At 43.7% G+C, this 288,358-nt stretch overlaps 1 protein-coding gene across 7 annotated transcripts; it reads left to right on the top strand.

Annotated features, from left to right (window-relative positions):
* Positions 1-74,256: 74,256 nt before the first annotated feature.
* Positions 74,257-205,915, top strand: LOC148035237 (N-terminal nucleophile aminohydrolases (Ntn hydrolases) superfamily protein). 7 transcript variants are annotated; one of them, XR_015691170.1, is made up of 13 exons: positions 74,257-74,575; positions 79,903-79,953; positions 80,076-80,196; positions 91,251-91,335; positions 117,124-117,205; positions 145,250-145,336; positions 202,677-202,844; positions 203,077-203,237; positions 204,733-204,853; positions 205,015-205,119; positions 205,311-205,355; positions 205,433-205,549; positions 205,723-205,915. XR_015691170.1 is itself a non-coding variant. In XM_087680201.1 (12 exons), exons 1-12 carry the CDS (start codon positions 74,363-74,365, stop codon positions 205,466-205,468), a joined length of 1,272 nt encoding a protein of 423 aa, XP_087536327.1. In that variant the 5' UTR covers positions 74,257-74,362; the 3' UTR covers positions 205,469-205,915. The 7 variants fall into 7 exon arrangements, 5 of the variants coding, with proteins under 5 accessions (XP_087536327.1, XP_087536326.1, XP_087536325.1 ...); XR_015691169.1 differs by having other exon boundaries at positions 205,311-205,549; XM_087680201.1 differs by having other exon boundaries at positions 205,314-205,355; positions 205,433-205,915.
* The last annotated feature ends 82,443 nt before the right edge of the window (positions 205,916-288,358 follow it).

Genomic DNA, 288,358 nt, shown 5'->3' with positions numbered 1-288,358 from the left:
CAAGTCTGAGAGCTTGTTAACCATGGTCTTTTATGTGTTGCCAAACCTGAAAGATGCAGGTAGCACAAAATCGCTATTAGGACAAACCTTTAAGAAGCACGCTCACTGTAATGTCAACTACCAATCACAATATATTCACGTGGCCATCGGTAATGTACAAATCATCACAGCCTTTAGCAAGGGTGGGTTGCGTGACCTTATCACAATTTGCAAAGCCACCAATAGAGAAACCCACCATCAAGCCTCAGAAGGGGGGTCGTGATTCGTCACACCCCACCGAACCTTAGCACCACCAAAAAGCCAACCACGAAGCTAAAACCCTTGAACACCAATCAAATGGGTATTGAAACATCCAAGACCGCCACCTAGGAGCACCCAACCACGAACTTGCAAGGCTAGGAACCTTCCCTCAAAACCTAGGATGCCCAAAAGAAACTACAGGCCTCGATGAATGGTCAAGCCGTGATGGGTTCCCATGACCTTATTGTTCAATAGGAAGGTTATTACGAGGGTAATACCTGGATTTGGGTACCTAAAGCCCTGATGGCCAAGTACACTAACCAAATGTCACCCTCAAGCTTAACCACATGAAGCATCAAGACAAATCAAACATCGATGCCACAAAACCCCTCGCTACAAGGCCCATTGCCCTTCCAAAACCTAAACCCATTGCAACTCAACAAGTCTATCAACCCAAACTGCAATAAGACACTACTCCTAAATGGCCTCAACCTCGCCTTTCTCTAGTACCCCAACTGCCATCCCAACATCTAATAGCGTGCCACCCACCGCATGAGCCCCCGTCCCTAGTGCACCAATGCATGAACTGCAACTAGAGCTGCACCCAACAGCTGTAGGACTATCCGGCCCAACCAAACCTCACCCACCTGCCGGCCTTAGATCCTCTTACTAGTGGAGATCCATTCTAACCCTAGCCACCAACTTAGCTGAGAATATAGGTGATGACTTGCTTGCCTGTCTCAAACATTTGGATGCCATGTTTACCATGCTTGCTAAGAGCTACAATCGGCTGGGGACTTAGGTCTTTTAGACAAGCCTTTAGCAACAGAAGTGTACACACTACCCTGCTCATGAGAGGAATCTAAATTTGTATTTTTCAAAATTGCCCAAGCAACCGAGAAACTCATTGCCACCAAGCTCTCCATAGAACAAGCACACAAACAACGCCTAATCACATCTTACATCAAGAGCAAAGTCCTTGCCACCGGACCAATAAATTGCATAGTGCAAGTAGCTCACTACCAACGACTCTCTTTTTATGAAAATGGTATGCTCTTTGACTTCAGTAGGAACAAAAAGGCTGTCAAATCATGACCAATGCTGAGCAACGGCACGCCATTAGAACCTTTGAGTATAATCCCACTTATGTAGCTCCTACCTCCTTTAGGGTGCTGGCCATCACTTGTAATCAATCATTGGAAGATCATGTCATGAGCCACCCTTACCTAGATTGAGTCCTTATTTACTAAAGAGGAGCTACACATTGCTAGCAAGATCAAGTTTGGTGATCTTATCACTAATGTCCTAACCTATATTACACATATAGGGACCAGACCTCACGATATGGACTACCATGCTCACTTAGAATGTAACCCACAATTCTATACCTAGCTTATGCAAGGTCATGTTGTGCTCAAAGGCACTTAAACGCCCTTAGCCCTTTGCTCTCCAATCCTAGCAAGGATTCAGATCATTTTCGAGGGAGGGAGGGAGGGGGTAAGGTGGAAAGGAAACAAGCATAAAAAGAAAACTGGAAAAGAAGAAAACAAACATGCCTTAAGCATCAATCAATGTTGAAAAATGACAAGACTTAGAATGTGGGAAAAATCATCATGGATACTTTTGATTCATGTGGATTGCTTGAAGCGAAAATTTTACTCTATACTTAAGCATTTCACATTCTCAAGAAGATTTCATGTATGTTTTACCTACCTCTTCATGGAAGCTAACTCAAGAAAACTAATGGTGGGCCATGATATATGACAAGAACCTAAAATGGCATGGCAAGATAGAGGTGGCAAGCTCTCCCCGTTCACAAAGGAAGAGCAAGAAAAGTATGGCTTGATGGTAGAACAACGGGTTACAGCCAGTTCATGTTCAAGCACACCCTAAACCTAGAAGACGTCATCATGGAAGAGCCACCCATAAAAGAAATCGTGGACTAGTGCAACCTATAGAAGTACGTAAAGAATGTTGGGCATAGCAAGTGCACAGAATTTTTGAGGTGTTTCAATACCCAAAGAAACTTTGGCATAGTGACAACAAGAAAAGGGGGGAAAACCCACTAACTAGAGGTGGAATTGAGCCCTGTAATGGTCGAGAAGGCCCTAGGTTTGGCTAGCAACACAGAGAGACACCCAAAGAGGAACGTGTATAGCATGCTAGGGATGAGCAAGGCTGTTGTGTGCATAGTGGATGGGATAAGCTTAGCGGACATCCCAAATCTTGAAATCAAACTGCAAGCAAAGATGGTTCATACCCTCTTCTCTAGTCAAGAAAAAAGGGAAAAATCCCACCAAGTAGAGGTGGATTTGAGCCCTACAATGATGGAGAAGGTCCTGGGTTTGGCTAGCAGGACAGAGAAATGCCCAAAGAGGGACATGTATAGCATGTTGGGGATAAGCAAGGATGTCGTGCACACAGTGGATGGGATAAGCTTGGTAGACATCCCAAATCCTGAAATCAATCTGCAGGCAAAGATGGTTCATACCCTCTTCTCCAGTCAAAGGTACAATGCCTTTATGAATAGAATCAAGGTACCATTGCTAGAAAGCATTGTAGCTAGATCCCCAGATGAGGTGGATTGGAATGCCTTCATGCAAAAGACCATTGAAAGCTCAGAAAAACCCTTGACCACAGGCACAGCAGCAGTAGGAGTGGAGAGTCCTCGGCCTCCACAGCAAGGTCAACCCGAAAAAATTCCTCCTCCAAGGCATCCACCATCAAGTTTGGTGGAGTACTGACGGCCATCATCCAGAAGGCCCTGAAGGACACAAAAGGAGGTAAAGATGAAGTAGGGGAAACCCCTAACTGATCATTGCACCTTGAGCAAGAGCACTCCAATGAGAGGACTATAAGTGATAGGAAAGAGCAAGAGACACAGTCCTGGCCCAAGGCACCAAAGAAGAGAACCCCATCAAAGCCATTGAAGGAAATAAAAGAAATAATGAATAAGGAGGAATGGATCGAGCTAAAGAGGGCCCAAAGAGAGTCCAAGAGGGCTAAAGATGAGAGAAAAAGAAAAGCAGAGCAAGAGGCAGAAGAGTTGAGGAGAAAGGAAGATGAAGACACCGCCGAGACCATACACAGGTCAGTGGAGGAGACCTTGGGTATGGAAGAGATAACCACCATGAGCCCCCGAAAGGAAGAAGAGCCAAGTAGCAGTGCCAAGGCCTCTGAAATTGAAGCAATCCCAATAGTATCATGCAAGGGAAAGGCCCCAATGCACCCCCTCCCATCAATCTTCATGTCTCATTCCAGGACCACCTTGATTGCCCAAGACATTGTAACTGCCATGGACACTAGTAAGTTAATGTCCATGATGCACATTTTGGTAATGAAGATGCAAGAGATAGCTCCAAATACAAGAGCAAGGGTCCCTACTGTGTAGGAGCTAAAAAAGGCTGTAGCCAATGTTGAATCGAGGCAGGATCCCAAGAGGCCAAAACTAGAGGCCTCCATAACTACAGCATCCCCCACGATGCCCACGGCCATTGAAAGAGATGCCTCAACAACACTCAAGTTGGAAGCAACCAACCACGTAGCAAAGCATCAGCGAAAAATCCGAGAGCTAAAAGAGTAACTCGAAGCAAAGAAAGGAGAAGAAATAATGTGGGAAGCAAGGTTGGCCAAGGAGAAACAAGACCTTGTAAGCATGTAGTAACTTAATTAGGAGCTAGCAAAGTTGAGTGAAGAGCTGCAAGGGAATATAAAAACCATCCTGGAGGCTACAGAGGAGTTAGAGGCCGTGTAGAGGGGGCTCATGCTCAACTGCCAAGACCCACGGACCGCTTATTGTTTCAAGTGTTTCAAGCGAGCTCTAATGGCTATCTCTCACCTAGCCGATGCGTCGTCGATTCTACAAGTGTAGTGAGCTTACCTTGATGCTGAAAGGAGTTGCCTCCTCTCTCGCACACGCCAGTAGCTCCACGATCCTAGATGCTAGCTCAAGCATCCTCAAGTCTCTTCCATCTCCAAGCTCCATCCACCATAGCCGCGTGTGTGAGAAAAGAGAAGAGAAGAGAAGAGAAGAAGAGGAGAGGAGATAGTGAAGAGCTTCACCCTCTTGATCCCTCACTCCCACACACTCATTCCCTCACACTCACTCCCTCACACTCTCACACTCCCTCTCTCAAGAGCACACCCAAGCAAGGAGAAGAGAAGAAGAAGAGAACTCTTGTTAGCCACACACCAAAAGAATGAGCTTTCATTCACTTTTTAAACTTTATATGCAAGCCCTAAAATCCCATGGGTACCCATCCCTTTTTTACATGACCGACCATTGTGGAAAGGTCCTTTCTCTATTTCCCTCTTCTAGCCCTATGTCTCTAGCCTATACCCATCTAATATTTTACAATTAGTATAGGAGGGAGCCTAGCACTCTTTTAGAAGAGCTTTTAGAGCTTTTTGAGGTGCCTTTCATTTAAAATTGCTCTTTTTGCCCCAGCTTAGCTTTAGAGTTCGCCTACATGTCTTTGCTCTTTTTCCATCTTTTTTCCACTTTTTCCTTCATTTCTCCGCCATCTCGACTTGGGGTTAACATTACCCCCCTCTGAGGACGAGTACCAGTCCCATGGCACTTCTGGCTGCTGTTGGGGAATGCTAGGCAATTGGCAAATTGTTCAGGTGAGGGTAGGGCCACATGTAGACTCGAGTGCTTGTGGAAGCTTGGTAATGATGTTTGTCGGGGAAGCCAATTGGATGCCAAGTGGATGATGAGGGCCTCCGAAGTTGGTGGTTTGTCACATTTTGTAATGCTTGAAAGGAGAAGGTGCGGTGCGCTACCTAAGGGGAGTGTCTACATTATTGTGTGGTGCATCGTGCTCATGCTAGTGGAATGGGGAGGTGGATCTAACCACAGGCAAGCTTGGGTGACGTCCCACACTTGAGGAACCCATTCGTGCAAAGGGAGGTGCGGTGCAAGTAGCTTAGGGTGACAGGTCTAACCATAGGCGAGTGTTACCTCCCTAGGTATGTCCTTCCCTTGATGGGCCCTAAGCGTGAAGTGGGGGATCAAAAGGGCTAGGGGATTAGGAGCAAAGCCAGCCAATTGAAGCCACTAGGCACGCCTAACTTGAAAACCCCTAGGTGTAGTGATCGTGTTTTATGTGGTGCTAAGTGCTTCTTCAAGTGAGTCGTTTTTTCCATGTCCTTGTGTGATGTTCTTCTTGCTTTTCCTTTCATGCTTTTCTTTTTCTTCTTTTACTTATTTTTCTTTTTTATAAAATAAGTATTACACTAGTAGGATGACAGCCAGTGCCTAATTCTCATTGTCTGAATTAGGTGGAGAAGGGGGTCGGATGGATTTGCTCAAAAATTACCAGCTCTACATGTATCCTTTAAGATTCATGCGAACATGGAGTGAAGTGGTGGAGAGGAAGGGATGATTACATCTGGTAAACTGGCTATCGTTCATGTCTTCCTCTAGGAGAGCTAGGCAAAAAGAAGGGAGGAGGCTAGCCCTCATCATCAAGTGTGCCATGGCACAGCTGTCGATGGCATTAGGATCAAAGAAGAGGGGAGGCATGCCACGTTCTTGCAGAGTCGGGTCCTACTTAAGTAATAATTTAAGAAGCCTAAGATAATTACATGTAGTTATGAAAGTTGGATCAGGGCAAGAGGAGAAGTTGGCGAAGAAGCGAGTCATGGAGTCATCCAAGCTTTCCGAGTTGAAGATGAGGGCGTGTTCAAAAGAGACGACATTAGAGTTGTAGATAATGGAAAAATTATATCGCCCGTGGAGGGTGGCATCAAAATCCACTCCTACCCTACGAGGGTATGTCATAAACGTGGGGTTGTTCCTCTCGTTGGGCAGGGTGTTGCAAAAAGCCATCCAAGCGAGCATGCTGATGTCCCACACCCGCCTCCTCCATAGGGGGCAGGCAGGTATAATCTTGCATGGAATGTGGCACTTCAAACACTTTATTTTGCCAGAATTTGGCTTCTTCAATTCCCCAAAGAGTGGGGTTCTTCTCTCTTTCTTCCAGCCACTTCTGTCCTAGTCGGCTACTAATCCCAATCACCTCCTCCATCACCTTGAGTGGTAAGACCCTCCGTAGGTTGTTGGGCACAAGAAAGCTGAAAGTGAATGGCTCTTCTTCTCTTTCTTGTCACTCCCAAACTACCAATTCTGCGTGGAATCCTACAGGAATGTCATCAAGGCATGGTGGGAGGGGCATGGACGGCTGCACGATTGGCTTGGCCCTTAGCTGCTTTCTGGTTTCTTCTACTAATTTTTTCCTTCTTTCCCTAAGCATGGCTTGTCTTTTGACAGATGTGTCGACCGATTGTTGCTCTTGGGAATGCGGCGAGGGAGGCTGTGAGATCACCTCTTTTCTAAACCTTCCCATATCAAATTGAAGTTCAGCTTCATCCCCCTACCAGTCTCCTTGTTGTGTTTCCTCTTTAAACCCTATCACAACAATTTCTTGGGGGGTTAGGCCGGCCAATAACAGGTACTTTCGTTGATCATCCAGGATCAGCTTAACCTCCGCAGGTTGGTGTGGCATCTGCAGCCCTGCGTGCAGAGCTCTGCATGCGATACTGAGTTTCTTCTAAAGGGCGGCTTCTGCTTTTCTCTCTGCAAGGATCTTCTCTTTCTCTACCAGAGCCAGGCGTCGCACCAGTGTCTTTACCCTTCTTTCATTTTGCCCTGTCCATTCCTCGGCTCTCTTCTTCATCTCTTCTATGCTCTCACCCTGCCTCTAGACCAGGGACACAAGTTTCTGCTCTTGGTCCTTTAGCTCTTTGCTCATGGTTTCCTGCTCTTTATTTCCTTGGTCCAGCTTGTCGGTCATGGTTTCGATCTCTTTCTACTGCTGCTCTAACTCCTGCTTTCTTTCCTCGTCCCTGGCAGTAAGCTCAGCCATAAGCTTTTTGATCTGATTGATTTTTGCAGTCAACTCTTCATGTTGCACGATCAGGAGCTTGTATTCTCTTTGTATCTTCATGAGTTCCTGTGTTTCATCCTCCAGCTACTGCCTCCAGCCCTCTTCCATGTCATCCTTAGCCTTCAGCTCCTATTTGAGTTCAAAGATCTCCCTTTGTTGCATGGCTATTACTCGGGTCTTTTCGAGCTGAAATGCAGCCACTGACTCTTTTTCTACCGCCAACTCAGCCATAGATATCTTCATTTCCTCCTTAGCCTTCTCCAATTGAGAGAGCAGCTCGGTGATGTACTCGTCATAATTAGCTGATGGCATCATTGTTGTGTGGATGGGAGTGGTCGAGGCCTCCACTTTCTAGCGCTTCAGATCCTGCCTTGACTTGAAGTCCGTGGCCAGCCTTTTCTGCCATGTGGCTGTGGTCTTGATGCTCTTCCCTTGGGCCAGTTCTTTGTTAAAAAAGTATTGCATCCACGCCATGAATTTTGAGACATCTACACTGGTGGGGATGCTTGGGGTTAGGATTGTTGCTTCGGTGGGAGGCACTACGAGAGTCACAATAGGATGGATGGGAGCCTTGCCTTTGCCCTCAGTGACGGCCGGCGGTACGATTTCTGGCACCTACATGCTGGAACTAGGCCCCTCCTCTCTGGGCGAGCTCATAGCCCCTAAGTCATTTTCCCTGCTTTTCTGTTCGATTGACCGGCGTGTAGCTTTGGCCAAGTCTTCCTCCTCCTTCCTTCTTAGCTCCTCTTTTTCAGCAGCTCTTCTCTCTCTCTCTTTCTCTATTTTCCTAGACTCTTCTTCCAATCTATCTGCTTTCTGTTTTTTCTTCTTCTCCCTCTCTTTGACCTCCTTGAGAGATTCTCTCTTTGCCCTTTCTAAATCCTCTTTCTCTTTTTTTCAGCCTTTGTCCTACTTCTTCTTTTGTGTCGTCTTTTTAACAGGTTTCTTTGTTGTCTTCTTGCTCATCTATTCCTTCTGTTCTTCCCCTTCTTCTTCACTCTCAATTCTGTTATCACTGGATACCTCTTTGTCCTACTGAGGGGTCGATCTCTCGGGTGTTTCTCCTTCTCCTTCCTCTACATCCTGAGCTTGTTTTACCACCTCTTGAATGAGGGCAGTCAAAATGCTTCCATAGCCAATGAATGAGGCTTTGGATGAGGCTTTCTTTCTTTCTATGGTCTTGGACGCTAGTGGGGAATCCCCACCCGCTAGTTTACTGCCTAAAGCTAGAGCTTTTGCCGCCTAGTCAATGGTCTTACGTACATAGCCATTCCAGTCAACTTTGTCCAAGGTGCAAGCTGCCACATTCTCCAACACATGCACACTGATTCGATGCATCAAGGAGTTGTAGCGCTAGGTAGAAAAGAGCGCATGCACTAGCTTTGCTTGTAGATGGGCTTCCACATCAGGAATGTCCTGGATGCTGATGCCGTCATTGGTCAACACTTCTTCCCTCTTCATCTTAAGCATGGCATAAACATCTCTCTTATGCTTTTTCTCTACCTTCGGCTCCAACCCCAACGCCTTCTCCACCAAGGCTGGGTTTAAGTGTACCTACACCTGCTTGGCCTTTTCTCCCCTTCCTACCATCACGGTGCCACACTCCTGGTCTGGGTTGTAGGTCCTAAGGAACTCCACACACTTCATGTGGTCAGGCTCTTGTGCAAACTTCTCAAGGTACTTTGTGAGGTTGCACTGCTTGACAACTCTCTTGGTTGTTTCCTCCTTGGTCACCACACCCTCTATGTTATGGATGATTCGAAATTTGAGTTGATTGTAGGCGAGGTTTTCTAGGGTGATGCAATATTGTATCCTTTCCTCCTCCGTGAATGGGAGTCAGCGGGCACGGTCTTGCTGTGACATCTTTCGTTCCTGTCATGAACCCAAGTTTTCATTAGTGCTTTCAAAATAATAATTTGCTGGAAAAGAAAGACTCTATTTGTTTATTCAATGAAAGCATTAAAATCCAATGTAGATTCTTCCCTTCAGATCTAAATTTTTTTCCTTTATTTCAAAGTTCTCGTGCCATTTTCCCTACCTCACTCATTTTTTACATGTTTATGCATTTGCTTGATTTTCCTTGGTTTTGGTTATATTCACCTTACCCCCCTCCCCTTCCAGCTTGAGAAGAATCCTTCCTAGGATTGAAAGTTAGAAGGTCAAGGGCATTCTACAATGTGATCTAGGATTTACCTGCGTCAAAGCCAAGTATAGAAATTGGGATTGTACTCTAACTTAGCTTCATGGTCTAGATCAAAGGGTTGAATGCCTACGTGTGTGATGTATGTGAGAGCATCTGTTACAAAGTCACCAAAGAATTGAAACGGCTAGCAATATGTAACTCTTCCTCAATCAATAGGCGATCAAGGTAGGGGTGTCCTTTGATGTGCTCTTCCATGGGTCGGCCACGAAGAGTGGTTAACACTCTATATGAGGTTGGTGCGACGTAAGTGGGGTCGTACTCCATTGTTTTGATTGCACGCCGCTACTCAGCATTGGTCATTATTTGGCATCCTTCAACTTCCCATTGCAATCAAAGAGTGTACCAGTGCCTTAAGAACGAGGATTCAGTATCAGCAAGTTTTGATAATTCTGTGATTTCTTGGTCAGTAATGGAAAAAGTGGTTCATTTATCATAGGACGTGATGAGGCATTGTTTGATGGCCTGCTCTTTGGATATCTTGCTGGTGAGCAATACAGTAGCGGAGTTAGAGGCTTTTGCGAATGCAAATTCAAACGTCTCCCAAGAACAAGGCATCATTCGAACTTCATTTGCAAAGGGTTCTTGCAGTAGGCCTAAATCCAAGCGATCATAGCTCAGTGCTAACGACATGAAAGTGGCATCGAGTTATCTAATGCAATCAACTACATCCTCCTCTGTGTCCTCGGTCAGATCGCGGCCAATGTTAAGAATGATTTTTGCTCATAAGGGGATCGAAGGCCTGTTGGCGGTTGCGGTTTGATAGAACTAGAGCCTTTGACAACAAATAGTTGCGGTTGTGGGTGTTCTTGAGATTGCGATTGGACCTCTTGAATTAGGGCTGGGGTAGTAGCAGTGATGTCTGACGGACTATTGCCTTCGATATGGATCAGGGAAGTCTAAGCGGCTCTATCGGGTGTTGATTCATGTGACAATGTTTATCATTTGGGCCAATAGGCTTGTTCGATTTTCTTGGGCATATGTGCAGATGAGCTTGATGGATATGGGTCTTGAAAGCGCTGCGACTTCTGGCTTTGAGGTTTTATGGGGCTTGGTGTGATCAAACTCGAGGGGGGTGTGCGAGTAGTGCCTCCGACCTTGCGGGCCTTAGGGATCCATATCCAGGCATTTCCCTCATAGTAGCCTTGCACATGCAAGAGGGCTTTAGGGACCCATCTTGGCTTGATCATGCATCGATTTCTATAACTGTGCCTTGGCCTCCTAGGTTTAGAGTTTCTGGTATTATGAGGATGTGAGCGTCAACTCCTAGGTGGCAGTTGCGGTTGCTTGGGCCTCCATTGAAGCCTAGGCTGTTGGACCTTAGCCTTTGCTGCTGTGAGTGGCAATTCTAGAGATTTGGTGGGTGGTGGTCAAGCACTACCCCCCTCCTTAGACTTGGCTGCTAACATTTCTACCAGTGGTCTTGCGGACTTTGACGAGGTCATGTAACCCTTGCTGAAGGCTATAACAGTGCGAACGTTGCCTATGGCGAGGTGGATACGCTGCGATTCATAATCAACATTGCAATGAGTTTGCTTCTTAAAGGTTTGCCCTAGCAGCGATTCCGTGCCTGCGTCTTCAGCATTTTACAACACATAGAAGATCATTGGTACAATCTTAGACTCGATAGAAACAGTGGCCCTGCACTTGCTAAGAAGTGCATATGAGCGGCCCCCATATGGGCTTAATTTGGCATTGGTGGGTTGTAGTGGTGGTTTGCCTAGTTGGGTCCAATGATCATGAGTTAAGACATTGAAGTCTGCTCCCTCGTCGATTAAGGCATTGAAAGCGCATATTCACTTGGCAGGGACTGTGATGTGTAGGTATGTAGGTTCTATGGCTTCCTCATCCTCATCATCCATTTCAGTGATCGTGGCTACTCATACTTTGACAAGGGGTTCTAACATTGGTTGCTCATATAGAGGATGCGTGGGAGGGTAGTACTTCTTGACATGACTGCCATTGAAGAAGCCTATGCCCTCGCGTCTAGAGTCTCGAGCTCAACATTGCCAGTTTGACTGATTGCACGAACTTTGAAAGGTCCAAGAACTCTAAACTTCATTTTCTGCTTATGCCCCTTAACTGAGTGTACAGGAGTACTAAGTCTCCCTATTCAAAATCGCGCTGCTTGACACCTGCTTGTCAAACCAGCTCTTGTGTCATGCCTTGTCACATATGAGTGCGTAAGTGCCTAGAAGACGAGTTTTCGAGAGGCATTTGAGCTCAACCAGGCATTGCGTCCATGCCTCCTTTCCTTCCCATCGTTCCTGAAGTGCTATTCTTAGGCTAGGAATGAAGAACTCTACAAGGAGAATTGCTTCAGTTCCATAGGTCAACCTAAAGGGAGTCTGGCCAACAACCATTTTATAAGCTATACGGTAAGCCCACAAGGCTGCCATCAGCTTGTTATCCCAGTCGCTACGTGAAGCACAGACTACTTTGGTCAGGGCATTTATAAGAATCTTATTCGTGGATTTCACCTGGCCGTTTGCTTGAGGGTAGTATGGAGAGGATTTTCAATGGATAATTAGAAAGGTGGATAGAAGATGCGCTATCACTTCATTGATGAAGTGTGTGCCCCGGTCATTGACTAGTTTGATGGGGTAGCTGAATCGTGAAATCACCTGCTCCCACAAGAGCTTGGCAGTCGTTCTAGCATCGTTCTTTCGTGTCACTCTCGCTTCCACCCATTTTGTTAGGTAGTCTATGGCCATAATGATGTATTTGGCCTATGAATACTGTGTAGCTGGGCTAATGGGTCCTATGAAGTCAATTTTCCATTTTTCCAAGGGTTGTCATGCAATGATTGGGATCAACTCCATTTGATCCTTGCAAATTGGGACCTTTGTCCGCTGACACTCATCATAATGCTTAATGAATCGCGCTGCATCACGAAATAGCGTTGGCCACCATAGTTGAGACTGCAGCACCTTGCGAGCTATCGTGTCTCTGCTAAAGTGCCAACCAACGATTCCATTATGCGCCTCTAAGAGCACATCGTGCATCTCAGGATCGCACAGCATCTATGCAGCAGTCCATCTTGCCCTAGTCGATATAACTGGCCTACTATCAACTAGTAGGGTTGGATCTTGAGGATGAATCGCTTAAGTCTTGCCTTTTCTATCAATCGCTCAAGCAGTCTGTGCTCAAGTACTTGGACTATGTCATCTGCCCCATATGGCGTTAGATCAACCTTAAATAAATCTCTCTCACTGGAAAGGTAAAGAGATGGGCATCTGGCAATTCATCGACAATGCCTTCTCCAACGGCCTCTCTCGTAGGGATGCATGACATATGGCCAACCATGTAGTGCTATTTTCCTTTCCGTACAACCATGGAGAAGTTGAACTCCAAAAGCAGAAGGAGCCACCGAGCTATGCGTCCTGTAGCGCAAGGTTTATTCACTAAATATAGCAAGGCTTGATGGTCCACAAAGAAGGTAAAGGGTATAGCCAATAGATAATGTCAGAATTTCTTCACAGCAAACACCATGGCCAAGCCCTCACTCTCTGTCATTGAGTAATTCATTTATGTATCAGTGAGTTGTCTACTAGCAAAGCTCACTGGGTAGTCCAGGTTGTGTTCGCCAGGTTGGCACAACACTGCCCCCACAACAAATTTTGAGGCATCGATATGCACGTGGAAGGTAATGGTCCAATCTGGGGCTCGTAGAATCGGTGTTGTGGTTAGAGCCTTCTTCAACTCTTCATATGCTCGTTGGCATGCTTCAGTCCATTCAAAGACAATCAGCAGCTTGTATAAAGGTCTGGCAATCAACGTGTAATTCAACACAAACCACCGATAGTATCCCGTATGGCCTAAGAAGCATTGAACTCCCTTATAGTTGATTGGGAAAGGAAGATCAACAATAACCCCGACTTTCGAGAAGTCAATGGCAATGTCATTCTTCGACACCACGTGCCCTAGGATGCATCCATGTTTCACCTAGAACTGGCACTTTAAGGGGTTCAGGGAGAGATGATATAGGCGACACCGCTCAAAGACTGCTTGGAGTTCATCTAAGTGTTCTCTCTAGGTCGAGTGAACACATGTCATCTACGAAGACTTCCAACTCTTTGTGAAGCATGTCTTTAAATATGGTGCACATGAGGCATTGGAAGGTGGCGGGGGCATTAGTCAACCCAAAGGGCATAACTATGTAAGCAAAGATGCCCCACTCATCAGTGGTGAAGAAAGTCTTATGTCTGTCGGCAGGATGCACTTGCACCTAATTGTATCCTGAGAAGCCATCCAGAAAATTGTAGGCTTTCTTGCCAGCCACTCTTTCAACCATGTGCTCGGTGTACGACAATGGATAGTTGTCCCTCTTAGTAGCAGCGTTCACCTTCTTGTAATTGACGCACACTCTGATTTTTCCGTTCTTCTTCATGACAATGACTATGAGCGATACCCAGTCCATGTGCTCAATTTTGTAAATGAATCCTGCTCTCATCAGCTTATCAATCTCTTCCTTGACCGCGTGAGCATGTTTTGGATTCATAGGGTACGGTCGTTGCTTGATTGGCGTAGCATCTGGCGTCATGGGTATGTTATGAGTCACTACACTCGGATCTACCCCCTTAAGTTCTTCTAAGGACCAAGCGAATACGTCTATGAACTCTCGCAAGAGAGCGACAAGACTCATTTCCTCTTCCTCAGTTAAGTCATCGGCAATGAAGACTGGTTGGGGTGTCTTCCCTTCCTGGGCTAGGTTCACCTCCCTGACCTTGGCTATCAGTTCACTCGTTTGCCCTTGACATTTGGCACCCAACAGGATCATTACCCTATCCCCTTTCTTGAATTTCGTAAATCTTTTAGGGAGGTCCTGCAGTTTTCTATGTTCTTCCATTCACATGTCCCTGGGTTGTTTTATCCTTTCCTCTTTCAACCGTTTGTGCCTCAAGTGGATGGGTGGGTCCTCCTTGGTGCGTCTAGTCTTGGCCGGTCTAGGTATCTCTAGGTCGCAATCTGAACTTACCTCTGACTCAGAGTCAAACTCCCCATCTTCACTAGAAGAGGTGGTCTCCCCTGGTGGTCACAACTCAGATGGTGACTCTGTCCTAAGCACTGGTGTCGTACTAGATTGGGCTAGGCCTGCTTGATCGAAATCTATTGCTCCTACGTGTTCCAACTAGGTGCGATCATAATCGATGCGCATGACCCCTTGCTCTATCCTAAAGGCACTCTTTTTCTATGGCTTGGAGTCTGTTCTTATTTGTTCTATTTCCCGTCCCTCAGTGTCGTATTCTACGGTATCCATCTCACCCTCGCTTTCGTCACTGAAAGATCGGCAGTCTTTGTATTCGTCGTCGGAATCCTCTTCGTCAGACTCCTTATCGTCTCCTAGGTCTTGGTATATCTCTTGTCTTTGATCAAGGATTAGGGCCCAGTTGTACATTTGGTTCAAGTCATGCACCCTGGTCCATTGCCACTTGGATTTATCTAAGAGATCCTGGAGTGGTTTGAAGTTGCTGGATTGCCAGCTAGCTTGCCCGTTAAATATTCCAAAATCTCCTAGGGTTCCCTCTTGTTATTTGGCACTTGAAAGGTGACAGATTTAGGTCTCCTTTGAAGGGTTCCTACCATCATGCAAACTGGTATGTAGGGTGCGTCTTTAGACTTACCGATTATCTTGATGGCTTGCTTGTATGCCTCATGATCCAAGAATGGCAGGTCGATTGTAGCAAGGACATGCATCCAATCTCGCTCATCCTGTGGGCATGGAATATACTTAGTCAAAGGGTCCATAGGACTTCTTGACTTGAGCATTCCCTTTAAGCATTGCGGAGATGGCATCCAAGTCGACTGGTGAGGTCTTCTAGGTGTCCATCTCTACCCTCAGGGCGTTCGTTCTATTGCCAAGGAAGATTAAGCCGTTACCCCAATCTTCGATGACTCTAGCACTGCGCATCCAAGGTCGTCCTAATAGGATATCGTAGTCCACACCCTTCATGACTATAAAGTCAATAGAGAACTGGACACCTGTGATTTTCACTAGCCAACTTTTTAGCACCCTGAATGGTTTCACTCTCATACCATTTGCTAGTGTGACATTGAACTTAGCAGTCTCAACAAGTGGGTTTCCCCAAGTGTGAAACACTGCATGGCTAACCACACTAACCCCAACTCCCATGTCTATGATCCCTTTCTCGTTGTGTCACCTACGGCTAGGACCGGTAAGACTGCATGCATCTCGGTGCCCTCCCAAAAGGCATTAACGTGCAAGGACTTTGGCATAGAGTGCACCGTTAGAGTCGGTATTTGTGTCTTTGTATCATGGTCATGCACATCAGCACCTTGCTCTCATGATCCTTCAACCCATTGTTTCATGTCTTGCCATAGGGTGGGATGCTGCTTAAGCAGGTCTCCCAGACTTAGTGTCATAGGGGTGGTCACCAGCATGGTAAGGAGGTCATTGGTTGCTCGTCTCTCTCCTAATCCAGATTGTCCTGGCCAATCTCCGTGACTGATTTGCGGGCCTGCAACATCAAGACTTGCCCTAAGTGGTACTACTTGTGGTGCGGCCTTATCCCCCGACTTTGGTCGAGGGAGTGAGACTGGCATGCTTGTGCTGGAGAGATCATTGATCTCATCCTCTAGGACGGGCTCAATGTCCTTTAGGTGCTCTTGGGCTTCTTTCACCCATTCCTTCACTTTTTCTATGGCCTCTAGTTGGCGCTTCGGATGCGAGTATTCCCCTACCTTAGCACTTCTCTTTTCGGCCGTCTTAGGGGCTGAAGTTTCTACCTCTGCATCAGTGACCTTCTTTCCAGTAGGCAGACTAGTAGCACTCTCAGTTTTTAGTGCAACCTTAGCTTCAGGCCTCTTCTTTCTCCACCTATGGCTCTTTTTCCCTATCGATGCTGCATCGAGGTTGCTAGGCCCTGGCCGGCCCGCTCCATCTAGGCACGAGTCCTGACCCACAATGGGATAGGTGTGGCCTCCCCATCGAGGTTCTCGACACCAAACAGCCCCAATGGGACAGATGGCACATTGGCTGAACTCGAAGATGGTTTTCGCTTTGGGCAGTTGAGGAAGAGATGAGTGATCCCGCACTCAATGCACCTTAGGTCAGCTTTGTCTCTGTTCTACTACTCCCTTTCAGGGTAGCGTGATGAGACATGCCCTGGGTGACCACAAGTCCAACAGATGATTGGATCCTTCGTTTGCCCTCCTAGGCCTTTACCTCGTCCTCTTCCTAATGCCATCACCGATACTGGTCAATAGTCCATAAGGACTGCATTGCCCTCGTTGTCGTGCAAGATGTAAGGGTATACATATGTCTCTTCCTCATTGGGCTCTTCCACATAGTGGACTGGAGCGTCACTCGATGGATGGGTCACATAGGGACCAGACCGTCTAGGTATGCCTATAGGGTTTATGTCCATCCTAGGAACAGCCGGCTTAATGTCGTTAGGTGCAGTAAGGGCCAATGGGGCTCCCCTTTCAAAGAATGGTTGTGGCTTGTTCGCTAGGTAGGGCTGGCCGTATGGTTACGAGTACAGAAGTCTTCTTCGTAATCTACAATCCGTGACGTCGTGACCGAACCTACCGCAGTTAGCACAAGGTCTTGACCTAAGGTCTTGACACTCAGCTAGCAAGTGGTTTCCGCCACAATACACGCATTGAACGTGTGGGCGCGTTGGTCATCTCAACATGTCTTGCAGCTTGGCTATCTCCATCTTTACATTAGCCAAGTCTTGGTTTGTCTCGATGGCTTTACCCTTATCTTGGGTGGTTGGGCCTGATCGTTCACTAGAGGTTGAAGCTCTCTATGAGCTCCGTGAGTTGGTTTCTTCTAAGTTTAAGCTCGTGGAGCTTCTCTCTTTCAACTAGTCGTCAACTCTGATGGCTTCCTCAAAAACCCTAGCTAGCGCGTCTCACTGCAAGCTTGAGTTGCCTGCCAAAGCCTTATACAGTTCCTCATTTCGAATTCCACTGATGAATACAGTTGACACTGCTCTTTCAGTTGGTTGTTCGCCCGTAGGGATTCTCTTGAAGAGACTCCTCACGTGGATCATGTGATCGCGAATGTCCTCCTTCTCCTTCTGCTTGACATTCATCAGTCGCACTAGCAGATTGTCAGAGTATCCAGGCTCGGCAAATCTCTTGATGAAGAGATTCTTGAGGTTGTTGAAGTTGGTTCGCTCTGCAGCATCTAAACTCGTATACCAAGTCCTACCCTTGTCACCTAAGCAGAGCCCGAATGCTTGAGAGCACTGAGTCAGGTTAGTGAGGCCGTTGGCTTCGCAGACTTGCTCGAATTACTCTACGAAATTGTATGGATCGTCATGGGGCTGGAACTTGTCGAGCTGCTTTGCAAAAATTAGGATTTTGGACTGGCTCTTGGAGCCTTGGTTTGCTCCTAATTCTGCTAGCAATGATGTCGCTAGTATTGTGGCACTTTGCTCTGCTTCTATGTTGTCTAGCAGTCGCTTCATAAGAAGCTCGCTCAGCGTTAAGTCTCCTTCCAGGAGTCTCTCATGATCAGTTCGGTTTCTACCGGCTAGGTTCAGTACCTGTTGTACCTCGTGCAATTCTATGCTTTTCCTTTGGCTCCTAGCCTGCTAGTCTCTGTTGTACTCTACTATGCTTTGAAGTGCCTCATGGGCTAGCTTCCTCTCCTCTTCTAAGTCTACGATGATGGCATATATTGTCCTACCGCAGTGCTCATATCGGGCATGCACATTGTAGCTACTAGCCAGCTGTGCTGAATCGCCTCTAGGAAGACTCCTAAGTCGAGTTCTTCGTTCGGCCTGCGGTCTAGGTTTTCTTCTGCCATCGTCGTGTTCTCGTACTCCACCAAGCTATTGATCAGGTTGAGTAAGTTTGTCAAATCTACCTCTTTGGTGCCACTTGCTTGGTCCTCCTCCGTGTGTCGATAGTCTGTCTATGTCTTTGGGTCTTCTCCTACTGGTGGGTTCCTTGAGTTGTTTATCTAAGTGAGTTCCTTGACTTACTAAATACAATCCTCAATTTATCTCCTCTCAGTGTGTGTGTTCCTTCCTGTGCACTTGTGCTCAATCAGGCTTTCAGTTTTCCTTAAGTGTACTTCAAGTGCGGAAATTCAAGGTGAGTGCGGCAAACAATATCTAAGTGTCTTATGCACTCTCGCTTTGTTTTGGGCCTGATAGGCTTGTCGATCAATTCTCTGGCTATCTTGACAGGGTTTTGGGTTTTCCTACTACATTGCCTTGCTCGTTCTTGGTCCGGTCAGGGTTTATGGCTCAGCGGGTTGTCTCTAGGACTCTAGGTCTCGCGACAACCTACGCAAGCTGCTAAGCAACTGCGCCTTACGAGTTTGCCTATTCCTTGCACCATAATCGAGTTCTGAGCTTCAGGAGGACTCGCAACAGGTTGTGTGGCTGAGCTCTAGCTGGGTCTGGTCAAATTTTTGGAAAATTTGGAAAAGTCCACACTGGGCCCAACTTGTCCGAATTACAGGGGCCGAGTGGGTGACTCAGAGGGCCGAGGCGCACGGGCCGAGGGCTAAATGGACAACTCAGACAAGGTGAACTCGGGGGCCGAGGTGCTGACTCGGACGGGCCGAAAAGGTCCACTCGAACGAGGTCACTCGCATGGGTCAAGGGAGTCTACTCAGACGGGACGAGGCACACGGGCCGAGGGCCAAATCAGGTTTGTCTGAGGACCGAGCTTTTCACGAGCTGAGGACCAAATTGGGTCTCTCGGATGAGCCGAGGGCCGAGCGGGATGGTTGGCCGAGGGTTGAGTTTGTAAGTGGGGCCGAGTGATGTCACTAGGATGGGCCGAGTAGGGTTTTGAGCCGAGTCAACCGAAAGACAAAAGGCCGAGGGTCGATTCTGGGACTCGGCCCAAAAACCGACCACTCGGACGGGTCAAGTTGCACACGACGAGGCAATGCCGAGGCGATTTTGATCGAAACTGATGATTTAACTAATCATTTCACACACAACCTTCCAGATCACAACTAGGATGCAAGGGGAAGTGATTGATATACCTGAAGCGATCGGTAGGCTCTTCGGCAACAAGATCAAATCGATTCTCCGCAGGCTCTCTCTCTCTCTCTCTCTCTCTCTCTCTCTCTCTCTCTCTCTCTCTCTTGCAAGGGTTGCAAATGAGCTCTCCCTTGGCCTCTTGGCTCTTAAACCCCTTTCCGAGTAAGGTTTGCTGCTCCCAATCACTCACTTGCCAATATTAAGCATCCCAAGCAATCTTTTTGCCATTTTTTGCATGATTTGTGCCCTGTTTTGCCATGTTTTGCAATAGTAAACCCTACCCTTTTCCGATTCAATTTCCTAATCCTAGCCTATGCTAAATGCAACAATAATCGAAAACAAAAAATTGAAATGATTTCTCCATGTTTTCAAATCATCAAACAAACAAAATAACCCAAAATACTTACTTGCTTCAAAGATCAAAAAACCCAACTTCCTACCTATCTCAAGCTCCGGTTTGAGGATGAATCCCTTACTTCGATGCTCGATATGAGGCATGCAAGTGCTCAAGCTTGAATCTGTTGGTCCCGCCAATGGAACCAAAATGTAGAGGGGGCTCACGCTCAACCACCAAGACCCACGAACCGCTTATTGTTTCAAGCGTTTCAAGCGAGCTCTAATGGCTATCTCTCACCTAGCCGACGCATCGTCAATCTTACGAGTGTAGTGAGCTTACCTTGATGTCGAAATGAGTTGCCTCCTCTCTTGCACACGCTGGTAGCTCCACGATCCTAGATGCTAGCTCGAGCATCCTCAAGCCTCCTCCATCTCCAAGCTCCATCCACCATAGCCGCCTACGCGAGAAAAGAGAAGAGAAGAGAAGAGAAGAAGAGGAGAGGAGATGGTGAAGAGCTTCACCCTCTTGATCCCTCACTCCCACACACTCACTCCCTCACACTCTCACACTCCCTCTCTCAAGAGCACACCCAAGCAAGGAGAAGAGAAGAAGAGAAGAAAAAGAGAACTCTTGTTAGCCACACACCAACAGAATGAGCTTCTATTCACTTTTGAATCTTTATATACAAGCCCTAAAATCCCATGGGCACCTATCCCTTTTTTACATGACCGGTTGTTGTGGCAAGGTTCTTTCTCTATTTCCCTCTTCTAGCCCTATGCCTCTAGCCTACACCCGTCTAATATTTTACAATTGGCACAGGAGGGAGCTTGGTGCTCTTTTACAAGAGTTTTTAGAGCTTTTTGACACGGCTTTCATTTAAAATTGCACTTTTTGCCCCAGCTTAGCTTTAGAGGCCACATGTATGTCTTCGTTCTTTTATCATCCTTTTTTTACTTTTTCCTTCATTTCTCTGCCATCTCAACTTGGGGTTAACATGCCGCAACAAAAGAGAGGTCACGAAGATATCAACAAGAAATCAAAGACTTGAAAAAGAGGACTGCCCTAGAGTTGGAGGAACAAGGTTGACTGGAAAGGAAAATCAAATACTTGGAGAAAGAGAATAAAGAAGCCATCAAAGAAGCATCCCAAGGGCTGCAAGAGGAGCTGAAGAACCTAGAACGGGAGGTATAGGAGATAAAAACCATGGCCAAATCTAAAATACAATGGCAGAAAGGAAACCAAGAAGCTCACATGCAAAAGAACGAAGATCTGTCCAAAAGGCTATTGGAAACTTCCATGCAACTATCCATGGTGCAACAAGCCCAGAAGATAGCCGAGAGGAGCAGCTAAACCACCAGAACAAGAAAAAAACACACATGCTAGAAGTATGGAATGAAAAATAGTAGGTGGTAATGATATTGTCTCAAACATAGAGAAGGGCAATGAGGAGTTGAAAGAGAGAGCCAAACAGTGGGAAGATTATAACTTTGAACGGGTGTGAAAACTTGTCAAGTGCTTGGCCATAGCAGAATGCGAGAGGGTCTTGGTACATGCCAGAGTAGCCAAAGCCGTAGAAGCAAGTTTAAAGGCGCAATAGCAAGTCTTCTTAGGCACAGTGCTCCATGTAATGCAAGTGGACAGCAAGGATTCTGTGGAGAGGATGAGAAAGAAGTTAGAATTGACCACCAAAGCCCTAAAGTACAGCATGCAAGAGGGTGCTCTCCCAATCAGCACCGGCCTAATGAGAAAAGAACAATGCCAGTATTTGAGGCAAGCCGGCCTCTCCACTAATGAGCTAAAGAAGCTAGGTTTTGAAGAGCAGAAGCAACCACATCCACCCCTAGCTCCGACCCCACAAGATCAATTGCCAGAGGAAGGGCCGGAGCTAGGAGAAGAGCAACATGCCGAAGAGCTTAGCCCACCACTACCAGATGTACCCCAGGAAGATCTAGAAGGCAGCCAAGTACCTAAGTGCATCATTGCAGTTAAGAGAAGAAGATGGGAATTGGTGGAGCAAGTGTAGTAGAGAGCTAAAGTGCAACCCCAACAGCTTCCTAGAGAGCCCGTGCCACAACATGAGGATTGCTATCATGTTCAACTGGCCCTAGGAACTGAGAATTTGAGAGCAAGGAGAACTCCAAATCCAACCCTTTGAGCTATCATTCCTCTACTCACAAGCCCTAGACCGAGTCCTACCAATGGAAGTAGTGGACAACATAATTGAATAGCCAACAACTTGGCGAATCAATGGGTCAAAGAGCAGAGCATAGTTATCACTCAATGGAGGCGGGAGGTCCCAAACTATTGGCCAGGACAAGGTGTACCAAATTCCCAAGATGGTGTCCAAGGCTATAAGTAGAGCCCAAGTGGTGAAGAAGGATCTCGGATACAAACCTTGATGCATGGATGGCATTCTGCAGCACACTCCTTGAAGAAAGGAAGGATCATATCTACATGTCCTACCCTCGTAGGCACTGAGTGGATTACAATAGGGAGGAGCATGATAGGTATGAATTTCCCAAAATCTACAATGCCAATGTAGAGAATCCCAAGGAGTTCCTAACCTTCAAGGTAGGAGACATATGTCCTTCAATCATGCACTTCCTCAAGGATTTCTCATCCTATCCAGACCTTGCTTTCATCACAACTTGTAATTACCTTAGGACCATTATGTTTCTACTAAAGCAAAAGCCAGCCACCATCGAGGAGGCCCACCTACCTCCACTCTTTTTTTATCTCAACCTAGGAATAGATAGTTGTGCCATGGCCCACCGACTGATGATGAGGGCTACCTTGTTACCCTCTTTTTGTATGAGGGTACTCGAAGATATGAAAAATAGCTGGTTTACAAGGCGTGGACACCCCTTTTTGTCAACCACACCTCTAAACATCAAGTTTAACCTCAAGAGCTACATGCAAAGCAAGTGCCTTCTTTAGCAAATCCCTTAGGCCACCCCATGATGCATCATCAGAAGAGGACCTAGGTACAGCCTACGAGTACCCATGTATCTACGATGTCAATTGTGTTTATCTATTTAAAAAAAGAAAAATAAAATGAAAGAAAAAGAAAGAAAAAGAAGAAAAAAAAAGGAAAAGACTAAGTCCCTAAAATCATTCGAGTGCCACAATCACTACACCTAGGATTTTTTTTACCTATCCCCATCCCCCACTTTACGCTTGGCGAACCTCAAGGGTAGGACTTTCAGACATGTTCCCCTAAGCGAAACACCATTGTCAGAGTGTTTGGATCAAAAGTCTACCACAAGGGTAAGAGAGAGTCGGGTGAAGGGAGATTCAGGAAGAGGAGTAGACGAAAGAGGAGGGGTTTAAAGAAATAGAAGATGTAGAAGAATACTCGTAGGGGTGAAGCCTGTCAATTTGCTCATACCACCATTCTGATGATTCTGTTGACTCCAAAAGGGGGGTAAAATATCAGAATACCTATTCAAAATTCTCCCAAATCACTCCTTCTCCCAGTTATCAGAGTGTTGTTTATTGCTTGTAAAATGCGATCGCGTGTCGCATGATTTCGCCAATTCTTCTTTTTGCATGAAATCCCCCAAAAATTGTTGAAAGCCACTTACTTTTTTTAACATGTTATCTTATTCTAAAAGTTCTCTATAGCTTTTGGATATTTACAAGAAATAATATACAAAATATCAAAAATAGGCTAAAGTTGTCCAAAAATCTAGTATTTTTGAACCATCCACACACTATGGAAATTGACACTAATGACTAATATGGCATTGACTCTCTAGATCAACAAGAAAGCCAAATGATGATGCACTCTTGAGTTTTTCACACTGTGTCCACGTAGTGGCACGACATCCAACCCCTCTTAACCTGCACATCCTTCAGCATGTGCCAAAGTCTTATGCATCTACAGTGTCAAAAGAAGTATCCTTTGCCATGTCAATGTCTTCATCTTCTACCTCTTCTTCTTCCATATTCTCATGTTCATGCTCAGTATCCAACTCCTTCAAATCATATGCTAAAGATTCCCTACGTTTAAAGAGCTTGATACATTTTCCAGCCCCATTTGAATCCTTAGAGTTGTCCCATCCATCTCTTTAATGCATAGGTAGCATTGTCAAAAACAAACCTTACGACATATGGACCAAAACCACCACTTTGCTATCTTTCGACTGGCACTATGCTGATTTTCCAAGCTACTATTATAAACCAGCACCCGATCCCCTTCTTGTATAACTTGTGGTCGAAGTCTGTGTCACTTGTCAAACCTCTTCTTGTTCTTGATCCATGTAGTCTTTAGCTTTTTCATGGCTGTCTCAATGTCTTCATGCCTTCTTTCTAACTGTCTAATGCGTAGGACCAGCAACTCTTCTCTATTCAAACCCTCTTCCCATGGTAGAACACTCCAAGTAGCAATAGTCTCCTCAATAGGCATGATTGGCTATTGTCCATACATTGACAATGAGCTCAGTCGTGTACTTCAAAAATTACAATAAGGTCTTATAGAGGAAAACATAAACTTTTGGCAGGCAGTATTCAACTCCATGGATACTAAATTGGCTCCTTCTATAGTGTATAATTCGTAGACTGGTGGTCAAACAGAAAGAGTTAATAAGTGGTTGGAGACTTACCTTCGCTATTTCCGTCATGATGTACAACATGCATGGGATTCATGGTTACATTTGGCTAAGTTTTCCTATAATAACTCCACTCATGCTAGCATCAGAGTTTCACCCTTTGAGACTATGCATGGCTACAAGGTAGCATTATCCACATTTATTTTCATAAGAATATTAACCCTCATGGAAAGGAAAATTTGGACAGAATACATGCATTTCTTCAACAATGTAGGAAGAATCTTGGAAAAGCTCAAGATTAGATGAAGGTGTATGCAATGAGAAGAGGCAACCCTTAGAGTTCCATGAGAGAGAGTTAGTTCTCTTGAAAGTATCCAAGTCTCGATATTCTACTCTTAAGGATAGCTCTAGTAACAAACTTGCTTAAAGGTTCCATGGGCCTTACATAATCTTGAAGTATCCATGTCTCAATATTTTACTATTAAGGATGGCTTAGCAACAAACTTATGGGCCCTATGGGATCTTAAATCGTATTTGTTAACCCCAAATCAAGATGGCCCTAGGACGAGATGGCAAAAAGAGGAAGAAAAAAAGCAGATAAACATGGAAAAAGAGCAAAGACATGCAGGCAACCCCCAAAACCAAGCCAGGGCAAAAAAACACAATTTTAAATGAAGGGCGCCTCAAAAAACTCGGAAAACTCTTGTAAAAGAGCGTCAGGCCCCCTCTTGTGCCAATTGTAAAATACTAGACAGGTGTAGGATAGAGGCATAAGGCTAGAAGAGGAAAATGGAAAAAAGGACCTTGCCACAATGGCCGGTCATGTAAAAAAGGGATGGGTGCCCATGGGATTTTAGGGTTTGTATATATAAAGTTCAAAAAGTGAATGAGAGCTCATTCTTTGGTGTGTGGCAACAAGAGTCTTCTTCTTCTTCTCTCCTTCTCATCTTCTTGCTTGTGTGTGCTCTTGAGAGAGAGAGTGTGAGAGTGTGAGGGAGTGAGTGTGTGAGAGTGAGGGATCAAGAGGGTGAAGCTCTTCACCATCTCCTCTTCTCTTCTTCCCTTCTCTTCTCTCTTCTTGCGCGTGCGGCTATGGAGGATGGAGCTTGGAGGTGGAGGAGGCTTGAGGATGCTTGAGCTTGCATCTAGGATCGTGGAGCTACCAGAGTGTGTGAGACAGGAGGCAACTCATATCGGAACCAAGGTAAGCACACTACACTCATAGGATCGACGGCGCGTCGGCTAGGTGAGAGATAGCCATTAGAGCTCGCTTAAAACGCTTGAAACAATAAGCGGTCCGTGGGTCTTGGCGGTTGAGCAAAAGCTCCCACATTTTGATTCCGTGACGGGACCAACGGATTCAAGCTTGAGCACTTGCGTGCCTCATATTGAGCATCGAAGTAAGGGATTCATCCCCGAAACGGAGCTTGAGATAGGTAGGAAGTTTGGGTGTTTTTTATCTTCAAAACAAGTAAGTATTTTGGGTTATTTTGTTTGTTTGATGATTAGGAAACATGGAGAAATCATTTCAGTGTCTTGCTTTCGATTCTTGTTGCATTTAGAGTAGGTTAGGATTAGGAAATCGCACCGAAGTAGGGTAGGGTTTATTGTTGCAAAATAGGGCAAAAATCGTGCAAAAAATGGCAAAAAGCTCGCTTGTGATGCCTAAGATCAGCAAGTGAGTGATTGGGGGCATCAACACCATACCCGGGAAGGGGCATAAGAGCCAAGAGGCAAGGTAGAGCTCATTTGTGACCATTTCAGTGAGAGAGAGAGAGAGAGCTATTGCCCGATTCGATCCGATCACACCAACGACGAGCCCACCACTCTATCCAGGTATATGAATCCCTTCCCTTACCCCCTTAGGTAGGATCTGGAGGTTTGTGCCTGATACGATTGAGTAAATCACAAGGAACGATCGAAATCAAACTCGCGCTGTCGACGTGCACCGCGCTCGGCCGTCCGAATGGTTACTTCTGGGCCGAGTCCCAGAATCGGTCCTCGGCCCTATTTCGCTCGGCCCACTCGGCCCAAACCCTAATCGGCCCACTCGGCCCAAACCTACTCGGCTCGTCCGAGTCTACCATTCGGACCGTGGACCAATTCGGCCCTCTGCCACATGTTAAACTCGACCCTTGGCCCACTTCCCTCGGCCCAATTGCCTCGGCCCGTCCGAGCCAATCTGTCCGAGTGACTTTGTCCGAGTCCGCTCCTCGGTCCATCCGAGCCCACCCTATCCAAGTCCCAAATTCGGCCCTCGGCCCATGCGCCTCGACCCGTCCGAGTGACCTACTCGAACCCTACAATTCGGACCAGTTGGGCCGAGTGCAGATTTTTATCAAATTTTCAAAAATTTAACCTGACCCAACTAGAACTCAGCAACACAAACTGTTGAAATCCCTTAGGATGCTCAGAACTTGATTCTGGCACACGGAATAGGCAAAATCATAGGGCGCATTCGCTTAGCAGCTAGAAGTAGGCAGTTGCGAGACCTAGAGGCTTAGACACAAACCGCTGAGTTGTAAAGCCTGATTGGACAAAAAACAAACGAGGCAACATATTAGAGAAACCCTAAATCCTGCCAAGATGGCCAGAAAATTGACCAACAAGCCTATCAGGCCCGAAACAATGCGAGAGTGTGTAAGATGCCTAGAAATTGGCTACTGCACTCACCTTGAATTTCCGCACTGGAAGTACACTTAAGGAAATTGAAAGCCTGATTGAGCACAAGTGCACAGGAAAAGACACACACATTGAGTGGCCATAAATTGAGGATTGTATTCAATAACCGAAGGAACTCACCTAGATAAACCACTCAGGGAACCCACCAGTATGAGAGGACCCAAGACATAGACAAACCATCAATGCGCAAAGTAGGACCAAGCAAGAGGCGCCGATGAAGTGGATTTGACAAGTCTACTAGACCTGATCGATAGCTTGGTGGAGCACGAGAACTCGACAATGGCAGAAGAAAGTTCAGACCATAGATCTAATGAGGAATTCGACTTAGGAGTCTTTCAAATGCTATTCAGCAGCAGATGGTCAGCAGTTACGACGCTCATGCCCAGTATGAGCACCGCGGCAGGACAGCAGACACTATCATCTCGCAGATCTAGAAAAGGAGAGAAAGCTAGCCCGCAAAGCATTGTAAAGCATGGCTGAATATAATAGGGATCAACAGGCTAGGAGCCAAAGGCAAAGCATGGAGTTGCAAGAGGTGCAGCGGGTGTTGAACCTGGCTGGCAGAAATCAAATGGACCATGAGAGAGCACTAGAAGGAGACTTAACACTGAGTGAGCTTCTCATGAAGCGACTGCTCGATAACACGACTGTAGAGCAAAGTGCCACGGCTCTAGCAACATCGCTGCTCGCAGGATTAGGTGCAAACCAGGGATCAAAGAGCCAGTCTAACCCTATTGTTGCCAAGCAACTCGATAAGTACCAACCCCATGACAATCCATACAGCTTTGTTGAGCAATTCGAGCAATTCTGCAAAGCCAACAGCCTCAATGGCCTAACTCAATGCTCTCAAGCGTTCGGGCTTTGCTTGAGCGACAAGGGTAGGATGTGGTATACGAGCTTAGATACCGCCAAGCGAGCCAACTTCAATGGCCTCAAGGATCTCTTCATAAAGAGATTTGCCGAGCCCGGATACTCCGATAATCTACTAGTACGCTTGATGAACGTCCAACAAAAAGAGAAGGAGGACATTCGCGATTACGTGACCCACGTGAGGAGTCTTTTCAAGAGAATCCCTACTGGAGAGTGGCTGACTGAAAGAGCAGTATCAACTGTATTCATCAACGGGATTCGGAATGAGGAACTATATAAGGCTTTGGCAGGCAACTCGAGCTTGCAGCGAGATGCACTAGCTAGCGTCTTTGAGGAAGCCATCCGAGTTGGCGATCAGCTGAAGGAACGAAGCTCTAGGAGCTCAAACTCTGAGCAAACCAACTCACGAAATTCAAAGAGAGCGTCAGCCTCTAGTGAGCGATCAGCCCCATCATCCCAAGATAAGGGAAAAACCACCGAGACTTGCCTGACGTTAAGATGGAATTAGCCAAGTTGTAAGACATGTTGAGACGACCAACACGTCCACACGTCCAATGCGTGTACTGTGGCAGAAACCACTTGCCAGCCGAGTGTCAAGACCCTAGGTCAAGACCTTGCGCTAACTGCGATAGGTTCGATCATGACACCGTGCATTGCAGATTTCCAAGAAGACTTCCGTACTCACAACATACGGCCAACCTTACCTAGCAACAAGCCACATCCATTTTTCGAAAGGGGAGCCCCATTGGCCCTCCCTGTACCTAACGACATTAAGTCGGCTGTTCCTAGGATGGAAATAAATCCTACAGGCATTCCTAGACCGCCTGGTCCTTATGTAACCCATCCACCGAGTGACACTCCTATCCACTACACGTGGAAGAACCAACTGAAGAAGAGACCTACATATACCCTTACATCTCGCATGACGATGTGGGCAACGTAGTCCTCATGGATTATCGACCAATTCTGATGATGGCATTGGGAAGAGGGCGAGGTAGAGGCCTAGGAGGGCAGATGCAGGATCCAATCATTTGCTGGACTTGTGGTCACCCAGGACATGTCTCGTCACGTTGCCTTGAAGGGGAGCAGCAAAACAGAGACAAGGCTGACCAAAGATGTGCAGAGTGTGGAATCATTCATCTCTTCGTTGATTGCCCAAAGCAGAAGCCATCTTCGAGTTTAGCAAACGTGCCATCTGTCCCATTGGGGTTGTTTGGTGTCCAGAACCTCGATGGGGAGGCCACGCCTATCCCATTGCGGGTCATGACCCGTGCCCAAACGAAGCAAGCCAGCATCTCTCCGCCAGGACCTAGCAATCTCGATGCAGCCTCGATAGGAAAGAAGAGCCGTAGATGGAGGAGGAAGAGGTCGGAAGCTAAAATCGCACTAAAAATGGAGAGTGCTACAACTCTGCCTGTTGAAAAGAAGGTCTCTGACGCAGAGCCAGAGACGTCAGCCCCTAAGACGGCCGAAAAGGGAAGTGCTAAGGTAGGGGAATACCCGCATCCGAGGCAACAGTTAGAGACCATAGAAAAAGTAAAGGAATGGGTGAAGGAGGCTCAAGAGCATCTAAAAGATGCTGAGCCCATCCTAGAGGACGAAATCGATGACCTCTCCAGCATAAGTACGCCACCCTCACCTCCACAACCAAAGTCGGGAGAAGCAACTACACCACAAGCAGTGCCGCTAAGGCCAAGCCTCGGTGCTACAAGGCCACAGTTCAGTCATGGCCACTGGTCAAGACGATCCAGGTTAGGAGAGAGACGAACACCCAACGATCTCCTGACCACGTTGGTGACTACTCCTATAACACTTAGCCTAGGAGATCTGCTTAGGCAGCATCCCCCCCTATGGCAAGATCTTAAGCATTGGGTTGAAGGGTCACGAGAGTAGGTCACGGCAGACCCTCATGACCATGATGCAGAGATGCAAATACCGAGTTTGATGCTGCACTCTATGCCTAAATCCTTACACATCAATGCCTTCTGGGAAGGTTTCGAGATGTACGCAGTCTTGCCGATTTTAGCCCTAGGCGATACAACGAGAAAGGGAATCGTGGACACGGGAGCTGGGGTTAGTGTGCTTAGCCACGCAGTGCTTCAGACTTGGGAAAACCCACCTGTTGAGACTGCTAGGTTTAATGTCACACTAGCAAATGGTATGAGAGTCAAGCCATTCGAGGTGCTTAAGAATTGGCCAGTGAAGATCGCATGTGTCCAGTTCTCCGTTGACTTTATAGCCATGAAGGGAATGCACAATGCTAGAGTCATCGAAGATTGGGGTAATGGCTTGATCTTTCTTGGCAATAGGACTGACGCCGTGAGAGTAGAGATGGACACCTGGAAGACCTCACCAATCGACTTAGATGCCATCTCCATTATGCTCAAGGGTAACGCCCAGGTCAAGAAACCCTATGGGCCCTTGACCAAGTATATCCCATGCCCAGAGGATGAGCAGGATTGGATGCACGTCCTCACTACAATCAACCTGCCGTTCTCGGATCATGAGGTGTATGAGCAAGCCATCAAAACAATCGGCAAGGCTAATGACACACCCTCCATACTAGTCTGCATGATGGCAGGAAGCCTTCGTGGGAAACTGAAGCCCGTCAACTTCCAAGTCCCAACCAACAAAAGGGAACTCCAGGAGATAGTGGAATACCTAACGGACAAGCTAGCTAGCAATCCAGTTGCAAATTTCAAACCAGTCCAGGATCTCTTAGATGAATCCAAGTGGCAATGGACCAGAGTGCATGATTTAAACCTCATGTATAACTGGGCCCTAGTTCTTCCTGACCAACCACAAGAGATATACCAAGCCCTAGGAGACGACGAGCAGTCTGACGAAGAGGATTCTAATGATAAATACGAAGACCGCCAATCCTTCAGTGATGAAAGTAAGGGTGAGGTAGATACCGTGGAATACGACACTAAAGGACAAGAAATAGAGCAAATACGAGCAGACTCCAAGTTGCAGAAAAAGAGTATCTTCAGGATGGAGCAAGGAGTCATGCGCATGGAATGTGATCACGCCTGGTTGGAACACGTAGAAGCCATAGACCTTGAGCAAGCAGGCCTAGCCCAGCCAGGAACGACATCAGTGCTTAGGACTAAATCACCATCTGAACTGCGCCCACCAGGTGAGACCACCTCTTCTAGCGAAGACAGAGGGTTCGACTCTGAATCGGAGGTTAGTTCGGATAGTGATCCAGAAATCCCTAGCCCGCCCACAACCAGACGCACCAAAGGGGACCTACCCGTCCACCTGAGGCGTAGACAATATGGTAGGAAAATGCAAAACAACCCAGGGATACATGAACGGAAGAACAGAAAAAGCCGCAGGACCTCCCTAAATGATTTACGAAATTAAAAAAAGGGGATAGGGTGGTAGTCCTATTAGGTGCCAAACGTCAAGCGCAGACGAGCGAACCAATCGAGGGACCAGCCAAGGTCAAGGAGGTGGACTAGCCTAGGAAGGGGAAACGCCCCAACCAGTCTTCATTGCCGATGACTTGACTGATGAAGAAGAAATGAGTCTTGTCGCCCTCTTGCGAGAGTACATAGACGTGTTCACCTAGTCCTTAGAAGAGCTTAAGGGGGTAGATCTGAGTGTCGTGACTCACAACATACCCATGATGCTAGACGCAACGTCGGTCAAGTAGCAACCGTACCCTATGAATCCAAAACACGCTCATGCTGTCAAAGAAGAGATTGATAAGTTGATGAGAGCGGGATTCATCTACGAAATTGAGCACACATACTGGGTATCGCCCATAGTCATCGTGATGAAGAAGAATGGAAAAATCCGAGTATGCATCAATTACAAGAAGGTGAATGCTGCTACCAAGAGGGACAACTATCCGTTGCTGTACACCGAGCACATGCTTGAGAGAGTGGCAGGCAAGGAAGCCTACAGTTTTTTGGATGGCTTCTCAGGGTACAACCAGGTGCAAGTGCATCCTGCGGACAGGCATAAGGCTGCCTTCGCCATCGAGTGGGGCATCTTTGCTTACATAGTCATGCCCTTTGGGTTGACTAATGCCCCTACCACTTTCCAATGCCTCATGTGCACCATCTTTAAGGACATGCTTCGCAAGGAGTTAGAAGTCTTTGTCGACGACCTCTGTGTCCACTCGACCTGGATCGAACATCTAGACAAACTTCGAGTAGTCTTCGAGCGGTGTCGCTTATATCGTCTATCCTTGAACCCCTTAAAGTGCCAGTTTTGGGTGAAGCATGGATGCATCCTAGGGCATGTGGTGTCGAAGAACGGCATTGCCACTGACTTCTCGAAGGTCAGGGTCATTGTTGACCTTCCATCCCCAAAAAACTACAAGGGAGTTCAATGCTTCCTAGACCATACTGGGTACTATCAGCAGTTTGTACTAAATTATGCGTTGATCACCAGACCCTTGTACAAGCTGCTTATTGTCTTCGAATGGACTAAAGCATACCAATGGGCATATGAAGAGTTGAAGAAGACTCTAACCGCAGCACCAATCCTACGAGCCCCAGATTGGACCATTACTTTCCACGTGCATATCGATGCTTCTAAGTTTGCCATGGGGGCGGTGTTGTGCCAACCTAGCGAACACAATTTAGACTATCCAGTGAGCTCTGCTAGCAGACAACTCACTGAGACGGAAATGAACTACTCAATGACGGAAAGAGAGGGATTAGACATGGTATTCGCTATGAAGAAATTCCGGCATGATCTTTTGGCCACGCCCTTTACCTTCTTCGTGGACCATCAAGCCTTGCTCTATCTAGTAAACAAACCTTGTGCTATAGGACGCATAGCTCGATGGCTCCTTCTGCTTCTAGAGTTCGACTTCTCCATGGTGGTATGGAAGGGAAAACAGCATTACATGGCTGATCACATGTCACGCATTCCCACTAGAGAAGCCACTGGACAAGGTGTTGTTGATGAATTACCCGACGCCCATCTGTTTAACCTTTCTAGAGAGAGAGATCTATTTAAGGCTAATCTAATGCCATATTGGGCAGATGACATAGTCCAAGTGCTTGAGCACAAACTGCTTGACCGACCGATAGAAAAAGCCCGACTTAGGTGATTAATCCTTAAGATCCAGCCCTATCAGCTGATTGCAGACCAACTCTATAGGCTAGGGCAAGACAGATTGTTGCACAGATGCGTATGCGAATATGAGATGCACGATGTGCTCTCAGAAGCGCACGGCGGCATTGCAGGAGGGCACTTTAGCAGAGACACGACAGCACGAAAAGTGTTGTAGTCTCAACTGTGGTGGCCCACGCTTTTCCGCGATGCAGCACGATTTGTCAAGCACTCTGACGAGTGCCAGCGATAAGGATCAAATGGAATTAACCCCAGTTATTTCTCGACAACCCTTTGAAAAATGGAGAATTGATTTCATTGGACCCATCAGTCATGTGGCACAGTATTCGCAGGCCAAGTACATCATTGTGGCCACGGATTACCTCACGAAATGGGCAGAAGCGAGAGCAACATGAAAAAATGACGCTAGAACAATTGCTAAGTTCTTATGGAAGCAAGTGATTTCACGATTCGGTTGCCCCATCAAACCGGTCAGTGACCAAGGCACATACTTCATCAATGAGGTGATCGCACATCTTATGTCCACCTTCCTCATCATCCATCGCAAATCCTTGCCATATTACCCTCAGGCAAACGGCCAGGCCGAATCAACTAATAAGATTCTTGTCAATGTCCTAACCAAGGTTGTCTCTGCTTCACGCAGCGACTAGGACAACAAGCTGATGGCAACTCTGTGGGCTTACCAAACAGCTTATAAAACGGCTGTCGATCAAACCCCCTTTAGGCTGACATATGGAACAAAAGCGATTCTACCATTAGAATTGTTCATTCCTAGCTTGAGAATAGCACTTCAAGAATGATGGAAAGGGAAGGAGGCATGGACACAACGCCTAGTTAAACTCGAACGAATAGGGTGACTTAGTGCTCCTCTACTCACTTAAGGGGCATAAGCAAAAAATGAAATTTAGAGGTCTTAGACCCTTCAAAGTTCGTGCGATCAACCGAACAGGCAATGTCGAATTGAGATCCTAGACTGTGAAGGGATAGGCTTCTTCAATGGCAATCGTGTTACTACCCTCCTACGCACCCTTTGCATGAGCCACCGATGTTAGAACCGCCTATCAAAGTACGAGTAGCCACAATCACTGAAATCGACGATGAGGATGAGGAAGCTGTAGAACCTGCATACCTCCATATTAGGGTCACGGCAAAATAAACATGCGCTTTCAACGCCTTGATCGACGAGGAAGCAGACTTCAATATCTTAACCCACGATCATTGGACTCAACTTGGCAGACCACAACTTCAGCCCACTAATGCGGAATTAAGCCCATATGGGGCCCATTCCTACGCACTACTCGGCAAGTGCAAAGCAACCATTTCTATCGAGTCTGAGACTGTTCCAATGATTTTTTACGTGTTGCCAAATGCTAAAAATGCAGGCACAGAGTCACTGCTGGGGCGAACTTTCAAAAAACAGACCCACTGCAATGTTGATTACGAGTCGCAGTGCATCCACCTCGCAATAGGCAACGTTCGCATTGTTACAGCTTTCAGCAAGGGCTGTGTGACCTCATCCCGGACCACAAAGCCACCGATAGAAACATATGTAGTCAAGTCTAAGGAGGGGGTAGTGCACGGCCGCCACTCCCCGAATTTCATAAACCGCAACCCATAGCAGCCAAAGCTAAGGCCCAACAGCCTCGCCTTCAGTGGATGCCTAAACAACCGCAACAACCGCCTAGGAGTCGACGCTCCTACCCTCATAAGACCAGAAACTCTAAACCTAGGAGGCCCAGATGCAGTTACAGCAATAGACATGTGATCAGTCAAAGATGGGTCCCCAAAGCCCTCTTGCACGCACAAGGCTACCATGAGGGCAATGCTTGGATATGGATACCTAAGGCCCACACGGCCAAAGGCACAACTCGTATGCCAGCCTCAAGCTTGATCATCCCAAAAACCGTAAAACCTCAAAACCACAAGCCGCAAAGCCTCCCTGACCCGCAACCATCAAGTTCATCCACGCGTGAACCCAAAAGAGCCGCCCAAGCCTATCGACCCAAGCGACAGCCAACGTCACAAGAGTCATCACCTGCCAAAGTCGATCCAACTTCCCAAATCCATCCTGAAAGTAGCAGGCCATCACTCGAGGCTGCTGCTAACCCAGCCATAGTCCTAGCGACCCAATCGCAAGCTCAAGAACACTCACAACCGTAACTTTTCATCGCCAAAGGCTCAAGTCCTACCAAACCCCAACCACCCGCAGGCCTTAGACCCTCTTACGAGAGGAAATCCTTTTTCACACTAGCAGCTGATTTAGCTTAAGAAACAGGGGACGATGTGGTAGATTGCATTAAGTGACTAGACGCCACTTTTGTGTCGCTAACTCTGAGCTACGATCACCTGGACTTAGGCCTATTGGACGAATCCTTTGCAATTGAAGTTCAAACCATGCCCTACTCCTGGAAAACCTTTGAATTAGCATTCGCAAATACTTCCTGCTCCGCTACTGAATTGCTCAACAGCGAAATATCCAAGGAGCAAGCCATCAAGCAATGCCTCATCCTGTCATACGATCAGCGAACCACTTCGGCGATCACTGAACAAGAAATCACAGTGTTATCAAAGCTCGCTGATACCGACTCCCCATTCTTGAAGCATTGGTACACTCTTAGGCTACAATGGGAAGTCAAAGGGTGCCGCACAATGACCAACGCTGAGCAACACCGCGCTATCAAAACAGCGGAATACGACCTCACATATATCGTACCAACCTCATATCGAGTGTTAACCACTCTTCGGGGCCATCCCATAGAAGAACACATCAAATGACACCCCTACCTCGACCGCTTGTTGACCGAGGAAGAGTTACACATTGCTAGCCGAGTCAACTCTGGTGACTTTCTAAGAGATGTTCTCACATACATCACACAAGTGGGGATTAAACCCTCTGATCTGGACCGCGATGCTTACTTAGAGTACAACCCCCAATTCTATGATTGGCTCCTTCACAAGTAAATCCTATGCCGCCATGCCAAACGCCCTCGCCTTTCTAACTCTACATCCTAGGAAGGATTCTTCTTAAGTTGGAAGGGGAGGGGGAATTAGTGAAATACATAAACATATATCATGAAAAACAGGCAAAAAGTTAAAGGCTGAAAAGAAAAATCTACAGTGGTTCTTAATGAATTCATTCAAAAAGCATAGAGTTTCTTTTTTTTTCAACAATCAGCAATTTACTATGTGGAAAGCACTAATGAAAATTTCAGCTTATTACAGAAACGAAAAATGTCGCAGCAAGACCGAGCCCACCGACTCCCATTCACGAAAGAGGAGAGAATGCGATACAGCATCACCTTGGAGAGCCGCGCCTACAATCAATTGAAATTCCAAACTATTCACAATGTAGAAGGATTAGTGGCCAAGAAAGAGGCAGCCAGGAGAGTCATAGACATTTGCAACTTCAAGAAGTACCTGGAAAGATTCGCACAAGAACCCGACCACACGAGCTGTGTGGAATTTCTCAGGTCCTACGACCCCGACAGCGAATGCGGCACCGTCACAGTGGGAAGAGGATAGAATGCCAAGCAAGTATTGGTTCGTCTAACCCCGGCCTTGGTGGAGAAGGCACTAGGCCTGGAACCAAAGGTGGAAAAGAAGCAGAAGAGGGATGTATACGCCATGCTGGGGATGAGAAAGGAGTACGTGCTAACAAACGACGGCATCAGTATCTAAGACATTCCCAATGCAGAGACCAGGTTACATGCGAAACTCATACATGCTCTCTTTTCCAGCCACTGCTACAATGTGTTGATGCACCGGATCAGCGTATCGATACTGGAGAATATGGCAGCCCATACCCTACACGAAGTCGACTGGAATGGCTACAAGCGCAAGACCATCGACCAGGCAGCTCAAGCGCTAGCCTTAGGAAGCATGCCTACAGGAGAAGAATCCCCAGCGTCGAAGGCCACAGAAAGAAAGAGGGCCTCCTCCAAACCCTCGTTCATCGCCTACGGGAGTATCTTAACGGCACTTATCCAGGAGGCCGTGAAGGAGGCGTAGGAGGCAGAAGAGGCGGAGGGGAAAACACCCGATAGGTCACCTCCTCATCAACACCAAGAGAGGTCTAGTAATAGGACTGAGACCGAGGAAGAAGGGGAAGAACAGAAAAGCAAAAAGCAGGTCAAGGAGACCGAGAAGAAGGCAGCACAAAAGAAAAAGAAAAAGGATGACGAGGGCCACAGGAAAGAAAAAGAGGACTTAGAGGAGGCCAAGAGAGAGTCCCCTAGGGAGGCCAAGGAGAGGGAGAAGAAGAAAAGGAAAATGAAGAATTACAAAAAGCTAAGAAGGCATTAAAACAAGAGGCAGAGGAGAGAAAAATAAAGGAAAAGGAAGAAAAAGAGAAAAAGAAGGAAGAGCAAAGAAAGCAGAAGAGGAAAGGCGAAGAAAGGCTGATGAAGAAGAGGAAGAACTAAGAAGGAAGGAGGAAGAGGACCTGGCTGAAGCTACACGCTGGTCCATCGAACAACAAAGCAGAGCAAATGAACTGGGGAGTTTGAGCCCACATAGAGAAGAAAGGCTTCGGTCAAGCACACAGGTGCCGGAGATTGTGCCACCCGCTGTCACTGAGGGCAAGGGCAAGGCCCCAATCCACCCAATTCCTACTCTATTGGTGCCTCCCACCGAGCCAACCACCATCACCCCCAGCATCCCCACCAGCACAGATGTATCAAATCTTGTGGCATGGATGCAGTACTTCATTAACAAGGAGATAGCCCAGGGGAAGAGCACCGAAACTACGGCTACAAGGCAAAAGTGGCCGGCCATAGACGTAGAGTCTAGGCAAGATCCTAAACAACAAAAGGTGGAGGCCTCAACAACACCCATCCAAACAACGATGATGTCGCTAGCTAATTATGACGAATACGTCGCTGAGCTACTCTCTCAGTTGGAGAAAGCTAAGGAGGAACGAAAGATAGCTGTGGCTGAGTTGGCAGCTGAGAAGGAATCAATAGCCACCTTCCAACTTAACAAAACAAGGATGATAGCCATGCAGCAAAGGGAGATCGCGGATCTCAGGCAGGAAATAAAGGCTAAGGATGACAGAGAAGAGCACTGGAGGCAGTAGCTCGAGAATGAAACACAGGAGTTGGTAAAGATGCAAAGAGAACATAAGCTCCTGATAATGCAATATCAGGAGCTCATTGCAAAAACTGCTAAAGTTGAAGAGCTCATGGCTAAGCTCAACGCCAGGGATGAGAAAAGAACGCAGGACATGGAGGAGCAGCAAGAAGAGATTGAGCGCCTAACCGATCAGTTGAACTCTGAAAGAGAAGAACAGGAGAGGCTGATCAGGGAATTGGAGGACCAAGAGCAAAGGCTCATGATACTGACCCTGAAGCAAGAGGAGAGCATGGAGGAAATGAACAATAGAGCAGAGGAGTGGGAGGTGCATAATGAAAAGAGGGTGAAGACACTGGCATGGCGCCTTGCTTTGGTAGAAAAGGAAAAGATCAGTGTAGAGAGCAAGACAGAAGCCGCCCAAGTGGCCTTCGGTGACCAACAAAAAGCCTTCCTCAACACCATCATGGACACTACCCGCCCAGAGGAGGGAGAGTCATTGGAGATGGCACAAAGGAAGCTTAGCATTGCACGCAGAGCCTTATATGCAGGACTACAAATGCCACCCCAACCTGCGGAGGTTAGGCTGAGCCTGGACGAGCAACAGAAATACCTATTGCTGGCCGGCCTAACCCCCCAGGAAGTGGATGCCCTAGGATTTGAAGAAAGAGCACCACAGGAAAACCGGCAAGGGGAGGAAGCCGAACTCAAATTCGACATGGGCCGATTCAGAGAAGATGTGATCCCACAACCCCCCTCGCCACACATTCAAGAACAGCAACCACTTGACCCGCCCCTAGACAGACAAGCCACACTCAAGGAACGACGGAAAAAGTTAGTGGAAGAAGCCAAAAGGTAGCTGCAGGCCAAGCCAGTCGTGCGGCCATTTGCATCCCTCCCACCATGCCCCGATGACCTCCCAACACAATTCCATGCGAAGCTAGTGGTCTGGGAATGGCAGGAAATCGAAAATGACCCTTTCTCTTTCAGCTTCCTTATGCCTAACAGCCTAAGAAGGGTCCTGCCAATCAAAGTAATGGAGGAGGTGATCGCGGCTGGCAGCCACTGGGCCAAAAATGGCTGCACGACAAGGCAAAGACCCCCACTCTATGGAGCACAAAGGAAGCAGAATTTTGGCAAGACAAAGTGTTTGAAGTGCCACACACCGTAAGGGGCTACAACTGCCAACCCCTCTAGAGAAAGCGAAACTACGATGTTAACATGCTCGCCTGGATGGCATTTTGCAACACCCTACCCTACGAGAGGAACGACCCCACATTCATGGCGTATCCTCGTAGGGTAGGCGTGGATTTTGTCGCCACCCTCCATGGGAGGCATGACTTCCCCATCATCTACAATTCCAATGCCACCTCCTTCGAGGATGCCCTACTTTTTGATTTAGGAAGCCTAACCGACTCCATGACGCGCTTCCTCGCGGAATTCTCCTCCTGTCCTGATCCTGCTTTCATAACTACGTGTAATTACCTTAGGCTTCTTAAGCTCCTACTCAAGCAAGATCCGACACCACAAGAAAATGGCTTGCCTCCCCTCTTTTTTTATCCCAATGCTATTGATAGCTGCGCTATGGCACGCTTAATGATGAGAGCTAGCCTACTACCTTCCTTTTGCCTAACTCTCCTAGAGGACATGAGTGACAGCCAATTCACTAGGTGTAATCACCCCTTCCTTTCCAGCACCTCTCTCCATGTCCGCATGAACCTGAAAGGGTACATGCAAAGCCACCAATTTTTGTGCAAATCCATCTGCCCTCCTTCCCCCCCTCGTTCATATGAAGAGGATTAGGCCTAGCTGTCATTCATTCCACAAAAAAAAAAAAACTGACTGGTCAACATCACCCACTTGAAGAAGCACTTATCACCACAAAAAGCACGATCATTGCACCTAGGGGTCCTTAAGTTAGGTGTGTCCGGTGGCTTTGGTCGGCCGGCTCCACTCCCAACCCCCTAGCACTTTTTGCTCCCCCACTTCATGCTCAGGGCACATCAAGGGCAGGACACACCTAGGGAGGTAACACTCACCTATGGTTAGACCTGTCACCCTAAGCCACTGGCACCGCATCCCCTTGGCACAAATGGGGTCCTCAAGTGTGGGACATCACCCAGGCTCGCCTGCGGTTAGACCCACCTCCCCATTCCACTAGCACGAGCATAACGCACCAACACGCTGAGGAAAGCACTCCCCTTAGAGCACCGCACCTTCTCCTTCAGGCACCCCAAAAGTGCCAAACCACCAACTTCGAAGGCCCTCGTCCACCCATGACGTCTAGTTAGCTGCTCCGACAAACATCATCCTTAAGCTTCCACAAGCACCTGAGTTTACATGTGGCCCTCACCCTTATACCAACCCAACACCGAAGTGCCATGGGACTAGCACCCGTTTAGGAGGGGGTAATGTTAACCCCAAATCGAGATCGCCCCAAGACGAGATGGCGAAAAGAGGAAGAAAAAAAGTAGATAAACATGGAAAAAGAGCAAAGATATCCAGGTGACCCCCAAAACCAAGCCAGGGCAAAAAAGTGCAATTTTAAATGAAGGGCGCCTCAAAAAACTCGGAAAACTCTTGTAAAAGAGCGCCAAGCTCCCTCTTGTGCCAATTGTAAAATACTAGACGGGTGTAGGCTAGAGGCATAAGGCTAGAAGAGGGAAATGGAAAAAAGGACCTTGCCACAATGGCCGGTCATGTAAAAAAGGGATGAGTGCCCATGGGATTTTAGGGTTTGTATATATAAAGTTCAAAAAGTGAATGAGAGCTCATTCTTTGGTGTGTGGCAACAAGAGTCTTATTCTTCTTCTCTCCTTCTCATCTTCTTGCTTGTGTGTGCTCTTGAGAGAGGGAGTGTGAGAGTGTGAGGGAGTGAGTGTGTGAGAGTGAGGGATCAAGAGGGTGAAGCTCTTCACCATCTCCTCTTCTCTTCTTTCCTTCTCTTCTCTCTTCTTGCGCGCGCGGCTATGGAGGATGGAGCTTGGAGGTGGAGAAGGCTTGAGGATGCTTGAGCTTGCATCTAGGATCGTGGAGCTACCAGAGTGTGTGAGAGAGGAGGCAACTCATATCAACACCAAGGAAAGCTCACTACACTCATAGGATCGACGGCGCGTTGGCTAGGTGAGAGATAGCCATTAGAGCTCGCTTGGAACGCTTGAAACAATAAGTGGTCCATGGGTCTTGGCGATTGAGCGAAAGCTCCCACAGTATTGTGGAGACTTGGCATATCAATTGGAACTTCCCACTTCCACTGAGATTCATAATGTATTTCATGTTAGTCATCTCAAAACCTTTTATGGTAGCTAAGTGGAAATAGTTGATGAGCTGCCTCCTATGGATGAAGAATGACTTATTCAATACATTCTTCAGGAGGTCATAGGTCAACATGAAAAGAAGCTTCACTCTCACTCCATCATTGAGTATTTGATCAACTGGAAGGGTTTACTACTTGAGGAAGCTACTTGAAGGCCAATTTCCATTTTGGATGAGTTTTCATGTCTACAGGATGCATTGGTGGGCTGAGACATAGTCCCATGTGAGCTAGTTACACACTAAACAAGGTTTGGATAGCAGTTTATTTTAGAATAAATTTTACTCTATCTAATTTTCGAAATTAGCCACCTATATAAAGTCAAACTAATCTTCAATAGTTACATTTTGATATGTGGCATGCCCTATTTGGATACTTCTATCAAAAGTTATGGTTATTTTCTTCAACGTGCCATGTTTTTATAGCTAGCTGTCTATTCTTTACAAAGGCTATTTCTTGAAGATTTGAAGGCTCCAATTCATTTAGAATACATCCATATTATGTATATGGCAAAGGCTTTTCTTTATGTCTTCATTTCAACAAATAACTCTTCACTATTTGATTCCTATTACGTCTTTTGTATAGCTAAAATTAGAGTAGTAATCTATTTTATCCATCCTTCTTTGCCATTGTAAATTTGTTTTTGTGGGCAAAAACCTTTGAGCAGGGATGGATTATAAGAAGCTAAGAATACATGTATTAGTGAGAGAGAGTTATTAATAATACATTGTCACACTGACATAGATATAAAAGGTGTGAGACATGTAATTTTTTGCATTTTGGATCATAATACAATTATTCTCTTATCTCACCTAATTGCACTCGGCTTTCATAGCTTCTCTCTCTTCTTTTCTATCATTCTAATATTTCTCTCTCCTTATCGCTCTTTCTCTCTCTTCTTTTGTCTCTCCTTTACTCCTCTTCCTCTCACCTCTCAATGCTCTCCTTGACAAGTGGTATCAGAGCATTGGTCTTTGATCCATTCAGTAAATTCTTTCTTAGATTTCCTTCTCAATTTTCTTACTTCCTGGTTACTCAAGGATAGGGTGATAGTTTGGAAAAATGGACAACTGCAGTAACCAAGTAGACCAAGGACATCTAGTTAGAGCTAATTGGAGTACTTGAATGTAAAGTTGGAGGCATCTTGGATAAAATGGCAAATCGTGTATCTATAACAAGCTATTTTGGAGGTAAAATGGTTAAAGACAGGGTGAATAGAGTTAGTCTTGGTTAGAAGTCTAGTTATTTTTTAAGATAGGCTTTCTTTTTCCTCTCTCTTTCAAGATTTTAGCTGAAGCTTTCATGTGGCTGCTAAGAAATCTAATACATTGCTCTCCAGTGATCTCTTCTCGTTCTCTAACCATGGGGCAAGGATCCTATATCTCCTAAGTAGCAAATAGAGCATCAAACAAGTGGCATTTAGCTAGAGATTGGTCCCAAGACTAGGCCCACAATTTGTGCCGCAAAATGCACTGCCTTGCCTGATCTTCAGCTCTCAACTCTTTGATTCAAACTTTTCCCAAGCTTTTAACAATCAATGGGAACTTCTTGCGAGTGATCTTCGAGCTTTCTCTTCTTTCTTTTGCTCGAGACCTTTGAAAACCCTAAAACATAGCAAGGTAGCCATAGTCACAAACCTAGAAGCTTCAATTTCTTCAATATTTAGCTTTTTCCAACCTTTGAGGCTTCTCTACCATCATTTTAGAGTAGAATTGGCTTCAAAATTGAAGACATTTCAAAGATTTTAGCATATTGAGACTCTTGAAGCTCATATTGGAATTATATTTTGGATATTTTCTTCAAGAAGCTTAAATATTCAACATTTAAGTGTTCAAGCAGGCTTGAGGCATTGATTCTTTATGAATTTAATCTTCTTTAGGCATGTATGGATTGATTTTATGGATTATTGGAGCTTCATGATGGATTGTGGTCAAATATTGGATTGAAGCTCACATCAATCGTCTTCTTCAAACTTGATCAAGGTATTTCATTTGCTTAATCTTCAAAATCTCTCAATATCCACTTGCTTTTAAGCTTTTTCACTTATTGATGGGAGATTATTGATCAATTAATTCTGAGAATTAATCAATCAATTAGAGCTTTTTCACTTGATATTGATCTAGCAAAGAGGTATGATCATAAGTATAGGATGGACATTCCTATGCATGCTTCTTTTGGACAATAAAGGACTATTGCTAAACATGGCAACTTTGGTGGCAATTATGGAGCTTCCAATACTTCATTTAGCAGTCCCAAAGTCCCTCATACCCTATTTTTAATGCCTCAAGATAGCCAAGTGCTTCAAAGTCAGCAATTAGCCATAAAGAATAAGCCTAGACAAGGTGAAAATAGACCATGAAATAATTCGACAAATAATGGTAAGTTTATACCTATGGGTCTTTTCAAGGAAAGAAAAGAAAAGGATCTATGCTTCAAATGTGGTTAAAAGTATACAACTAATCATGCATCAAAGTGCACTTTCAAGAATGCCAAGGCTAAGAATTATATCATGATAGTACTTGAGGATGAGAATGATGAGGTTATTGATGAACCAATAGTGAGTGCACAAGCTAAATTTAAAGAGCATGGTGAAGATCGTGATCCTGATCAATCTTATGAGGTTGTGGATGGAATATACCCATTGATTCTAGTGGGAAAGATTTACCTCTTGCTACCAATACCCTTTGTTCTATTTCTTTGGACGGTTGGACAAGTTCAAAGAGCCCTAATACACTTTGTATGAAGGTTGCCATTCATGGAAAGGACGTGTTTATCATGATAGATAGTGGCAGTATACACAATCTTGTGAATAAGTCAGTTGTGGATAGATTGCACTATCTTTCCACTAATTTACAACAACCCATAAGAGTATAAGTAGCTAATGGTGAGGAGGAATCAACACTCGAATGCACCCATAGGTTCCCATACAGTTAGCTAAATATTATGAAGTACAAGTGAAACTAATTGCTTTGGAAATGGGAACCATAGATATTGTTCTTGGTTGTGATTGGCTGATGATTTTAGGGAAGATTACTATGGATTTCTCATAGTTGTACATGGAGTTTGCCATTGAAAGGGCAACCTATCCATTTGTAGGAAATCCCAAGTAAATCTAATTTTCACCTTATCACCATTAAACAACTCAAGAAGGAGTACAAGAAGCGCTCATAGATTTTTGTATTGCACTTGAATAAAGAGGTAGAAGACCAGTCCAAGAATTCAGCAAAGCATCTTGCTTTGAAAGCTCTACTTGAGGAGTACAAGGACTTGTTTGATGTACCTACTTCATTACCTTCTAAGAGAGCAGTGGATCCCCTATTGATTTAGAGCATCATTCAAAGCCAATCAATAAGCCACCCTACAGATTGTCAAAATGCGAGCATGAGAAAGTAGCTAAGAAAATTAAGGAGCTTTTACATATGGGATTTATTGAGCCTAGTTCTTCACCTTATGCATCTCCAATCTTGTTAGTAAAGAAGAAAGATGGATCCTTCAGGATGTATATTGTCTACAGGGATCTAAACATGATCATAGTGAAGAACATGTATCCAATATCTAGAGTTGACGATTTGCTTGATGAGCATTTTTTTCCAAGATGAATGTATCACTCAAAGAGGATACATACAAAACATCTCCTTTATCTTTACCTTGCTTTTCTCTTCCTTTTTTGCCATCATCTTCATTTTCCTTTTGGTCCTTTTTTTGTTCTTACACTTGTAGCCGTTCTTTTTTATGACTCCCTTCTTGTTAGAATATAAGCATTCTAATTTTTGTTACATCATTTTTGCTATGTTACTTACTCCTTAACTTGCTCTCTCACTAGAATTTCCCTGACATTTGACCTTCTTCTCACCATAAGTGCATTGGAGGTGTTTGACTTTGCATCGTTCTTTCTATTCACCTCCTTAGTGAGTGAACCACTCTCAACATCAATACCTATAAGACTACTTATAGCTACAAAGTTATTAATGGCTATGCTGAAAGTATCCTAACTCTCAGGCAAGGTAACTAACAAGAACATGGCCTTCACCAAACCATGAAAGACAATATTTTGAGATATCATTTGGTTAAAAATGATATTAAACTCATTGAGGTGATTAGACATCAAAGCCCCCTCCTCCGCACAAAGATCAATAAGGTTTTCAACCAATAAACCCACAAGGCTGTCTTTTTTTTCCCATACATATCACCAAGTTTTTTGCATACATTTATGTACCATTGTACTCTCAATTTTGAGCTATAGAATACCTCAATGTGATATCAGATGTAAAAGTTATGGCTTATTGAAGTACTATGAAGCTATCATAATCATCCATGACTTTCACAAGATGCTCTATATTTACTTAAAATGGATAGAATGGCTTCCAAAGTGAATGCTTGAAATGTAATTTTTCTTTCTTGTCTACTACACATATATTTGGGAGAAGGAAAATAGAAGAGAATGATGATTTCTCTTCTCTTGGAAAGCTTCAATATTGTTCAATCTCTTCATGCATTCAAAATCTCTTTTCGAGCATCCAAAGCTAAATTGTTTTTATCAATTCTTGCCACACTAATTGTTGCCCAAATGCAACCAAATCGGGCTATGGAAGTTTGCGAATCAAGCCTCAATGGCTCCTCAAGTTGAAGCATATGTTTTTCTTAGATTTAGAGCTCAATGATGAGAATAGTACTTCTATCAGATGCAAATATTAAGAACTACTGTCAAAGAAGAAGCTTGAATCCTTGATCTTTGTGGGAAAGCTTCATAGACTCAAAATTTTCTCTACACTGGCTCCTGCACCAAGGAACTTTTTGCCAATGAATGCATGCCGTTTTGTGCTCTATAATAGAGCATTGGCCAAATCACTAACACATGCATCATACAAGTTGATAGATCCTTTGAATCCCTCCCCTGCCAACCAACTTGCATGCATTGGCTCTACTAGGTTTGTGGTTGGTATATGAGCAATGTCCTCCATCACCTGGACAAATAGCAGCATGAGAGGGTATGAAGTGTGAGAAAACAAGTGCACCACACATCACATCCTACTATTACGAATTGGTCTTACCTGTCACCTCCAATGTGGATATCTGATATGCCACCAACTAAGCCAACAATCCATTGCTGGAATATTGCAATCCATAAATTTCCATGAGGCCCACCAAGCCTGAATGAATCAATCAATTGTTGAATCATCTTATGTGACTACACACCTCCACATGCGACACAAATGCTTATGCTCGTCTTGGAAACTCCTATACACATACTGTGATGTGTGTATTTGGAGACTTCATTCCCAATGAAATAAGCAAGTTTTCTCCCTTCCTTGCATTATGTTGTTTGAACTACCATTGAACAATGTGCAGATGGCCCTCCAATTTGGCAACTGCCTCATTTGCCATGAATCCTCAAAAATTAGCGCTTGGTTGGCCACACTTTTCCATCACTTCATTCATCTTTGTCCAAAAAAGTACATGTGCATATATATCCTCTTCCTTCATCTCACATATTACCAGTGTCATTAACTCTTGTATGCTACAGAAACACAAGACATGAATGGAAGAGTAAGGAGAGCTATGTTCATTAAGTTTGTGTTGTGATGGTAGAATTATGTAAGAGAAACTACCTTGGGTCATACACGTGTGCTGCCATGGTGATCCAATCATTAATGCGATGCACACGGTCGAAGTATATCCAACTCTTGTGTAGGTCCCTAGTGCCATTCCTTCGCATACGATTCACTAAGTCAACCTTTGAGGCTGGCCCAATCGTTGACATTTTGAATATAAAGCACGTGCTACATTGCCAACGGCTTGCCCATGAAATCTGTATGCACAATGTTGCTTTAACTTTAGAAGATGAGATTCTATCCCTTGATTGCTCTCGATGCGTGCTGCATGAACCATGTGTTTGAACCTACATGCATGAAATATTAGTTTTCATATACATGGTTTTTTAATTATATTTTGGGATGCATTGTGAACGGAATAATATGTTACCTGCTCCTCTGAATGAGTGGTTGGAGTTCCTCGAGCATCAGTATTAGACATGGGAACACCTTGCTCATAAACTAGGGCACTCCTCGCCAATCTTCTACCTGTAGTCATTTGCAAGTATCGAGGTCCAACAGTACTAAAGTCTCTTACCATTTCCCCTATGGTCTTTTGCACCTCTTTAACATTAGCTCTACATGTGCCTCTTTGCACCTTATGGTTATGTGTGCCTTGATGGATGAATAGTCTCGACATTGTGCTCACTGCCATTACACAATACAATACACACTCACACTTGGAGAGTGGGATGAGGGGGTTCTTACAATAGAAACATCCAAGGCTTCCGAGACCATCAACAATCGGTATGTTGGTATTAAGTTTTCTTACATGGCATATAATGGGACTTAATTAGTATGATTTACTCATAATAGAGTACCAAAACCAGGTCATGCCACTCAACAATCATTTTAATAATAGTGGAACAAATGAAGAGTCTTGCATATGTCCATGCCCGTTTGGTGAGCTGAAAATCGACCGGCCATCAAAATTTCTATTTGGACACTCTAGTTCTCCAATGCATTTGCTTCGGTGAATAGTACTAGGGAATGCCATCGATGCTAATGCAAGCTTTGTCCAATAATGGGCATCATACTTTGCTCCATACCCTCCATTGGATGCATACTACCGGTGGAAGCTTGGACACAACATTGCTATCATACAAAACTGGGATCTCCTCCACTCTCTCTATAACACTCAAAGCAAATGATGTAGCACTCAATGTCAGTCCCCCCCCGAAGACATTATGCACTCAACCACACTTACAGCATAAGAGGATGGCCATATCCCCTCCTCTTTCACATCAAGCGTGATTGGAATGGTTTTGTTTTTTGCAATATCCAAGAAGTGGTGAGGCTTCCACAGTGATTGTTGTTTTCTCAACGCTACAAGGGCTTTGGGTGAGGTCTATAGTAGGGGAAGGTTGCAACATAGGCCCATTTCCTTGTTCGACAAGATAGTCTTGCAAGACCAAGGTGTCCAGAACATAGAACTAGCTAGCCTCATGGTCATTATTGCAATGGATCGGCATGCTTTGTATTCGGCCATTCTCATGGCTAATAGGAAGAACACGGTAGCCATTGCCATTGCAAATGTCCTCATTCTTTAACATTAGGAATTGACTGCTTGTCTAGGGCATGATAGGTTTGGCAGAGAGGGATGATACATATATGTGGACCTTGGTATTTGGTGTACCACTTGACATTGGATCCATTTCCAAAGCTATCTACGCATGTACAAATACACATGTCAGATGTGGTAACATTGAAAGACTTAGTGTGGGTGTGTATGTCATATATATGAGAGAGAGAGAGAGAGAGAGAGAGAGGATATATAAAACATGTGTGGATGTGGGTGCCAGATATAAGAGGGAGAGAGAGACACAGAGAGAGAGAGAGAGAGAGAGGATGTATACATTTGTGTGGGAGGGAGAGATGGAAAGAGGGAGATAGAGAGAGAGTGTGAGTATGTGTGTGTGCGTGTGTGTATGCGGATGCAGGTGCCAAATATGAGAGAGAGAGAGAGAGGGGGCGAGGGGAGAGCAAAAAGAGGGAGCCAAAGAGAGAGAGGGAGGGTGACGAAGAGAGAGAGAGAGAGAGGAGGGGGCCAAGAGAGAGGAAGAGAGTAAGGGAGAGAGGTGTACGTACCTGCGAGATTAAGTAAATATTCATCACCTTGGGGGAGGGGGGACATTGTGTCATGGGAGGGAGTGGCCTTAATATGGTGGCACCGGCGACCCCTTCTTTCTTTGGCGACAAAATGATCCCAACCCACATGCACTCTCTCTCTTCAACCAACTTGGCCCACATGCACACTCTCATGTGCAGCACCGGTGATCGATGGTAAAACGATCCCAATCCACACGCATTCGCACTCTCTCTTCATCCCCTCCAACAAAAATCCATATAACTAACATATTAATATACTATCGTATTAATTATTATACTGATTAATTAATATCACTATAATAACATACTAATTTATATAAAATGATTAAAATTAATATATTAATTAATATACTAAGATATCAATTCACACTAATTGATTAATATACTAACATGTTAATCAATATACTTACTCATTAATATATTAATATATAATAATTATTATTACTTATTAGTAATATGTATATTAATTATGAATCATTAATATAAATTAAGTGTTATTAATAAAATAATTAATTAATTAATTAATATAACTAATTTATTAATTAAATAAAATATTATTCATTAAAAATAATTTATCTAATGGAATTAATTAATTATAATAAACTAATTGATATTAACGTTGACTAATAGACAAGCTAACTAGTATCAATTAACTAATTAATTAAGCATATAATTGATGTTATTTAGTTGATAAACTAATGAACTAATTAAAAAGCTAATTAATATAATCTAAATATTGGTTGATTTATACATCTAGTAATTGATTTTGATATTAATTTAAAAACAAAAAATAATTTAATATTATTTAATAAACTAATTGATATTGATTATCCAAATATTAATTAATTTATGTGAGTACTAATGTAAACTAATTATTATTAAAAACCTTGATAATAACCTAGTTGATGTATTAATTAATTACTAGTTTTAATATTGATAGCTTAATAAAGTAATATATTAATAGTAATCAATAAAATACTTACTACTACTAATTACTAATTAGTGTTTTTAATAAATGACTTATAACTAGTTTATAAGATTAACTACTAATTAACTAATTACTAAGTAATAAACTAGTTACTCATCGATATTAAGGATTTTCCTTAACTAACTAATTTTAATATTAGTTAATAAGTTAAGTAACAAGTTATTTTAACCAATAGTTTTAATTAAAAATTTAATTTATAATTTTACTAACTAATTAATTAACATAAGTAAATAAAATAAATCAATATAAAGTAAGAGCTATTAAGGAATTAATTTATTTTAATAAATAATATTAATCACTAAGTAATTACTACTACTAATTACTAATTAATATGCTTAATAATTAACTTATAAACTAGTTAATATAATTAACTATTTTTAGCTCATATATTAATTGTTTTTAATATTAGTTAATAAGTTAAGTAATAACTTATTTTAAATAATAATTTTAAGTAATAAGATAATTTATAATTTTACTAATAAGTTAAATAATAATTGTATTAATAAGTTATTTTTATTATTTTACTAATAATTAAATTAATTATCTTATCAATAGGTTATTTTAACTAATTAATTAATTAATAACTAAACTAATTAATCAATTATTTAATAACTTAATTAAAAAGTAAAAATGCACTCACACATTGATAGAGAGAGAGAGTGAGTGACACACACACAGAATCTCGACAGCAGCGGGTAGCAACGACGTGGGGACGGGGGAAGGAGCAACATGCAACGCAGGCCCAAGTAGAGAGAGAGAGAGAGAGAGAGAGAGAGAGTGTGTGTGTGTGTGTGTGTGTGTGTGAGTGAGTGAGTGAGTGAGTGTGTGTGTGTGTGTGTGTGTGTGTGTGTGTGTGTGTGTGTGTGTGTGTGTGTGTTTTCTCATGTGGGGTGGCAAGGAGAGGCAAGGTGACGTGTCAAATTTTTTTGCCCTCGTAACTCACTAACAATTAAATAATTTAAATTAATATTATTTTATAATAATTGAAGTATATTTATTAATATTAACATAATCAATTATTAATACTAATCTAACAAGTGAATAATAGTAATTAAAAATAATATTTATACTTTTAAAAAATAAAAAATTAATTAATTAGTAGTTATAAGAAAATAATTATTTAGTTCTTAATTAGTAATAATTATTAATTAACATCAATATTTATCATTACTAAAAATTAATTAAGAGATAATAATAATTAATTTTAATAACTAACTAATATTAATAACTAAATAATACTAATTTAGTAATTAAATAATAGTAATTAGTACTAATTAATTAAATAATAGCTAGAATTAGTTAATTATTTAACTAGTAATTAGTAAAATTTATTTAGTTATTAATTAATAATGATATTTTATTTACTAAAAATTAAGTATGACATAATAATACTTAATATTTAATAATTAATTAATATTAGTTTTTTATTTAAATAATATTACTAATAATAATAAATTAATTATTAAATAAGAGTAATTAAAATAAACTAAATTTAAAAAATCTAATTAATAGTAATAATACTAATTGTATGTTTTCATCATTTTTGTACTAGGACACTTGTGCAAGTGAGCAATTTTCCCACGAGGGACACTATCCAAGTAGCACCTACTACATGAGCATTCTTCAGCATGTAGTATTGCGTCTTCACCTCAATCTTCTCTTATTCCCCTTTTTGGACCTGAGAGGGGGTGTTGAGAGACCCTTCACCCTTCACCCAGAGTTTGTATTTCTGTGTTTTGTGATTAGGGTTTGCATCCCCAAAAAGGGGCACCATCCTGGACTAACTGTGCCTATTTATAGGCCACTCTCTCATTCATTCCTCACAGCTAATTCATTCATTCCGTCACCTCTTCTCTCCAGCCTCTCCACTATCCTCACATCCCAAAATAAATAATAGTAATAATTAAAATCAAATAATTTACTAAATATTAATACTGCTTAATTTAAGTCAATTAATATCAATGTAAAGAGGGTTGTGAGCAACCTCTTTTCGTGCAAAAAATAAAGCCATGAGTGGACTTGTGACTTTTTTCTATGCTGGAGAAAGGACTGCCGCAGTGACCCCTTCTCTCAGGTAAAAACTAAAGTCACAAGTGGACATATGGCTTTATTTTTCACCCGACACTACAAGGGAATGGGGCAATAGCGGCGCCTATAGCGACGCCGATATCTGGCGTCGCCTATAGCGACGCCAGATATCGGCGTCGCTATAGGCGCCGCTATTGGCGTCGCAATTGGCGTCGCTATATGCGACGCCAATAGCGACGCCGCAGGGAAAAAAAGCGCGGCCGAAACCAGAGCGCCGTTTTTATTTTCTTTTCTTTGCCTTTTGAGAGCGAGAGCGAGGGAGAGAGCGAGGGAGAGAGCCAAGGCTTTGTGAGAGAAGAGGAGGAAGAGACTTACTGCTACCGCCGCCGCCGCCACCGCCACCGCCGTTGTTCGCGAAGGAGAGGAGGAGCCCTTGTTGCAAAGAGAAGCCGCCCACGCTCGCCATATCTCATTGGTGAGTCTCCCTCTCTCTTTCTTTTACTTGTTGAAGGTTTAAATCGTTCTCTTTTGTTTGTTTAGGAGAGGAAATGAAAGAGAAGGAGAGGGAGAGGGAGAGAGAGGGAGAGAAAGAGAGGGAAAGGGAGAGGGAGAGGGAGAGTGCATTCTCTCTCTCTCTCTCCCTTTTGCTTGTTTAATGTTTAAATTACTTTCTTTTTTGCTTGTTTAGGAGAGGAAACGAGAGAGTAAGAGAGAAAGAGAGGGAGAGGGAGAGGGAGAGGGAAAGAAAGAGAAAGAGAAAGAAAGAGAAAGAGAAATAGAGGGAGAGGGAGAGGGAGGGGGAGGAAATAGGAGAGGGAGAGAAAGAGAAAGAGAGGCAGAAGGAGGGAGAGTGCATTCTCTCTCTCCCTCCCTCTCCCTTTTGCTTGTTTAATGTTTGAATCACTTTTTTTTTTGCGTGTTTAGGAGAGAAAATGAGAGAGAAAGAGAGTGAGAGGGAGAGGAAGGGGAAGGAAATGAGAGATGGATAGAAAGAGAAAGAGAGGGAGAGTGCATTGTATCTCTCCCTCTCCCTTTTGCTTGGAGGATGTTTAAATCACTTTATTTTTTGCTTGTTTAGGAAATGAGAGAGAAAGAGAGATAGAGAGGGAGAGGGAGAAAAAGAGAAAGAGAGGGAGAGGGAGAGGGAGAGGGAGAGGGAGGGGAAGGAAATGAGAGAGGGAGAGAAAGAGGGAGGGGGAGGGGGAGGGAGGGAGGGAGAGGGAGAGGGAGAAAGAGGGAGGGAGAGGGAGGGGGAGGGGGAGGGAGAAAATGAGAGAGGGAGAGAAAGAGAAGGAGAGGGTGAGGGTGAGGGTGAGAGAAAGAGAGGAAGAGAGGGAGAGGGAGAGAAAGAGAGGGAGAGGGAGGGGAAGGAAATTTAAGATAATATACTTATTGATAATGGTATGCAATGTGCTTTGCATACGGCCACGTACTTCATCAAAATGAACCCAAAATTATTGTTATAGAAGAAGAAACCCTTAAATTGAGTATAGGATAATTTCTCTCAGGTCTTATGACTATGAGTAGAATTGATTGAAATAAATTTTATTACTATAGTTATAAAATTTCATAGATGGCGCGTATTAATTTTAAAATGGATTACTTATACTCAAAGCCGAGATATAACAAAAAATTATCTACCGGGACAAACAAATTGTTGAGCATGATACAAGGCCGAGATATAACATCGGAAAATCTCTCGACTACTATATACAATGCAAGGTTTATGGTCAACTTGCAACTTGACGTACATCTCCATAAAGCTATCCATTTAAGCCTCGTTTGCAGTAATGTAGATAAGATGGCAAACGAAGAAGGTCCTATTGTTCAAGACCGCAAGTCGTATCTTAATCAGCGTGTCCCATGTCCTTGCTCTCAATGCAAGTTGGCAATTAGACGAAAACGCCGATTGTCTATAGAACACGTACGACGATTTGGCGAGTTTCAATCTGAGATCATTGATCAGGCGATTGCAGATTTTCAGCAAACGGTAATTTGAAGTTAGCATTTTTCATGCATTGTACTCTCAAGCTAATTGAAAACCATACACAATAAGATTGGGTCTTGTTGGCAAATTTTGTATCCAGGGGGGTGATGTCTCGACCCAAGGGAGAGTGCACCCTTTGCGGCCAATTAGAAGAGTTCGTGGACGTGCGATGGATGGATTGTAGGAGCCAATCGACCACTCGCAAGGCCCATCTATACCGTCAATGCCAGAGGAGATAGACAACCTTCCCGACTTGCCTACAATCTTGGAGCCTGAGATGGAGGCAATGATCGATGCATTGATTCCCATGGATGTTGAGACATCTGACCCGCTTAGAGAGGAAGCATCCATACCATTATATGATGGGTGCCGAGTATCTCGGTTGAAGGCATTGCTTGCACTCTTAAGTGTGCAAGCAAAATACGGTTGGAGCGATACGAGTATGACTGAGTTATTCAGGTACCTTGCACACAGACTATGTCAGGTTTTTTTTTTTAAACAGTATTATTGCAAACATGGATGGATTTTTCAAGGTGTTTTATGATTTTTTCAGGTTATTGAAATATCATATATTGCCACCTGCAAACACCATGCCTGAGTCTCGTGATGATGCACGACATGTTTTACGGAAGCTTGGCATGGACTACAATAACATCCATGCATGTATCAACGACTGCATATTGTTTCAAGATGAATATGAGACTATGGAGACATGTCCAAAGTGTGGTGCTCACAGGTATCGACAGGACTTGCAAGGGCAGACCATCCCTCAAAAAGTCCTCAGACACTTTCTGCTCATCCCCCACATAAACCACATGTTTCGCACATCTGCCATGGCAAGCTTGACAACGTGGCATGTGCAGAATAGGTCCACGGATGGAGTGCAACGAATATCAGCAGATTCGCATGCATGGAGCCACATTGACTCTACCTTCCCAGGCTTTGCGCGAGAGCCAAGGAATCTTCGGCTCTCGGTCTCGCCATGGATGGTGTGAACCCATTCGGTCTGCGCTCGACTTCTTACAGTGTGTGGCCTATAGTGCTTGTCAACTACAACATTCCTCCATGGCTTTCTACGAAGAAAGGACATCTCATCCTTAGCTTGCTCGTCCCGGGCCGCTACAAAGTAAAAAATATGGACGTGTATCTTTGTCCATTAGTCGATGAGCTTAAGATTTTGTGGGAGGAGGGGGTTACGGTGCAAGATATGAGCAGGCGCGATGGTCGGCGGTCAGCCAACATTTGAGCCATTCTCATGTGGACGATGCATGACTTTCCGGGATTGGGAGAGTGCTCAGGTGAGCAGACCTTTGTTCTCACCGATAATATCTATATTTTATTTCATTCAATCAAGTATTCACTAGGTCTGGATCACCTTGCAGGTCTCGTTACCTCAGGTTATCCTGCATGTCCATTGTGTGGGCCACAATTAGACTCCCGAAGGTCACGAACCATGAAGAAGATGGTATATCAAGGACACACCGCTTTCTTGCCGGAGGATCATGAACTCGGGGAAGGTTTTCTTGGACGACCTCCAGCACGTATGAACGCTGCAAGCTGGTACGAGCTGAAAATGGTAAACCCGGAATCACATCCAAATGGAATGCAACGGTTCTCAGTTTTCTACGAGTTGCCATATTGGACCCACTTACAGGTCAACCACTTGTTGGATCCCATGCATATTTTCAAAAATTTGGGCAGCTTGCTATGGGACCACATCACAGGAAAGAGAGACACTATAGGGTCACGAATGGATTTAAAGGAGGTAGGTAAGATGGAGGCGCTTTGGCCGCAGTCGAGTGCTGAAGGGGGAGTGCAGCTTCCTCACGCTCCCTGGGTTTTGTCTACCAAAGAAGACCGCATTGTGAAGCAAGTGATCAAGTCTATCCGCACTCCGACGGGTATGATGCGTTCTCTCAGGTCCGCATTTTCTAAAGATGACCAAATGTCTGGGCTAAAATCCCATGATTGGCATAAGATATGTCAGGTTTGTGAACAGAATGGATTTTAATTAGCGTGGACATTTTGAAATTTGAAAAGTGACCATTATTCTTAATGCTTTCTCATTTGTGGCAGTTTGTCCTACCGATCGCGATCGCGGGATGCCTAACTCCAGAAATTCGCGGGGCCATTTACAAGCTGTCGACTTTAGTGCAATGGATCTCACAGAAAGAGATTAAGACGTCCTCTATTGAATCCGCAAGGCGGGGAGCAGTTGAGACGGTCTGTCTCTTTGAGAAATACCTGCCCACTAGCATGCTCACGATACAAGTTCACCTTCTTGTGCATCTTGTGGATGAAGTGGAGATTGCTGGACCTGTCCATACGCGATGGATGTTCTTCCTGGAGCGCTTCATGAAAACCCTGAAAGGCTTTGTGCGACAACGAGCTCGTCCGGAAGGTAGCATGGCGGAAGGTTGGTTGGTGCCAGAGGCATTAGTGCATATCTCACAATGGCTACCAACGGTGGAACCAGACAATGAAATGCTATGGACGCTGAAGGACGATGACAAGCTGACTGGAGATGTGGTGGTTGGAAATGGGGTAGAAAAAAGAATGGATGCCTCAATGGAAGAGAAGGTGAATCGCTTTTGTATGTTGCACCATGCCTCCATGGAGACGTGGCTCGCCAAGTACCAGATTGCAAGGCAAGATCGAGAGGAAGCGCGAGCTGAATTCCGACGCAGTACGCGTCACCGACCGATTCGATATCCCGAAGGCATGGAGGAGATGCCGCAGTTTATGTCAACACGATGGTTGCATTGAGCCTTGACCGCAGCATCCAGCGAAGGGACAGAGGTCTCAATGGAGGAGTGGGAGTTCTCGAGGGGATGTAGTCCAAAGGTAATGAGGGGTTTAGAATGTGTCGTATCTAAATTTGCTTGCTACATCTAATTTGAGTGTTTCAATGTGCAGTACAAAATATATAGTGCGGTGTGGTCGCGCGGACGGCATTTTCGGGTGGAGCGTATTGACAAAATGTGCTCCACAATGGACTGTGGTGTCATGGCAAGGTTTGAGCAAGAGAGCCGGCGACGAGCAACGGATCCGAACACAGTTGTGGATGAGATGGAGTATTTTGGGAACTTGCAAAGTATTATTACAGTGGATTACCATAGCTTCTCCATGATAATATTCAATATGCAGTGGTTCAAAGTGGTACTTGGAGGAGCTGGCGCAACAGTTCGACGAGGTCCATCTGGATTTCTCGAAATAGATTCCGAAAAAAAATGGATGGATTTGCACGACACCTTTGTGTTGCCGGCCCATTGTGAACAGGTACAACTAGTCATTTGCTTGCTAATTGTAATACGACATGGTTTATGTCACAATGGTTTGAAGCCGCTTTGTAAGTGTTTGTGAACAGGTAATTTTCTATTCAAATCCCCGACAACCTCGATGGTGGTATGTTATACCTTCAACTCCTCGAGGTGCGAGAGTATACGATTAAAGCGATGTTCCAGGCATAGATGAAGAAAATATGCAATTGGTGGCACTCCTTTTGGTGGCACCCCTTTGAGTGGCACTCCGGGAGAGGATACCCCCGTCGCTACACTGGATGTACAGGGGTCTCCTGGATATGCCCAGGAGCGTGGACAGAGATGGGAGAGGGCCCATACAAGGCACACTCCTAGGGATTATGGATACCTAGTGGATGGCAGGTTAGGAGCCATCATCATGAATGATGAGGGGAGGAGGGTGATGGCTCGCATGAGGGAGTTGTGCCAACAAGTTTTTCGGCACAACGTCCTGGATCATTGGAGGAACATACCGGAGGGGAGCAAGGAGTACATAGTAGCATCCTTGCACGAGGAGTTCCCGGTGCCAGCCGCAGTGGATAGATTCTCTACGGGCTGGATGATGGATTGCATGCGTGCATACATGTCACATAGACGATCCGACGCACGCAAGGCAATCAAGAGTGGGGCTCCAAAGCCCGAGTGGTTAGATGCAGACGACTGGCGTCGACTGAGGGAGGAGGCTACAAATTCGCCAGGACGTTGGAGTCAGCGGCAGGAGGCGGCGAGGGCACGAATCGAGGCCGGATCGGTACATCATCTTGGGAGTGGCGGCCACAGGACATATTTGGAGGACTTTGTAAGTTTCTCTTTTGTTTTGCTTATTTGTTTTTTTGAGATATTCTTTGTACTGACAATCATGTTTCTAACAGTTAGCATTTTGTTTTCTTTGCAGCACTCCATTACAAATCGCGATCCGCAAGGCCTTGAGACTCGATATGCAGAGAGGCACGGTCTCAGATCATTGATTAACCGATTGTATAGACGCGGCGGCCCAATAAGTCACTCATCTTTCTTGTTCGTAGTTACCATGAGACATTTGAATGCATTATTGTATGGTGGATTGATATGTTGTTTCTTTTTCTGCAGAATCCGTTTGATGCTCCTTTGCAGCGGGAAGAGCTTTCGGGGGACGACGATTTGTAGCTCGCCCTTGGATCCTTAGAGCTCACATACCTTTAGTTTTTAGTCGCCCGATCTATATAGACATTTTCTATGTATTAGTGATATTGTTTTATGATTGTACTCATCGCATTTTATGCGATATCATGTATTTATTTCATCTATCAGTTTTATGATTTCAGTATACATTCTTTTTGTTTGCAAACACTTTGTATGCAGCAGTGCAAAAACTATTTTGTATGGCTCTCATACAGCACACAGTGCTATATGTGGCAGGGCAGCTTGCTGCCCTGCCACAAAAAAAAAAATTCTCTGTTACCGTCGCTATTTGCGTCGCAAATTTACTGCACGCGTCGCTATTGTCGTCGCTATCAGCGTCGCAAATACTCTGTAACTGTCGCTAGCGACGATTCTATGGCGTCGTCAATAACGACGCTTTTTGCGACGACGGGGGCAAATTTTATTGTTTGTATTTTCGTCGCTTTAAACGTCGCTATAAGGTCTATATCTTGTAGTGCGATAAGGAGCTGGTGGCAACCGATTCTTAGCGAGAGTAAATTGCACATATCGCATGCTCTCTTTATCTCTCTCACTCTAAGAAGGGGTCGCCGACATTGATGAGAGAGATAAAGAGTGATGACAGAGAGAGAGAGAGAGAGATAACATGCGATATGTGTAGTTTACTCTCGCCACCAAGAATGGTCACTAGGAGCCCCTTATCGGGCCTAGGACTTGTGACTTTAATTTTCACCCAATAAGAAGCTACCGATGACCCCTTCCTAGCGAGAAAAAAGTACACATATCGCATGCTCTCTCTCTCTCTCTCTCTCTCTCTCTCTCTCTCTCTCTCTCTCTCTCTCTCTCTCCCCCCTCATTTTCTCTCTCCTTTGCATATATAAGGACCCTCCCCCCTTATTCACATTGCGAATCGCTTCTACAACTCTCGATATGTGGCTCTCTCTCTATCTCTTCCTCACTCTCTCCCCTTTCTCTCTCCTTTGTCTATAAAAGAAACCCCTCCCTAGTTGCAATTCAAGTTCGTGATTTATGTTTGCTACCCTCAATATGGTTCTCTCTCTCTCTCTCTCTCTCTCTCTCTCTCTCTCTCTCTCTCTCTCTCTCTCTCTCTCTCTCTATATATATATATATATATATATATATATATATATATATATATATATATATATACCCGACTATAGTGTTTACGTATATCACAATTGGTACTTGAGAGTAATAAATTAAGAAAGCAATGTATTTGCCAAAAGTAAATATAAACCCCTCCATCATAGCTAGATTCGATTTCAAAAGACGAGACCACGTCACCCTTTTCGAGAGTGATGAAAGCATATGAGAAGGTTTAGTATGTCAGACATTTTCCTCGTTGACATTACTCCCTGGACGAGTGGGAATTCTTGTCACTGTCATGCATCGGAGAGGTGTGAATGCACGTGGCATAAGCAATGCTCAGATTGACTTCGAGGAAAATGCAATTGTGCAATGGCCAATGGAATAGACGGCAAGTAGCCCCTCTCTTGATTTTGTTATTGCGCCTTTATCTCCCCCTTTCACCTTATTTTGGATCGTTGTTTGCAAGAAAGAGAGCGACGATAGAACGAGTCTCCCGAGGACTCTGACTTGCCTCCATGACACCTAGAGCAAGACAAGTTGTTGTCTCCAACAACATTCAATAGGAAGGGGGGGTCACCCTCCAAGAGCAATGGGAGAGAAACACAAACGCAATCCTTAACATTGATAGAGCTATAGGCAGCCATTGAACTTACATGTGGGAAGGGAGTGACACTAAGAGAAGGTGGACACACTTCGACAACGTAGACGGGGAAGGGCAAGAGAAAGCTCGTAGTATCAAAGAGTGATATTGATGAGAAGAGCAATGACCATCAAAGCATCGAGTCATTTAGTGCACAACAAGGGTGTGGCCCGCATGCAAAGCAAGAAGAAGCAATGCAAAGAATTGAAAAGGAGCACATGATAGAGGCTCACACAGTCACTTGTGATAAACATATAGTGCAAGCTTACATCAAAGACCAATTGGAAATGTTGACAATGAGTGCTTATAAGAGATGGTGACATGATACTGATTATGGTTTTTATTTCTTTACGTTGATGTGGATATTACTTTGTTGTTTCATATAGATGTGGATATCCACCCCTTTGCCACCCATCCCATTATGTCGTTTGGTTTCCATGCCCACAATAAGACAAGTCACATTAAGGTACAAGTAACTCTCATAGACCCTTTTTAGCAACAAGTGCATTAGAGGGATGGACATATTCATAGTATCATTGGGGACTCCAAGGCAGCAGTGCAAGGAGGTTGATGATATAATTAGAAACGAGTGGGACTCCCATTGGCTAAAGAAGCACGAGGACTTTGAGCCAAAATCAGCAACACCGATACTTTTGTCAAATTGCATGTTTTATGTTTGGGATGGTAACCATCGGCTCCCAGCATGGATGAATGAGATACACACATGTGAGTGGCCCTAGACCTAGGACCTTGACATTTTCCAATGTGTTTGTTGCTAATGTCATTGTTAACATAATTGATTGTATGCAACAGCCTTTCCAAATAACATGAGACAACATGTGCATGTTGATTGTCACCTTGTGAAAGAGGGGGAGATTTTTTCAGCTATATCTTGTACAAACAAGTATGCAGTGGACCATTTTCTCATATGCTTGGAATGCCTTTTTCGCTAAATGTCACGTGGATACATAAATATGCATGAGACCCTAATGTAGAATGTATACACGCTAGCACAAAAGGGGGTTGTCCATACCTTGTATCCAAACCTTGTTTGCGAATTAAGGATGTTATGACAAGTTGACCACTCAACTATTTTTGGCAAGCTAACTGATGATGCAAAGAGGATATTGAAGACCGTGGAGAGTTCTGACAGAAAAATTCGAACATTGATGGGCATGCATGAACTTAGATTATTCTTGTTCGTTTATATTATTTGCATCGTAAGTTCGATGAATAAGTATTAAATGGCATAACTTTGATTTAAGCATATGGAAATGCACCATTTCAAAGTTGGGTGAGACAAGAGACCTTTTGGGCCATGTTGCAAGACGGTAGAAGGATGTTGCTCTTGAGTTGGGAGGACTATTATAACATTCGAAGGAAACACAATTTGTTTTTCCAATACATACAGGAGATAAATAGACAACATAAAGAGTAAATGTTTCATACCATCTTCCATGATTTCAAGCCGAATGAAGATATAGAGTCACAGAAGTCATCAAAGTTGGCAATATGGAGGCTTTTGTACAGGTAACTCACAATATCCTTCTCTTATAGCATGTTTGCGATACTATCTTGCTAATCCATTCTAGAAATGTAATTGTGACCTTGCCTATCATGTTCATGTATGGTAGATGGAGAGGGGGACTATAAAAACTCTACCGGGATAATGTGAGGACTAGGTGGACTTGTAGGGTGATTAGTGCATGTATGAGGATTATCAAATAGAGCAAGAGTGGGATGAGGGGGTATATCGAAGGTGCCCTATCTTCCTTAACAACCTAGAAGGTGAATACCCCTCCAATGAGAAATATTTGTACCATAAATATTTAAGGAAAAAATAAACTCAAGATTCCAGAGGCATGGCAAGTAAAATAAGTTGCATACTTAGGAGTATATTGCACTTTGTTGTCTCCTAATAAAGAGACTATGATTAGTTACAGGAAACTGATACTAGTAGTGCAATCATTAAAAAAAGAAAACAGAAGAGCAAGCACACACCTAATATCATCGAAGAAAGGCCAAGTGGAGATCAGACCTCTCATTGCCAATTAATTCAGTTTCTCCACACCCAAAAGGTTTGATGTTTTAAAGTACTATACCCTAGACATCTCTTGTATTCCAGTAGTGAAAATATTTTACTGAGCATGAATTGTAACCACCAAACCATGCAAGTCCCTTGATTGATAGCATTGTAGAGTAGATCACAATCCCAATGATGCAACAAACAACACACCCAAGCAATAGAGGTAAAACAACTGAATGTTGCACTTTGGCCATTTATTACATGTTCATGCATATTATTCCAAAGGATCTGTATTGTTATGTCCCTTGACATGTTTCTAATGGACCTGATTTGTAGTGAAAGGCACCACCAAGGAGATCCATGTCATTGGTATGGATAGAAGGATAGAGCAAGTTCTTCCAGATCTTGCGATGGAGAGGCATACCTTACACACTACTATAGAGAGACACATGACATTGAGGGAAAGAGATGAGGCAATAACCGAGGACACGACATCACATCCCACTAACACACATACTACAAAGCACTGAGATGGTAAGCTTGCTTATGCAGAAAACTCACGATGTGAAAGTATGTAAACCTTGTTCATCACCAAAGTAACCATAAGAATGTTTTATATTGTGCAAAGGGTGAAAGAATTGAAGGTCCTAGATGAAAGAACTGAAGATCTTGGATTTGCAGAGATAGCACATGTGGCTCGTGCACAGAGAGGCAAAGAAACGATGCTCATGAATTTCACATACTGTGTTCAGATGACGTGAGAACTTAAAAACATTCTATCATTATATGATATTAATAGTGATGCGCCACCCTGTGTAGGGAAGGAAAGAATGCATGAACACACACTAGCCATGCAAGGGACATGGTAGCTATCGGTAAACAAGTATGACTCATGGTTTTTTTGTTCTCCCCACAATATAATGTCAATAGGAATGGTCTATCTTTTTGTAGGGGGGATACAATTCAAGATTATGAACTTACAATGGTAGAGGATGTGCCAACCACAGATATAAGTGAACCAATGTGCCTCAAGAATATTATCTATAATAACATTTTGAAAGAGGAATATGTTACTAATTGTGAGGGCATCGTGCATAGGGCCATATTGAAAGTCAAGTGGAAGGCCCCTTGCAAGACATTGTCTCCCACAAAGCTACAATGGTGCAAGATGTGCCTACCTTCCACACAAGTCAACAAACATGTCTCAAGAATATTATTTATAATAACATTCAGTAAGAATGTTACTAGTTGTAGGGTCAATATGTAGAGGTCCATATTGAAAGCTGCATGGAAGACCCCTTGCAAGCCGTTGGCTCCCATGCCACTACGATGGTGAGGGTGGAGTGGCATACTATTCTTTGTAACCCATTTGAGATAGGAAATGCATTACTAAGTGATCAATCAAGTGAGGCATTCTCTCGGTTGGCAGAGGCATTGGAAGAGGTCAACAAACACAAGATGGTAGAGGTTGACGAAGAAACCACAAACAAAACATGCGATATCATGTCAATTTGTCTCTCTCTGAAGATAATGTTGTGCATGGATTGGGGGATGGAATTCCGTGTATGGATTGGGGGATGGAATTTCGTCATGGAACTCCCATACTGAGGCAAAGTTAGTTGATGCCATGCATCTTGTTGATCATGTGCTCAAGGACACAGTCACAGACTTTGTTAGGGATTACCCATTCCCCCTCCACCAAAGGAACTCGATTGATATTTGATTTGCATGATGAATATGTACTTTCAAAATTATTTAATTGTGTTGATTTATAAATACAATGAAATGCAGATGAGAGAGAAGAGGAGAAAGAGAGAGGAATGTGCAAGTGAAGGAGATTGTGTACATGTCTTTGCTCAATTGCAGTACTATAAGATGTGTAAAAAAAGCACGTGCACAATATCTAGGGAAGGGTCAAGTGTAGATACATGTGTCCATGTGAATGTATATGTGCATAGGGGATTGTGTAACAATGAGGTAATATTGTTGTCCTAATATTAACTATTTGAATAATTTGAAAAACAACAAATGTCGCATGCTATTGCAACAAGTGTAACAAACTGTTTAATATCGTATCCTCTTGTAGTAAGTCCACGCAATAATGCTCAATCGAATGTAGCAAAAACATGTGCAATATAGTTTCACTTATGTGTACACAATGGAAGTAATGATATATTGGGATATAATAGCAAATCATGCACATAAAAGAGAGAGGTATGTGAATATATATTTGCATGTGGGAGTAACAATGTGATATTCGTTTCGTCCTGATCTTACCTACTAAAAGTGTCTAAGACAATGGATCTCATGCAAACCCTTGACCCTTGCAAAACTAAGAGGGTTATGAAAAATAGATGCATGAACCTTGCAAATTTAAGAGGGGGAGAAAGAGAGAAGTTACTAATTGAGAGAGAGAGAGAGAGAGAGAGAGAGAGAGAGAGAGAGAGAGAGAGAGAGAGAGAGAGAGAGAGAGAGAGAGAGAGAGAGAGAGAGAGAGAGAGAGAGTGTGTGTGTGTGTGTGTGTGTGTGTGTGTGTGTGTGTCTTTGTGAGTGACACAAGGGGAGAGAGAGAGAGAGATTGCTACATGTGACTGGGAGAGATAGAGAGAGGGAGAGGGAGAGAGAGATAGAGATGGGAAGGGAAATGGAGAGAGAGAGAGAGAGAGAGAGAGAGATTGCTACATGTGACTGGGAGAGAGAGAGAGAGATGGGGAGGAAGGGAAATGGAGAGAGAGAGAGAGAGAGAGAGAGAGAGAGATGTACTTGAGGTACTTACATGGGGGGGGGGGGGGGGGGGGAACATGGGTGGAGACGGTAGGGAAGTGGTGGAGATGGTAGTGACAGCGATGGTGGTGGAGGTGGCAATAGAGGTGGTGGTAGAGGTGGTGGTAGTGGAGGGATAGTAGTGGTGCTTGATATGTGCCTAGGAGAAGAGGAGGAATAAGTGGACTATGTGGAATAAGAAATGGAGGTTTCCCAAAAAAGCTCACTTCTCGCATGTACTCATAAACAAGGGATAGCTATATCTCTATCTATTGGTGGTCATTGATGCTACTACAACCTATATACTGGTGCTAGATCATTAGATTATGCTTCCAATAATTTTTTTTTCGAAGACCTCTCCTAAAAAATTGATCATTATTTGGCAATAAGGTTCTCAACTTGAGAGATACCTTATCACATGTTGATATATACATTTGTATGGATGTCCATGGACATCCATACTTTTTCTCTATGGAAATAGCCATTTTAGGCGATCAAAACTCAGTTTATATGCCAAAATTTTCAATTTTAGGCGATCGTTATGATTTCAGGGGCTAAAAAATGACCCTTCTTTTTGCTCAATTTGTTCGGGGATCCATATTTTTAGCCTAAAAAGCAAAAAATTTCCTAAAAGAAAAACATCGATGATGTCTTGAGGCTTGACTTTGAGCTTGCATTGGCTCTATTGGTAGTCATTTTCACTATTGTACATAGTTTTGGACAACAAGCTTCAGTAGGGAAAAGCTTTATGCCTATCATGTATTGATGTCTTTCGAATATGCTACTTGCTTACAATGATGCTTAGCACTGAGCTACATGCTTGAATGTGATTTTGGTTTGCTTTGGCATTCAAATTTGAGTTGGGTTACATGTATCTTAAGCATCGAGCTACATGCGCTAGTTGCTTCAGTGGATTAGCTACTTATGGGCTTGAGGATTGGCTATGTAATACTCCTAGATATATGGTCTTGATGCATATTATTTTCTAGATGCTTATGTACTTCATATATTTCTGTGAGTTGAATCCAATTGCCTTCTTCCCAACTTGGCTTGATTTCTCCCAATAAATCTTGCATTGCTTCATGATGTGTTGCATATGGCTCTCCTAATTAAATATTGGATCTTCAACAACTTCAATTGTGGATGAGCATTCTTAATGGCTTTAATAAATTTTACATGGTTGAGGAACCTAGAGGTCCTACTTAAATATATTAGCTTGCAAGTAAATAATTGGAATATGGTTCGATGATAGAAAGTTAGTGAAAACCCTATACTTGATGTAAGGAGAAACCCATAGTACATCAATAGAGAGATAAAACCTATTGAATGGGCACCTCTCCATGTCTCATTAGAGTGTTTATTATGCCAAATGATGTTTTTGCATGTGTTATCAACGTTCATGGCGGAGACATCCACCAATCTCAAAGTGTCCATTAAAGAGTTCGAAGCCTCTTTCTCACATTCAACCATGTTGCCTGATCCATGTGACAAGTCACTCACATTTCATGCCATATTCTAGCTACCAAAAAAGATTGCAGCCTCACTTAATGCTTGTGATTTCATCTAGATGCACTTGTTATCTCACATTGGTGCGCAGATCGGACGCTGTATGCTCACGTAGTGAATGCCGGAAGGTCCCCAAGAACAAAAGAACTCTACTTTTTGCACAAAACTCAAGGTAGAAAGCATGCACGACATGAACAAGAGACCAATTGGGTGCAATCTTCCCCCATGCCTTGTGTGAGCACTCCACAAAGCATGTATTTTTATGTATTAATCATCTTCAAGCTCAAATAATAGCCCAAATTACAAAATAGCACGCTTTTGGCTTTTGAGTTTGCTTTAGCACAAAATAGAAATAAAGCTAATGGGCAGACGCCCAAAGAGTCAGGCATACCCAATATAATGTCCAAATACAAATATCATAATCGTGCGCCCATGCGCATACAAAATAATAATAAATATCCAACGCCTTAATAAATAGGCGCGACAAAATATAGGCACCATGCCTAAGGTACGCGCCCATCAAAATATAAGTGACGCTATCCTCCAATGCTTTCCTCCACCACTGCTACTATCTCTACACATCAACTGAAGCATTCACGATCATTAGTAAAATAATACAATTAAACCGACAAAAGTGAATACCTAGCAGTCTTCAGCTACATAAATAAATCAACTGGTTAGAAATCAATCCTAACCTTAATTTATTATGAGTGTGCACTCTAAACTCATAAAGGTTTATTAATTTAATATGTATTTTGTGGAATCACCCGCTATGGAATCACCCATGTACACACTAAATTAATGAAACGCCCGAAAAGGATAGGTGCCCCCATCAACTTCTCGCACAAAGAATCCACTTTGTGTACGAGCCCTGGTCAACAAAGTTTACGAAATCCACCGTAAAACTTCACGGAATCCACCGTAAAATATGCCTCCTGGTATCATACCCCCCGGGGTGGGATAGCAATTGTCCTCAATTGCTATTAGCTTAATGTGGAGTTAACAGAGTGGGAAAAGCATTTAAGTCTCTAGCGTGTATCCATTGGGCCTCTTCAACAGGATGGTTTTTAAACTTGACCAAATATCTAGAATATCTACGTCCAATTCTAGTGGTCATAAAATCAGTATCTATGATAGCTTCAGGTTCAAGTATTTCAGTCTAACAAAGGTGGGTTTTCATAAACAAGGTGTACAGGTAATTGACCTCTAAAGGATTGTAATAAACTAATGTAAAATGTGTTGTGAATTTTCCAGTGAGGTGGTAATTCTAACTTGAATGCATTGTCATTGATTTTGTGAGTAATCTTAAATGGTCCATAGAATCTAGGTGCTAATTTCACAACTAGGTGTTTATCTACACTTTGTAATCTACGTTTTTCTATTCTCAACCAAACATAATCATCAACTTTGAAATTCATGGCCTGTCTTTTCTTATTGGCTTGTTTTGTATACGATTGCTGGGCTTTGGCAATCATGTCTTTAACCTCATCAAAAATAGTAGTGTGCATATTAGCAATATCATCAGCACTATGAATTCTATTTGATAAAGATGCAATAGGTGTAGACAATCTATAACCATAAATCACTTCAAACGGTGCTTTCTTTGTAGATGTGTGTGGTGTATTGTTATATGCAAACTGCAGTAAATGCAAATATGTGTCCCATGTCTGTGGTTTAGAAATAGTGTAAGCACGTAAAAGATCTAAAATGGTAATGTTAGTGGCTTCTGTTTGTCCATTAGTTTTAGGATGAAATGCAGATGAAAAATCAATATTTGTTCCTAGGTTAGGAAACAAAGTAATCCAAAAGTTGTTACAAAATCTAGAATCACGGTCAGAAATAATAACTTTTGGTAATCCATGATTAGTGAAAACAGTTTTCAAAAACAATTGTGTTGCCTGAGATGCTGTTAAAGTTTTCTTACATGGAATGAAATATGCTTGTTTACTAAACCTGTCTACTACAGTCCAAATCATATCATGGTTAGCTTTAGTATTAGGTAAACCAGTAATAAAGTCCATAGAAATCTGTTCCCATGGTCTTGATGGAATAGATAAAGGCATAAGTAATCCATACTGTTTACCATGATGTCTCTTAACTCTTTGACAAATCAAACATTCAGAAACAAAGTTAGATACATCAATGTCCATATGTGGCCAATAAAAATCTTCAGTCAATGTACGCAAAGTAGATATAATACCTCTATGACCTTGATATGGAGGACAATGAATCTCATTCAAAACAAAGGATCTAAATGGAACTGTAACACATAATCTCTTTTCATAAAACATGAATCCATCATTGTAAGACAATGAATCAATAGGAATCCAGTTATTTCCAACTAATTTATTCCAATCAGCATGAAAAGCAATGTCCTGATGATAAGTATCTTTCATAGGAGTTAGAGAATCAAACGATATGACATAGATATTATGAATGGTTGGTCTTCTACTTAATGCATCGGCCACTACATTTTCTTTACCTGGTTGATATTGGATAATGGGATGAAAACTCTGAATAAAAGCTGTCCATTTGATATGTCGGTCAGATATTTGAGGTTGACTAAGTAAATGTCTAATACTTTGTTGATCAGTCTTAATCATAAACTCAGAACCCATTAAGTAATGTTTCCATTGTCTTAAAGCTTGTACAAAAACTAATAATTCTTTATCATATGTGGAATATTTAAGTTCGGAGGGTTTCAGTTTACAACTAGAATAGGCTATGGGATGATTATCTTGCATAAGTACGGCTCCTATTCCAGATCCGCTAGCATCAATAACTACTAAAAAGAATGGTCTATTAAAATTCGGTAGTTGTAATACAGGAGCATGGGTTAATGCATGTTTCAATAAATCAAAAGATTGTTGTTGATTATCAGACCAATGATAAACAATACCTTTCTTTAAAAGTTTAGTCAATGGCAAAGCAAGTAATGAAAATTTTCGCACAAATTTCCTGTAAAAACTAGCAAGACCTAGAAAAGAACGTAACTCATGCACATTTTTAGGTATAGGCCAGTTCAATATTGCTTCTATATTTTTAGGGTCAACCTTAATACCATCTGATGATACAATATGACCTAAATATTCAATTTCTGTTTGAAAGAACTCACTCTTTTCCGGATTAGCATACAATTGATTATCTTTCAACAACTTGAGAACCAAAGACAGATGTTCATAATGTTCTTTCTCATTTTTACTGAATACCAAGATATCATCAAAGAATACAATAACACAATGCTGATATTTCAAAAATATGCGATTCATCATTCTACTAAATGTAGCAGGTGCGTTAGTCAATCCAAAAGGCATCACTAAAAATTCATAATGACCAAATTGTGTTCTAAATGCAGTCTTGAATATGTCAGATTTATCTAATCTCACCTGATGATAACCAGATTTAAGATCTATTTTACTAAATATGGCAGAACCTTGTAGTTTATCCATAAGATCATCAATCCTAGGAATTGGATATCTATTCTTTACAGTAATCTTATTTAGGGCACGATAATGAATGCACATACGATAAGTATTATTATTCTTCTTTACCAACAAAACAGGTACACCAAATGGAGAACTACTAGGTCTAATCAATCCTCTATTTAATAATTCCTCAACTTGATTTTGAATTTCTTTTTGCTCTATTTGGTTATGCCTATATGGTGCTTTACAAGGTGGTTGTGTACCAGGAATTAAATCTATTTTGTGGTCTTCAGGACGTGAAGGAGGTAATCCAGGTGGTAGATCTTCAATAAAACAATCTTTAAATTGTGCAAGGAATTCTTTATGCCTAGGGTGCATATGTTTTTCTTTAGCTTGCAGTTCATTCACCCAAATTAGATAAGATTTACTACTTTTGCGTAATGCACGTTTAGCTTGAGTATGAGTAAGCAGTGGAAAAGCATTAGATGCATGCATACCATTCAATGTAATATGTTTTCCTTGAAAATGAATATTAATTGAACGCGTGGAATAATCTATATCAGGATTATGCTGATGACGCCAAGGCATACCTAAAATAATATCATTGGACTATAATGGTACAACTAGAAAATTCCTTCTTTCAGTGTATTCACCAATTTGAATTTCTAGATCATGCACCTCTTGTGTTCCGTTATACCTTGTGCCGAAGAATGCTGCTTTAATGCGATAATGCGTAAGAACAGTTTGTAATTTCAATTCTTTCACTAACTTTATAGAAATAAAATCATGTGTACTACCATCATCATGCAAAATGATCTTTTCTTTTCCATGCACTAAACATTTCATTGTCAATAAAGAATGTGGAGTTGGCATACCTGGTAAAGTATCCGAAGGAGTAGTAATGTCGTCTTCATCTTCCGTAAAGTCAGGCATTTCTTAATGTTCTTCATCTTCCATTGCTCCAAGATAGTTGATATGGACATGTGGCTTCTTTGATTGGCAATTGGCTGCTAGATGTCCAGGTTGATGGCATTTGTAACACACAATAGGTTTGGCTTTAGATACATTGTTTGCAATGGCAGGAAGTCTAGGAATATTAGGATTTGGCTGTGAAGATGGCTTAGGGTTTTGATTGGTATTTGATGGCAAAGTAGGTGGTTTTGTCCAAGACTTATGGAAAGATGATGAAGGAAAACGACCTTGATTGAATCTTCTAAAATTTGAATTGAATTGCTTAGAACCATAGTTACCATTTGCTTGAAATTGTTGTGGACGCTTGTCTCTTCCTTGAAGCTTGTCTTCAGTGTCATGAGCTAAAGAAATTGCATCTTCAAGAGTTGCATGCTTGAACATATTGACTTCAGCGTAATAATGCCCAAGTAATCCAGATATATACTTGCGCTTGTGAGTCGCTTCAGGTACGTCTTCAAGCATGCATAATTGGAGCAAGGCATTCCAAAAGCGTTCGGTGTACTGAGAAATAGGTTCACGATCTCTTTGCTGAAGAAGGTCCCATTGCTTTATGGCTTTTTCATGGAATTGTGGAGGAAGGAAATTTTGCATAAACTTCGTCTTGAAATTCTCCCAGGTAGTGGGACAATCTATACTCTTACGAACCACGGTCCACCAAAGAGATGCTCTATCCACTAAATGATTAGTGACACACTTGATTTTATCTTTTTCAGCATATGTTTCCTCATGAAAGTAATCATCAAACTGACCGATGAATGCAAGAACAGTTTTTCCATCTCGAGTGCCATTGAAAGTACGGAATTTGAAATTTCTTTTACTTATCTTTGTTTCTTTGCGGATAGATTGAGCTTCGAGAGTCGCATAGATGGTACGTCGAATAAGATCTTCAGATTGTGGTTCCTCTTTATCGGTAGTCGATCTTTGTAAATTGGCCAATTGAACTTGCAATGCTTGCCGAGCTCATCATTCTTCGTCCAACTGCATCATAATTAAATTCAACTTTTGTTCCACCGTAGGTTCAGGAAGATCACCTTCAGCCATTAAATCATCCATATTTTGTTCCGTCATCCTGCAAAACTTCAAAAGACCTCACACTCTCAAAATCCAATTAGCGGGATGAAAGTAGCTCAAGATCGGGTGTACAAAGCTTATATATTTTTGTTTGGCTTTCACGGTCTTCGTCTTTGGCAATGCGGGATTTGAAATCTTTGAAAACTATGCGTTTTGACCTTCTGCGTGTACTGAAACTGGTTCAGCAAGTCTGTGTATGCGAACAAAGCCTTCCAAGGAACAACTTTGCAGTTCGGTGCTTCTGTGCAGGAACAATCCTTATAGGAGTTTTGAGCACAAGTCAGTTCTGACTTCTGGTTACTTGCCGGACTTGCAGAGTTGCAGACTTACGAAACTTGCAGAGTTTTGAAACTTTGTGTGATTTAGGACTTGTGTAACTAAGCTTAGAGCTTAGTGATTAGTAAGTCGTCAAATTTTAGGGGGGGGGGGGGCGTTTTTGCTCCGCGAAAATCACGGCGGATGTATATTGACGCTGCCCGATGACGATTTTATGGCATTAAGCTTCTTAAAGCTTAACACTAAGCTTTATAACCTTTAAACTTAAGCTTTGAAGCTTTATGAAAGATATGGAAGTTACTCTTTTCTTTGTACAAGGCGACTTGAAGAGAGGGATGTAGGAGTGGTCCTCCGCCATTACAGGCCGGTCCTTCGCGATCAGAGACTGTAAACGGAGGTTCTTGATTGCCAGGAATCCACCCGTATCGACTGTTCGCGATGAGACTGACCGTAGAGCTCGATTGTTCCAGGAGCTCCGCCTTCGCACAAGATGGGTAGCGATTGGAAGCTCTCGATCTCAGCTTCGCTCTGATACCACTGTTGTGCAGATTGGACGCTGTATGCTCGCGTAGTGAATGCCGGAAGGTCCCCAAGAACAAAAGAACTCTACTTTTTGCACGAAACTCAAGGTAGAAAAGCATGCACAACATGAACAAGAGACCAATCGGGTGCAATCTCCCCCCATGCCTTGTGTGAGCGCTCCACAAAGCATGTATTTTTATGTATTAATCATCTTCAAGCTCAAATAATAGCCCAAATTACAAAATAGCACGCTTTTGGCTTTTGAGTTTGCTTTAGCACAAAATAGAAATAAAGCTAATGGGCGGATGCCCAAAGAGTCAGGCATACCCAATACAATGTTTAAATACAAATATCATAATCGTGCGCCCATGCACATACAAAATAATAAATAAATATCCAACGCCTTAATAAATAGGCGGACAAAATATAGGTGCCATGCCTAAGGTATGCGCCCATCAAAATATAAGTGACAACTCGAATACACGCTATCCTCCAATGCTTTCCTTCGCCACTGCTGCTATCTCTACACATCAACTGAAGCATTCACAATCGTTAGTAAAATAATATAATTAAACCGACAAAAGTGAATACCTAGCAGTCTTCAGCTACATAAATAAATCAACTGGTTAGAAATCAATCCTAACCTTAATTTATTACGAGTGCGCACTCTAAACTCATAAACGTTTATTAATTTAATATGTATTTTGCGGAATCACCCGCTATGGAATCACCCATGTACACACTAAATTAATGAAACGCTCGAAAAAGATAGGTGTCCCCATCAACTTCTCGCACAAAGAATCCACTTTGTGTACGAGCCCCGGTCAACAAAGTTTACGGAATCCACCATAAAACCTCACGGAATCCACCGTGAAATATGCCTCTTGGCATCACATATGCACGACATGTTTGGAGCATAAATGGTGAAGTAATCCAAGTTTCATCACTAACCATAATCCATATGCAAATGATGGTATCTTCTTCATCCTTGATGATTAGTGACAATCTCAGACTTGCTTATGTAACATCAAAGTGCCACCCTCAAATGAATTGGAAAGGTGATAGCAATCAAGTAAGCCAATACCAAACTTGTAATTAGGTTGCAATTGGTTTTCTTGTATGTAGGTGATGTCGAGTTTACTTTGCCTTATCAAGACTCGGAGCTCTACTCTCCTCTCTCTAGAGCACAAGCTTCTAGCATTCCAAGTGAGAAGAAAAACCCCTCTTGTAACTTTTTCCATAAGTATTGGTAAAATCTTGCATGCACCTAGCCATTTTCTTAATAGACATTTTGTTACTCTAATTTATGGCATAAGTAGTAAGTATCAAGGAAGCCAAAATAGCGTACCTCACAAACAGAGTCAAGGCCTCTCATCACGAAGTTCCAACACCTCAGGTGACTCAACCCTTCTCTCCCAAAAGATGCGCGCTCTCGTATCTCCTTTTGAGGAAGAGGAACCTTTTCTAAGATAATTACAAGCACTATGTATTAGAGTGCTTGTAAATTGCATGATCTTTTTTGATAATATATTATCATTCACCCATTCACATGCCAATTCGGAGTGCTCTTACTACGGAACTCAACCATCACAATAGCATGCCGTTGGTGGCACCTATAATAAAGATGCTCATTGAACTTTTGCGTTAGCCTACCACCTTTCTAACCTTCCTATTGGACACCTGACAATGGAAGCTGGCCTGCGAGAGGAAGCAGGAAGACCCGACGAGGAAGAAGAAGAAGAAGAAGAAGAACAAGAAGCACGTGATGCTGCTCAAGAGCACCTCCCCTTCTTCGTAGCAGTTCACGTGGGAGCCGGCTACCATTCCCCCAAGAATGCTCCAGCCTACAAGAAAGCTATGCATCACGCCTGCCTGGCTGCTGCCTCTGTCCTTTCCCAGGTCACTGCAGAATTTGCTTTCAGTTGATGTAGCACATGAACCTTTCTTCTCTGAGGTTTTTCTTTTCTCCCTAAGATTAAAACAGACACACATTCCAGGCCTCAGAATGACTAATGGCTTTAACACTTTAGTTCAGCACGTAAGTAGCACACATTATGCTCAGTCATACCATTTTGTTGAGGCGTTTACAATGTGGTGGATTGATGTACGATTGCCCTTGATGACACAATTGCTCAAATCCATGAGGAATGTCCCACCTCCTCACCATTGATGAATAGTAGGCCCAAGGAAGCCCTATGAGGTAGCTTTTGGACGAGCACTAGAACCCATGGATCGGACTCTTGTAGTTTGAGCTATAAACTGATTTGTTTGTCTATGTATGTTAGAAACTGCCTAACAGCTATGGCTACATGAAGCTATGGATTTGCCTAATAGCTGAGAACAGAGAGTATGTATCAAGTCTTTATGCCATAATCACAATGCAAAAGAGAGCTAGCTAAGATCAATAGAGATGAGAGCCATGAGAGAGGGAGAAGAGATAATGACCAAAAAGCACCTCTAATTGAATTAAACTTGATCCTTTTAAATAGGCATTGAGATACACCCAAATAAGCCATTCTAGTCCACCATATTCAACTCCACCTCTCCTACATATGAGGCTCTAAGCATAGGTAGTCCACCTCTTGGTGACTTGATTTGATTACATCATTGACTAGCTCATTGAGTTAGTGCATGCTAAGGTTGAAACAAATGTATTAGATTGAACTATACTTGCATTTCCAACATGCAAGCATAGGTTAGCTCCCTTTTGCATTTTGGTCATTCCACTGGCACAACCCTATTCCATTAAGGAATGTAAAGAACATAGAAGTAGTGTTTGATACATTTGTCCCTTCTTTTGAAATGTGTGGTTAACAAAGAAGTCGTGTTTCATACCATTGCCCCTTTTTTTGAAATCTGTTTACTTGTGTCAATCTTGCTGGGGCCAACCATTGCCCCTTTTTTTGAAATCTGTTTACTTGTCTCAATCTTGCTGGGGCCAACCACTTGTAAATTTGGATTTGGGCTTTAATGGGGTGAAAAAAGAAGCCCAACACTTGTGGGAATAGGTGCCAATAAACAAGAAGAGATAGAGAGAATGTATAAGTAAAGGTCACAAATCTCTGTACGAACCAAATCAAGAGTATGTGAAGCATGAAACTTGCCCTATGAAGATATGCTAGGGCTTGCTTTGAGAAACACAAAATGTATGAACATGACTAAAACACAATAACTCAGACAAAAACACAAAAATGCAAAACAAAGAAGAAGATAACTTTGAAGAAATTGAATGAATGCTGTAAAAGAATGAATGTTTGTATGGAATGCTCAAAGGTAGAGTTGTCCAACAGCTGATGGCTCTTGTGGCCCTATGGGAGTGGGCCGAGGGAGGTGTCAGAGATGAAGTCTAGTGGAGATTGATCCTGAGTGCTCCACCAATTGGAGCTGCAGGAATGGGGAGGCAGCAAAAATGCAGTCTATATATGTTTTGGAGCAGATTGCGGGTTGAGGGAGGCGTCGGAGCATGAAGTCCATTGGAGATGGATCCTAAGTGCTGTAACCACCAATTGGAGTTGGAGGAATGGGCAGGCAGCAAAAATGCAGCCTATACGAGTTCAGAACAGATTGTCACCTCTAGGAATTGTACGGGCAGGGCAATTGATCAGGCTAGAGATGCAGATGTTTGCCAGGGCTGAATGGGTAGTGTGGCACTTGGGAACAACCGGTTAGGAGTTGGGGTAGTTGAGGAAGCTGTCCAACATGTAGGAGTGTGATCAATAGACTGTCAACTAGAGGCTATGGTTTTCCTCGGAGTCCAAAGAGCTACCCCAAAGCTTCGAAGACATTGGATGAAGGGTGTTTGTCACAACTGTCTAGTGGCTTACTAGGACCTACAAAGGCGATGTAAAACCACTTTGAGCTTTATCCCTCTTTTGTTTGTTATTTTGGTTTTTCCTTTTTTCTGTTTGAATTCGTGTCCATGGGGGAAAAAGAGGGGTGGTTGGTGCACAAATCACAAGATAGACAATATTTACTCATCCATGTACAAGGGTGTCGATAACCAGGCATATATCGCTGGTGGAGACAACTTAGGATCTGATGAGAGTAGTGCTCCAGAGTGCTTTGCACAATGAGATGCATAATAAAATGTCACATGATGAGAATGTGTATGTTGCAGGTGCCATGTAGATAGTATCCCTCATGAGGGAGAGGTCATGGACGTTTTGTTACATCTACCTAAGGACAAAAGTCTAGGATGGGATGGCTTGACTAATAAGTCTTTTGAAGTTTATGCTGCCACTGTTGGCAAACCTTTGGCAACCATGTGCCAATAGATCCGAGAGATTGGCATTATGCTTGCCTCATGGAAGGTGGGGGTTATTAAACTGATTCCGAAAGTGCAATTACCCTTGATGTTGAAATATTGGCGCTCAATTTCTTTGATGGGATCCATCTACAAAATTTTCACTAAAGTCATGGCTGATCATCTCCACAAGCACCTCCCTACCCTAACGCACCCTAATTAGTGTGGATTTATCACGGGCTAAAATATCTTGCACAATGTATTGAATGTTCAGTTGGCCATTGACTATGCAAGGTGCTCCAAGTAGGAAGTTGTGCTGATTTAATTGGATCTAAAAAATGCTTTTGATTATTTGGATTGGTATTTTTTGGTAGAGCTCATGGATGTTATGGCTTTTGGTCAGTCTATGTCCCATTTGATATACATAGTCAGCACGGATGCTGATGCTGGACGCGTGCGTAGTGAGTATCGGAAGGTCCCCAAGAACAAGAACTCTACAAACCTTCATAATTTCAAGTACAAAACCAAAGCCATGCCTTGTGTGACGGCTTTACAAGGCATGTGTTTATAGATTTATTTATCTTCAAGCTAAAACATAGCTCACTTTACAAATAGCATACTTTTGCTTTTGTGTTTTCGTTTGCCCAAATATAAAGTAAGGCGTTTGGGTGTCCACAATTGGACTGTGCCCAAATACAAATATCAAATAATGAAATATTTAATTGAGCGCCTATGCGCATACAAGATAATAAATGCTTTGTCAAGTGATTTAATAAATAAGTGCGCCTAAATAACTATTGGTGTTATGCCTTTAGTGATAGGACGCGCACCCATAAAAAAATAGTAATTTTTCTAGGCATTTGGATTCATGCTATCGCCCGATGCTACCCAATGCCACCGTTTCTTTTAGTTATCTGATCTTGTGTAAAGCGAGTTTATGCATGATGGCCTAGAGCCATCTTGCATCTTGTAATCATGTAATCTTGTACTTTTCTCGTAATTAATACAAAAGAGAGAGAGGAAATTTGTACTATTTTAGTCATTTGTCATAATATAATCACTCTTTACGAAAAAGAGAGAGAGAGAGACAGTGGGAGGTGTGTTTACGTCACACCTCACTCAAAGAATTTCACATTGATTGAGGGAATCTCTCGTAGACTGTCTCAAATGACTGATCATGCATGTGCAGGCATTAGTCCTGAAATGACTGATCATTCATGTGTAGGCAATAACTTCAGCAAAAGTATAGCCAGGTTGGACCTGTAAAATGGGCTGGTCTGCTGTACAAAAATAAGAAAATAAAAATAAATCATAAAATGCTGCATGCCAACATGTTGGTTGACTGTGCCAAAACCCTACGCAAACAGGAACTGATCCTCTAACAATGAAGTGTGTAAACATTGTGCTGTCTAGGATGATGGATTTGTGGTGGCATATGTGAGAACCATAGTGGTGTGACCTAATTGGTGAAATGTGGAAAACTGTACACCCAAGATCTGGCACAAACTGCCCATGATATGGATGTGGACATTGACTCTTGAGGCTGGACTCATACTAATGATGAATCTCAACAGGTTTGATGCTCAACTGAGACGGGGCAGCCCATGGGTAGGTGAGAAGGTTCCTGTCAATAAGGTTACAAGGAGTTGAAGTAAAAGTGCTGGGGTAATGGTATCGATTCTCGAAGGCTGAAGTACAAGAGACAGGAGCAGCTGTCTACTAGTAGATAGTAAACGAGGATGAGATGTTCTGGTGCAACTGCTGTACCTGCAGGGTTGGAAAGGCTGTACCATGATAATCCAAAAAACCCTTCGTGCTGGTAAAGGTAATTACAAGCTAGGAAAGGAAGCTCAAAAAGGCCATTAGTGGTGAGAAAGGTGAAAATGCTTGGAGCCCAGGAAACTAACGGTAATGATAGCATTGGTAGCATAAGAGAGGGATCTTTTGAGGCATCAAATCCGTTGAACCCAGGTCCCATGCAGTCCAACAAAATTCACCCTGAATTGAAGGTAGAGTAAGTAGAAGATCCCAGGCTGGTGCCTGATTATCAGTGAATAGACTATGGTGGCATCCATGTCCAGGTGGCTCTACAACTGTCACTCCAACTAGATTGTGAACCAACCATAATGTTGTGCACTAGGCAGGGAGGAAAATAAGTGCTCTGCACTTGATCCAGAATATTTGGTGTTTGACCTACGAGGGAGTTAGATGAACTTATCTGTTCGTTGTGAGAATAGAGCTTGGCTCTTTTTCCTTCTGTCCAACTTTTTATCTTCCTCCTTTTTGTCTTATGACCCATATGTCCTTCCTTCGTCTTATACAGTTGCCCATTTTTTCTTCCTCCCCTTCCTGCCGTTCTTTTGCTCCTGATATTCTTCTACCTCAAATGACACTATGACACTCTTACCGATCTTCAGAAGAATCAATAGCATCCTTGGCAAGTAGCACAGTTTTTAAACCATGGAGAGCAGGGATAAAGACAAGCAGAGGAATCAGAGGGAAATAGAAGAAGGGCGGATTATGCAGGGCAAGAGGCAGAGCGGGCATGGTCCCTGAGTGAGGGCAGGCAGGTCATGGGTACAAGAAAGAGCGTGTTAGATCGTGGGCCAAAGAGAGAGGCAGCTAAGACAGGTTGCTTGAGCAGGTATGAGCTCTTTTCAAAGGTTTAGGTCACTTCTCTTAAAGACCACTTGAAGAAAACATGATCTGTGTGTCCTTACCACAATGCTACATGCTGCATGCCTGTGACCCTCGCTATTCAAGAATGGTTAGCTTATCAGTGAGCATTCTGATGCTCCCATAAAGGATCCAAGGTTTGTGAACTGAAGCATTTTTCCATATCTATCTAAGTGAAGGCCTTCTTTTCTACAGCTATCCTTTGTAGAACATGTTATGTTGAAGCAGACGGTTGTTCTTTTCTAAGTGTATCTTTGCAGCACAATCTGTGTTCAGAAATACGGTCTGATTTAACATTCACCTGCAGGCTTCTGGGACAAGCTTCAATGCTGTTAAAGCAGCTGTCAAGGCCTTGGAGGTATTCTGGACTGTCTGGAAGCATTTTGCATAATCAAAATTTCAGTATTCTGTAGGTTGTCCTTATAATAGATTTATCTGATAAACTTGACTACTTTCACTACAATGTTGTGCTTAAAACAGAATGCTTCTATTACTAATGCTGGACGTGGATCCAATCTAACAGAAGATGGGATGGTGGAATGTGATGCTAGCATTATGGATGCCAAGTCTGGTGCTTATGGGGCTGTTGGAGCTGCACCTGGTAAGATCAAAAGTTCCTTCCTTGGAGAGTTGATTGATAGTCAAAAGTTTCAGTCTAAGAGTCACTTTAGTTTTAATACTTGTGAGCATCCACACAAGTTTTAAGTAGGAACTCTGTGAATGATAACTAGTCTTCCTGGGTATGGACCTTTTTCAAATTTGGTCAGGTATGTGTCATTGTTAGACTTAGTCCAGTACAGTGTACTTCTAGGCAGTCTTAAATATGCATCCTACCCCTCTGAAAGCCTGTTGGAATTATCAAGGTGTCTTTCAAAACTTTTATTCATTTTCAAAGATGTCCATATGTAGCTTAGCTTTGGATTTTAGACATCACCTCTGATACCCGAAATTGTGTTTTGCTCCCTCTACTGCTGTCGCAACATCATCTACACCTTGTGGACTATTGCTGTTGTGTTCCAGGATCTATCTTGACTACGACACCCTTAGACCTGTTATCAACATCTCTGACACCACTCTTAGCTCACCTCATCCCCGCTCTTCGAGACATGAAGTTTTCAGGCCCTTGTTGTATTGTGTTCATTCATATTAATTTATTTTTCACCTGAGCATTCTATAGGCAGTGTTGCACTGTTGTCATACATTTTGCGTCTCTTTGTGTGCCCTAGCATTTCTTTACAAAAGATAGCCCTAAGCTGGCTCCCAACCATCTCCACTATTATAATTTATCCTCCACTGCTTGATCATCAAATCTCTCAATTTCCCTCTTCTCTCACTGCTTTTTCTCAGGGCAGTAGACTTGTAAATTCACTGCAACAGCTTTTTGGTGAAGCTCTTCTTCCACTTTGGGATCATGAAGGAAGCCATGTCAAAGTATTGCTGACAACCATGTGGAAATGCTGATTTCCCTCTTTTGTAAAAAATCAAGTGCTTTGTTGCATTATAAATATATGTATGTGTACATGTTTTGCATGATGTTGTGAGAGTGAGAAATACTTCTCCTTACTCTTAGGCTAATTATAATGGAGTCTATTTCTAAGGGACTTGGGTTGAGTAGACATAGAGTCCTTAGGGGGGGTGGGGTTGGGGGCGGTGGAGGTTGGCTATGGCTTTAGCTTCAACACTAACTTTTTTGGATCTCTTTGATGCATCTATGGCTGTAACTTATTTTTGAATAATTGTCATATTAGCCTCAGATGTATATTCTTTCCATTTTCTTGAAATCTCTAGCCATGAAAGTAAATGAGCATTCAAATTGTTAAGCATACTATGATATATGGGATGCTTATAGTTGAAAAACCCACACTTGTCCAACCGGACGGTCAACCCTTCCTTGAAGTCCTAGAGTTGTATTAGAGCCATGCACCCGATTAGGCACTTGTCATTGGGAATTTAATCATATCAGGGTTAAATTTAGACACAAAAAGGTTAAATGCCTCTGCTAGAATAGATAGATAGAATCACCAAGATGACACGATCGTAAAAAGTTTGTACAATGTATATACATAGGTTGAAAGTTAAGAATGCACATATCTTTGCATAGAAAACTTTTTAGGAATCTAGCACTACTTTTTTAATGTACTTGGAAATATATTTCACATGGTACCCATATTGGGAAGGTCCCAAGATGTTATTGAATCTCTAAAATTTAGGAGGTTTCTATTTATTTTGGGAGCCTCGGATTATCCTAAAAATTCAATCCTAAAAGATAGGGATGACATTCTACAAATGCCAAGTCTATGTCTTGACAATGTTCAATGAATTTGGCTGTTTCTATTTCTTTTTTTTTTCCAAGAAAAGAGAATTCTATTAATAACACCTCGGAGAAAGTCCCCTAAGGTAAATACAAAGTACAAGAAACTCAGTGAAGAGTAACTAAGTACATCAAAGATACAATGGTTGTGTAAACAACCAGTCTGGTGGGCTAAAGTGCCAGACCATTTGAGGGACAATATGAAAGAAGGTGTCTGAATCCCAAATCTGCAGGAAAGCCTCTCTTTTCTTTCTCATCCTCTCAGAGCTGCCCTGCAACCTCTCCCATCTCCCACAGAGAGTGTGGACTATCTCTAACCAAATCCTCGATAAAGACTCCCTAGTGGGTATATCTTGAAGATCAATGACCTGGCTACATCTCGCAGTCCATATGTCCCAAGCTATAATGCTGGAAATCAGCTCCCATCTATGACAATGTCCCTGAGTCCACTGTGTCTATGAGTAGTCTGGGGTAGGGATCCTGCTCAAATGCTGTCCAATGATGAGAAAAGAAATGCTCCCCTGAGTGTCCTCATAGCCGCATGTTGGACCTCTGTTTGTGACCCAAGCTATAGCTCCCCATGTCGCCACCATGGACTCCGTTGTACCATGGAATACTATCCTAAGAGCTCTCCTCCAAATCTCTTGGGCTCTCGGATGGTCCCGTAGGCAATGTCTCTGTGTCTCCTCTGGCTCACCACATCGCGCGCATGCCACTGGGTCCCTGCCATATCCAAGCCAAGTGCCAACTGCTAAACTCCTATGGGCTAAAAGCCATAGAAAGAGAGATATCTTCTTGGGCCTGAAGTTGTCATGTAGTTGCCTCCAAAAGTCATATAGGAACTCATCTGAGACTCCCTCTCTATGCCAATGAGGGGTGGCTGCAGGCTACACTCTAATCTTGCTCATTTGTATCCTCCGTCCCAATCTAGTAGTGTAGCCAAAGAAGGGGATGTTGGATGGCCTATCAAGGAAGGGATCCCTCCACACCCACTCTCTTGGATCCCATTGAAGTCTCTCTAGAGGTCTCCTCTGGTATGCCCAATATCTCCATCCATCTATAAGACAAGTGGTTGGGTTTGGGTCTATGTGCCATTTTCTTTCAAAGTCTGCCACTCTGATTCTCTACTTGGAGCAGCCACTGAGTGCTGTAAGGTCAAGGTCCTCTCGTTGGAGGTGGCCATCCTCGCTATTTCTATTTCTTGACAGTCCTTAGCCCTAAAAAAAAGGCCATAAGGACAAGACAAGTGTCAAAGCATTTGTTACACAAGCTCACAAGTATTGTAGCATTTGTTTCACTTCATGATGTGTAGCCTGATACTTGTCTCTTTGCAGTAATTCTCTCTTTCTTCTATAAAAACAACTCATTTCCTCTTCTTCTATATCAGTTTTTCTTATTGTAAACTCATGTATGATAGCTGAAGATATCCTCAAAGTTGGTCCTAGCAATCTCCACTATCATCCTTTACTTTTTCATCATCAATCCTCTCAATTTTTCTCATCTCTCATGGTAGCTAAAGATAGCCCCAAAGTTGGTTCTAGCTGTATTCACCATCATCTTCCACTTCTATACCATTAGGTCTCTTAATTTCCCTTTGTTCTCATTGTTGTTTTATAGGGACGAGACTTGTAAATGCATTTCAATAGCTCATTTTGGGAGCTCTTTTTTATCTTCAAGTCCAAGAAGAAAGCCATGTCAATGTATTGCTAATCAACTATGAAGAAAGGCTAATTTTCCTTCTCTTCCTACTCTCAATTTGTAAAGAAATCGATTGTTTTACTACATAGTAAGTATATGCTTGTGATGTATCCATGATTGTATGTATATATCCTTTGCATGGTCTTGTGAGAGTGATTAGTACTTCTTCTCACTCTTATTTGATTGCAAGTGAGCTCATCTCTAATGGGCTTGGGTTCAGTAGAAACACACACACACACACACACACACACACACACACACACACACACAGGGCCAAGAGACTTTTTTGGATTCCTCATGGATATTGTGACTTATGAGGTGGGATCGAAACGTTGCTGCAGCCTATGCAACCTTATCTTGCACTTGACTTGGATTGCCCTTGGGAGGATTGGGATCTTGCTAGCCATCTTTGTCTTCAAAAGGCTTTAGCTAACCATGTGTATCATCTCTTGATTAAGGATAAGCATTGGCTAGTTACTAAAGCCAATGCGATTTGGGGCATGCATAAATCCAAGGCTTGGTGGGAAATGATAGCGTTGGAAGGATGGTTGAACAAGACCCCGTTCAAATGCAAGGTCTTTCTTTGGAGAGTGATCATTGGTGGGCTTTCCCTTGCTTCGGCCCTTTCTAAGTGCCGAATCTCAAATGGCAATTGCTTTTTTTGTACAGCTAGCATGGAATCCTTGCATCATAGATTATTTCCAGCCCTTTGGCTAGGAAAATTTAGGCTTTTTTAATCGATATTTGGCGAGTGGTTGTTTGTTTATTGCTATACCCTTTTGATTGGGTTTTTGCTAGGGCCAAATATCCCACTCCGATGCAGCCAATACGAAGGTCTTGTTCCATTTTCTCAGATTTTGGGGCTGTTGGTATAATTGGATTACCGAGAATGCTTTCGTCTTTGACTCTGCCGCGGGTGTCCAGGGACACATAGCCAAACTCAAGGGTCTTCTACACTAGCAGTTAGATCTTGTGTAGCATGCTGATCTTCTCCCTAGGGAGGATATAGCTCCCTAGGCATACAACAATCTCTGCTGCTTCTTTTTCGTGACTTTTGTACTCTTTTAGTTGTTTGATTTTTTGTAAAGCGAGTTTATGCACGATGGCCTAGAGCCATCTTGCATCTTGTAATAATGTAATCCTGTACTTTCTTTGTAATTAATACAATTACCTCTTTTAGTTATTTGATTTTTTGTAAAGCAAGTTTATGCATGATGGCCTAGAGCCATCTTGCATCTTGTAATAATGTAATCCTGTACTTTCTTTGTAATTAATACAATTACCTATTATGATGAGAGAGAGAGAGAAGAGGATCGTGATGTTGCCTCCTGTGTGTCAACCCCTGGCATCACCTACCGGACCTGATCTACACACCATTTGCATGCTACCCTCTCTGCAATTTCCTAGACCTTGGGGCATGTGCACTTCCATCTTGCTGTCCTGCGCTGCCTTTCGCCCTGTCTCTACAGGGGCAGGCTGTTAGTGAGATAGAGAGGGAGAGAGAGAGAGCAATACAGAGCCAGGACAGACAGTGATAGAGAGAGAGAACTAAACTGGCAGTGCGCTGCCTATCCTGAGGACACCACAGGCAGAGAAGAACAGGGACACTCCAATGCTGCTCTGCAGGGTTACTAAGTCAGCGAATGGCCCTGTTTTGAAGCCCCCACAGGTTGCTGTTCATCAGGCCTGTAGGCCACGTGGCCCTGTGCAGGTCGCTGCTTGCTACCTGCTCCCTTTTCCAAGCAGAGAGAGAGAGACAATACAGAAACAGTGTGAGAGAAGGACAGCAACAGCAGCTCTTATCTCAGGACAGAACAGACTGGAACATTCAGTCCCACAGTGAACACAACCGGTGTATTCTGCTACAGCAGTCATGCTTGAATTGAACACTGCTTTTATGGATCAGGTGAACTGTAGAGTTTCTTCTCTCTATGTTTGTCTCTGTGTTTAAGTTTTGAGTTTTGCTTGTCATTGTCTGAGTCTCTGTGTTTTAGTCTTGGTCGTACATGTTGTGTTTCCTTGGTGCAAACCCTAGCATATCTTCACATGGTATCAGCGCCGGTACTCTTCTAAAGAATATCCTATGGTCATTGTGGAGGCAAGTCTTTGTGTGCGAGACTCACACACGACTCGATTTTGACTTGCAATATCTCAAGCATCTTCTTCTTCGGATCCTATGATGCCCTATTAGGATTGGAAGCTTTGAGAAGGCATTATTGTCTGGAGGAGGAGGTAGAGATACCTTTACCTTTACCTTCTCCTTTTCCTTGTTTTGGTCATCTTACAGACGAGGAGTACTTACGCATCACGTATAGTCAGGTTTATACCGCTCAAACGAGTGCTGCTACTCCATCTAGAGTGATTGGTGAGACTGGCCATCTCTTTGATCTTGGAGGGTCCTGGACATTTGGCACTTTTGGTGATCCATCTCCTTCATCTGAGCCTAGTCTTATGTCAAGTTCGTATAACCCTTTTGAGTTGTATGAGCCAAAATCCTCTTTTGTTTCTCCTTTTGGTATGCAGGATCTAGATAGCTTTCAGTATCTTAACTTTAATAGAGGAGGCTCTCAAAGCAGATTCCCTTCATCAGGTATATCTCTACCATGTGTTTCATTTGAGTAAGTAAACCACACTTCTCAATTGCCTTTCATTCCACCACTATCTTCTCCATATTTTGATCCACTCGCATCTTCATTCCAAAACTTGGGCTTACACTCCACTTCCGCTCAAAGCACACTAGGAGTTAGATCTTCCATCTTTGCTCTTAGCACATTCTCATTCCCTAATCCCCCCATCTTCCTACCGTCCCTTCACTCCAGCTCTTGGTGTATTGTTAGGGTGAATGCCACCCTTTAACACTGTACCTTCCACCTACCCCCACTTTACCATATCCTTACACTTATCTCCTAGTACAACCACTCCTATTGCAATGGCCAAGAATGCTTTCATGGATAAGACTCGTTTTAACGGGTGAAACTTCACCACTTGGTTGAACTTTATGCAACAAGTGCTTGAATCTCAGGGTCTTTGAAACCTCGTCGTTGGTATGTGTCAGACCCTCGATTAGCTCACCCTGATCACATCTGTGAATGGAGACCCCACAATGCCAATGGTTGATATTGAGTTAGTGCAAGGGTTGTTTCTTGAATTCCACTCAGAGGTATAGTATTTTCCCCTCGCATTTGAGCGTTGGAGTCATCTCATTGTCCGCTTTGCGGCAAGAGATTGCACTTGACGTATCAATTTTGATTTTGAGCTTCAAGAGTTGCCATCAAGAAAGGGGATGATTTGAAAGTCACGTGACTGAATATCGACTGTTACTCGTCGAATTTGCCACTACTAACTTCTTGAACTCAAATGACGATTAGGTCATGTTCTTCTTTAACAAGTTTCACGACAAATACTTCCATTTTATCCAACACATTATCTCACTATCTAGATTCACGACCTTCTTTAAGTTTGAGTGCCAGTTCTTGCGTTACACATAGCTACATGATCAAGTCTAGAAGAAGTCCTTCCTAGAGCCTTACTCAGAGGGGTGAGGGTTTGTTACCTCTTCTTCGGGAGGGAAAACCAACAATGTCAAGAACTCACAAGATGCGAATGCAAGCCAAAACAAGGGTGACACCCCTTTCTCTGATGGAACCAAAGAAACATGACCCCTTTGGTATCAAATTCCTAAGAAAAATAGGTTTTGTACACATTGCTAGAGGTCGGGTCATGTGGATGAGGAGTATCATACCAAGGCCTAAGGTCTCCCACCTAGAAAACCATTGTAGACCATTGTGATTGCCTCCACTCCTGCTGGTCAGTCCAGTGGGGTTAGGTTTCCTACTTGTGCTCCATTTGCCCAAGTGGCTACTGGATATGTGGCGGGCGGATAGCCTCAACAACCTATATCCTTCACTACTCATTAAAGGATTAGCTGATTGGTCTGCTAGTGGCTCAACTATTGCACTTTACGCATCCATTACTAGGGCATCCATTGCATCTTCTAGGATCACTTTCTTACCTCGCCGTATGCGATGGTGGCCGCACACTTAGCCTTTCCCTTTTCAGACTTTTGCTCCATACTTACATACTCATTGCATTGCTCTTAGCTTTGCTTTCCTTTATTTTCAATTTTGTTTTTTGGAGCATCTCACTACTTACCCCTCTGCTTGTAGATCTTCATATCTTTTGCTAGGTTTTGTATTTTGGTGTAGAGCTAACACATAGGTTTGCATCATCCCTTCTTAAGCTGGACATTTTGGTTCCATCTACTTGGAGTTTTTCTCTTCTACCAGCATGGAGCTCCCCCTTTCGCAACAGATGGTGAAGCATCTCTCTTGATGCTATCATGGCAGTGACTTCTATCCTTGCTCTTATAGTAGGGATGCTTCATCATCTTCATCCACATGGTTCTCAGTAGCACATGAAGATCAACATCCTTAGGCTCCTTTTTCTTCTTCGGCATCGGCATCCCGATTGAGAGGGGGCTCCTATTCTTCTTGGTATTCTGCAAGCTTCGACACTTGTCGTCGATATCAGCCTTCTCTCCCCTGTTGTATCTTTCCCTATATGTTGCATGATTTCATCATATTTGTAAATACCACTTCAGCAAGTGAACAATTTTTTCCAGGGGGGACACTGTCCAAGTGGCACTGTTGCATGTGCATTTTTCAGCATGTAGTATACTATGCATCCCATTGTGCAAGGCACCATTGGACAAATCATAAGTTGTTTTCACCGGTGGATTACACACCACTATCCTTCTTGACATGATACTTTATCACCTTTTCCTTGTTATCAAAATCCTTGAGTGGATGGGTAAGCTGGTATTGTTTTGTGGTGTGTTGGGTGTACCATTTTTACTTCATTCTTTTGGGTCACTGTTACTTAATCGGCTGCCACCCCTAAATTAACTTTCCAATAAAAAACAACCACTAAAAAAACCAATTAAAAAAAGCTCAATGTAGTTCCATATTCCTTTGTAGGGCTTGGTAAGCCACTGGGCAGTTGACGAGCACCCTTCATCCAATGCCCTGCCCTCTCTGGGGTGACTACTTGGACTCCCTTGGTAAGATAGCCATCGTCTTTGTAGTCTTGGTAGGCCACTAGAACGCCTTGGAGTAAATATTTCCGGCCTTTTCTTTTCGGCTCAATTTTGGGCCTGAGAGGAAATGCTAAGCTAATGCACGCTTTATAGCTGATTAGTATATTTAAACAATCCCATAACATGCTTAAGTAATGAAAAACACAAAATTGGTGTGCAGTTCAAGAGAGTTTCAGTGGTCTCCCAAAACCCTAATTTTTGAGGCACCCTTCAATAACTATAAATAGACAAGTTGCCCACCACTCAACCTCGTTCTTTTGTCCAAGTTTCACTCTCTATAGTGCAGATTTTAGCCATTAGTCACTTACCATTTGGTGTCTAGCCATCATCAACTACAGCCCATCACTATACTAGTCCTAGGCGACTCTTTTTCAACCATCGCCTAAAGGCCTAAAATTAATTTTTAGGATTATTTAATTCTAAAAATTAATTAAATGACTGGATAATGCTGAAAAATGGGTTTAGAAGGATGCCACTTGGCAAAAATGCCTATGCAAACTGAGAAAATATTTTTGGGGCTTGGGTCTTAGCCATTTAGTTAGTTTATAGCCTCGGAGAGAGAGGGAGAGGGAGCTATTGGTCCATTTTCTAATTAGAGAACAACAATTTGCTGTAGAAGACAGCCATCTGGGGACCTCAGCAGGTAGGGGGCGGCAAGGAGACACCTTTTAGGGACCGGCAACAGCATTGCTAATTAGGTGACAACATTTTGGAGGTGCTTGGCAATAGGTGACTGTATTAAATGTAGGCTGGATCAGACAGCGGGTAGATTTTAGGGTTTTCTCGTGAAAGAAGAAAATCAGATTTCTTTTTCATCTTAGCTTTTTTCACCTTCTCCAATAATTTCTCAAAAGATCTTAGCAATTCTTAGCCATTTGGAGTAGATCTCAGCGGTATTTGTACAGTAGGAGGATTTCTGCTATAAACTCTAAATTTTTGCAAAAATTAGGGTTTGACAACCACCTCAGGGCCCGTGCCAACAGGAGAAGGCATCGTACATTGAATTTAGCATCTGAAATTTGTGTAAATGTTAGGAAATTCAGATGCCAGCCCATTCATTGTAAATTGGGGCAGTGTTTGGCCAGCTTGTGGTTTCAATTGTGCAAGTTTTGAGTGAAAAGTCAAGGGGCAAATGGCCCGAATTGCTTCCTGATTGTTATTACAGCAAGGGGCTTTTGGAACAACAAAGGAGATTGTGGAATCTCAGCTTGTATTCATTCCATTAGCAATCAAAGTTAAATAAATACCAAAAGGAGTGTTGATTTTGGGGCCAACAGGATGTCCAATGTTCAAGATTATTAAGGTAAATTGTGCATTTCAATTTATGTTTATTTGCTGGTTGCTATAATTAAGTGCTTAATTATTGAGAAACACAGATCTTTGAGCAAGGTTAGCCATGGAGGTTGGAAGTTACTGACAAGAAGCATGATGACTAATGATTGGACAAGACTCTTATGTAAGTGAATTAGGTTCCAAGATAGATTAGCTTGGACTCATAAATACAATCTTGAGTGGACACGGACAAGACTGAAATTACAAAGTGCAATAGCATTCTCATCAAACGATTGTCAAGTACACTCTTTTATAGTTGTAGGATGGTACCACTTCCCTTCATTGTGCCTATGGGATAAAGGCAACTCTTCCTAGATTGAGCTGTATGTTCCTTGCCTAGTTGTTCCATACAAAGAGGCACATATGGGTGTGATTGCATATTTCTCAACATTAATCAAGGAATTACCACCCTCTCCAAGAAGAAAGGCTGTTTTCAATACCTGTAGATGTTCTTCCGGAGCACCTCATTTTTGTAGCCTGCTGGCAATCCAAAAAGGTATCACACGGAGAGTAATGCTTGAGGATTGTCCAACCTTCGTTTTATATAGTAGATCTTTAAATTCTTGAAGGTATGTATCCAATCTTTTCTTCCCCATATCAAGTTCAAATAAATTTTCAAAAATTTCAATCCGATCATTGGCCATGAATTTTTTTTTTGAAAAATAGATTGAAAATCAGCCCATGTCATTGGCTTGGGGCGTAGGCTGGCCCACCAAGCATACACTTTCCCCTCTAATATGATCCATATTTGCCTGATGCGTTGGGCGTCATTGAGCTGATATAAATGAAAAGAGGTCATCCCCACACTATGGAATACTTGTATATTATGTATGTTGTGCTCTCTCTTTATTCTTTGGTGGACTATTATAGTGAAGAAGAAGAAGAAGAAGAAGAAAGATTTGAGTTTTCAGGTAAGTATTGTATGTGCATTCTTTGTGTGTTATGTGTCTTGCAAGAGCTCAAGCTCTGTGTGTGTGTGTGTGTGTGTGTCTGTGCGGCTAAGCATAATTAATAGAAAGTTTTGGTACAGCAAGGGTTTGCTTTAATGTTCCAAGGTTTTGCTGAGGTATCACTCTTCTCTCATGCCTATAGTTAAATGTTCTATCTGTTGAGTCAGCAGATGTTTGAAGGAAAAAGATACAAACTTTAGATCTGGACGGAGTGTGAAGCTTAAGGAAACATATGCCAGTTTATTGTAGCTCTTTTCTCTTTGTTGCAGGATTGCAGAATCCTATAGAAGTGGCTGCTGCCTTGGCAGAGGAGAGTCTCAAAGGTTCTCTATCTTTTGGTCGGATTCCTCCCATGTAAGAATGATATGTTAAGAAACACATCTTATATGCCATCCACTGCAAATGCATGGCTAGAATGTTTTCTGTGAGTCAATTGGTGTAAAGCTTTAAGGAGGTGTTATTTAATCCTAGACTGCATCTATTGTTGAAGGTACACTTAATTTTTTTTTTTAAAAATAATTATTTATTCAATGTGTCAGCTGTTGTCTCAAGTAGCGGTCAGCACAACCCAAGACTGCGTGACAAGACCTTTACTATATTTAGAGGCAGTAATGTACACCCAGGATTCCTTTACTACTTGATAATATGATTTCTTTTAAGGGAGAGTTTTGTATGTGCAACTTGGATAGCAAAAATTTGGCTATGAATCATTGGAGGAAAGGGGGGGTTTAGGGAACGTTCCTATTAGTTAAAGTAAAAATTGGCAGATGGCTGTACAAAGGGTGAGCAAGAGAGAAGTGAAGAGTGATGCAGCCATGGTAGGCCGCTCTATGGCATAGTCAGGTCAATGCGTTGTAAGAAAAAGAGCCGGTTTCTTCCACATAATATTGCCTGTGACTCATGAGCTTCACGTCTCTCGCCTGCAAAAAGGAGTCTGATGCTGATGAGCATCCTTTTCCAATGTAGAGGCGATGGCCTGGTTTTGCTTTCAAATTTGTTTTGCATTCTTATGCGAAATACTTTGGGGAAATAGAGGTTCTCATTTGTACCAAACGAGTTGTTGAATTGGGCATTGACACATCTGTCTTCTATGCTATTGACAATTATCCAGCATGTGGCTTCTCCAAGACTTGAGGCTATTCAGATGATTTTGTCACTCTTTGTGTGTGATGGTGCATGACACTTCCATATTCAGAATGGGCCTTCAACAAGTTGCAGTTTTCAGTTAGTAACATTGAGACGTTTTTTGGTGTTCTTTTGCTGTGCAGATGGCTTTTTTGCATGCTGGCCAGGCAGCCATGTCTATGCCTGGAAGAGAGAGAATAGAAAGAAAGGAAGTTGTATTAACATCTACAAGAGGCCAAATCAGTGTATGAGACAAATTAGATACATCTGAAACTCGTGGAAAACCATATTTCCCAAGTAAAGTAAAGAAAACACAAGTGAAAAGAACATTTGGATAGGAAAAGCAAGAAGCTGGGAGAAATGAAAACCAACAATACAAGATATGACTTCACACCTGCAATAGCTAGGATTTGTTGTAGTGCAATATGGGATAGTTTATGGAACATTGGCTTGCAAAGGCCCCTTGGATGAACTTGGAGAGGCTAGGGCCCTAGCAGATATATTGCATGACTCTGCAGTGTATGCATTTCCACGTAGCAAAGTTTCCTAGGTAGACCTCCATGGAACGTGACCCCCCACAACAGTGGTGCAATGAAGAATGGAATGAGAGCAGACCTAGACTCTACCACAAGATCTCACTGGGCACTTTGTACACAGCCAAGAAAAGACTCTTTCGAAGCCTTGGAAGAAGCACAACTACCTAGCTAAGCTTGAGAAAGGGATCTACCAAAGATTCTTCATGCAGGACACAAGAGAGCTTGTAATATGGCATGATTATGCTAGAGGACTGTATGATGTACCAGGACAGCCAAGTGCATGTCATTCTAGGACACCCAAGTCAATCGATAGTATCTTCTTTACATGCAAATAGGGAGAGTCCAATGCCATGATGGCCTAGTAATAGAGCATTTCTCATGTGTTCGTGAAACAGTGGCCCTAGTCTCAGTACATGTGTTTAACAAGGCTATTTGGAAAGGCTTTACAGATATATGAGTTCACCATACCATTGTATTTTTTGAAAGAGCAGAGACCCATGATGCATAGCAAGTTTTATCATTGAGTATGAGTTTAGGGTGTTGGCCAAAGAGACACAAGCAACATACTTGCCCAAAATGCCATTTCAGGGGCCTAAAAAGGATTTCTTCTGTCGGGAATGCTTTTGGGACAAGGGTTTACCTGCAGTTTCAGTTGGAGCATTTCATTTCCTTAGTTCGCCTCTTCTTTTTGCCCTTCTTCTTGAGCTCTGCTGCTACCTTGCTCTCCACTCTACAGTCCATCTTCATCCTTTAGCCTTTAGCTCTCAACCTTTATCACTCCCTGCCCACACTCCAGACCAATTGTATTCTCCTTTGCTTGCAACTAGTTTTCTCTGTTTCAGCAAGCTACAGCCATGGTGAAGGACACATGTTGGAGTCACACACACACCACCAACAACTGTGGAGGTAGTCATGGCTTGAAGGGGTGGGAATACAATTATTGTCATATCATATGGATGGGGATTGTGACCCAAGTGAAGGATTGTCTTATCGGATATAAATAATTGCCTTGATGTGCTAAATGATGTTTTTGTGATTCTAGAGCAATGGAGGTGCCAATGTTGTGTGGTTCATGTGAGAAATGAGGGAGAAAATGGGCACAAAGTTCACATTCCACTTTTCCTAGGACAGGCTGTGGTGTCCCAAAAGAGGAGAGTATAGATAGACATTGGTGCTTCAAGTAGTGCCAACAACTCAATGGATACTGGTGTATAAGCAAGTGTAGTGCATCTGTGGAGGGTTCGATTGCTACAAGAACCCCTTTGCTACATCCTCCAAGGGGAAGGCGTAGTGATAGTAGCTCCTAAACAACTACAACACCCATTGGAACAACAAAGGGATCATTGCAAAGCGTAAGTATAACAATAACCTTTCAAAAGCAAGCAAAGGTAGAGGCTACTCGTGAGATCATGAGGTTATTTGTACAATCTGCTATCCCTTTGCTCTAGGCCAAAGCTTGTAACCAAGTACCACCTAGTACCTGTCAAAACACAAATTAATTATAACTTTTGCCTTTGACACGCATTGACATCTTGGGTCCTTGGCTTGTCATTGTGAAGTAACTAACTTGCACATCACATATGTATCTCACATTTGCACATTTGATTAACACTTAATCACGTTCTCATGACAGGCTGTCCCTTGAAATCCTTGCATTCGCTTGATTGCACTGTAATTTGTCAAAAGTATCCATTGCTACTATTGGAAACACATGTTGGTATCATAGTCAAACAACATGCACACCTATTGCTTAACCATGCTCATGCCCTCTGCATGTGTGAACTTCGAGTTTACTAATTATGATTTACACACATGAATCGTAACTACTGTTAGAACCATAAGGGATGCATCCGCATGTCAAAACCCGACACTATTCTGACCACCAAGGTAAAGTAATGCATAAGCTGAGTGTAACCAGTGCCTCATCAGAATGATATGTTACATGATACTCATGTAAAGCGTACATCATTTGAAGACCTTATGTAACTTAACTTATGCAATTGTGCTTCTCTTACATCACTTACAAATGTACATTGCATGTTGTCCATGTACATGTCTTGCAAATGTACATCACATCTAAATCTACATTCCATGTATCCCATGTGAAGATATGCTAGGGTTTGCATTGAGGAAACACAGCATGTACGGCCAAGATTGAAACACAAAGACTTAGACAGAGACAAGAAAAACTCAAATCCTAAATGCAAAACACAAAACACAAGACGCAAAAACTCAAAACTCAAACACAGAGAGAAGAAACTTTGAAGGAATGAATGCTGTAAATGAATGTAAGAGTACACAGAATGCCCAAGGGTAGAGCAATGTAGTGTCAAAGAGTGACACCCACCGCAGATGGATCCTAAGTGTAGTAACCACCAGTCGGAGATGAGAGAGGGTTGGATAATGAAGGGCAGTAGGGTTGTCACCAAAACACAGCAGTTGGAGGCTGAAATCTAGTAAATGCAGCAGTGTATCACCATAGGACGGCTGAAAACTGATCACCTGAGGCAAAGAATTGTCAAGCGACAATAGGAGAGGTGTTTGCTGATGTAGATGGCCCGTTGAAAGCAGGAATGTAGGTATTGTAGCAGTTGCCTGGTGGCAAAGAATTGTCAAGTGACAATAGGAGAGGTGTTTGCTGATGTAGACGGCCTGTTGAAAGCAGGAATGTAGGTACTGTAGCAGTTGCCTGGTGGGAGAGATAGTAGCAGCTTGTTGCCTGTGCACTAGATGCTGAAAACATAGGCTGATCAGGTGCTATGATGATGCAGCAGATGGAGACCTCCAAACAATAGAGCAATTGTTTAAAACCGACCGCGGATAGTGATGGGCTGATGTTGGTGATGCCAAAAGATGATGTACCAGTGAGACAGTAGGGTTGGTGGGGAGGAACATGGAGTGAACTCGGCAAACATGGAGAAGAGAAGAGAAGAGAGAAGAAACTCTGATGAATGGAATGATAAAGTTCCAAATCATGGAGTGAATGTGATACAAGGGAACAAGGGTGCCGTAGCACAAGGAAGATGATGAAGACAGCCACGAACCATGAACCGCAATGTCCTCCTGAAGGGGTGTGAGGGTAGTGGAGAGGCTGGAGAGAAGAGGTGATGGACTGAATGAATCAGCCATGAGGAATGAATGAGAGAGTGGCCTATAAATAGGCACAGTTAGTCTAGGATGGTGCCCCTTTTTGGGGCTGCAAACCCTAAACGCAAAATGCAGAAACACAAAAATGCAAACTGCAGGTGAAGGGTTTCTCAACACCCCCTCTCAGACCCAAAAAGGGGAACAAGAGAAGAGTGAGGTGGAGATGCAATGCTACATGTTGAAGAATGCTTATGCAACAAGTGTCACTTGGACAGTGTCCCTCGTGGGGAATTTGTTCACTTGCCCAAGCGCCCTAGTACAAAGATGATGAAAACATGCAATGCATAGGAGGAATGTTAGACTTTTTGTGGTGCCGAGAACCATAAGGATATGCCCGTACTCGATCTCTGGAGGTGGCTCCATACTGACCAAGTGACGAAGAAGATCCACCCTGTAATCTGAGAATACCACCTGAAAGGAGACCTTTGAAGATAGTCAGGAGATTGAATGAGCTGTAGAACCCGAAACTCAACCTCGGGAGAGAAGCCACTAGCTTTGTAACTCCATGCTGGAAGGAATACGAAAGCCTAGCCACCAAGTCACTGCTGAAGACTCGAGGGCCCCGATCAATGTAGACCCTCTAGATCCTGGGTATCAGTAGAAGAGATGACTGGTTGAAGACAGCCACCCCAAGAAAATAGAGAATGGGTGAAGAACTTCATGTGGAGTAGGTTTCCCCTCTGAGGTGGGAGGTGGAGGGCCCCCTGCCGAAGTCAAAGAAGTAGATGCCCCCTCTGAGGGCAAAGAAATAATATCCCCCTCTGAATCCCCTCTGAACTAGATAGGGAATCCAAAAACTCATGGATCACAGACTCCAAAATGTCTGATGACGAAGGAAGTGCCACCGATCGTACCGAAGAAGGTATCCTAGAGGTGGCCTCTCAAACCTGAGTAGTTGAGGGTGGGGAAGGGTGGGGCTTAGAATGAGCAAGAGGTGGACAACAGTCGTTGTCTCTTAGTGGAGTAGACTGGGTAGCTAAAGAAGAGGAAGGAGTCGAGCAGCCACCGTCTCTTGAAGGAGCAGATTGACGAGGAGACGGTATAAAACAATCACTGTCTCTCGAAGGAGCGGACTGCAGCCGTAGGTTGTGGAAGCCATTGTACCTGAAAATAAGTGGGAGAAGACTGCTGTTGGCATTGTGACGATCTTCGGGAGGTCGTAGCGCCACTCGATCCTCCTTGTGTTCGAAAGGACTTAGTGTGCATTAGATGTGTCTTATTGCCTTGAGCATAGTACTCTAATAGCCGATGCAGAACAATCTCTGTGGCCCACAAAGGACAGGTGGCACAAGGAGTGCTTGGTGGAAGACGCATATACTCTGGGGGGGGTGGGGAGCAAAGGTCGAAGTCGGCAAGAATCGGTGGTGTGTCTGGTGATGCCATAGTAGGAGCACCCAGTAGTTTGGTCATCTGTTGGTAGTTTTCTGAATGGAGAATGATCAACAACAGTCGTTCTACTGTAAACAATTGCAAATTGTGGGTGGAAGGCTGGAAACAGGCGCCAGACTGTAGATGACAGCAAGGGACAGCTGAGATTGCGATGTCCTCCACAAAAGGGGTGTGGGCAGCAACCTTGAAAACACGTGAAACCTGCAAAAACGAGATTTTGATGCAGCAGAAGAAGAGAAGTGGATGCCGAACCCGCCACCGGTCTTTGCCTTCACTGGAGTGGAGGATCTTTGCCATTGTTTGAGCAGAACCGGCACCAGTCTTTGCCTTCACTAGAGTGGAGGATCTTTGCCATTGTTTGAGCAGAACCGACACCCTGTTGGCCCCAAAACTGGCGCCCCTTTCAGTATTTCTTTAATTTCAATTGCTAATGGATAAATTACAAGCCGAGATTTCACGATCTTCTTAGCTGATTCAAAAGCCCCTTACTGTTCCAATAATCAACAAAGCATTCGGGCAAATTGCCCCTTGATTTTCACCCCGGACTTGCTCTAATGGAACCCCAACTGGTCAAATGCTGCCCCAATTTCACAATAGATGGGCTGGCATCTAAAATCCTCACAATTCCACGGATTTCTGGTGCTGATTTCAGTATACAATGCCTTTTGCTAATGACACAGGTCCCAAGGTGGCTGCTAAACCCTAATTATTGTTGTAATTTAGGGTTTACAGTAGTAAACTCTCTGTTGTCCACCAAATTTGACTGTACTCTGCTACCAATGGCTGAGAATTACTGAGAATGCTTGAGCATACACTAGAGGAGATGAGAGAATGCTGTAGAGCGAGAGAAAATCAGCTGAAATGTATCTTTTGATTCGTAGCTCTGATGGCAAATTTGATGGCACCAACAGCTTCAAAAGGGGGGTAAATCAGTAGCTCAGCTGGCGAGCCCTCCTTTTCTACCGCCGCCTCTCTTGAGGCGGAAGAGAAAACCTGCTTCCCCCTGTCTTGTTGCGGCGCGCGATCAGTCGTCGTCGCCTCTTAGAGCCAAATCTGATCACCTCCTCTCTCTCTACCAAGCTTAGAACGGCTGCCATTCAGCTTCCACCATCCTCCAACAGCCTTCTCCCTAGTTGCATGGGAAAGTTTTGCCAAGTGGCAGCCTTCCTAATGCATTTTCAGCCATTAAATTAAATTTTCTGAAAATCAATTTCAGCTGTTTTGACCCTGCCCAAAATTAAACATACCCATCTGTAATGAAATTGGCTAGGCCATTTGCAACTTGGAGTGGTTCCCAACCTCTGTTGACCCTTAGATTAGCATTAATTAATTAATTAATGCTAGTCCCTAGTGTCACCACTAACACTTAATGGCCAAACAATTGTCCTAGGGTCCAACCTGGCACCAACTGACCACCAAAACCCAATTGGCATAACTTAACACAACTTTTGCCTTTAACACCCACTGCATCCTCGGGGTCCTTGGACCGTTCCCATGAAATAACTACCATGTGCATCACATGTGCTAAACAACCTTGCACATTTGATTAATAACTTAATCAAATGTTACTAGCAAGATTAAAGCATCTCAAACTTTCACGTCCCCGTGACATTAGCTACTATGCTCAGTTGATCTTTAAATTGGTCATTAGCTTCAAGAGACCTAGAAGAAACCACCTCTTGTCCAATTCCCTCATTCTCAACTTGTTGCCCATGTGAAGTGCCTTGCCCAAGATTAGGCATTGCATTTTTCCCTTCACCATGTGATTTTCTAGATTGAGAGGCATCATCATTGCTTGATCCCATCTTACTATTTAGAGACATTCCTGTTGTAATACTCCGTTGATTACAATTATAGCACTAGAGCAAAGCTTGTGACCTTCAACCAATTGCCTTGGGCTCAGCAATTCACGGGAGTTAACGGTGTCCGAGCAATGGAACCATGAAACAAACCTTCCTTGCAGGATAGGGTTGCAAATAATCCAATTTAACACTAATTACAGTAAGCATAAAATTCACATAAACTGAAAATGCACATGTTACCACTTAATCTTGGACATTGGACACTCCATTGGCCTGGAATCTGGTGCCCCTTGTGGCATTTCTTGAACTTGTATTGCTAAAGGTTGAAGTAAACTACGATCTAGCTTGATCTCGTTCAATGTTCAATATGTCTTGTTGTCCATAGCAGCCAATAGACCTTCAAACCAATTTGCCCCCTTAGTTTGCTTGGTGATCGGCCCTCAATTTGCTCCTTGGATGACAAATTCTGCCCCAAACTTAATGTTGGTTGGCTGATCTCTTGAAATTTTCTTAAATCCCCATATTTTAGTTATTGAATTTCAAGTACTAGGTCCCCATTTCTAACAGCTAGTAAACGCTAATTTTTGTTGTAAATTAAGGTTTACTAGCCAAAATTCTTCAATTGCATCCTCTCAGGACTGAATTTGGTTGAGATCTCTTGAGGGAAGCTGTGAATTGGCTGAGAGAACGGAGAGGAGGATGGAGAAATACAAATTTTAGAGTTTCATTACAAAAGTTGGCAGAAATTTGATGCTGCCCTATAGTGAATGACTGATTTACTGCAGCTCTCCTTCAACAAGAGCTCGACATGTAGTCACTTGCCCTTGTGGGCCCTAAACTTGCTGTCACCTACCTATAGATAGTCCTTCTGACTAGCTGCGGGCAGCTCTTCGATAGTCTACAATGGCTGGGCTGATCACTAGTGGCTGGAAAATTTTAGCAGCAACTCTCTTTCTTGTTCTCCCAATCTCCGCCATGCTAGAATGAGGCTCCAACAGCCTTTAATAGCATTTCCCTCACTTGCATGGGAAGGTTTTGCCAAGTGGCAGCCTTCTAATTGCATTTTTCAGCAATTTTCAGCCCAATTAAATTATCAAATTCTAAAAATTAATTTAATATTAAGCCTTGCTAAAAAAAGTAACTTTACCAGTCTCAACAATTAGATTGGCTAGGCCGATTTGTGACCCAAGTATCCCTAATTCCTAGTTCCTAATGTCACCACTGATATTAATGGAATGGCTAATAAAATGATCTAGGCCAAAAATTGTAACCAAGTACTATCTAGTACCTATCAAATACAACTTATTACAACTTTTATCTTTGACACCTGTTGACATCTTGGGTCGTTGGCCCGTCATTGTGAAATAACTGACTTGCACATCACATGTGCCTCTCACATTTGCACATTTGAGTAACAATTAATCAAATGCTAAGCAAAGCATCAAAATTTCATGTCCTCGTGACACTAGATATCTTATACATACAATTTTTAGGCATAGAGATGTTTAGATATTAGCCGTATACTAGGATGCATTTTTCTTTCATTTCATGATGAGATGACATTAGACATAGATGTACTTTAGTTTTGTCTCATAGGCCACATTGCCCTTTTGCAGATATTATATATCTTTATTGACACAGTACCGAGAGACAGGCTAATACAAAGATTGCATGCCATGGGAGTATCGAAAGAGCTCAGTTGGAGTATTTTGGCACTGTATGAGAGAGTTGTGGGTAGAGTCCGGACACTTGAGGGTCTTTCGGCACCTATTTACTCCACCATTGGGGTGAAGCAGGGATGCCCCCTCTCTCCGACATTATTTGGCGTGTACATTGATGGGATTGCTGATTATATTTCATAGGAAGGAGATAGAGGAGCTCCACTAGCGGGCACTTGGATACCTCTCCTATTGTATGCAGATGACATTGTATTGATAGTTGACTCTCTAGAGGGTCTATAGAGACACTTGGATGCATTACACTCCTATACTTTGGACAGTGGGCTTTCAGTGAACCTTGGTAAAACAAAGGTGATGGTATTTAATACTATACCATAGTGGGTCGGGAGATCAGCACCTAAATTCACTATACATACTTGGGAGTCTTATTCATAGGACCCACCTTTTCTATGTGAGAGGCAGCAGATACTAGACTGACTCGCGGATACACAACACTAGGTGGTTTGGAGAGGATGTGCTCATAGGTGCAATTCCAAGAACCCCGCACCAAGCTATGGCTCTTCGATACACTGGTCACATCCACACTACTTTATGGAGTACAGATATGGGGGCCCTGTCTTGACCACCGTAGCAGATCAAGGCGCACTTATGACGGATGGAGGTAGATGGAGAAACCCCTAGTGTCCACCATGATATCCAGGATGATCAGATGTAAGGCCTCAGTGCTACATGAGATCATCAGAGCCGAGCTAGCAGCTACACCGATTGTGGTAGAGGCCCTCACTTGATTGGTCGCATACATATATAGCCTATGGGACTTACCTAGACACAGATATGTACGGTTGGCCCTTGAGTCCTCCAGGCAGCTTGCCAGAGAGGGTGATACTTCATGTTGATATGCACAGATGTCGGCCTGGTTTGAACTGCATGGCTTTAGCATGGACAAGTTACCCCTCTTCCAGTACTCCCTTGATGCACCATCTCTTGATCTGAGTAGATTAGAGATTCGCAAGATCATTAGGATGGATCTTACCCAGTTGGATATCAGGCGGACATGGTTGATGCCAGGGCAGGAGCTAGGAACAAAGATCACTTTCTACCGCAAGCATTTCCTTCATACTATAGATTATGGATTTATTGTTCGCCCGAGATACATGGACACCCATCTTTCCCATGGGATCAGATGTACTATTGGCTAGTTGCGCATCTCCTCACATCAGCTAGAGATTGAGACTGGCAGATATAGATCCACCCCACCAGAGGAGTGTATATGTCAGAAATGCCAATTAGAGCCAGAGATAGAGGAGCATTCCGCTGCCCAGCGTATTATGAGGTCCGTGGTCGTTTCCACTGTCTCTTTAGAGAGGATTTGGACCACTATCCAGAGTCATGGATTTTACCGATCAGTGATGCCTTGGCCTCTTTCTTCTTGAGATACGACGGCTTCGTGACATGAGCCTCAGGAGTACAGCTGCTCCAGGACACCGAGGCCCTTCACAGAGGCAGCTCACAGACTTCTTTGCCAAGGAGACTAAGAAGACTTCAATACAGTTACAACCAGTGTCCACACGAGAACCTCTCTCACCGCCATAGTTGTCACAACTTTATAGAAACAGAATTTGTATCCTTTTTCATTAATTTGTCTATATAATGATTTATTAAATTTGTTTCCTTTGCACTAATTAGATATAAAAAAAAGTGCATTGGAGCTGGCCACTGATGAGTGGTCACAGGTTATGGTGGACCCACTCGGTGGGTTAGAGAAAAGATAGTTCACACCTCCACCTATATGGCCGATTGGGCACCTGTGACGAGAACTCATGCATATCAGGGTTAGACTCGCATACAGAAAGGATTGATGCCTTGAAGTGTGGGCTAGATCCGCCAGAACAGACAATTACAATCAACAAGATGGCATGATCATGAAATGCTTGTACAATGTGCATGTGCGGGCTGAAAGCTTGAAATGCACATTTCTTTGCATAGGAAAGTCACATGAAGATTCTGATACCGTTTTTGCGATGTACACGGAAAAAGCTTTTATATGACACCCATATTGGGGGGTCCCTAAAATTTAGGAGGTCCCTAAATTTTAGGAGCCTCGAATTAGCCTAAAAATGCTAGTCCTAAAAAATAGGGATGTCATTCTAAAAATAGTAAATTTTGTACTCTGACTGTGCTTACTAAATTTGGTTGTTTCTATTCTTGACAGTATTCAGCCCAAAAAGGAAGGCCATAGAGAAGAGACAAGTGTCAAGACAATTGTCACACAAGTTTCCAAGTGTCCCACCACTTGTCACATCTCATGACATGTGGTTGGACACTTGTCTTGTGCTACTTCACTTTTCCCTTTTGTACTAGCTCTTTCCTCTCTTATAAATAAGAGCTCGTTTTTCTTCATTCAGCATCATTTTTCTTTGCTGTAAACTCATGTACAACACCCACAGATAGCCAGAAACTGGCCCCATCCATCCCCATCATCATCCCCCACTTCTCCATTATCAAATTCCTCGATATTCCCTCTTCTATCACTGTTGTTTTACAGGACAGCAAGCCTGTAAATTCATTACAGCACCTCATTCTCGAGCTCTTTCTTCCATTTTAGCAACAAGAAGCAAGCCCTATCCATGTACTGTTGATCAACGATGGAGAAAGGTTGATTTCCTCTCTTTCTTCTCTCATACTGTAAAGAAATTAGTTCTTATCATTGTATAATAGATAATGCATGTGTGTTTGTACATCTTTGCATAATCTTGTGAGAGTGAGAATTACTTCTCCTCACTCTCAGGTTGATTGTAACTGAGCTCTTCCCTAAGGGACTTGGGTTGAGCAGAAATACATTCCTTCGGGGAGGGGTTGCCCATCTTCAACCCTTAATCTTGTCTCCATTACTTTTACATTTTCATGGCTGTAATTTTGTGAGTAATTTTCATTTTCAGCTTTAAGTGTTCATTCTCTTTTATATTAAATCTCGAAAACAAGCGAATATCATAATTGTTAAGCATACTACGTTGTTTGGGGCGTTTACAGTGGTATCAGAGCTTTGGCTCAGTCCTCACCCCAACACTGGTAGTGCTTACAATCATAAGTTTGTTTGTTTTCAGCCCTTGCATTGAGTGCTTGAGCATATTTTTCTTAGAGTCTCAATGGATCAGTCGAGTGCTATCCTTCAAGCCATTCAAAGTCTTAGAGAGGAGAATCAGCAAATTCGTGACCAACTTCTCAAACTAGAAAAAGTTGAGAATCCCAAAGAATTCAAGGAAAGAAGCCCATCTGCTTCAAGGAGACAAAGCCATATCAATGAAAGGAGCCGATCAAGAAGTCCAACTACTTCTAAGAGGCTGTCCAATTCTACTTCAAGACAAAGAAAGAGATCGTGTCGAAGCTCATCCTCTTCTTCAAAGTCATCTGGCGTCTACTCTGATGGACCCTCTTTCAGTGACGAAGAGTCATACCCTTCTCGTGGAAGACCTCATCATCGTCAAAGGCGTCGACATTCTTCACCCTCGTCTCCATCTTCATCCCCATCAAGCACTTCATCATCTTCAACCTCAAGATCCGGGCATGGACGAAGGCATAAGAAGAAGAAGAAGACTAAGTCACTATCTCAACTTGAAAAGAAGATCAAGTTCAGTATGTATGATGGTTCCCGAAATCCTGATCTTCTTCTGAAGTTTATTCGTCAATTTCAAATTTTGTATGGTCGTGACAAGTATAAAGATTGTTTTTCGGAAGATCTTCCTTATCAGCTTCCCCCAGAAAGGCCAGAAGACCATCATATTGATATTATTCCGGGCAGTTCTCCTCCTAATATAGCACCATACCGTGTGAGCCGTCCTCAACAAGAAGATCTTAGAAAGAAAGTCGAAGACCTACTCAACCGTGGGCTAATTAGGCCAAGTAGCTCACCATTTTGTTCACCGGTTCTTCTTGTTCAAAAGAAAGATGTCACATTCAGGATGTGCATTGACTATGGAGCCCTCAACAAAATCACTGAGAAGAATCGGTTTCCTATTCCCAGAATTGACGACATTTTGGATCGTCTAGGAGGCTCAAAGGTTTTTAGCCACATTGATCTAAAGAGTGGTTATCATCAAATTAGGGTAATACCACAAGATGTACACAAAACTGCTTTCCGCACTTCATACGGTCTTTATGAATTCTTGGTGGTTCCTTTCGGATTAACCAATGCACCAGCCACCTTTAATCAAATGATGGAGCGCATCTTTAGAGAGCATCGACAATATATCGGTACTTTCTTTGATGATATTCTTGTCTTTAGCAAGAATGAAGAGGAGCATCATCAGCACTTGGAGATTGTTCTACAATTACTTCAACAAAATCAACTCTTGGTAAATGGTAAAAAGAGTGAATTTTTCATGCATAAAATAAATTACCTTGGGCATGTCATCTCTTCTGAAGGGATTCAGATGGATCCTGAAAAGATCAGGATAATCCAAGAATGGCCTCATCTTCACGATGTACATGAGGTGCGATCGTTTCTTGGCTTATGCTCTTATTACCGCCGCTTCATCAAGCATTTTGCACATATGTCTTCTCCACTTCATGACCTTACAAAGAAGAAGACCTCTTTCCAATGGAAGGAAAAAGAGAAGGCAGCCTTCACAAGGCTGAAAACAGCTCTTACTTTTGGACCTGTTCTTATCATTCCGGATTTGATAAAACCATTTGTGGTGGAAGGAGATGCTTGCGGTGATTGTATTGGTGCAGTGCTAAATCAAGAAGGCCATGCCGTAGCCTTTGAAAGCCGCCGTCTAAATGATGTGGAGAAAATGTATGATATTTATGAAAAGGAGCTCTTAGCAGTGATTCATGCTTTGAAGATATGGAAACATTATCTTTTAGGCAATGAATTCCTTATTAAAACTGATCATCAGAGCTTGAAGTATCTCAAGACTCAAAAGCATTTGCAGGAGAAACATGCAAGATGGGAAAATTTCTTGTCTATGTTTCATTTTCAAATTATGTACACTCCAGGGAAACAAAATGTAGTTGCTGATGCACTTTCTAGAGTGCCTCGCATTGCAACTATTACAGTGGCTCATCATGAAGATTTTCAAACGATGAAGAATACTTATGATGAAGATACTGATTTTGCAGCAATTTGGTCAAATTTACAGCAAGGAGGTTCTCATCCAGATTATTCCATCAAAGACGATTATCTTCTCATGAACAATTGCCTTTGTGTCACTCTTCCTGTTCGACAAAAGGTGCTTAAAGAAAGTCATGAACCCCCTTATGCAGGGCAGCCACTCTAAGTGCAATTGAGCGCTACTTTTATTGGCCAACATTACGAAGAGATACACATAACTTCATTGAGGCTTGTCTAGTATGCCAAAAATCCAAGTATGATAGGCAGAAGACTCCAGGATTGTTGCAACCTCTTCCAATGCTCAAAGATCCATGGGAATCTATCACAATAGATTTCATCTCAGGTATTCCAAGAACACCTCAAGGTCATGATATGATTTGGGTCATAATTGATCGATTCAGCAAGCAATCACATTTTATTCCATGTCATAAAACATTGAAATCCTCACAAGCGGCAAGACTTTTCATTCAACATATCTTTAGATTACATGGTATGCCTTCTGAGATAATTTCAGATAGAGACTCCAAATTCACAAGTAACTTTTTTTATTTGAGAATTTGGGAACCACTTTAAAGTTCTCCTCAACTTTTCATCCTCAAACTGACGGCCAAACAGAGGTGATGAATCTTACTCTTTTAGATATGTTGAAAGCTTATGTTAGTGAACATAAGTCACAATGGGAGAAATATCTTCCATTATTGGAGTTTGCTTACAACAATACAGTGCACTCATCCACAGGGAAAGCTCCAAATGAAATAGTACAGGGTAAAGTGATTCCTCCTCCAATTATTCGCACTAAAGATAAGATTTTTGCTGCTGATGAGTTTGCTTCAGATTTAAAAACAGCAATGGATCAAGTTCGAGCCACTATCAAAGTTGCCCAACAGCGACAAAAGAAGCAAGCAGATAAACGAAGAAGACCTTTGGCTCTTGAAAAAGGTCAATATGTCTTGCTAAAGTTTGATAAAAGCAGGCTCAAACAAGGTTCCGGTCAAAATTCATCTTTTCCAAAGCTCTCCAGTAGATACTTTGGACCCTTCAAAGAAATAAATGAAGTTTCTTATCGACTTGAGCTTCCTGCTCATTGGAAAATACACAATGCTTTTTATGTAAGTTTGCTAAAACCTTACATAGGACCAGAACCAAAGGAACCCATTACTGAAGATCCCCCAGAAGTTGAAGAAACAAAGCAACTCTTGGAACCTGAACAGATTTTGTTTCACAAGGATCAAACCACGAGAAGTGGCCTTGTGACACGAAAATTCTTACTAAAATTCAAGAATCTACCCACAACAGATTCACAGTGGGTAGATGAAAAATTCATGAAGGATTACCCAGACATTCTTCAGCCATATCAAGAAGCTTTTCAGCTGAGGACAGCTGAATAAAAGCCAGAGGGCTGTCACAACTCTATTTGTTTCCTTTGCACTAATTAGATATAAAGAAAAGTGTATTGGAGCTCGCCACTGATGAGTGGTCACAGGTTAAGGTGGACCCACGCAGTGGGTTAGAGAAAAGATAGTTCACATCTCCACCTATATGGCCGATTGGGCACTTGTAACCAGAACTCATGCATATCAGGGTTAGACTCGCACACAGAAAGGATTGATGCCTTGAAGTGTGGGCTAGATCCACCAGAACAGACAATTACAATCAACAAGATGGCATGATCATGAAATGCTTGTACAATGTGCATGTGTGGGCTGAAAGCTTGAAATGCACATTTCTTTGCATAGGAAAGTCACATGATGATTCTGATACCGTTTTTGCGATGTACACGGAAAAAGCTTTCATATGACACCCATATTGGGGGGTCCCTAAATTTTAGGAGGTCCCTAAATTTTAGGAGCCTCGAATTAGCCTAAAAATGCTAGTCCTAAAAAATAGGGATGCCATTCTAAAAATAGTAAATTTTGTACTCTGACTGTGCTTACTAAATTTGGTTGTTTCTATTCTTGACAGTATTCAGTCCAAAAAGGAAGGCCATAGAGAAGAAACAAGTGTCAAGACACTTGTTACACAAGTTTCCAAGTGTCCCACCACTTGTCACATCTCATGACATGTGGCTGGACAGTTGTCTTGTGCTACTCCACTTTCCCCTTTTGTACTAGCTCTTCCCTCTCTTATAAATAAGAGCTCGTTTTTCTTCATTCAGCATCATTTTTCTTTGCTGTAAACTCATGTACAATACCCACAGATAGCCAGAAATTGGCCCCATCCATCCCCATCATCATCCCCTACTTCTCCATTATCAAATTCCTCGATATTCCCTCTTCTATCACTGCTGTTTTACAGGACAGCAAGCCTGTAAATTCATTACAACACCTCCTTCTCGAGCTCTTTCTTCCATTTTAGCAACAAGAAGCAAGCCCTATCCATGTACTGCTGATCAACGATGGAGAAAGGCTGCTTTCCCCTCTTTTTTCTCTCATACTGTAAAGAAATTAGTTCTTATCATTGTATAATAGATAATGCATGTGTGTTTGTACATCTTTGCATGATCTTGTGAGAGTGAGAATTACTTCTCCTCACTCTCAGGTTGATTGTAATTGAGCTCTTTCCTAAGGGACTTGGGTTGAGCAGAAATACATTCCTTCGGGGAGGGGTTGCCCATCTTCAACCCTCAATCTTGTCTCCATTACTTTTACATTTTCATGGCTGTAATTTTGTGAGTAATTTTCATTTTCAGCTTTAAGTGTTCATTCTCTTTTATATTAAATCTCGAAAACAAGCGAATATCATAATTGTTAAGCATACTACGTTGTTCGGGGCGTTTATAGTGGTATCAGTCCACACACAGATAAGGAGTACTGATTGATTGAGCCGTTCAACTTAGCCGATCTAGACGTCCTAGGCCTGGACACAGACACTGATGACACCTTCATAGGCGGATACAGGGGATTATTGCTTGGGTAGAGGTAGGCCCTCCATACCCACATGAGATTGTACCATTTGGAGCTCATTGTTACTAGATAGAGCTCTATGTTTTACACATAGCCATGTTAGCGATCAGATCCTGTCCGTACAGTCGGACTGACCAGTCGAACTGCCACGTGGCAGTCCGACCTGTACCTGCTCAGTCGGCTGCTGCATTTAATGCAGCCGACGTGCCTGTTTTTGGCGCCCATTTTTTGGCTATTTATAGCCGATCTTCTGCAGTCTCTCCCATCTCTGATCGCAGGTTTCAGGCTGGAGGCTTGTGCAGATTACATCTCTGTTTGCAGATTTCAGGTTGGCGATCGTGCAGACTGCAGCGGACTTCGAGGTGAACAGCAGGTTGCATCGTCGAGGTGGAGATACGCAGTCCCGTGCACTGCGCCCGTGTACATATCTGCATATCTTTGTATACATCACACTTTATACAGCAGATCTTCATCTTCCACTGTCTCTTTCTCTCTCTTCTCTTTGCGTTCTCTCTCTCTTAGTCTTGGTCGCACGCTTCCGCATCGCTGCACTCTGACATGGTATCAGAGCAGTGTAGAAGGGCTGGCTGAGTGAAGAACCAACCTGAAGAGGAGTTTTCATCACGACACAAGGCTGCGTTTCCAGCGTTTGAGGGCGAGCGGGAGGGCTGCACCTCGGAACAAGGCTGAAGCGAGTGTGGGCACATGGGAAAGGAGTCCAGTTGGTGGATTTGCTGCTGTTTGCTGCTGTTTGAAGAGGAGGAAGGCTGAATTTTCAGCTTTCAAGTGCAGGTTTTGCTTCTTCATCGCCTTCGGCGGGTGAAGAAGGTACGGGACGCGGAAGAAAGAGCCCTAGCAAGCTACGTTTTCACAGTCAGAGGGGGCTACTTTTGCGTTTGTAAAGGCATTACAGGTGAAGATGTCTACAGAGATTGACTTGGAGTTCCAGACGATCATGGACCGGAAGGTGCCTGTCTTACCGGCTCTTCCCGTAGATCAAAAGCTCGATGGCGACAATTACCGCATCTGGCGCGTGATGATGTTGGCCGTCCTCGAGTCCTACGATTTGGCGGAGCTTGTACAGGAGGAGATCGACCGGCCCTCAGTGAGAGATGAGTCCAAACTCTCTTCCGACGCTTGTGCGGAGCTGGCCAAGGCACAGTCTCACTGGGACAAACTGAATGTCCGGATTCGTTCTTTTCTTTTTCTGTCTTGTACTACAGCCGTGTGTCAGAAGTGGAGCAGCGGTGGAAGCATAAACATGTGCTGAAATAAACTGCTGAAACACAAGACAAAAAGAGAAAAGAAAAGAACACGATACAGATGAGAACTCAGATGTATGCACGGGAAATGGAATCCATATATCTGAACACGAGACAGTCGCATACAACAGTGAGTCACTGGTTGCGTGGGCACTGGCACTGGCTCCTCTCTCCACAGAGTCTGCAGATGGTGAAGATGAAGTGACTGACTGAGGAGGAGCCACTGAGTATAAATAGGCTGAAAAAGTGGGGAGCAATAATGCTGGTCGGACAGCATTAAAGCTGGCCGACTGGTGCATAAAATGCCCCAATGGCATAAAATGCCATACTAGAAAAATACCTAAAATACCTAATAAAAATGCCCAGCCCAGATCAAGCTCAGACTCACATATGAGCTGACAAATACTCTGCTAACACCCTCTCTCAGATCATGAGTGATCTGATACAATACAATAGTACAATGAAAAGGGATCAGAAACTATATAACATAGAACCACCAAGTAGAACCATGGATACCCAAGCAGTGGGTGATCAAGCCACCACCAAGGTGCCTCGGAGAGAACCTGATGTCGATGTCGATCGTATCAAACACTTGAAAAATAGAGAAGATCATAGCATGTCTCTGTGTCCATCACCAATGTCTCGCAGTAGCATACAAGACCATCCTGTCAAAAATGCCCTTGAACATAGGTGATCATGGATTCCCTGCCTTTGGCCAGACCGCCAAAGTGTCTCCTCATGTGAGCTCTAGACGAAAGCCTCCCGCTCTCTGTCAAATAACCAGCTCAGCATGAACCTGGATGTCAATCCCAGCTCCAGGATTTGATTCCGCCAGACTGAAGTCGATGCGTCAGGGACGTCCCTCTCTGGAACCTGTGCACCTATATAAAAGTATAGATGAGGCGCGGCTGCCCCATCTGAACACCCGCTCACACTCCCTCTCTGGGACAAGAGAATCGTGAGGGATGACCTCATCACCACCACTAGAAAGCAGCCGAGGAAGGGGCCACCAAGCCCTTCCCGCGATCTGAAGAAGAGGATCCCTTCCGCACCTTGGACTTCACCTTGGTCGGAGGATTGGAGTCGGAGTCTGATGAAGGAGAGGACTCATCGGTAGAGTCAACATCCCGCTTCGTCTTCTGCTCCTTCTTCCTGGAAGCCGCTAACTTCTTGCAGTCCTTCCGCAAATGTCCCTTCTTGCCACAGTGGTAACACTGGGCCTTCAACTTCTTCTTCCCGTCACCCCTCTCTGAAGCTACATAAGCCTCACCTCCATAATGTGCCGGAAGCCGCCCCTGTAATCTCAAGGATGCATCATGGTTGTCCTCATCAAAGTCTTCAGGAAGAGGAAAAGGACGGAGAGGTCGAGCAATAGCTCCACAGACGATGTACCATAGCCGCTTCTGCACAAACCAAGCTTTCATGACAGCACTCCATGTGAGATAATCAGGTCCATGTAACTTATCATCAGTGGAAGTGCACGGAGGAGCCATATGGAGAGGATAAGAAGAGAAGTAGAGAAGAGATGGAATTTAGAGAGGAAACACAGCCAAAACACAAGCACAGATTGCAGAAAATGAGAGTTCACATGCAATATAACCCAAAATCTGATCAATAGAAGACAAAATCTGCTGCAGAAAGTCAAAAAATCAGTCAAAAACTGCCAAAAACAGCAAAAACGGCCTGAAGTAACAGTCACCCAGCCACGAGAGATGCTGAATCAGCAAAACGCAGGCTGTAAACTGGAGAAAAACAGGTAGAAAACTGTCGCCAGCAGCTGCAGATGAAAAACACAGGCAGCAGAGGGTGCGGAGGCAGCAGGCGATGGCAAAACTGCAAAAAACGCAGGCTGAAAACAGCCCCAAAACAGGTCGCCTTGCTGCGACAACAGTCGTCTGATCAGCAGGGGTACAAAACAGTCCTGAAATCAGCAAGAAAACACTGCAGAAACACAAATCCTGAAAACTGATACCATGTCAGAAGTGGAGCAGCGGTGGAAGCATAAACATGTGCTGAAATAAACTGCTGAAACACAAGACAAAAAGAGAAAAGAAAAGAACACGATACAGATGAGAACTCAGATGTATGCACGGGAAATGGAATCCATATATCTGAACACGAGACAGTCGCATACAACAGTGAGTCACTGGTTGCGTGGGCACTGGCACTGGCTCCTCTCTCCACAGAGTCTGCAGATGGTGAAGATGAAGTGACTGACTGAGGAGGAGCCACTGAGTATAAATAGGCTGAAAAAGTGGGGAGCAATAATGCTGGTCGGACAGCATTAAAGCTGGCCGACTGGTGCATAAAATGCCCCAATGGCATAAAATGCCATACTAGAAAAATACCTAAAATACCTAATAAAAATGCCCAGCCCAGATCAAGCTCAGACTCACACATGAGCTGACAAATACTCTGCTAACACCGTGATAGCCCACATCGAGCACTTGACGGTGGCTCGGGAGATATGGCTGGAGCTTGATTGGATGTATAACCGGATGACCCTTATGAAGCGGGTTTCTTTGGAGGTGCAGATGCGGACCTTGTTCGTGAACAAGTCTTCTTCGTTGGGGGAGCACATCAACAAGCTTAGACAGCTTCAGATGCAAGGAAGCCGATTTCCTCTGAAGACATGGCGATCACACTTTTGTCCCAGTTGCCGCCATGATTCGGTGCTTTCTACTCCGCCCTTATTGCTTCGGGGCGTGAGTCTACTCTTCGGTGGGAAGAGCTGGTTCCTATGGTCTTGGACCAAGAGGAACAACTGAGGGGACAGCATGCTTCCAAGTCGGAAGCCTTGACATGTCAAGCCTCTCAGAAGAAGGGGAAGGACCAAAAGAAGAAGAAGGAGGATAACAAGTCAAAGAAGGACAAGGACAAAGAATCCACATGCCATATTTGTGGAAAGATTGGCCATTGGAAGAAGGATTGCCCTGACAAAAGACAAGAAGGACACCAACAAGAAGGACACGAAGGATTCTGGAGCGGTGGCTGCACCCTCATCAGCTGCGTTTCTTTATCTAGCTGCCATTGAGGACTCTTCACCGAATGCTTCTGATGCTGCGATGACAGCTCCCCAGGCTCGAGAGTGGATTGTTGACAGTGGCGCCTCCCGGCACATGACTCCTTCACCAGTTGGCGTTGCCTAGTTGCGACCTTCGCGTGGGCAGATTCTCATTGGAGATAGCTCTTCGGTGTCTATTGCAGGACGGGGTGAGATGCATCTTATTCCAGATGGACGTGGTGGTACCTATACCTCAGAGGTCTTACATGTGCCAGGTTTAAGGTATCATCTACTTTCGGTTCATAAGATTTGTTCACTTGGACTTTTGGTGGAGTTTGACAGTGATTCGGTGCGAGTCCTTGATCGTGGGTCAAGGAAGGTTCTCTCATCAGGATATGAGGAGAACGGCATCTACAAATTGACGTCTTCTACCGCCCTCCCTACTCTTCTTCTTACCTCTTAGACACAGTCAGAGCTTTGGCATGCTCGGTTTGGTCACCTCAACTATGATTATCTTCGGAGGGCGTCACGTGGACAGCTTGTTCGAGGGTTGCCGGACATAGTGGTGAGCCAGCAGCCATGCGTCTCCTGCATTCGTGGAAACAACATAGGAATGCGATTCCCCACAAAGCTTCGCGGCGGTCTACTTCACTGATGGAGCTTGTCTCTACGGATCTTTGTGGCCCTATGAGGAACGAGTCCTTGAAAGGAAGCTCATACTTCATGTTGATCGTAGATGACTACAGCAGGATGACTTGGGCCTATTTCTTGGCGTTGAAGTCAGAAGCTTTCTCCCACTTCAAGGATTAGCTTCTCTTTGAGGAGAACTGTACTTGCAGGTTGGAGTGACTCGGATTGGGCTGGTGATGTGGACCATAGGCGGTCTACAACAGGTTACTGTTTTACCTTGGGTGCAGGTGTTATCTCATGGAGTAGCAAGACGCAGCCCACGGTAGCCCTTTCGTCTACTGAGGCGGAGTATCGGGCCGCGTCTTCCACCACATGTGAGGCTATGTGGCTTCGGAGATTGTTGGAGGAGCTTGACTGCCTCCAGACTCGTCCTACTTTGCTGCAATGCGACAATGAGAGTTGCATTGCCTTGGCACGGAATCCTGTTTTCCATGCCCGGACGAAGCACATAGAAATCCAGTATCACTTCATCAGATAGAAGCTTCTGGATGAGACCATCGCTGTGGAGTACTACAAGACGGAGGACAATCTTGCAGATTTGTTTACGAAGGCGCTTCCCCAGGCTCTACTTCGGAGACATGCCAGATCCCTCAGGCTTCTGCCCCATCCAGGCTCTGAGAGGGGGTGTTAGCGATCAGATCCTGTCCTTACAGTCGGATTGACTGATCGGACTGCCATGTGGCAGTCCGACCTGTACCTGGTCAGTCGACTGCATTTAATGCAGCCGACCTGCCTATTTTTGGCGCCCATTTTCTGGCTATTTTTAGCCGATCTTCTGCAGTCTCTCCTATCTCTGATCGCAGGTTTCAGGCTGGAGGCTTGTGCAGATTACATCTCTGTTTGCAGATTTCAGGTTGGAGATTGTGCAGACTGCAGCGGACTTCGAGGTGAACAGCAGGTTGCATCGTCGAGGTGGAGACACGCAGTCCCGTGCACTGCGCCGTTGTTCATATCTGCATATCTTTGTATACAGCACACTTTATACAGCAGATCTTCATCTTCCACTGTCTCTTTCTCTCTCTTATCTCTGCGTTCTCTCTCTCAGTCTTGGTCCCACGCTTCCGCATCACTGCACTCTGACAAGCCATAGTTAGTTTCCGTTCTTATTTTGCTTTGTGCTACATATTTTACCTAGACAGTTTGTACCATCATACACATGATTGTAACACATGGTATCATAGGTCATTTTGGCCTTTTGTAGACGTTAATATATCATATCTTTTCATTTCATTTCTCTCTCTCTCTCTCTCGCTCTCCCCCCTTCCCCCCCTGGTAATGAGTGATTGTATTATCAAAAGACTAAAAAAGTAGAAAAGTCACATGAGAAAAGAACACAAAGGAGTATAAAAATTAGGGTAGGGTCACTCTATTGCCTATGCAAGATTGTCACATCCTCTCTCTCTCTCTCTTTTGTAAAAGGTAATTGCATTAATTATGAAAAAGTACAAGATGACGTGATTACAAGATATATGATGGCTCTAGGCCATCGTGCATAAAATTTTAGACATCACAATCAAAGTACAAAGGAAGCGGAGTGACTAGAGGGGAGCAGAAGAAGTTGCAGCCTACCAAGCAAGTAAATCATGTCTAGAGAGAATATTTGTTAGCTCAATCAAGTCGAGCTGCTAATTAAGAAGTCCTTTCAAGTAGACTATATGACTTTGCACTCCCGATGAAGCATTCCTCATGGTCCATATATGGCAGCAACCCCAGTAGCGTGAGAAATCCCTCTCTCTCTCTCTCTCTAAGAGGAGATTGTAACACTAAAGAGCATCGGACGAGAGGAAGGAGAGATCCAAGAGGACACGATTGCCACCATAACGGAGGAAATCTCCAAAGTGGTGGACGTTAAGCTTGAGCCCACACAACAAGGGTGGGTAGAGGTAGTGAAGAAGAACATGAAAAAGGAGGTGGAAAAAGACAATCAAAAGGAGGAGGAACACATTGTGAATGCCAAGAAGAGAAGATCAAACAAGGAAGGACTAAATGTATGGGTAAATTGCATATCCGACAAAGAGGGTTCATTGCTTGAGGAGGATGGTAAGACTTAATGCATATGCCTTGGATACAAAGAGCAAGAAGCACTCCCCTTTATAAAAGTTTGGAGAGTTGGGAATGACCCATAAAAGCACACACTCATCTTGAGGTTTTGAGATGAAATGGAGAGGATGGCTTTCATAAGGAAGAAAGCTGTATTGCCTGGACTCCCAGGGGATCCTACCTACCTTGATGATGACCTTACCAAGATGTAGGTGGAACATAGGTGCGCAAATATGCCCAAAATAATCCAAGCTAGGAAGGAGGGCAAGAAGGTATAGAGATGGTTGAGTCATCATTGATGGCAAGGCAATTGAACAGGGACGTGTGGCCTATGAGATAGACACTTTAGAGATACAAATGACAGGATGGACTTGTAACGGCTCATTATACATATACCTAGGGAGGATGGAGGAGGTGATGGAGGATCATGAGCTAATTTTGATCACATTGACACACCAGAGTCCGAGAGGGGATTGCCTAGAGTACAAGGATATGTATGGGAGTTCACATACAAGAGTTGCACAAGACATCAAGGCACCACTTGAGGATCAAGAGGAGTGGCGGTACTGATTAGGCATGATCTATAGGACAGAGTCCACATCATGGCACAAGATCGCGATGCATGATACATGTGGATTAGGGTAGAAATATCCTGCAGTTGGATGCTATATATCACTCTCTGCTACTTTCCCCCATAGGGGTCCAGATATGCCACTGAGGAGCCCGCTGAGGAGCCCTAGTGGCTGGAGGGAAAGGGGGATGGGGGAGAGTCCCCTTTCACAGACTTATTAGATGAGATTGTACACTATTCTAGACAAGGAGAGATTCTCTTGGTAGGAGATTTTAATGCTAGAATGTAGAGTAGATAGTGTGACGCATGATTTTGAGGATCTGGGGAGGCTACAAGTGATGGAAATAGAGGAGGCAGGCACATGTAGGATATCCGCTAATACTGGAGGAGATAGTACTCGCTATGGCCATTACCTACTAGAGCTAGGGTTGCAACACCATCTTATCATTTACAATGGGATGAAGAAATGACTTGGACCTGGAGCATTGACTTGCTTCCAGCCCACCGGCTCCAGCACAATAGACTATGTACTGGGCTCCATTGAGACGATGGAACTAGTTAAATCCCTCTCTCTCACTTTCATCCATACTCCTCTCCTTCTCCCTTTCCATGATCTATCTTTAAGTTGCCTATTTTGTGTGTGTAAGCTGATTTTATATATCATTTGCAGTGAATGTACGAAACAACGCATTTTATTCTGAAAATTTTTGTGCATGTTCCATAGCATATATATTCACGGAGTGAACATATTGTACGGATCATACGAAACCACCCCGATCAAGATTCACAAGATTCACACTCACATTTGGTGTTACTTTAAAAAACCTTGAGATGTTGTGTTAACGATTTTGTACTAAAGATTTTCTCTTTGATGGATCAAGTTTTTTGGTGGGAGATGGAGCACAAACATGGGCTCATGCACATGGACTGACTACTGCAAGTTCTGTTAGCTTAGTGGAAAAGGTACTCCCATTGGCTCTAGTATCTCTTCCATATTCCTTTCTGGTCAGGATAAAAAGTAAACTTCAGTGCAACTGCTTGTTATACTTGACTGCTCCAGTTCAGATCCCCTGTTATTTTTAAATTTTGGCTTCTGAAACTGTTAAGTTGTTTTCAAATCCTTGGTGTGAATTGTGATTTCTGTAAAGAGTTTATCACTCTGTACTTGTCTTAACAATACATCTTTGTAGTCCTAGTTTTTTTTAGCTTGTTTATTCTGTTGGGATTTCATGGTGCTGATGTTTCTTTTACTAAGTAAATGCTGAAACCCTTCCTGAAATAAAGCCTGTGCAAGAGCTACAATGGGAACTATGAAATCAATGCTGGGATATCCATGTCAAATTTGATGTGAACTGTCATTTAAACTAGTGCATGTTTGTCCTTGGCCTGGGAGATGTCGAGTGCTTATTGGTGTGCTATTGATAAGGTACTGAGCTGCACAGTTTCCTGGTGTTCGAGTTGGTCCAGAAATATATTCAAGTTTTGTGTTTGCAGTTGGTTAGGTGTTTTCACGTTTTCTATATTCATGGGAGGATCCTCATGAAGAGCATCCAAGTCTTTGGGACTGGTGTGACTCAGCAGTCCACACCTGTCTCTGCTGTCCCTTGGAGTAAACTCTATCTAACCTCCTCATGAAGAGCATCCAAGTCTTTGGGACTGGTGTGGCTCAGCAGTTCACACCTGTCTTTGCTGTCCCTTGGAGTAAACTCTATCTAACCTAATCTCTGCTAACTCTACTACCTCAATGCAAGAGAGGAAAATCTTCAAAGTCCAATGGATCATCTGAACCATGCATCTGCTGCTCCTGGAATGTATTCTTACTTTCATGTGAAATAATCTTTCCCTCCCCCTGCTTGCTGAGTGGCAGGGACTTGTGGAGGTAGCAACTGGGAGGTTATATCCTCTAGGATGCGTGCAAGGGCTGCAGATCCGGTCTCATAAGAGCACTTGCAAAGACTAAAGTTGCAGATTTTCTCAAGGGACAAGAGCACCTTCTCTTAGCAGAGAGGATATCCTGATACCAAAAAAGCTTTTTCCAGGACAGAACTACATTTATTGGGTAGTAGCAGTGGTAGGCACAGAGATTCAGTATAGTTTGGCCTTGGTTTGTTCCCTGTTGCTTGAGTCTCTGGATGATGCTTTCTTGGCCCTATTGTTAGGGAGATTGGCTGATCTTGTTAAGCATTTTCAGTTGTGATCTTATTAGCAAGCCGAATTGAAAGCCTTGAGAGAGGGTTTGTTGGATAGTTCCTATCAGTCCCATAAATTCTTTCATGGGTTGCATGCATCCCTTGCTAGGGAAAATGCTGATGGTTTGATGGTTACAGATCCTCAGTCCATCGTTTATGTGTAGAAGTTATTTTCTAAATCTTCTTGGCTTGCGATCGATGCCTTTTGATTAGATTACATACACTCATTCAGTATTTTATGTCTTGATTAGGGATCATGCTTCCTGTGATATACATGTTGGGTTTCCACTCACGCCTACGCTCAGAGGAGTGTCGGTGATCAGTAGGACACATAGGTTTTTACTCTCGGTACGAGAGTTTTTTTCCCCAAGACTTATTGTCTTATTTCATATGTGCTTATGTCACACACTTACAGGCACTTATTGTGTTCGGGTGTGAACACCCCTACAAGCCTAAGGTTTAATGGTTGTACTTTGTACTTTCAGATTACATTCTTTCAGTCTATTGCACTGGGTGTCGTGCTTCACTCTCCACACTGTCTACTGCATTCTGAGCTGAACTTCGATCCTCTCTCCATCTCACATTTAGTATCAGAGCTGAGGCTTTGCACAGATCAGCTCTGCTCAGCTCACAGGAGTCCTGGTTCGGTACAGATCTGTCCACTGTCAGCTCTAGGAGCTGCGTTGCTCCTGCTCAGTCAGCCTGAGCCCGTCAGAAGCAGACATCCTGCCAGGGACCTGGGCCACGCAGCCTCTGGTCCACCCCCCCTGAGAAATGCCCTCCCACCAGGGTTCTGATGCCCGCCAGCAGTGCTGCCTGCGCCTGCTGAGCGCCGCCTGTCCGTCCTGCGCCCTCCCGTCAGGGTTCTGACACCTGCCAGCTTGCCTGGAAGCACTGCCTGCACCTGTACCTGTGCCGCCTGTCCCCGCCTGTGCTTGTACCTGCGCCTGCGCCTGTACTTGTGCCCACTGGTATTCAGTTACCTGCCAGCTCGCCTGGAAGCGCCACCTGCACATGTGGCCACCAGCTTGACTGGTCAACTAATTTCAGAGGGTTTTTAAAATTTTTTTAACCTTTTTACAACATATTCATCTCTGGAAAAGGGGCTTTTGCCCAATAGGTACAGCGGTCTTGATACGTGTCTGGGACATGGTTGATGCAAATTTCTGGGAAAATTTATTAGAAATTTTGGGGATTTTGAGTTTTTTGAAGACATTGGCACATATACTATAGTCTCAGTCAGAGATAGACTGTTTTGGACAATTGTGGGACAAGAAATTTTGGGGTTTTTGCTCATGTAGTGTTGCTGAACACTGAATGCACCTTGGACTGCGTGCATTACAGACAGTTTTGACAGAGTGTAGCTCAGTGTACTAATTGCAGCAAGCTATTTGCTGTAATTTCTGGAAATTTCGAGATTTCCAGGTTGGTCCAGCTTGGACATTACTCTTTTGCTTCTTTTCGCATTGATTATCATGGCAAATTAGGGAGGTGATGTCTTTACCTATGTATCCACGGAGGACAGATTGGATGGTAACAACTACTCACTTTGGTCCTTCATGATAAAGAATGTGCTTGTTGTGAAAAATCTTTGAGACTGTGTCAGTGGAGAAGACGTTAGGCCCGGAGTTGTGGCTCCAGCTACTCCTTCTCTAGGAGGATGTGGACAACGGGCACCTCAGCCTATTCAGCCTGCTCCACCCTAGCCACTTCCCCAAAGATTAGCACCTCAAAAAGCATGGGATACACGGGATGCACAGGCTTTGTCGTTGATTGCATTGGCAGTTCAGCGGTCCATCATCCCCTACATTCGTTTGGTAGCTTCTTCACGAGAAGCTTGGCTAGCTTTGGAGCAGATGTTTGTTGGTAAGAATGAGACTCGCATCTCTTTCTTAAAGAAATAGCTTGAGACATTGAAGATGGATGAGGGTGATCCTATGCAGGATCACTTGAACAAAATTCAAGACTTGTGTGAACAACTTATGAATGTCGATGAGTACTATTTAGATGCACAAAAAATCTACTACATTGAACTCATTGCCTCCTTCGTACTTGGCTTTTCATACGGCCTTAAACCTCACCATGAGGATTGCCGCACAGCCGATTACTTTTCTTCAGTCAATCAATTTTCTTCTAGAGGAGGAGCAAACAAGAAGAAATAGTGGTGTGGATGTCATAGCCTCTGAGCAGGCTTTTATGGCTAGATAGAAGGGCAAAGGCAGCCAAGTAAAGAATTCTTTGTAGAGCTCTGGGACTTTAAGCACCTCACAGGAAAGTAAAAAACAAGGAGGCAGGCAAGCCAAAAAGGACAAATGCCATTATTGCAAGAAGGCAGGCTACTACATCACTGAGTGTAGAAAGCGCCTCGCCAAGGAGAAGAAAAAGAAGTCAGGAATGTCTGTTTCTGATGCTCCTTCCACTGCTACTGAGTCCGCATTCTTTGTTGCAAACAGGGACTATTGCTTTTACACATGTAGTTATGACACTTCTTGGGCTGATCGAGCATTTAGCTCTACTGAGGATGCAGACACTTGGTTTTTTGATAATGGTGCTTCTAGGCACATCACATCTCGCATAGATTTATTTGCTTGTGTTGGTGCAACTCCAGTTGGCAAGTCTGCACAGTGTGCCAACAATGCATCATATCCTATTAGAGGTATTGGGGAGAATGTGCTCACAACCATTGATGGCTCTATTTTCCGCCTATAGGGTGCTTTGTTTGTACTCGGTATAAAGAAGAATCTGCTCTCTATTTTTTCTTTGGCACGTTGTGGATTGCATGTTACATTTGATGATGATAAATGCATGATGAGAGACAAGGAACGTATGACTTTGGTCTTCATAGGCACTTTATGTCATGGGTTCTATGAGTTGGATGCTCTTTCAGTTGATTAGTCAGCGTACTTGGCATTCACTCTTACTCTTGCTATGATACAGACAGAGTTATGGCATGCTCGCATGGGGGATGTGAACTTTGGTAGCTTGATGCTCTTACAGTGTACACATATGCTAGATGGATTACCTCTTCTGGAGAGACCTCCTGAGCACTTGTGCGAAGGATGTATTTTGGGAAAAATGCATCGGTTTTCGTTTCCTCATGATGTTGCTTTTAGAGCCACAACCAGGTTACAATTAGTGCATTCAGATGTATGTGGGTCTATGCAGACAAAGTCATTGAGAGGATGTTACTATTTTGTGACTTTTATTGATGATTTTACTCGATTCTAGTGAGTCTACTCTTTGGTGAAAACGTAAGAAGTGTATGATGCATTCTTGGCTTTTGTTGCACTCGTCGAGAACCAATCTGGCTGTAAAATAAAGACTCTCTGTTCGGATTGAGGGGGGGAATATATGTCCTCTATGCTGAATTCCTTTTTGAAGTAGAAGGGCATTGTTCATCAGTTCACCACTGCTTATACTCCATAGCAGAATGGGGTTGCAGAGAGGAAGAATTGGTCACTCATGGAGATGGCCAGATGTATGCTGAAAGCGAAGAGCTTGCCACACAGTTTTTGGATGGAAGCCGTTATGTGTGCTTGTGAATAGATGCCCCATCAAAGCATTAAAGAAAATTACACCTTCTGAGGCTTGGAACAGCTGGAAGCCTTCTATTGGACACTTTCGTACCTTTTGGTGTCTTGCATATGCACACATTCCCCATGTACTTAGAAAAAAGTTGGATAACAAGGCCGTCAAATGCATTTTTGTGGGATATAGTAGTGAGAGCAAAGGCTACAGACTCTGTGATCCGATCTCTTTAAAGGTGTTTGTTAGTAGGGATGGAATATTTGATGAAAAGTCAGAATTGTCCCTTGCTGGTTTTCACACATATTAGGCTGCCCGTGATGTATTTGAAGGGCTGCTTCCCATTACATTTGGTGATTCAGCTGGAGTTTCAGCAAGTGAACTTAATGTTCAGCCAGTTGGTCCATTGGAAAATGCAGAAAATTAGCCATTGGTTGATTTGAATATTCAGCAAAGTGCTGAAACTGAAATTCAGCAAGAGCTTATGTATAGTCAAGAGGCAAGACAAATGCCTAGATGGTATTTATAGACTATGAAAGATAATCATTTGGATGCACCCATGGCTGGTCGTACTAGAAGGCAAGCTCGTATGCATGATACTGCACATACCATGGAGTTTGTTATGGCGGCAAGCACAGTTGATGATGAGGAGCCTGAATGATGCTCATGGCTAAAATTGCAAACTGTATGTCCGGCCTAGTGTTGCATGGGTAAATAAGACATCCAATTGCTATAGCATATGTGTGTATATCAAACAAATCACTGTCATCATGTAATGACAGCTTTAGTCCAGGTTCCATTGGTGTACAGACTGGCTTGCAATCCTGTAAGCCAAACTTCTCAAGAAGTTTACCAATGTATCTTGACTGTGATAAACCAATACCTCTAGCATCATGTACAAACTGAATGCCCAAGTAATAATGCAAAGACCCCAAGTCTGACAATTCAAAAGTTTGCTGCAAATTTTGTTTGAATGCTGAAATCTGATCAGTATGTGTCCCTGTAAGCAAAATATCATCAACATATAGACAAATGATTAGCATGGATTCCTCCTCTTTACATACGTAAAGGGTAGACTCAGATGAGCTGCTTATAAATCCTTGGCTGAGCAAAAAAGCATCTATCTTTGCATACCAAGCTCTAAGAGCTTGTTTCAAACCATATAAAGCAACCAAGTGTTCGGATCCCTCAATTGCAAAACCAATGGGTTGATGTATATATACTTCCTCATGAAGTTCCCCATGTAAAAATGCAGTTTTAATATCCAATTGATGCACAGTCCATCCATAATGGGCAGCCAAAGCAACCATAGACTTGATGGTCGTCATTTGGGAGGTAGGAGCAAATGTCTCCTCATAGTCAATGCCTTTCTTTTGAGCATAGCCTTTAGCTACAAGCCTTACCTTATATTTGCCAATGGATCCATCTGTATTCCGTTTTAGCTTGTAGACCCATTTTGTTCCAATGACTTTCTTCCCAAGGGCAAAGACACTAAATCCCATGTTTGATTCTTAGTGATAGAATCCAATTCATCTTGCATTGCTGCCATCCAATGCACACTTTGTTGTGCATGGCAAATGCTGATAGGCGGCTTGCCCCTTGCCTTGGTTCTTTTTGGGTTTCGTATTTGAGATGACAAGTGTTTCCTTTGTACTACCAATGTGGAAACTTTCTGCCATAGATTTATTTCGTGCCCCTTTGCCAGAAAGATCTGGTCCCTTTTGTTTGATATTTGGAGAGCAGTAGTGGGATCTTTGCTACATTCTTTTGATTGGGTCTTTGGTAAGGCAAAACATCCCACTCCCATTTAGCCACATATGAAGTTCTTGTTTCATTTTCGTTAGTTTTGGGGCTGTTGGTGCAACTGGGTTACCTGGAATGCCTTCATCTTCAATTCAGTCTTGGGGGTTCAAAGTCGTATTGCTAAGCTCAAGGTTCTTCTCCATTGGCAATTGGTTCTTATTTAGCATACTAGCCTTTTGCCTATCTCGCTATGGAGGATTCAATTGCTTGGCATATGATAGTTTCTTATGCTTTTGTAACGTGACTCTTGTATTTCTCATGTGATTAATATAATTATTAATTACCATATATATATATATATATATATATATATATAGAGAGAGAGAGAGAGAGAGAGAGAGAGAGAGAGAGAGAGAGAGAGAGAGAGAGATTAATTACCATATATATATATATATATATATATATATATAGAGAGAGAGAGAGAGAGAGAGAGAGAGAGAGAGAGAGAGAGAGAGAGAGAGAGAGAGAGAGAGAGAGAGAGAGAGAGAGAGAGAGAGAGAGAGAGAGAGAGAGAGAGAGAGAGAGAGAGAGAGAGAGAGAGAGAGAGGACGCGTCGCAATGGTGCTCCTGCTTCGTGCCGCCCTGCCATCGCCTGGTCTGGCGCGCCTTGCTGTCGCTGTGATCTATGTCGTCGCCGCCTGAAGACCTGTCTGTCGTCACCCCCCGTTCGCGTCAGCCCCGTCGTCGCCTCTGTTCGTCGGTCGTTCGCGTTTTGTCAACATAGTCGAGGGCTGCATCTCCGCCTGTTTCTGCCAGTCGCGCCTGCTCCCTGCGCTGCCAGCGGAATCCCTAGCGCCATCTTTCTGACGTCCTGCTCCTGGAGCCGTCGGGAGCAGACGCCCTGCTCCTGGAGCCGCCAGCGCGTTCTGCTCCCGGCGCCCTGTCCACGCCCAGACGCCCTGTCCCTGACGCCCTATCCACGGTCGCCTACCCCTGACGCCCTGTCCCCGGACGCTGCTGACGGATCCCTACCCGGCACCCCAGCCTGTACCGTCCTGCCGTGGAGACCGCCAGGCCTTTGTTTCGCCCTTCTGCCCCTGCACGGTGACAGGTAAAGCTCAGTTTTCATTAGCTCTCCTTGCAGAGTACACCCCTGGACAGCGCCTCTGTACAGAAAAGAGGGAGAGCGAGAGAGCGGGCAAGAGAGAGGGCCAGTCCTCCTTCGAGATCAAATCATCATATACGATGGCTGGTTTGGATCTGGATTTCATAGATCAAACAGTGGCAGCACTGGGCCCGGATTCTGATGCGGAGGAACCTGAGGATATGGTTCCGTGCAACGAAGAGATGCCCCTTGGTTCCGACATCCAGCCTGCGGGTAAACGTACCAAGCATGCTTCGGAAGAGATAGGCGTTTCTCAGGATCGGTCCTATGCTCAGGTTGCTTCGGATTCTGTGGACTCTCAGGAAGTGGACTGGGAGCATTTGCTGGAATTTACAAACACTTTGCTTGGCGATTATGTTCAACATAATCGGGAAGTCTTTTCTGACTCTGCACCTGACGATGTTTTGGACGCCACCGTGGACCCAAAAACTGTCCTACTCTCCTTTTCGGTATTTTATGATCACGCTGTGATACTCTTCTTCACTGGTCGAATCCCGTTGCTTTCCCATATTCGCCAGTGGTTGCACCATCTGCTACAAGGGGAATGTGTTGAAGAGATTTTTGTTGGCTCCCGGGGCTTTTTTGAGGTCCTGTTGAAATCGGAGACGCACCATGCTGCTCTCCTGTCTAAACTGCCTTTGTTTTTTGAACGCCGGTTGGTTCATGTGGTTCCATGGCGTCCAATGGCAGATTTTCAGCGTCTGCTGCAATGTGAATGCCCTGTGTGGGTCGAGGTGGAAAATTGTCCGGCTGTTTATTGGCCACTATTGAAGGATGCTATGGCCGCTGTGGGCACTGTTCTGGTCCCTCCCAGTCTCAGGGCTGTGAATCGCAACCGCTTGTGTATGCTATGGGACACTGCAAGAAAAAGGCCTGCCTGGTTACGCCTCAATTGCTCTGGCATGCACCCGTTACACTTTCGTTTGAAATGGGGCAATTTTGCAGGGCATTGCTTTTCCTGTGGACAGTTGGGGCATTTTATGGCCGAATGCTCGGAACAGCAACACACTTCCAATGATGGCCATGCTGCGCCGCCCATGGAAGATATGGTGTGTGATGCCCCGTCGCTGGATGCTACCCATCAGCCCCAAGCTCTGGCCAAAGGTAAACAACAGGTTTCGGGTCTGGATTCCAGCGCTACTAATTGGGTTGAAGTACGTGCAAAAAAAGACAACAGGGTTGTTGCTGCCATGGAGAACAATGTGTCTACTACCTCACAAGATTCCATGTGTACATATATGCGCAGGAAGGAAATGCTGTCTTCCGAGCGCTCTGCTCCTGCTATGGTTTCCTCTGCCCCCCTTCATCAGCCCGCCAGGAAAATGTATTCGGATCGTCCAAAGGGTCCCCCTGCTAAGCTGGCATTTGATACCAGAGGTAATGTCATTACCCCGTGGGACCGTCGTTATCCCCGTTCCATCCCCAAGCCAGCAGATATGCCGTCTACTTCCAAATCTGGTCCGCAGAACTCTTTTGCAGTGTTGGCGGATTTCTTGGACGAGGGAGTCCTGGTCATTCTTGTTGACAAAGTCAAATCGAGGCAAGCTGTGCCTCGTACCTGATTTTGTTTTGAATACACATGAAAATAGCCACGTGGAATGTGCGAGGAATTTGTTCTCGACACAAGCAACATGCCATGTGGACTGTATTGCATGAAAATCAGTGGGATGTCCTGTGCGCTGTTGAGCACAAGAGTCACGGTGAAGCCGGAAAAGTGGTAGATTGCCATGGCTTTCGATTGTTTTATGCAAGGACACAGGCCATGCATTATTCGGGTGTGCTCATGATTGTCCATGACAAATATCAGCCTGTTCTTATTAAAAATGATGTTCATGGCCGTTTTTTGGTGATTGAAATTTTATTCGAAGGGGAAATCTTATGGCTACTTGGCCTCTATGCTCCGAATGATTCCTTATCTCGTCGAGCGCTTTGGCAGACTTTGCAGACCTCCTTGTCACTTGGCAGACGGGGCTTCTTCATGGGGGATTTCAATATGTGTGTTGATTCCTCCCAGTCCACATCGGAGCATTCGGTGATGGATGCGCCGGAAAGTCGTATGTGGCATGTGTTGGCTCTTGCTGTTCTTAAGCAAGACCTCTGGTCCTGGCTACACCCGTCTTCTACAGGGTTTACTTTCCATTCTGCCCAGTATGCAACAACATGGTCGCGATTGGACCGTATATATATCATGCAGAATGATGATTTTCTTCCTGAGCTGCTCGAAATAAAAGTACTGCAGCAATATGCCTTGTCGGACCATTTCCCTCTGCAGCTTGAGCTGCTTGCACAACCCATTGCCCCTTTCAAGCAATTTCTGGAGAGACTCCCTTTGCGTTTCAATTCGTCTTACCTGAAGCATGCAATCTTTCAGGGCTATATGCAGCAATTGATTGACAGATTCCTCTTCGACTTCTCTTCTCAAGGCCCTGCGTCATTTGAAAGATTGCTCTCTAATGTGCAGCGGGTTGCTAGGCAGTATGGGATCTATCATGCCTCTCTTTGTCGGCAGCGTCGCAAGGCAGCCGAGGACATGCTGGCTTTGGTTCGTTCTCTGTTGGTGGACACTCCGGATGATGCATTTCTGCTCGCACTGGCCATGCGAGTGGCTGATCTTATTAAAGAATTCCACTTGAAATCATATCAGCAGGCCAAACTGCAACATCTGACAGAGACTTTGCAAGATAGTGCATGTCAAACCCATAAGTTCTTTCGAGCTCTCCATGCCTCTCCTGCTAGGGAGAATATGACCAGACTCGAGGATGCAGAAGGCCACCTTATCCTGGATCCGCAGACTATTGTGCATATGTGCAGGAATTATTTCCGTGACCTTCTCGGCTCCACTTCTCCACCTTCAGACCAAATCACTCAGGCCCGTTCGGGTTTTTATGACCTGGTCCGCAATCAGCTACCGCAGGACATGCAAGCTACTATGGAGTCCGATATTTGTGAGGCAGAGGTTATGGACGTCTTGTTACATTTGCCCAAGGATAAAAGTCCGGGTTGGGATGGTCTCACCAATGAGTTCTTTGAAGCTTTTGCTACCCAACTGGCGAAACCATTGCAGGCTTTGTTTCAGCAGGTGTGGCAAACGGGGATCATGCCTTCCTCATGGAAAGAAGGCCTTATTAAACTGCTTCCAAAAGTTCCTTCGCCATCTAAGTTGACACAGTGGCGCCCCATTTCTTTGATGGGTTCAATGTACAAAATCTTTTCCAAAATAATGGCGAATCGGCTTCATAAGCATCTCCCGGCCATTGTGCACCCTCTACAGTATGGTTTCATTAAGGGCCGAAATATTCTGCACAATGTATTGAATGCTCAACTGGCTATTGATTATGCAAGGCATTCTAACCAGGAGGTAGTACTGATTCAACTGGACCTGGAAAAGGCTTTTGACTATTTGGATTGGTCTTTCGTTGCTGAACTTATGTCTGCTATGGGCTTTGGTCCCCAGATGTCTCGTCTAATCTACACCATTAGCGCTGCAGCGTCTTCGCGAGTCATGCTGAACGGAGGTGTTATTGAGCCATTTGTACTTGCCCGCTCTGTCAGACAAGGATGCCCTTTGAGCCCGCTATTCTTTGCCCTCGCGACACATCCAGTTCTTTCCATGTTATCCCATACGGGTCCTCCAGAAGGCTCAGTGGCATCCAGCGGAGGATCGCTTGGCTACTAACTCTTTTCAATTGGAATTGTTGGCAGTCTCGCGTTTACTTGCATGGGAAGGCAAACATGAGCTTAGACCACAATTCAACCGGATGGCCCGTTTGGGCTTGTCTTCAGTCGCGGATGCCACCCTTGCCAGTCGCAATGTGCTTATATCTTTTCGTACAGCTAGGAGGCTTTTCAGGATCCCTCGGGGATATAGGCCTTTATGGGAACAGCTTTTGCGGATGCTCCAGAGCAGACAACCCTTTCCTGCCCTTGCTTCAGATCATCCCTGGCAGGATTGGGACCTACAAGGCCGGCTGACTTTAAGCAAAGCTTCTGCTAACCAAGTTTATCATATTCTGATTAAAGATCAACAATGGCTAGTTACCAAAGCGAATGCTTTATGGGGATTACGTAAATCCCGGTCATGGTGGAGGGCAACTGTGATGGAGGGCTGGTTGAACAAGACACCCTTCAAATGTAAAGTCTTTCTTTGGAGAGTAATGATTGGTGGTCTTCCGCTTGCGTCGGCTCTTTCCAAGCGACGAATCTCCAATGGCAACTGTTTCTTTTGCACCACTGTTGTGGAATCAGCCCGCCACCGATTTATTTCTTGCCCCATCGCAAACAAAGTTTGGTTCTTTTTGTCGGCTGTTTGGCAAGGAGTGGTTGGATTCACCCTGCGCCCCTTTGATTGGGTTTTCGGGCAGCCCAAATACCCCACTTCTGCACAGCCACATATGAAACTCATGTATCATTTTCTTCGATATTGGGGCTGTTGGCATAACTGGACCATTAGGAATGCTTTTCTTTTTGACTCCGCCTATAATGTTCAGCGGCATATTGCGAGGCTTAAGGGCCTCTTGTATTGGCAGTTGGATCTTCTCCGGCATTCTGATTTGCTCTCTAGGGAGGACTTACGTCCCTGGCTTATGGCAATTTCATCTGCATCCTTGCCATAACATTGTAACTTGTAGCACTTAGAACCTTTTCACATGATGGCCTAGATTGTCGTCATGTATCTTGTAATCAAGTCATCTTGTACTTTTTTTCGTAATTAATACAATTACCTTTTACGGAAGAGAGAGAGAGAGAGAGAGAGATCTTAAAAAAAAAAAAAATAAAAAAATTAGAGAGAGAGAGAGAGAGAGAGAGAGGAACGCGATGGAGGACCGTCGTGCCCTGTCCGTGACCTACCTGTGGACGCCCGCTTCTTGAGCCGCCGACGTTGCTGCTTCCTGCCGCGGACGTTGACCTGTGCTGCCGCGTTATCGTCTCCTACTGCCGAACGTTGACCTCAGGCGCCGCGTTTTCGACTCCTGTTGCCGGACGACGACCTCAGCCGCCGCGTTCTCGCCTCCTGCTGCCGGACGTCGACCTGCGGGCGCCTACCTGTGGCTGGTTCCAAGTCGCTGCGGACGCCCGTACCTGTACGTTCTGCCTCGTTTTTGCTTCGACGCCCGTACCTGCACGTTCTGCCTCGTCTCTGCTTCGTTTCCTGCCTTCCCGCCTTCTGCCTTGGCCATTCGCCGTCTGCCCAGATCGGAACCCTACTGTGCGAGCGTGCCTCACTACTCTGCGTCTTGTCTGACGTCCCCCCTTAGCCTCGTGCACAGGTCGTTCTACCGTGCCGTTGTCTATCCTCTCGACCCGTGCTGCCTCCCTGCGTGCGACCTTCCGTCTCTGTTCCGCGTGCGCGAGAGAGAGAGAGAGAGAGAGAGAGAGAGAGAGAGAGAGAGAGAGAGAGAGAGAGAGAGAGAGAGCGGGCAACGCCAGAATACAGCAGTATGGCTGGCCTGGATATGGATTTTCTCGACCGGACGGTGGCAGCCCTTGGCCCTGATTCCGATACCGAGGAGCCGGAGGATATGGTGCCCTGCACGGAGGAGATGCCTCCGGCCTCTGAACTGCCGCCTGCGGGCAAACGTTCCAAGCATACTCCTGACGAGCCAATGGGTCCTCAGGACCGTTCTTATGCGCAGGTTGCTTCTGATCCTGTGGATTCGCAGGAGATAGATTGGGAGCATTTGCTGGACTTCGCCAATACTCTACTTGGCGACTATGTCCAGCACAACAATGAAACTTTCTCGGATGCGGGAACTGATGATGTGCTGGAAGCCACGGTGGACCCGAAATCAGTCTTGCGGTCCTTCTCAGTCTTTTATGACCGTGCAGTCATACTTTTCTTCACTGGCAGAATCCTCGTGCTTTCACATATTCGCCAGTGGCTGCATTGTCTATTGCAAGGGGAATGTGTTGAGGAGATCTTCCTTGGACCTCGCGGCTTTTATGAGGTACTGTTGAAATCAGAAACCCATCGCGCTGACCTCCTGTCCAAGCTGCCATTATTCTTTGATCGCCGCTTGGTCCATGTTGTACCATGGCGCCCGATGGCCGATTTCCAGCGTCTGCTTCAACGCAAATGCCCGGTATGGGTGGAAGTGGAAAATTGTCCGGCAATTTATTGGCCATTGTTGAAGGATGCGATGGCCGTTGTGGGCACAGTGCTGGTGCCCCCAAGCCTGAGGGCTATGAATCGCAACCGTCTATGCATGTTATGGGACACAGCTAGGAAGAGGCCTGCGTGGCTTCGCCTCAATTGTTCTGGCATGCATCCCTTGCATTTTCGCTTGAAGTGGGGCAATTTTGCAGGCCACTACTTTTCATGTGGTAAATTGGGGCATTTCATGGCCGAATGCCCTGAACGGCAATCGTCTTCCAAGGATGCACAGGCTGTGCTGCCAAAGGATGACATGGTCCTTGATGCCCCGACACAGGAGGCCCTTCAGCCGCCAAATGCTGTGGATAAAGGCAAGCAACAGGTCCTGGGTTTGGACTCTCGCAGCACTGATTGGATTGAGGCCCGTTCAAAAAAAGGTAAAAAGTTGGATGCAGGCATGGCCGATCTTGGGCCTACTGCTTCACAGGACTCCGTGCGCACGTATATGCGCAGGAGAGAAATGTTCACCTCACAGCCGGCTGCGCGTACTATCGCCCCGTCTGGCCCTCGTAATCAGTCTACACGGAAAGCCTATACAGACGGCCCCAAGGGCCCACCTGCTAAGCTGGCGTCTAAAGCAGGTCGCCCGAATTCGTATGCAGTATTGGCAGATTTTCTGGATGAGGGTGTCCTAGATGCTCTCGCGGAAAAGGTGAAATCGAGGCAACAGCCGCCTCGTTCCTGACTCCCTTTTTTGAAAGATATATGAAGATAGCCACCTGGAATGTGCGAGGCATTTGCTCTCGCCATAAGCAACATGCCATGTGGACTGTCTTGCATGAGAATAAGTGGGATGTATTGTGTGCAGTTGAGCACAAAAGTCACGCTGAAGCAGGCAAAATTGTGGATTGTCAGGGATTCCGTCTGTTTTATGCAGGGACACATGCTACGCACTATTCGGGCGTGCTGATGATTGTCCATGGAAAATACCAGCCTGTTCTTGTCAAAAATGATGTGCAGGGCCGCTTTCTGGTAATCGAAGTCTTATTTGAAGGAGAAATTTTATGGTTGCTGGGCCTCTATGCTCCCAACGATCCTGCCTCCCGACGGGATCTTTGGTCGACTTTGCAGGACTCCATGTCACTTGGCCGAAGGGGATTTTTGATGGGAGATTTCAATATGTGTGTTGACTCTTCTCAGTCCACTTCGGGGCATTCGGTAATGGATACGCCGGAAAGCCGGGTGTGGAATTCCTTTGCCTTGCGCGTGCTTAAACAAGATCTTTGGTCCTGGCTTCACCCTTCTTTTTCAGGCTTTACTTTTCATTCCGCACAATATGCCACTACTTGGTCGCGGCTGGACCGAATGTATATCATGCAGGGGGATGATTTTCTTCCCGAAATGCTGGAAATGAAGGTCTTGCAGCAATATGCGTTGTCGGACCATTTCCCCCTCCAGTTTGAGATGCAGGCACACTCCATTACACCTTTTACGCTGTTGCTGGATAGGCTCCCTTTACGTTTCAACTCCTCTTATTTGACGCATCCAATTTTTCAGGGCTATATGCAGCAATTGATTGAGAGATTCTTATTGGACTTCGCCTCTGCCGGCCTGGCAGCATTTGCGCGCCTGCTTTCTAATGTGCAGCGGGTTGCTCGGCAGTATGGGATTCATCATGCCTCTCTTTGTCGGCGACGTCGACAGGCAGCACAGGACTTACTGGCTTTGGTCCGTCACTTGCTCGTGGATTCCCCAGATGATGATTTTCTGCTGTCACTGGAAAGGCGTTTGGCCCATCTTATTCAAGTTTTTCAGTTGAAATCTTATCAGCAGGCCAAGCTGCATAATTTGACTGACACATTGCAAGACAGTGCCTGCCAATCTCATAAGTTCTTTCGCGCCTTGCATGCTTCTCCGGCTCGCGAAAATATGACCAGGCTCCAGGATTCGGACGGTCGCATGGTCACTGATCTGCAGGCCATTGTCACCATGTGCAGGAATTATTTTATGGAACTTCTTGGCTCTTCTCCCTCGCCTTCTAGCCAGGTTACGCATGCCCGCTCGGCCTTCTATCATCTGGTCCGTCAGCAGGTTCCACTTGACATGCAAGCCACTTTGGAGGCGGATATTTGCGAGGAGGAGGTTATGGATGTTTTGTTGCATCTGCCTAAGGATAAAAGTCCTGGTTGGGATGGTATTACTAATGAATTCTTTGAGCACTCGGCCGCGCAGTTGGTGAAGCCATTGACGGTCATGTGTCAGCAGGTCTGGGAAACAGGGGTCATGCCTTCCTCATGGAAAGAAGGCATTATCAAACTGATTCCCAAGGTCCCTTCGCCGTCAAAACTGCAACATTGGAGACCAATTTCTTTGATGGGCTCGATGTACAAAATCTTCTCCAAAGTGCTGGCGAATCGGCTTCACAAGCATCTTCCAGCTATTGTGCATCCCCTCCAATATGGTTTCATCAAGGGTCGCAACATTCTCCATAATATCTTGAATGTGCAAATGGCTATTGACTATGCGCGGCATTCTAGTCAGGAAGTGGTCTTGATTCAACTGGACTTGGAAAAGGCCTTTGACTATGTGGACTGGTCTTTCATTGCAGATCTCATGTCTGCTATGGGCTTTGGTACACGGATGTCCCAATTGATCTACACCATTAGTGCTGCGGCTTCTTCAAGAGTTATGCTCAATGGTGGGGTTACAGAGCCATTTGTCCTTGCTCGCTTGGTCCGACAGGGTTGCCCTTTGAGTCCTCTCTTCTTTGCCCTGGCAACTCACCCGGTCCTTTCAATGTTATCCTCAATGGCGGCTTTGGCTCAGCTGGCCGGATTGTCTCTTCCTTTGGGGCAGCACTTCATTAGCCAATCTCTGGCTGATGATACTTTTATGATTTTGCGGGCAGACAAGGACAACATTCGAAAGGCATTAGATGTTTGGACGCTCTTTGGTCAGGCCTCGGGTCTTCGCATCAATGCCTTTAAGTCGGCCATTCTCAGTTGCACGGAGCCTGATTTACAGTCATTAGGCTGGCAGGGTCAGGTGGTTTCCCGTGGATCCATTGTCAGGCATCTTGGCTACCCGTTGGGAGTGGATGTAAGGCTAAAGGATCTACTGGACTGGATTTCACAAAAGCTGGCAACGAAGTTTATGTATTGGAAGTCGCAAGCGTGGCCATTCCATGTGCGCCTCAAAGTGGCTCAGACCATTATGCTACCCATGCTAACGTATTTTTTGCCATTGCTACCATGGACGCCTACTACTTTGAAGGCTCTTACTCATCTTGTTCGTTTCATGCTATGGAAGAAGGACTCCCTGCAGTCAGGCATTTCATGGATTTCATGGCCGCATACATGTACCCCTAAACGCATGGGTGGCGGCGCGATTTTGGATGCAGAAACTCACATGGTGGCTCTTCGTTGGTCTCTTTTTCGTGCCATGTGTGTCGATCATCACCCGTGGACCATCATAGCCCGTTATTTTCTTGAGGACAGCGGGCTACGACATGGTAACACACGACTTCGGGCCTCCTGGTGGCATGTCCTTAATTCTGACTCTCGCTTTTCCAGTCCCTCTTCCTCTTTGTTATTGCACTTGGTCGGCTCGTGGAAAGTGGTGCTCCAAAAGGCCCGTTGGCATCCAGTAGGGGACCGTGTGCAGTCTAACTCCTTTCAGCTGGAATTGCTGGCAGTTTCCAGATTACTCTCGTGGGAAGACAAGCATCAGCTCAGACTGAGATTTAACCGCATGGCCCGTTTAGGTCTGACGTCGATTGCAGATGCTACCCTTGCCACTCGCAACGTCCTTGCATCGTTTCGGACTGCTCGGAGACTCTTCAGGATCCCGCGCGGATACCGTGGTCTATGGGACAAGCTTTTATTGGAGCTTCACGGTCGGCAACCCTTTCCTGCCCTGGCTGTGGATCGTCCTTGGCAGGACTGGGACCTTGCAGGCAGGTTGAGTCTGGAAAATGCCTCTACCAATCAGGTGTATCATCTTCTCATTCGAGATCACCACTGGCTGGGTGTGAAAGCTAATACTGTTTGGGGACTGCGGAAATCGCGGACATGGTGGCAGGCAACCTTGATGGAAGGCTGGCTGAATAAGGCACCTTTCAAATGCAAGGTCTTCCTTTGGCGGGTAATGATTGGTGGTCTTCCTCTTGCCTCGGCCCTTTCCAAGCGTTGAATCTCGAATGGCAACTGTTTCTTCTGTACCACTACCGCGGAATCGGCCAGACATCGTTTTCTCTCTTGCCCGCTCGCCAAGAATATCTGGTTTCTCTTGTCGCAAATCTGGCAAGCGGTGGTGGGGTCCTCACTGACTCCTTTCGATTGGGTTTTTGTGCGCCCAAAGTACCCCACGCCGCCACAATTACATATGAAGACTTTATTTCCCTTTTTCAGATACTGGGGGTGCTGGCACATTTGGACCACGCGTAATGCTTTTCTTTTTGATTCGGCCTCTAATGTACCGAGACATATTGCCAGGCTTAAAGGGCTTTTGCATTGGCAGCTAGATCTCATTCGACATTCCGACTTGCTCCCTCGGGAGGATTTGCATCCCTGGCATATGGCAATAGCCTCTGGGTCGTTGCCATGATTGGTGTAACCTTTGTAGTACATTAGTACGCGGATTTCCCACACGTTGGGCTAGGGCCCTCGTGTCTATTGTAATCATGTCATCATGTAATCTTGTACTTTTTCGTAATTAATAAAATTACCTTTTACGGAAAAAAAAAAAAAAAGAGAGATCTTTTTTGTAGCAGAATCATTTTTTGAAATATGTTCAGCAACTGATCGCTTCCTTTAGCTTGAAGGTCCTATCTGGAGGGATGGACGCATGGGTTGTTTTTAGGGATAATGCCCGACAATTATCCCGTCAGTATGGTATTCAGTAGGCTTCCTCTTTACGAGCTGAATTGCAGGATGCCTAATCTTTGTCGGTCCACTCGTTGTCTTTAAGTCAATCAGGGGATTCTAATGATGGCTTGATCACAAGCATTGAATGGTTGAAAGGCAGGGTTCATTCTCTTCAAGAACAGGAATATGCAAAATACAAACCATTGGCCAGAGCTGAAGCTTTATACGGTAATAACTGTCAATCCCATCAATTCTTTGCTCACCTGCACTAGAAATATGCTCGGGAAAATACTGTGTGCTCAATGGATGAACAGGATGTTATGGTGACGGATCCGGACTCCATCATTCGTATGTGTGTCGACTTTTATAAGTCCTTGCTGGGTCGGCAAGAGAATTCTTCTGATGTTGTCCTCTCTGCTCGCTGATATATTTGCGAGTTGGTAAGCAACAAGGTCAAACCAGAATGGGTGGACTTAATGGAGGTGGATATTTCAGAAGATGAAGTGGATGAAGTGTTATCCCATCTACCTTGAAGGAAAAGCCCTGGCTAGGATGGGCTTCCTAATGAGCTGTTTTCAGCTAATGTGCAGCAGCTTAAAGACCCATTGACTCGCCTGTGTCAGCAAGTGTGGAATTCTGGTATCATGCCATTTGATTGGAAGATTGCTGTCATTCAGTTGTTGCCCGAGGTTTCCTCCCCAATCTCTTTGAAACAATGGAGACCTATTTCTGTTATGGGTTCGTTATATAAAATCTTCTCCAAAATCATTGCCAATAGATTGCAAAAAGTTTTTCCGCACCTAGTTCATCCACGTTAATATGGTTTCATTAAAGGTTGGAATATCATGCATAACATCTTGAATGTTCAATTGGGAATTGACTATGCTAAAGCTTCAGGACAGCAAGTAGTAATGCTTCAGCTCGATATTAAGAAGGCATTTGATCATGTTAGTTGGCCTTTTTTGCGGCAATTATTGTCTACAATGGGATTTGGCCCTCGCATGGTTTCTTTGGTTGACACTATTGGTCAAGGAGCTGTGGTTCATCTTGCTCCAGTTCCTTAGATGGATTGCCTTGTGGCATATTTGGCGTACTTGGAATGCCTTTATTTTTGATTCAGTCTCAGGCATACATGGTCATGTGGCCCATATTCGAGGTTTAGTGCTATGGCAGATTTCTTCTATGATATCGGCTGACCTAGTTCTTCCTAACATTGCTTCCACTGGTTGGCCATTGTTCGCTCTACATCAACAGTGTGATTTTCTCTTTGTGATATCGTCCTAATAGTCTTTTGTCACTTTCTTTGAGGACCTTGATGGTCTGATGCCACAAAATGTACACACACACACACACACACACACACACACACACACACACACACAGAGTTTCTCTGATGGCTTGATGGTCTGATGTAATAGAAAGTAAGAGATATAGAGAGAATGCTGACCTGATGGTTTGATGTAAATATTTACTACTTAATTCAATTATATTCACGAATAAAAGAGAGAGAGAGAGATCTGCTGGTCCTTGTGTGTTTTCTACTACATGCGATGAAACAATGCTTTATCTTTTTGTCTCCTATCCTGTTGCTCGACAAATTTGGAGTTTTGTTTCGTGTGTGTGGTCCACGGCAACTCACCACTGGATATTAGTTCGCTCATGGATCATGGGAAAGATGATTTCCTCATCTTCTTTGCATTCAGATTGTTCCTGCCTTTTCCATTTCCTTAGATGGACAACCCTGTGGCATATTTGGTGTATCCTTAATTTACCTGATTTTTGAATGCTCCAAAGAAGGACAGCAAAGGCAAGAAGAAAAAGACGTCTTCTACACCTTCGGGACAACAAGATGCACCGAAGATAATGCCAAACCCTTTATTTGAAGCTCCCAAAGATGCTAATGAAATAAAACAGTTGGTACCTATGGGTCAAGGAATGCAAATGCAAGGCCATCATAGAAGTGCCAATCCAATGGATTTTGGACAACCGGATATGCGTGCTATGATGGGGCAGCCAGGATATTTTGGTGAAGCATGATTTTTCATGCTATGGTTAGACAAGGACCGCATATGGGAATGTATGGCACAAATCTGTATCGTATGTAGCAACCAATGCATGGTGTGCAAGGCCCAATGTATTCGGGTATGGTTGGAAATATGCAAAATTCTATATATGGCAGCATTGGGTTGATGCCTGGGGCACAAAGTAGCATGTTTATTACTCCATCTGCATCCCCGAATGCTTATGGGGCTCAAGAAATGAATGTTGGTCATGCAAATGCTCCGTTTGGCGTTGGTTCTGATGTAAATTCAGCAAATGCACCCTTTGTGCAGCAGCCAGTGTTTGACAACTTGACACCCAAAGGGGCAACAAAAGACTAGGATGAGGGTGGAAAATCAGTGAGGTTTGAGTCCTTTAGTGGTGTACAAGATAGGCTGAAAGCTTTGACTTTCATTCAATAGTTTGATGCAGCCTATTCAGGGGGGAACTTCACGGAGTCCTCGAAGATTCGAAAGGTAGGCACTTTCCTGAAAGGAAATGCATTACAATGGTGGTCCACTGTTTTAATGCAAGGTAGAGCACCTTCAACGTGGGTACAATTCAAGCAAATGTTTGCATCGAATTGGCTGACAAGTAACTTTGAGGTGGACATCATGACAACTTGGAATAAGTTGGATGCTAAGGAATGTGTATGAGATGCGCAGTTTCTTGGGTTTATGCTTACTACAGGAAGTATGTAACGAGGTTTACTGAAATTGCATCTTCATTGTATGCCTTGTAGAAGAAGGATGTGCCATTTAGATGGACAACAATGGAAATTTTAGCATTTGAAAAGTTGAAGGAAAATATGACTTTAGATCTTGTGCTTGTGTTGCCTGATCTAAGGAAGTCATTCATAGTTCAATGTGATGCATGTGGTAATAGCATTGGGGATGTTCTTATGTAGGACAGCTGAGTTGTGGCTTATGTAAGCCGAATTTTCCACGATGCAGAAAAGAATTTGTAGATCTATGAGAGAGAGCTCTTGGTTGTAATTCATGCACTCTCTACGTGGAAACATTATTTGTTGGGGGACTGATTTTATAGTGCAGACAAACCACCAAACTCTGAGGTACTTTCTGACGCAGACAAAGTTGTTAGAGAAGCATATGAGATGGGCAAATTTTCTCTCTATGTTTCATTTTCAGATTGTACATATTGATGGTGAAAAGAATGTTGTGGCTGATGCACTGTCATGCGTGCCACAAATTTCAGCCGTCAACATGGTTTATGACACTGAGTTGGATGCCATGAAAGAGCAAAATGTTGTTGATTCAGACTTTGCTAATGTTTATGATCAGCTTTGCAATGGCCAAAGGCATGAACACTTTGTGCTACTATTTGGATTTCTGATGATGCATAGACTACTGTGTCACAAAGAAATTGAGGCCTAGAGTTATCAGTGAAAGTCATGCTTCTTCGTATGTGGGACATAGAGATATTAATGCCACGGTCAAGGTAGTGGAGCATTTCTTTTATTGGCCAGCTTTGAGGCATGATGTAGAACAGTTTGTTAAGACATGCATCGTATGCCAGAAGGTAAAGCATGATAGGCAAAAGATGCCCGGATTGTTGCAGCCCTTGCCTATTCCAAATAGGCCTTGGCAGAGCATTGCAATGGACTTTATTTTTGAACTTCCTAAGACACCTACATGGAATGATGGGATATGGACTATCGTTTGCAGGTTTAGCAAACAAGCCCATTTCATTCCAGCAAGGGAGAATATAAAGGTTGATCATATGGCACGATTGTTTTGGCAACACATCTTTAAGTATCAGGGTATGCCAGAGTTGATCATTAGTTATTGAGACCCTTGGATGATCCGTTTATTTTGGAAGGGCTTGTTTGAGAATATGGGTACCATGCTGAAATTCTCATCATCCTTCCATCCGCAGACAGATGGTTAGTCTGAGGAAGCAAATTCCATAGTGTTAGATCTTTTGAGGTGCGATGTTTCAGACCACAAGACACAGTGGGAGCAGTATTTGACCTTGGTTGAGTGTGCTTACAACAACACAGTGCGTAGTTCTACGGGCAAAGCTCCATTTGAGGTGGTTGAGGGTGGCAAGAAGGTATTACCTATTCTGAAAACAAAGGATAAGATCTTTGAGGCTGATTGTTATGTGGAAAAACTTGGATGTAGCCTATGTGATGATAAAATATGCACTTTAGAGATCGCAAGAAAAGCAAAGGAGGACACTTGATCGCCACAGACATGCTTTGCAGCTTACAAAGGGTGATTATGTATTGCTGCATTTTGAAAAAGCAACACTAAAAAAGATGAAAGGAAGAGAAAGATTGTATCCGAAGATGAGTATGAGATACTATGGGCCCTTCCAGGTGTTGGAGAAGATCAACGATGTGGCATATCGACTGAAATTACCTCCACATTGGCGGATAGACAATGCCTTTCATGTCAGTTTGCTGTTGCCTTTTCATGGTGATGTGCCAGAGAATATGTCTGCTGAAATTCAGCTTGATGTTGACAAGCTTGATAAGATTTTGGTACCCGAGCAGATTTTGTCACATAAGGAAAAAAAAGTCAAAGGTAAATTTTCCAGTAGACACTTGGTGAAATTTCAAAATTATTCACCAATGGATACCAAATGGATGGAAGAGGATGACTTGACAGACCATTCTAAATTGTTGCAGCTTTACCTAGATGCTTTTTAGTTAGAGTCGACTTTCGGGCTCCGTTAGGTTTAGGAGAGTAAGAGTCCGGAGTATTGCCTGATACTCAAGGGGGAGGTAGCACTTCCACTCCTTCAGTTATGAACAACTCTCATATGTAGTGGATCTCGGATGTATTCAACATGCATTCAAGGTAACTGTGCTGATAGTATGTTTGCCATAAGGTCACTATTTAGTATACTATTCACTATGAGATGTACGCAAATGAGTATGGGTTTCACCCGGGCACTGGAACTGTACTTTTGCATCAGCTTATAATCAATTTAGCATGAATTTTGCCTCAATTTTGAGACAAATTCTAATAAGTTTCAGCTCAATTTTTTATTAGCTTGAGAACCGTTTATGGTCACTTTTGGGATCAGTTTTACATCAGTTTTTGCATTTTGCTGGTTAGTTTTTTGCAATGAGTTTGTGATCAGTTTGGGGTCACATTTGCAGCAGTTTGTGATGAGTTGTGAGATCAGCAAGTGATCAGTTTATGATCAGATTATGGTCAGTTTTCAATGGTTCACATTTGGTTCCATGGACAGCATTGTAATCTTGTTATCTTGTACTTTTTTTGTATTTAATATAATCACCCATTATGAGAGAGAGAGAGAGACACACACACACACACACACACACACACACACACACACAGAGAGAGAGAGAGAGAGAGAGAGAGAGAGAGAGAGTGATTACTAAAAGAAGAGAGAGATGTGGTGCAGTCTTTGGTTGATTATTCATTTATGATCCGTAGTAAGGCTGAGAGATCTAATTTGGAAAGGATGATGGCAATATGGAGCCTATTTGGTCTCTCTTTGGGCTTGCATATCAATGTGCACAGATCTTCTCTGATCGGTTGTACAGAGATTTGAATAATTGGGTTGGTAGGGGGCATGGTTCTTGGAGGAGAGATAACTTGACACCTGGGTTATTTCATCGGGGTGGATGCGGATCTTCATGCTTTGCTTGACTGGATGTCTTTGCATATTTATGATAAATTTATGTATTGGAAGTCCTAAGGTTGGCCTTTGCATGTGTGGTTGGAAGTGGCTCAAACAATCATGATCAGCATGATTTCTTATTTTGTGCCATTTTTTCCATGGACACAAAAGTCCTTGCAAGAAGTAGTGCAGCCTATCCCCTTTAAGCTTTGGGAGAAGCAAGGGAATTGATTGGGCCAAGTGTGGGTATCTTGGCAATATGTTCCTATGCCAAAATGGTTGGGTGGTGCTGCTTTCTTGGATATCAAAATTCATACGATGGCCTAGGTCTGCCCTTTTGCAATCTTTGTGTGTTCAACATCACCCTTGGATGGATATTGCCAAGTTTTTTTATAGAGGATATTGGCATTTTGCATGGGTGCACTACTTAGTAGGCCTCGTGATGGAATATTTTGAATTTGACTCAACCATTAAGAAGTTCAAACTCTTTTCTTCTTACTCACTTCATTGCATCATGGCAAGAGATTCTTTGCCTTACCATCTGGTGCCTCTTGACTTATGAAAGGAAGCGAAATCCGTGTAAGGAGACATTTTAGCTACATCCAGGTTGCTTGAGTGGCCTAGCAAGCAAGTGCAAAGGGATAAATTTAATAGGATGGCAAGACTGGGCTTGAATACTATTTAGGATGCCGCTATTCCGGGTCAAGTGAGGGTTTATTCTTTCCCCTGTATTTACCAGTATTTCCAAGTTCTGAATACCTTGAGGTTACAAGCTGATCTGGTTGACCTTGGAGGATGGGCTTTGGAGGCACTCTCACTTGCCTGCTTCTCAGCCCTTATCACCATGGTTGGATTGGGCCGTTGTAAGAAAATTTGTTTGTGTTGGAGTAGTGGATCCAAGGCTATTTCTTTTTGTTGAGTTGCCCTTGGCTCTCATGGTACTCATCATCTTACCCACACTTTCAAGGCATGGTCCCCTATTAGGGTCTATTAGTGATTGGAGAGTATGGGAAGGCAATATTTGCAGCAATGAGTGTACGTGAATTGATATTAGCGAGTTTTTGAAAATCTGTGAAGTGTTGCCATGGACAGTGTCTCTGTTAAAATGATAACTTGAGTATTGTGGTCTATGCTGGATAAGTGGTTGTGTGATGTGCTTGCAATCCAAAGAACAACAATATGTATGCATAATCAGTGGCAACCCCAAAAGGACAAGCAAAAATAGTGAGTCCCTCTGTACGAGGTTTGGGGGCATACACATAATCAACTGTGGTGGCTACATGTCTACAAGGATAGCACGTAAAGCTCTAGACCCCAGTCACCTTCAGAGGCCATTTAGAATGGCCAAATTGTGTGCTCCACCCATCTCAAGGAGGTGCTCACTATACTTTGTGCAAGCTGCAGTGTCCTCTAAATGTCCAGATGGCACACTCTACCTCTGCATAACACAAACTGTCCTCTGATGTGTGTAAAAGGTTGTCTGGTGACTAGCAATTTGAGCATATAAATCTTCAGCTAATAATACTTAATCCACTGCAAAGAATTCTAAGATATCCTTGTACATCACAAGATGTGGTTAGTGGCAAATCTGGATGTGAATGGGGCAGAATAGCATGCAGTCACATATACATATCTAGATCCTCCTGTTCTGATCTTCATCTAGCTGAAAAATGGGCCTTCCCATCTCACAATGCTATCTAGATGCAAGATGTAGTCTTCTCTCTCAAAACCATAGCTACTGTTTCATATACTCTAGTACTACTAGGACGGAATGCCAGCTTCCACTTGTATCCCTTGACCACTGTTGATTTTCCCTCTTAACATTGATGAGTCTCTGTATAAAGTACTGTGTTCCCCCTCTTTGAAGGTTTCCTCAAAGATGTATTTAGTCTTAGGGCCCATTACAGCTTCATACTGCAAACTTGTGTGGTGCCGTAGATCTAGCGCCATAATTGGACGTTTTTTGCTATAATGTTGACACATCCATTCCAATAGTGGGCTGATTTATCCTGGTCCTTTGCTTTGCCGATTTCAGGCATGTGTCCTTGTAACTCCTCTAGCTGATTAGCAGTGAGGTTTTTGCCTAGAAAAGCGCTTCAGCACCCTCCATTGATACATCTCCTTGAACCCAGTTACATGAATGTGTAAGGCTGGAGTTACCCTCTATTTTTCTCTTGAAGTACATCACTAGTGAGGTGTTTAAGCTGAAGAAGATTTTGCTGCTAAATCACCTAATTCATTTACAGCTCTTCTCAACATTTGGGCATAGTTGTCTCCGAATGTAGTATGGTACGATCTGTAAGTTACAGTACGGTATGTATTAGTATGAATTCGTACCAAAAAATAGGGTACTTAGTTACAGTACGGTATGTATTAGTATGAATTCGTACCAAAAAATAGGGTACTTTTGGCCACACCCCCAACCTCGTTTTTTTCAAGCATCAATCTTCCACACACACACCCCCCCGGGGCCCCCCCTTTTATGTATGCTGTATCCAATCCCATCTACTTGTAACTTGTATTTTGTAGTGCATATTGCACATGAGGAATATACCATAGAGGTTTTGGCATGTTATTCTCAAATAATCATCTTGTATACTCTAATAGCATTGCTCTTTAGACTTTACACACTTATTCTGTCATTTTTAGTCCAAAATACCCAATGTGTTTTTTTTTTTCGTACTAATATTGTACTATATCTTATAAAATCTTAAGGTACCATTCAGTACCGTATTTTATCGTACCATATAGTATTGCACCTTTCATACCTAACAACTATGCATTTGGGAAAGCCTTCTTTGCCATGAGTTTGCTAGGGTTTATGAAATATAAAAAAGAAGGGACTACTAAGTACATCATAAATAGGATGGCTAGGTGAACAACCAATTTGGTGGGTTGTAATACCAGACCATTAGTTCCTCAATGGAAGGTGGTAGAGTCCCATGTTTGCATGAAAGCAGAGCTAGAGATAACATGCCAAGAATATGCAGACCCTTACACAGAAAAGTATGCAGTGCATGTATAGGGACTCCTCTAAAGGCCGATGGATGTCTTTCACAAGGCCCACACTCACTGGGGGTGTGAAGGAATGTGCGACACAATTTCTTTTCCAAGAAGAGAGAATTCTAAAAAAGCATCTTTCAAAAAAATTCACTGAGGTAAAGGCTAATGTGGTGGGCTGTAATGCCAGACCATCTGTGGCTCTAAGAAGAAGGTATCAGAGTCCACATCCCTGTAGAAGCACCTCTCCTCCTCATCCACTCAGAGTTGCCTTGCAACCTTGCCCATATCTTATAGAGCATATGAAGTCTCTGTCAGGATGTCAGAGAGAGTCTTTGCAGTAGAGATTTTGAGCATATAAATGCACTTTACCATAATGCATAGGTATGCATGAACAAACAGAGGGAGAGATATTTACCCACTAGCGTTTGTTCTGAAAAGCTAGGTTTAGGGTTAAAAATACTTAGTTGAAGGGTGTGGCTTGAGCTTTAAAGGGTGCCCAAATGGAGAGAATTTAAGGGACAGTTCCAGGATTGTAACACTAGGCATTTTCTCTTAAATAACAAAGTAGTTTTGCAAAAAAAGGATTTGTGAGTTTTATATTGTTTTCTTGGAAGCTATGGCTAGATGACTTGTACTGCTCAATGATAGGCCTAAATAAGATTGGGGTACAGATTGCCAATGTTTATTGTCATGTACACTTATGCATGATTTTGTGAATTAGACTCTCTTTAAACAGTCTGATAAACTTTTGTGTTTTGATTTTCTCAGGACAGTTGGCTAATCACACAAAGGACATACAAACAATGGCTGAGATATAGGCACTTGTTAACTAAGCCCTATTCTGATGACCAGACGGTGTTACCTCTCTCTCAATTGAATTGCACTTTTCCCTACTGCTTGTCAGAAAACCTTGTTTTTTGCACTTAAATGAAATAGGCTGCAGGCAAAATTTTATTAGGTTGACACGAAAGTAAAACAGCATTTTTGGTAGCCCCAAAGTCAGATATTGCTTGAGTTACTAGACATACAAACTATATCTTCCCATGACATGATCTACTTTATAATTGGTATATCCTTTTTGGCCAAGATTGATTCGAGGGAGCAAAAACAAGCTCAAAAGATGGGATGATATGCAAAGAATACAAGATAAGAAGATTAGGATCACTGCATGTTTATGTCCAGAATATTGTGAAATCCAAGCGGATTCTTTAGTCTTTCCGAAGAGGGGTTTGGCACTACAGAGGATTAACTAGTATGAGCATCAAGTGCACAATGGGCATGCAATCAATTGGTACTCACCAAGCATCAAAGGCTTTCTTATTACTTAACATACTTGATGCATGAAACTTAACACTTGTTTACTGCACATTTTGCATATTGTCAGTGCTTATGACATGTTCAGTCCTTTGACAATAGGCAGATGTCCTCGTTCACTTTTCCATTCCCTTCAAGATTATAAGTTGCAGTGAGAGCAAGATTTATTCCCAACCTTGAGAAGAAATCCCTAGCTTCTCCTGCATCCAATACACCTCTCAGTTGTCACTTTTTCAACATAGCCATAGTGACATATAACATTTTCAAAAAGAAATTTGTACACGCCACTTGTAGTCTGCACTCTCAAAGCTCAAAATGCATCGCATTTGCCAAAGACCCATAGGCATAGTCACCAAGTCAACTACTGAATTAAAGAGGGCTTATAAATAGTGCTGAGTACATGTTAAGGTTCAATTTAGAGTGATAATTGATAGGTGACACTTAATATCTCCTGCATCTTAAGGTTGAATACACTTATTTTGAGCTATTACCAATCAACAATACAAAAAACTTATTAATCTTTAGTTTTCAAATAAACCCTTATGTTTGTCATCTTTAATAAAGCATAACATATTGATGGTCTTTACTAAAAAACAGACGAGCAAAAAGAAAGAGAACTGAAACAAAGAAATCTCAGAATATCTTTAAAAAGGGATGGGCAATTGTTATTACAGTATAAAGTTAGTGATTTCCACCAAGAATTTAATGACCAGGTTATGTAATTCCATACGGATTAATACCAAATGGCTTAATCTAACCATATGGTAAAGAGGTAACCTCTTCTCTGCAATCATCTTTTGAGATCAAAGTTTAGTAATACCTTGGTATAGAGGACTCATCCTTCTCGGGAAGATTCTCTGCATATGTTGCATGTGCAGTGGGAACAGAGCCAGCTACCATGGACAGAATCCAAGCCCTCAGTGTGCACTTCTGATGAGGCCCACCTTGCTATCTTAGTCAGTGGACATATTCATCATGCTTCAGTGACCCCTTGAGGCTCATCCTCAGATGAGTCCTATTGCCAGCTCACTGCCGTCATCTGTCTTGTTACAAATTTCCTACCCTGTCCCCAGCCCTACCCTGCCATGCTACTGCCGTCAGACCTGTTCATTGCTGCTTGCTTTGCCTGCCACCAGTCCTAACTGCAATAATCTTGTTTGCTGCTCCTTGTACCTGTAGTTTTTGCCTCTGCCACCATTTCTAAACCTGCTGCCAGCTCTGAATATGGTGCCATAAATGGGCAGTACTTAACTTTGAATACCTTTGTGACAGTCACACTTTTGAATCATGGGTTCCCTTTTCTACACAACATAGAAAGGGTGGAAACCAAACAATTGATTACCAACTGCATAAACAAGGTGAAAAAAGCAACAGCTAGCTCACGCCCGTCATATCGCAAGCGCCCCTCCCCCCGTCACGTCTGATCGCGGCCGCAAGATTTTTCGCGCTGACGTAGCCCCCCCCCCCCCCCCCCCCCCCCCCCCCCTCCAAAAAAAAAAAACTGCCAAAAACAGCAGCCCTCCTTGTTCCCCCCACCCTCCAAGTTGCTCCCTCCCTTGCAGCAACTTTCCCCCTTAGGTAGCACCGCGATGCGATTGGTAGTTTCCTTAGAAGGGTCATGCAATGGAAACCTTTGGTCAGACGCCGGCGCACTCAGCGAGTGCCCCCCAGTCAAACACCTTGCCGGTTGTCCTCTCTGAGGAGTAGCTCTTAGCCGTCCGAGCTAAGGAGCTGGAGCTAAAGGAAACAACGATTTATGGTCAGGTAGTAGGACATTCCCCAGCCAGGGCCCAACTTTGGGACTGGCTTCACTCCACGTTGCGCATCGGCACAACGTAGATCGTGGAGGCGGTCCTAATGGGCCAAGGGATTTTCATGGTCAGGCTCAGCTCGGCAGACGCAGCTTGCGAGTTGCTTGCCAGTTCACCATATGTGTCCATGAAGGGGGGCATATACATGGTCCCTTGGTACAGTGGCTTTACTGTGGAGGCATTTGCACTCCACAACAGGTTTCTTTGGCACCCAGTCACCCTTCTTTTCCCCGGCCTAGCGATAGAGTATCGCTAGTTGGTGGAAGACTTTGAACGACTCTTCGGCACTATCCTTCTCGTGTCCTTCGCGGATGCAGTGACAGCTGCATGAGTCCCAAAGGTACAGGTGGCAGTGAAAGAGGTCAAGAATATCCCACTGTTCTTAGAGATTGAGGTGGGTGGGCACTCCTTTAGGCAGAAGGTCATCGTGACGGGGCAGCCACGGCAGTGCCTGCGCTGCCACGACTTTGGGCATTAGGCAGCAGGTTGCACGCATTTCGGAGCCAAGGTGGCTCCGTCGATAGGCCCGTAGGTGGATGCTGATGGCTTCACACGGGTACAGAGATGACAAAGAGGGAGATGGCAGGGGGGCGTAGCCAATGTCTCGGACCCAGCCTCGGCAGCAGAGAGCACAGACTACCTCTCCTGAGTCTCCACAGCTCCCACACCCATCTCCCTCCACATCCCATGCTCCCCCCCTCCCTCCCCCCCCACTGATCCTGGCCCATAGCCCTCCATTTCTAGGGCCACCAGCCCCCCCGCCCCCCCCCCCCCCCCCCCCCCACACCCGCTATGTACCTCCGTCCATCCCACCATCCCTCGATCATCCTCCCCCCCACCACCCCCCGTACCAAGAGCAACCCCCCTGATCCACATCTGGTTCAGGCGATCCCCCCATATCCACCCCCCCTCCTCCCAAAGGAGGTGATGAGCCACACATGCCTACATCCTCCTTGCACTAGCAGTCCTCCCCCTCCCATACAACCACCAGCTCATCCACCCCTGTCGCCCGTTACACTTTCCCGAGATGGGCACACCTGTTGCCACAGGAGTTCTTCCGTAGTGGCCCATGGTCCTACTTGAGAGTTCGGAGCGCGGAGAGTTCCCACTAGCTCTAGAGGTGGGGATCTTCGTGGTTCGTAAGTCAAGGAGGGGTAAGGTCCATCTACTAGCACTATCGGATGGACCAAACTATGCCTTTTTTCTTCAGTCCTCTCACGCAGGGGAGTGGACGATGACACAGATAGAGGAAGAGTTAGGAGGCGGACCACACCTCCCAGTGGATGGGAGAAGAAGGACTAGCATTGTTTACACAACAGTGGCCTAGTTGCATGATGGATATTAATTGGTGGGCTGGTGCCAAGGTCCCTCACCTGAGCATTATCTTTTGAGCCCCTTCACAGTGGAGAGCTCCGAGGGATGTGATCGAGTGGCCCCTGGCACAAGCTGCCCGTTTCTACTAGTGCACAGAGTCTGGACTCTCAGCATGGCTGATAGATGCATTGATAGTACCGCCTGGAACATCTATCACCCCTATGGTTCGGCCGAGAGCCACCATGGTGGATTGGAGTTCGCCGTCCAAACCGGCGGCAAAGCGTACCTGCATGCCTCATAGCTCCTCTTCATCAGCAGCCTCCACACCGAACAGATACCTGTTCGGTCAGTCACAGGTTTCCCCATGAGCTTACACCTTGCTTCTTGGAATATAAATAGTCTCCACTACAGTGGGGCATGTGGTTTCAGGAAATTGATTGTTCGGTAGGAGCTGCAGCCTGTCCTTGCTGGATGGATTGACATCTTACTTCTACAGAAGCACATGCTCACCCCCACCCAGGCCCAATGAGGAGGGAAGTTACTCCCAGGTAGATCGCACACTTACTGGGAGCATGCCATAGGTACCCACGGCAGGAGTGGAGGCGTATGCACCTCTATTGGTCCGAGTCTTACCGCTTTTTTATGAGACCATGGGACGATAGTGGCACGGAGGGTACTATGGATCAGATTGGACATTGGGGACTCGTGCCTTGGAGTCCTTAATATCTATGCCTCTATAGAGGTTAGGACATGCAACAGGTTCTGGGTGGAGATCGCGGAAGGACTCCCAGAGGTGGATTCCTGGATTGGTGGAGGAGGCTTCAACAACCTGGAGGCTTTGGAGGACTAGCAGGGCAGAGGAAGAAACTACCAAGGCATGGCCGGGGAGGAGCAGAGGCATGGGAGGTCTTTCTACTGGCAGTAGGAGCACGCGATGCCTGGAGAGACCCTGCCTTCCATAGGAGGGAGAGGTCCGTGGACTTCTCTTGGGGACACAGGCAGCTAGGTGGAGTCCTGTTGGAGCGGTTGGATAGGTTTTATGTGGGAGAGTGGGGAGGCTCTCAGGGAGGCCATATTGGGCAGTTGGCGGGCACCACGTTGTCCGATCATTGCTTGGTTCTCCTAACATTAGATCCCCCAGCATATGCCCTAGATACATGATCTTGTCGGATCCCTAACTCGATCTATAGGAGGGAGGAGGTGACGAGACAGATAGAGCAGATTTGGACCAAAGAGTGGGGCAGGATGGACCAGATCGCAGAGGAGGTTGCAGAGGTCCTAGCTGAGTCGAGCAGAATCTACCAAGAGGTAGCCATACTGGCCAGGCAGCAGAGCTTGGGAGGAGGAGAGAGCACTCCGGCGGGACCTTGTAGCCACGCAGAGATTATTACAGGAGGCACCAAGGGATCCCACTCTCCACGCACAGGAGGTGCATGCGCGAGCAGCCATTGCTTGCCTAGAGGACAGGTACTTAGAGTTCTTTTTCCGCACCTCAGCAACTTTCTGGGCGTGGAAGGGAGACACGATGTGCAGGGAGTTTTTCCAGGTGCACCAGCCTCGCACCTCAGGAGAGCAGATACGCAGCCTCCAAGATCAGTGTGGGGGGACCCGTTCTAGCCCAGACGAGGTGATGGAGATTGCCACCGACTACTACAGTCGCCTCTTCCAGTAGGAGATAGCCTCAGCTAGAGGACAACGATGTAGACAACAGGTCTGGGATAACATCACGTCCCTCGTTATAGAGGAGATGGGACACTCCCTCCTAGCCCCCTTCACAGCGAAGGAACTAGAGGAGGCTTTCCATACACAGGATGGGCAGAAATGCCCGGGAGAGGATGTCCTCTCTAAGGCTTTCTTCACTACCTTATGCCCGGGAGAGGATGGCCTCTCTAAGGCTTTCTTCACTACCTTCTGGAAAGTGGTGAAGGATCCCCTACTGATGGCCTTTCAGGAGATTTTCACTTCAGGATAGATGCATGGGAGTCTTTCGGCAGGCCTCATCAGTCTTCTCCCCAAAGGGTGAGATTGGTTGGAGCTTTCCCAATGGAGACCGATCACCTTATTGTCAGTGGCCTATAAGGCACTGGCAAAGATGATTGGTAGGCGACTACGCCCCGTGCTTCCAGACATCATCCATGACACACAGACAGGCTTTATCCAGGATAGGAGCATCTTGGACAATGTATTCACCTTCTTTGAGGCGACAGAGTGGGCCCAACACAGTGGGCAGAGATTGGCCGTACTACTCTTGGATTTTGAGAAAGTCTATGACAGGGTGGACTGGGATTTCCTAGAAGGCACCATGGTGAGGTTGGGTTTTCCCCAGGCTTGGATTTGCGGGGTCTCCGCACTTTACAGATCAGCCATCAGCAATCTCATAGGAGGGAGGCGAGGGGAGGAGTTTCGGCTAGAGAGATCGGTCCGACAAGGCTACCCCTTAGCCCTGTACCTATTCCTTCTCTTTGTGGAGGTGATGTCTCACTTCCTCAGGTCATGTGTGAGCGGATTATGTGGCCTCCAACTTCTAGTAAGAGAGGAGACTGAGTTGTTAGACTTAGAGTATACAGATGATACAACGCACTACATAGAGGACGACGAGTTGATGCTGCTGGAGAGAGTGAGGCTGGCTCTTGAGGTGTTTTGTTCTGCAGCGGGAGCAAAAATCAATTGGCAAAAGTCGGTTGGTTTCCTCACAGACCGGGATCTAGCACAGAGTGGGGCGTCCACCTGGGATTTAGATGGGTGAGCAGAGGACAGACCGTCCGATACCTAGGGTTCCAGGTGGGACTTGACATCACTTCCGCCTAGCAATTTCTTCCAGTCCTTGTTTCTATTCGGAGGAAGCTGACCTATTGGAGCACGACTCGCCTCTCACTAGCCGGCCGAGCCCTGGTGGTTAACCAGGTCCTCCTAGCGACGGCCTGGTACATCGCCTCGTGTTGGTGCTTCTCCTCCTCCTGCGTAATGCAGCTTCACCGCCTAGTGTGGAATTTCCTTTGATTCGGGTCAGACGGCTCCAGGGATTCCAGGGCCAAGGTGGCATGGGCGACCATCATACGACATCGGTCAGAGGGAGGGCTTGGGATGATAGACCTAGAGTATCAGAGTATGGCCCTCCTGGGCAAGCTAGTTGTCCGCGGCCTCACACCGGGAGGGCAGACTTGGAAGGTCTTATTGCAGGAGGGTCTTTAGGACTGTAGACCGAGGCTTGGCGGTGAGTGAAGGCCGTCCCTGAGATGGATCTTCACGTCAGCCCAGATCACCCTTCCTATGCAGCTTGCTCTGCATGTGGCAGGGCCTCCGTAAGGCCCTAATCCAGAGCCCCCTAGGCTGCCAGAAGGAGATAGACCGCTAGCCGGTGATTTGGAACCCCCAGGTTAGGGACCGGGAAGGGGCATAGATTGGCGAGCGCCCCAACATCCAGTGCCGGTTGGGAGGCTAGCCCGGCTCGTACCATTAGGACATGGCGAGAGAGGTACATGATAGCGGATGAGGAGGTGCTGCAGCAAGTATCAGGCTGCCAGCGAGGAGTGGAGCTGAGGAGGAGGGAGATAGACGCAGCAATACCTCAGGAGTGGCTTGCTCCCCTGATACGAGAGCCGATAGAGCCCGAGGAGATATGGGCCGCTAGGTTCTCACCAGCAGGCATCCCCCTACAGGTGGCAGGAAGAGTGGGTGGCGCTCCACCTCGGACCTTTTTCATAGTGCAGGAGGGGGGGCGTCTGGCTCTTGACAGAGGGCAGTAGGATGAGGGGATAGCTGTCCTTTCATGGAAGAGGATCTGGGTGATTGGTCTTCAGGGAAAGACATGGCGGTTGGACCCTTTGGTCTTTTGGCAGGAGCTCAAGGAGTGGCGCCTCTGGATATGGGAAGGAAGGCCCCTTGATGAGCTGGAGTGGGATCTGGGAGAGTGGCTTTGGCCGGCCACTGTGATCGCCAAGAAGCCACCGAGGTTCTTGGAGTACACCGCCAGGATTGGCACACACGTACTGATGCAGGAGGATATGGATTGGGCGCTGTCATGTAGCAAGCACTGGGCGGAGCACAGCATCACGGAGCCCTTCCGATGGACCTTCTGGCGTCGCCTATGGGACAGCTGGAGGCCGAGGAGGGTATCGTATTTTTTATGGCTGGTGGCACATGGAGGCTTGGCGGTGGGGCTTGCCCAGATGCAGAAGGAGGCAGTTTGTAAGCGCTGCACACAGCAGTCTATGGAAATCCCAAAGCACTGCCTTTGGTCGTGTGAGGCGGCACAGCTCGTGTGGAGAGAAGTATGCCGCATCCTTTCCCGCATAGCACCCAGCCTTGGATGTATCTCTTGGGGAGCTTTTTGCTGGTAGGTGGTTAGCCAGGGCCCTCACCTTCTGTATGAGGCCGAGATGTAGGATACAATATTCATTATCGAGGCAGGGTCGTGCACAGTGGTGGGTTTAGAGGCTCTACCCATTTGCCAGGTATTGGAGCCCACAACAGACCGCTCTGAGGTATGGGAAATCATAGGGAGCCTTACTGGTTGGCATATCTAGAAGGCGCGGTGTCAGGTGGCTTTCAACGGAGAGAGACTTTCAGTATAGGCGACCTTAGCAGAGCTCTAGACCTCTATCATCCACTCCCTTCGAGGCCGATGGGATCAGGTGCAAGGCAAGTCCAGGGCTCGTCAGGAGCTTCGATGTCATTTCATGTGCACTTGGGGCGGCTAGGACCTATTCTTTGTGATGCAGGCAGGCAGCTCCAGATGGCGATACACCCCCCTCCATGGCTTCTTGCCCCCATCCCCCCCGGACCGCCTTGAGAGGCTTGTATATATGATGTATCTGTGACTTTCATTAGCTCCAGCTTGGTCTGTTGAGCATGAGTACTCCGTTGTAATCAGTTTTTTTGAGTAATATAATCAGCCACATTTTACGGGGAAAAAAAGAAAAAAGCAACAGCTAATGCCCTTAAGAACTAAGAAGCTTGAGACAGAGCGTGTCTCATTTTGAGCAAAATTTGCAGCCCAAGATGAGGAAATAATCATCCTAAAGAACAATTGGAGGAGATGCAGGCCAATACCAGAGTGGAAGAGGGAAAAATACATCTAACTATTGTTGATGAATTTACAAGGATCAAGGAAGAGGATATCTTCTCTAGGAAAAGGGGGAAAGAACTACGAAAGAGGCTAGTCCTGGCATAAAGGTACTCAAGAAGTCACAAAAGCAGGTGGAGGAAGCAGAGCAATGGATATAGGTGGTCAAAGAGGGCTAAAAATCAGCTGCAAATCCTACAATTACCACCATCATCATCAATGATTCCTTGGAAGAAGAGCAGAAAAGAAAGGTATGCACACAACATGTGCAAGTAGGTGGGCTGAAAGTACTTGAAAATTTGGAGCACACCAAGGATTTGGAGTTGAAGATGGGTAGCCAGGATACCATACACACGTCATCTTGTAGATTGGATAAAAGAGTTGACAAGCATAGTGGGATGGAAGAAATCTCAAAAGGATGTGCTCTCATCTTGGGGGCTATGGGAGATTTCGTAGCACAACATAGGACAATGTATTCCTAGGAGATGACCTGGCTCACACGATGGAATGTATGCCAAGAATCAAGGCAGTTAGGGAAGAGGGTAAGCTCACTTTTTATAGAGATGGGAGAGTTGTAATTTTGGGGAAATGTACCAAATGATGATGCGAGACCTGTGGAACCAGTTTGAAACTAGTAGTATGGAACTCCAGTGGTGCTCAACGATTGGATGTTGGTGCATGCAAGGTGACATTCAAAGGTAGGGATATTATATTTTACTTGGAGATGCATCAAGGTCACCAAAGCACACTCCTACGAGTGATTGTATATAAATGGGAGTTGATACATAAGATAGAGACATGCATTGAGCATGTAGCTGTGATTCAAGTGGTAGCAGTTTTGTATAGGAAGGAGTTACTCAACGATTCAAATAGTGTATTGAGATGAATCATCAGTAGGCTAGATATATGTTGGTAATGGTGTAATGTGAAAAATGCACCTCATACATTGGTATATAGCCCATTGAAATGAATAAAGGCATTTGGGAGTTTTTGAGAAAGGCTGATGTCATTTTAGCGGGGGGGTGGTGGGGGAGGGGTTGGGGGTGGGTGGGGGGTTTAATGCTAGGATTACTTGTCTCCCCCCCCAACCCAACACACACACACACACACACACACAAAATCCTTGTTGCATACCTTTACGGGACTTTCAATGGTAACTTGTCATGAGGCATATAAATGGCACAACAGAAAGGCACACAAGTTATATCCGTAAGGAATCTTTGTATTCAAGATAGCGAAAGATATAACATTGAGGCATATCTTAGGACTACACCATTGTGACGCCGCGCATGTGAGGGTTCACCATTGAGCCCAGGGAATCACATGTAGAAGCACAACCTAAGTAGAGCTTGAGTGACTACTACTTCCCATAAGGGTGCATCTGTAGGTAACCTCATGGTATACCTACAAAGCCCTTACCCTTACTCACCCCCACTCAATGGATTGCTACCCTCAACAATCTAAGGGTTGTTTTCTTGACTCATTTCAGAGCCTTAACACAACTCATTCTATCAAGTTGATTAGTGTTTGTTGGTCTCGGACTGACTCATTAGTGGGGACTTAACACAGCCTTTTCTATCAAGCTAGTTAGTGCTTGGCGCACTATGACTTGGGGGTCTTAACGCAACATTTCCTATAAAGCTGGCCAATGTTTGTCTATCTAGACTCTTTTTCTTTATTCTTTTTCATTCCATCCCATCCTCGACTCAATTATATTTGAGAAGTGGAGGATTCAAATGTTGAGACTTCAAGCTCAAGCTGCTGACCCAACATGACAATTATGTGTCTAGCTGTCCCTAGCATGTGTGTTAGCAGATCGGTATGGTACGTGACTTAATTGTAGTTAGCTGATTAGTATGGTTTGGTCACCTAGACATAGTTGTTTTGGTTACTCAGTTGGGGTGTAAATTGAATAATAAAGAAAATGAGAGCAGTCAGCTCCCTGTTGCCTCCTCTCTCCCATTCTTCTAACATGGTATCAGAGCATGGTCTTGCCGAGCCTGAGCATAATTGGGACCTGAATGTGGATTGCAGTCAATGACAATCTCAGCTAAGAGGCATATAGTTGATGTGTCTTCTGATTAGGGCTTGTTTGAGGCATTCAAGGGAGTCCATTAGCTCTTCTCTACGGCATTCAAGGGAGTCCATTAGCTCTTCTCTGATACATTTGGAGCAGTGTTGAGTATTGACTATTGGAACTTCAACCACCAGCAAACACGTGTGTCTCTGATCAGCATGGACAACCTTGAAATTGCGCATGGTTTCGGATGATAGCGTGGACAACATTTAAGCTTTGACAAGTGCTGTCATACTTGATTGTTGATCAAGAGAGATAATGGTTACTTTGTGTTGCTTCCTGGGCATTATGCAATGCTGGAAATGGTAGCACTAAACTGAGCAGCAGAGAACACGTGGACAGATAAGTGTGAGTTGCAGGGAATTGTGCCTGCTATTTGAACATTAAATGAAGCAATTTGCAGCTCATTTGGGAGCTAGAATAACACAAAAATTGAAAGATCTTCCTGAGCATTGTCACTAAGTATGCTTGTCATGTGGTGGAGCACTCCTAAAGTGATCTGAAGCCTTATGTAACAGACTAAGTGCTGTCATAAAGTTGAGGCAGCTTGTATGTAATGTTTGGAGCTCATTCAGCGAAGCTTGAGTTGTTGGCCATTAATGCTCAGATAATGCCACATGATTAGTGGATGGTTTATGAATGGTTATGAGCATTGGATTTCCAAGTCTGGAGCTGTACTTGCAGGCTGAATGATGAAGTAAATCTTGCACTATGACAGGCAATTAATTGCAGCCTATTCTCTGTGAATGCAGTAAGATGCATCTCAATCTTTGAATACACAAGAAGGACATACTAAATCAACATGAACTGACTGGCATTGTTTATGCCTTCAAGATCTTGCACTCGAGCATGAGTAGGAGTCCAAACTTCAGAGATCTGAATGCATTTACAGACCTGGAATGGTCTTGGAATCAGTCCTGAAACTGTACCAGCTTTGGTCTGATGCTAGAAGCACATTGAACTACATGTTGATGTCATCTAATGCTTGGATCTTACTACATGGACTGTGGGTGCCTTGAGGAATACTAGAAGGTTTTAATGCTCAATTCTAGACTGATTTATTGATGGTAAAATAGAGGTACTTGGCGGGTTGCAATTGTAAGAAACTTCTTGGTTGCTACATGTTGTGTAAGAAAGTCTCGATACTCATAGAAATGTCTATGAACTTCCAAATGAAAAGGCATATGTTTGGAATGCTTTAAGGGGTTTTCTGAATAGAGAACATTCAGAATTCAGCAGAGAACTTGCTGCCGATCACTCATAGTTGATATTGCAGACAGCTTGTCTTCATATTTATTGGATTGATTGGAGTGCATACAAGCACCTTGTCTGTGAAAATTACTTGGTCTGCACGAAGTCAAGTAGGGACAATTTTTATTGCTGCAGTGAATATATTGTGTTGCAGACATGGCAAATGTAGAGAGAACAGATAATATAACTTAGATAGTGGGTGACAAACTCGATAACAATAACTATGCTATTTGGAAGTTTTGGATGGAAAACTTCCTGATTGGAAAAGGCTATTGGGATTTAGTCATAGGTGTTGAAGTTGAACCCAAGCTTCTTGATAAAAATCCTATAGCTGAATAGAGATGGGCACATCGAGCATGGATAGGAAGAGCCCAAAGGATGTTGCATTGGTTGTCCTTGTGTATCTCTGATGCAATGGTTATGCAAATAATGAATTGCAAGTCACCAGAGGATGCTTGGAATATTTTGATGTGGTATTATGGCATGACCACTAGTGCTTGCAAAATCTAGGTAAAGTAGAAGTTCAACAATATGGATAGGAAAGGTTGATGCATACAGGACTATGTGACCGAAATTAAGACCATTGCAGATCAGCTAGCTCTAGTTGGAGCTGATGTTGATGATGAGGATTTAGTGGTTGTTACCCTAAATGGTTTAGGACCTGAGTACAAATCTTTTGATACCTCTAGTGCATGTTGAGATGCCAAGTTTTGTGAGAGTGGAGGTAGGATCGAAGCTCAGCACAGAAAATAGTAGACAGTAGAGAGTGTAGCACGACACCCAATGCAATAGACTGAAAGAGTGTAAACTGAAAGTATAAGGTACAACCCTTAAACCTTAGGGTTGTAGGGGGGTGTTCACACCCGAACACGGTAAGTGCCTTTAAGTGTATGTCATAAGCACATATGAAATAATACCATAAGTCCGGGGGAAAAAACCTCTCCTACCGAGAGTAAAAAGTGCCCCAGTGTCCTACTAATCACCGATACTCCGATGTGAGCGTAGGCGTAAGTGAGGCGTGAGTGAAATATCCAACAAACCCCCCTGGAGTGAAGAGTGATCAAGTGTACAAGGATCATCCGCCACCAAAGGAGATCAAATTTAAAGCATGGCGAAATACTTCAAATTTCTCGCGAGGAAGAGCTGTGGTGAAGATGTCTGCCACATTACTGGTGGTAGGACAATAGACAAGACTGATATCACCTGCATGTAGTCTCTCTCTGACAAAGTGATAATGTATCTCAATGTGTTTCGTGCGTGCATGAAACACTGATATGCAAGACGAGCCAAGAAAGAAACAATTGCCACTAGTGGAGTGATGTGAATCATAATCACCAGCCCAATCAGAATCACTGTAAGCATGTAACTGCAGTGGTTCCCCCTTGGCATAAAGCAATCCAAGAAATCTTGTATCCTGCAAGTAACGGAAGACACGCTTAACAGCTTGTCAATGTGACATGCGTGGCTGATGCATATATCTGCTCAAGGCTGAAACTGCAAACTGTATGTCTGGCCTAGTGTTGCATAAGTAAATAAGACATCCAACTGCTGGAGCATATGTGTGTATATCAAACAAATCACTATCATCATGTAATGACAGTTTAAGTCAGCCATGGGTGCATCCAAATGACTATCTTTCATAGTTTGTAAATACCATCTAGGCATTTGTCTTGCCTCCTGACTGTGCATAAGCTCTTGCCGAATTTCAGTTTCAGCACTTTGCTGAATATTCAGATCAGCCAATGGCTGATTTTCTGCATTTTCCAAAGGAGTAGCTGGTTGAACATTGAGTTCACTTGTTGAAACTCTAGCTAAATGTCACAACTCTATAGTAACAGAATTTGTATCCTTTTTCATTAATTTGTCTATATAATGATTTATTAAATTTATTTCCTTTGCACTAATTAGATATAAAGAAAAGTGCATTGGAGCTGGCCACTGATGAGTGGTCACAGGTTATGGTGGACCCACGCGGTGGGTTAGAGAAAAGATAGTTCACACTTCCACCTATATGGCCCGATTGGGCGCCTGTGACTAGAACTCACGCATATCAGGGTTAGACTCGCACACAAAAAGGATTGATGCCTTGAAGTGTGGGCTAGATCCACCAGAACAGACAGTTACAATCAACAAGTTGGCATGATCATGAAATGCTTGTATAATGTGCATGTGTGGGCTGAAAGCTTGAAATGCACATTTCTTTGCATAGGAAAGTCACATGAAGATTCGGATACCATTTTTGCGATGTACACGGAAAAAGCTTTCATATGACACCCATATTGGGGGCGGGGGGGGGTCCCTAAATTTTAGGAGATCTCTAAATTTTAGGAGTCTCGAATTAGCCTAAAAATGCTAGTCCTAAAAAATAGGGATGTCATTCTAAAAGTAGTAAGTTCTGTACTCTGACTGTGCTTACTAAATTTGGTTGTTTCTATTCTTGACAGTATTCAATCCAAAAAGGAAGGCCATAGAGAAGAGACAAGTGTCAAGACACTTGTCACACAAGTTTCCAAGTGTCCCACCACTTGTCACATCTCATGACATGTGGCTGGACACTTGTCTTGTGCTACTCCACTTTTCCCTTTTGTACTAGCTCGTCCCTCTCCTATAAATAAGAGCTCGTTTTTCTTTATTCAGCATCATTTTTCTTTGTTGTAAACTCATGTACAGCACCCACAGATAGCCAGAAACTGGCCCCATCCATCCCCATCAGCATCCCCCACTTCTCCATTATCAAATTCCTCCATATTCCCTCTTCTATCACTGCTGTTTTACAGGACATCAAGCCTGTAAATTCATTACAGCACCTCCTTTTCAAGCTCTTTCTTCCATTTTAGCAACAAGAAGCAAGCCCTATCCATGTACTACTGTTCAACGATGGAGAAGGCTGATTTCCTCTCTTTCTTCTCTCATACTGTAAAGAAATTAGTTCTTATCATTGCATAATAGATAATGCATGTGTGTTTGTACATCTTTGCATGATCTTGTGAGAGTGAGAATTACTTCTCCTCACTCTCAGGTTGATTGTAACTGAGCTCTTTCCTAAGGGACTTGGGTTGAGCAGAAATACATTCCTTCGGGGGGGGGTTGCCCATCTTCAACCCTCAATCTTGTCTCCATTACTTTTACATTTGCATGGCTGTAATTTTGTGAGTAATTTTCATTTTCAGCTTTAAGTGTCATTCTCTTTTATATTAAATCTCGAAAACAAGCGAATATCATAATTGTTAAGCATACTACGTAGTAATGGGCAGCAGCGCTTCAAATACATCACGGGCAGCCTAATATGTATCTAAACCAGCCAGGGACAATTCTGAGTTTTCATCAAATAGTACATCCCTAGTGACAAACACCTTTTTAGAAATAGGATTATAGAGTCTGTAGCCTTTGCTCTCATTGCTATATCCCATAAAAATGCATTTGACAGACTTGTTATCCAACTTTTTCATGAGTACCTTTGGAATATGTGCATATGCAAGGCGCCCAAAGGTACGAAAGTGTCCAACAGAAGGTTTCTGGCTGTTCCAAGCCTCAAAAGGAGTAATTTTCTTCAATGCTTTGGTGAGACATTTGTTCAAAACATGGCAAGCACACATGACGGTTTCCATCGAGAAACTGTGAGGCAAGCTCTTTGCCTTCAGCATACATTTGGCCATCTCCATGAGTGACCGATTCTTTCTCTCTGCAACCCCATTCTGCTGTGGAGTATAAGTAGTAGTGTACTGATGGACAATGCCCTTCTGCTTCAAAAAGGAATTCAGCATAGAGGACATGTATTCCCCCCCTCGGTCCGAACGGAGAGTCTTAATTTTACAACCAGACTGGTTTTCAACAAGTGCAAGAAAAGCCAAGAATGCATCATACACTTCTAACTTTTAGACCAAAGAGTAGACCCAACAAAATCGAGTGAAGTCATCAATAAAAGTCACAAAATAGTAACATCCTCCCAATGACTTTGTCTGCATAGGTCCACATACATCTGAATGCACTAACTGCAACGTGGGTGTTGCTTTAAAAGCAACATCACGGGGAAACGAAAAATGATGCATTTTTCCCAAAATACATCCTTCGCACAAGTGCTTAGGAGGTCTCTCTAGTAGAGGTAATCCATCTAACATCTGCGTACGCTATAAGAGCGTCAAGTTGCCAAAGTTCACATGCCCCATCCTAGCATGCCATAACTCTGCGTGTATCATAGCAGGAGTAAGAGTGGATGCCAAGTACGTTGATTGATCAATTGAAAGAGAATCCAACTCGTATAACCCATGACATAAAGTGCCTGTCAAGACCAAAGTCATGTGTTCTTTGTCTCTAACTATGCATCGGTTATCATCAAATGTGACATGCAATCCACAACGTGCCAAAGAAGAGATAGAGAGCAAATTCTTCTTTATGCTAGGCACAAATAAAGCATCATGTAGGCAGAGAATAGAGCCATCAATGGCTGTGAGCACAATCTCCCCAATACCTCTAACAGGGTACGATGCATTGTTGTCACACTGTACAGACTTGCCAACTAGAGCTGTATGAATAGATGTAAATAAATCTCTGCGAGATGTAATATGCCTAGAAGCACTACTGTCAAAAAATCAAGTGGCTGTATCCTTAGCAGAGCTAAATGCTTGATCTGCCCAAGAGGTGTCATAATTGCATGTGTAAAAACAATAATCCCTATCTGCAACAAAGGACGCGGACTCAGTAGCAGTGGAAGGAGCATCAGAAACAGACATTCCTGACTCCTTTTTTTCTCTTTGGCAATGTGCTTTTTGCACTTAGTGATGTAGTGACCGGGCTTTTTGCAATAATGGCATTTTTCCTTTTTGGCTTGTGTGCCCTCTTTTTTTTTGTTTACCTGGGATATGCCAGAAGTCCCAGAACTCTGCGGAGCATTCTTCACTTAGCTGCCTTTGCCCTTTTGTCTAGCCATAAAAGCTTGCTCAGACGCTATAGCATCCACACCACTATTCCTCCGTGTTTGCTCCTCCTCTAGAAGCAAACTGACTAATTGAAGAAAAGTGATTGGCTACGCGACAATCCTCATTGTGAGGTTTAAGGCCGTATGAAAAGCCAAGTACGAAGGAGGTAATGAGTTCAAAGTGGTGGATATCAACTGTGCATCCGAATAGTACTCATCAACATTCATGAGTTGCTCTCGCAAGTCCTAAATTTTGTTCAAGTGATCCTGAGTAAAATCACCTTCATTCATTTTCAATGTCTCTAGCTCTTTCTTTAGGAAAGAGATGCGAGTCTCATTCTTGCGTGCAAACATCTGCTCCAAAGTTAGCCAAGCTTCTCATGAAGAAGCTGCTAAACGAATGTGGGGGATGATTGACCATTGTGTGAGAGCAGAGGATCAAGGTACAGCAGAGATTCAGTAGACAGTGTGAGAGTGAGAGACAGAGTTGAAGCACAACACCCAAGAGAATAGACTGAATGAGTGTAATCTGAAAGTACAAAGTACAATCCTTAAACCTTAGGGTTGTAGGGGGGTGTTCACACCCGACACACACTAAGTGCCCAAATGTGTGTAACATAAGCACATAAGTACATACGACAATAAGACCATAAGTCTGGGGGAAAAAACCTCTCCTACCGAGAGTAAAAAGTGCCCTAGTGTCCTACTGATCACCGACACTCCCATATGAGCGTAGGCGTAAGTAAGGCGTGAGTCAAATACCCAACAAACCCCCCTGGAGTGAAGAGTGATCAAGAGTACAAGGATCATCCGCCACCAAAGGATATCAAATTTAAAGCATCGCGAAATGCTTCAAATTTGTCACGAGGAAGAGCTTTGGTAAAGATGTCTGCCACATTACTGGTGGTAGGACAATAGACAAGGCTGATATCACCTGCATGTAGGCTCTCTCTGACAAAGTGATAGTGAATCTCAATGTGTTTCGTGCGAGCATGAAACACTGGGTTCCGTGCCACTGCAATGGCACTCTGACTGTCAGTGAACAATGGAGTAGGCTTAGTAACAGATACATCCAAATCAGCTAGCAAGCGTCTAAGCCATACGCATTCAACTGTGGTAGTGAAAGCTGCCTTGTATTCAGCTTCACATGACGATGTGGCAATAGTGGATTGTTTCTTGCTAAGCCAAGAAATGCAAGAAGTGCCAAGAAAGAAACAATTGCCACTAGTAGAGTGACGTGTATCATAATCACCAGCCCAATCAGAATCACTGTAAGCATGTAAATGCAGTGGTCCCCCCTTGGCATAAAGCAACCCAAGAGAACGAGTACCCTGCAAGTAGCGAAAAAGACGCTTGACAGCTTGCCAATGTGACATATGTGGCTGATGCATATACCTGCTCAAAGCTGAAACTGCAAATTGTATGTCCGGCCTAGTATTGCATAGATAGATAAGACATCCAACTGCAGGAGCATATGTATGTATATCAAACAAATCATTGTCATCATGTAATGACAGTTTCAGTCCAGGTTCCATGGGAGTACTAACTGGCTTGCAATCCTGTAAGCCAAATTTCTCAAGAAGCTGCCCAATATACCTTGACTGTGATAACCCAATACCTCGAGCAGTATGTATGAACTAGATGCCCAAGTAGTAATGCAAAACTCCCAAGTCAGACATGTCAAAAGTTTGCTGCAAATTTTGTTTGAATGCTGAAATCTGATCAGCATGTGTTCCAGTGAGCAAAAGGTCATCAACATAAAGACATAAAATCAGCATAGATCCCCCTTCTTTACATACGTAAAGGGTAGACTCAGATGAGCTGTTTAGAAACCCCTGACCAAGCAAGAAAGCATCTATCTTTTCATACCAAGCTCTAGGAGCTTGTTTTAAACCATATAGTGCCTTTTTGAGCTTGCATACCAAATGTTCTGAGCCTTTAACTGCATAACCAATGGGCTGCTGTACATAAACTTCCTCCTGAAGTTCCCCATGTAAAAATGCAGTCTTGATATCTAGCTGATGTACTGTCCAACCATAATGTGCAGCCAAAGCAATCATAGACCTGATGGTCGTCATACGGGAAGTAGGAGCAAATGTCTCCTCATAATCAATGCCCTTTTTCTGTGCGTAGCCTTTAGCTACCAGCCGTGCCTTGTATTTATCAATGGATCCATCTGCTTTTCTTTTCAATTTGTAGACCCATTTCGTTCCAATGGCTTTCTTCCCAAATGGCAAGGACACCAAATCCCAAGTTTGATTCTTAGTAATAGAATCTAATTCAGCTTGCATGGCTGCCATCCAATGCACATTGTGTTGTGCATCCTCATAACATTCAGGCTCTTCATTATCAAAAGTACTTGCTGCCATAATAAACTCCATAGTATGTGCTGAATCATGCAAACAAGTTTGCCTTCTAGTACGACCAGCCATGGGTGCATCCAAAGGACTATCTTGCATAGTCTGCAAATACCATCTAGGTAGCTGTCTAGCATCTTGGCTGTGTGCAAGCTCTTGCTGAATTTCTGTTTCAGCATGATGCTGAATATTCCGATCAGCCAATGGCTGAATTTCTGCACTTTCCATAGGAGCAGCTGGCTGAACATTAGGTTCATTTTGTGAACCTCCAGCTGAATCACCAAAAGTAATGGGCAGCAGCCCTTCAAAAACATCACGGGCAGCCTGATATGTGTCCAAACCAGCCAAGGATAATTCTGATTTTTCATCAAAAACAACATCCCTGCTGACAAAAACCTTCTTCGTAACGGGATCATAGAGTCTGTAGCCTTTGCTCTCATTGCTATATCCCATAAAAATGCACTTAACAGCCTTGTTGTCCAATTTTCTTCTAAGTACCTGTGGAATATGGGCATAGGCAAGACAGCCAAAGGTACGAAAGTGACCAACAAAAGGTTTACGGCTGTTCCAAGCCTCAAATGGTGTGATGGTCTTCAAGGCTTTGGTAGGGCATCTGTTCAAAATATGGCAAGCGCACATGACTGCTTCCATCCAAAAACTATGAGGCAAGCTCTTTGCCTTCAACATACATCTGGCCATCTCCATGAGTGACCGATTTTTCCTCTCTGCTACCCCATTCTGTTGTGGAGTATAAGCTGTAGTATACTGATGTACTATGCCCTTCTGCTGCAAAAAAGAATTCAGCATAGAGGACATGTATTCCCCCCCTCGGTCCGAACGGAGAGTCTTAATTTTGCATCCAGATTGATTTTCAACAAGTGCACTGAAAGCCAAAAATGCATCATACACTTCTGACTTCTTTTTCAAACAATAGACCCAGCAAAAACGTGTGAAGTCATCAATGAATGTCACAAAATAATAACAACCACCCAATGACATGGTTTGCATAGGCCCACAAACATCTGAATGCACCAATTGCAATCTGGTTGTTGCTCTGAAAGCAACATCATGAGGAAATGAGAACCGATGCATTTTCCCCAAAATGCATCCCTCGCATAAGTGCTCAGGAGGTCTCTCCAAGAGAGGTAAGCCATCCAGCATCTGAGTACGCTGTAAAAGCATCAAGCTGCCAAAGTTTACATGCCCTAAACGAGCATGCCATAACTCCGCCTGTATCATAGCAGGAGTAAGAGTGGATGTCAAGTATGTTGACTGATCTACTGAAAGAGCATCCAACTCATATAAACCATGACACAAAGATCCTGTCAAGACCAAAGTCATGCATTCTATTTCTCGAACCATGCAACGGTCATCATCAAAGGTGACCTACATACCACAACGTGCCAAAGAAGAAATAGAAAGCAAATTCTTCTTTATTCCAGGCACAAACAAAGCATCATGCAAGCCGAGAATAGAGCGATCAATGGCTGTGAGCTGAATCTCCCCAATACCACGAACAGGGTATGATGCATTATTGGCACACTGTACCGATTTCCCAACGGGAGGTGCACTAACTGAAGCAAACAAATCTCTGCGAGATGTGATATGTCTAGAAGCACCACTGTCAAAGAACCAAGCGTCAGCATCCTCTGTAGAGCTAAGTGCTCTATCGGCCCAAGAGATGTCATAACTGCAAGTGTAAAAACAATAGTCCCTGTCCACAACAAAGGACGTGGACTCACTAGCAGTGGAAGGAGTAGTAGAAACAGACATTCCTGACTCCTTTTTCTTCTCTTTGGCAATGCACTTTCTGCACTCAGTGATATAGTGGCTGGGCTTCTTACAATAATGACATTTTCCTTTCTTTGCTTGCGTCCCCCCTTGTGACTGATTCTGCGATGTGCCAGAACTCTGTGGAGCATTTTTCACCTTGCTGTTCTTGCCTTTCTGTCTTGCCACAAAAGCCTGCTCAGAGACTATAGCATCCACACCACTATTTTTCCGTGTTTGCTCCTCCCCTAGAAGCAAGCTAACTGGCTGAATAAAAGTGAGTGGGTGCTTAGCAATCCTCATGGTGAGGTTCAATGCAGTATGAAAAGACAAGTACGAAGGAGGTAAGGAATTCAAGGTGGTGGATATCAACTGTGCATCCGAAAAATACTCATCTACATTCATGAGCTGCTCTCTCAAGTCCTGAATCTTGTTTAAGTGATCCTGCATAGAATCACCTTCATGCATCTTCAGAGTTTCCAACTCTTTCTTCAAAAAAGAGATCCGAGTCTCATTCTTTCCTGCAAACATATGCTCCAAAGTCAACCATGCATCTCGTGAAGAAGATGCCGAACGGATATGAGGTATGATGGACCGCTGAACTGCCAGAGCAATCAGTGACAAGGCCTGTGCATCACGGGTATCCCAAGCTTTTTGAGCTGCAGTTCTTGAAGGAAGTGGCTGAGGTGGAGCGGGCTGAGGTCCCCGTTGTCCACGTGCGCCTTGGGGAGGAGGAGTAACGGGAGCTACAACTCCCGGTCGAGTTTCCTCTCCACTGACATAATCCCATAAATTCTTGGCCACTAATACATTCTTCATCATGAATGACCAAAGGGAATAGTTGTTTCCGTCCAGTCTGTCCTCCTTGGATACATACGTAAAAACATCACCTCCCTGATTTGCCATGATGACAAAATTTCCAAAGACAAAATGAGCAATGTCAAAGTAGTATTAACTGGAAATCTGCAAATTTCCAGAAATTGCAGCAAATGCATTTCTGCAATTAATGTGCAAGGGCGTACTTTGTCAGAAAACTGTCTTTTAATGCACGCTTCCCAAGGTGCAAACAGTGCACTGCAACACTGTTATGTCAAAATCCCCAAAATTTTTGCCAAAATTTCTGTCAAAAACAGTCTTTCTGTGACTGTATCAGCAGTTCAAATGCAACTGTCCTCCAAATACACAAAAGCCCCAAAATTTCTGACGATCCAGTCCAGAAATTTGCATGAAATTTATCCCCCCACTTGTTCTGTGCTTGCCGCGTGTGAACCTCCGCTTTCAGCACTGTGTTCTGGGCTGAAATTAAAAAAAATTGTTGAAAATTTTACTTGACGTGGTCGTCAGACCAGCAGGCTGCGCGTGGTCAAAACGGTGGGTAGGACGTTGACTGGCGGGTGCAGGACAGTCGTAGTCGCAGTGCTTTCGTTGAGTGACGTGGACTGGGCAGGCGACGGGCTGCTGACGTAACGTTTTAAAACGGCGACAGGCGGGCAGGCAGGCTGCGCGTGGTCTGACGGTGGTCTGATGGGCGTCGTCTGACGAAGACTGCGCTGTCGAACAGCGCGCGAGCTGCTGACGTGAGCGAGACTGATGTCAGTCGTGACGTGACGAGACTGGTGTCAGGCGGACTGACGAGACTGAGAGAGTTTGACTGTAGGCGGACACTCGTGCGAAGGCTGCGCTGGCAAACATCAGCGCCTGCAGCTGACGTGACGAGACTGATGTTGACGGCTCTTGCTGGTGGCGCGCTAGGACAGGCAAGTGGAGCTGTGCTGGCGGTTGGAGCTGACGGCCTGGAGTTGAGTTCAGAGCTGAGCTCTGATACCAAATGTGAGAGTAGAGGATCAAGGTACAGCAGAGATTCAGTAGACAGTGTGAGAGTGAGAGACAAAGTTGAAGCATGACACCCAAGAGAATAGACTGAATGAGTGTAATCTGAAAGTACAAAGTACAACCCTTAAACCTTAGGGTTGTAGGGGGGTGTTCACACCTGACACACACTAAGTGCCCAAATGTGTGTAACATAAGCACATAAGTACATACGACAATAAGACCATAAGTCTGGGGGAAAAAACCTCTCCTACCGAGAGTAAAAAGTGCCCCAGTGTCCTACTGATCACCGACACTCCCATATGAGCGTAGGTGTAAGTAAGGCGTGAGTCAAATACCCAACACATTGAACAGCCAATGCAATCAACAACAAAGCCTGTACATGCCGTGTATCCCATGCTTTTTGAGCTGCTGTTCTTTGGGGAAGTGGCTGAAGTGGAGCAGGCTGAGGTGCCCGTGGTGCACGTCCTCCTAGAAGAGGAGTAGCTGGAGCCACAACTCCAGGTCGAGCTTATTCTCCACTGATATAATCCCAAAGATTTTTGGCTACAAGTACATTCTTCATCATGAAGGACCAAAGTGAATAGTTATTTCCATCCAATGTGTCCTCCTTGGATACATAGGTGAAAACATCTCCTCCCTGATTTGCCATGATTTTTTAATTACCGAAAATGCAAAAGAGCAATGTCGAAGCAGAACTTCAGTGAAAATCTGAAAATTTCTAGAAATTGTAGGAAATAACTTTCTGCAATTAGTGTACAGAGGTGCACTCTGTCAAAACTGTCTGTTATGCACGTAGTCCAACGTGCAATCAGTGCTCAGCAGCAATGTACCAACAAAATCCCCAAAATTTCTTGCCCCAGATTTGTTCAAAATAGTCTTCAATGACTATGATTGTAGTACATATGCCAATGTCCTCAGAAAACATAAAAGGCCCAAAATTTTTTATGCATTTGTCCAGAAATTTGCATCCAATTTGTCCTAGACATGTATTCTGTATGCTGTGCTTGCTTGCGTAGGAACGCCTTCTTCCAAAAGTTGTTCTAGAATAAAAGGAAAAAAAAAGGTTTTTAAAAATATCTTCTTGATGACGGGCTGTTGTTGACGACAGGCGGGTGTTAGGGAGTGGTCAACGTTGCTGACGTCGCAGCTGACAAAGCTACTGTCGGGCGGCGCAGAGCAAAGTTGGAGACTATGGTGACTGAGGCGGACGCTGGCTATCGTGACGAATAGCACAGGGGCGCAGTCGACGGGCGGCTGTTTGGCAGCGCTTTAGACGCGAGTAGTTGACGGGTGTAGCGACTGCGGGGCAGGTGCTGTGGTTTTTGTTGACGGGTAGGGCGACGTCACGTCTGACGAGTGGCTGGTTGACGACTGCTGACGGGCAGTGTTGGCGAGTTGGATATTGGCGGGGCAGCAGCTAACGTGTGGCGCTTCAGACTGAGCAGAGAGTCCCGAATACTGAACAGAGCTGAGCTCAACAGAGCCAATGCTGCTGTGATACCAAATGTGAGAGTGGAGGTAGGATCGAAGCTGAGTATAGAAAACAGTAGACAGTAGAGAGTGTAGCACGACACCCAATGCAATAGACTGAAAGAGTGTAAACTGAAAGTACACGGTACAACCCTTAAACCTTAGGGTTGTAGGGGGGTGTTCACACCCGAACACGGTAAGTGCTCGTAAGTGTGTGTCATAAGCACATACGAAATAATACCATAAGTTTGGGGGAAAAAACCTCTCCTACGGAGAGTAAAAAGTGCCCCAGTGTCCTACTAATCACCGACACTCCGATGTGAGCATAGGCGTAAGTGAGGCGTGAGTGAAATACCCAACAAGTTTTAATGAGCTTGTGTCATTGCTCATACATGAAGAAGTTGAATTGGGGTTAGCTACTGGGTCAAGTAACTCTAAAAGCAAAGATGCAGTGTTCTATTCTAATCAATGAGGTCGTGGTAGTTGTGGAAGAGGAACACAACAGAATGCATCTCATAGTAGTAATACTCAGCAGGGTCAGAATGCAAGAGGTGGTGGACATTTTAGAGCGAGGGGGAGATCTAGCCCTAGGGGCAAAGGATCCTAGCAGCCACAACATACTCATGACAATAGAACATAACTTGCAGGTTCGCTTTAATAAGCACGACTGTTTTATAGAAGAGTTTGGTAATGGCTGTAAACTCATTGCAAGAGGCCACCGACAGGGTAGAATGTTCACATTGGATGCAACATTACCTCCCCTGAAATCAGCCATGTTTGCTCATGGTCAGGGCATTGTTAGGGACTTGGAAATATGGCACAAATGAGTTGGACATGTGAATATTTAGTGGCTGCAAACTATGCAAAGAAAGCCGCTTGTGACAGGTTTGCCAAAGTTTGCATACAGTGAACTCGGTCATGTCTGTGGTGCATGCCATTTTGGCAAACAATCTCACTTTCCGTTTGTTAAGCATGTCCAGAATAGCCTGAGACTATTACAGTTGATACTTTCTGATGTATGGAGACCAACCCATAATTACAGTATTATGTCAGTTTCATAGTTGATTTCAGCATATATACTTGGGTGTATATTTTGAAACACAAGGACGAAGTGTTTGCTGTTTAAAAGAGTTCAAGAGGCAAGTTGAGGAGTTTGATTACTTTATCTCATGCTTGAGATTAGACAGTGGTGGGGAATATGTATCTAATGAGTTTGATAGATACTTGGCCAAAAATGGCATTCGCAGGCAGCTCACATGTAGTTACGCTCCATAGTAGAATGGAGTGGTTGAAAGAAAGAACATGGTGCTTATGGAGACTACTCGTGCAATGCTGAATGAAAAGAACATGTCATTGTACTATTGGGCTGAGGCTGTTATGACAGCCATGTATGTGGTAAATCGAACCCTACTACAGGTATACATGGCATGACTCCATACGTGAAGCTCTATGGGCACAAGCCAGACATTAGTCATATGAAATTTTTTGGTTGTATTGCCTATGTTAATATCCTTGATGAGAAACGAGGCAATTAGATCCTAAAGAACACACGTGTGTGTTCATTGGTTATGCACAGGAGAGGAAGGCATATAAATGTTATGATCCATCTACTACAGAAACACTATTCAGCAGAGATGTCATATTTGATGAAATGGCTTCTTGGTATGCATAATCTATTTCTATGCCTACTGATATGCCTTCAGACACGGGTTCTCATATTGTTTCGCAGCAGAGTGCTTCTTTGTCAGGGCCTATAGGTGGTGTATCTTCTAGTGTATCTCCATGGACTGGTAGATTGAGGAGTTTTGCATCATCATCCACTGACACCACTATGTTAGTGAGGGGGAGAAATGAGGTGGAAAGTAGAGGAAAAGAAAAAATTTCTGATGATATTTTTGGCATGATGACTCCTAGTATGATGACTTCTAGTTATGATTTAGCTGATAGCCTTGATAGCGAACTTGGTATTCCACTATGTATACCCTAGGTATTAAGAAGAGCATGTATGTTCTGCCTCATGAAAAAGGGGAATCAAGCAGTGCACCGCAGTTGAGACGCTCGCAAAGGGTGAGATACCTTGTTGATCAACTTACATACAATGGATATTCTACGAAGCATTATGCATACATGACTAAGGTCACGGAGTATAGAGAACCTACTACATTTGCTAAAGCTGTTTTGGATAAGAATTGGTGCAAAGCATGGATGAAGAAATGTTGCATTGGCTGAAAATCGGACTTGGGAGCTTCTTCCATTGCGTGAAGGCAAGAAGACTAAAGACTATAAATGGGTGTATAAAGTAAAATGCAAGTTTGATGGCAGCATAGAGAGATACAAGGTCAAGTTGGTCGCCAAAGGGTATGCTTAGCAATATGGTTTAGATTATGAAGAAACTTTCAGCCTTGTTGCTAAGATGGCAACCATCAGATTTGTGATTGCATTGGCTACAACAAAGGGCTGGAAATTACAGCAAATGGATGTAAAGAATGCGTTCTTGAATGGTGACTTGGAAAAGGATATATTAATGTGATGATGATATTGGAATACAGGCTTTGAAGACTATGCTAAAAATCAAAGTTTGACATGAAAGATTTAGGTGACTTGAAATATTTTTTGGGCATTGAGGTGGTTAATTCAGCCAATGGATTGTGGCTGATGCAGAGACAATACGCATTGGAAATGTTGAAAAAGTATGGCATGACAGAGTATAGACCACTTGATACACTGTTAGATCAGAATACAAAATTGGATATAAACATTGGAGTTGAGATTGTAGATGTTACTATGTACAGGCAGATAGTTGGAAGTTTGATATACTTGACTATCACTAGGCCTGATTTGAGCTATGCAATTGGGCTTGTTAGTCAGTTTATGAAAAAGCCAAGGAAACCACATTTAGATGGAGCAAGAAGGATCATGCGATATGTCAAGGCAATAGTAGATTATGGCCTGTTTTATGAGAAAGATAAGGACCTGAAACTCATTTGATATATTGATGCAGATTGGGTTGGAGGTCCCTTTGATCATCGATCTACTAGTGACTATGCATTCAACCTTGGTAGTGGGATGATTAGCTGGAGTAGTAAGAAGCAACTAACTGTTGTACTATCTAGTATTGAGGCAGAGTACAGAGGTGCTGCTTTAGCTGCATGTGAGATTGCATGGTTGCTGACATTGATGACTGATTTGGATATGTAGGTAGAGGCTCCAATGATACTATACTATGATAATTTGAGTAGTGTACTTCTGGCAACAAATCCTGTTTACTATGCCAGAACGAAGTATATAGAAGTACACTATCATTACATCCATGAGATGGTACTTGCAGGAAAAGTGGATCTCCTGCATGTGAAGATAAATGAGCAAGTAGCAGATATCTTTACCAAGTCATTAGGTAAAGATAAGTTTAGTTACTTTAGACAGCTACTTGGAGTATTGTACCTTCCTTGAGCTTGAGGGGGAGTGTTGAGACTTCAAGCTCAAGTTGTTGACCTGACATGACAGCTATGTGTCTAGCTGTCCCTAGCATGTGTGTGATTGAAAAGTCGGGTACGTGACTTAACTGTAGTTAGCAGATCAATATGGTTTGGTCACTTAGACCTAGTTGTTTTGGTTACTCAATTGGGGTGTAAAATTGATTAATGAAGAAAATGACAGTAGTTCATTGTCAACACATAAGATTGTGTTTATGAGTCCAAGTCTCAATCTTGGAACCTAATTCACTTGTGTGAAGTCAATCTTAGTGTCTATGTCTTCATGAGCTCACTCTATACCTTCAAGCCACCATAGCCATGCTTAGATCCATGCATTTCAACAGGGGGGCGTCCCTAACACTTGGTATTAAAACAACTCTAGCACGAGTGGGAGTAAACTTATGGATACAAAGAAGATCCTAGCACAACATGATGCGGTGACCCCAATAGCACGACAACTTGGGATTGCACCTACAAAGCTTGGCATGCAAAGCCATAAGAGCTTTGCAAAATTAAGTTAGGACTTTGATGTTAGAAGAATGTGAGAGAGAGATGAGGCAACTGAGAGTTTACTGGAAGGACAAAAGTACTATGACTTTGTTGAGCTAAAATATGCATTACTTGTTGATTAGCCTTTTAAACAGCCCCAGAACACACTAAAAATTGCTCTTTTAGAGTAAAAACCCTAAAACAGGGAGTGATTCGAGAGAGTTTAGTGGAAACCCTAAAACGGGGAGTGTTTTGAGAGAGTTCAGTGGAAACCCTAATTTTTGGGGCGCCCTTCCACATCTATAAATAGACAAGCTGCCCCCATTCAGCCTCATTCCGTCTGTGCAAGTTTCACACTCTCCAGTGCAGATTTCAGCCATCAGTCTACCTCCACGTGGCTATCCAGTCCTCACGACTGCTGCCACCTCTCCCTCCAGCCTCGCAGTGCCTTGGCGCCTTCTTCCAGATGTTGTCCACTTTCAGGCGCCATCTCCTAGGCTGTGTTTGGCCTCCAGCTGCCATCGCCAGCATCTCCAATATCAAGCAACATCCTACAGTCTACGTTTGTATCCTTTTGGAGCCGCCTAGTGTCATCTCGCCACTCTGCAATTGTCGCCTTTGTCTTTGGCAGCCCTTGGTGTCAGCGTTTTGCAGTTTCCTCTCTCTTCACACTCTGACTGGTGGTCACAGACTTGGGATCCGTCTCCGGTGGATATCACACTCCGACATTGCTATGACCTCGAGAACACTGTACACTCTTACATTCATTTACAGCATTCATTCACTTCAGAGTTGTGTTCTCTCTCTCCCTTCTTCTGTTGTGTTTGAGTTTCTGTGTTTGAGTTTTGAGTTTTGCGTTTAGGGTTTGAGTTTTGCCCTCTGTGTCTGTGTTTGTCTCTTTGTGTTTCTGTCATGGTCGTACACTGTGTGTGTCCTCAGTGCAAACCCTAGTAGTTTTCTTCACATGGTATCAGAGCCGGTGCTCTTGTAAAGAGTATCTTGCCGATATTGTGGAGAGCTAGTCTTTGTGCGAGGCACACAATATGACTCGTAACCAAATCACAATGTCCCAGACATCTTCTTCTCCAATTCCTTTTATGTCTTATCAGGCTTCTCCATCATTGGAGGCCCTAAGACAGCATTATGGACTTGGTAAAGAGGACGACACTCCACCACCAAATTTTACTAACATGATAGAGGAGGACTTTGAGGAGTACTATCGCAACAAGTACGGTAATGTTTACACCCCTCCTATCAGTTTTGCTACCACATTCGGACCGGTTGGTGAGGCTGGCCACCTCTCCGATCATGAAGGACATACGACATTCGGAACATCTGGCGATCCATCTTCATAATCTCAGCTAGGTCCATTGTCACGTTTTTACAATTCTTTTGTGTTGCATGAATTAAAACTCTTGCGTGTTTATTCTTTTGAGGTACAGGATCGGGATGGCTTTGCGTATGTAAACTTCAATAGAGGAGGCTCACGAAGCAAACGAAATTCAGGTACATCTACAGCTTCTGTTTCATTTGAGTATATCACACACACTTCTCACTTCCCTCCCATCCCACCCTCTTCCATATCACACCTTGATCACCTCTCATCGTCTTTCCAAAACCTTGGATTACACTCCACATCTGCATCACACACCCTAGGGGTTGGATCTTCCATCTCTGCTTCTAGATCGTTTTCCTTCTCCACCCCATTGTCTACCTCTTCGCATCATGCTACTTCATTAGGGGGAATGCCACCCTTTAACATAGTGCCTCTCACCTTTCAGCAAAGAAGCACACCCATAACTCCTGGGACGACTGTGATGGGCTCCCCCTCACTATCCCCAGCTTCACATCTCTCATGACCACTCATACGTAGGGGTTTCCATCCTCCACTTATGGTGCATCTTCACACTCTTCTTGGGTTACAGCTACGCAGGGATTCCCATCTTCTACTCCCCATGTTCCCATCCCATCTCCTTGGGTTCCTCATGTGGCTACCATGCCCATGCCTAATCAGCCCATCTCTACCCTCTTTTTTTTTTTGCAAATAAAATGTGGTTGATTATACTACTTAAAAAAACTGATTACAACGGAGTGCTCATGCTCAACAGACTAGCTGGAGTTGATGTAAAGTCATAAATACATCATGAATACAAGCCTCTCAAGGCAGTCTGGGGGGGGATGGGGACAAGAAGTCATGTAGGGGGGTGTATCGCCATCTGGGGCTGCCAGCTTGCATCACAAAAAACAGGTCTTGGCCACCCTAGGTATACATGAAATGACTACGGAGTTCCTGACGAGCCTTGGACTTGCCCTGCACCTGATCCCAACGGCCGCGGAGGGAGTGGATGATGGAGGTCCAGTACTCTGCTAAGGTCGCCTGTGTTGAAAGTCTCTCTCCGCCAAAAGTCTCCTGACATCGCGCTTTCCAGATATGCCATCCAGTAAGACTCCCTATGGTCTTCCAGACCTCGGAGCGGTCTGCTATGGGCTCTAGTACCTGACGGATGGGTAGCGCCTCCAAGCCGACCACTGGCTGATTGCCTGCCAACAGAAAGCTCCCCATGAGATATATCCAAGGTTGGGTGCTATACGGCGAAGGATACACATGCTCCTCTCCACATGATCTACGCCTCCTCACATGACCAAAGGCAGTGCTTGGGGGTTTCCAAAGGCTGTTGTGTGCAGCGCTTACAACCTCCCTCCTCCTACATCTGGGCAAGCCAACTTCCCACCGCCAAGCCTCCATGTGCCACCAGCGTATGATACCGTCCTCGGCCTCTAGCTATCCCATAGGTGGTGCCAAAAGGTCCGTCGGAACGGCTCTGTGATGCTGTGCTCCACCCAGTGTCTGCTACGTGACGGCACCCAATCCATGTCCTCCCGCATTAGTACGTGTCTGCTAATCTTGGCAGTGTATTCCAGGAACCTCGGTGGCTTCTTGGCGACTGCCGTGGCCAACCATAGCCACTCTCTTGGTTCCCACTCCAGCTCATCAAGTGGTCTGCCCTCCTAGATCCAAAGGCGCCACTCCCTGAGCTCCTTCTAGAAAACATAGGGGTTCAGTCGCCATGTCTTTCCCTGAAGGCCCACCACCCGAATCCTTCTCCACGAAACAACCAGCCCACTGGATGTGGGGGACGCTCGATAATCTGTGTCCCTTCCCGATCTTTGACCTGGGGGTTCCAGATCACCGGCTGACGGTCTATCTCCTCCTGGCAACTTAGGGGGCTCTGGATTAGGGCCTTATGGAGGCCCTGCCACACGCGAAGTAAGCTGCGTAGGAAAGGTGATTTGGGAGGGGTGATCTGGGCTGATGTAAAGATCCATCTTAGGGACGGCCTCCACTCACCGCCAAGCCTCAGTCTACAATCCTGAAGACCCTCCTGCAGTAGGACCTTCCAGGTCTGCCCTCCCGATGTGAGGCTACGTACAACTAGCTCGCCCAAGAGGGCCATACTTTGAAACTCTGGGTCTATGATCCCGAGTCCTCCCTCTCACCGATGCCGTATGATGGTCACCCACGCCACCGTGGCTCGGGAATCCCTGGGTCCGTCAGACTCGGACCAAAGGAAGTTCCGCACAAGGTGGTGAAGCTACACTACGCAAGACGAGGAGAAGCACAAACACGAGGCGATGTACTAGGCCGTCGCTAGGAGGACCTGGTTAACCACTAGGGCTCGGCCGGCTAGTGAAAGACGAACCGTGCTTCAGTAGGTCAGCTTCCTCCAAATAGAATCGAGGAGTGGAAGAAACTGCTGGGCGGGAGTGATGTCGAGTCCCACTTGGAATCCTAGGTACCGAACGGTCTGCCCTCTGCTCACCCATCTAAATCCAAGGTGGACGCCCCACTCTGTGCTAGAGTCCGGGTTTGTGAGAAAACCAACCGACTTTCGCGAGTTGATTTTCGCTCCCGTTGTTGAACAGAACACCCCAAGGGCCAACCTCACTCTCTCCAACATCAACTCATCGTCCTCTATGTAGAGTGCTGTATCGTCTGCATACTTTGAGTCTAGCAACTCTGTCTCCCCTCTCACTGGAAGTCGAAGGCCGCATAAACCGCTCACATGGGACCTGATGAAGTGAGACATCGTGTCTGCAAAGAGTAGGAATAGGTACGGGGCTAGGGGGCAGCCCTATTGGACCGATCTCTTCAACGGAAACTCCTCCCCATGCCTACCACCTATGAGAAGCTTGCTGGTGGCCTATCTGTAAAGTGTAGAGACCCTGTGAATCCAAGCCTGTGGGAAACTCAACCTCGCCATGGTGTCCTCTAGGAAATCCTAGTCCACCCTATCATAAGCTTTCTCGAAATCCAAGAGAAGTACGGCTAGTCTCTGCCCAGTGTACTGAGCCCACTCTGTCTCCTCAAAGAAGGTAAATACATTGTCCAGGATGCTTCTATCCTGGACAAAGCCTGTATGTGTGTCATAGATGATGCCTAGCATTACGGGGCATAGTCGCCTACCACTCATCTTTGCCAATGCCTTATAGGCTACTGACAATAAGATGATCAGTCTCCATTGGGAAAGCTCCAATCGATCTCTCCCTTTGGGGAGAAGACTGATGAGGCCTGCCGAAAGGCTCCCTGGCATCTGTCCTGAAGTGAAAATCTCCTGGAATGCGATCGAGAGGGGGTTCTTCACCACTTCCCAGTAGGTAGTAAAGAAGGCCTTCGAGAGGCCATCCTCTCCCTTGCATTTCTGCCTGTCCTATGTATGGAAAGCCTCTTGTAGTTCCTTCTCTGTGAAGGGGGCTAGGAGGGAGCATCCGATCTCCTCTGTGACGAGGGACGGGATGTGATTCCAGACCTGCTACCTACATCGCTGTCCTCTAGCTGAGGCTGTCTCCTGCTAGAAAAGGCGACCGTAGTAGTCAGTGGCAATCTCCATCACCTCGTCTGGGCTAGAGCGAGTCCTCCCATACTGATCTCGGAGGTTGCGTATCTGCTCTCCTGAGGTGTGAGACTGGTGCACCTGGAAGAACTCCCTGCACATCGTATCTCCCTTCCGCACCCAGAAAGCTTCTGAGGTGCGGAAAGAGAACTCTGAGCACCTGTCCTCTAGGCCCGCAATGGTTGCTCGTGCTTGCACCTCCTGTGCGTGGAGGGTGGGATCCTCGGGTGCCTCTTGTAGTAATCTCTACGTGGCTGCAAGGTATCGCCGGCCGGAGTGCTCTCTCCTCTTCCCAGCTCTGTTGCTTGGCCTGTATGGCTGCCTCTTGGCAAGTTCTACTCGATTCCGCTAGGACCTCTGCAACCTCCTTTGCGATCCGATCCCTCGTGTCCCATTCCCTAGTCAAAAGCTGCTCTATCTGTCTCGTCACCTCCTCCCTCCTATAGATCGAGTCAGGGATCAGACAGGATCGTGTGTCTAGGGCAGATGTTGGGGGGTCTAGAGTCAGGAGAACCGGGCAGTGATCGGACAACGTGGTGCCCGCCAACTGCTCTATCTGGCCTCCACGAGAGCCTCCCCACTCTCCCACATAAAATCTGTCCAACAGCTCCAGCAGGACTCCACCTAGCCGCGTGTATCCCCAAGAGAAGTCCAGCGACCTCTCCCTCCTGGCTCTCCAAGCATCGCGTGCACCTACTGCCAGTAGAAATACCTCCCATGCCTCTTGCTCCTCGCCCATGCTCTGGTAGTTTCTGCGTCTGCCCTGTTGGTCCTCCAACGCCTCCAGGTTGTTGAAGTCTCCTCCAACGATCCAGGAGTCCACCTCTGGGAGTCCGTCCGCTATCTCCACCCAGAACCTGCTGCATACCCCAACCTCCGCAGGGGCATAGACATTGAGGACTCCTAGGTACGAGTCCCCAATGTCGAGTCTGGTTCATAAAACCCTCCCTGCCACTATCGTCTCGTGGTCTTGTACACAAGCACTGAGACTTAGGCCGATAGAGGTGCATATGCCTCCACTCCTGCTGTGGGCACCTATGGCATGCTCCCAGTAAGTGCGGGAGCTGCTCGGGAGTACCTTTCCTACACGTTGGGCCTGGGTGGGTATGAGCATGTGCTCCTGTAGAAGTAGAATGTCGATCCGTCCCGCAAGGGCAGGCTGCAGCTCCTGCCGAACAATCAACTTCCTAGAACCACGTGTCCCACTGTAGTGGAGACTGTTCACATTCCATGATGCAAGGTGTAAGCTCACGGGGAAACCTGTGATTGACTGAATACGCATCTATTCGGTGTGGAAGGTGCTGATGAGGAGAAGAAACTATAAGGCATGCAAGTGCACTTTGCCGTAGGTGTGGATGGAGAACTCCAATCCCCCATGGTGGCCCTCGGACGGACCATAGGGGTGATAGATGCTCGAGGTGATACTATCAATGCGTCAATTAGCCATGCTGAGAGTCGTAACTCTGTGCATTGGTAGAAACGGGCCACCTGTGCCAGGGGCCACTCGATCACATCCCGCGGAGCTTTCCACTGTGGAGGGGCTTGAAAAATGATGCTCAAGTGCGGGACCTCAGCACCAGCCCACCAGTTAATGTCCATCATGCAGCCAGGCCACTGCTGCGCGAACAGTGCTAGTCCATCTCCCATCCACTGGGAGATGTGGTCCTCCACCTGACTCTTTAACTCCTCTATTTGTGTCGTCGTCCAAACCCCCGAGTGGGAGGACTGAAAGAAGGCGGCGTAGTTTGGTCCATTCGGTGGTGCTAGTAGATGGATCTTGCCCCTCCTTGACTTGCGAACCATGAAAATCCCCACCTCTAAAGGTAGTGAGAACTCTCCGCACTCCGCAACTCTCAGGTAGGACCATGGGCCATTGCTAAAGAACTCCTATGGCAACAACTGTGCCTGTCTCGGTAAAGTGTGATGAGCGGAAGGGACAGATGAGTTGGTGGCTGTATGGGAGGGGGAGAATTGCTGGTGCGAGGAGGATGTAGGCGTGTGTGGCTCATCACCTCTTGTGGAAGGAGGGGGGGTGGTACTTGGGGGGGATCACCAGAATCGGGGGCGGATTGGGGGGGTTGCTTGACAGGGGAGGTGGTGGGGAGGGAGAAGATCGAGGGATGGTGGGATGGTCGGAGGTGCATGGCGGGTGGGAGGGGGGGCTGGTGGCCTTGGAAGGGGGGGGGGGGGGCGTGTGCTCGAGTCAGTGGGGGGGGGCATGGGAGGTGGGGGAGGGTGGGTGTGGGGGGTGTGGGATCTCCGATGCGGTAGTCTATGGCACGGGTGGTGGATGTGGGGGGCTGTGGCCTTATCGGGTGAGGCAGGCAGCAGGGGGGGCTGCGGAGTGCTCTGCCGAGGGGGCGTCGCTCGCCCTCCTGCTCCCTATTGAGGAGGCTGTGTCTGCGGAGTTGGCTGGTGGCCTTGGAAGGGGGGGGGGTGTTGCTGCAAATGGAGGGAGCAACCGGGGGGAGGGGGCGAGGGCGATGGCAGGGGGGTTGGATTCTGTTTTTTCATGCCGGTAGAGGCGCTGGGCGCCACAGATGACGGTGTGGGAGGCGTGTAGGTAGGTGGCCGTAGGGTGAAAGAGACGGGAGAGAATGCGGGACACGTCAAAGGTACACAAGGCGGGGGGGTGGGATCCACAGGATGGGGGGGGGGGGGCAGGGCATGGTCCACAGGGCGGGGGGTCGCACAGGCACAACGTGGTGGCAGGGGTGCAAGGCTGGGGGGGGGGGGGGGGCGCAGGGCGGGGGGGGGAGGGGCGCAAGCACAGCGTGATGGCGGGGGTCACAGGGCAGCGTGATGCGATGGCGAGGCGGGGGAGGCGTGATGTGGTGGCGCAGTGTTGACGACGAGCAGGGGGGAGGGAGCGCGATAGCGAGGAGGTGACTTCAAAAGGCGCCCATCCCTACCTATGGATCCACCTTGCACACTACCCGCATGCCTGTTGGGCACTCTAGGGCCCACTCCCAAGTGTACTCCACTCCCCCATCCTACCCCCACTACACTTTTTCACACTATCCATCTCTGAGCACTACCACTCCTGATGCAACGGCCAAGAATGCCTTCACGGATAAGACACGTTTTAATGGGTCAAATTTCACTACTTGGTCTAATTTCATGCCACAAGTGCTTGAGTCTCAAGGTCTTTGGGACCTCGTCATTGGTCTAGAGGCTATACCGGACCCTTGACTAGCTCACCCTGATTACATCCGTCAATGGAGAGTCCGCAATGCCATAGCCAATGTTGAGCTGATGCAGGGATTGCTTGCTGAGTTTCACTCTCAGTTGTAGCACTTCCCGCTCGCGTTAGAGCATTGGAGTCACCTTCTCGACCGCTATGTGGCTCGTGATCGTACTCAGCGCATCAATCTCGACTTTGAGCTTCAAGAGTTCTCTAATAAGGAAGGGGATGGTCTGAAAGCCAAGCTGGCTGAATATAGGTGGCTATTTGCGGAGTTCGCCACTACTGGCTCTCCAAAGTCAGATGACGATCGAGTTACATTCTTCTTGAATAAGTTTCCCGAGAAATACTTCAATTTCATTCAACACATCATCTCCCAACCTCGATTGCCAACCTTCTACGAGTTTCAGTGCCAGTTCTTGTGTTACGCAAGGCTGCATGATCAAGTCCACAAGAAATCCTCATCACAGCCTTATTCAGAGCAGAGGGTGTTGGTTGCCTCTTCTTCGGGAGGGAATACCACCAGTGGCATTAACTCGTGTGAAGAAAACTGCTAGGGTTTGCACTGAGGACACACAGAGTGCAGGACCACGACAAAAACACAAAGAGACAGACACAGACACAGAGGGAAAAACTCAAACCCTAAACGCAAAACTAAAAAACTCAAACCCTAAACGCAAAACTCAAAACTCAAACACAAACAAAAGAAGGGAGAGAGAGAACACAACTCTGAAGTGAATGAATGCGGTAAATGAATGTAAGAGTGTACAGTGTGCTCAAGGGCAGAGCAATGTCGGAGTGTGACGTCCACCGGAGACGGATCTCAAGTCTGTGACCACTAAGTCGGAGTGTAGGAGTGTTGAATAGTGAATGGCAGCAGGCCGGTCACCAAAACTCAGTAGTCTGGTGGCTGGAAACTGGTAAACGCAGCAGCGTACCACCGATCGGAGGCTGGAAACTGCGCACAGTCTACTCTAAACAGCAGGCTGAAACAGTGTTTGATGTGGGTAGCGATGACTTGATGATCAAATCGCAGCAGATGATGATGTCACCAGCAACTGACATTAGCATGGATACCCAGCAGCAAGAGCAAACACAGATGGAGTGGCAGCAATCTCGAGGGCTGGACAGCCACGTGGGAGGAGGTTGATGGCTGAAATCTGCACGTGGAGTGAGAAACTTGCACAGACAGAATGAATTTGAATGGAGGACAGCTTGTCTATTTATAGATGTGGAAGGGCGCCCCAAAAATTAGGGTTTCCACTGAACTCTCTTGAACGGCTCCCTGTTTTAGGGTTTTAACTCTAAAAGAGCATTTTTTAGTGTGTTTTGGGGCTGTTTAAGAGGCTACTCAGCAACTAATGCATATTTTAGCTCAACACCCCCTCTCAGGCCCAAAACTGAGCCGAAAGGTTAGGCCAACTATTGTGATGTTTATTGATCCCAAGGCGTTCCATCCCAAAGTAGCCAAGGCATCGGACAAAGGGTGCACGTCGGCTGCTTAGTGGGCTACCAAGACTACAGAGGCGATGGTTATCTTACTAAGGGAATCCAAGTTGTCACCCTAGAGAGGACAGGGCATTGGACAAAGGGTGCACATCGGTTGCCCAGTGGCCTACCAAGCCCTACAAAGGCGGATAGAACTACATGGAACTTTTTTTTTTTTTGAATAAGTTGTTGGGTATTTCACTCATGCCTCACTTATGCCTATGCTCACATAGGAGTGTTGGTGATCAGTAGGACACTGGGCACTTTTTACTCTCGGTAGGAGAGGTTTTTTTCCCCAGACTTATGGTATTATTTCGTACGTGCTTATGACACACACTGACGGGCACTTACTATATTCGGGTGTGAACACCCCCTGCAATCCTAAGGTTTAAGGGTTGTACCTTGTACTTTTAGCTTACACTCTTTCAGTTATTCCATTGGGTGTCATGCTTCACTCTCACATTGTACTGTTTTCTGTGTTGAGCTTCGATCCTGCCTTCCTCTCTCACGTTTGGTATCAGAGCAGCAGTGGCTCTGCTCAGCTCTGGGGTCCTCCTTAGCTTAACTCTGCCCCTGTTTCAGCACGACCTGTAGCAGTCGCCAGTATTTTGCTTGTTAGCTCCTCCAGCGTTTGACGCCTTTTGTCCGTCTTGTGCCACTTTTAGTGCTTCCCATCTGTGGAATCATTGCCTCTGCAGCCCGTAGCCTGCTCAGGCCACGTCAATCGTTAGTCTGCAGCCACCACGTCGGCCGTTAGCTGCTGTACGCTTCGCCAATGCCTGCCAATAGTGCTGCTTGCGTCTGTTTCTTGTTCTGTCTCCCTCAATCGTGTCCTCTGCGCCACCCACCAGATGTTTTTTGTGCCGTTCGTCATCAGTCGATAGCTCGTCCACTTGCATAACGTTCGTCCTGCAAGTGACAGCCCGTTTGCAGCGTCGGCTATACCCATCTGACACCTGTCTGACGAATTTGTGCAAGTTCACTACAATTTTACGTCTGCCAACTGACGAATCTGCGCCAATCAACCCTTCATTTTTGTGGTATATTTTTTAAAAATTTTTAATTCCTGGATAAATTTCTAGAAGCAAGGGTTCCTATGCAATAGACATAGAATTAAAGAAACGTGTCTAGGACAGATTAGATGCAAATCTTTTGGCACATTCATAAAATTTTTTGGGGCTTTTATGTTTTTTGAGGACATTGGCATACGCATTGCACTTACAATCACTGAAAGACCGTTTTGAACAAATCTGAGGTAAGAAATTTTGGGAATTTTGCTGATACAGTGTTGCTGAACACTGATTGCACCTTGGATTGCGTTCGTTGCAGACAATTTTGACAGAGTGCACCTCTGTACACTAATTGCAGAAAGTTATTTCTTGCAATTTCTGGGAATTTTCAGATTTTCAGTTTGGTCCCGCTTCGACATTGCTCTTTTGCCTCTTTTGGTAATTGATTATCATGGCACATTAGGGAGGAGATGTCTTCACCTGTGTATCCAAGGAGGACAGATTGGATGGAAATAACTATTCACTTTGGTCCTTCATGATGAAGAATGTACTTGTGGCCGAAAATCTTCGGGATTATGATAGTGGAGAAGAAGCTAGACCTGGAGTTGTGGCTTTGTCAAAGAACAGCCACTCAAAAAGCATGGGATACACGGGATGCACAGGCTTTGTCGTTGATTGCATTGGCAGTTCAGTGGTCAATCATCCCCCATATTCGTTCAACAGCTTCTTCACGAGAAGCTTGGCTAACTTTGGAGTAGATATTTGCAGGTAAGAATGAGAGTCGCATCTCTTTCTTAAAGAAATACCTAGAGACATTGAAAATGGATGAGGGTGATTCTATTCAGGATCACTTGAACAAAATTCAGGACTTGCGTGAGCAACTCATGAATGTTGATGAGTACTATCTGGATGCACAGATGATATCTACCACTTTGAACTCATTATCTCCTTCGTACTTGGCTTTTCATATGGCCTTAAACCTCACCATGAGGATTGCCGCATAGCCAATCACTTTTCTTTAATCAGTCAATTTGCTTCTAGAGGAGGAGTAAGAAAGAAGAAATAGTGGTGTGGATGCTATAGCCTCTACCAGGAGCTGCGCTAATTGCAAAGAGACCTTATAGAATGTCCATACCAGAAGCAATTGAGCTGAAGGAGCAACTCAAGCAACTGCTAGATTAGGGCTACATCCGTCCTAGCAGTTCACCATGGGGAGCCCCAGTACTATTCCAGAAAAAGAAAGATAGGACACTTCGACTATGTATTGATTACCGAGGATTGAATCAATCAACAGTCAAGAACAAGTACCCTATTCCTAGAATAGATGAGCTTCTTGATCGTCTTCAGGGTGCAAAGATCTTCTCTAAGATTGATCTCAGGTCGGGTTACTATCAGATAAGGATCAAGGAAGAAGATATCCCCAAGACAGCCTTCAATACAAGGTATGGGTATGGGTACTTTGAGTTCCTAGTTATGTCATTCGAGCTTATGAATGCACCGGCCATCTTCAACAGGTTAATGCAGGATATTTTTAGGCCATATCTTGATGACTTCGTGCTCGTCTTCTTCGACGACACTTTAGTCTATTCCAAACAGGAAGAGGATTATAAACCGCAACTTCGGATTGTCCTTGAGACAATGAGGGCACATAAGCTGTATGCTAAGATGAAGAAGTATGCATTCTTCAAACGTCAGATTGAATATCTGGGTTTCATCGTATCAGCGGAAGGAATCTCAGTGGACCCAGCCAAGGTTAGAGATGTGCTAGAATGGCCAATACCAACAACTGTCAAAGAAATACGTAGCTTCCTCGGATTGACAGGATGGTATAGGGTCTTCATAAAAAACTATGCTCTGATTGCAACACCTCTGACGGACTTACTAAAGAAGCAAACAGCCATTGCATGGTCAACTCCCGAACAAAATAGCTTTGAAAGATTGAAGCAAAGTTTGGTATCAACACCTCTTCATAAAAAAACTATGCTTTGATTGCAACACCTCTGACGGACTTACTAAAGAAGCAAACAACCATTGCATGGTCAACTCCCGAACAAAATAGCTTTGAAAGATTGAAGCAAAGTTTGGTATCAACACCTATTCTAAAACTTCCAGACCTCAATAAGGAGTTCGAGGTAGTAACTGATGCTAGCACACTTGCCTTGGGATGTGTGCTCATGCAGGAAGGTCACTCGGTAGCTTACTCTTCAAGGAAATTGAAGAGTCATGAGAAGAATTATGCTACCCATGATCTGGAATTGTTAACTGTCATCCATGCTCTAAAGCTTTGGAGATACTACCTGTTGGGTAACAAGTTTATCCTAGTGACTGATCATAAGAGTCTCAAGTGGATCTTTACCGAGAACGAGCTCAACATGAGGCAACGTCGGTGGATTGAGGCACTGGAAGAGTACGACTTTGAAATCAAGTACCAACCAGGAATAGAGAATGTAGTTGCCGATGCACTTAGTCGCAAGGCATTCCTTAATTCCCTAATCTTGCAGAATCCGTCAATAGCCAGATCTCTAGCTACAAAAGTATCTATTCCAAACAATCCAATACTTGAGTTAGCTAGAGAGGATGCATGCCATGATCCGGCCTACCAAACAATGCTAAGGGAGATCTCTATCAAGGATCATAATAAAAAACTGCAGGCTAAGTATCATGAATTTTCTATCAATAGTGGACTTGTCTACTATAGAACGAGGCTGTGTATACCGGCAAGCCAGTCACTTAAGCAGAAGATATTGTGGGAAGCTCATGATTTCCCTTTCTCAGGACATCCTGGCTATGCCAAGACCCTCAATGCAGTCAGGAAGAGCTACCATTGGGAGAGGCTTAAAGGTGACGTTCTCAAATATGTCACCGAGTGTTTGTCTTGTCAACGTATCAAAGCCGAACATGTCAAGATGCCAGGGAAGTTGCAACCACTTGACATTCCCCAAATGAAATGGGAATTCATCAGTATGGATTTTGCTGTAGGCCTACCCCAAGTCCAGGGAGGATACAACTCCATCATGGTTGTGGTTGACATGCTTACTAAGGTTGCACATCTTATTCCAGTAAAGACAAACTATAAAGCCTCAGACATTGCAAGATTGTTTATCAAGGAGATATTCAAGCTACATGGGCTACCTAGAAGAGTCATTAGTGATTGTGATTCTCTCTTCACATCACACTTCTGGAGAGCTATCTTTGAAGCCATTGGGACTCAACTTTGCTTTAGCACAGCTTACCATCCCCAAACGGATGGCCAAACAGAGAGAGTCAATCAAATCATCGAGGATATGCTTAGGGCATACTGCTGTCGTGAGCCCAAAAGGTGGATTCAATACTTGCCTTTGGTTGAATTTGCCTACAATGCTTCTTACCAACAAAGCATTTAAATGACCCCTTTCCAAGCATTGTATGGTCATGACCGTCGTATTCCCCTAAACTTCTCAGATCCAACCTTGAGGGTTGAAGCTTCAAGACAGATGTTGGAAGAGATGGATGACCAAATAAAGTCAATAAGACAGGACATCCAAGCCGCCAAGGATAGACAGAGGGCATACGCGGATTTGAAACGTCAAGATAGAATCTTCGAAGAAGGAGACATGGTCTTCATTCGCGTATGCCCTAAGAAGAGTTCCCTATCCTTAGGAGATTGCTAGAAACTAAGTCCAAGGTATTGTGGACCGTACAAGATCCTCAAGTGCCTAGGACCTAATGCTTATAGATTGCAACTCCTTGAGAACCTAAAGGTTCATAATGTATTCCATATCAGCCTATTAAAGAAGTATGTACCTAATCCTAACCATGTACTTGATGACCAACAAGTTGTAATGCCTAGTCAAGGAGTCCTTGAACTAAGGCCTGACAGGATCTTAGATGTTAGGGAGAGACAACTGAGATCCAGAACCTTGAGAGAATGCCTCGTCCAGTGGAAAGATTATCCCGAAGAGGATGCCACTTGGATAGATGAATGCACTCTCAACCATCAATATCCCCAGTTTATCTCGAGATGAGGATATCTCGATTCCTCCAAGGGGGAGAGAATGTAACATACCGAACATTACAAGTCACGTGTGAAACCTCCCCTTTATAAATAGTGGGGATAATAATATTGCATTTTGATAATTTAGTATGATAATGACAAATTTTTTTCCTTATCCCCCCCCCCCCCCAACCGACTGTCGTGCTGGAGGGGGAGGGGAATAGAAGATATGTGGAAGCTCCTCGGTGGAGCTCACACGCAATAAATCGCCATGCCCGCTGATATGCTGGGAAGGGAGGATCCCCCTCCCCTTACCTATATAAATGGGGGGGGGATGCAAGCAGAAGAAAAAAAGAGAGCCACCATGAAGTTGTACGCCGTTCTGAATGCGTGAAGGAGAGAAGAGAAGAGACGCTCTGAATCCGTGAGGGAGAGGAGCCGATACGGTGGGAGCTGGCCGGTCGCCGCCGAGGAGATTAATATAAGGAGCCGCCCTACATTCGCCATCTGTGGCCGTCGCCGTCTGTCGACTGTACTCCAACCCCCACGTGTAGAAGCATTGAAGCTTCTAGAAGCTTCTAAGGGGGCTTCATAAGCCCCCTTTTCCCTCCCAAAAAAAAGTTGACCTTAAAGGTCCTTGTTATTCCCGTGTTTTTTAAACCCCCCTAAGGACCCCCTTAGGCCCCCTTTCCCATAGCCTTTAAGGCTACCCTTTTTTCCCCCTAGAATTTTCCCCCTAAGGGCCCCCCCTTAGCCCTTTTTCCTTTCCCCCTTAAATTTCCCCCTTGGACCCCTTAGGCCCTTTCTCACCCCTCAAAAGCTTTTACCTTAAAAGCCTTTTTGCTCCCCCCGTATCTCAAATCTCCCTAAGGGCTCCCTTAGGCCTTTGTTGTCCTTTTTCTTTTCCCTCCTAGCCGTGGTTCGTGAGGGATTGTCAAAACACCCCCTGCCTCGAGAATTCCAAAGCCTTCATGTGCCCTTGCATATAACACCCCATCCACGAAATTTCCTCCCTAAGGACCCTTATATACCCTTTTGTTTTACCCCTTTTCAAATAGAAAAGAGGGTGTTAAGGGTCTTTTTGACACTTTTCTTTCCCCATATAAAAGCCCTCATAAGGGTTTTTACACCTTTTATTCCCCGTTCGTGTGAGTCTTTATAAGGCCATTAAGCCTTTCCCATGGATTTAATGGGCCTTATTCGCGAAAGATTTTGAAACACCCCCTTTTTCGAAATCCCTACTTCAAGGAGGAAGCCTTCTAAAATCACTTTCGACAGACGGTGCAAGTTATCGCAAAGAGAGCCACGGTGGAATTTCAAAAAGGAGTTGCAAAGCTGTATCCACGACGGAAAGGCTACATTCGCGATACCTCCTAAGAAAGCCCAAGGAGCCGCAGGAGGGTCATCTCCTAGCATCCACGTGGACATCTCATGCCAAGTCCAGGTTTTTCTTCCTAATTTTTATTTGGTATTGTTATAATTCAATCATGCAAGGATAATTGTTGGAAATATGATGCATTTTTCGTCTTAAATGCTTTAGAAAAATTATCTCACGACGGAGGAATTCAGTCATTAATATTTTCAATAAAACAAGCAAAATAAAGGGAGCATAAATGCATTTCTATCAAATAGCTTTATGCATTGCAATGAATTAAAATTAGATTAATGTCCATTGTTATAAAACGGAATTAAAATAGTATACTTCGTTTAAACATGGAAGTATAAACTGCTTATCGCATTATTAAGCCATATCCTCTTCGCAATGAATCATCATGGGAAGTGCTAGGATTCCTTAGGAAAGTGCAAGGAATGAAATGATTCTTACGATGCATAACTCTAGGCAATTATTGTTTGTCAACTGCATAAATTATCAAGTAAAAGGTTGCTTGTTTAGCATGAATTTTGTTCGCAAGTTATAGGAAGATTAGTTGGAATTAACCTAACCTATGCTTGACCTTAAATTGATAAGTTAGGGTTGAAAAATCAATTTACGCGTAGACAACGAGTCATGTGTTTATGAAATGATAACGTAACTATCTTCAAGAGTTAAACAAATTGGCATAAACCTAAACACCTAAACCGTGGAGTACTCGTTTAGAATGAGTTAAATTCCAAGAAATTCACTAGGAATTAATATGTGACCTAATTGTACGTATTGCTAAAACTGAAACTCCTATACCCTAAATACTTGCCCACATTCATCGAATGTAGGGACAGTGAAACATATTTGGGAAGTGATCTAGGGTTTGTCCCTAAGAATCTTACGAGATGGAACTTGGAACCCTAGGACTGACGACGCCAGCCTAATGTAATCAGGAACAGATTGTTTCGTGACTCCATTCGATGAGTAGAATAGTTTCATAGTTCGATGCGACACTTGTGCAACAAGTGCGGAGTCGTATGATCTTGTGATTGGGTCACAAGGGAATGGCCAATTCTCGCAATGAGATTGGCAGGTCCTTACGCAAGTTATCTTGCAAGAGGATGAATAATTATCCTAATATAGTATTTTTCTTGAGTAAAGAAAAATTGCTTGGAAGCAAAAGACCAGCCGATAAATTGGAATAATTTATGAACTTAAGGTTTGACCAAGTCGGGTTAGTAGGACACGCCTAACCCTGGATATAGGGATTTTGCCAAGTCGCAAGTCATCCCGGATCAAGTGCTGAACGCATTCGAGAGGAAGGAATCATTCCTTAGTAGTTTGCCAACAAAAACGACCAACGGAAATGTTTGTGCTTGTTACAGATTTAAGAGCACTGTTTGGCTTTGTTTGATCAATGAATTAAAAGATAAATGGATATCTAATACTTCAGGTTGAAGGCCTGAAGGGAGAGGCAGCTTCAGTTACCCCCGACTGCTTGTCTGACCCTAACCAAGGGGGTTGTTAACCGCGCCGGGAAAGTGGACCGAACCTGCCGCGAGAGGTCTCTCCGTTGAGTGCTACTTAGAGACGGAGTACGCTTGGGTGCCAGGGGGGGACTCTGGTCGTAAATCCCTCGCCTTCCGCGCCCTGCACAAGAGGCTAACGTGACTCGAGATTGGATCTCGAGGCCCGCATACTAGTCTACGGGCGGAAATATTCGATTGGTGATTCTTGTGGATTGCTGGATAGCCTTCGGGCGGATTGTGGATAAGTCTACGGGCTGGACTTTTTGTATTTCAAAGATAAATATGATAACCTGTTAATAAGGAACTTGTTTAAGATTGTTTTTCTATGTCAAGTGATATGATTACGTGAAAGAATCAGTGCCTAACGGGCTAATTAAAGAAACTGATTGTTACATGTTCAACTTAATGTGTTAGGTAATTAGATAACTAAAACAACTTGAGGAAAGTGCGGTGGATGTGGCCATAGGTCCGTCCTACGGATGGGTGGTTCCAGTTGGCCGGGAACTTTTCTCAAAAATCACGATGGATAGCAGCAAGATCGTCAAAGAATATGAACAACAAAAGCGTTGACCTAGAGTAATAATTGATCCCGATTTACGCTGTTTTAGGGGAACGGAATGGGACTATACCTTATGGCAAAGAGGTTGAGCTTCGTATCCCTCTCGTTTCCCATTCTGCTTGAACCAAGTGTAGCGTGAATCCGCGTTGGACCTGACGTTTTTGCGTAAAGTAGTTCACTTGGGTCCGACTCTAGTTGCTGTTAGGAAATGACCAATAAGGAAAACCCTAATTCAGGTCGATCCTAAGTGGAACGACCGGAATACTTCCGCTACGTGGCAGACGCGGAAAGCCCTAGATCGCAAACTCCGTAACATTCCATGGGAGTACCGAGCGGAGCTTTCTAGACATCCTTTCTGATGGACTGCTAAGACGTGTCCTGAAGATACAAATGGACACATTACACACAAGGCTTGAATGAATAAGTAGTTGGCAAGCCTATAATGCCAGACCATGTGGGTTTGGAAAAGGAAAGTGCCAAAATCCTATTTACTGAGAAAAACATCTCTCATAGTCTTCCAACTATCCTACATGCTCTCCCATCTCCCACGGAGAGTATGCTTTTTTTTTTTTTTTTTGCAAGTAAAATGTGGCTGGTTATATTACTAAAAAAACTGATTATAACAGAGTGCTCGTGCTCAACAGGATAAACTGGAGCTGATGCAAAGTCACAACTACATGTATACAAGCCTCTGAAGGCGGTCTAGGGGGGATGGGGGTAAGGAGCCATGGGGGAGGGGTATATCGCCAAACGGGACTGCCTACCTGCATCACAAAGAATAGGCCTTGGCCGCCCCAGGTACGCATGAAGTGACCACGGAGCTCCTGACGAGCCCTAGACTCACCCTGCACCTGCTCCCATCGGCCGCAGAGGGAGTGAATGATGGAGGTCCATAGCTTTGCTAAGGTCGCAAGTGCTGAAAGTCTCTCTCCGCCGAAAGCCACCTGGCATCGCGCTTTCCAGATATGCTATCCAGTAAGAGACTCCCTATGATCTCCCATATCTTTGAGCGGTCTGCTTTGGGCTCTAGTTCTTGGTGGATGGGTAAAGCCTCCAGACCAACCACTGCGCATGACCCTGCCTCGATCATGAAAATCGTATCTTGCATCCCGGCCTCATACAGAAGGTGACGGCCCTGGCTAACTGCCTGCCAACAGAAAGCTCCCCATGAAATACACCCAAGGCTGGGGGCTATACGTCGAAGGATACGACATGCTCCTCTCCACACAAATTGCGCCTCCTCATAAGACCAAAGGCAGTGCTTTGGGGTTTCTAGAGGCTGCTGTGTGCAGCGCTTACAACCTCCCTCCTTCTGCATCTGGGTAAGCCAGCTTCCCACCGCCAAACCTCCATGTGCCACCAGCCATAAAAAATACGACACCCTCCTCGGCCTCTAGCTATCCCATAGGCGGTGCCAGAAGGTCCGTCGGAAGGGCTCCGTGATGCTGTGCTCTGCCCAGTGCCTGCTGCGTGACGACGCCCAGTCCATATCCTCGTGCATTAGTACATGTCTGCCAATCCTGGCAGTGTATTCTGGGAGCCTGGGTGGCTTTTTTGCAACCGCAGAACCGGCCATAGCCACTCTCCTGGGTCCCACTCAAGCTCATCAAGTGGTCTACCCTCCCAGATCCAAAGTCGCCACTCCTTAAGCTCCATCCAGAAGACATAGGGGTCCAGTCGCCAAGTCTTCCCCTGAAGACCCACCACCCAAATCCTCCTCCATGAAAGGGTGGCAATCCCCTTATCCTATTGCCCTCTCTCAAGGGCCAGACGTCCCCCCTCCTGAACGGTAAAGAAGGGTCCCTGGGGGGCGCCACCCACTCTACTTGCCACCTGAAGAGGGATGCTTGCTGGAGAGAACCTAGCTGCCCATACCTCCCCGGCCTCTATCGGTTCTCGTATTGGGGGGGCAAGCCACTCCGGAGGTATTGCTTCGTCTATCTCTCTTCTCCTCAACTCCACTCCTCTCGTGCACCCTGATACTCGCTGTAGCACCTCCTTGTCTGCCATCCTGTACACCTCTCGGCATGTCCTGATGGAACGAGCCGGGCCGGACCGGCCTCCCACCTAGCCCATTGGATGTGGGGGCGCTCACCTAACTGTGCGCCTTCCCTATCTTTGACCTGGAGGTTCCAGATCACTGGCTGACGGTCTATTTCCTCCTGGCAGCCCGGGGGGGCTCTGGATTAGGGCCTTACGGAGGCCCTGCCACACGCGGAGTAGGCTCCGCAAGAAAGGTGATCTGGGCGGGGTAATCTGGGCTGAAGTGAAGATCCATCTCAGGGACGGCCTCCACTCCCCGCCAAGCCTCGGTTTACAGTCCTGAAGGCCCTCTTGCAGTAAGACCTTCCAGGTTTGCCCACCTGGTGTGAGACCGCGGACAACTAACTTGCCCAAGAGGGCCCTACTCTAATATTCTGGGTCTATGATCCCAAGCCCTCCCTCTGATCGATGTCATATGATGGTCACCCACGCCACCTTGGCCCTGGAGTCTCTAGACCCATTAGACCTGGACCAAAGGAAATTCCGCACCAGGCGGCGAAGTTGCCCTACGCACGATGAGGAGAAACACCAACACGAGGCGGTGTACCAGGCCGTCGCTAGGAGGACCTGGTTAACCACCAGGGCTCGACCGGCTAGTGAGAGGCGAGCCGTGCTCTAGTAGGTCAGTTTCCTCCTAATAGACTCTAGAACAGGAAGAAACTATTGGGTAGGAGTGATATCAAGTCCCACGTGGAACCCTAGGTATTGGACGGTCTGTTGTCTGCTCACCCATCTAAATCCCAAGTGGACTCCCCACTCCGTGCTGGATTTCGGGTCTGTGAGGAAACCAACCGACTTTCGCCAGTTGATTTTCGCACCCGCTGCAACACAGAACACCTCAAGAGCCAGCCTCATTCTTTCCAGCATTACCTCATCGTCCTCTATGTAGAGTCCTGTGTCATCTGCGTACTCTGAGTCTAACAACTTAGTCTCCTCTCTCACTGGAAGTCGGAGGCTGCGTAGTCCACTCACACGTGACTTGAGGAAGTGGGACATCGCCTCTGCGAAGAATAGGAACAGGTATGGGGCCAGGGGGCAGCCCTGTCGGACGGATCTCTCCATCCGGACCTCCTCCCCTCGCCTTCCGCCTATGAGAACCCTGTTGGTGGCTGATCTGTACAAGCCGGAGACCCCGCGAATCCAAGCGTGGGGAAATCCTAACTTCACCATGGTACCCTCTAGGAAATCCCAGTCCACCCTGTCGTAGGCTTTCTCGAAGTCCAATAGTATTACTGCCAGTCTTTGGCCATTGTGCTGAGCTCACTCTGTCGCCTCAAAGAATGTAAATACATTGTCTAGGATGCTCCTATCCTGGACAAAGCCTGTCTGTGTGTCATGAATGATGTCTGGAAGCACATGGCGTAATCATCTACCAATTATCTTTTCCAGAGCCTTATAGGCCACTGACAATCAGGTGATCGGTCTCCACTGGGATAGCTCCAACCGGTCTCCCCCTTTGGGGAGGAGACTGATAAGGCCTGCCAAGAGCCTCCCTGGCATCTATCTTGAGGTGAATATCTCCTGGAAAGCCCTCAGTAGGGGATCCTTCACCACCTCCCAATATGTAGTGAAGAAGGCCTTAGGGAGGCCATCCTCCCCCGAGCATTTTTGCCCATCCTGTGTATGGAAAGCCTCCTCTAGTTCCTTCTCTGTGAAGGGGACTAGGAGGGTGTGTCCTGTCTCCTCTGTGACGAGGGACGGGATGTGATCCCATACCTGTTGTCTGCATCTCTTTCCTCTAATTGAAGCTGTCTCCTGCTGGAAGAGGCGCGTGTAATAGTCGGTGGCAATCTCCATCACCTCATCAGGGCTAGAACGGGTCCTCCCATACTGATCCCTAAGGCTGCGTATCTGCTCTCCCGCGGTGCGGGGCTGGTGCACCTGGAAGAACTCCTTGCACATCGTGTCTCCCTTCCGCGCCCAAAAGGCTGTTGAATTGCGGAAAGAGAACTCTGAGCGCCTGTCCTCTAGGCCAGCAATGGCTGCACGCGCGCACACCTCCTGTGCGTGGAGGATGGGGTCCCCTGGTGCCTCCTGCAACAATCTCTGCGTAGCTGCCAGATCCTGCCGGAGTGCTCTCTCCTCCTCCTAGCACTGCTGCCTGGCCTGTAGGGCTGCCTCTTGGCAAATTCTGCTTGACTCGGCTAGGACCTCTGCAACCTCCTCTACTATCCTGTCCCTCCTCTCCCACTCTCTCGTCCAGATCTGCTCTATCTGTCTTGAAACCTCCTCCCTCCTGTAGATCGAGCCAGGGATCCGACAGGATCGTGTATCTAGGGCGGATGCTGGGGGATCAAGTGCCAGGAGAACCGAGCAGTGATCGGATAGTGTGGTACCTGCCAACTGCTCAATCTGGCCTCCACGAGAACCTCCCCACTCTCCCACATAAAACCTTTCCAACCGCTCCAGCAAGGCTCCGCCTAGCCGCTTGTATCCCCAAGAAAAGTCCAACGATCTCTCCCTCCTGTGGAAGGCAGGGTCTTTCCAGGCATCTCGTGCTCCGATTGCAAGCAAAAAGACCTCCCATGCCTCGTGCTCCTCCCCAGCCATACCCTGGTAGTTTCTTCCCCTGCCTTGCTGGTCCTCCAAAGCCTCCAGATTGTTGAAATCTCCTCCAACAATCCAGGAGTCCACCTCTAGGAGTCCATCTACAATTTCCACCCCGACCTGTTGCGTGCCCTAACCTCCGTAGGGGCATAGACATTGAGGACTCCAACATACGAGTCCCCAATATCCAGTCTGATCCATAGAGCCCTTCCTGCCACTATGGTCCCGTGGTCTCGTACACAGGTGGTGAGACTCGGACCAATAGATGTGCATACGCCTCCGCTCCTGCCGTGGGCACCTATGGCTTGCTCCCAATAAGTATGCGAGCTGCCCTGCAGTACCTTCCCAACCTGCTGAGCCTGGACGAGGATGAACTTGTGCTCCTACAGTAGCAAGATGTCTATCCGTCCAGCGAGCGCAGGTTGTAGCTCCTGCTGGACAATCAACTTTCTCGAGCCACGCGCCCCACTGTAGTGGAGACTGTTCACATTCCAGGATGCAAGGTGTAGGCTCATGGGGAAACCTGTGACTGACGGAACATGCATCTATTCGGTGTGGAAGCTGCAGATGAGGAAGAGAGATTGCGAAGCATGCAGGTACGTTTTGCCGCCGGTCTAGATGGTGAGCTCCAGTCCCCTATGGTGGCCCTCGGCCGGACCATAGGGGTGATAGATGCTTTAGGTGGTACTATCAATGCATCTATTAGCCATGCTGAGAACCGCGACTTTGTACACTGGTAGAAGCGGGCCGCCTGTGCCGGGGGCCACGCAATCACATCCCTCGGTGCTCCCCACTGTGAGGGGGGTCGAAAGATAATGCTCAAATGCGGGACGTCTGTGCCAGCCCACTAGTTAATGTCCATCATGCAGCCTGGCCATTGTTGTGCGAACAGTGCTAGTCCTTCATCTCCCATCCACTGGGAGATGTGATCTGCCACCTGACTCTTCAATTCCTCCTCAATCTGTGTAGTCGCCCACTCCTCTGAGAAGGATGACTGAAAAAAGAAAGCGTAGTTTGGTCCATCCGGTGGTGCTAGTAGGTGGACCGGTGGACCTTGCTCCTCCTTGACTTACGAACCACGAAGATCCCCACCTCTAGAGGTAGTGGGTCCGCGCTCTGCAACTCGCAGGTAAGACCATGGGCCACTGCGAAAAAACTCTTGTGGCAACAGTTGTGCATGTCTCGGGAAAGTATAGCAGGTGACAGGGGCAGATGAGTTGGTGGCTGTGCGGACAGGGGGGGGGGGGGGACTACTAGTGTGCAAAGGAGGTAGGTGTGTGTGGCTCATCACCTCCTGTGGGAGGAGGGGGAGTGGGTTTGGGGGGGCTCACCTGACCTGGGTGCGGATCAGGGGGAGTACTTGGTAGGGGGGGTGATGGGGGTGGATTGGATCGCGCTATGGTGGGATGGCTAGAGATGCATGGTGGGTGTGGGGAGGGGGTGGTAGCCCAGGGGGGGCTGTGGGCCATGGTCAGTGGAGAGAGGGGCGGGGGGATGGGATGTTGGGGGGGGGGGGGGGGGTGTGTGGGTGAGGGGCCTGTGGGAGCTCCGGCGAGGCAATTTGTGGCTCATGTGGAGAAAATGGGGGGGATCAGTCCTGCCGGGTGGGCCGGGCAGGGGGGGGGGGGTTTTGTGGGGTGCTCTGCCGAAAGAGGGGCACTCGTCTGCCATCACCTTGCTAATGAGGCTGGGCTTAAGGGGCTGGCTGCGCCCCCCCTTGCCGTCTCCCTCTCTGTCGCCTCTGGACCCTTGTGAAACCGTCAGCGTCCACCTGCGGACCTGTGGGCGCCGCCTTGGCTCCAAACCGTGTACAAACTGTTGTGTGATGCCCAAAGTCGTGGCAGCGCAAGCATTGCATGCTTGCGCTGCCACGACTTTGGGCACCAAGGGACCTGGCGCGAGCAGTGTTGGGACGGCCACGATCAGTCGGACAGCGTGCAGGACAGTCGAACAGTGGCCACGATCAGTCGGATGGCGCGACCGTCGGACAGCGGGCAAGACGAAACGGATGGCGCGATCGGACGGGCGACCAATCGGATGGCGCGTAGTCGGGGCGGGGGGACAGCAGCGCGATGTGACGGTTGGGCTCCATGCCAAAGCTTGCTACCTACAAGATGAGTGCCATGGGGAGTATGCATAACCTATGTCCAAATCTTGGAGAGAGTCTCTGCAATAGATATGTCCAAAAATCAATAACAAGACTACATCTGGTTGTCCATATGTACCTAAAAATGATGCTAATTACGAGCTCCCATTTGTGACAATGTTCCTAGGTTCACATTGTCTATGAGAAATTTGGCACGACAATCTTGCTCACAAGCTACCCCAAGACAAGGTAGGCATGACACCCTTTTACATCCTCATATGCTTATGTTTTCAATAGTGCCATGAAATATCATCCAAAAGGTTCTTATCGAAAACACCTTAGCCCTTTGGTAATCCCATATGTAGTGCCTTTATGTCTCTAGAAGCTCTTGACGTCTAGCACAAGGGACAAGGTCTCTACCATACTGAGCCATGTACTAATTTCTAAACTCATGTGTGCTAGTAACCAAAGAAAGAGTGAAATTGTTATCGGTCTAAAATTATTTGCCAATCTTCTCTAGAAGTCTACAAGGAAAGGCTGTGATAAACATTGGGCGGCCCAATGTTGAGTTGCGGTTGGCACCACTCTGATCTTGCTCATATGTATCCTCCTCCCTAGCCTAGTGGTATATCCAAAGAAGGGCACATCTCAAGGTGTCTCTAGAAACGGATCTCTCCATATCCACTTCCCAAGGTTCCGTTGTATTCTCTAAATGGGCTTTCTCCTTTATGCCTAATGTCTCTAGCCATGTACCATGCAAGTGTGAGGATAAGAGTCTATGTGCCAAAGTCCTATTAAGTGAGCCACAACTCTAATATTGTGTTGAGAGCATCATGTGAACTCTGATTGATCCAAACCCTCTCTCCTGCGTCTGCCATCCACTTGTACTAAGAAAGTAAAGGCTTTCTTTGCTAGTGGCTATCACTGCAAGAAGGATATTTTTTTTGGTGAATGGCCGAATCCATCTCTATGAGGTATCTGTATTAGTCCTCCACTCAGGGGATACTACCCCTTGATGCTATCCATCATGGCTCTAGCCTCCATGATGTCTTGAAGTCTCTGTCTTTGTACTTGAGTTAATAGCTTAAGAAGACAAATCACTCGGCCATTGTAAAAGCTACCTTTGAAGAGAACCTCCCCCCAAGATAGGCAGGTCCTCCCACTAATGGTGTGGTCTCTCTTTGTCGTGAGTAGCTGGTTGAAGAGAAGTGATTGCCTCAACTTCTTTTCAAGAGTGGCTAGGTCAATCTGGTGAAGTCATGCAGATATTGATCTCCATGCCCATATAATAGATGCAGGAAATCTGACCTGAAAACTATTCCCAAGCCTTGTAGCCCAGATGTGCTTAAATATCGGATGTATGCTAGGCGGCCATGGACATTATGAGCAAGAGAAATTGTCTCTAATCTCCATAGCAATGACTTCTTCCATGGCTTCTCACTTGGAAGGAGGCTCCCCACACTGAGAATCTCACTGCCAATGTGTCTATTCTGACTATTTGGGTCATTGATCACTAGATTTGGGCTGAATGATGACATCCTAGGCTATCTTAGGCCTCGCGGGGCTAGGACCTCCACTTGACCAAATGAAATTCCATATAAATGCCCATATGAGAGCCTAATTTCTTAGTGATAAGTGTGCCAATCGCTGCTCTGGAGTAATATCAATGCCCATATGACAGCCTAAGTATCTCACTAAACTGCTGTTGGGAACCCCAGCGAAATTGTCATGTGACTTGCAGTCTAGCTATTGAGTGTTACATACCAAAAATTCATAGTATTTGTGCCAATTAGTAAGAGCTCCTGAAGCTTTCCAATAAACCTCCATTGCAGCTACAAAGGCCTTAAAATTCTCCTCACCCCCATCCTGGTAAACAGCTATATTATCTACAAACACTACATCCAACAACTCAAACTCTGCAATGGGAAGCTTGATGCCTCAGATGTATATATCTCTTATCGCTTAGGAAAGAGCTCATGGCCTCTACAATAAATAAGAAAAGAAGTGCATGGAGGTATCCCTATTTTACCAACCTCTGAATGCTGAATCTGTCACCTGTAGGACCACCAATGAGAACTTGGTTGTGAGCTGGAGAGAGAGCCACTACACCTCTGACCCATTTCTTTGGAAAATTTAATTGGATCACGAATTGTAGCCATGCTATAGACCTTCAAGATGCATCCACAGTGGAGACTCTTTTGAGGATTAGGACAAAGACATCCACATTCTATGGGAGATGGGAGAGGATGCATGGCATCTTTAAGGGGATGAGAAGGAGAGATGCCTTCTTACGGATCCGGTACTCAAGCATCTTTTTTCATAAAATCCCTAAGATGGTTTGGCATTATAGCCTTCTAGATTTTTTGTTCTCACAACTGTTGTATTTGTGTTGTACTTAGCTACTCTCTACAAGGTTCTTTGTACTTTGTGTTTTATCTGAAGGGGATTTTCTCTGAAGTGTTATTAATAGAATTGCATTTTCTTTTGGGGGGCAAGTGTAGGGATTGATGGGGACTGTGTTGGATAGATATCTAAACGAGTGCTCACAAATTTCAGCTTAATCGCTAGCTATCATTTCTAGGGTTTGACAGGATGAAGTCTTCAGGTGGATGCTTGAAAAGTCAAGAGTTGGTAGGCGAACAACTATGAAGGTGACAAAGTCACTGAGCATGTGTGGTTCAGTCATGTTGCGAGAAATTGCTAAAAATCCAGTCTATTCTAACTAATTTAGAATATTCTTCAGTAATCTAAACAAGTATCAAAGGGGGTGCCAAGCTTTGGGGCCAATGGTGTCACATGTGATGCAAGAGCATTCTAGTTCCAGTGGTGTGTGGATTTAATTTACTGAATTTACCTTTTTGCTGAATTGAGTGTTTGCTTACTTGTGGTTTATTGCACTTTGGATGACCTAGGCCAGTTTTAGCCTTCTCTCTGTAACCAACTATTTAGAACCGAGAGAGGCCACACCATTGAAGAGAAGATGCGCTTATCTTGAGGGAGATTCTCTTGGCCGATTGCTTCTAGTGTAGGGGAGTTTGCCTTTCTTGAGCTCCCAACTTAATCACACAAACAGAGGCCCCATGGCATGAGAGGTGCCAAAGACATGATGTAGAGCCTTAGGGAGGTGGTACCCCAAAGGACCGATAGAAAGACCTCTCAGGAGTAGGCTCTTAACCAGAGGAGACATTCTTCTCACAGTGGTGGGTACCAGCAAAGAGAAAGGGTTTACCTCTTTTTGTACTATATGTTTACTTATTTATTCTTGTATTGGCATTTAAACATATTCATACATATATAATATGTTGTTCTTCCATTCCCATTCCTTGACTCTAGCCTTCCCACTGTTGTGAGGGTCTCGTTCCCATTCCCATTCCCCATTTCACATTAGTATGCATATATTGTCAAGTCTAGCTCTTCCCTTGCCATTGTCTTATACTGCAAATGGAAAGGACCTGTATCTCCCTTTGGCTATTGCTGAATGTACATGTCCTCTCTCTTTCTTGTATAGATTGGATCATCAGCTGGCCTCCTTTGAGACCTTGTAACCTCTACCTCTGAATCATTGGAGAGAGGTTTGTGAAGGAGAATCGCTGAAGAGATGTGCGATCTTTGTCTTGTCATAGAGTGTAGTTTGTGATCTGAAAAAGGCATGGGGAAATGAATTTCCAGGCCCTAATAAAGCGTGATTGGGTAGAAAGCTTATTTGTCTTGTCATAGAGTGTAGTTTGTGATCTGAAAAAGGCATGGGGAAATAAAGTGACTCAAAAATCCTCCCCATATCTCTAGCATGGCTGGGTAGAAAGTTCATTTCATGCTAGGTTGCCAAGGACCACACAACTGTGTTTAACCTCTTCTGACATCCAAAGCAGTAGCTTCTTTCAGGGCTCCTTGCCTGGAAAGCTTCTTAAAATGAGCTTACTAGCACAGCCGTACTCTAGCAATCTTGGTCAATGATCCCAAGCCCAGCTCTGAATCTTGGCTGAATAATAACATCCTAGGTGACCTTCACCCTACTTTTGCTGCTATCTTCTTCAAAGTGAATGAAGTTCCTGATGTTGACTTTGCCAATGTGGGGTTTGGAGAAGGCCCAACAAAAGGTGTTAGAGCTCCTTGCATCCATCATGAATTGAGCATTGTTTTATAGAAACTTCCCTTATTACACATGCCATCTTCTATAAAAAAGATATAGGAACCTTACTAGGAATAAAGAATTGAATAGTGGATGACCAGTCTTTAGAAACCCTATTCAACAACCTGATAAGGAACTCACTTTAGCAGTCAACCTGAGATTAAAGAGTAGATAAAAAACTTTAGATCTGTTTGCACAGTAAGGAGATCTTAAATTTGATATTGAACCAACAATGTGTGTTTAATCTCTTTAGGTAACCATGAGTGACAAGGATTCAAAACATTTTGTGGATGGGAGCTATTCCTCTTTGTTGGAAAGGAAATATGGTGAGGGAGCAATTATGGATACAGTGGGAGCAATTTGTGTGGATTCTTACGGAAATATTGCTGTTGGGACATCAAGTGGAGGCATAGCAATGAAAGTAAGCTCACCAAAAGTGTAATTAATGAATCCTTGTATATTCTGAAGTTTCTATGGATCCAACAACATTTCCTGCTTTGCAAAACCTTTCTCCAAAGGTTTAGAAGTAGGTACATGTGTTGATTAGCTAGGAAAAGGGTAATGATTGATGTGAAAGTTTCATCGGAATCGGTATTGTTTCTACATATTTGTAATTCACATTTCTGGTTCTTTTCGGTTTGACTTGAATGTAGGTGAAAGGTCGTATAGGTATTGCGGCTACCTATGGTTCTGGATGTTGGGCTTCCCTGCAACAAGGAACATGTCAATGTGCTGTGGGTTGTTGTGTCACAGGTTCGGGTGAGCATCTTATGAAAGGATTGATTGCTTTTGAGTGTTGCTCAGCAGTTTCCAGGCAAGGGCCATATTCCAAGTGTTCTGTTCTCCATATGCTTAACTAATGCTTTCTTACAAAGCATCTCTGTTGCCTGTTTTGGTACCATTCACATATCTATCTCTCTTCAACAAAATTGACATTAGTTAACAATCAATCATTAAGGTAAACTTACATAATATGAATATCAGAATCATGAGAACGATGTTCAGCAATTTTGACTTGTTAGGTATGTCATGTAATAAAAACATACTTACCGGGAACTAAGATTTATGGAGCCAATAGACAAATTTTCAAATTTGCAAACTAGTCAACTGCTAGCAGAAATTCCAGTGTTTACAAGGTTCTGAAAGTCCTCGGTACAGGCATTGTAGCCAGGTTCACATCAACCATGCTGTGGTTTTAAACAGAATATTGATCTGTCTTGACAATAATGCTCAATCTATGGCAAGCTGATTTGAGGGTCAAAGGAATTTAGAATGTTATGATGGAATATTGAAGGCAATAAATATGTGAGAAGAAAAAGAACCAGTGACATGATTATAAAGCTGGATTTGTCATCAGAAAAAGGTTGCAACTGTAGCTTATGGCCGTTATTTCAATGACATTGTGCTTAGAGGGTGATGCTGATATACATGGCTTGATTCCAAAATCAGCATTAGTTACTTCAAAATAATACACTGCCACTTCTACAAAAATGTTGCCCCTGCTCTCTACAAGACTATTGCCTTCCTCTCTCCTTGCCATCTCCACCCAGTTTTCAACCATAGCTCTTTCCAGCTTGTGGGCAGGCTGTTTCCTTTTCTGCCTCTCTCTCATGCACAGGTCTGCATGGCTGTTCATTGTTATGTTTTTCATCCTCCTCTTGAGATCTCCCTCTCAGCCATCACCACCTTAGTGCAGTCAATCTCCTTGCCAGTTCTGGTGTAGCTTCCACTACATCTCTTGCTTGTTATATTTGTAAAACCACTATCTTTGATGATTTCTCTCCACAGATTTCTTCTTTTAGTCATGTACTCAGTTGGCTTTTCAGGAGAGTCTGATATCATCTATTCAACCTTTTGACCCATGAGGCTCTGATATCTACAGTTAAGCTTCATAACATAAATGGAGTTCCACATAGATAGAATGGGCACTCTTGCCTAGACACTGACAAACAATCAAACTGCATTTAAACACCTTTAATCTACTTTGCAGAGAGCTTCTGTGATCTCCTGGTCATGGGCATTTAAACACCTTTAATCTACTTTGCAGAGAGCTTCTGTGATCTCCTGGTCATGGGCATATGTGGGTCCACAAGTATATACATGTATCTTATGTTCATTCCTTTGTGGGGTTGTGAAGGCTAAAATCTCATTTGAAGATCATCCATATGTGCTAACAATTCTACCTACGTACACTCAAATGAACCTCTGTTCTTAAATTTCACTGGTCTTCCTGGCTTAAGGTTATTCAATAGAATCTCGGCTTATTAGCATTATCAGGTCGGTCACAGTTTAAAGGTTTTGCTCAACAGATCACAGGAGCCAGAAGATGCATGCAGAGAGATTCTAGCTAAAACTCTGGACCATGAGCAGAGCTCAAGTGTGGAAGCTTCTGGTGGAGTACTATTTGTAAAAGTCAATGGTGCCTCAAAGGTATTTGATGATTATTCATTCAGTTTCCCACTCTGCTTGTTTATTGTTGTAGCATCTGAAAGGAAAATTAAATTACTTCTTTAACTCTGCAGTAGCTCTGTAAGCATTAAGAGTTATTACAAATGTGAGAGATTGTAAGAATCAACATTATGCATGAACAGAAGAAGGAAACTGGATGGAAAATGAGTTCGATCGAGTTGGTTGCTGCATACGCGACGCCATCCTTTGGAGTAGGTTACTTCGGGAGCTCTATGAGAAAGCCCAAGGTAATTATGCCAACCGATGTCAGTCAGGTCTTAAAGATTGGAGAGACACTGAGAATACAGAGCAGCTGCAGGGAGAATAAAGTTTTGTAACTTTACTATGGCTTTTGCTAATGGAGAACTTCAGGTCCAATGTACTCATTTGTGCTTGATCTACATCTTCCCTACTTAGCGCACACATTTCTTTTTGTTAGCAGATGGCAATCCTAAGGCGTTCAGTGAGTACAGAAAAGGGCAGAGTAAGCTTATTTGCCTCATGCTTCAAAGTCTCTCACCCATGAATGCTAAGACATTGCAATGCCCCCTTCGATGGCAGAGGCTGCAGCTGTCACAGACCCAAAGTCTTTTCTGATGAAAGCTGTGCACCTTCCATCCACAAATCTCTCCTGCACAAGTATGAAAGGCATGATACTGTACAGTACGATCAAATACGGTACTAAAATTGCTACCTTAAGATTTTACAAGCACAGTACAATAGATTAGAATATTTTTTTTAAAAAAAACTTGTTGTTTTGGACTAAAGATGATACGATATTAATTTGGGCAAAAAAGGCCCTGTTCTTTCATACAAAGATGTACTAATATGTATGGTACGGTACCATACAGACTGTCTGTGCTATGAACGGATGCAACCATGACCCCTTTGCATAGGCCAGTATAACGTGAATGGTGATTATCTCAGAAATTGAAGACTGAAGAGTGGGCCATTAGATGGTCCTATATTGGATCCCTTACCCTAATCCTGTTGTAGCAATTTGCAACCCTGTTGGACAAACTTTTTATTGATTGTATTAACCTGTGTCATGTGTAAAATTTTTCTGCTTTCAATATTTGAGGTAATCATGGTTCCTTTTGTTCATGAGGGGGAAAGGAGTTCCACAACTTTACATTGTAAGCAGGCTTTCTTCATTTTGTTCAGGGAAAGTATGCATTAAGGGCCTGCTCAATGTGAAGTGCTTGTGCTTATTACAGTAGACCAACCAGCTGAATTATGGATGTTAATTGTAGAAAATAGTTCACAATCATAGAAATGGTGTGATGGTGTGAAAATCTGAAAGAAATTGCTCCATTCGTGTGCATGTGCACGTGCGCGCACGTGAGCAGGTGTGTTCCTCATACACAATTATTTGTACCCACTCTATGTCAATCCAAAAGTGAGTGCATATTAAGTTGGGTTGTCTAAGATGCTTGCACGAGTGGATTTGTGAGAGATTCATTGTGTTGTGCATACATACATCCATGCATCCGCTTATCTCACGTGTACACGTCCTCAGTGGTTATTCATTTTACTTTAGCATGTGCTCCTTCACCCCATTGAAGGTCTTGGAATAGGCATAGCACGTGAAGAGAGTATGATAGTTACGTTGGAAATCAAGGGTATAAGAGAGTGCGTGAGAAGAAAGGAGGCAAACCCATTAGCACAAAAGGAAAGAGACCATCCAAAGAGCTATAAGCACGTACAAGTTTCCACAGGGTCCATCAATATTTGTCAAACTTTTGTATCATGCTTCACCTCTTCAACATTGCTGAGCTAATTAGTTGAGTTATGTACTTCATTGGTGGCTAGTAGCAATCATATTTGTATTTTGTCATTTATAATTCACCATAGCCTAGTTGAGCTCACAATCCATGTTTAAAAACATGGTATCAAAGCCATGGTAAGCTCCGGCTAGGCTTTGATATAATGGTTGGCTATTAGGCTCTTGTACATCTATTTTAAGCTATTGTTAGGGATTCATTACTTACACTTTCTTTCTCATCTTTTCTTGATCTTCCCTTTGTCCATATTCTCTTCTAGCATATGTTGTGGTAAATAAAAGGAGTTGAACCTACCTTAAGGCACACCATCATACTTGCATTTTCAAACCCTCCAATATTGTTGTTTGATACCCCTTGAGTAGATCGAGGTCACTTCGCTTATTTTTGTTCCTATTTATTCGTAAGTCAAATTTAGTGAGTATGGAGATTGAATGCAGTCTCAAATTGCAAAACACTCAAACTCTCTAAAGAACACCAAGGAAATGAGTAATTGTTGTAAGAAAACCTATTTGTGAACACCAAGAAGCAATATTTTCATCTCTTTTGTTATACAAAACCAAGGAAAAAGGACAAATAATAGGGACCATGCAAGACAATATCAATAGCTTAATTTCAAGTCTCACATAAATCTTTGTTATCAAGTAACTTATCATTTTTTTGACAATGTTTTCACCAAAATCAAAGAGAGAGAGAATGAATCCATGTCAACAAAAGAATTATCTTTTATGGTGTTGCAGTGTTTTTATATTTACTATCATAAAATTTCTCAAATCTACATATTGCGTGGTAGCCAAACATTGTTCTAATCACTCTCTAATCAATGATATATTAATTGTGCAATAGAATAATGAAGAACTCTCACTTTGATCCTGGACACACCACCAAAAGATATCTTTTAGAATGAAGAGAGATCATAATCGCTACATTTTCTTTTCATATCCTTAGTGTCACTTTAACCTTTACTTGCACCTTAAGCAACTCTCACTTTAAGCTAGTTGGTTAGAGAAGATACTAAAACCACCTTTTCCAAAGCACAAAGCACTCTTGAGCTACACAACCATATAAATCACATAATGACATACAAAGGCCTTTCAAAAGATCGTAGAAGCTCACCAAAGTTTATCAATATGTATTAGAGCGTAACAAAGCTACAAAATCAATTTGAAAACCATATCAAACATACCAAAGCCTTAACACATTCATTCATCACAAACCAAATTTGATCAAAAGCTCTCAAAAGTAATAAAGGCTATCAAAATCCAAACAAAACTAATCAATAAAAAGGTAAAATCAACAATGGCAAAATAAGCTCAAATTACAATAGATAAACATATTGAAGCACTCAACACTCCAAGATGTCTACATAAGCATGTCCATAGTGGTTGAAACACATACTATTTGGTGCACTTTGTAAACTCGCAAAGCACTTTCGATATCTAAATCAAGAGAACATGCACATTTATCAATCATATTAAATAGTCAACATATCTCTATGCTTAGCAAAAGAATTTGTGTGTTATGCTTGAAAACAAGGGTTGAAAATGGAACATTTCTAGATAAGTAGCTATCTTTCAATATCTTCCTTAATCCATGAAGCAACCTTGAACACATACACAACTCAAACCAATAACCTCCGAGCTTTGAAAAGCTTTCTACTTTTTAGTATTTAGGAAAAATTGGTGTGCGAAGTCATTCATGAAAGAATTTTTAAGCATCAAATCATAATCATTGAGGAATAGAAGGATATACAAAGGATTTGAGGGTTTGGATTTTCTTTCCTCCTCAAAAATAGTTGATTTGATATATAATCTTGTGCTCTCAATAAAGAAAAATATTCAATCATATCGTACCCAACCACAATCGATACACCCAATCAAACGACTATTAACAATAACTGATAAGTGGAGAATAATAGGGACTTAAGGAAGTGCCATTGATATGCATTAGAGTAATGATAAGGATGAAGAGGTTTGTGATGTCCAATTTATAAGTATATGGATTGATTGGTTTCTCTTGAATAATTAGCCAATTACTAATGTCGGTTCCTTGTTTAGTTGATATTTACAATTCATTTTAGAGCATTTTGCATTGACTTAAAAAACATAAGCGTGCTAGTTGATATACTCATAGGTTGGTCTCTAAATGCAAAATATATTGATCAAATGTGTAGTGATGTTTGATGAATGGAGTGTGCAATTATAACAAGTCAATTGTTACAACTTAAGGTGTGTAGAACATGAATGTGGGTGCAATTGTGGCGATCAACTCATTAGTTATCAACTGAATATGTATTAGCTTGTGGCCATATATCAATGTGGTGGTGGTTCATGATTAAAATTTGATGTGTCTTGAGTGCATATGGAAAGATGCACAATAATCAAGGTTTATAAATAACATCATTAGGCCATTGGATATCAAATGGGGGGGGGGGGGGGGGGCATGGGGATGAGAATGTGCTTGTAAGGGGTGGATTTGTGGTTTATGGCTTCTTGTTTACAAGGAGTGTGAAAGGGTGATTGATAGGGGGTTGAGAGGGGGGGGGGGGGGTGCTCTTGTGGGGATAAAGAGAGCAACCACTCTAATGATGCTCTATTGACGATGGAGAATGCCATGCCTACAAAAAAGAAGGTTGTGTGAGTGGGAGCTCACCATGGCAGGGAGCCACGCAGTAGCATTATTTGTGGTAACATGAGATGCATGACTTTAGTTAGCGATTTGTGTGCATATGTGCATGCAAGTGTATGCAGATATGTGTGTGTCTGTGTGTACACATATGCATGTCTAACTATGTTGAGAAAGGGAGGGTGAGAGTGGGAGGACAATAATGGGAGCGATGGAGAAGAAAGGGTTAACGACAAGAACTCACAAACATACACACACATATGCACACAAAGAGAGAGAGAGAGAGAGAGAGAGAGAGAGAGAGAGAGAGAGAGAGAGAGAGAGAGAGAGAGAGAGGAGGGGAGGGGGGGGGAGGGTTTTTTGCACCTTCATGAGACTTCATGTGAAAACTTGAAAGTGGGCACAATAATGACAAAGTGAAAAGGGACATAGAATGTATCAATAGAATCCCTATATTATTCAATAGAGAGGTACAACATGGAGATGCTTGTAGGATGCATTGCTTGCATACACTACTAGCTTCGTATAGGTGCATTTGGATCTAATTCAAAAGCATACCTATAAAGCCCCAAAGTGGGGAAGACGGGGAGACAACCTTACACTCATGATCACATGATGGATTGTTGTTTACAACAATGTAAGATAATTTTCTTTGACTCAATCCAAGATGTTAACATAGCTCATTCTATCAAGTTGGTCAATGTTTGGCACTCTACAACTTTGGGGTATTAACACAACTTTTCCTCTTAAAAAGCTAATAAATATGTACCCATCTAGAATCTTTTCTTTTATTCATTATCATTCTAGTTCATCCTTGACTCAAGTAAATTTGAAGAGTGGAGGCTTCAAGGTCCTATTCTAACTTGTATTGGATTCTTATGAGTTCTATATGCTAAGCTTTGTACATGTAGTCCTAAGTGGTTATGTTGTTGGGGTCAAGATGTAGTGAAGTAATTGCCATATTGCACCACTCCTTGAGAGAAGAAGTTCACTGGGTTGCTCCTTGTATAGATCCTTCCTTTATCTTTGCCATGTACATGGGGACTTAGATTTCATGGGTCATTTGTGGTGTTTCTTTGCCTACATCCCCAGTCAAGTACTTCTTGGACTATTCATTGGATTCTTCTTACTCACCTTGAAATTGAACCAATTGGTTGATGCAGCTTGTCTCTTCACACAAAAGGTGTGGTCTTGGTGCATGGCACCTCTTTGAGGGCTCGTCTTAGTGAGATCTTGGATTGATTTTCTTGCCTTAGACAATGGAGTAGCTTGCCTTTTCACACTAAATGTCTAGTCTTGGTGCATGGCGCCTATCTTTGAGCTTCCTTTAGCCAAATCTTTCGTAAATTTGTTTGCCTTAAACGATTTGTTTTGAGGTACTTTGCATTTTTGCATGGAAGGTACAGTCCCATTACAATTGTCCTTTGGCTCTTTTCAACTTCATTTTGGAGTCGAAGTCCTTTGGAGGAATGAACTGAGTTGTCCCACTTAGCCTAGAAACTTTGCATCAGATTGTCATTATATTATTTGTTATTTATTAAATTTAGCTATCAATTATTTATGTTTATTTATTTATTTATAAAAATAATTAATTAAAATTCTATCATATAGAAGTAGACTTACTAGTTCTATTGAGAATTGTGGTGTTGTAGAGTTGAAGTTATAATCATTCAATTCTTTTGTAAGAATACATTATCATTTGTGGAAGCTTCTATGTATATAGGGAAGAATATCTTTCATATGAAAGATTATTTTGTATGAATAATTATTTCGTACAAAAGATTAGTGAAAATATGAAAACTAGGATACTATGTAGGATATAAACGTACATATAAAAGCATTTTAACATAATTTGGGCATATAAATGCAACCTAGGTCCACATTGCTTGACAACCCTATCACTACCTTAACTTCATTGGAACTAACCACTAAATAGATCAGGCTGAGAGTAAAATGCCAATCCAAAACCTAGATACCTTGAATACACAAGAGGTTCCAAATATACCTCTCTTCCTGGTCAATGAAACCAAGACTCTACCTCTTGCTAGCCTTAAAATGAAACTTAATTGTCTCCATATCTAAAAGATGGTGGAGGATATAGTCAAGTAAGCCAAACTCATTAACATATAATGTTATCTCCAACTTGACTTGATGTTTCAAACCTTTGCCAAGGTCTTCACAATTATCAACCTGGGTCTCACTTATGACAACACAGTTAGACTTGTCTCTAATTGGGATCCCACTTGGAAGAAAAAACAAGTACCTATACTAGGAAAAGCATTCTTGCACAAGAGCAACTCTCAAAGTTTCTAAGAAAGTAGTTGTAAACATGTTGAATCTCGATTGATCCCTACCTACACATGATGACAGTTGCAATAGAGATTCAACAATTGCAATAGAGATACAACTCTTCATGTTGTTTCTTTTAAAAATAGTATATGATTAGGGTTGAGATCCCAAGTATAGGCAGTCACCTCATGATTACTTTTGAAAAATGTAGCATTATAAGTACCCTTCATCATGACTCTACATATTGTAAGACCATGTCCCTCAAGTCCATCATTCAATCACACAAGCTTTGCTTGCCCCAAAGTTGCAACACCATCTATTGCTCGACAAGGTCCTAATTGAGGAAGATTTGCACATAGCCGATCAATTTAATGGAGTACAACCCCATGCATTGTTCTATGCCATCCCCTTATATATTTATGTGCTTAGAATCTAACTGTTCGACTTAGATGCACTCATAAAACTAAACTACAAACTTAATTTTTACGATTGGTGGATCCCAAAAATATCATCTCGACCAATTGTACATAAATAAACGATATCATTTTTGTGAATAATAATAAAACATCATTCCTTAAGAAAAAATTTACACATGCTATGTGAATAATAATAAAATATCATTATTTTTTGGATTATTTTTTAAAAATAATTTAAGTTTCACACACAAATTACAACATAGCTCAAAGCTAGGAAGCTTGATCGTTCTTTTTGCGACAAATGCATTGGCATCCTCCTATCATGGAAAAGTTTTGGTATAGAGGTAAAGGTGAGTATGCTATGTTCTTCACTACTTAGCAATAGCAAGATTTTAATCTTCAATACCACGTGGAGAGTGAGGCACTTGAAATTCAGAATTTTTACACATCTTGAAAACATTGTCAATAGGTACTAGTCAACTAGTGAACTAATAACAAGTAGATTGGTAGACTATGTCAAGCCATATGCACACCAATGCACCTAATAAACATGCTTGTACTCCATCGGAAACTATGACCCTCATACCAAGTCCAACGTGCTAATATACATGATGGGAAGTGCACAATAGTTTGAGAGATATGAAAAGATCACACTCACTCAAATGTTGATAGAGGAATACTTGGGGATTCAAATAAATTCATGGAAATACAAAAGGCTATAATGAACCCTCCATGTGGCTCAAAGATGGGATAATGTACCAAAAGTAACCAACAAGGTACTCTTATTAAAATTTATTCCAGAGGAGTTAAGAGATACAACCCAAATTTTTTTATTACACATTCAATAAGGCCCAAACTATTGTGACAAGGATGCTAAAGGGACTAATAGAGGATATTATGATAGGTAACACTGTGAAGCAAGTCCTGAATTATATTTGGATATATTGTATTTGTAAGATAGTGAGAGGCCTACTCGTACTTAGCGAGCCACGTCTCCATAGATGCATGATGCAACATACAAAAATGATTCAATTTCTCCTCCATTGCAACATCCATATTTTTTTCTACCCCATTTCCAACCACCACATCCCCAGTCAATCTATCATCATCCTTTAGAGACCATAACATACTGTTGTCTAGGGCCAAAACGTTTATCGACCTAGTAGGGTTAGGGTTTTGGATTGGGTCAATAGGACTCCCAAGCCCTATATCTTGAACAAAGGTATTCTTGACCAAGAAATACCGTTTGATGGGAGATATAATCCCACAAGTTAAGTATTGACGCCTATCTCATGCAACAAACTTTAATGTCATATGCTCTTGTGTCTAAATCATAGAATAGAACCCCTACACCTTAGACCAAGTTTGGTGAGTGTTCTAATTACAAGTCTGAATTCCTAGAAATTGAGTAGTCGTCCTGCTTCAACACTCTTCCTTGAAGACTGATTTGTGAAGCAGGGTAGTAATGAATTGCCAAGAAAGCAATTGACCAATGAAGTTAGGGCGACGAGGTTGCCCATGCTTTACTATCTATAATTTAAGGAAACCTAAGGTAGAGATAATTTGGGTCAACAGGGTATAAACTCTAACCCAAGCAAAGAAGGGTAAACAAGCAACTCAGCTTACGAAACCCTTGGGATCTTGCCAAGTCGCGATTGATCCAGGATCGAATGCTGGAGGCATTCGGGGAGAAGGAATCACACCTTAGCAGTTGGCCGTACAAACGACCACTGAAATGCTCGTGATTGTACTCTTAGGTGCACTGTTTGTACTTCTTAGCTCAAGGAACTAATTCAGGAAAAACAACTAATGCTTCAGGTTAAAAGCTTGGAGGGAGAGGCAGTCTCAGTTACCTCCGACTGTCTGCTTGACCCTATCGAAGGGGCTTGTTAGCCGCACCGGGTATGTAGATGGAACCCACCACGAGAGGTCTCTCTGTGGGTGCTACTTGGAGTAGGAGGACACCTGGGTGCCAGGGGACGCTCTGGCCGTAAATCCCTTGCCTTCGGATCCTGCACAAGAGGCCGACGTGACTCGAGATGGGATCTCAAGGCTCGCATACTAGCCAGTGGGCGGAACTTGGAATAGCGATCCCTGAGGATTGCAGGGATAGCCTTTGGGCAGGTTATTTGATGTATTCCAAAGACTGATAAATAAAGATCAAGTGTTAAAAAGGAACTTGTTTGACATTGTTTTTCTGTGTCAGTGCTTAAGTTACGTGAAGAAACCACTGATTAATTGGTTAATTAAGGAAGTTGTTTTTGCTTATCAAACTAAATGTGGTAAGTAATTAGATAACTAAAGCAACCCAAGGAATGTGTGGTGGATGTGACCCTAGGTCCGTCCTATGGAAGGGTGGTCCTGGTTGGCTGGGAACTTTTCTCAAAGGAATTGACAGCGAGGTAACAGTGACCTAGAATCTATGGAGCTAGAGTCCCGATTTATGTTATTTTAGGGAAATAGAATGGGACTATGCCTTACAGGCAAAGAGGTCGAGCTTCACATCCCTCTCATTTCCCATTCTCCTTGAACCAAGTGTAGTATAAATTTGATTCAACCCCGATATTTTTGTGCAAAGTAGTTGTCAAGATTGTGGGAGAGAAGGAAGGAGTCTCGCTTGAAGCTTTCTTGCTTGCACAATGGGGGAAGACACACAAGGGTGGAGGCTGAAAACAGTTTTCCTCTTCTTAGTTGTGTAAGCCAAAAGAACTCAAGTACAAAGAAATAGAAGAACCCTATATATGGGTCTCAAACCAAACTCAACTAACTAAGGTGGCATACTAACTAAGCCACGAACTAGAGTAGATAAGGATAGCTATCATGTAGCTATTATTCATGGGCGGTGTACCAACCGCGTCTGCAACTGACAAGTCAGTTACATGAATACACAACGGTCACCCTGGCGCATCACGAGTGGAGCTCGATATCTCAACACTCCCCCTCGAGCTCAATCCCAATTCCTGCACACCAAGCAGGTTTTTGAACTTACGTAGCTTCTCTGCGCCCAATGCCTTCGTGAATATATCAGCTACCTGATCCTCTGTACTGACATAAACTAGATCAATAAGACCTAGTAAAACCCTCTCTCGCACATAGTGATAATGCACCTCAATGTGCTTTGTTCTAGCATGATAGACTGGGTTATTTGCCAAGTGTATACTACTCATGTTGTCACAATAAATGACAACTGGCCCATCTGTAGACTGATGCATATCATAAAGTAGCTTATGCAACCAAGCTACCTCACATGCAGCCATTGCTGCACCCTTGTACTCAGCCTCTGTGCTCGACAAGGCAACTGTAGGTTGTTTCTTGCTGCTCCAAGTGACTGCAGCACTCCCAAAAGAGAACACATATCCACTGGTAGATCGTCTATCAGAAATACTACCAGCCCAATCAACATCAGTGTGTCCATGCAACTGTATCTGAACCCCAGTCTCATAAAATAGTCCATACTGCAATGTGGACTTCACATACCTGAGTATGCGTCTAGCCGCATCCAAATGTGGTTTCCTTGGAGCATGCATAAACTGACTTACCAATCCAACAGCATAGCTCAGATCAGGCCTGGTAATAGTCATATAAATCAAACTTCCTACTATGCGTCTGTACATAGTAGGGTCTTCTAGAAGCTCACCTGCATCTGTGCTCAGCTTCACATTCTGCTCCAAAGGAACTGAAATAGGCTTACAGCCTGTCATCCCATATTTGGACAGCATGTCCAATCCATACTGCCTCTGCAAGAGCTGTATCCCACTTGGTGATCTAATCACCTCAATGCCCAAGAAATAACGCAGCTCTCCCAAATCCTTCATCTCAAACTTCTGCTTCAATAGCATTTTCACATGAAGGATATCTTCATCACTGTCACCTGTCATAATCAAATCATCAACATAAATGACAAGTAGCATAATACCTTTCTCTGTTTTTCTCACATAAAGTGAGAAATCTGCCTTGGAAATCTGAAAGCCAATAGTGACAAGATACTGTCCTATCTTGTCAGACCATGCTCTAGGTGCTTGCTTCAAGCCATACAAGGCTTTCTTCAACCTGCAAACAAACTCAGGATGAACAGCATGCACATAACCTGGTGGCTGCTCCATATAGACCTCTTCTTGCAAATCACCATGCAAGAAGGCATTCTTTACATCCATATGATGTAAAGACCATCCCTTTGATGCAGCCATAGCAATGACTGCTCTTACGGTTTCCATCCTTGCAACCGGACTGAATGTTTCTTCATAGTCAATGCCATATGTTTGTGCATACCCCTTGACTACTAATCTTGCCTTGTATCTATTCACAGAACCATCTGCATTGTGCTTCACCTTATAAACCCACTTACAGCCAATTGCATTTTTACCTTTAGGCAAAGGTACCAATTCCCATGTAGCATTTGCTTCCAAGGCATCCATTTCTTCATCCATGGCTTTCTCCCATTTTTCTTTTCCCATGGCTTCCTCAAAAGAAGTGGGTTCTGGTTCCTGTATCACTTTAACCATATATGCATAGTGAATGGCTGTAAATCCATCATATTTTAGCCTATCCACAGGATACCTAGCTCTCGTAGACCTGCGCAAAGTAGGTTCACTCCCAGGTGCTCTCAAAACATCCCTGGTCTTCCTTACTCCAGGTGTAACAATAAAAGGAATACCCAACTCATCATCAATGCTCTGTTCTGAGCCACTGGATTCACCATCCACATAAGAGTGACCTGCATTCATATCAAACATGGGCTGATCAACCTTCTCTTTTCCTTTTCGTGATACATGCATACCACTATCTGCATTGCTTTGAGAAGATTCTCCTGATCTCAATCTGCCTGTCCATGGCGAAGAATGTGAACCACTGCTAGAGGACGCTCCAGGTCCACTAATATTTTGTGAGTGCTGCTGTGAACTCTGTGCAGCATTACCATTTTGTGCATCTACATCATCAATCACATTTATTGGTTTATACCAGCTACTCATCTCATCAAAAACAACATCTCTGCTCACTGTAAACTTACGAGTAGAAGGGTTATAGCATCTATACCCTTTTTGCTGTAGAGAGTAACCAATAAAAATGCACTTCTCAGCTTTTGGATCCAACTTGGATCTCAACTCATCTGGCACATGTACATAGGCAATGCAACAAAAAATTTTCAAATGAGAAATATCTGGTTTCCTATGAGTATACCTCTCCTCTGGAGTCATTCCATGTATTGCTGCAGTGGGAGTCCTGTTCATTATGTAGACTGCTGTAGCAACTGCTTCAACCCAATAAAAATCTGGCAAGTCTTTTTCATTGAGCATGGCACGAGATACCTCTCCAATATGCCTGTTTTTCCTTTCTGCAATTCCATTTTGTTGTGGGGTATGACTGCATGAATATTGCTGCTTTATGCCATGCTCCTGCAGGAACCTTGCAAACTCATTTGAGAGGTACTGTCCCCCTCCATCTGACCTTAGGCATTTTATCTGCAGGCCTGTTTCTTTTTCAACCATAGCTTTAAGAGTTTTGAAACGCCCAAAAACTTCACTTTTCTTTTTCATAAAATACACCCAAACTTTTCTACTATAGTCATCAATAAAACTGACAAAATAATGACAGCCTCCAAGAGATGCAGCTTTAGTTGTCCACACATCAGAGTGGATTAATTCCAATGGCTTCTTACTCTCTTGAACATGTCTAGGAAATGGTTTCCTTGCCTGTTTTCCAAACTGACAGGCTTCACATACCTTATGCATTTCTGCAACCTTGAATTTCGGCAAACCTGCAACAATATTTTGGGCCTGCATTGATTTAAGTCGTTGTACATTAACATGACCAATGCGTTTATGCCAGATATCAATATCTGCGACTACACCGGTCCCATGTGCAAACATTGCTGCACTCAATTCAGACATGTCTGCATCCAATGTAAACATTCTGCCCTTCTTCTTTTCTTTTGCTATCAAGCGACCTTTATTTTTCATATCCTCAACAAAGCATCCATGAGGATTAAATCTGACCTGCAAGCCCTGCTCAACCATTTGACCAACAGAAACCAGATTCTTGGTGATATTTGGGACATGAAATACATCGGACATGTATTTCTTTTTCCCATCCTGCATAGACAAGGGTATTTTTCCAATCTGCACAATAGGATGTGCAGTATCATCACCAGTCTCCACAAATCCTAGTTTTTCCATTTTTCTTGCATCCTCCATCCATTCTGCATGACCTGTCATGTGGTTTGATGCACCTGAGTCAACATACCATACATCATTGCTTTCTTCTACACTTGTCACAGAATTGTTCATGTGCTGTACCATAAACAAGTGCTCATTTCTGTCATCACCCTGTCTACTAGAAGATGCATAATTCCCTTGTTGCAGTTTTCCATTCATGATGTCATTCTGCTTTTTATAGCAGTCTTTAGCCATATGACCCATTTTACCACAGTAGTAGCATTCAACATTACTGTTTGCATTTTGGCCTCTTTGCCATCCACCACGACCTCTTTGGCTCCCTCTGCCTCTAGAGTTACCACGTCCTCCTCCATAGGACTGGTTTTCTTGAGTTTGCTGCATATTCTGATTTCTGCCACGGCCTCCAAATCGGCCTCCTCTACCTCTGCCTCTACCTCTTCCAGCATTTGAGTAGAAGACAGCTTCTTTTGAAGTTCCTTCTGAAGAGGTTGCACCACCATTTCTCTGCTCCTCAGAAATTAGAAGAGCAATCAGCTCCTCAAAATCAGAAAATCTTTCACGAACTGAAATGGATGTCCGAAACTGTGCATAATCCTTTCCTAGACCATTCAAGGTCACGGAAACTAAATCATCATCTTCCACTGGCGACCCAATGGAAGCAAGTGCATCTGCAATCTTCTTCACCTTCATGTGGTAGTCGTTGATGCTCATACTTTCTCTTTGCACATTATGCAACTCTTGCTTAAGCTGCATTTTCCTGGCTTGCGTATTTGTACTATACATTTTTGACAAAGTATCCCATGCCTCCTTTGGCATACTTGCATCCTGAATATGCACAATCATAGAGTCTGAAATACTGATAGACAGCCAATACATAACTTTCCTGGCTCTCTCATGCCATGTTTTGAATGCCTGCATTTGCTGTTGATTGGGAACATCAGGAAGAACTGGTTCTTCTTCATTTCCTGCAACAAATTCCCAATATCCTTTTCCCATAAGGAAATTTGTCATTCTAAACTTCCATGCTTGGAAGTTGTTCTTGTCAAGCTTTTCAGTGACAATCTGTGAAAGAGAATCAGACGCCATTACAGAACACTGCAAAAAATTTTGTCACTGCAAAGAACACAACTTCAGCCTCACAAAGGCAAATCTGCAAAACTGACGAAAGTGGTATTGGCCCACACAGTCACTTCCTAGTGACGATTTTGCATCAACAGGCAACATGGATGATTCTGTAACTCCCAATGTCTCTGCGCACAAGCATACGATGCAATTTTTATAGTAACTTTTCACCGACCTGTAGAACAGTGGCTGCACAGCATAAAACTAGGCCTTTTCCTGAGTGCGTGCAGAAAACTTCCGCCTCCAAAACAGGCCCCGAAATGGCCTCAAATAAAAAAAACAAGGTCGCCGAGGGCTAAAGCCCTCACCCGCAGCATATACTGCCCTCTTGCTTCACCGCGAAGGGCGTCTCAACCTGAGACAATGCACTCCTGCACTTTCTGACTGTGCTACCTGCAGAGATCTGCTTCCAAAACAGAAAATGAAAGCAACACTGCTCCTCTTACCAGAACACCGCGAGCTTGGCTTGCTTTCTTGAGCTCCTTACCACGAACAAGGCTCTGATACCATGTCAAGATTGTGGGAGAGAAGGAAGGAGTCTCGCTTGAAGCTTTCTTGCTTGCACAATGGGGGAAGACACATAAGGGTGGAGGCTGAAAACAGTTTTCCTCTTCTTAGTTGTGTAAGCCAAAAGAACTCAAGTACAAAGAAATAGAAGAACCCTATATATGGGTCTCAAATCAAACTCAACTAACTAAGGTGGCATACTAACTGAGCCACGAACTAGAGTAGATAAGGATAGCTATCATGTAGCTATTATTCATGGGCGGTGTACCAACCGCGTCTGCAACTGACAAGTCGGTGACATAAATACACAACGGTCACCCTGGCGTATCACGAGTGGAGCTCGATATCTCAACAGTAGTTCGTCTGGGGCTCGACGCTAGCTACCTCCTAGAAACTTGACTATTAGGAAAACCCTGATTCAGGTCGGTCCTAAGTAGGAACGGCCAGGTGCCTCCGCTTCGTGGTAGACTCGGGGAGACCTAGATCGCAAACCCCATGACATTCCTTGTGAGTGCTGAGCGGTGCTTTCTAGACTCTCTTTTCGATGGGTTGCTAAGACGTGTCCTACAAGTGGACAGGGTCCACGTTACAGTTGGTATCAGAGAGAACCAACGAGATCTAATATTAACAAGGAAATGTAATGAGGGGAAGTAGAGCAATGTTGTCACGAAGAACATTTCCTTACTACTTATGGATGCTGGCCTGTGGAGTCGCAAAGCATGGAACTATTTCTTGGTATTCCAGGTTATGTTTATGACTGCAATGCGTGCTTCGGATTATCAATGAAGGCTAGGCATGATGAATATTCTAGACCGCATCTATAATCCCTTACCCCTGTACATGGAATGGAGATGGACAGGTGAATCACAAATTTATTACATAGCGGCCCATCGACTTGCGTACCTTCAGACCAACGTGAAGAGAATGAAGTGGATGGAGGATTTAAAGATTGTAAAGCTGTTAATCTTTGTCGAGGTTCATGCAAACGCAACCCTACATGTCGGTGGTTGAAAGGTCAAGCAGAACAAGTATGTGTACAAGAAAGTGACTCGAATAATCCCTGCTGACAGAATCAAGGTGCTGGGACGTTATGAGAGAAACGGATATCAAAGGAAGGGATACCCCAAGCTTTCTATGACCTATCGATTCCTGAAAATCCATGACCCCACTCCATATTATTACTCAGTTCCAATGGCCGAATGTAACACATTCCTATTTTCCTAAAACTGCTGTGCCAATCGGCTTGTTCAAACCTTTCCAAAATAAATGTACTCGAAAGGGCTATGCCCACATGAATGAATAAGATTTTTCTTAATCACTGTCTATCATGACTGTAACTGTTGGTAAAGGAGTTAAGTGATTAGGTCACTTGGCTAAAAGCTGAACTTGGCATATTAATGTAATGTGAGAAATGTTTCGTAAGTTTTTTTAATGTAAAGAATCTTATTGCCCAGGTGGAACTGCAAGTGCAGATTCCTAGCCGCTGACCTCTGCACTAAGTACTGCTGTAATTCAAGAGAAGAAGTTCCTTCTCAAACAAATCAAACCACCTGAATTCAATGGTAAGGGAAGGACCGTCCAAACTCACGCCGAGATCTAGATCGAATCCACGGAGGATTATTTCGAGGTAGCTGTGTCAAGAATCGCATGGTGGGGGGACTTGCTCAAGATGCTGCACGGAACACACAACATAGAATGAACAAGGAGAAGCTCACTCAAGAGACAAGAAGAGAGATGGAGTCCAAAACGTTTTCTTGCTGGTTTCTTCTTCTTCTTCCACACCCTTTTACAATGTACACAAAGTATAGATAAGATACAACATAAAGGAAAGTGGCCTACTAAGTCAAACAATGCATAATCGACCACACTAGTCGACTGGCACTATAACTACAGCTATAAATAGGTGTAATAACCTGAATAAAATAAGTAATGAGTCAGTGGCCATGTGAGAGTCATAATGACCATCGACGTGCTAAGTGTAGATATGTGGACCCATCTAACCAGGCGGTCCATCATCAATGTCCGCATATGTTGAGCTTGTTATCTCAACACTCCCCCTCAAGCTCAACTGCATCTCTACAACTCCAAGTAAGCTTCGAAACTTTTGAAGCTTCTCTGTACCCATGCTTTCGTGAAGATGTCAGCTATCTGATCCTGTGTGCTGACATACACCAAGTCAATCTCACATGCTAATACCTTCTCTCTCACAAAGTGGTAGTGTACCTCAATATGTTTTGTCCTGGCATGGAACACAGGGTTCCTAGCCAACTGTATACTGCTCATGTTGTCACAATAAATGACAACTGGACCTTCCACCTGCACATCCAAATCAGCCATTAACTTTTGTAGCCATACTACCTCACATGCTGCAACAACAACACCTCTATACTCAACCTCTGTACTCGACAAAGCAACTGTAGATTGCTTTTTGCTGCTCCAAGCAACTGCTGCACTACCAAGAGAGAACATGTATCCGCTGGTAGATCTTCTATCAGACATACTACCAGCCCAATCTACATCTGTGTATTCAAACACTTGTACATCTATACCTGCCTCATAGAAAAGTCCATAATGTAATGTGGACTTCACATATCTCAATATGCGTCTGACTGCATCAAAATGTGGCTTTCTAAGTACTTACATAAACTGACTCACAAGATCAACAACGTAGCTCAAGTCTGGCCTTGTAATGGTCATGTAGATCAAACTCCCCACTATCCTCTTGAACATAGTAGGGTATTCTATCTCATCCCCAACATCAACACTCAACTTTACATTCTGCTCCAACGGGACTGAAAGTGGTTTGCATGCTGTCATACCATACTTGGATAACATATCCAAGCCATACTGTCTTTGGGACAGCCATATACCATCATCATATCTGATCACCTCAATGCCAAGGAAGTACCTTAGCTCACCTAAATCCTTCATCTCAAACTTCTTCTTCAAAAAATCCTTGACTTCAGCAATCCCACTATCACTATCACCTGTAATAATCAAGTCATCCACATAGATGACTATGATGACCAAACCTGCATCTCCCTTTCTTACATAAAGTGAGTGATCAGCATCAGAAACATAAAAGCCAATATTGACAAGATACTCTCTGATCTTGTCAGACCATGCTCTAGGTGCTTGCTTGAGCCCATAGAGCGCCTTCTTCAACCTGCACACATACGTCGGATGCTCTAAATCTTCATAACCTGCTGGCTGATCCATATACACTTCTTCCTGCAAATCACCATGCAAGAAGGAATTCTTCACATCCATTTGCTGCAACCTCCAACCTTTGGCTGCTGCCAAAGCAATCACACATCCGACAGTTGCTATCCTAGCAACTGGACTGAAGGTTTCATCATAATCTATGCCATATGTCTGGGCATAGCCTTTTGCAACCATCCTAACTTTGTACCTACTAATAGAATCATCTACATTGTGCTTAATCTTATAAACCCACTTACATTCAATAGCTTTCTTTCCCTTTGGCAAAGATACTAGATCGCAAGTCTTATTGGCCTCTAATGCAGCTATCTCCTCCTCCATTGCTGCATCTCAATGAGTATGACCAACAACATCCTCAAAACAAGTGGGCTCAACATACTCAACTAGTTTCACCATATAAGCATAATGGTGAGCTGCATAACCTTCAAAACCAAATCTTTTAACAAGGTATTTGACCCTGCTAGATCTGCATACCACCGGATCACTCAATGGAGCCTTTACATTATTATGAGCTCTTTGTACACCTGGTGTCCTCACTGAAGGAATGCCAAGCTCATCATCCAAGCTCTCTGAGCCACTGGAATCTCCATCAAGAACTGCATCAATGTCTTCTAACACTTTACTCTTTCCTTTGTCTTTACCTGTAGTGCTACTAGATGCACCTGAAGATGTAGAGGTACTCCTTAGTCTCCCAGACCAAGGACTACCAGATGATGTCTCTGGTCCACTAAGAGTCCGTGATTCTTTCTTTTCAGCCTACACATGAGTGTCATGATCATCATCATCATCCAATGCATCACCACTAGATGCATACCAATTGCTCATTTCATCAAAGATGGCATCCCTGCTCACTCTGAACTTACATGTGACAGGGTTATAACAGCGATACCTTTTCTGCTCTAAAGAGTATCCAATAAAGACACACTTTTCAGCCTTTGGATCTAGTTTCTTCCGCAACTCATCTGGCACATGAACATACACAATGCAACCAAACACTTTCAAGTGTGAGACATCAGGCTTCTTACCTGTAAAACATTCTTCGGGGGTCATACCATGAACTGCAACTGTTTATAATATAAACAGCAGTATGAACAGCCTCAGACAAAAAATGCTTAGGCATATTCTTTTCAGCCATCAAGGCACATGCAACTTTTGCAATATGCCTGCTTTTCCTTTCTGCAACCCCATTTTGTTGTGGGGTATACTTGCATGTGAACTGTCTCTTTATCCCATGAGACCTCAAAAAATCACTGAACTCATTTGAGAGGTACTCTCCCCCTCCATCTAACCTCAAGCACTTTACTTTCAAGCCTGTTTATCTTTCAACTGCAGCCTTGAAAGTTCTGAAGTGCTCAAACGCTTCACTCTTTTCCTTCATAAAATATACCCACAGCTTTCTAGAACAATCATCAATGAATGTGACAAAGTATGAACTGCCTCCAAGAGATACATTTTGTGTAGGCCCCCAAATGTCTGTATGCACAACATCAAGGATATTTCTGCTTACATCTCTGTCATGTGAAAAGGGTTGTCTTGCCTGCTTACCAAACTGACATGCTTCTCATATCTTATGAAATTCTGCAACTCTAAATGTAGGCAACCAATCCTTTGGACTGCATTAATTTCAGCCTTTGTACATTTGCATGTCCAATGCGTTTGTGTTGCCAAATTTCAATATCTGCACTTGTCATTGAAGTCTTCTACAAAGCAGCCCTTTGCATTAAATCTAACTTGCAGCCCTTGCTTTGACCGACTGACACCAAGTTCTTTGTAATAGATGGTACATCTAATACATCTGAAAGACTCTTTGTCTTACCATCATGCAAGGACAAGGGAACTTTTCCAATATGTGAAATTGGGTGGCATCAATCATCACCCGTTTGCACATAACCTGCATTTTGCAAATCCTACATCTCTCCAAACCATTCTGCATGGTTGGTCATATGATTGGATGCACCTGAATAAACATACTAAACATCATCATGTGTTCCCTTTCCTGTAATAGCATTCAGCATATGCTGCATAACAAACAGACGTTCATTTTTTTCTTCAATCTGTCGTGAAGACGATGCATAGTTTCCTTGCTGCAACTTATCATTGCGAATATCATCTTTCTTAGCATAACATTGGGCTGTAATATGACCTGTTTTGCCACAGTAGTGACACACAATACCAGAGTTGTTAGAGCCCTGTTCTGCCATCCACCTCTTCGTCTAAAGCTCCCCTTGCCTCTAAAGTTACCACGACCTCTTGAAACCTGCATATTGCCAAATTGTTGATTCAATATGTTTTGATGGTTGTCACTACCACGTCCTGTACCATGGCCTCTTGAAGAGAATCTGCCACGTCCCCTTCTTGAACTGGAGTAGAAAGCTTGGACCTGTTCACCACTTTTTTCAGATGTCTCACTCTGCATGTTAGTCTCTTCAGTGATCATAAGGGAGACCAACTCATCGAAATATGGAAATGACTTTCTAACATATACAGAAGTTACAAAAGACTTCCAAGCCTTTTCATTGTTAAGTCCACCCAAGGTAGACGACACCAAATCATCATCATCGGGCATTGCATCAATCGCTGCCAAGGCATCTGCAATGCTCCTTACCTTTAGTGCATACTCATTGATAGACATATTCCCTTTCTTCAATGTATTCAACTCTTGCTTGAGTTGAATCTTTCGTGCCTTTGTATTTACAGAAAACATACTTTCAAGTATGGTCCAAGCTGCATATGAATTCTCTGCATTTCTAATGTGTCCCAGCATATTATTGTCAACTACTGCAGACAACCAATACATGACCTTCTTATCTTTTGCATTCCATTCCTTCCATGCCTTTGTCTCTTCTACAGTTGGAGGATCACTCACCTCCGGCTCCTTTTCTTCACCTAAAACAAACTCGTAGAGGCCTTTTCCAATAAGGAAGTTCGTGACACGGAACTTCCATGAAGGATAGTTGTTCTTGTTGAGCTTCTCAATGATGGGGCTTCCACTATTCTCTGTCATTATCACAAAATTAATACCAATAGCAAGCAAATCTTCTACAACCCTTGACCTGTAGTGTACAGCAATATGCCAGACAGCCTTTTTCACTGTCTGCTCAACAATACATGCAATCTGCAACCAGTTTGCAGATAAACCTTGTGTTTACTCGCTGATAAACACCTTTGAACCTACAGATCTGAAATCTGTAACTTGTGCACCCACTTTCGGCCAATACAGTCGAAGTCACAGTGTACCCTGAAACTGCTATCCGCAACCTTGCGGCTCTAAAACGGGGCCTGAAACGGCCTCAGATGCCCAAAATAACTACGGTATAGCCCTAAAGGGCTGATTTGTAGAATACACAGCGCTCTTCGCGCACACCAAATCTCATTGCAATCTGAGATTTTTGCTCGACCCTGCTTCCGGTGCCTCCACGGGCACTATCCAAGAGAGAGAGTGGAAGAATGGGAGAGATCCTTACTCGTGGCTTGCTTGCTCAAACCTTGCTTCTTCTCCTTCGCTTCAGCCTTCGAAATCAGCCTCTCTCAGTGGCACGGCTCTGATACCATGTCAAGAATCGCGTGGTGGGGAGACTTGCTCAAGATGCTACACTGAACACACACAGAATGCACAAGGAGAAGCTCACTCAAGAGACAAGAAGAGAGATGGAGGCCAAAACGTTTTCTTGCTGGTTTCTTTTTCTTCTTCCACACCCTTTTACAATGTACCCAAAGTATAGATAAGATACAACATAAAGGAAAGTGGCCTACTAAGTCAAACAATGCATAACCGACTACACTAGTCGACTGGCGCTATAACTATGCCAGCTGTAAATAGGTGTAACAACCTGAATATAATAAGTAATGAGTCAGTGGCCATGTGAGAGTCATAATGACCATCGACGTGCTAAGTGTAGACATGTGGACCCATCTAACCAGGCAGTCCATCATCAATGTCTGCATGTATTGAGCTTGTCATCTCAACAAGCTGGAACTGCACCCTCTAACCAAGCTATGCTCGCCAAACTAAAGCTTACTGGCGAAGCAAGACTTTGGTGGAAACAATGGTGTAGAGACCAAGGGATCTCGAAAGGGTCAGTTACCTGGGAGAAGCTTAAAAAAAGCTATGCGAGAGAGGTATCTGCCACCTGCCTATCGCACAGAGAAGATGAACGAATTCTATGAATTAAAGCAGCTTGGACTATCCCTGGATGCATATTATTCAAAGTTCGTCTCTCTCCTAAAGTACGCGCCACAAATAGATATGGCACAACATGTGTCAAAGTTTTGTGCTGGGTTAAATCCACACATAAACACCCACTTGGAATCAATGTATCCAACAGATCTACAAGATGCGCTCATTTGAGCTGCACCGATAATACAGGAGGTGCAGACCAAGCCAAGGAATAACAGGACCTGGTCTTACAAGGATCTAAACAAGGGGCTGTATAGCTCTCAGAACAAGAGAGCACAGGGCCAAAACCAAGGACAAAGTAAAAAGGATAGGGCCAACACTGTCAACAATTTTGTTCATACACAAGGTAATGGCCACAATCTCCATTGCTTCCATTGCAATGAGCCTGGTCACTTTAAAAGGCAGTGTCCCAAGCTTAGCAGAGAACAACATCAAGGGCCATTTCAAGGAGCTATCCATGGCCAAGGAGCCACTGTCAGGGCCAGAGGGAGAACCTCCAGTGTTGCCAACAAGAAGCTAGGTGATGAAGAAGATCCATCCATGGAAGCTGACATTCAGAGGGCAACGGTTCATCCCGCTCTTCACAAGAAGGGCCCAAATCACCAATTCTCGGTGATACAAACTCCATCGGATTATCAAGGTGAAAGCTTCAAATTTACCTTGATTGATTGTGGCAGTACACATTCTTTCATTTCACCGGTCTAGGCAAGAAGATTAGGAATAGCCAAAAAAGATGCATCTACCTTACTTGTGGAATTAGCAAATGGTCATGAGGTCTCTTGTACCAAGCAAACTACTAAGGTGAAATCCCTATTGGATGGTAGTTCGACTTCAGATTCAAGGCTGGGTGTTCACGAATGTTTTCTCAGAATGGATTGCCTAATACCCAATGATGCCCACATTCATTGTGGTAAAGGCCAAGTCTCCTTTCAAAATTCGGAAGGGGAACTAGTTACAACTCAAGGAGAGGCTGATAAGCCAAAAATTCAGCTGGCAAAAGCAACATGGATCATAATAGGAGTTAGAAAGGGGCTACCTGTCTATTTGATTAAACTAAATAAGCTAGATCAGAATCAGGAATCTAGAGAAGAACCTTCATGGTTAAAGGAATACGCAGACGTATTTCTTGAAGAGTTGACAGAACTTTCTCCTCAAAGGGAAGTCGATCACGAAATCAATCTAGTGCCAGGAGCTGCACCAATCGCAAAGAGACCATATAGGATGTCCATCTCGGAAGCGATTGAGCTGAAGGAGAAACTTTAGACCAAGGCTACTTCCGTCCTAGCAATTCGCCATGGGGAGCTTCAGTGCTATTCCAGAAGAAGAAAGATGGAACGCTTCGGCTATGCATTGATTACAAAGGGTTGAATCAATTGACCATTAAAAACAAATACCCCAAGAATAGATGAACTTCTTGACCGTCTTTAAGGTGCGAAGATCTTCTTTAAGATAGATCTCAAGTATGGATATTATTAGATAAGGATCAAGGAAGAAGATATCCCAAAGACGGCATTCATCACAAGGTATGGACACTTTGAATTCCTAGTCATGTCATTCGGGCTAACAAATGCTCCTGCTACCTTCAACAGGTTAATGCAGGATATCTTTAGGCCCTATCTTGATGACTTCGTACTCGTCTTCTTTGATGATACCCTAGTCTACTACAAACAGGAAGAAGATCATGAACCCCAGCTTCATATTTTCCTCGAAACAGTGAGAGCACACAAGCTTTATGCCAAGAAGAAGAAGTGTACATTTTTCAAGCAATATATTGAATACCTAGGATTCATTGTATCAGCAGAAGGAATTTTAGTAGATTAGGCCAAGGTCAAATATGTTTTAAAATGGCCAACACCAACATCTATCAAAGAAATACGTAGTTTTCTTGGATTGACAAGATGGTACAGGGTCTTTATCAAAAACTATGCTTTGATTGCAGCGCCTCTAATGACTGATCTACTAAAGAAGCAAGTATCAATTGTATGGTCACCTACTGAACAAACTAGCTTTGACAAACTAAAGTAAAGCTTGATATTAGCACCCATCCTGAAACTCCTTGATCTTAGTAAGGAGTTTGAAGTGATAACTGATGCTAGCGCACTTGCCTTAGGATGTGTGCTCATGCAAGAAGGTCATCCCGTAGCATATTCTTGAAGGAAACTGAAGAGCCATGAAAGGAACTATGCTATCCATGATCTGGAGGTGTTGGCTGTCATCCATGCTCTCAAAATTTGGAGACACTACTTGCTGGGTAACAAATTTACCTTAGCGACGGACCACAAGAGTCTTAAATGGATTTTCACCTAGAATGAGCTCAATATGAGGCAACGTCGATGGATTGAAGTACTGAAAGAATATGACTTTGAAATCAAATACCGGCTTGGAAAGGAGAATGTAGTTGTCGATACACTCAGTCACAAGGCATTTCCGAATTCTTTGATTTTGCAAGGTCCATCAACGGTAATATCTCTAGCCACAAAGGTATCCATGCCAAACAACCCAATTCTTGAGCTAACTAGAGAAGAGGCATGCCATGACCCAACCTATTAGAAATTGCTAAGGGAGATCCCCATCAAAGATCAAGACCCGAAGCTACAAACAAAGTATCAAGAATTCTCTATCAACAGTGGACTTGTCTACTATAGGATGAGATTATGCATCCTGGCAAGCCAATCACTCAAGCAGAATATACTTTGGGAAGCCCATGATTCCCCTTTCTCAGGGCATCCTGGCTATGCCAAGACCCTTAATGCAGTCAGGAAGAGCTATTATTGGGATAGGCTCAAAGGTGACGTTCTCAAATATGTCACGGAATGTTTGTCTTGTCAACGCATTAAGGCCAAATATGTCAAAATGCCAGGAAAATTGCAACCACTTGACATTCCCCAAATGAAATGGGAATTCATTAGTATGGGTTTTGTTGTTGGCCTACCCCAAGTTCAGGGAGGATAAAACTCCATTATGGTGGTAGTAGATATGCTCACCAAGGTTGCACATCTTATCCCTATTAAGACAAACTATAAAGCCTCAGACATCGCAAGGTTATTTATCAAGGAAATATTCAAACTGCATGGGTTACCCAAAAGAATCATTAGTGATCATGACTCTCTCTTCACATCACACTTCTGGAGGGCTATCTTCGAGGCCATTGGGACTCAAGTCTGTTTCAGTACAGCTTATCATCCCCAAACCGATGGTCAAACAGAACGAGTCAACCAAGTCATTGAAGATATGCTTAGAGCACACTGCTGTCGTAAACCCAAAAAGTGGAATTAATATTTGCCAACACTGGTTGAGTTTGCCTACAATGCTTCTTACCAACAAAGCATTCGGATGACCCCTTTTCAAGCATTTCATGGGCACGATTGTCGTACTCCTTTAAGCTTTTCAGATCCAACCTTGAGGGTTGAAGCTTCAAAGTAGATGCTGGAAGACATGGATGACCAAATTAAATCAATAAGGCAGGGCATCCAAGCCACCAAGGACAGACAGAAGGCCTACGCAGACTTGAAATGTCAAGAAAGATCCTTCATTGAAGGTGATATGGTCTTCATTCACGTACGTCCAAAGAAGAGTTCCCTATCCTTGGGTGAATGCAAAAAGCTGAGTCCAAGGTATTGTGGACCCTACAAGATTCTCAAGTGCCTAGGGCCTAATGCTTACAGACTTCAACTCCCTGAAAACCTAAAAGTTCGTAATGTATTCCATATCAGCCTATTGAAAAGGTATGTGCCTAACCCTAGTCATGTGCTTGATGATCAACAAATTGTAATGCCCAACCAAGGGGTCCTTGAGCTACGGCCTGACAAAATCTTAGATGTTAGAGAGAGGCATTTGAGATCCAGGACCTTGAGAGAATACCTCGTCCAGTGGAAAGATTATCCCAAAGAGGATGCCTCCTGGATGGGTGAAAGTACTCTCAACCAACAATACCCCCATATCTTCTCGAGATGAGGATATCTCGATTCCTCTAAGGGGGAGAGAATGTAATATTTCTATAATAAAATATTAAAGGACCTAGATCCCATGCAAAAGCAACTCAAAGTAATCTCCTACAACAAAAAAACCTTAGGCTAAGTACTCCATCCGCGTGCATTAACAAGCGCCCGCCCTGCATTGTGTATAGAAAGCCGTGGCTAAAAATCCGTAGTTCACCGTGGGAACACCCCTTCAAGGGAAAAAGGAAAAAGGATTATTTGCAAAATTTTTTAAAAAATCTCCTCCCCTTCAGCCTTGCATGGCGGGGAGAGGGAGTATGAGCTGGAGTTGTGGAGGGGCATGGGGAGGAGGGCATGCACCACCCTGCCACTTGTGTGGCTACCCCCCCTCCCCCCCCCACCTTCCTCTCATATAAACCCCCCCAAGCTTGGTGGGGGGAGATTGATCGTGCTATTGCTGCCCGCCGTGTGGAGCTGCCCGCTGCCTGTCTGCCTGCCGCCGCCATACTGCCATGCCGCCAGGCTACCATTGCTGCTGTCATCACCACCACCACCACCACCACCACCACCATCATCATCATCATCATCATCATCATCATCATCATCTTCATCTCCATTGTCATCCTTTCCATCATCATCTCCAATCATCTTCTCCACGTCATCCCCCTGTTTCTTCCAGAAGGTTGGAAGCTTCTATTGAAACTTCCCTAGGCCTAATTCACTTGTGCCTCTCGATTTTTTTAAAAACCGTGTCTTGCAAGGCCGGATTACTGTGCAGAAGAGGAGATCTTGGGCAAGTGACTTCAAGACACGTAAGAGTGCCAAGGAGGAGTTTGCTGAGTCGAAATCTACTATGTTAATGGCTCCTAAGCGAAAGTCGAGAGGAGTGCATGCAAGAGCTTCCACCCAAAGTACGAGAGTGGACAACGCCCCGACATTGAATGCCCAGGTTCCAAAAATTAACCCCGCATGGAAAGGATGCATAAAGCATGTTTTAATTCACGTAGGAAATTTAAATGCATTGGGAAGTTTATATACTCATTCGATCTACAAAGTTTAGTTGCATGTCGAGTACTTGCATTTACTTGCACTTCCGTGGTCAAGGGTAGTTGCATTTTTGAACGTATGTTGCATAAGTAAAAATATGAAATTGTGTGAAGGCGCCCTTGTTGCATCTCGCAAAGGATAGGGCTTATAACACATAATGCACTTAGGTAATAAATTCCTGGTTGTGACTCATGTATAAGATAAGTGTAGACGAGCATTAAATGAGGTCTGAATAGTTGCAATGTATAAGAACTTTGCAAATCGCATGCGATGGTAGTTACAATCTAGGTTGGGTTAAGTGATAAAGGAAGGATTAAATCAATGATGTATTCATTGGCATCTGATAATGAAAGAATGATACACCCATGCATGGAGTTCTTTTATCAAAGTTTGAATTTGGGAAAGAATGTATCTTCATAAAAATATTAAAGCTTGAATTAATACATAAGACGTAGGGTTTATAAGAATAGCTTTGAATGTCGATCAATATCGCATAGGGCAAGGAAAAGAAAGATCACTATAAATCCTACAGTTTCACAAAGGCAAAAGGACTATGGTCTTGAATTTGCATATTCGCATGAATGATGCATCTCATACTTCTTGCAGTTATTTACATCTTTTAAGGAAAGTATTTGCATCTCTAAGGGAAATATCACCTCTAATCATGAGACAATTAGATTAATTAAGTAAATCGTATGTAATTGTGTAACTCACATGAGATTCATAAAGGTGTGAATAGTTGGCATACGACGAACACCTCAATGTGCTGGGTTAGGTTAAGTTATGTTAAAATTCTGGCTAGCATTGCACTTAGGATGCCGATCTAATATTTTCGATCTTAAAGGTCCTACCCACATTCTCGAAATGTTAGGATTAATCACCCATGCAAGAATGATCTAGGATTCTCACCCTAAGAATTAGTTGACCAAATGCTAGACCTCCGCAAGGAATTTAGGGACCCTAGGGCCAAAACGTTTATCGACCTAGTAGGGTTAGGGTTTTGGATTGGGTCAATAGGACTCCCAAGCCCTATATCTTGAACAAAGGTATTCTTGACCAAGAAATACCATTTGGTGGGAGATATAATCCCACAAGTTAAGTATCGACACCTATCTCGTGCAACAAACTTTAATGTCATGTGCTCTTGCGTCTAAATCACAAAATAGAACCCCTACACCTTAGACCAGGTTTGGCGAGTTCTAATTACAAGTCTGAATTCCGAGAAATTGAGTAGTCGTCCTGCTTCAACACTCTTCCTTGAAGATTGATTTGTGAAGCCAGGATAGTAATGAGTTGCCAAGAAAGTAATTGACCAACCAAGTTAGGGCGACGAGGTTGCCCAGGATTTACTATCTATAATTTAAGGAAACCTAAGGTAGAGACAATTTGGGTCAAGAGGGTATAAACTCTAACCCAAGGAGAAAAGGGTAAACAAGCAACTCAGCTTACGAAACCCTTGGGATCTTGCCAAGTCACGATTGATCCATGATCGAATGCTGGAGGCATTCGGGGAGAAGGAATCACACCTTAGCAGTTGGCCATAAAAATGACCACTGGAATGCTCGTGATTGTACTCTTAGGTGCACTGTTTGTACTTCTTTGCTCAAGGAACTAATTCATGAAAAACAGTTAATGCTTTAGGTTAAAATTCTGGAGGGAGAGGCAGTCTCAGTTACCTCCAACTGTCTGCCTAACCCTATACAAGGGGGTTGTTAGCCACGATGGGTACCGAACCTGCCTCGAGAGGTCTCTCTGTGGGTGCTACTTGGAGCAGGAGGATGCGTGGGTGCCAGGGGAGGCTCTAGCCATAAATCCCTTACCTCTAGATCCTGCACAAGAGACTGACATGACTCGAGATGGGATCTCGAGGCTCGCATACTAGCCAGCGGGGCGGAACTTGGAATAGCGATCTCTGAGGATTGCTAGGATAGCCTTCGCGCAGGTTATTTGATGTATTTCAAAGACTGATAAATAAAGATCAAGTGTTGAAAAGGAACTTGTTTGACATTGTTTTTCTGTCTCAGTGCTTAAGTTACGTGAAGGAACCATTGATTAATTGGTTAATTAAGAAAGCTATTTTTGCTTGTCAAACTAAATGTGGTAGGTAATTAGATAACTAAAGCAACCCAAGGAAGGTGTGGTGGATGTGACCCTGGTTCCGTCCTACGGAAGGGTGGTCCCGATTGGCCGGGAACTTTTCTTAAAGAAATTGACAGCGAGGTAACAATGACCTAGAATCTATGGAGCTAGAGTTCTAATTTATGTTGTTTTAGGGGAACAAAATGGGACTATGCCTTACGGGCAGAGAGGTCAAGCTTCGCATCCCTCTCATTTCCCATTCTCCTTGAACCAAGTGCAGTATAAATCTGCTTCGACCCTGATGTTTCTGCGTAAAGTAGTTGACGCTAGCTACCTCCTAGGAACTTGACTATTAGGAAAACCCTGATTCAGATCGGTCCTTAGTGGGAACGGCCAGGTGCTTTCGCTTCATGGGAGACTCAGGGAGACCTAGATCGCAAACCCTATGACATTCCTTGTGAGTTCCGGGTAGCGCTTTCTAGGCTCTCTTCCCGATGGGCTGCTAAGACATGTCCTATAAGTGGATAGGGGACACGTTACAATGACCCATAGTAGCAATGTTTTAATTTATTACTTGAGACATCCTTAATTGTAGCATATCTAGCCGTGGGTATTCTCAAAAGCACTTTCTCTTCTTCTTGAAGTTCCATGGACCTTTGTCTCTTATCATCATGGAGTTTTATATATGCATATTTCTTCGTTCTGTTGTAGGAAAATTACTTTGGTTAATTAATACAAGGCTAGATCTTGCATTCTCAATTAGTTTTCTTAGTCACTACTTTAATGCACCTAGAATGTCTCATTGGGTTGCTTGTCTTCATGTATTAAGATATTTAAGGTGTACCTATAATTTTGGACTAACTTATGGTGTCATAGGGACGTGAAATTTTGAGATGCTTTAATCTTGCTAGTAACATTTGATTAAGTTACTAATCAAATGTGCAAGGTTGTTTAGCACATGTGATGCACATGGCAGTTACAATCTGTACACCATGTCTCCAACTCATTTAAGAATCCTACATGACCCATAGTAGCGATGTTTCAATTTATTGCTTGAGACATCCTTAATTATAGCATATCTAGCTGTGGGTATTCTCAAAAGCACTATCTCTTCTTCTTGAAGTTCCATGGGCCTTTGTCTCTTATCATCATGGAGTTTTATATATTCATATTTCTTCGTAAGGTTCAATTTACGTTAATAAAGTAGGAAATGCACTCTTTTCAACTCTTACTTTCATTGCCAGATGGATCTGTTCAATGAACATGACTATTCAAAGGGGCACCTCGTAACCACATAGAGCCTCAAAAGGAGAAAATACAATACTTGCATGTGTGACATTATTATAATAAAACTTAGCTAGATGAAGCCAAGTATCCCATGCATGCTACACATCATGGTAGTAATGAAAAAAATAAGTCTCAAACCCATTGTCTAGCCATTAGTCTAGGGGCAGTAAACTATGGATGGAGCTAATTCAATCTCCATAGAACTTAAACCTGCTTGCCAAAAGTTACTCATGTATTTGGAGTTATGGTCATGAACAATGATCCAAGGTATCACATACAATTTGAACACCTTTGAACACCTATTCCATGATTTTGGCTTAAGATGCTAAAATTTGAGTCTTTGTAGGGATAAAGTGAGCTGCTTTTGTTAATATATCCATCACCACATAGATACCATTCCACCCATTCTTGATTGTAGGTAGGCCAGTGATAAAGTCCGTAGTGATGTGTGTTTATTTACCCTCAAGAATAGGTAACGGCCACTATGTAGACGTCCTGGATTATGAGTGTTGTCTTTGTTCTAATGACATGGAATACATCATAACACAAAGTCTTTTACATCTCTCCATAAGCCTTTCCAATGAAATCTTCTAAGAACTTTATCATATGTTTTGAATATCCCTAAGTGGCCAATTTTTATTGGTGAAGAATGCATTTTCTCCATGATCTTTTGATTAAAGTATAGGAAATAACAATCTCAACACAAAATCCAATGAGATTAGTCTTAAGATGAAAATGAAATTTTTTTTGTAACATTAAACCCAAGTTCTATAATTTTTTCAAAAGCTAGCTAAATTCATCATCCAAAAGATAGGCCTCCTATAATTCATCACCCCAATCATTATGGAGTTTAGTCATGGAAGACACTTTACAAGTCCACATTCTTGAAAGAGAATTAGCCACAATGTTGTATTTGGTCTTAGTGTGAGTAATATTAAGATCAAAATTCTATAAAATAGCCACCCACATTCTTTGTTTTGGATTAAGGTTAAACTACATAAGGAAGAACTTGCTAACTCTATGGTCATTCTTCACATTGAAATAGCTGTTATAAAGATAATGATGCCATTTCTTTATTGCATTAAGGGAGATTTGAGGTCTTGAAAATGCCATGTAAAAGATCCTAGAGAGAGAAAAACTTTTAGGAAATAAAATCATTTTTAGATTTTTGTAAACTTTTATACTTTGGTAATAAGTAAATATATAAAAAATTGTTAATAAGTCATTGTCGTGATTGTAATGTGCCCACCTATTTGTTGTCGAGGTACATTTTAGTAGTCCATTGAGAGACAAATCCAAGTGATGCCGCCTGGCACTCCCATGGAATGTTACGTGGTTTGCTGCCTAGGGTTTCTTGAGTCTGCCTCGCAACGGAATGTTCGCAGCCAAAATCATTGGGATCAACCTGAAATTTGGGTTCCTTATGGTCAAGGTCTCTTGACACCATTCTAGCGTTGGATCTTGGATATCCTACTTTACGCAAAGATACCCAAGCTAAAGTAGATCCATGCCACACTTGGTTCAAATAGAATGGGAAACGAGAGGGATGCATCACTGAACCTCTCTACCCATAGGGAAAAGTCCCATTCCACGGTCCCCTAAAACAACATGAATCAGGGTTTTAACCTAACAATTTCTAAGGGTTAGGACGTCGATAAAACCTTGTGAGAAGCCTCCTACTTCTCTGGGAGCACCTTGCTATAAAGTGGCAGACCCTCATCAGGGGTTTCGCCCACCCACTTCCCTCAATAGATGTTCTTTTTTTATCCGAGTAGATCCTACCACATTTATGTGTGACATTTAAAATCAGCTTTCTTAATTAAGCCTTTAAGAGCACATGGTTTGTTTGTGATATTTATAGCACAGCCACGAATATAGAGTAAGCAGTCCTTTTCACAAGCAAGTTCAAACAAGTTCCTTAACTTATCTTCAAGTTAGTCTTTGTCTCTTGCCCATACAAGGGAAATTATATGTCCCTTCTACCCTACAGAAGTAACTGGTCCAAATCACATGGCACCACAATTTCCATCCTTTATCTAGAATAGGATCTTCCAATGCCACTGACGTTGGGGCCATGGAGGTCTTCAACTCCATTCCGGTCTTGTTAAGGGGTATCCAGAGCCCCACCTGACTCGTAAGCTACCTAGGAGTGAAACATTATTCGCCTTTCCACCACTCGACCTTTGGCATGTGAATCGAGCAGTGCCCTTTTCGGGTTGATCTATGGTGCAATCATGGAGGTGATCCACCTATGCTAAGAATATTTTCTTAATTAAGTAATGTAAGAATCAAGCATAGTCAAGGCAATCATCCCTAATATCATCTTCTAGGAAAACATTCATTTATCACCATGGCAATTTGTCATCACACAGACCCCTACCATGAATTTACCATCAATCACAAGCACTTAGAATAATCATCCAAACAACAATCTAATAATCAGTTGAATATAAAAGCATTTAGGATGTTCTTTGATCAATCAACAAAACCAATTTTATTTTTTCCAAACAACATAAAAAATAGACGCGATAAAATTTCCATCTGCATATTCGCTCTCCCCCTTGGGGATCTAAGAGCAATCAAAATTTTACTTAACACTCCCTTCCTTCGGTTAAGGCATATGTTAAGGTCTCATACAACTATACAAGATGTGAGTTCTATTGATCACTTACATTGATCGACAATCCAACCTTCTTCCCAACAAGTATAAAAGTATTGATATTTCCTTTGACTTAGGGTTTCCTAATCCTTGGGCTCTCCACTTGCCTTTGAGACCTGCAGTTGTTATTTGTATCTAGCCTACAAACCTAGAATTGGCTTGATGAAAATAGAAGCTATCAGGCAAATCTCAAGGCATCTTAGTTTTAATACTTATGACCATTGCTTTTACTAACTACGCACATCATCAATATCCCAATCTATCAAACATGAGCTATCAGTTCGTGTTGTTGGCAAGAGCTTGGGCAAAGACCTTAGAGATTCAAAAGTGAATTTCTTTTAGATTAGGTTTCTTACCATGCAATCCATCAGGAATGCAAGCTACAACATATACCTTCAATGTGGTGAAAACATAACTACTAATTTGTAACAGGAGGGAGTCGACAATACTTTGAAACCTTATATACTATTTGTGCTACATATGAATTTGTCACATAGCATCTAGATGTGATTAACTTCTCTTGATATGCGCACTTCAAAAACTCCATCTTTTGAATATTTGAGATGAAATTTATCCATTTTCAATGACCTATTCTTGTGTGGCATAGTATAGGTCTGATGTGTCTCATGCGAAAATCAAAGCAAGTATCTATCCATTTGGAAATATATTACTTATGTCCCATACCGTAGTTGGATTGATAGTGATGCCCTTGCCCAAAGCTTCATTGCTGGTTGTGGGATTGTCACTCGCATGTGACATTCTTCACTTGGGGGCCATTCTCGATCTTCCTTTCTTTTTGGGGCAACTCCCACAAGAACTTCAATAGCCTCTTGCTCGAATAGAGGGGCAATTGGGGGGATAAGATCATGGGGAAGAGGAAAAGGGAAAGTTCATGTGGTCACCCTCCAAGGAGGGAAAAAGAACCTTCTAGAATGTTCTCTCTCTCTCTCTCTCTCTCTCTACCCGTTAGCACAACAGGTTGAGGCATTCTTTCTCCCCTTTCCATGGGGGGGAATAGGTAGTGGTTTTATAGGTGGGGGAAGGTGGTATGGGGTGGTGGTGGTATTCACCCCACCCACCACCTATCCATTAGCATGGCATCAGGGATTTTGAACCTCCAAGTTGGGCCACGGACTGAGTGTGCTAGCCAAGGGGGGTGGGTAGGCCACGTGGCCTCCCCCCATCAAAATCATTGCCATTATCGTCGTCGTCTCCTCTTCTTCCCCCCTACCATGTGTTTGGCGTCGACAGGGGGGGAGGAGATAAAACAATTTGTGATAATTTTATTAAAAATTATAGGGGGTTCCTATGCGAAGGGGGGGTTTGTTACATCCTCTCCCCTTTAGAGAACTCGAGATGTCCTCATCTCGAAAGAAACTGGGGGTTTCGTTTTGGAACTTGTGGGTTAGGACCCATCACACATTCATTGCGGCACTCTAACCATTCATAAGCATTCGGTCTTTTAAAACAAAAACTTATTGTATTTAATATATTCGAGTCTGGGTTAAAAGAGAAAAGTTTATTATAGTTACATCTCATGAATCACTAAGATATAGGCCTTATACCGACGTTAAAACCGACAAAAATGCAAATAACAAAATTCACCCTCGTCGTCGCAAAAAGCGTCATTATTGGCGATGCCATAGAATAGTTGGTATCAGCGTCGTTATTGGCGTCGGTATCAGTGTCGCCGCATGATACTGATACCGACGGTCTGCAATGATAATAACGATGCCAATAACGACGCGATAAGTAAATTTGCGATGTTAATAGCGACGGTAACAGGGAAAAAATTTTTGTGGCAAGCATTGTGTGCTTTATTTGGGCCATACAAAATAGTTTTTGCACTGTGTACAATGCTCGTGTAAACAAAAACAAAGTATACTGAAATCATAACACTAATACATGAAATAAATACATGATCGCATAATGAAAGCGACTGTACAATCATGACAAGATATCACTAATACATAGAAAATGTCTAAACAGATCAGGCGACCAAAAAAGAAAGGTGTGTGAGCTCTAGGGATCCAAGGGCGAGCTACATATCCTCGCCATCTGAAAACTCGTCCCGCCGCAAAGGAGCATCGAACTGACTTTGCAAAAAAAGAAACAACAACACATCAGTCCACCATACAATAATTCATTCTAATTAAACATGGTAATTATGGACAAGAAAGATGAGTGACTTACAGGGCCACCGCGTCTATACAATCGGTCGATCAATGCAGTGAGACCGTGCCTCTCTGCGTATCGAGTCTCAAGGCCAGTCGGATCGCGATTTGTAATAGAGTGTTGCAAAGAAAACAAAATACTAACTGTTAGAAACATGATTGTCAGTACAAAGGATATTGCAAAAAAAAAAAAAAGAGCAAAACAAAAGAAAAACTTACAAAGTCCTCCAAATATGTCTTCTGGCCGCCACTCCCAAGATGATGGACCACTCCGGCCTCGAGTTGTGCCCTCGCCGCCTTGCACTGCTGACTCCAATGTCCTAGAGAATCTATAGCCTCCTCTCTCAATCGGTGCCACTTGTCCGTGTCTAGCCACTCGGGCTTTGTATCCCCACTCTTGAGTGCCTTGTGTGCGTCTGATCGTCTGTGTGACATATATGTACGCATGCAATCCATCATCTAGCCCGTAAAAAAATCTATCTATTGAGGCTGGAACCGGAAACTCCTCATGCAAGGATGCTACTATGTAGTCCTTGCTCCCCTCTGGCATGTTCTTTCAATTATCTAAGACGTTGTGCCAAAAAACTTATTGGCACAACTCTCTCATGCGAGCCATCACCCTCCTTCCCTCATCATTCATGATGATAGCTCCTGACCTATCATCAACTAGATAGGCATATCCCCCTAGGGTATGCCTAAGATGGGCCCTCTCCCACATGTGTCCACGCTCCTAGGCATATTTAGGAGACCCCTGTGCATCTGGTGTATCGACCAAGGTAATATCTATCGGAGTGGCACCCATAGGGATGCCACCTGACGGCTGAGCAAAAGTCAGAGTAATTAGAGTAGACGTCCCCACACGCTTGACAAATCGTGGAGGTGACACAACTCCAACTCAACGACGAGACAAAGACACCGCGTCTGTGCCTCCACAGCATCCACCTCAGCTTGAGCCACGCTCCCTGGAACTGCCACGAGAGCAAGGAGTCACACCTGTATCCCGTGCTGATTGCAGGCTCACTACCTCCGTATCTCTGTAGCATCCCGGTGATCCTGAAACACTCTCTCTCTCTGGCCCAAGTTTGGAGCGTTGGCCTCGTCTGCTCAAAGCTGAAGCATCCGATTGCGCTGAAGTAGATCTAGCAGAGTGGCTTGACGATGTCCGAGACAGCTCCTAGTCTGCCATGTCTCTGAATCTCGCGATCTGGTTTGAAGACATGCTCATGAAGATATCCTGCAACTCCTCATCGCTCATCCCTCGACTCATCCTGAAAATGTCACCTGCACAAACAAAAAATGATGTTAGAATAATAAATTTAAATCATACAAAGCACGGTAATATAAATCCTAAAAAAATGATCTCACTTAAAATGCATATCTTATGTATCCTTATAAGCGATTGGTCAACAAATTGAGTAAGCGGATGCTCCAAGTGTGAAGTATCCTATGGTCCCATGTCAATCTCTTGACACAACTCTGCATACACTAGAAGGTCGATAGACATGTCACCACAAAAGGATGAGTCCACCTCATTCTCAAAGAATTCTTGGACTCTTGTATTTCCATCATTGTTAGCCGATGCTAGCTCAAAGCCTTCGATGGCCTCCACCCCTTGCAATATCGACCTCTCTATTTGCATATTGTCTTCATCTATGCTTGGAACATCACTTTGATCATATACTCTTGCACTTTGGGGAGCTGAAGGTATAACATACCACCATCGAGGTTGTCGGGGGTTTGGATAGAAGATTATATATTCACAAACACGTACAAGAGAGTTTAAACTATTGTGACATGTCGTAATACAATTAACAAACAAATGAGTCCATGCACTTGTTCACAATGGGCTGGCAACACAAAGGTGTCGCGCAAATCCATCCATTTTTTTTCAGAATCTATTTTGAGAAATCTTGATGGACCTCGTCGAACTGTTGCTCCAGCTCCTTCAAGTACCACTTTAAACCACTACACATAGAATAGTATCATGGAGAAGCTATGGTAATCCACCGTAACAATACTTTGCAAGTTTCCAAAATACTCCATCTCATCTATAACCATGTTTAGATCCATTACTCATCACCGGCTCTCTTGCTTGAACCTTGCCATGATACCACAGTCCATTGTGGAGCGTATTTTGTCAATACACTCCACGCGAAAATGCCGTCCGCGCGACCATGCTGCACTATATATTTTGTATTGTACATTGAAACACTCAAATTAGATGTCGCATATAAAATATAGATACGACAAATCCTAAAGTACCTCATCACCTTTGGACTACATCCCCTCAAGAATTTTCACTCCTCCATTGAGACCTCTGCCCCTTCGCGAGACATTGCGGTCAAAGCTCCATGCAACCATCACATTGACATGAACCGCGGCTTCTCCTCCATGCCCTCAGGATATCAAATCGGTCGATGATGTGTACTACGTCAGAATTCAAATCCCGCTTCCTCTCGATCTTGCCTAGCGATCTAGTACTTGGCGAGCCACGTCTCCATAGAGGCATGATGTAATATACAAAAGTGATTCACCTTCTCGTCCATTGTAGCATCCATTCTTTTTTCTACCCCATTTCCAACCACCACATCTCCAGTCAGTCTATCATCGTCCTTCAATGACCATAGCATTTTGTTGTTTGGATCCACTATTGGTAGCCATTGTGAAATATGCACTAGCGCCTCAGAAACCAACCAACCTTCAGCCATACTATCTTCTGGCCGAGCTTGTTGTCACACAAATCCTTTCAGGATTTTCATGAAGTGCTCCAAGAAGAACATCATCGCGTATGGATAGGTCCAGTAATCTCCACTTCATTTACAAGTTGCACAAGAAGGTGGATTTGTATCGTGAGCATGTTGGTAGGCACGTATTTCTCAAAAAGACAGAACGTCTCCATTGCTCCCCGCCTCACGGATTCAATAGAGGACGTCTTAATCTCCTTCTATGAGATCCATTGCACCAAAGTCGACAACTTGTAAATGGCCCCGCAGATTTCTGGAGTAAGACATCTTGCGATCGCGATCGGTAGTAAAAATTGCCACAAATAAGAAAGCAATATGAATAATGGCTACACTCCAAATAGCAAAATGCTCATGCCAATTACAATCCATTCGTAGTATAAACTTGACATATCTTATGCCAATCATGGGATTTTAGCCCTGATAATTGGCCGTCTTTAGAAAATGCAGACCTAAGAGAACGCATGATACCCGTCGGAGTGCGGATAGACTTGACTACTTACTTCACAATGCACTCTTCTTTAGTAAACAAAACCCAAGGAGCGCAAGGTAGCTACACGCGACCATCAGCACTCGACTGCGGCCAAAGCACCTCCATCTTACCTACCTCCTTCAAATCCATTCGTGCCCTTGTAGTGTCTCTCTTTCTTGTGATGTGGTCCCATAGCAAGCTGCCCATATTCTTTAAAATATGCATGGTATCCAACAAGTGGTTGACTTGTAAGTGGATCCAATATGGCAACTCGTAGAAAACTGAGAACCGTCGCACTCCATTTGGATGTGACTCCGCATGGACCATTTTCAACTTGTACGAGCTTGTGGCATTCATACGTGTTGGAGATTGTCCAAGAAAACCTTCCCTGAGTTCATGATCCTCTGGCAAGAAAGCAATGTGCCCTTGATATACCATTTTCTTCATGGTTTGTGACCTTCGAGAGTCTAACTGTGGCCCGCATAATGGACATGCATGATAACCTGAGGTAACCAGACCTGTTCCAACACCATGACCCAGTGAATACAAGCTTGAACGAGATAAAATATAGATATTACCAATGAGAATGGAAGCCTATTTACCTGAGTACTCTCGGAGTCTCGGAAAGTCATGCAACGTCCATATGAGAATGACTTGAATATTGGCAGACCACTGACCATCGTGCTTGCTCATGTCTTGCACGGTGACCCCCTCCTCCCACAAAATCTTAAGCTCATCGACTAATGAACGAAGATACACATCCATATTTTGACTTTGTAGCGCGGTCGGGGATGAGTAAGCTAAGGATGAGATGTCCTTTCTTCGTAGAAAGCCATGGAGGGATATTGTAGTTGACAAGGACTATAGGCCACACACTGTAAGAAGTTGAGCGCAGACGAATGGGTTTACACCATCCATTGCAAGACCGAGCCAAAGATTCCTTGGCTCTCGGGCAAAGCCTGGGAAGGTAGAGTCAATGTGGCTCCATGCGCGTGAATCCAATGATATTCGTTGAACTCCATCCGTGGACCTATTCTGTGCATGCTACCTTGTCAAGCTCGCCATGCTGGATGTATGAAACATGTGGTTTATGCAGGGGATAAGTAGAAAGTGTCTGAGAACTTTTTGAGAGATGGTTTGTCCTGGCAAGTCCTATCGATACCTGTGAGCACCACACTTTAGACATGTCTCCATAGTCTCGTATTCTCCTCGAAATAGTATGCAATCGTTGATACATGCATGGGTGCTGTTGTAGTCCATGCCAAGCTTTCGTAAAACATGTCGTACATCATCACGAGACTCAAGCATGATATTTACAGATGGTAATATATGATATTTCAATAACCTGAAAAAAATCATAAAACACCTTGAAAAAGCACAAATGTTTTTAATAATAGTGCCGAAAAAAAATCAACGAAGCATATGTACAAGGTACCTGAACAACTCGGTTACACTTGCATCGCTCCACCATATTTTGCTTGCACATTTAAGAGTGCAAGCAGTTTCTTCAGGTGAGATACTCGGCACCCATCATATAATGGTATGGATGCTTCCTCTCTAAGCGGATTAGAAGTCTCGACATCCATGGGAATCAATGCATCGATCATTGCCTCCATCTCAGGTTCCAAGATTGTAGGTAGGTCTGGAAGGCTACCTATCTCCTTTGGCATTGATGGTATAGATTGGCCTTGCAAATGGTGCATTGGCTCATGCACTCCATTCATCGCACGCCCACGAACTCTTCTAATTGGCTGCAAAGGGTGCACTCCTTCTTGGGACGAGACATCACCTCCCTGGATAGAAAATTTGCCAGCCAGACCCAATCTTATTGTATATGGTTTTCAATTAGCTTACAGTACAATGCATGATTGATATTAACTTTTCTTACCGTTTGCTGAAAATTCGCAATCGCCTGATCAATGATCTTAGATTGAAACTCACCAAATCCTTGTACATGTTTTATAGACAATCGACGTTTTCGTCTAATTGCCAGCTTGCATTGAGAGCAAGGACATGGAACATGCTGATTAAGATACGCCTCCCGATCTTGAACAACAGGACCTTCATCATTTTCCATTTTGTCTATGTTATGACAAACAATTTGTTTTTGTTATCATTCTTTTTTTCTTTCTTAAATTGTTCTTCTCTCCTTCCATCTCTCTCTTTTTTTTTCTTTCTTAAATTGTTATCCTCTCCTTCCATCTCTCTCTCTTTTTCTACGTTACGACTACAACCACGACCACGACCATGACTACGACTATGACTACGACTACGACCATGACCATGACTATGACTACGACCACGACCACGACCATGACCACGTCTATGACCACGACCATGACCATGACCACCACGACCACGAGGACCACGACTACCACTATGACCACGACTACGACTACGATTACGACCATGACCATGACCATGACCACGACCACCATGACCATGACGACCACGAATATGACTACGACCACAAGTATGACTACGACTACAACCACGACCACAACCACGACCACAACTACGACTATGACTACGACAACTACAACCACAACCATGACCATGACCACGACCATGACTATGACTATGACCACGACCATGACCACGACCACGATCACAACTACGACCACCATGACCACAATGACCACGACTACGACTACGACTACAACCACAACCATGACCACGACTATGACTATGACTACAATGACTATGACCAAGACCACGATGACGACCATGACTACGACTACGACTACGACCACGACCATGACCATGACCACGACTACGACCACGACCACGACCACGACCACGACCACGACCACGACCACTACAGCCACGACTACAACTACGGCTACGACTACGACCATGACTACGACTATGGCCACAACCACGACTACGACTACGACGACCACGACCATGACCCACAACCACGACCACAACTACGACGACCACGACCACGACCACGACCATGACCACGACCACGACCACCACGACCATGACTACGACTACGAATATGACTATGACTATGACCACGACTATGATCACGACCACCACCACCACCACGACTACGACTACGACGACAACTATGACGACCATGACTATGACCATGACTACAACGACCACGACCACGACCACAACCACGACCACGACCACGACCACAACCACGACTACGACAATGACTACAACTACTTATATAGAGATGAAGAGAGACAAGAGTTGAGAGAAGAGAGAGGATAAAAAGAGAGAGAGATCCGACTAGAGCATTTGACACCCATAGTCAACACACCGTGGAAAACATAAGCACAAATTGACATTGAATTATGGCAAGAAAATCCACCACAAAACAATAGTTATAATACTCAAGGTAGGATTTCAAAGTCTTATTGATTTCAATCGGTCATGGATGCCATACTATGGGTAGGTTGCACTCACTAAGAATAGAATTGGTGATTCAACTCATCTTCTCTCCATCATCAATAGAATTCTCCTTTACCATTTACAACTCACCCACCTTCTCTCCACACTATTGCACACTACAATCTCTATGAGGGAATGAGATTGGGATCTCCATAGATACCAATGCATGATCTCTAGCTTGATGGTTGCATATATACTACTAATACTCGTGGAATAAACCTTAAAAGAGTTATTATGCTCAAATATATGCTTGTTAGAGCAGAAATTTGTTACTAAGACTATTCTAAGGAAAAAAGAGGGTTAATGATAAAAGAGTGTCCTTCCTTGCAGTGATTTTATATTATATATTATTAATTTAAATTGATAGTTGAGGATGAGTTTCCTAAGAGATCTTGTGGTGATGCTGTTTTAGTTTTGTGAAGCATATGAATGATGTTGTTTTAGTTTTTTGTATTTGTCTTTTTAAGAAGAGATCGATTTTTATGAAATATGCAAAGTTATTTTTGGATTAACATTATGAAAAATGAATGGTTTTCATACTGATAGTCTGATTTCCTTTGTTGTATACTTGCGTGGTGGAGGCTAGGACAAGCCCCATATATGAGAGCTCTCTTTGCAAGAAGAACATTATGCTAGGAGGCACAAGTATGCTAGGGCTCTCTAGCCATATATCCCTTAGGTTTGTTGAGGATCGGCCTAACCCCTATGAGCCTAGGATGAGCTTATTGTAATGTCTTATTTACTGTTCTCTCTTTCTCTCCCTCTCTCATTTCCTCTCCCTCCCTCACCCTCACCCTTTCTTTCTCTCTTTCCCTATTAGTTTTAATGATGTTTCTCTCTTTTTCTCTCTCCTCTCCCTCTCTCATTTTCTTTTTTCTCTTTCTCTCCCTCTCTCATTTCCTCTCCCTCCCTCACCCTGACCCTCTCTTTCTTTCTTTCCCTATTAGGTTTAATGATTTTTCTCTCTTTTTCTCTCTCCTCTCTCTCATTTTTTTTCTCTCCTCTCGCTCTCTCATTTCCTTTTCTCTCTTCCTCTTCCTCTCCCTCTCTCATTTCCTCTTCCTCCCTCACCCTCACCCTCACCCACACCCTCTCTTTCCCTATTATGTTTAATATCTTTTCTCTCTTTTTCTCTCCTCTCATTCTCTCATTTTTTTCTCTCTCCTCTCCCTCTCTCATTTCCTTTTGCTCTCTTCCTCTCCTTCTCTCATTTCTTCTCCCTCCCTCTCCCTCTCCCTCTCTTATTTTCCTATTATGTTTAATGTCTCCCTCCCTCTCTCCCTCCCTCTCCCTCTCTCATTTTCCTATTATGTTTAATGTATCCCTCTCCCTCCCTCTTCTTCCCCCTCCCTCTTCCTTTCCCATTTCCTCCCCCTCTCCCTCTTCCTCTCTTTTTCTCTCTCCCTCTCCCTCTCCCTCTCTCTCATTTTCCTATTATGTTTAATGTCTCCCTCTCCCTCTCCCTCTCTCATTTCCTCTCTCTCCCCCTCTCTTTCTCTCTCCCTCCCTCTTCCTTTCCCATTTCCTCCCCCTCTCCCTCTCCCTCTCTTTCTCTCTTTCTCTCTCCCTCCCTCTCCCTCTCTCATTTCCTCCCCCTTCCTCTCCCATTTCTTCCCTCTCCCCCTCCCTCTCCCTCTCCCTCTCCCTCTCCCTCTCCCTCTCTCATTTCCTCCCTCTCCATCTCCCTCTCTTTCTCTCTCTCTCCCTCCCTCCCTCTCCCTCTCTCATTTCCTCCCCCTCCCTCTCCCTCTCTTTCTCTCTCATTTCCTCTCCCTCTCTCAATATACACAAATTATATAAAAAAAAGTAAAAGAGAGAGAGAGAATGCACTCTCCCTCCCTCTCCCTCTCTCATTTCCTTCCCCTCCCTCTCCCATTTCCTCCCTCTCTCTCTCCCTCTCTTTCTCTTTCTCTCCCTCCCTCTCACTCTCTCATTTCCTTCCCCTCCCTCTCTATCTCCCTCTCCCTCCCATTTCCTCTCCGTCTCTCAATATACACAAATTAAACCCTAAACAAGTAAAAGAGAGAGAGAATGGACTCACCGTAAAGATTCGAAGAAGGGTTTGGCGGCTCCTCTTCGTGACGGCGGCTCCTCCTCTTCTTCATGAACGATGACGGCAGCGACGGCGGTGGCGGTGGCAGTGAGAAGCCTTGTTTCTCTCTTTCTCTCCCTCTAAGCAAAACAATAGCTCTCTCTCTCGCTCTCCCTCTCGAAAAATTTCGTGAATATGCGAAATAAAATGCGCTCGAGTTTCAGCCCTTTTTTTCCTCTATGGAGTGTCGCTATTTGCGTTGCTATTAACACATCCAAGTCCATAAGATATTGAGCCCCCAAGAAAATGAAGCTACACAAGTGTGCCCTATCTCAAATGAAGCTACACAACTGAAAGCATCGACAATTGGGACATCTCTTACAGATGTGCCCTATCTCTCTATTGTCATGCTGCTATGTGATCACCATATAAAAAACTCTAGAGTGCAGATTTCTTATTGATTTAGAGAGCCAATGCCATTTTAGAAATTAGTGTTAGTGTTTGTAGTGTGGATGGTTCAAAAATATAAGATTTTTGGACAATTTTAGCCAATTTTAGATATTATCTCTTGTAAAAATCCATAAAGATGTAAATAACTTTTAAATTAGGATATGTAAAAGAAAGTAGGTAGCTTTCAGCCATTTTGAGAGGATTTTATGTAACAATAAAGATTGGCGAAATCATGTGATGCGCGATCACTATTTTCAAGCCGTGAACAACATCCCAAACTGGGAGATGAAGGAGTGATCTGGCAAAATTCTGGTTAGGTGACCTTGTATTTTACCTCCCCTTTGAGTGCCAATGGAGGCATCAGATTGGCGGTCTGAGTAGCTTAGAGGAAGGTATTGTTTTATGTATATTTTTGTCTACAAGAGATTTGGTTTCTCATAATGTAGAAATAAACTGACAGGCTTCAACTCTATGAGTATTCTTGTACATCTTCTATTTCTTTGAACCTCTTCTCTTACATCTACTCCTCTCACTAAATCTCCCTTCATCTTGATGTCTCTTATCTCCGCAGTAGACTTTCGACCCCAAACGCTTCCACAATGGTGAACCCAACGTGAAGGTTGACAGCAGAGGTGTGTAAAGATGGGGGGTTTTGCAAGTTCAAGTGGTCATGATGATTTACAATAGATGATTGCTTTGTTGCAACAACATCAATAGATAGTTGTTGTTACAATAGCAGATGCAAACTCGGCACGAAGCAGAATGAATTGATTCTGTAACGTGTCCACTAGTATCATCCAGGACACGTCTTAGCAGTCCATTGAAAAGGATGTCTAGAAAGCTCCAGTCGGCACTCCCATGGAATGCTACGGGATTTGCGATCTAGGGCTTTTCGCGTCTGCCACGTAGCGGAAGTATTCTGGCCGTTCCCACTTAGGATCGACCGGAATTAGGGTTTTCCTGATTGGTCATTTCCTAACAGCAACTAGCGTCGGACCCAAGCGAACTACTTTACGCAGAAATGCCAGGTCCGAAGCGAATTCACGCCACACTTGGTTCAAGGAGAATGGGAAAAGAGAGGGATGCAAAGCTCAACCTCTCTGCCATAAGGCATAGCCCCATTCCGTTCCCCTAAAACAGCGTAAATCGGTTAAGACATAACTCTAGGTCAATGCTTTCGTTGTTCGTGTCCTTTGACGATCATCCCACTGTTCTTCGAGATTTGAGAAAAGTTCTCGGCCAACTGGGACCACCCAACCGTAGGACAGACCCATGGCCCATCCTCCGCACTTTCCTCGGTTTGTTTTAGTTATGTAATTATCTAGCACATTAATTGGACATGTAACAATCAGCTTCTTTAATTAATCCGTTAAGCACTAGTTCCTTCACGTAATCTTATCACGTGACATAGAAAAACAATATCAGACAAGTTCTTTATTAACATATCATCATATTTATCTTTGAAATACAAAAGTTCTGCCAGTAGGCTTATCCACAATCCGCCCGAAGGCTATCTAGAAATCCACAGGGATCACTATTCCAAGCTTCCGCCCGTAGACTAGTATGCGGGCCTCAAGATCCAATCACGAGTCACGTTAGCCTCTTGTGCAGGACTTGGAAGGCGAGGGATTTACGGCCTGAGCCCCCTGGCACCCAAGCATCCTCCTGCTCAAAGTAGTGCTCAATGGAGAGACCTCTCGCGATGGGTTCGGTCCACGTTCCTGACGCGGTCAATAACCCCTTGATTAGGGTCAGGCAAACAGTCAGGGGTAACTGAAGCTGCCTCTCCCTTCAGGCCTTCAACTGAAGTATAGATATTCATTTAATTTGTTATTCATAAATCAAACAGTGCTCTAAAATCTCTAGTAAGCACAAACATTTTCATTAATCGATCTTGTTGTTGGCAAACTGCTAAGGAAGGAATCTTTCCTTTTGAATGCATCTAGCACTCAATCCGGGGTGCCTTGCAACCTGGCAAGATCCTTTATATTCTGGGTTAGGGCGTACCCTATTAACCCAACTTGGTCAACCCTAAAGTTCATTGGATACTTTAGTTTCCGGTTTTTTTTAAACCTTCCTTACTTAGAAGGATATCAAAGAATACATCCTTTTTGCAAGATAACTTGTGTAAGGATCCGCCATCCTTGTTGAGGGTATTCAACCTTTCTTCTTGTGAATCAATCACAAGACCATATGACTTCGTACTTTCCGCGCAAGTCCTGCATCGTACTATGCGATAATGAAGTCACGAAGCAATCCATTTCAGTTTCTTTAAGCTGGCATTTGTTAGACCTAGGGTTTCCTAACTTTATTATTTCCTTTTAAGAAACTCAGGAACAAACCCTAGTTCTTTTACATTTTCAATTTACTGATTCTACAATCCGAGAATGTGGGCAAGTATTTAAGGTATAAACGTTTCTTGGATTTTAATTTATTCCCAATGAATATTTCGCAACATAGGTATTTCTAAGTTCATTTTTAGAAAGTAATATCGAGATCACTTCTGCACAATTTGTTATCTATGTGTCAATTGATTTTTCAATCCTAAACTTTATCGATTTGAGGTTAGGTAAGTTCAATTAATCTTCATTTTTCCTTGCGAACAAAACTCGTGCCAAATAAGCAATCTTTCCCTTGCTAAATTATGCAATTAGAAATGATAACTTCCTAGAGTTTAAGCAACGTAAGAAACTTTTCATGAATTGCACCTTCCATGATGACTCGTTATAAAAAGAATAGGGGTTAATAGTGCAAGATGCAGTTTATATCTTCCAGACTTAACCGAAGTATACTACTTTAGTGGGTAAATAATCTTGCTCATAATTTGTTTCAATGCATAATACTTTTGAAGGAAAACTATGTTTATACTTTATTTATTTTGCATGTTTAATTAAAATAAATTCCTTCATCGTAAATAACTAGGACAAAATATATATCTTATCCCTAACAATTCATCTTGGATGCTTGAATTAAAATCGATATAAAATTAAGAAGGAAAAAACCTAGTTTTGGGGTGAGATATCAACATGGATACCGGGAGATGACCCTCCGGCAGCTACTCCTTAGACTTTCTTAGGCGGCATCACAGTTGTAGTCCTTCGAATGTGAAAGTAGCTTTACACTCATTTTCGAAATTCCACGGTCGCTTCAATACTCTTCTTCTCTTCTTCTCTTCTTCAAGGCAAGGAATCGTTAAGGGATTAACCACGAGAAGGGGGTAATAAGACCTTTAAGGTCTTAATTCATTTGGGAGGGAAAGGCTTACAAGGCCTTTAAAAAAGGGTCTATAGGGTATATTCACGGTGAAAATGGTGTGTGTGAGTGTGATTTCAAAAGCATATGAAGGGGGTCTTGAGAGATCTTTGGACACGGGAGTGGAAGGATATAGGAAGGGGGATTCTTGGAGAGGTTTTAGGACACGGGGTGAAAAAGACTTAGGGGTTTAAAACCCAGGGGTGAAAGGGTAAAAGGGGAAAGGTGAAGGGTGAAGGGCTTATAGCACGGGGGGTTTTAGGTGGAAATTTCAAGAAAAAGGGATTAAGGTGGAAATTTCAAGGAAAAAGGAAACTTGGGTGGAAGTTGCAAGAAGAAGGGGACTTACGTGGAACTTGCGAGGGAATGGGTGCTTAAATCTTGGGTGGGTGGGGTATAAACCCACTTGGAGAAGGCTTGTGGAAGCCCACAACAAAAGGATTAAGGGGCTTGCAATATGAAAGGGCTTATAGGACCCTAAGGCATTTTATGGGAAAAAAACCATGGGGAGGATTTTTAAATCCTGGGGTGGCCACATGGACACAGGCCTTAAGGGAGCCCCCTTATGGAAGCTTCCAAGGAAGCTTCTATACCTCAGAAGCTTACATGGAAGAGGGAGGGAATTTTCAGATTAATGTCGGGGGGAAGGGGGACACTTCAACACAAACCATCTCGATAATACCCCGTATGGCCTAAGAAGCATTGCACTGTTGAGAGTGGAAAAAGACTGAGTTTTTTACTGATTTTTGTTGTTTTTGAGGTCTGAAGGGTTGATTTTTTATAGATTTTGAATGATGATTGGTTGTTTTAGGAAATTTTTGAGAGTTTTTTGGATGATATTGATTATGTTCTAGAAACTCATGATGATTCTTAGTAGAAATATGAAGCTCTATGATGTTCTGGTAAGTTCTATTGAGGTTCTGATACCTTCTATATAGCTTCTGTTTTGTTCTGATTTTCTTCTGTATGAAGTATGGATTGATGATTGATGAAGGTTGAAATTTTCTGAAAGTTTATTGAATAGTTTTTGATAGTTTGGAATGGTTTTAGTATGAGTTATGAGGATTTACTATTCTCTGATAACCTTTTGTAGACCTTCTCTATAGAGCCTCTCTCTCTGTTCTGTCCCTGCTCTGTTCCTGTTCCTATTCTATTCTATAGATCTCATGTAAGTGTTCTGTAGAATGCATGTGTGACTTTGGAAAAGTTTTATAGATTTTGGAAAGGATTAATCTAAGTTCAAAAGGGCTAAAACAAATGGAAGAAGTATCTATTGAAGACTGAAGAGAAGGCTGAAGTGACAATGACAATAGTGAGCTATGAAGAGACATTGTAGTGGCTCTGGTGCCATTTCATACCTCCCATACCTCTTGGCAAGTGCATCCACGACCTAAGAAGGATTATAAAGTGCCATTCTTGAGTACTTTAGTGAGGAGATAATGTATTATTGATAGAGAGAGAGAGAGAGTCAAAGATAGTCAATTTTATAAAAAACAATGTATCTGTCTATGAGAGATTGAAAGAGAAAACTACGAAGACAATGAAGATGAATACTATGTAATTAATTTCCATTCAAAAGTAATATTTTCCTTCATGATCTTTGTTCTATTGATGGATTCTATAAAGATGTTGAAAATTATGGTTGATTCTATCAAATCCGTGATATTACAAGATAGATTTTCTTACAGTAGAATTCCTTTTTCCTTGGTGTTCCTTTTGGGGCACCATGTTTTTGGTGTGCAACCGGGGAAACTTGCCATCAACAAGCATCAGAAGAGGTTGAAAATGAAGGAAATGGCATTGCCAAGAAGAGAAGAATTAAATGGATGTTTGCAAAGTTCCTTCTTCCATTGAAGACTTGGAGATTCTTATTGCCAAAGTCACTTTTCACAAGAAGTTCATCCCACAATGGCGGAAACATATTACAATCATGATGCATGCTCTATGTGGTGGACTATTTCATCTTCCTGTTGAAGCAACAGAAACTTGCATCTTGGTGGAAAATTGTTTAGAAACAAACTAAAGAGCAAAAACAAAGAGAATGACCATCCATGGAAGATTTGGCATTCATTGAGAAGTTTCCAGACATCATCAAGTGGGAGATTGTGAAGAAGCTTCAGGAGTCGTGGTTTGTGGAGGTTCACAAAAAAAAGAAAGAAAAGAGTTGGAATTTGTTCGTAGGTGCTCAATAGCAAGATACGTGGGATGCTTGGTATTCTGATAACCTTATGTTTGTCCAATTAACAACCCACTGGAAGTTGGTAGATAGAGTGTTCTTTACAACATACACGGTTTAAACCCTCAGAATCTAGCATTATTATAATGATGGCACAACAACGATATTAAGAAGAATGAGTTTTGATACTTTGAGAATGGAATATCTCCCCCTTTGTAGTGGTTTAAGAGCTCAATTCAGAGATGTTGAAAAGAAGTAAGTAGAAGAGATGTTGGCTAGAGAGTCCTCCAGAGACTGAAACCCCTCCCTGATTCTATTTTGTTGAGTATAGACCAACTGGTTGGAGCCAACCCCTTGATGAATGATGCAATCAAGAGGCAAGCACTAGAATGCGTCCAGAGGTATGTGAGAAGAGAGAAGGCAAGAATCAAGGCTGAGAACAAGCTTGCAACATAAGTCTCTTTTGATGCCCTAAAAGCACTGTTTATAGAAGTCCCCATGGCAACTCCAGGTTTCCTTCCTAGTCAGATTCCTCCCGGAAATATTGATGATAGGTGAGAAAATGTAGTCCCATTGCCAATTTTTAAGGGAGAGTACAATGAAGACCCTGATCTTCATGTAGCAGAGTTTATGGTAGCATATGTGGCTAATAAGGCCAGAACCCCTGAGCATTGGTTAGCGATATTCCTTGCCACTTTCAAGGGCACGGCGTTTCAATGGTATGAGAGACAAGCAGCAAGAAATTTTGGCACATGGGACGGCCTTCCTCACTAAATTCAGGCGTGAAGGTTTTGAAGAGCGGATGTGAGAGGAGTTCATGAACCCAAGTCAATCCTCTGGCGAAAGAGTAGAAGCTTATGTCTCGCGAATGGAATCCATCCTGAAGAGATGGACTAACCATCATCTCGACAAAGGTATCTAGAAAGGAGTGTTCCCCTTAGAGGCCTACAACGAACTTTGCAAGTTCATGGAATTGAGAAGACCAATCAATCTGCAAGCTGCAGTGGAAGGTGCAAGATTGTATGACGAAGTTGAAGCAAGGCTGTTAATGACTCCAGGAAGATGAGTCTTACCTCCTCCTATTCCAGGAATGGTATACCCACCAAATGTAATACTAGGGACAGTCCCTACCACTACTCTGAGATGTAAACAGTGCCGTAGTACAGTGCATATAGTCCACAATGGTCGCCGCAGATGATAGTGCCTCAAATGATGGTTCAACCACAACAACAAGGGCCTCAAACAGTTCCTCAAATGGTGACTCAACAACAGTGGAATCCTACCAACTAGAATCAACAACCCCAAGTCTCAACAGGAGCTCTGAATCAGAACTAGAACAGAGGACCCTCTGGATCAACCCAACCTGTATATGCAGTAATTACAGAAGCTTCCCAAAACCCTATTGCAAGTACTTCAGGAGGTGAAAATCTAAAGGACTACTTATCCAACTCACTTGCAAGTATCAAGAAAGAGCCTATGGATGTGATTACAGAGCAGCTACATACACTGAAGGTGAATATCGCCAATATATCCACTCCTATGAGAGATGGGAGAGATGTGATACGTTCTAATACATGGTGCGAAAAGTGCCATCAAGCGAGACATTTAGCCACTGAATGTACCTAGAAACCAACCATTCCTGGAGCCTTCTTTTCATACTATTTGAGGAAGAACCATACAGAGGATATTTTCTCTTTGAAAGAGATGCATGAACGAAGACAGAAAGATGAAAATGCAAGATTCAACTTGCTAGAATCCAAAATGACAACGCAGGTCATTGGACCAAAGCCTAGGGAGTTTGGTCCTAATTTTGGTCCAAGGAGGTTTTCCTCTCAAAGTTACAGAGAGGACAACAGTCTAGCGATGGTTAGAGATCAGAGGTGGAATGTTACAAATGTGGAGAAAAGGGTCATATCTCCCCAAATTGTCCAAACCCTAGAAGATTTGTGGATTACAAGCCCTTATGCAAGCAGATGCATAGGAGAAGGCCACACTGCAAAGGATTGTTCAAGTCCAGCCCTTGTTAAGGCCAATACCACTGATAGCCAACAAAAGGCACAAGAGCCTACCTCCAATTGGGTAGAGTTGAAAGTTGCTGCTATCACGCGTGCCAAGAAGAAGGAACCAATTTTCCAGAAAGAGAACAATTCCCTTGCCAAGACTGTGAAGTTCAACCTACCAATAGAGGGACAGAGCAGTACAGGACTGAACAGTGCAGTACAGAGCATTGTAGTGCCATAGAGAGTCACAGAGACAGTCCTAGAGGCAAGACCAAAGGTTCAGGAGATGGACGATACAGAGGCACCTCCAGAAATAAAAGAAGTGCCAATGTTGCCATTACTAGAAGAAAAAGGAAAGATGAAAATGGATGTAGCCCCATTCCCCAGCAGGCTGGAGAAGCCCGTGGATCCTATCAAAGATTATGACCTGGTCAAAGACCTAGACACCTTTAAACCAAACCTAACCTTCTGATAGTTGTTGATGCTATCTCCCAGCCTACTGAAAGAAATTCAAAAGCATATTGACAAGAAGATGCGGCCTAAGGATTGCTCCCCCAACAACAATAAAGTCCAACAAAGCCTCAAAACCTACGAAGGAAGTGGATGTGGCTAACGCCTTGTACCATTTGAAGGGACGAATAGGGTGGTAAGGTTGGATGTGGGTCTCGATGAACGTAGGATGCGTTCACATGGAAAAACGTCCAATTTATGGGAAATATTTCAAAAATTAATAACTCAAGAACTGGCGGTCGAAACAAGGGTTGCTAAAAAGGAAAAGTGTACCATTTGAAGGGATGAACATGGTGGTAAGGCTAGATGTGGATTTCAGTGAACGCAGGTTCACATGGAAAAAAATCACAATAAGGGATAAAGGGAAAAAGAGAAGGAACGGCCCCAAGGGTGGGATGAAATCAAGGTAAAATCAGGTCATGGCATACATGTAGGATTAAAATGAGACATAGGCAGGGGGATATGCATCATAGACGTGCATGGACTCATCCCCACACTGAAAACCTTAACGGACAGGGTTAGATGCAGCAACACAGCCTAGGACTCGTCAACCGACTAGACTCTCGTGTCCCCACACTTAAAACATAACCTACACTTGTAATCATAAGGATAGGGTTAGAAAAACTTGGTCCGTTTTGCGTATGATCGAAGGAACTGTCACTTCTACAGAAGGGTTGGAGTCGGCTGCAAGAAGTACCACGGCTCGCTCCAAGCATGGCAGGGACCATGCAACAACACCCAGGGAGGTAGCTGGTTGAGAAAGCCCATTGGATAGGTATCGTTGACAAAGGAGAGCCACTCAACTCAAGGGCACTCAAATGGGAGGAGAGAACAGCCACTTGCCCTATAACTTACATCACGCGAGTGAATATTGATGGAAACCTAGATCTCACACCCGATTTAGGAATTGACAAGGAAATGCTGCAGAGGGAGTATGCCAGGGTGCACAGTTGATGGTGCATCATTGCATCCAACCTATTTGGCATAGGTGCAAGTAGGAAAGACAAGGAGCCTTGCAGTGCAATGTACAGAATAGAGTGGCGTGTCGTGTGACGATGGCAGAGACCCATCGCATGGGTACATAGGGAATTGAGAATATACATGACTCCAATTCTCGTAATGTCCCTCAATCCTCACCTCTCAATATTTGATTGAAGAAACACCAGTCACACTCAACCCACCCTCTGTCTCACTCTTTGTTGAAAGATACAAGAGGGCAACCCATTCTTGAAACCCATTGATGTAATCCTCACTATCACTTGTGCAAAGATTGTATGCCTTGTGCACATTTGATGGTGCAAATGTGCATCCCGCCTTGTGTCGACATATAGTGCAAGAAGGAAGGCCAGGGAGCCTTATGGTGCAGTGCACAGTAATAGATCGTGCTTTGTGCATTGAGAGGCCCAAGTCATGCATGCAACACTCTATTCACACATCTTGCCTCTCATTTGATTTGAAGGGAAAGACTGGTCACTCACCCCACCCTCTTTCTCAAACTCTTTTAATAGATACAGAGGGAAACCCATACTCACCTCCCCATCTTGTTAGGATGGAAGCTCGTGTCACTTAGGGGGTTGATGATGAAGATCACTTGATCTGTTGTTGTCATCAGGATATTTAAGATGAGGCGTACTCAGGGAGGCAACCAACAAGTCTAGTACTTCAATGATTTGTAAGAAAGGTTGTCTGTTAAGGAGGACAGACGTACTGATATTGTAGAGACAATGCACCAAGGGAGGTAGCGTCAACTTGCTTGCGGAAAGGTTCTACTGATGAATCAGCTATCTTGAACTGCGAGGTGTTACCACCTTTTCCCCACAATTAGCTTCCCGCCCAAGAGTGTTTCCACCTTTTCTTGGCGAGGCCTACTATGACAAGGAATTTGTTCATTTTCTTCCATAACATTTTGTTTGGTTTGTTTTTTGTTATTTTTCTTCTTCTTTTTTCGACTAATAAAGAGAATGGTAGAAATACCATGTGTCAGGACCAACCCTGCCACCATTGCTGAATCAGACGAGAAGAGAACAAGGTAGGGTTGAGAGGTATCTGGAGAGGCTAGCAGAACGAGACCGCCTCATGAGGAAGATCATAAGGGCTATGAGAAGCACAAGGAAAAGGACAGTGCGATGCCCAAAAGGAAGAGGGTAGGTTGACTGTGATTGTCAAGATCCCCAATGAGGGAAGTACTTCTTTAGACGATAGCCATTGATCAAAAAATGATCATCAGAGGCATCAATGGTTTACACTTGAATAGAGCCATTAGGATTGACAGCAAGTACCTTGTATGGGCCCATCCACAGTTGTTGAAGCTTCCCAGGAAACTTTCCAAATCTCGAATCATAGGCCAGGACAAGATCACCTTCTTTGAACTCCTTGTGCTTGATGAAACTGTCATGATAGGCCTTGCGTCGTGCTTGAGTGGTTTCCATACACTATAGGGCCATCCACCGAATCTCATCCAAACATTTCCAAGTGTAGGAGGCAGCGTTGAAGTAACTCATCATCTCCCAAGCGTTCTTTAACTACCACTCGCAAAGAGGGAAATTCTAGTTCAACAAGAAAGACTACTTCAGTACCATACACCAGCTGGAAAGAGGTCTGTCCTATAGCAGCCTTATGGGAGATTTTGTACGCCTAAAGGGCCTCTGTAAGTTGATCATCTCAATCGTGATGATGTGCTACAATCGTTCTTGTTAGGATTGAGCAGAGGATGAGATTGGTGACTTCAACTTGGCCGTTGGCTCTGGGGTAATAGGGAGTGGACTTGTGATGGCAAATCTTATATAGCTATGTTAACTCCTCCATGATTTTGTTAAGGAAATGAGTACCTCTGTCACTTATCAGCTCAAGGGACTGCCAAAATGGGTGATAATATTCTCATACATGAACAAGGCTATGTTGTTACCATCGTCTCACTTCAGAGCTTTAGCTTCACACCACTTTGTGACATAATCCGTACATACTAGGATGTATCTATTTTACTTCCATCTGGTAGGCAGATCAATGGGACCCACAAAATCAATCCCCCACTTCTCAAACGACTTTAGGGAAAGAATAGGTTGCAGTGGCATGGCACTTGTTTTGGTGGGTTTCCCCATTCGCTAATATGCATCACATCTCTTGAAATAGTCATATGCATCCTTATGGAGGGTTGACCACCAGTATCTTGCTAACAGAGCCTTCCTGGTTGTTGCTTCTTGTGCAAAGTGTCCACCACATGGTTCATCATGGCATGCTTTCAATACTCTTCCGATTTTGTCTCCTGCAACACATCTTTGCAACACTTCATCTTTGCCTTTCTTATACAGTGCACCGCCTAGCAAGGTGTAGGGGGTTGATTCTAACATAAGCTGCTTCTTCTCACGGCTTGAGATGCCAGGAAGATATTGTTGAGTTGCCAAGACGTTGGCTATGTGTGCATACTAGGGAGTAATTGTTTCAACTAGTAGAAACAAGGAAGCATCAAGAAAGTTTGGATCAACATGTTCCTCTTCTGCAGTTTGAGGGATCTGTGATAGATGATCGGCTAGGACATGGGAACACCCAAGCTTAGTGACCACTTCAAAATCAAACTCTTGGAATAGGAGCAACCATCTCATCAGTCGTCCTTTAACATCTACTTTGTTCATCAAGAAGGATAGGGCTTTATGATCCACGTAGAACTTGAAATGCGTTGACAATAGATAGTGTCGAAACTTCTCTAGCGCAAACACCATTGCCAAGCACTTAAGCTCTATCACTGTGTAGTTCCATTCCCTATCAGTGACCTTTCGTCTTGCATAATATATTGGGGACACCTATAGTTCCGTTCCCTATCAGTGACCTAGCCCTTCAACTGATGCATCTGTGTGCACATGAAAGTCCCTCGTCCAATCAAGAGGCTGCAAAGTAGGTGCTCGGATAAGGCACTGTTTTAGGGTATTAAAGGCTTCTTCGTAGTTATCAGTCCAAAGTAAATCCACATCTTTCCTTAGGATCTTGTGCAAAGGGGATGCCTTGGTTGCAAAATGTGTAATAAATCTTCTGTAGTAGCCCACATGGCCAAGAAATCCACTCAATTGCTTGAGGTTTGTTGATGCTGTCAAGGCGGCAATCTTCTCAATCTTTGTCGGGTTTGTTGCAATCCCTTGCGCAGAGACAATATGGCCCAAAAGCACTCCTGATGAGACACCAAAGACACATTTGCCGGGGTTGAGAGAAATCCCATATTCTTGGCATCTGTCAAAGCATTACTCTAGGTGTCCCCAATGCTCACATATTAAGCTATAGACACAAAGCTCATCAAGATACACCTCAATGAAATCATGCAAATGATTCTAGAAGGCAGCCATAATTACTTGTTGGAAGGTGGCAGGAGCGTTAGAGAGCCCAAACGGCATCACTCTATAGGCATAGGTTCCCCATTCTATGGTGAAGGTTATTTTGGATTAGTCCTCTTCTGTGATTTGGACTTGATTATATCTGCTAAATCCATCTAAGAGGGAATAAAGCTCATGGCTTGCCACTGTGTCTAACAGTTGATTGGTGAAAGGGATAGGGAAATGATCCTTCTTTGTCTTCGAGTTCAGCTTACAAAAGTTGACACATACTCAAAGTTTCCCGTACTTCTTAGGTACAACCACAATGGGCGAAACCCATTCACTGTTAGCAATGGGATAAATGAACTCGGCTTCAAGAAGCTTCAATAATTCAACTTTCACCAGAGAAGAATAATTAGGATTCATACGCCTTTATCTCTGCCTCACAGGTTTGGCATCAGGGTCTAGGTCAATGTGATGTCCAAGCAAACACGTCTAAGTTCTCCTTTAGTAGATCTCGTAGGACCACTAGTTCTTCTTCTGGAAGATTGAGACCCACTTTCAGGTGACGTTCAGTACCGTCAATATCCAAGAACGTCACTTGCCTTTCACCTTCCACCTCGCAGATAAATGTCCCATGGATTTCTTCTGGATAGAGGTCTGACTCCTTCAAGGGAGTAGTGTCATCGTCTGATGTTCCACTAGAACCAGTGTCCTCCTTCTGGACAGATGACTCATTTATCTGTTGAGATTGCTGGAAGGGTATCATAGCTTTATTTGCTTCTGTGTGATTGGTAATTTCTTCTTGACTTAGGGATTCATCTTCAAAGGATACATCTAGGAATGTCACATAGCATGGATCTTCTGTAAGCCGTGGTTCTGGCTTCTGTTGACAAGGGGCATCATAATCATCTTTTCTCCAAAATGAAGGGTCAGGGCGATAGGAGCCAGTGGTGAAATGAATTTTTATACCTTTGATCCATTGCTTATGCAAATCCTACATACTTTTTGTGGTCCATTGGTCAACCCAAATGGAACCGTGGTCATTCCATCCAACACCCCGAGATCTTCGGCCTCTAAGGTCTTTGTAGGGACATCAACAAGATTGTCCACTATCAGATGAACTTCTTCATCTGCACTTTCATAACTTGCTTCATTTTCTTCCTCATCATTTTCATCCTCTTCCCCTAGAGGCTCTGTCTCTGCTTCTGTAGAGGTTCTGTAGGAGAAGACAGATCTTCTACCTCTGCATTTGCTTCTGCTTCTGCCTCTGTCTCTAGCTTTGTCTGTGAGACTATCTTTGCTTCTAACTCTGCAACTGCCATGTAATAGGGAGAACAATACATCCATGCTTCTATCTCGCTGTCAGAGGTGATTTCAAAAGTCAATTCGAGTTGAGGCAAGAGGTATTCTCCCATGGACAAAGACTTGGCTTCCTTTGGTAGTTGGCTTACAGTGCCCACTGTTAGGGACTGTGCCTCTGTTTTCTTGGGAAAGATCTATTTAACAGCTTCTTCGTCTCCTAATGTACCATTTGTTACTTCATTGGAGGAGTCTGTTTTGACTTCGATGGATGTGGATCCATTGCCTTTTTGCAATCCATACAATTTCAACACCACTTTGTTGGGTCCTCTGCCTAGGGTTAGGGTACCTTTGAACCAGTTTGTCCTGGCTCTTGCTTCAAAAAGCCAAGGTCTTCCCAACAACAGAGGGTATAAGGTCCCATAAGAATTTGGTTTGACCACCAAATATGTCGGTCAATAGTCTCTTCCTGTAAGGGTTGTTTTTATGTATGGGAGAATGCCCAACGGTTTAATTCTAGAATTCCTTGCAAACCTAACTCCTTCATTATCACATCCATCATTATGTTTACTGATGAGCCTCCATCAATTAATGCACATGAAATAAAGCATCCTTCTATCCATACACTAATCTATGGAGTTCTAGCTTGTTCTGACCTACAGTTCTTGAGTTATTAATTTTTGAAGCATTTCCCGTATATTGGACGGTTTTCCATGTGAATGCACCTTTATTGGTGTGGAACAACACTCTGACATGCCAGCCCTAACCTCCATCTTCACCCTGCCCTTTTTCCTTTTTGCTCCCTGTCCTTCCAATGCATGGTTCCTCTAATCTTAATTTTTGCGCGTTCCCCACGTCATGGTCCACTCCCACATGTAGTTCCATAAGAGCCATCCTACGACACTATATGCAATGCTAAAGAGCTTCACAGATAAGGGCTACATGGAGTGCCTTAAAGTCACGGATCTAGCTCTCTACAAATTTCCCAACTTGTCTAGCTTCTTTGCCATGGCCTTTATCGCAAGGCCGCACCTTTTGCAGCTCCTGAGATTTATGATGTATCGGGTTCGGAACAAGCTATCCATTTCTTGGAACCTTGGGACAAGTCGCCCTTCCATAGGGCTCGACGGTGGCCTGATGCAGAATCTTTGTTCCACCCCGTGGTTGATTGCTTCACACTCGCAAGTGCTATCGCACCGGATTGGCTTCATTTGCCCTTTATCATTGTATTTTGCAAACTACAAGCAAGATTTATTTCCTTCTTCCAAAAATCGAGAAGGAATCTTTCCAGATGAACAAGTGCTAGGTGCAAGTGGACTTGTCTTTTCCTCAATCCTGGTTTCACCCATTGAGTAGGGCAAAAGGATTCTCTTTCAACTTGACAACATTTCCAAACAATTGTTAGGAAATTACTTCAAAAGGCGCCCCTAGAACCAGCTCCCACTGGTCCCCCACCACCACGTTGGACAAAAGACCAAGTGAACCACAAAAGTTTTCGTGAAAACACCTAACAACGGAAGTTATCATTGGACATGTAGTATCAAAGAACATGAAAATGTTATCCTTATAGAATTTGCGATGAGAAGTCAAGTAGTAAGCAAGTCATCGTGGAAAAGGGGTGCAAATAAGGTCTAGTGGCATTGCTCCAAAGCGTAAGACATGAGTTTTGACTAGCCATGTGGGAATAAGGAAGTGCGGATCAACATCACTAGTGTCCCTTAGAAATTTTTTGAAATATCCTTCAAAATCCCTTGAAAATTGAGCACAGCTCATTAAAAAATCAATAATAATAAAAAATAATTTTAGAAAAATTTAAAAAATTCCACCAACTCATCTAAATATTTTTAGAATGTTCCACATGCTGAAAATGCTTTGCCAAATGGTCCAAATATTATTTTAAGGCAAACATGTTAAATTCAATACCTAAATTTATGGAAAAATAATTTTCAATTCTGGACATAAGCCGAAAAATACTAGATAATCCAAAAAAATTGTTGAAATTTGATGGTCTAGTTTTTATTCACGGTGGACTACTGAAACCTCACCATTAAAATTTACAATATATTCATGTATCTCATTTATTCCATTTTAATCATATTTTTCAAAAACAAACAAACAAACACATTAAAAAATAATACTAAAAAATAAATAATAACCTAACAACACAATCAACAAAAAAACCAAAACCATCATAAATCACACACACAAACAAATATACTTCCACTAACCTTGCCTTGACGTGTCATATCATTTTTAGTTCATGATTTTTTTTCCTTTTTGGACTGCTGACTTGCAGCTTGGGATTGAGACGTGCGCATTCCATTTCATTGCATCCACATATACCCACTTCCAGGTACTTTTCCTTTTTCCTTCCTAATTTTTATTTTTTGCTATCCCAAAATTCACGATTAATTCTTAAAATGAATCCTAAACACCACCATGGCACGTGCGCTCGTGCCAAACACACCTTTTTATAATAAATTAAAAATAAACATGCCATTCACTTTGCACGCACTACGTGCGCTTCAGAGGCACCTTAGTTTTAAATAAAAATGAACCAACCGTCACAAAAATACACGCGCTGAAAAAGAAGAGCGCTTCAAACATATCAAATTTTTAATCAATGAATATGCATTTAGAGACCTGAGTCTGGGTATCGAAGTCCGAGATTTGTTAAAAGCATCATTTCACATTAATAAATTATAACTAACAATTTAAAAATGAACCGTCGTTTTCTTATTAAGGTTTACAACCGAATGAAATTTCAACCATTGTTAATAATTTATTAAAACGAACCCTTCACTAAAATCATTCCCCTCACTGCATTTTTTTTCTCTTTTTCAATAAATACGCTTTGTAGGATGGACACGTGCAGTCTTTTGAGCTGTCATTGTTTATAGAAGTTTTGGTTATGTCCTGAGAATGTTCTTGAGGTATTATGGTTTGATTGTATGATATGATTATGGGGGTGCGGTTTGTAGTTTTCTTTTTTGTCTAATATAGGGTCTTATGTGCTTGTTTGTTGCATAGCATGAAGCTTTCAGTCGCATATGTGTAGAGGTTATGCCGATTTTTTTCTAGGATGTGGATTGTTTGGGGTGGCCAGTTGGTTAGTCATGTTTGTGTGTGTTTATTCTGATCGATTTCTTTTTTTGAGATATTATGTTGTTTTACAGACATTCACTATGATTGTCTGTGTATGTGGTGTGTGTGTGTGTGTGTATTCCATCTGAATGGTGCCTCAAGCTCCTCCTCCTATTCTATTTGTCCCATTGATCAGTAGGGATTATTCTTCCCTACTAACTTTTAATCCTATTGCGAAAGCTGGCATTGCATCTTTTGTGGCTCCTTCATTCCCTCTGATTCTACATGATCCAGTCCTTTGTGATGAGTTTCTCGCGTCATATAGTAAGAAATTGGGCTTCATTTGTGGTACTTCCATGGTCCTGACACCTAGAGGATTAGGGAAGGCTTTGTCTCTTCCCTACAAAGGAGAACCCTTTGTCACAGTTAGACAGTTATTCTCAAATGAAGAGATCCTCAAGTTGTTATAGAAGCAGACTAAAGAGGTCCTTGATGTCAAGAAGGTGATTAACACTTCAGAAGTATCTTTCTCAATGATCATTGATCCTCTCTAGAAGCTAGTCTGCCAATTTCTCTAGGACAGGTTCATGCCTGCCAAGACACCATCTCACTATTTGTCCAAGGATCTCTTCACAGTCTCCACAATGGTTTTAAAAGGGGTTGCCATTGACTTGAGTACTTATCTTCTTATGAAGATGGACCAGCATTTTGTCAAGGTGGCTAGAGGGAATGTTACCAATGCAACCTATGGTTCATATTTATATACTTCTTGACATATTCAAGACTTAAGAAGGGTGTTTTACCTCCTCCTCCATTTGATCCAGTCCCTCCCTCTCCACCTTCAGAAGATTGAGAACCCATTGACATAGAGGATACTGACTCCCCTCCTCCATTGGTCATTCAGCGGAAGCGCTTGAAGCGTGCAGCATAGAAAATTCCACCAGTCATTCCTTCAGTGTCACTTCCTACTACCTTTGGAAGTGACATCCTTGCCTACCTCACATGCAACAACTTATTCAGGGCACATCGAGAGGGGTCTTTTGATATATCAGTTCCTTTGCTGAATAGCTTAGTGACAGGGGATGCCATTCATTTCCTTTGTAACGACATCCATAGTTCTACTGAACTCTAAGTGACAGCTTGTGTTCAACAGTTATATGATTCTTTCTATGAAGAATTGATGCAATCCAAAGACTAGATGCATAAGGCAACCACAGAGTTACAGAGTTAGCCTCTTCTTAAGACACTCTTTCTGATCTATTTAAGTAGATGGAGCAACAAACACAAATGATTGAAATCTAGAGAGAATAAATATCTTCTTTGAAAACTCAGTTAGTAGAAGCTCAGTCAAAGGTCACTAGAATTTCGGAAGAGAAAGAGGAAGTGTCTAAAGAAGCTCAAGAGTTTAAGACTCTTCTAGATAGGAAACTGTCAGTTTTGCAAAGTGCTCACAATACAGTGGAATCCCAAGCTTCCCAGATTAAATAGTTGAAGGACCAACTGGTGCAGTCACAGTCCATCCCTCCAAGTCCCAGTGTCCCCATGATTCCTTCTATATCTTAGTAGGACTTGGCAGTTCTCCAATGACAGGCCACATTATGTCTGTTGTTTTAAGATAAAGTGGAAAGATTGCGGTCCAGGATGGATTTATTACGGTCTACACTTGAGCAATTTCAGGAGTATGTTCCTCCCGACCATTCCTTTTTTGTCCACTATCAGCTGTGCAGAAGTTAACCTTCTATATTAAACTCTCAACGATGGATCTCCCGCTTCCAGAGGATGGTTGGAGTGGAGCCTGGTCTTCTGATTTGCTGACAGAAGTTGTCTGTATGGTCTTTGAAGATTCTGTGATGACAGATACCATGTTGATGTCTTATATGTATCTATGAGGTGATCTATTAATTTCAGATGTAGATCTGGCTTTGTATGTAGGGGATGTGGTCTTGCAAGCTGCCTTGTATGTCAACCATTTGGATTCAAGGATAGATGAAATGTTACAGTGCTATTCTTCTAAAGTGGCTGCTTGCCCTGACACTTTATGGCATTCAATGATTGATTCTGTAGTCGTGAACCAACGACAGAATATAGCCTCTACTCATGTGCAGAACACTAACCAACTAAGGATGGATCTCCTAGCTTATCTTTCCAAGAACCATCCATCTGATTCATCCTTCTTTGATGCCTACCATCAACGATCTATTTTAGGTCCCTTTGTTCCTAGCTGATTGTATTATCAACAAATGGCCCATCGCTATGATGCTTATTTTTCCCTTTATCAATCCAACTCAGCAGCCATCTCACCTTCCCTTTTCCAACCTTAGGGTTTTCCTCAAATTCCAATCTTTACCTATTTTTCTTTCATTCAAGATCGAGTTTGTTCCCCTTCTCCGCCTTGTCCTTCCCCATCTATCCATATACCTTCTAGTTTTCCTGCTTATCAATTAACACCTTTCCTAAGTGATTCGCTTAAATTTTCAGCTAATCCTTCTTTAGCTTATTCCTCATTTTATGATTTTTCCTACCCATGTCTTCATCCTCTTTTACTCATTCCTCTTCCATCTCCTATCATTTTTATTTCTCAACCCCCTCAGTTGATTAGTGGGTATGAAGGATTTGATCAGCTAATTCCAAGAAGAAGAGGATGGAGCTCAATTGATTCTCTCACGGAACCACAGATTAATTGGCCATTAATTCCAAGGGACTGGACAATTGCTAGTCAAGCATACCAAAATTATGTCCATTTTTCCCAACTTTTTACACAATCTCTAGATCCTTCAGTGAGATTGACAGCCCATTTTGCTTGGTACCCAGCATATATGCATAGGCATTCCCATAACGATCAAAAGGCCATTCCCAAGCTTTGTATGAATATCAATGTGAACATTGATTCCCAATAGTTTGATGTTCTATATTTTCATGCCCTTGTTTACCTAGCAGATATCTTGTTTTGCTAAAAAGGATGTGTTGCCTATAGTTCTTTCAGAATCCTCCAAAATCTTTTGTAGATAAGTCTTTATCCATGGATCACTTTCGTAATCATCAAGCTTTCAAGAGGGATCATCTTCACTGATACCCCTGAATGTATCTTCTATGCTTCTTAATTATATAATTTTTTGGAGGTGCCATTCAGATGATTTTTTTGTGTCTATGATGTATTAATTTTTATGTGATGAGTTCGTGATGGTTAAATAATTTGTTCGAGAGCTCTCTTTTTGACTATTGACATTGATGGTGATGGTGGATGGCAAGCCTATGATGCAAAGCTGAGGAACCTCTTCTATCCTTTACAAATTTGTCATGATTTTCTATTGTTTATAAGATATGTTAATGAATAACAAAGTTTTTCTTTAGTAGTATCCATTCTTAGATATAAGTGATAAGTTGGAGTCATGGTTTGGGAGATTATTGAAGATACTAAAGAAGATCGAATTGAGCTCTTTACTAAACTTACATTCTTATTTTCCTTAGGTTGTGAGGACACTTCCTTTCTAAGTATGGGGATATGTTGAGAGTGGAAAAAGACTGAATTTTTGACTGAATTTTGTTGTTTTGGAGGTCTGAATTGTTGATTTTTGATGGATTTTGAATGATGATTGGTTGTTTTTTGAAATGTTTGAGAGTGCTTTGGATGATATTGATTATTTTTTGGAAAGTCATGATGATTCTTAGTATAAATATGAAGCTTTGTGATGTTTTGGTAAGTTCTGTTGAGGTTCTGATACCTTCGGAATAGCTTCTGTTTTGTTCTGATTTTCTTCTGTATGAAGTATGGATTGATGATTGATGAAGGTTGAAATTTTTTGAAAGTTTATTGAATATTTTTTGATAGTTTGGAGTGGTTTTAGTATGAGTTATGAGGATTTACTATTCTCTGATAACCTTCTATAGACCTTCTGTGTAGAGCCTCTCTCTCTGTTATGTCCCTGCTCTGTTCCTATTATGTTCTGTTCTATAGATCTCTTGTAAGTGTTCTGTAGAATGTCTGTGTGAATTTGAAATTTTTTTCGAACTTTTGGAAAGGATTAATCTAAGTTCAAATGGGCTAAAACAAATGGAAGAAGTATCTGTTGAAGACTGAAGAGAAGGCTCAAGTGACAGTGATAGTAGTGAGCTATGAAGAGACACTATAGTGGCTCTGGTGCCCTTTCACACCTCCCATATCTCTTAGGAGGTGCATCCACAACCTAAGAAGGATTATTAAGTGCCATTCTTGAGTATTGTAGTGAGGAGATAATGTATTATTGATAGAGAGAGAGAGAGAGAGAGAGTCAGATATAGTCAATTTTATAAAAAACAATGTATCTATCTATGAGAGATTGAAAGAGAAAACTATGAAGACAATGAAGATGAATACTATGTGATTGATTTCCATTCAAAAGTGATGTATTCCTTTATATTCTTTGTTCTTTTGATGGATTCTATGAAGATGTTGAAAATTATGGTTGATTCTATCAAATCCGTGGGAGATATCTACTCTGATGTTACATGAAGATTTGTTGTTTTCCTTGTTTTGGTCATCAAAAGAATGAAATAAAAGCTTGTTGATATTACAAGATAGATTTTCTTGCAGTAGAATCCCCTTTTCCTTGGTGTTCCTTTTGGGGCTCCATGCACTCCCTTATAGTTGGTTGGGGATAGAAGATCAACAATGACCTTGACTTTCAAAAAGTCCATGGCAATGCCGTTCTTCAACACCATGTGCCCTAGGATGCATCCGTGCTTTACCTAGAACTGGGACTTTAAGGAATTCAAAGAGAGATGATATATGCGATACCATTCAAAGACCACTCAGAGTCTGTCTAAGTGTTCTCTCCAAGTCGAGTGAACACACAAGTCCTCTACAAAGACTTCTAACTCTTTCCTGAGTATGTCTTTAAATATAGTGCACATAAGGCATTGAAAGGTGGCTGGAGCATTAGTCAACCCGAAGGGCATGATTATGTAGGAAAAGACACCCCACCATTGAGTGGAAAATGCAGTCTTATGCCTATCATTAGGATGCATTTGCACTTGATTGTATCCAGAGAAGCCATCTAGAAAACTATAGGCCTCTTTGGCCTCCACTTTCTCGAGCATGTGCTCGGTGTACAACAATGGGTAGTTGTCCCTCTTAGTGGCAACATTCACCTTTTTGTAATTGACGCACATCCTAATCTTTTCGTTTTTTCTTCATTACAATGACTATGGGTGATACCCACTCTGCGTGCTCAATTTTGTAGATGAATCCCGCTCTCATCAGCTTGTCGATCTCTTCGTTGACCGCATGAACGTGTTTTGCATTCATAGGGTATGGTTGTAGCTTGGCCGGCATTGCGTTTGGTGTTGTGGGTATGTTATGAGTCACTACACTTGGATCTACCCCCTTGAGTTCTTCTAAGGACCAAGTGAACAGGTCTATATACTCTCGTAAGAGGGAAACCAGCCTTGTCTCCTCTTCCTCTGTCAAGTCATCAGCAATAAAGACAAGTCGGGGTGTCTCCCTTCCTATTCACCTCCTTGACCTTAGAAGGTCCCTCTATGGGTTCACTTGTTTGCCCTTGATGTTTGGAACCCTGCAGGATCACTATCCTATCACCCTTTTTAAACTTTGTAAATATCTTAGGGAGGTCATGTGGTTTTCGTTGTTCGTCCGCTCTTGCGTCCTTAGACTGTTCTGTCCTTTCTTCTTTCAATCATCTGCGCCTCAGGTGGATGGGTAGGTCTCCCTTGGTACCTCTAGTCTTGGGAGGCCTTGGTATTTTTGGGTCGCTCTCTGAACTCACTTTCGACTCAGAATCAAATTCCCTATCTTCACTAGACGAGGTAGTCTCCCCTAGTGGTCGTGGCTCAGAGGGTGACTCTATTCTAAGCACTGGTGTGATACCCCGTTGGGTTAGGCCTGCTTATTCAAGATCTATGGCTCTTACATATTCCAACCAAGCGCGGTCACAATCCATGCGCATGACCCTTTACTCTATCCTGAAGGTGTTCTTTCTCTGTGGCCTAGAGTTCACTCGTATATGCTCTATCTCTTGTCCTTGGATGTCATATTCTATGGTATCTATCTCACCCTCACTCTCATCCACTGAAGAAGTGGCAGTCCTTGTATTCTCATCAAAAGTATCTTCTTTTTACTGCTCGTCATCTCCTAGATCTTGGTATGGCTCGTGTGTTTGATCGGGGACTAGGGCCCAATTGTACCTAAGGTTTAGGTCATGCACCCTGGTCCATTGCCACCTTGGTTCATTTAAGAGATCTTGGAGTGGCTTGAAATTTACTGTTGGATTTTCCTGCTAGCTTGCCGGTCAAATACTCTAAAATCTCTTGGAGCTCCCTCCTGTTGGTTTGCACTTGGAAAGTGACAGGGTTGGGTCTTCTGCAAAGGTTTCCTACCATCATGCAGATTGGTACTGAGGGTGTACCAATCTGCTGGATTTTCCTGCTAGCTTGCCGGTCAAATACTCTAAAATCTCTTGGAGCTCCCTCTTGTTGGTTTGCACTTGGAAAGTGATAGGATTGGGTCTTTTGCAAAGGTTTCCTACCATCATGCAGATTGGTACTGAGGGTGTACCCTTGGGCTCACCGATCATTTTAATTGCCTATTCGTACTCCTCATTATGCGAGAATGGAAGGTCGATGGTAGCAAGGACATGCATCCAGTCTCCCTCATCTCAGGACATGGGATATACTTACTCAGGGGCCCATAGGATTTCTTGATCTGGGTATCACCCTTAAGCATCGCAGAGATGGTGTCAAGGTTGACTGGTGCAGTTTTCTAGGAGTTCATTTCTACCCTTATGGCTTCTGTTCTATTGCCTAGGAAGATGAGACCATTCCCCCAATATTTGATCACTCTGGTGTTCCACATCCAGGGTCGGCCCAAAAGGATATCATAGTCCACTCCCTTCATGACTATAAAGTCAACTGAGAATTGGACTCCTGCGATTTTCACCGGCCAAATTTTTAGCACCCAAAATGCCTTCACTTTCATTCCATTAGCTAATGTGACATTGAACCTAGCAGTCTCAATAGGTGGGTTGCTCCAAGTCTAGAGCACTGCATGGCTCAATACACTAACTCCACCTCCTATGTCTACAATCATTTTCCTTATTGTGTCACCTAGGGCTAAGACCGATAAGACCGCGTGCATCTCAGTGCCTTCCCAAAAAGCATTAAAGTGCAAGGATTTAGGTATGGGGTGCAACGTCAAACTTGGTGTCCGCGTCTCTGGATCATGTTCTTATAGGTCTACAACAGCTTGCTCTTGTGACCCTTCAACCCATTGCTTCAAGTCCTGCCATAAGGTCAGATGCTGCTTGAGTAGATCTCCCAGGCTTAGCATCATAGGGGTGGTCACTAGAGTGGTAAGGAGGTCGTTGGCTCCTCATCTTTCTCCTGTTCCGGATTGTCCTGGCCAGTGGCTATGACTAGGTTGCTGGTCTGTAGCGTTAAGGATTTTTCTAAGCGGTAGTGCTTGTGGCACAATCACATCTCTCGGTTTTAGTGGGGGTTGATAGCATGCTGATGCTGGAGAGATCCTTGATCTCATCCTCTAAGATGGGATTTGCATCTTTCAGGAGTTCTTGGGCCTTCTTTACCCACTCCTTAACTTTCTCAATGGCCTCTAGTTGGCACTTTGGGTTGGGGTACTCCCCTACCTTACCACTTCCCTTTTCAGCTGTCTTTGGGGCTGATGTCTCTTCCTCGACGTCAGTGACTTTCTTTCTAGCAAGTAGCATTGTGGCACTCTTAGTTTTGAGCGTGATTTTAGCTTCAGGTCTCTTTTTCCTTTGCCTATGGCTCTTCTTCCCTATCACGACTGGGTCAAGATTGCTAGGACCTGGCAATGATATGCCGGCTTGCTTCATTTATGCATGGGTCATGACATGCAATGGGATATGTGTAGCCTCCCCGTCAAGATTCTTGACACCAAACAGCCCCAATGGAACAGATGGCACATTAGTTGAACTCGAGGATGGTTTTCACTTTGGACAGTCCATGAAGAGATGAGTGATTCCACACTCTAGACACCTTAGGTCATCCTTGTCTTTGTTTTGTTGGTCCCTCTCAAGACAGCATGATGAGACGTGTCCTGGGTGACCACAAGTCCAACACATGATTGAATCTTGGGTCTACCCTCCTAAGCCTCTACCTCACCCCCTACGTAATGCCATCACTAGTATTGGTCAATAGTCCATAAGGACTGTGTTGCCCTCATCGTTGTGCGAGATGTAAGGGTATATGTAAGGCTCTTCCTCATTTGGCTCTTCCACGTAGTGGATTGGGGCATCGCTCAGTGGATGTGTCACATAGGGACTAGGTGGTCTGGGTATTCCAATAGGATTTATATTCATTCTAGGAATATCCAGCTTAACATCGTTTGGTGCGGGAAGGGCCAATAGGGCTCCCCTTCTGAAGAATTGTTGCGACCTATTCGCTAGGTAAGGTTGATTGTATGATTGTGAGTACGGAAGTCTTCTAGGCAATCTACAATGCGCAACGTCATGACCAAACCTACCGCAATTAGCACAAGGTCGTGACCTAGGGTCTTCATACTCTGCTAGCAAGTGGTTCCCGCCACAGTACACACATTATTGGACATGTGTTTGCGTTGGTCATCTTAGCATTTTCTCCATCTTGGCTATTTCCTTTTTCATGTCAACCAATTCTTGGTTGGTGTCCGCAGCCTTTCCCTTATCTTGGGCACTTACGCCTGATCGCTTACCAAGGCTTTATAAAGCTCCTCATTTTGCATTCCACTGATGAATATCGTTAACACCTCTTTTGGTTGATCATTCACCCATCGAGCGGGATTCTCTTGATGAAGAGACTCCTTACATGGGTCACATAGTCATGGATGTCCTCTTTTTCCTTCTACTTGACGTTCTAGGCTTTAAAAATCTCTTAATGAAGAGGTTTTTGAGTCCATTGAAGTTTGCTCGCTCTCCGTCATCTAGACTTGTGTACCAAGCCCGACCCTTGTCACCTAAGCAAAGCTCGAATGCTTGAGAGCATTGAGTCAAGTCGGTGAGACCATTGGCCTCGCAGACCTACTCAAACTACTCTTTAAAGCTGTATGGATTGTCTTTGGGTTGGTACTTATCGAGCTGCTTAGTGACAACTGGTATCTTAGGCTGGCCCTTAGAGCCTTGGTTCACCCCTAACCCTGCTAGTAGCGACGTAGCTAATGTTGCAATGCTCAGCTCTACTACTGTGTTGTCTAGCAATCGCTTTATGAGAAGCTCACTTAGCATCAAGTTTCCTTTTAGCGCTCTCTCATGGTCAATTCGATTCCTGCTTGCTAGGTTCAACACTCGTTGTATCTATCGCATCTCTTCATTCTACATCAGGCTCCTAGTCTGCTAGGCTCGGTTGTATTCCACTATGCCTTATAGTGCTTAGTGGACTAGATTCCTTTCCTCCTCTAGGTCAGCTATGATAGCTGCTGTCGTTCTATCGCGGTGCTCATATCGAGCGTGAGAATCATAACTACTCATCAACTGTTGGATCGCTTCTGGGAAACCTCCTAAGTCAAGTTTCTCATTTTGCTTGCAGTATGAGCTTTCTTCTGACATGGTTGCATTCTCATGCTCCACCAAGCTGTCGATAAGGTTAAGGAGTCAAGTAGATCCACGTCTATGTTGATGTTCGCTTAGTCCTACGCTGTGCTTTGATTGCATGTCTATGTCTTGGGATCTTCTCTTATTAGTGGGTTTCTTCACGTTCTTTTATCTAAGTGAGTTCCTTAATTATTGCATACAATCCTCAAATTGCCTCCACTCAGCGAGTGTGTTCTTTTCCATGCACTTGTGCTCAATCAGGCTTTCGACTGTTCTTAGGTGTACTTTAAGTGCTAGAAGTCAAGATGAGTGTGAAGAGCAAGTGTCTAAGCATCTTGCGCATTCTCGTCTCGTCTTAGGCCTGATATGCTTGTTCGATCAATTTCTGGCCGTCTTGGAAGATTTTAGGGTTTCTTGTTGTGCTATCTTACTCGGTTTAGGTTCGTTCGGAGTCTACATCTCCACTAGCTGTTGTTAAGGTGCTAACTCTCTCGACAACCTACTCAAGATGCTAAGCATCTGCGTCTTGTGAATTCACCTATTCCTTGCACCAAAATCGTGTTATGGGCATCGGGATGGCTCACAAAGATTAGCGCTGTTGAGATCTAGCTGGGCCTCGTGCAAACTTCCACAAAATTTGCAAAAGTCTGACTCGACCCAACTCATCTAAATTGTAGGGGCCGAGTGGTGGACTCGGATGGGTTGAATAGATGTGGTCGAGGGCCGTATGGGTTAGTGGTTCAAGTTGTCCGAGGGCCAAGTGGGCCGAATGGTGTGAGGGCCGAGTGAGCCAAGGGCTGAGTGCCAAGTTGGGCCCAATATTAAGTTGGTCCAAGTGATTGACTCGAATAGGCCGAATGGAAAAGGCCGAGTTAAGAGGGCCAAGTTGTCTATTCGAACGGGCTGAAATGGCCAAATGCACGAGGGCCAAGGGCCGATTCTGGGACTCATCCCAAAACCAAGCCACTCGGACGGGCTGAGTTGCGCACGATGATGGCACTACTGAGGATGATCTCGTTGAATCCAATGATCTGAGCAATCACCAAGCACGCCGACTTCTAGATCACAACAAATACATAGCATGAAGGTTTTGATATACCTGAAGCATTCGAAGAATCTCCTGATGGCAAGATCAAATCGAATCACCAATGGAAACTCTCTCTCTCTCTCTCTCTCTCTCTCACTCTCTCTCTCTCACTACTAGGCTGAAAGATGAGCTCTTCTATAGTCTCTTGGCCCTTAAACCCCTTCTCGAGCAAGGTCTTGCTATCCCAATCACTCCCTTGCTGGCATTGATAATTCCAAACACTCTTTTTCCCCATTTACCCTGATATGTCCTTGTTTTGCCCTGTTTTACAGCAATAAACCCTACGCCTCTCCAATCCGATTTCTTAATCCTAATCTGCCTTAAATTCAACAAGAATCAAAAGCAAATAACTAAAATGATTTCCCCTTCTTTCCCAATCATCGAACAACCAAAATAACCAAACTACTAGCTTGTATCAAAGATCAAAAGTCCAAACTTCCTACCTATCTCAAGCTTCATTTCGAAGATGAATCCCTTACTTCGATGCTCGATATGAGGCTCGCAAGTGCTCAGGCTTGAGTCCGTTTGTCCTAGAAATGAATCAAAATGTAGAGGGAGCTCCAGCTCAATTGCCAAGACCCACTGACCGCTTATTGTTCAAGCATTCCAAGCGAGCTCTAATGGCTATCTCTCACCTAGCTGATGCACCTTCAATCCTACAAATGTAGTGAGCTTACATTGATGTTGAAATGAGTTGCCTCCTCCTTCGCACACACTGGTAGCTCCACAATCCTAGATGCTAGCTCAAGCATCCTCAAGCCTCCTTCATCAAGCTCTATCCACCATAGTCGTATGCATGCGAGAAAAGAGAAGAGAAGAGAAGAAGAGAAGGGGGGATGGTGAAGAGCTTCACCTTCTTGATCTCTCACTCCCACGTGCTCACTCCTCACCCTCTCACTCTCCCTCTCTCAATAGCACACACACACAAACAAGGTGAAGAAAAGAAGACAAGGAGAGAGGTCTCTTGTTAGCCTCACATCAAAGAATGAGATTCCATTCACTTTTTGAACTTTATATACAAACCCCAAAATCCCATGGGCACCCATCCCTTTTTATATGACCGGCCATTGTGGCAAGGTCCTTTTTCCTATTTCCCTCTTTTCACTTCATGCCTTAAGCCTACACTTGTCCATTCTTTTACAAATGGCACAGGAGGAAGATTGGCGCTCTTTTACAAGAGTTTATAGAGTTTTTTGAGGCGCCTTCCATTTAAAATTGTGTTTTTTTTCTCAGCTTAGCTTTAGGGGCCGCCTCTATGCTTTGGCTCTTTTTCTGTTCTTTTTCTGCTTTTTGCTTCATATTTCTGCCATCTTGAACTAAGGTTAACACTTGCTACGCAATATCCATAGGTGATGCATATTTTAGTAGGGATACAAACTTTGAGTAGTAGGCTTCCAAGGTTAATTTGAGCTGCTTTAGCTTGAAGAATTCATTCATCCTCAAAGTCAGGTAGGTTGGCGGAAGGTATTGTCCGTGTACAACATCTTTTAGCTGAACCCAAGTGACAACTGCTTTAGAAATACCTTAATCTTTACACCATTGCTTCCACCATATCCGAGCCTTGCCCTCAACATCTTTAATTTTCAGCCCATCAAGCTTGTTCGTGCATATGGCAGTACGAAAGACATCCCATGATTCAAGCAAGGTGCTAAGCATAAACAATGGGTGCAAGTTGTCTGTAAACTCAATACCCTATGACAACAGACTCTTCATGATAGCATGAAACTGACTGAAATGAGATGAAAGGGAGGCCCCCTCCTTCATGCAAAGGTTCATTAACTGCTTCAGCCAAGACAATCATTCATCGATTCAATCCATGTTTCCGCCTCCACTACTTTGACATCTATTCCTTTTCCACCAAACTCGGGTGCCTTAATGTGCTTGAGAATGAATTTCTTCTCTTGCATGTCACCGTTCATGGGTGGAGGAGGTGCCTAACAATCAAGCCATACCACTTAGGTTATCCTATTTAAGATATGTCTACAAACCATACATTAATCAATCACATATCATTCTGAAGTTTTGCTATGATACCAACTGTAACATACCCATCTATTTGTTGTATAGGCACGTTCTAGCAGTCTATTGAGAGATGAATCCAAGCGATGCCACTCCGCACTCCCATGGAATGTTACGCGGTTTGTTGCCTAGGGTTTCTTGAGTCTACCTTGCAATGAAACATTTGCGGCCAAACCCACTAGGATCGACCTGAAATTTGGGTTTCTAATAGTCAAGGGCTCCTGACAGCATTCTAATGTTGGATCTTGGATATCCTACTTTACGGAGAGATACCCAAGCTCAAGCAGATCCATGCCACACTTGATTCAAAGAGAATGGGAAACGAGAGGGATACGTCGCTCAACCTCTCTACCCATAGGGCAAAGTCCCATTCCGCGGTCCCCTAAAACAGCATGAATCAGGGTTTTAACCTAACAATTTCTAAGGTTCGGGATGTCAATAAAACCTTGTGAGAAGGCTCCCAGTTCTCTAGGACCACCCTGCTATAAGGCGACGGACCCTCATCAGGGGTTCCACCAACCCACTTCCCTCAATAGACATTCTTTAGTTATTTAATTAGATCTGATATGGAACATGGAATTGAGAGCAATGGAGGCTCCGTCCGCTGGTCATACAGTCATTTAATGCATCTTGGGTTTCATAAAAATACAATATGGCTATTTTTTATGAAGGAAATGAAGCTTTTTTGATATTTTATGATGGAAATGATGTTCTTATGCGATGAAAATTTGTGAGTGCTATCTTCATTATGTTTAATTGTTGTACATAAAAAATTTCTAATTTCATAATGATTTACATGCGCAATTTAAATCCAACAAACCCGAAATATGATTTTCAAGCGTAAAATGATGGTTTTATCGTTTTGGGTGGGTGAAATGTGTTCCTATGGGGGGAAATGGGAAAAAAAATCAAACTTTAGTATGTTAGAATGGTTGGCATGAAAAAAAACAAAAAATAATAGTGATTATTGTCAAATAAATGCTAAAAAATAAGAAAAAATGGGGACAAAATAAAAATGTGCTTTATAAAAATAAGAACAAATATAATGAGTATTTGTGAATGTATTGTAGCGGCAAAGCATGAGGTTTAGCCTCATTTTTCCCTATCGTTTTGTCAAAGTTCAAGATTTATTGCTTTTCATACATCAAAACATGACAAAATAAACCCCTATACCTATGCAACGGAAGCAATACCTAAACATAGGGGGTGGGGTGTTTGAATGATGCCATTTGGATGCTAATTATTGTTGATTTTGTTGATGCATAGCATGATATAGGATTCATTGTATTTTAATTAAGAGGATAGTAGCATGAGCATTGTCTCCATGCTATCCTTACATCATCGCAATGAGTTAGTGAATGAGCATTGGAAAGCATGGTTGTGCATGACATGTTTCTGATTGCAAATTATGTTTGAGCACATTAGGGATCATCCACTTTTGCATGTGCATATCAACCATGGTATCGGAATATGAAGAACTGGATACATAGCACATGTTTTCCGTTATGATGACCTATGCTTGAGAGTATGAGGGAGGACCTAATCTGTAGGCTAGTCGATCAGGTTTTTTGGGAATTATTTAGTAAGGACACATGGTATCTCTTGGAATACGTTCAAAATGAAAGAGTGGAGCTTGTATCTTGTGTACTTTATGTTGAAGCGATGCATCTTGGGGCCAATCCCCGAGGTGTAGAAGAGTTGCAGTGGAGCCGCGACAATCAACCAAGAGGTGCTTCCTTATGTTTGTGCTATGAGGTATTATGCCTATATGTTATGGGATCTCCCTTTGAGGAGAAGGGATGGTAAATGTTGGACTATGACTCAATAAAAATGCAGAATCGATTATTCTAAAGTGAGGTTCAGACGCTCCTGGCCCGCGAGGCCGTGTGGTGGGGTTGTCTGTTGTGTGCATGAGGTCCAGCTAATGCTATAGCCAGTGCTGGCCCATTTTAGGTCCCATCAGTGGTGTGTCTACCAGGAGCTGCCAATAAGTGGTGATTTTGAATCTAGGGTTTTTAGGAACCAAATAGTTGGTTTATGTCCTCTGACAAGAACTGTCAAGCCAAAATAGAAAAACCAGAATGTGCCGAGAGGGCTAGACGGCGGTTGGAGATTTTAAGATGTTATTCTCCTCAAAGAGCGGCCCATTACGCATAAAGGGTAATGGTTCTAATAACCTAAGTGTCATAAGTAGCCCTTTGAGTGCAAGTGGAAGTCTTAGTACTTCCCTGCTTCCAGTCAATCAACCCAAGTGGGGGTGTAGTTTTACCTATGCAAACTCGTGATGTCAATTCGGTTGTAGCCATGGCACAATCCATCGCAATTCCAACAGGGGCACCAGATTTATTGGCATTAGGAGCATCTTTGCCCATCTTCCATGGGTTAGCAGAAGAAGATGGAGAACTCCATATTAAGGAGTTTCAAATGCTCATGTTCAACTATATCGAATCCAAGATGAAGGACACCTAATGATGTTCTTCAATATGATGTTAAAAGGAAGGGCAGTAGTATTGTATCACAGTCTAGAGGCCAGAACCATAACTAGCATTTACCAAATTTTCATAGCCTTCCGTAGAGAGTTTGCTCCTAAGAGGGGAGGACAGTATTGGTTGCGTGTCTTGAATGTAACATGCCAAGATCCAAATGAGAATGTCCATGTCTATGCCAAGAAGCTGAAGCAAGTTCTTCGCAAACTTAATACTTATATCCCCATTCCATTGGCTGCATAGTTGCAATATTTTCTACACGGATTAGATTTTAATATCCAGGTGCAGCTTAGTAGTGTTGCTTTGGCCAACATTGACATTGCTATTACCTAAGCAGAAGGAGTAGAGTCGCGTTTGCAAGTGGCTTACGCAGCAAGGGTAAATTGGAATGGTAATAATTTGGCACTAACCAATGGGAGTCAAGGGGACCCCATGTCAAATGAAAATGGCTGAGGGAGTATCATGCCAAATTAGCCTATGTTACGAGCTCCTCCCAGTAGTATGACTATGCCTATGGCTAGTCAGACGGGCCCACTAAATGGTGGAGACCAAATAATGAATCCTAATGTTGTCCCAGTAGGTCAACGGCAGCCAATTCCTAATCAAGTGGTTAGGCCGATGGAACGACTGACAAATGATCGCAGCTATGAGTCGAGTGCCTCTAATGTCCTTGGCAAAGTTAAGAAAATGACGAAGCACTACATCGACATGATTAGCAAACAATATAAACAAACAGTTGTGGATGCCAATTTTCTTAAGGAGCAGCACAATTTGATAGGGAGTTGATGCCCTGAAGAGGGTGCCCCCTCAAGATTCAGTTGTAAGTGGTGTGGTGGCCAACATTTCCCTAGGAATTCTCCGAATGTCAAATGCGATATTTGTGGAAAGTCTAGCCACTTAGCTGCTACTTGTTGGAGTAAGATCAGTTCTCTCCAACAAGGGAGTAAACTACCAAGTTCAGTTAACCATCGCACACAAGGGAATAATCTCTAGCAAGATGAGGGACCAAGATAAATACTGCAACGAGAAAAGACTAATTTAGAGGAGTTGCCTCATGGCAATGGAGCCAGTCTTATTGAGGCCCTATGTGTCAATGATGCCGAAACTTCTAATCTATGAGCCGTAACAAGAGGTCAAAAGATTAAAGAGGGTGATAAAGGAACTATAGAACTTGTCGAGGGAAACCCTAAGCAAGATTCTAGGGGAAAGCAAGTTTTGAATCTTGATATGGAAGCTGGACCTCTAAGGCCTGTTGATAGTAAAGTTGATCCAAAGAAGATAAAGAATTGCCAAGAAAGAAGGAAAAAGTTAAAAAAGAGGCACCAACGCTGGTCCAAAGACCAAAGGAGAGAATGGTTTAGAACGAGAAGAGAACATTGGCTAACTACCAAGACTTTGACCTAGCAAGTTCTCTTTGCGAAGTTAAACGAGAGGTGAATCTCTTGCAATTGATTAAACTTTCTCTAGGAGTATGCAAGGAATTCAAGAAAATCTTGTGTATTGGGTATATTGTAGAACCTTTGGGCATAGCATGTGTGGGAGAAGATTAGTTCGATAATGCTGAAAAGCTTTGCCCTAGGGTTTCAACGTACGTGGATAGAATATTAGTGGAGCACATTATAGTGGACACTGGATCCTTCGTCAATATCATGAGTTCAGACTTAATGGAGAGGCTAGGTCCAGAAATTCAAAAAGACAACTCCACACTTCTTAGGATGGTGGATGACAGTCTAAGACAGCCAGAGGGTTGCATTACTAAAGTCCACATTGCGGTTGCAAGCATGGAATGCTATCTAGACTTTAGGGTGATAAGGTTTGCAGGATGTCCTAGCTATCAAGATTTGCTAGGTAGGCCATGGATCTTACGAACAGACTGCCAAGTTGATATACCCGTTGCTAGATTGATTCCAGGTAGAGGTGCCAATCGTGTAATAGTGGATGCTTACCCTGAGTCTCCTTAGAGCATGAGAGAGCTCCTTTATCTTCTACTGAACTAGAAACAGTGGATGATTCATTTGGTAGTGAGACGTCATTGAGCAATGGATCTAAAGAAGGGTCCACTACAGAGGACATTTATTAGATAACATTGAATGAGTTGATAGAGGCTCAAGATCGAATAAGAGATGCGGACGTTATTGAGTTGGATGACAAATGATTTTTGATGCAGAGAAGTGCTTAAAAATAGCCAAAATTTACAAATATTAGGGAAAAATAAACTTTGTTAAAGGCGGCGATGGCAATCAGTACGATTTTAAGCTGTAAGTCCCTAAAGCACTAGTGCTTATTTTCATGGAAATCAAACGGTGGCAGATGGTGGAGTTGGGGTTTTCCTAGATGCAAAATGGCTTCAGGAATCCAACGCAAGTCTCAGATCTCCATTCCGAGGTGGTTTGATCCCCCATTTAATCCCCGCAAGGTTCGGGGTTGTGAAGCAACTACTAGATTTGGAAGCCGGGAAGAGCGTGATGAGCCTAGCTTTGTAGACTTCGACGTCACGGAACCATCCGTCTAGACAGATCTCAAATCCGATGTCATTTGCCTCTCCAAAAGCGAAAAAGCCACTTGTCAAAAGTGTGAATGCAAAATGCATGAACTAGATATTTGGGGTGTTTAGCCTTAAAGCTCTAATTAAGAGCAAAAATGCCCACAATATGAAACATTAAGGGGGAGGGGGGGCGTCAGTTTTTTGCGCCCCATTTTTTCCTCCCTCATCATGATTTTTTGATCAGGAGAATGGTGAGGAATGCTCCTAGGCCTAGAATGCTTCTATACTTCGCCCTCCATCACCACAAACGGATTGAGGAATGATGCACTGTGGGAAGAGATCAAAAACCAATCTTTCTCTCTCCTCCCTCTCTCTCCTGCATAGAGGCAATTCTTGTGCAAGAAATCAAGAAGGAGAGGGGCTGAAGGATGCTTGTCCGACTGTTGTGATATCAGATTGCTTCAAGATGAAGAGGAGGCTAAGGAAAGAGGTTTAGCACTGAAGAATAGATGCTGGTCGGTCCGTGGGCTGCTCATAGTAATTATTTAAAAAAACCTACAACACGCAAGACACGCGGTATGCTTCAATTTTACAAAGATATTTGATTGTTTTTGTTGTTTCATGGTCCCAATGTTGTTCATATGCGATGAATTTCTGTTTGAACCTTGTTTGCATCATGATTGAGGGCTATAACTACAGAAATATAGAACCCATAATGATTTAAAGCTGTTATTAATTCTTTAAAACCCTTAAAATGTCATTTTTAATGGAAATTATTGGTTTTTTTAAATTTTGAGTTGGAGAAAAGGGATGCAAATGGAATAAAATCAAAGAAAATGTTAAGTTTTAGTCAAAATGATAAGCCAATATAAATGAATAAAAAATACATATTTTTCATGAATAATAAATAGAAAAAAATAGTAAAAAATTAGAGTTTTCGCGCTCAAAAAATATGAAAAAATAAGATTTATGTGTGTGAATGTTTGGCAAGGTTAAAGCATGAGGTCAAGTCTCAGTTTGGCCTTGTCCTTTGTGTTATAGTACGTGTATATTGCTTTTTACATGCAAAAATGATACAAAACAACAATTTACACCTATGCACTGCAGACAGCAACACCTAAACGGTGAGGGGGGATAAAGTTTGTGTGACGATCTAATTGCTGAAAATATACAAATTTTGATTTCTCTCTTTGTGCATAGCATTTAGGGATCATTCTATAATTAAACATAGGTGACTAGTAGCACAGAAGTTTCGGTGCTAGTCCCTAAAGCAGCGCATCACGTAACACTTAATTAAAATTCATGAAAGGGCTGTTTTTCGCACCTCACATGACTAGTTTTTTAATAATAAAATGGTTGTTCACAACCGTCATACACCTTGCATCAAGCATGCCTTGTGGTATCACCTAGAATGCATCGCACTTGTTTGATAAACTTTGATCAACGCTGAGAGGACAAGAAACCTAAGCTATAGGGTTAGACGGGTGCTCCATTGGGGATAGTTTTGTGAGGCAAATCAAGATCTCCTAGAACACTGAATTATGAAAGAGTGGAGTTTATGCGAATGTTATATGTGTTAGCGATGCATCTTGGGATCAATCCCCGAGGTGTATGAATCAGTCGAGAGGTGCTTCTCTATGTGTGTATTATGAGGCATTATGCCTATATGTTATGGGATCTCCCTCTGAGGAGAAGGGAAGGTGAAAGTTGGACTACATATTGGATACAAATGCAAAATCTTCATAAGCATTTAGTACAAAGTGTCAAGATTGTGGGAGAGAAGGAAGGAGTCTCACTTGTAGCTTTCTTGCTTGCACAATGGGGGAATACACAAAGGGTGGAGGCTGAAAACAGTTTTCCTCTTCTTAGTTGTGTAAGCCAAAAAGAACTCTAGTACAAAGAAATAGAAGAACCCTATGTATGGGTCTCAAACCAAACTCAACTAACTAAGGTGGCATACTAACTGAGCCACGAAATAGAGTAGATAAGGATAGCTATCATGTAGCTATTATTCATGGGCGGTGTACCAACCGCGTTTGCAACTGACAAGTCGGTGACATAAATACACAACGGTCACCCTGGCGTATCACGAGTGGAGCTCGATATCTCAACACTCCCCCTCGAGCTCAATCCCAATTCCTGCACACCAAGCAGGTCTCTAAACTTGCGCAGCTTCTCTGCGCCCAATGCCTTTGTGAATATGTCAGCTACCTGATCCTCTGTGCTGACATAAACTAGATCAATAAGACCTAGTAAAACCCTCTCTCGCACATAGTGATAATGCACCTCAATGTGCTTTGTTCTAGCATGATAGACTGGGTTATTTGCCAAGTGTATACTACTCATGTTGTCACAATAAATGACAACTGGCCCATTTGTAGACTGATGCATATCATAAAGTAGCTTATGCAACCAAGCTACCTCACATGCAGCCATTGCTGCACCCCTGTACTCAGCCTCTGGGCTCGACAAGGCAACTGTAGGCTGTTTCTTGCTGCTCCAAGTGACAGCAGCACTCCCAAAAGAGAACACATATCCACTGGTAGATCGTCTATTAGAAATACTACCAGCCCAATCAGCATCAGTGTATCCATGTAGCTGTATCTGAATCCTAGTCTCATAAAATAGTCCATACTACAATGTGGACTTCACATACCTGAGTATGCGTCTAGCCGCATCCAAATGTGGTTTCCTTGGAGCCTGCATAAACTGACTTACCAATCCAACAGCATAGCTCAAATCTGGCCTGGTAATAGTCATATAAATCAAACTTCCTACTATGCGTCTGTACATAGTAGGGTCTTCTAGAAGCTCACCTGCATCTGTGCTCAGCTTCACATTCTGAACCAAAGGAACTGAAATAGGCTTACAGCCTGTCATCCCATATTTGGACAGCATGTCCAATCCATATTGCCTCTGCAAGAGCTGTATCCCACTTGGTGATCTAATAACCTCAATGCCCAAGAAATAACGCAGCTCTCCCAAATCCTTCATCTCAAACTTCTGCTTCAATAGCATTTTCACATGAAGGATATCTTCATCACTATCACCTGTCATAATCAAATCATCAACATAAATGACAAGTAGCATAATACATTTCTCTGTTTTTCTCACATAAAGTGAGAAATCTGCCTTGGAAATTTGAAAGCCAATAGTGACAAGATACTGTCCTATCTTGTCAGACCATGCTCTAGGTGCTTGCTTCAAGCCATACAAGGCTTTCTTCAACCTGCAAACAAACTCAAGATGAACAGCATGCACATAACCTGGTGGCTGCTCCATATAGACCTCTTCTTGCAAATCACCATGCAAGAAGGCATTCTTTACATCCATCTGATGTAAAGACCATCCCTTTGATGCAGCCATAGTAATGACTGCTCTTACGGTTGCCATCCTTGCAACCGGACTGAATGTTTCTTCATAGTCAATGCCATATGTTTGTGCATACCCCTTGACTACTAATCTTGCCTTGTATCTGTTCACAGAACCATCTGCATTGTGCTTCACTTTATAAACCCACTTACAACCAATTGCATTTTTACCTTTAGGCAAAGGTACCAATTCCCATGTAGCATTTGCTTCCAAGGCATCCATTTCTTCATCCATGGCTTTCTCCCATTTTTCTTTTCCCATGGCTTGCTCAAAACAAGTGGGTTCTGGTTCCTGTATCACTTTGACATATGCATAGTGAATGGCTATAAATCCATCATATTTCAGTCTATCCACAGGATACCTAGCTCTCGTAGACCTGCGCAAAGTAGGTTCACTCCCAGGTGCTCTCAAAGCATCCCTAGTCTTCCTTACTCTAGGTGTAACAATAGAAGGAATACCCAACTCATCATCAATACTCTATTCTGAGCCACTGGATTCACCATCCACATAAGAGTGACCTGCATTCACATCAAACATGGGCTGATCAACCTTCTCTTTTCCTTTTCGTGATACATGCATACCACTATCTGCATTGCTTTGAGAAGATTCTCCTGATCTCAATCTGCCTGTCCATGGCGAAGAATGTGAACCACTGCTAGAGGACGCTCCAGGTCCACTAATATTTTGTGAGTGCTGCTGTGAACTCTGTGCAGCATTACCATTTTGTGCATCTACATCATCAATCACATTTATTGGTTTATACCAGCTACTCATCTCATCAAAAACAACATCTCTGCTCACTGTAAACTTACGAGTAGAAGGGTTATAGCATCTATACCCTTTTTGCTGCAGAGAGTAACCAATAAAGATGCACTTCTCAGCTTTTGGATCCAACTTGGATCTCAACTCATCTGGCACATGTACATAGGCAATGCAACCAAAAATTTTCAAATGAGAAATATCTGGTTTCCTACCAGTATACCTCTCCTCTGGAGTCATTCCATGTATTGCTACAGTGGGAGTCCTGTTCATTATGTAGACTGCTGTAGCAACTGCTTCAACCCAATAAAAATCTGGCAAGTCTTTTTCATTGAGCATGGCACGAGATACCTCTCCAATATGCCTGTTTTTCCTTTCTGCAATTCCATTTTGTTGTGGGGTATGACTGCATGAATATTGCTGCTTTATGCCATGCTCCTGCAGGAACCTTGCAAACTCATTTGAGAGGTACTCTCCCCCTCCATCTGACCTTAGGCATTTTATCTGCAGGCCTATTTC

The sequence above is a fragment of the Lygodium microphyllum genome, chromosome 6, assembly GCF_053477565.2.
Source record: "Lygodium microphyllum isolate KBCC chromosome 6, Lygodium_microphyllum_v1.1.10, whole genome shotgun sequence".
Lineage (NCBI taxonomy): Eukaryota > Viridiplantae > Streptophyta > Polypodiopsida > Schizaeales > Lygodiaceae > Lygodium > Lygodium microphyllum.
This window is presented reverse-complemented; position numbering and strand designations above follow the sequence as displayed.

Bases quoted from the DNA above. Each gene is read 5' to 3' on its own strand.
- LOC148035237 (XM_087680198.1), top strand. From the start codon at position 74,363: ATGGAAGCTGGCCTGCGAGAGGAAGCAGGAAGACCCGACGAGGAAGAA. The intron at 145,337-202,676 runs GTGTTACCTCTC...TAATCTCTTTAG, and splicing joins CCTATTCTGATGACCAGACG to GTAACCATGAGTGACAAGGA. The intron at 204,854-205,014 runs GTATTTGATGAT...ATGCATGAACAG, and splicing joins AAGTCAATGGTGCCTCAAAG to AAGAAGGAAACTGGATGGAA.